At 42.1% G+C, this 261,458-nt stretch overlaps 5 protein-coding genes and 1 long non-coding RNA gene across 15 annotated transcripts; all 6 read right to left on the bottom strand.

Moving 5' to 3' along the window:
* Nucleotides 1–35,851: 35,851 nt before the first annotated feature.
* LOC123729156 (segment polarity protein dishevelled homolog DVL-3) lies at nt 35,852–70,244 on the bottom strand. Its single transcript, XM_045703343.1, has 15 exons — nt 70,086–70,244; nt 63,332–63,401; nt 53,730–53,857; nt 51,697–51,845; nt 44,180–44,324; nt 43,496–43,589; nt 43,302–43,371; nt 41,033–41,172; nt 39,675–39,751; nt 39,364–39,431; nt 38,996–39,136; nt 38,321–38,452; nt 38,044–38,211; nt 37,604–37,819; nt 35,852–37,467 (listed from the first exon to the last, which is right to left on the bottom strand). The coding sequence occupies exons 4-15, from the start codon at nt 51,797–51,799 to the stop codon at nt 37,052–37,054; spliced, it is 1,770 nt and encodes a 589-aa protein (XP_045559299.1). The 5' UTR covers nt 51,800–51,845; nt 53,730–53,857; nt 63,332–63,401; nt 70,086–70,244; the 3' UTR covers nt 35,852–37,051.
* Nucleotides 68,966–107,447, bottom strand: dvl3 (dishevelled, dsh homolog 3 (Drosophila)). Its single transcript, NM_001140662.1, has 3 exons — nt 106,943–107,447; nt 70,086–70,244; nt 68,966–69,413 (listed from the first exon to the last, which is right to left on the bottom strand). Exons 1-2 carry the CDS (start codon nt 107,101–107,103, stop codon nt 70,193–70,195), a joined length of 213 nt encoding a protein of 70 aa, NP_001134134.1. The 5' UTR covers nt 107,104–107,447; the 3' UTR covers nt 68,966–69,413; nt 70,086–70,192.
* Nucleotides 107,448–123,096: 15,649 nt separating this feature from the next.
* Nucleotides 123,097–167,627, bottom strand: rnpepl1 (arginyl aminopeptidase like 1). Its single transcript, XM_014161944.2, has 11 exons — nt 166,199–167,627; nt 153,903–154,043; nt 146,075–146,226; nt 144,790–144,906; nt 143,830–144,065; nt 143,222–143,335; nt 142,961–143,073; nt 142,761–142,869; nt 142,375–142,599; nt 141,939–142,081; nt 123,097–123,699 (listed from the first exon to the last, which is right to left on the bottom strand). Exons 1-11 carry the CDS (start codon nt 166,658–166,660, stop codon nt 123,406–123,408), a joined length of 2,106 nt encoding a protein of 701 aa, XP_014017419.1. The 5' UTR covers nt 166,661–167,627; the 3' UTR covers nt 123,097–123,405.
* LOC106580653 (uncharacterized) lies at nt 155,020–157,819 on the bottom strand. Of its 2 annotated transcripts, XR_006760938.1 has the most exons (4): nt 156,009–157,819; nt 155,611–155,829; nt 155,265–155,359; nt 155,020–155,146 (listed from the first exon to the last, which is right to left on the bottom strand). It is a non-coding gene; the product is annotated as an uncharacterized lncRNA (long non-coding RNA). The 2 variants fall into 2 exon arrangements; XR_001322933.2 differs by having other exon boundaries at nt 155,265–155,829.
* Nucleotides 167,628–176,399: 8,772 nt separating the features above from the next.
* LOC106580650 (ATP-binding cassette sub-family C member 5) lies at nt 176,400–234,916 on the bottom strand. Of its 7 annotated transcripts, XM_014161942.2 has the most exons (30): nt 233,440–233,547; nt 232,546–232,616; nt 232,234–232,418; nt 213,535–213,680; nt 213,070–213,225; nt 212,542–212,686; nt 207,993–208,226; nt 207,466–207,639; nt 205,673–205,820; nt 204,927–205,075; nt 204,376–204,483; nt 203,490–203,792; nt 202,948–203,019; nt 202,099–202,223; nt 201,696–201,768; nt 196,549–196,752; nt 196,135–196,278; nt 195,871–195,967; nt 195,058–195,242; nt 194,471–194,617; nt 192,911–193,040; nt 188,685–188,967; nt 180,835–181,021; nt 179,988–180,077; nt 179,525–179,714; nt 179,108–179,267; nt 178,843–178,921; nt 178,502–178,615; nt 178,178–178,342; nt 176,400–177,809 (listed from the first exon to the last, which is right to left on the bottom strand). In XM_014161942.2, the coding sequence occupies exons 3-30, from the start codon at nt 232,360–232,362 to the stop codon at nt 177,708–177,710; spliced, it is 4,239 nt and encodes a 1,412-aa protein (XP_014017417.2). In that variant the 5' UTR covers nt 232,363–232,418; nt 232,546–232,616; nt 233,440–233,547; the 3' UTR covers nt 176,400–177,707. The 7 variants fall into 7 exon arrangements, 6 of the variants coding, with proteins under 6 accessions (XP_014017417.2, XP_014017418.2, XP_014017416.2 ...); XM_014161943.2 differs by lacking the exons at nt 232,546–232,616; nt 233,440–233,547 and adding an exon at nt 234,811–234,916; XM_014161941.2 differs by lacking the exon at nt 232,546–232,616 and having other exon boundaries at nt 233,440–233,576.
* Nucleotides 234,917–235,882: 966 nt separating this feature from the next.
* Nucleotides 235,883–246,859, bottom strand: rpl35a (ribosomal protein L35a). Of its 3 annotated transcripts, none has more exons than XM_014161938.2 (5): nt 246,748–246,859; nt 246,250–246,289; nt 240,202–240,354; nt 238,620–238,764; nt 235,883–235,950 (listed from the first exon to the last, which is right to left on the bottom strand). In XM_014161938.2, the coding sequence occupies exons 2-5, from the start codon at nt 246,258–246,260 to the stop codon at nt 235,927–235,929; spliced, it is 333 nt and encodes a 110-aa protein (XP_014017413.1). In that variant the 5' UTR covers nt 246,261–246,289; nt 246,748–246,859; the 3' UTR covers nt 235,883–235,926. The 3 variants fall into 3 exon arrangements, with proteins under 3 accessions (XP_014017413.1, XP_014017414.1, XP_014017415.1); XM_014161939.1 differs by having other exon boundaries at nt 246,680–246,748; XM_014161940.1 differs by lacking the exon at nt 246,748–246,859 and adding an exon at nt 246,544–246,610.
* Between the last annotated feature and the right edge of the window lie 14,599 nt (nt 246,860–261,458).

The raw sequence follows: 261,458 nt of genomic DNA, 5'->3' as shown, positions 1-261,458 counted from the left end.
AACTTTATCGATTATTTACATTTTAGGGTACCTGAGGTTGGATTAGAAACGTTGTTTGAAATGTTTGGACCAAGTTTACAGGTAACTTATTAGATCCTTTGTAGGCATTATGGGCAAGTTGGAACCGATGTATTTCTGAATCAAACGCGCCAAATAAACAGACATTTTTGGGGATTTAAAGAAGGACTTTATCGAACAAAACGATCATTCATTGTGTAACTGAGACATTTGGGATTGCAAAAAGATGAAGATCTTCAAAGGTAAGCAATTTATTTTATCGCTATTTCTGACTTTCGTGATGCATCTGTTTGGTTGGAAAATGTTTTTCATGCTTTTGTATGCGGGGCACTGTCCTCAGATAATCGCATGGCTTTCACCGTAAAGCCTTTTTGAAATTTGACAAAGTGGCTGGATTAACAAGAAGTTCATCTTTAAGCCGATGTATAACACTTGTATTTTATAAATGTTTATTTTGACTATTTCTGTATTTTGAATTTGGCACGCTGCAATTTCACCGGATGTTGTCGAGGTGTGTCGCTAGCGGAATGCTTGCACCAGAAAGGTTAAAGGTCTTACTCACGTCAGCTACGGAGAGCGTGATCACACAGTCGCCTGGAACAGCTGATGCTCTCATGCATGCCTCAATGTTGCTTGCCTCGAAACGAGCATAGAAGTGATTTAGCTCGTCTGGTAGGCTCGTGTCACTGGGCAGCTCGCGGCTGTGCTTCTCTTTGTAGTCTGTAATAGTTTGCAAGCCCTGCCACATAAGACGAGCATCGGAGCCGGTGTAGTATGATTCAATCTTAGCCCTGTATTGACGCTTTGCCTGTTTGATGGTTCATCGCAGGGCATAGTAGGACTGCACTAAAGGACTGACTAAAGGACTGACTGACTGACTAAAGGACTGACTGACTGACTGACTAAAGGACTGACTGACTGACTGATTGACTAAAGGACAGACTGACTGACTAAAGGACTGACTGACTGACTAAAGGACTGACTAAAGGACTTACTAAAAGACTTACTGACTGACTAAAGGACTGACTGACTAAAGGCCTGACTGACTGACTAAAGGACTGACTAAAGGACTGACTGACTAAAGGACTGACTAAAGGACTGACTGACTAAAAGACTGACTAAAGGACTGACTGACTGACTGACTAAAGGACTAAAGGACTGACTGACAAAAGTACTGACTGACGGACTGACTAAAGGACTAACTGACTGACTAAAGGATTGACTGACTGACTAAAGGACTGACTGACTGACTGACTGACTGAATCAAATCAAATCAAATCAAATTTATTTTTATATAGCCCTTCGTACATCAGCTGATATTCTCAAAGTGCTGTACAGAAACCCAGCCTAAAACCCCAAACAGCAAGCAAAGCATGTGAAAGAAGCACGGTGGCTAGGAAAAACTCCCTAGGAAAAACTCCCTAGAAAGGCCAAAAACCTAGGAAGAAACCTAGAGAGGAACCAGGCTATGAGGGGTGGCCAGTCCTCTTCTGGCTGTGCAGGGTGGATATTATAACAGAACATGGTCAAAATGTTAAAATGTTAAAATGTTCATAAATGACCAGCATGGTCAAATAATAATAATCATAGTAGTTGTCGAGGGTGCAACAAGCACGTCCGGTGAACAGGTCAGGGTTCCATAGCCGCAGGCAGAACAGTTGAAACTGGAGCAGCAGCACGGCCAGGTGGACTGGGGACAGCAAGGAGTCATCATACCAGGTAGTCCTGAGGCATGGTCCTAGGGCTCAGGTCCTCCGAGAGAAAGACAGAAAGAGAGAAAGAGAGAATTAGAGAGAGCATATTTAAATACACACAGGACACCGGATAAGACAAGAGAAATACTCCAGATGTAACAGACTGACCCTAGCCCCCGACACATAAACTACTGCAGCATAAATACTGGAGGCTGAGACAGGAGGGATCAGAAGACACTGTGGCCCCATCCGATGATACCCCGGACAGGGCCAAACAGGCAGGATATAACCCCACCCACTTTGCCAAAGCACAGCCCCCACACCACTAGAGGGATGTCTCCAACCACCAACTTACCGTCCTAAGACAAGGCCGAGTATAGCCCACAACGATCTCCGCCATGGCACAACCCAAGGGGGGGGGCGCCAACCCAGACAGGAAGACCACGTCAGTGACTCAACCCACTCAAGTGACGCACCCCTCCCATGGACGGCATGGAAGAACACCAGTAGGCCAGTGACTCAGCCTCTGTAAAAGGGTTAGAGGCAGAGAATCCCAGTGGAAAGAGGGGAACCGGCAAGGCAGAGACAGCAAGGGCGGTTCGTTGCTCCAGCCTTTCCGTTCACCTTCACACTCCTGGGCCAGACTATACTTAATCATAGGACCTACTGAAGAGATAAGTCTTCAGTAAAGACTTAAAGGTTGAGACTGAGTCTGCGTCTCTCACATTGGTAGGCAGACCATTCCATAAAAATGGAGCTCTATAGGAGAAAGCCCTACCTCCAGCCGTTTGCTTAGAAATTCTAGGGACAATTAGGAGGCCTGCGTCTTGTGACCGTAGCGTACGTGTAGGTATGTACGGCAGGACCAAATCGGAAAGATAGGTAGGAGCAAGCCCATGTAATGCTTTGTAGGTTAGCAGTAAAACCTTGAAATCAGCCCTTGCCTTAACAGGAAGCCAGTGTAGGGAGGCTAACACTGGAGTAATATGATCAAATTTTTTGGTTCTAGTCAGGATTCTAGCAGCCGTATTTAGCACTAACTGAAGTTTATTTAGTGCTTTATCCGGGTAGCCGGAAAGTAGAGCATTGCAGTAGTCCAGCCTAGAAGTAACAAAAGCATGGATTAATTTTTCTGCGTCATTTTTGGACAGAAAATTTCTGATTTTTGCAATGTTACATAGATGGAAAAAAGCTGTCCTTGAAACAGTCTTGATATGTTCTTCAAAAGAGAGATCAGGGTCCAGAGTAACGCCGAGGTCCTTCACAGTTTTATTTGAGACGACTGTACAACCATCCAGATTAATTGTCAGATTCAACAGAAGATCTCTTTGTTTCTTGGGACCTAGAACAAGCATCTCTGTTTTGTCCGAGTTTAAAAGTAGAAAGTTTGCAGCCATCCACTTCTTTATGTCTGAAACACAGGCTTCTAGCGAGGGCAATTTTGGGGCTTCACCATGTTTCATTGAAATGTACAGCTGTGTGTCGTCTGCATAGCAGTGAAATTTAACATTATGTTTTCGAATGACATCCCCAAGAGGTAAAATATATAGTGAAAACAATAGTGGTCCTAAAACGGAACCTTGAGGAACACCGAAATTTACAATTGATTTGTCAGAGGACAAACCATTCACAGAGACAAACTGATATCTTTCCGACAGATAAGATCTAAACCAGGCCAGAACTTGTCCATGTAGACCAATTTGGGTTTCCAATCTCTCCAAAAGAATGTGGTGATCGACGGTATCAAAAGCGGCACTAAGATCTAGGAGCACGAGGACAGATGCAGAGCCTCGGTCTGACGTCATTAAAAGGTAATTTACCACCTTCACAAGTGCAGTCTCAGTGCTATGATGGGGTCTAAAACCAGACTGAAGCGTTTCGTATACATTGTTTGTCTTCAGGAAGGCAGTCAGTTGCTGTGCAACAGGTTTTTCTAAAATTTTGGAGAGGAATGGAAGATTCGATATAGGCCGATAGTTTTTTATAATTTCTGGATCAAGATTGGGCTTTTTCGAGAGAGGCTTTATTACTGCCACTTTTAGTGAGCTTGGTACACATCCGGTGGATAGAGAGCCGTTTATTATGTTCAACATAGGAGGGCCAAGCACAGGAAGCAGCTCTTTCAGTAGTTTAGTTGGAATAGGGTCCAGTATGCAGCTTGAGGGTTTGGAGGCCATGATTATTTTCATCATTGCGTCAAGAGATATAGTACTAAAACACTTTAGTATCTCCCTTGATCCTAGGTCCTGGCAGAGTTGTGCAGACTCAGGACAATGGAGCTTTGGAGGAATACCCAGATTTAAAGAGGAGTCTGTAATTTGCTTTCTAATGATCATGATCTTTTCCTCAAAGAAGTTCATAAATTTATTACTGCTGAAGTGAAAGCCATCCTCCATTTGCGAAGGCTGCTTTTTAGTTAGCTTTGCGACAGTATCAAAGAGACATTTCGGATTGTTCTTATTTTCCTCAATTAAGTTGGAAAAATAGGATGATCGAGCAGCAGTAAGGGCTCTTCGATACTGCACGGTACTGTCTTTCCAAGCTAGTCGGAAGACTTCCAGTTTGGTGTGGCGCCATTTCCGTTCCAATTTTCTGGAAGCTTGCTTCAGAGCTCGTGTATTTTCTGTATACCAGGGAGCTAGTTTCTTATGACAGATGTTTTTAGTTTTTAGGGGTGCAACTGCATCTAGGGTATTGCGCAAGGTTAAATTGAGTTCCTCGGTTAGGTGGTTAACTGATTTTTGTCCTCTGACGTCCTTGGGTAGGCAGAGGCAGTCTGGAAGGGCATCAAGGAATCTTTGGGTTGTCTGAGAATTTATAGCACGACTTTTAATGCTCCTTGGTTGGGGTCTGAGCAGATTATTTGTTGCAATTGCAAACGTAATAAAATGGTGGTCCGATAGTCCAGGATTATGAGGAAAAACATTTAGATCCACAACATTTATTCCATGGGACAAAACTAGGTCCAGAGTATGACTGTGGCAGTGAGTAGGTCCAGAGACATGTTGGACAAAACCCACTGAGTCGATGATGGCTCCGAAGGCCTTTGGAGTGGGTCTGTGGACTTTTCCATGTGAATGTTAAAGTCACCAAAAATTAGAATATTATCTGCTATGACTACAAGATCCGATAGGAATTCAGGGAACTCAGTGAGGAACACTGCATATGGCCCAGGAGGCCTATAAACAGTAGCTATAAAAAGTGAGTGAGTAGGCTGCATAGATTTCATGACTAGAAGCTCAAAAGACGAAAACGTCATTGTTGTTTTTTTTTGTAAATTGAAATTTGCTATCGTAAATGTTAGCAACACCTCCGCCTTTGCCGGATGCACGGGGGGTATGGTCACTAATGTAACCTGGGGGTGAGGCCTCATTTAACACAGTAAATTCATCAGGCTTAAGCCATGTTTCAGTCAGGCCAATCACATCAAGATTATTATCAGTGATTAGTTCATTGACTATAACTGCCTTGGAAGTGAGGGATCTAACATTAAGTAACCCAATTTTGAGATGTGAGGTATCACAATCTCTTTCAATAATGGCAGGAATGGAGGAGGTCTTTATACTAGTGAGATTGCTAAAGCGAACACCGCCATTTTTAATTTTGCCCAACCTAGATCGAGGCACAGACACGGTCTCAATGGGGAAAGCTGAGCTGACTACACTGACTGTGCTAGTGGCAGACTCCACTAAGCTGGCAGGCTGGCTAACAGCCTGCTGCCTGGCCTGCACCCTATTTCATTGTGGAGCTAGAGGAGTTAGAGCCCTGTCTATGTTCGTAGATAAGATGAGAGCACCCCTCCAGCTAGGACTGACTAAAGGACTGACTGACTGACTAAAGGACTGACTAAAGGACTGACTAAAGGACTGACTGACTGACTAAAGGACTGACTGACTAAAGGACTGAATGACTGACTAGCTAAAGGACTAACTGACTGACTGACAAAAGGTCTGACTGACTGACTGACTAACTAAAGGACTGACTGACTGACTGACTGACTAACTAAAGGACTGACTGACTAACTAAAGGACTGACTGACTAACTAAAGGACTGACTGACTGACTGAAGGACTGACTGACAGACTGATTAAAGGACCTGACTGACTGACAAAAGGACTGACTGACTGACTAAAGGACTGACTGACTGACTGACTAACTAAAGGACTGACTGACTAACTAAAGTTAGTGTGTTATTCTATATGTATGCGGCATATAGGAACCATAGCAATTATGACTATTTAAACTATTGATACTATGGATGCTGAGGGACTATAGATGCTGTAGGGACAATGATGCTATAGTGACCATGGATACTATGGATGCTATAGGGACTATGGATAATCAGGGAATATATATACTGTAGAGACTGTGGTGATTGTAGATTCAAGACTGTTGGAAAAGCATTCCAGGTGACTACCTCATGAAGCTGGTTGAGGGAATGCCAAGAGTGTGCGAAGCTGTCATCAAGGCAAAGGGTGGCTACTTTGAAGAATCTAAAATCTAAAATATATTTTGATTTGTTTAACACTTTTTTGGTTACTACATGATTCCATGTGTGTTATTTCATAGTTTTGATGTCTTCACTATTATTAGAAAATAGTAAAAATAAAGAAAAACTTTGGAATGAGTAGGTATGTCCAAACTTTTGACTGGTACTGTATATACAGTGCATTCGTAAAGTATTCAGACCCCTTCACTTTTTCCACATTTTATTATGTTAAAGCCTTATTCTAAAATGTATTAAATTGTTTTTTTCTCTCTCCTCAATTTACACACAATACACCATAATGACAAAGCAAAAACAGGTTTTTAGACAATTTTGCTAATTTATAAAAAACGAAAAAACAACTGAAATATCACATTTACAGACCCTATACTCAGTACTTTGCTGAAGAACCTTAGCAGTGATTATAGCCTCGAGTCTTTTTGGGTATGACGCTACAAGCTTGGCACACCTGTATTTGGGGAGTTTCTCCCATTCTTCTCTGCTCTGTCAGGTTCGATGGGGAGCGTCGCAGCACAGCTATTTTCAGGTCTCTCCAGAGATGTTCGATTGGGTTCAAGTTCAGGCTCTGGCTGGGCCACTCAAGGACATTCAGAGACTTGTCCTGAAGCCACTCCTGCGTTGTCTTGGCTGTGTGCTTAGGGTCTTTGTCCTGTTAGAAGGTGAACCGTCGCCCTAGTCTGAGGCCCTGGGCACTCTGGAGCAGGTTTTCATCGAGGATTGCTCTGTTCATCTTTCCCTCGATCCTGACTGGTGTCCCAATCCCTGCCGCTGAATAACCTCCCCACAGCATGTTGCCATCACCACCATGCTTCACCATAGGGATGGTGCCAGGTTTCGTCCAGACGTGACGCTTTGCATCCAGGCCAAAGAGTTCAATCTTGGTTTCATCAAACCAGAGAATCTTGTTTCTCATGGTCTAAGAGTCCTTTAGGTGCCTTTTGGCAAACTCCAAGCGGGTTGTCATGTGCCTTTTACTGAGGAGTGGCTTCCATCTGGCCACTCTACCATAAAGGCCTGATTGGTGGAGTGCTGCAACGATGGTTGTCCTTCTGGAAGGTTCTCCCATCTCCACAGAGGGACTCTGAAGCTCTGTCAGAGTGACCATCGGGTTCTTGGTCACCTCCCTGACCAAGGCCCTTCTCCCCCGATTGCTCAGTTTGGCCAAGCGGCCAGCTCTCGGAAGAGTCTTAGTGGTTCCAAACTTCTTCCATTTAACAATGATGGAGGCCACTGTGTTCTTGGGGACCTTCAATGCTGCATACAGTTTTTGGTACCCTTCCCTAGATATGTGCCTTGACACAATCCTGTCTCGGAACTCTACGGATAATTCCTTCGACCTCATGGGTTGGTTTTTGCTCTGAAAAAACTGTGGGACCTTATATAGACAGGTGTGTGCCTTTCCAAATAATGTTGAATCAATTGATTGTAATTTTTTTTAAATTTTAGAATAAAAAAGTTTGTAGTTTTAGAACATTTTAGAATAAGGCTGTAACGTAAACAAAATGTTGAAAAAAGGAAGGGGTCTGAATACTTTCTGAATGCACTATATAGAAAAAAGGTACTGATTGGTGAACCACTGATCTATTCACAGCTCTTTTTGTCTCTTGGCAAGGTTAGAGATCCACAGTGCTTTTAGCTTACATATTTGACACACATGATTACATTGTGCATGTATTCAGTAATGTATACAACTCCCGAATGGCGCAGCGGTCTAAGGAACTGTATCTCAGTGCTAGAGGCGTCACTAGAGACTGTAGTTTGATTCCAGGCTGGATCACAACCTCATTGGGAGTCCCATAGGGTGGCACACAATTGGTACAGCGTTGTCCGGGTTTGGCCGGGGTAGACGGTCATTGTAAATAAGAAATTGTTCTCAACTGACTTGCCTAGTTAAATAAAGGTAAAATAAGTTATTATTATTCAACATTTCTTCACCTGGGATTTTAACTCACAACCTCTTGGTTCTCAGCATTCAGATATTCCTGCTACGCCACTTCCTGTGTCAGTTACCAGTTAATTTGATTATTCTCTCATCATTGATTTGATTTACTTATTTGAACAATCTAAGGGCTTTCTGTGTAGTTGTCTGTTGTTGGTGGGGCATATTAACCTGTTTTAATGATACTCCTGAGTCACTATGATCAATAAAGGTTTTTCTTGAGTGTACTTCTAACAGAGCTGAGATTTACTTCAAGGTGCATTCACCATGTTGCTTACAAATATCACGTTTTTTCAGATCTACACAAGTGCCTGGGGGGTGGGGGGGGACTAGGGTTTCTTCTGGACAGTGCCCAACTATATAAATAATTGTCACATGTTCTTGCAACCTTCCCATGAAACGTGTCTTTAACATTAATATCTTATGTTTGATGGGACGTTGATGGAATATAATCCTTACCCACAGATAACTGGAGACATGATGTTCTTGCAATGTTATCTTTAACGTGTCTAGAACATTAATATCTCATATTCTGAGAACATGGCGAACACATTCTGTGTATGTTTGGTGGGACGTTGATGGAATATTCTCCTAACCCACAGAAACTGGACACATGAATGCTCTTGCAACATTCTCATGTAATGTGTCTAGAACATTAATCTCTTATGTTCTAAGAATATGACAACCATGTTCTGTGTATGTTTGGTGGGACAGAATATTCTCCTAGACACATGGACACATGAATGTTCTTGCAACGTTCACATGAAACATATCTAGAACAATAATATGTGAAGTTCTGAGAACACGGTAACCACTATGGTGGAAAATTGCAAGATTATGTTATAATACTTTTATTGCATCAAATGGTTGTTTATGCAACAGAATAGAGTATTCTTATAACTATTGTGTGTGTTCTACTGAGAATGGGCCTCTGGGAGATAACACTGACAAGAGATTTCCGATGTCTTTGGGTGATAAAACCTAAAGAGACCACATTCCAGAGCATGAGTTAATGTTTCTGTTCTATATGGTATCAGGGAGAGATAACCCCAGGGCCAGACCCTGGTCTCTACACAAAGATGACTGTTTTTACAGTAGATACTGTCTGCTATGAATTATAGGTATCTTTCATCCAAACCTTGTGACCCATTCTATATATCTGTTGTTCGTCATGTAGGTTGAAAGGGGTGTATCTTAGCTATAAAATACCTTTGTACTTTTGTCTCGGGGCTCTCAACCAATCATCTGAGGGTGATTTGTCGACCAGCCATTGCTATTGAAAAGCTCTCACTAATAAAGATTTAGTTTAAGTATAACTCTGACTTGTGTGATACGTTTGTCTCTCCTCATTTGATCATACAGAAATTAACCACCACACCACGTCTGGATAAGTTATTTTTGACATTAAAGGAATGGTCTCTTGAAAACAATCCTTGCTCATCACGGACACATTTCTATGAAAATGTTGGCTAATGACCTAATGAGAGGGAACGTTTTCTAAAGTTGTGGGAATGTTTGTTGTCAGCTGGGTTACTACAGCAGGACGGCAGGCGGCTTTGGTGATGGAGATGAATTGGGTAGTAAGTCGGTACTAAAGTTCCAAAATAGTTCGTTTTGTCATGTTATGTTGCTAGTAGATGAAAATAAACAAAGATAGCCAGCTATCCCTTCCGTCTTCAAGAGAGCGAGAGTTGCACCCCTTCTGAAAAAACCTACACTCGATCCCTCCGATGTCAACAATTACAGACCAGTATCCCTTCTTTCTTTTCTCTCCAAAACTCTTGAACGTGCCGTCCTTGGCCAGCTCTCCTGCTATCTCTCTCAGAATGACCTTCTTGATCCTAATCAGTCAGGTTTCAAGACTGGGCATTCAACTGAGACTGCTCTTCTCTGTGTCACGGAGGCTCTCCGCACTGCTAAAGCTAACTCTCTCTCCTCTGCTCTCATCCTTCTAGACCTATCTGCTGCCTTTGATACTGTGAACCATCAGATCCTCCTCTCCACCCTCTCCGAGTTGGGCATCTCCGGCGCGGCCCACGCTTGGATTGCGTCCTACCTGACAGGTCGCTCCTACCAGGTGGCGTGGCGAGAATCTGTCTCCGCACCATGCGCTCTCACCACTGGTGTCCCCCAGGGCTCTGTTCTAGGCCCTCTCCTATTCTCGCTATACACCAAGTCACTTGGCTCTGTCATATCCTCACATGGTCTCTCCTATCATTGCTATGCAGACGACACACAATTAATCTTCTCCTTTCCCCCTTCTGATAACCAGGCGGCGAATCGCATCTCTGCATGTCTGTCAGACATATCAGTGTGGATGACGGATCACCAGCTCAAGCTGAACCTCGGCAAGACGGAGCTGCTCTTCCTCCCGGGGAAGGACTGCCCGTTCCATGATCTCGCCATCACGGTTGACAACTCCCTTGTGTCCTCCTCCCAGAGTGCTAAGAACCTTGGCGTGATCCTGGACAACACCCTGTCGTTCTCCACTAACATCAAGGCGGTGACCCGATCCTGTAGGTTCATGCTCTACAACATTCGCAGAGTACGACCCTGCCTCACACAGGAAGCGGCGCAGGTCCTAATCCAGGCACTTGTCATCTCCCGTCTGGATTACTGCAACTCGCTGTTGGCTGGGCTCCCTGCCTGTGCCATTAAACCCCTACAACTCATCCAGAACGCCGCAGCCCGTCTGGTGTTCAACCTTCCCAAGTTCTCTCACGTCACCCCGCTCCTCCGCTCTCTCCACTGGCTTCCAGTTGAAGCTCGCATCCGCTACAAGACCATGGTGATTGCCTACGGAGCTGTGAAGGGAACGGCACCTCCATACCTTCAGGCTCTGATCAGGCCCTACACCCAAACAAGGGCACTGCGTTCATCCACCACTGGCCTGCTGGCCCCCCTACCGCTGAGGAAGCACAGTTCCCGCTCAGCCCAGTCAAAACTGTTCGCTGCTCTGGCACCCCAATGGTGGAACAAGCTCCCTCACGACGCCAGGACAGCGGAGTCAATCACCACCTTCCGGAGACACCTGAAACCCCACCTCTTTAAGGAATACCTAGGATAGGATAAAGTAATCCTTCTAACCCCCCCCCCCTTAAAAGATTTAGATGCACTATTGTAAAGTGGTTGTTCCACTGGATATCATAAGGTGAATGCACCATTTTTGTAAGTCGCTCTGGATAAGAGCGTCTGCTAAATGACTTAAATGTAAATGTAAATGTAATCTAAGTGCACCAGGCCATGTAAAACGAACTGGCCCCCTCGGATGTAGCATGACTTTTGGGAATGGAATAAGCTAGCAAGCAAGCTACAACAACCCCAAGATGTAGGGGAGAGCCTGGACGAAAGTAACATTGGGCGAAGGTAACACGGAAATTTTCTCAGATAACACAGAAGCTAGAATAACGTAGTGAAGAAGAAGATGGAGAAGATGGTAGGGGCTGGCAGGAGGTGTGGTAAAAATTGTGCAAGGTGAAGGAAGCATGGAGAGGTCAGAGATAGCCAGACTTGTAAAATGGGCGAAGGAACAGAAGTTGGGCTTTGGAGAAACGCCATCAGAGCACTGCAAGAGCGCGGTGAACGGATAGATGTGATTATCGACAGCAAGGAAGAAGGAGAAGAGCCGAGTGTAGTGGGAAGATGTGTGTTGAGGAAGAATGGCATCAGACATGATAAAGAAGAATCTGGACCAGTAGGAATGCAATTTTTGGAGAAAGTGGACCCTTGCCTTTTGGTGGATCCATTTGTGATTACAGGGTGGGTGAGAAAGGAGTTGGGGGCAGTTGAAGGTAACCTGTAGTGGACTGTCATCAAGGCAAATCGTGGCTACTTTGAAGAATCTCAAATATAAAATATGTTTTGATTTGTTTAACACTTTTGTTGCTTACTACATGATTCCATATGTGTAATTTCATAGTTTTGATGTCTCCACTATTTTCCTACAATGTAGAAAATAGTCAAAATAAAGAAAAAATGAGCTGTGTCCAAGCTTTTGACTGGTACTGCTTTTGACTGGGCTACCCCTCATAGCCTGGTTCCTCTCTAGGTTTCTTCCTAGGTTCTGGCTTTTCTAGGGAGTTTTTACTAGCCACTGTGCTTCTACACCTGCATTGCTTGCTGTTTGTGGTTTAGGCTGGGTTTCTGTACAGCACTTTGTGACATCAGCTGATGTAAGAAGGGCTTTATAAATACATTTTATTGATTGATTGATACTGTAGGTGTAGGGTTAATTGGTGGTGCAAGTTTTTCCTTTTAGGAACAGGAATGTTAAATTGAATATACTGTAGGTAGGCCGTGACAGGCCTCACACTTTAGTACAGTAGGTGGCATTGTATGCACCTTTAAGTTGGACGCGGTCCGCCAATTCAATCCCAAAGAAGAAGAAGACGACGTAGTGAAGTCAGCACGTCCTTAATGCAGAGATCAAGCGCCCTGCAAACAAACTGCCCAGACAGACCATGTTTCGCCAAGTTGTCAACAAAAAGTGAGTGATCTAGGTAAATAAATGTGACCCTGTGAAGGGTTTTTCAGTTGTAGAGTTATGTTTAGTTTAAGGTTCCACAAATGTAATTTTCTTAACCCATCTATAAATAACAGCATAGGTTTCAACTATCATGCTAGCTACTCTTGGGTGTTAGCCTGGGAGAAGTTACAGGAGAGATGGGTGGAACAAAAGTAACACAAGTAACACAGGCCCCTACTCCACTACCACATATCTACAACACAAAATCCATGTGCACGTGTCTGTATAGTGCATATTTGATCATGACCTGACCTGATGTGGAATAGATTTCCATGTAGTCATGGCTCTATGCAGTACTGTGCGCCTCCCATAGTCTGTTCTGGACTTGGGGACTGTGAAGAGACCTCTGGTGGCATGTCTTGTGGGGTATGCATGGGTGTCTGAGCTGTGTGCCCATCATTAAAACAGACAGCTCAGTGCTGGAGCAAAAGGCAGAGGTTTTACGTGCCCCCAACCGATTGTGTTTTTTTGTTTGTTTATCTGAGTTGTTTGTAACTTATTTTTTACTCTTTTTGTACATAATGTTGCCACTACCGTCTCTTATGACCGAAAATAATTCTAGACGTCAGGACTGCGATTACTCACCACTCACCTACCGAGAGAGTTTTCATCTATATTCTTTGTAGCTGTTACCATACCAGCACAGTCAGAGGCTGGCACTAAGACTGCATTGAATGAGCTGTATTTCACCATAAGCAAACAAGAAAACGCTCACCTAGAGGCGGCGCTCCTAGAAGCCGGGGACTTTAATGCAGGGAAATTTAAATCAGTTTTACCAAATTTCTATCAGCATGTTAAATGTGCAACCAGAGGGAAAAGAACTCTGGACCACCTATACTCCACACACAGAGATGCATACAAAGCTCTCCCTCGCCCTCCATTTGGCAAATCTGACCATAATTCCATCCTCCTGATTCCGTCTTACAAAGCAAAAATGTAAGCAGGAAGCAACAGTGACTAGATCAATAAAAAAGTGTTCAGATGAAGCAGATGCTAAGCTACAGGACTGTTTTGCTAGCACAGACTGGAATATGTTCCGTGATTCCTCCAATGGTATTGAGGAGTACACCACATCTGTCATTGGCTTCATCAATAAGTGCATCGATGATGTTGTCCCCACAGTGACCGTACGTACACACCACAACCAGAAGCCATGGATTACAGGCAGCATCCACACTAAGCTAAAGGCTAGAGCTGCCGCTTTCAAGGAGTGGGACTCCTTGAACCATCAAACAGGCAAAGCGTCAATACAGGACTAAGATCGAGTCATACTACACCGGCTCTGATACTCATCAGATGTGGCAGGGACTGCAAACCATTACAGATTACAAAAGGGAAGCACAGCCGAGAGCTGCCCAAATACACGAGCCTACTGGACGAGCTAAACTACTTCTATACTCGCTTCGAGGCAAATAACACTGAAACATGCATGAGAGCACCTGCTGTAGCAGAAGACTGTATGATCACGCTCTCTGCAGCCAATGTGAGTAAGACCTTTAGACAGGTCAACATTCACAAGGCCGCAGAGCTAGACAGATTACCAGGACGTGTACTGCGAGCATGCGCTGACCAACTAGCAAGTGTCTTCACTGACATTTTCAACCTCTCCCTGTCCGAGTCTGTAATACCATGTTTTAAGCAGACCATCATAGTGCCTGTGCGCAAGAGCACTAAGGTAACCTGCCTAAATGACTACCGACCCGTAGCACTTACGTCTGTAGCCATGAAGTGCTTTGAAAGGCTGGTCATGGCTCACATCAACACCATCATCCCAGAAACCCTAGACCAACTTCAATTTGCCTACCGCCCCAACAGATCCACAGATGAGCAGTCTCAATTGCACTCCACACTGCCTTTTCCCACCTGGCCAAAAGGAACCTATGTGAGAATGTTATTCATTGACTACAGCTCAGCGCTCAACACCATAGTGCCCTCAAAGCTCATCAATAAGATAAGTACCCTGGGACTAAACACCTCCCTCTGCAACTGGATCCTGGACTTCCTGACGGGCCGCCCCCAGGTGGTAAGGGTAGGTAACAACACACCCGCCACGCTGATCCTCAACACAGGGGCCCCTCTGTGGTGCATGCTCAGCCCCCTGCTGTAGTCCCTGTTCACTCATGACTGCACGGCCAGGCACGACTCCAACACCATCATTAAATTTGACGATGACACAACAGTGGTTGGCCTGATCACTGACAACAACGAGACAGCCTATAGGGAGGAGGTCAGAGACCTGGCTGCGTGATGCCAGGACAACAACCTCTCCCTCAACGTGATCAAGACAAAGGAGATGATTGTGGACTACAGGAAAAAGAGGACTGAGCACACCCCCATTCTCATCGACGGGGCTGCAGTGGAGCAGATTGAGAGCTTCAAGTTCCTTGGTGTCCACATCACCAACAAACTAACATGGTCCAAGCACACCATGACAGTCGTGAAGCGGGCACGACAAAACCTATTCCCTCTCAGGAGACTTCAAAGATTTAGCATGTGTCCTCAGATCCTCAAAAGGTTTTACAGCTGCAACATCGAGAGCATCCTGACTGGTTGCATCACTGCCTGGTATGGCAACTGCTTGGCCTCCGACCGCAAGGCACTACAGAGGGTAGTGCGAACGGCCCAGTACATCACTAGGGCCAAGCTTCCTGCCATCCAGGACCTCTATACAAGGCGGTGTCAGAGGAAGGCCCTAAACATTGTCAAAGACTCCAGCCACCCTAGTCATAGACTGTTCTCTCTGCTACCACACAGCAAGAGGTACTGGAGCGCCAAGTCTAGGTCCAAGAGGCTTCTAAACAGTTTCTACCACCAAGCCATAAGACTCCTGAACATCTAGTCAAATGGTTACCCAGACTATTTGCATTACCCCCGCCACTCCTCTTCACACCTTTGCCACTCTCTGTTGTCATCACTTTAATAACTACCTACATGTACATACTACCTCACCTAACCGGTGCCCCCACACATTGGCTCTGTACCGGCTCCCCCTGTATATATTGTTATTTTTTACTGCTGCTCTTTAATTACTTGTTACTTTTATGTCTTATTCTTATCCGTATTTTTTTAAACTGCACTGTTGATTTGGGGCTCATAAGAAAGCATTTCACTGTAAGGTCTGCACCTGTTGTATTCTGCGCATGTGACTAATAAAATGTGATTTGATTTGATTTCAACATGTCAATACCTCTCACAAATACAAGTAGTGATGAAGTCAATCTCACCTCCACTTTGAGCCAGGAGAGACTGACATGCATATTATTCATGTTTGCTCTCTGTGTACATCCAAGGACCAGCTGTGCTGCCCTGTTCTGAGCCAATTGCAATTTTCCTAAGTCCCTCTTTGTGGCACCTGCACACACTGAGACGGCCCTGAATTTGTCTGAACCGTCCCAGTGCTTCTCCTTCCAATAGGGCGCTTCCCCTTTAATTCCCAATTAAATAGCCAGCATAAGCTGCGCAAAAAATGGGGTTGTGATGGAGACGCTAATGAGGATGTATAAGTGTGCTTTGTAGCCTAATCGCAAGTTTACCCAGGACTACACATCTCCGTTGTTCTTCTTGGCCTTTCTCCGCTGGAAATCTGTTGGCGGATTGAATTGTCTGACTGACTGACTCACTGACCACAACCTTTTTGTATAGGGAATTAGATTTGTTTTGGTGTGATGTATACCGTGATGATTTATGTGGTCAGTTGTAGTTGAAGATTTATTGAGATTTGATATGCTTTATGCTTCCATTGTGAAATAGTTGATATTTTGATTGTATGATTGAGACTGGGTTTACTCTACACTTTTATGAATGGACAAACATTGCGTGACTAAGGTCACTTGAGTTCCCTGAACTCCTTTACCGGGCTGGACTCTTAGGCCCAAGGTACAGGACTTTTCTGGAGGAACCAGAGCTCATTATTTGTTATATTGTTATGTGTGTGATCATTTATGTTGGTAATACAACCCACGCAAAATAATACAGTTGTTTTGAAGTTATTTCCAATGTTTTAAGGGTTAATGAAAAGTGTATGGCCATCCTGATTTCTACACGAGTCCTTTGTATTGGTGTAGACTTGACAGACCAGACGGGACTCATTCCCTCCCAAACCAAAAGGAGAAATCAATATTTTCTCTGGTAGGCACAACCTACCTGTCATCCCTATAAACAATAACCTCAAGTCAAAATCGTTACCACATGACTGAACAGTAGTCCAGGTGCGACAAAACTAGAGCCTATAGGACCTGCCTTGTTGAAGTGCTGTTAAGAAGGTAGAGCAGCGCTTTATTATGGACAGACTTTTCCCCATCTTAGCTACTGTTGTATCAATATGTTTTCACCATGACAATTTACAATCCAAGGTTACGCCAAGCAGTTTAGTCACCTCAACTTGCTCAATTTCCACGTTATTTATTACAAGATTTAGTTGAGGTTAAGGGTTTAGTGAATGATTTGTCCCAAATACAATGCTTTTCTTTTTTTATATTTAGGACTAACTTATTCCTTGCCACCCATTCTGAAACTAACTGCAGCTCTTTGTTAAGTGTTGCAGTTATTTCAGTCACTGTAGTAGCTGGCGTGTATAGTGTTGAGTCATCCGCATACATAGTCTCATGGAAATTCAGTACTGAGAGAGACTTGGTCATTTCTTCAAATAATCATCTTTATTTAATATCGATTAGTTATTGCAATACTGAAACCGTCAGCCCAACAGTCTTGACTGACTGTTAGGCTGAGAGCCATCCCTTTACAGACAATGCACAGTTTATATAGCTAATAACCAGAATGCTTGGTTCCACCCCTCCCATATAGATTGGGGGGCACCATAAGCCACTCTGGGTTCATCTCCTGGTTATCTGCTTCTGGTGTTATTTTTAACCCCACCTTGTCTTAGTTTCCCAGATGCCTGGATAATTAGGAATACTGAGGCCTTTGTTCTGCTCCTCGAGGCCATCTCTATTTCGGCTAAACATACACCATATCTTGTCTATGGAATGCAGGCTTAATCAGACCAGAGACATATGTCTCATATGCACCACTAATCATAGAATGGAATGTGACTGTTGGTTTTTATCACTAAGATATCAATCAATTGTCAGCTCTAGCTATCTCTAGTAAAACTATACTCCCAGATTAGCTACAGGGTGCTAGAGTGGAGACCATAAAACACAGCATTAGCAGGACAGAAATATCTTACTGTTTGTTAAGTAAATAATTGTGACATATCCAACAAATAAGGTGAATACATAATTGTTCCCTCACAATAGACACACTGGCTTTACTCAAAGCCAGTTTAATGTCGTTAGTAAAGATTGAAAAAAGGAAGGGCTCTAGACAGCTGCCCTGGGGAATTCCTGATTCTACCTGGATTATTTTGGAGAGGCTCCCATTAAAGAACGCCGTCTGTGTTCTGTTAGACATGTAACTCTTTATCCACAATATAGCAGAGTTTGTAAAGCCATAACACACGTTTTTCCAGCAGACTATGATCGATAATGTCAAAAGCCGCACTGAAGTCTAACAAAACAGCCCACACAATCTTTTTATCATCAATATCTCTCAGCCAATCATTTGTGTAAGTGCTGTGCTTGTTGAATGTCCTTCCCTATAAGTGTGCTGAAAGTCTGCTTGTTTGCTGTAAAATAGTGTTGTTTCTAGTCAAGCACAATTTTTTCCAAAAGTTTACTAAGAGTTGTTAACAGGCTGATTGGTCGGCTATTTGAGTCAGAAAAGGGGGCTTCATTATTCTTAGGTAGCAGAATGACTTTTACTTCCCTCCAGGCCTGAGGGCACACACTTTCTAGTAGGCTTAAATTGAAGATAAGGCAAATAGGAGTGTCAATATCGTACGCTATTATCCTCAGTCATTTTCCATCCAAGTTGTCAGACCCCGGTGGCTTGTCAGTGTTGGTAGACAACAATAATTTTTTCACCTCTTCCACACTCACTTTACAGAATTCAAAATGACAAGTCTGGTCTTTCATAATTTGGTCAGATATACTTGGATGTGGTGTCAGTGTTTGTTGCTGGCATGTCATGTCTACGTTTGCTAATCTTGCCAATTAAAATCATTAAAGTAGTTGGCAATATCAGTCGGTTTTGTGATGAGTCATCTGATTCAATGAATGATGGAGCTGAATTTGCCTTTTTTTCCCAAAATGTAATTGAAGGTGCTCCAAAGCTATTTACTTTCATTCTTTATGTCATTTATCTTTGTTTCATAGTGTAGTGTCTTCTTTTTATTCAGTTTAGTCACATGATTTCTCAATTTACAGTACGTTTGCCAATCGGTTGTGCAGCCAGACTTACTTGCCATTCCTTTTGCCTCATCCGTGTCAACCAAACAATTTTTAAATTCCTCATAAATCCATGGGGATTTAACAGTTTTTACAGTCATTGTATTAATGGGTGCATGCTTATTAGTAACTGGGATAAGCAATTTCATGAATGTGTTAAGTGCCATATCTGTTTGCTCTTCATTACCAACAAATATTCTTTACATCAGCAACATAGGAATAACTACAAAATGCATTGTTTGACCTCTTATACACTATATTAGGCCCAGCTGTCACGGTTTTCGTCGGTAATGGAGGACCAAAACGCAGCAGGTATGTGTAAGCTCATCTTGACGTTTATTAACTTCCCAAAATGAACGTACAAAATAACAAAACAAGTGAACGAACGATATACAGACAGTCTGGCAAGGCACAAGGCTAAACACAGAACAATCTCCCACAATTAAACAAACAAACACACCCAACTAATATAGGACTTCCAATCAAAGGCAACACCACACAGCTGCCTTCAATTGGAAGTCCACCCCAATTAACCAAACAGACATACAACTAACTAGATAAACATAGAAATACGTAAACAAAGATCATAACCCAAAAACCCGGAAATACTAAATCAAACACCCTTTTTCCAAAACACCACCCCGAACCACATAAAACAAATACCCTCTGCCACGTCCTGACCAAACTACAATAACAATTAACCCTTATACTGGCCAGGACGTGACACCAGCCTTTGGATCTTTGGTTTTCCTAGATATGGCTACTATAATGTGATCACTACATCCGATGGATCTGGATACTGCTTTAAAGCACATTTCTGTAGCATTAGTAAAGATATGATCAATGCATGTTGTTGATTTCATTCCTATGCTGTTTGTAACTACCCTGGTAAGTTGACTGATAACCTGAGCCATGTTGAAAGCACTAGTTACAGTTTGAAGCTTTTTATTGAGTGGGAAGCTTTATGAAAGCCAGTCAATATTTAAATCACCCAGAAAATATACCTCTCTGATATCACATACATTATCAAGCATTTCACACGTCATCCAGATACTGACTGTTAGCACCTGGTGGTCAATAGCAGCTTCCCACAGGTGAGGCAGATAAACCTGTAGCCATATCAGTTTCAGATATTGTCAGAATATGAATGTCATCTGTTACTAGCAAATTATTAATTTCACAAACCTTGTTTCTTAAGCTATGTATGTTAACGTGGGCTACTTTCAGCACTTTTCTGAAATGCTTGTTTTCATTGCTTTACTGGGAAGTTTAGCAGAAGTGGATATTCTCATGTTATTTATGTTAGTGAAGGGTGAGCTGCACACAGTGGACTTCCTACTACGGCACAGTGCTTACAGTATAACTCTGGCTCATAGGCACATGATTGCTGCATACAATAGCTGTAGGATCAGCAGAGGCATTCAGGGCAGTTAGAGGGACATACATTTGGTTACTTACATCGTGTCTACCAACGCCCCTAGTATAATGTGCATTTGCTAAAGCATTATGATGACTCAGCGACACAATGGTAGGGATAAACTGAGCTGGGCTTGGGTCATTGATAAGTCATTGTCTCAACGCATCCTTATAATGCTGTGAAAGTATCCAGGAACCCAAATTATTTGAGCGGATCCCATCCTCCTTATGAAATGTGTTTTGTTTTCCCAAAGGTATCGAAATTGTCAACAAAGTTACACCCATTGAGCTTCCATCCTCTAGTTCTGCTATTCCCAAACTGGGGTATGCGTACCGCAGTGCCGTCGGGGATACGCCAAATAAAAATGTGGTTCACATTTTGAAACAGTTCATTTTCCAACAGAGCGATACATTTGGGTAATGTTTTTTTTCCGCCTGAGTAGCCTCGTTTCACTGCCAAAAATAAATTTAAACCATCTAGTGTTCAGCGAAATAACAACACAATGTCAAATACAGGTAGCCTAGTCAAATAATTAACATCCAATCACATTAACTGTTACTCTCTCGTGAGAAACCTTCACTCTTGCGCAGACATTTAGAAACGAAACATGCCAATTTGAAAAATAAGCCACAGGAGTTAACCTCTTGTCGTTCGCCTAGGATAGGGGGCGCTACAGCGATTTTTGAAAAAAATTCGTGCCCATTTTAAACGGCCTCCTACTCAAACTCAGAAGCTAGGATATGCATATAATTAATACTTGCGGATAGAAAACACCCTAAAGTTTCTAAAACTGTTTGAATGGTGTCTGTGAGTATAACAGAACTCATATGGCAGTCAAAACCCCGAGACCGATCGTAACAGGAAGTGGAATTCTGAATTGCGGACTCAACTTCATCAGTTTGCCTGTAAATCACACAGTGAGCAATGGTTCATTGAGCACTTCCTATTGCTTCCACTAGATGTCCCCAGTCTTTACAAAGTGATTTGAGCCTTCTACTGTGAAAACTGAATGAATGAGACGCAGTGGAACGTGGTCACACGGAGAGGGCCATCACCATTATGACGCCGGCGCCCCTGGCTACCCTCCCCTTTCGAAACGTTTGAAACACAATGCAATCGGCCCCCTTGAATCTTATTGGAGCTCTGGTTGAAAAAGGCCCTAAAGATTTATGTTATACAACGTTTGACATGTTTGAACGAACCTAAATAAAAAATAAAAATGAATTTTTTCGAAAGTGGATCCCGCGCACGACGGAACTTTTGGTGCAGCCTTCAGAACGCGCTAACAAGAACAAGCTATTGGAACATAAAGGATTTACTTTTTCGAACGAAAATACATTTGTTGTGGACCTGGGAATTCCTAGAAGTGCTTTCTGATGAAGATAATCAAAGGTAAGGGATTATTGACAATAGTATACAAGACTAGATTTGATATGCGATTGTTCCAAGATGGCGCTGACCTGTAACGGTAGCCTATTTTCTGAGTATCGCATCCCCTTTTATCGCAAAGTGTGATTACCCAGTAAAGTTATTTTTAAATCTGGCATTACAGGTGCTTTCAAGAGATATTCATCTATATTTCTTAGAATGACAATATTACATTTTAAAATGTTTTGGAATAGTAATTTAGTAAATTGTAGCGCTGTTTCACCGGATGCATTTGAGGGAAAATAGTTAGTCAACGTTACGCGCCGATGTAAAATGCTGTTTTTAAATATAAATATGAACTTTATCGAACAAAAGAATGCATGTATTGTGTAACATGATGTCCTAGGGGTGTCATCTGATGAAGATTGTCAAAGGTTAGTGCTGCATTTAGCTGTTTTTTGGTTATTTGTGATGCATGTGGTTGGTCGGAAAATGGCTATGTGGCTACTTTTACGATATACTCCTCTAACATAATCTAATGTTTTGCTTTTGCTGTAAAGCCTTTTTGAAACTGGACAACGTGGTTCGATTCAGGAGAGGTGTATCTATAAAACGATATAACATAGTCCCATATTTGAAAAAAAAAAATTACATTTCGTTATGCTAATGGAGATAGGATTTTTCGCTGGATGTGGACGGAGCCCGACCAGGGGTTAAGATGACTTTCGAGTTGTAAGACATGTATAAAAGCAACAGATACGATGGGGCTAGAAGCGTCTTATATAGCCCCATACTATTGTGGATGACTTAATTCTTCCTGCTGCCACGGATATGGCTGGGACAATGCTCGGGGAAATGGGCCAAACAATTATACAGACAATGCCTCCATCAAACAACACTGTTTCACGACACGTCAGTTACATGGCAGGAGACATTTTGAAACAATTACTGCTTCGCATACAAGCCAGTGAATTTTATGCTTTACATCTGGATGAGTCAACAGACGTGGCGGGCCTGGCACAGCTGCTGGTGAGTTTCTCACACGACTGGCCTATCTGGGTGATGTTTTTTCTTGCCTGAATGATCTGAATCTAGGATTACAGGGACTCTCCGCAACGATATCCAAAGTGCGGGACAAAATTGAGGCTATGATTAAAAACCTGTTGGGGCTAGGGGGCAGTATTTTCACGGCCGGATGAAAAACGTTCACAATTTGAACAGGTTACTACTCTGGCCCAGAAACTAGAATATGCATATTATTAGTAGATTTGGATAGAAAACACTCTGAAGTTTCTAAAACTGTTTGAATGGTGTCTGTGAGTATAACAGAACTCATATGGCAGGCAAAAACCTGAGAAAAAGTCAAGCAGGAAGTGAAAAATCTGAGGTTGTAGTTTTTTCAAGTGATTGCCTTGACTGTTTTAAGTGACTTAGGGTTCATTTTGCACTTCCTAAAGCTTCCACTAGATGTCAACAGTCTTTAGAACGGTGTTTGAAGACTCTATGGTGAATTTGATGGGAATAACAACACAAGGAAGTAGGTGTCCCATTATAAGGCATGGGCTCAGTCACGCGCAAGGACTTGGGAGCGAGCTGAGTTCATATTCACTGCTAAAGAGAACGTATAGGTCCGGTTGGAATTGTATTCAAGATATATGATAAAAACAACCTAAAGATTGATTCTATACATCGTTTGACATGTTTCTACAAACTGTAGTATAACTTTTTTGACTTTTCGTCTGGACTAAGTAAGCGTGCGCATTGTGGATTTGGACAGTGAACCTAACGCGCGAACAAAATTGATTATTTGGACATAAATATGAACTTTATCGAACATTTATTGTGGAGCTGGGGTTCCTGCGAGTGCCTTCTGATGAAGATAATCAAAGGTAAGTGAATATTTATAATGTAATTTCTTCGTTTTATTGACTCCACGATGGCGGGTTTCTGTTTGCTTGTTATTGGTGTCTTCTGGGCTGTACTCAGATTATTGCAAATTGTGCTTTCGCTGTGAACCTTTTTTGAAATCTGACAAAGCGGTTACATTTAGGAGAAGTGTAACTATAATTTCTGTGCATAACACTTCTATATTGATCAAAGTTTATGATGAGTATTTCTGTAATATGTGTGCTCATTGTGCTCATTCAACGGAAGGTTAGGAGGGAAAACATTTCTCAACATTACGAGCCAATGTAAAATGCTGTTTTTAGATATAAATATGAACTTTATCGAGCAAAACATACATGTATTGTGTAACATAATGTCCTAGGAGTGTCATCTGATGAAGATCATCAAAGGTTAGTCCATCATTTTAGCTGAATTTCTGGTATTTGTGACGCCTGTCCTTGCTAGGAAAATGGCTGTGTGGTTTTTCTTGTGTTTGAACTGTCCTAACAATCAAATTTTATGCTTTCGCCGTAAAGCCTTTTTGAAATCGGACAATGTGGTTGGATTAACGAGAAGTTTATCTTTAAAATGGTGTAAAATAGTTGATTGTTTGAGAAAATGGAATTATGAGATTTTAGCTGTTTTGAATTTGGCGCTCTGATTTTCCACTGGCTGTTGTCAAAATCAATCCCGTTAACGGGATAAGAACGGGAAGGGGTCCCCTAGAGGTTAAGAGTTTGAGCGCTTCTCTGTCTGCATTAACAAGGACAACACACAGGTCTTTCCATCATTGTATGATTTTTTTGTGTGTTGAAATGAACTCAAACTTACGGACCGTGTCAAATGTGATATAGCGAAGCACCTGGGTGCGCAATTACGCAGGTACTTTCCCAAAATGGACGACACAAACAACTGGATTTGTTATCCCTTTCATGCCCTGCCTCCAGTCCACTTACCAATATCTGAACAAGAGCGCCTCATCAAAATTGCAACAAGCGGTTCTGTGAAAATTGAATTTAATCAGAAGCCACTGCCAGATTTCTGGATAGGGCTGCGCTCAGAGTATCCTGCCTTGGCAAATCGCCCTGTTAAGACACTGATGCCCTTTGCAACCATGTACCTATGTGAGAGTCGATTCTCGGCCCACACTAGCATGAAAACTAAACACAGGCAGTGTGTGGAAAATGATTTAAGACTGAGACTCTCTCCAATACAACCCAACATTGCAGAGTTATGTACATCCTTTCAAGCACACCCTTCTCATTAACCTGTGGTGAGTTATTCACAATTTTTGATTAACAAATAAGGTTTTATTTGTAAGATGGCAAAATAAAGAGCAAAATTATTGATTATTATTATACTATTATTTGTGCCCTGGTCCGATAAGGGCTCTTTGTCACTTCCCACGAGCCGGGTTGTGACAAAAACTCACACTCATTCTCATGTTTAATAAATGTATGGTATAGTGTGTGTTTGGCAGGCTTACAATGATGTCAAAAACCAAATTTGAGAGTGCGCTGACCCTGGTGCTAGAGTGGGTATGCAGCTGTAGGTTGAATGTTTGAAGGGGTATGGGACTATAAAAGGTTGAGAACCACTGCTCTAATTCATATTGATTTTATAATGTTAGCAAAATATCAACAAGCGACTAAATGTTTGAAAATTATATGTGACATCATTAGAATTATGCGTTAATCAATTGACTTGATGGATCAGCTTCTAGCAAGCTTTATCAACAGGTTAGTGGTTAAAACATATATCTTTATGATTCTGGGGGTCAATTACCTTGTGTCAAGCCATGGAAATGTGATAAGCATAATGAGTTTCCTGTTTGTGAAGAGAATAGCATTTTTTATTCTTTCAAGACACGAAGAGCATGCATGACAAGGACAGCTGGAGCACTTCATTGATAGGGCTAAACATGAATAGTCATTGAAAATGGTGAAAAGCATATCCTACTACATTCCCATTAAAGTGAAATTAGTAAATGATGGTCAATATAGCTATTATGTGATGCTGTCACGTATACTCCCCCTCCGGCGCTCGAGGTCGTCAGGCTGCTCATTATTACACACACCTGTCACCATCATTACGTGCACCAGTGCCTCATCAGACTCACCTGGACTCAATCACCTGCCTGATTACATTCCCTATATATGCCACTCCCTTTGGTTCTTTCCCTAGGCGTTATTGTTTCTGTTCTGTTGTTTCATGTCTGTACGCTACTGATGGTTGTTCTGTTATAATATCCACCCTGCACAGCCAGAAGAGGACTGGCCACCCCTCATAGCCTGGTTCCTCTCTAGGTTTCTTCCTAGGTTTTTGGCCTTTCTAGGGAGTTTTTCTAGGGAGTTTTTCCTAGCCACCGTGCTTCTTTCACATGCATTGCTTGCTGTTTGGGGTTTAATGCTGGGTTTCTGTACAGCACTTTGAGATATCAGCTGATGTACGAAGGGCTATATAAATAAATTTGATTTGATTTGATTTGATGGTTCTTGTTTTGGTCCTTGTGTTATTTATTATTTAAAGTGACTCCCTGAACTTGCTTCCGGACTCCCAGCGTACACGTTACAGAATAATGCCTCACCAAAGGGGAGCATCAGGTATTTTTTTTAATATATATATTTTTGGAGTGTTGGTGACGTTGAGTCCGGGTGCCTCAAACGGGGATGCCTCGTCAGGCTCCCGCACCGCGGCAGGCTCGTTAGGTTCATGGTGAAAATTATCACCCCACAACTTGCAACTCATGTGCAGTTTATGTATGCCAGTTAGGCTCTACACCAGTTATAAAGCGGCTTTATATGCTTAATTTAAAAAGTTATTTGGCCACTTTAGCTGTGATACAGATCAAAGCCTATAGGCCTATGGGCTAGGCTACATGAGGTGTGTGAATATGATTTGAAAAAGTCGCAAAGAAAAGGTATGTGCTGTTACTTGCCTTAATGCACAAGCTGGGCATCATTCACAAGTGAGAGGCTAATATTGTCACCCATCAGACTATTCTTAATTTAATGTTGTCTTTACATATACTAAATAATATACGTGACATTAATTTTTATTTAGAACGGACCATTATCATGCACCTGTCTCACAACGGGGGCATGGGGGAAAAAATACATGTAATCTATGCACTTAAATAGCGAATGGAGGATGCTTTTCCCATGGTTCATTTTCATGCCAGCCAGGTAGGCTATACACCTGTTGTACTGCGAAATAATGCGCTTAATATTAGGAAAGTTGATATATAAAATAAGCCCAGCCTATAGAAAGCTGATGGGATCCTCTTTTTAATAGAGGCCACAAACTCTCACACAATTGCATAGCCTATAGAAATGTTGCGCAAAATGAGCTCATGGGCTCTCATGAAGTGTTTTATTAGATGTTTTATTACATTTGCAATGATGTCTGTGTGAAGTGAGGGACAGAGTGCTGAGTACCAGGCAGTTAGCAAGTCTGACCCGTTTACGAACCTCTGCCGGTCCTGACCCCGAGCCTGCTGTTCTGTACCATATTGACTCTGCCCTGGATTATAGACCTCAGCCTGCCTTTGACCTGTTTTTTTGCCTGTCCCCTGTTTGGGTCAATAAACATCTGACTCTATGACTCTTCCCAATATTCCCTGGTTTTCTAGAAATCCTGGTTCCAGGAATCCTCCTGATTCCAAAATATCTTCCAACTGGGAATTCTGGAAAACCTTGAAAGATTGGGAATGTTCCTGGAATTTTGCAACACTATATTGGATACACTTATCCAATTTTTTTCAGGTCTACAGAAGTGTCTACCCACTGGGCACTAACTGGTTGAATCAACCTTGTTTCAACGTAATTGGTCAACGTATTGTGATGTGGAAACAATGTGGAAAATGCATTGGATTTGAAAAAAGTTATCAACTGTATGGAGGGTGAAATTTCAACCAAAGTAGTATGTCATGGTAACCAAATGTCAACATCAACAAACTTTTTATAAAATATGTTGAATTTGTACCTTTAAAACAGTGTCAGATCTTCAACATATCTACTATCAATAAAAAAACTGTCTGGGCAGCACTTCCTACTGTATAATTGATATATCTACAGCTACGCTTTGGTCTCGCATCCAGGGTTTTAACCAAGCTCAGCTTTGAGTTTTGTCACTGACTATTACCAATGTGCGATCACAAGAATGACTGTTCCGAGAACTCCCCTTAAACAAAATAAGTAATCCAAGATGGCAACATGTCAAGTCATTTGTCTGTGAATAGTATATTTTAACCTACTAACCTATTCATTTATGGTGGAGCAAATCTACAATTTCCTTGTTTGTATTTCTTTACTTGAAGTTTACCAAAGTAACCCTCTCTCTGGCTGGCCTGCGTTCTATCCTCAGCTTTCCTCCCTGGAGTGTCTCGCCCAAGCTGCTCCTCTTCCCTCCGCCTGGCAGCTCAACAATCCCCAACCCATTCTCTCAATCAACCCCCACACCCAATCTATGCACACACTCACATACAGACTCATACATACACACAGTCCCTCTCTCCCCTTACCTTTCCTTGGCCTCTTTGTTACATCTCTCAGAGAAAATGACAATTTTCGTGGTATTGCTTTGTGCACTGACTTTACTGAACTCTGGAGAAAACGAACATTGTCGCTGGGTGAGTAAATCTGACAATGTGCTCTCCCGTCCATTAGACATTTTTTGTCTGCGGGAACTCGTTCTTTTTCACTCGGTCCACTCGTCCAAGTGCCAATGCCAAATGACTGTTTTGTATTGTCTGGAAACTCACTTGTAGAATTTGCTTGCAGTAGGTCTCTTAAAAAAGAGAAGCTGTGCAAGGTTATTAAACCAAAGTGCCTAGTTATTTTTTTGTTGATATCCGGTAACGTGCAATGTAACCCTAACCCTGATATGCAATGTCTCCGAACCCCCTCTGATGATTTTAAATCTCGATCTGGTTTTGGTATTTTTCATTTAAATGTACACAGCCTGTTGTCAAAAATTGATGGGGTTAGGATTTGGGCTAAATCAACTGAAGCTGATGTATTTGTGTTTTCTGAAACCTGGCTCAGCAAGTCTGTTCTTGATAAGGATATTTGTATAAATGGTCACAATGTGTATCTCACTGATCGAGTTAAGGTGGGAGTGTGGCTATATATGTAAAGACTAAATTCCTTGTAAATGTGGCAAAGTCTGAAACTATATGTAAACAGTTGTAATTTCTTGCATTGATTCTTGAGGTTTCAAAGGGTCTCTCTATAACTGTGATTGGCTGTTATCGACCCCCCCCCCCCTGCTCTCGGTGATGCATTTCCTTCTCTGACGCACCTTATGTCTAAACTTCTTTACAGTGAAATTATCTTGATTGGTGATCTCAACTGGTGATGGTTAAAGCCAGTGTCTGATTTTAAAATGTTTTGTAATTCTATGAATCTTACCCAGTTGATTAACTCACCCATCCGCCCAAATCTCAAATGTCCAGAGAAATCTACCCTTATTGATTTGATATTGACAAATGTTTCACACAAATATTCTGCAGTCTGTGTTTTTAGAAGTGATTTAAGTGACCATTGTGCTGTTGTTGCTGTTAGAAATACTAAGGTTCCTATGACAAACCCACGCTTTATTTGTAAGAGAAATTGTACGAGTTTTAATGAGCAGGCTTTCTTTCATGATTTGTTTTATTTTGACTGGAGTAAGATTGAGCTTATTCCTGATGTGGAAACTGTCTGGAAATTCATTCATTATGTTTTTTTCCAAATGGTAAACAAACATGCCCCAAACTGAAATACTGAATTTCAAGTCAATATTATGGCAAGAACGGCTCAAATAAGCAAAGAGAAATGACAGTCCATGATTACTTTAAGACGTGAAAGTCAGTTAATATGGAACATTTCAAGAACTTTGAAAGTTTCTTCAATTGCAGTCTCAAACACCATCAAGTGCTATGACAAAACTGGCTCTCATGTGGACCGCCACAGGAAAGAAAGTCCCAGAGTTACCTCTGCTGCAGAGGATAGGCTCATTAAAGTTACCAGCCTTAGAAATTGCAGCCCAAATAAATGCTTCACAGAGTTCAAGTAACAGACACATCTCAAAATCAACTGTTCAGAGGATATTGCGTGAATCAGGCCTTCATGGTTGAATTGCTGAAAAGAAACCACTACTCAAGGACACCAATAATAAGAAGAGACTTGCTTGGGCCAAGAAACATGAGCAATGGACATTAGACCGGTGGAAATTTGTCCTTTGGTCTGGAGTCCAAATTGGAGATTTTTGGCTCCAACCGCCGTGTCTTTGTGAGACGCGGTGTGGGTGAACGGATGATCTCCACGTGTATTTCCCACTGTAAAGCATGGAAGAGGAGGTGTTATCGTGTGGGGGTGCTTTGCTGGTGACACTGTCTGATTTATTTAGAATTCAAGGCACACTTAACCAGCATGGCTCCTGTATCACAGCATTCTGCAGCGATACGCCATACCATCTGGTTTGGGCTTAGTGGGACTATCATTTCTTTTTCAACAGGACAATAACCCAACACACCTCCAGGCTGTGTAAGGGCTATTTTAAGAAGGAAAGTGATGGAGTGCTGCATCAGATGACCTGGTCTCTACAATCCACCGACCTGAACCAAATTGAGATGATTTGGGATGAGTTGGACAGCAGCAAGAAGGAAAAGCAGCCAGCAACTGCTCAGCATTGGTGGGACCTCCTTCAAGACTGTTGGAAAAGCGTTCCAGGTGAAGCTGGTTGAGAGAATGCCAAGCTTGTGCAAAGCTGTCAAGGCAAAGGGTGGCTATTTGAATCTCAAATATAAAATATGATTTTGATTTGTTTAACACTTTTTTTTGGATACTACATGTTTCCATATGTGTTATTTCATAGTTTTGATGTCTTCACTATTATTCTACAATGTAGAAAGTAGTAAAAATAAAGAAAAACGCTTCAATGAGTAGGTGTTCTAAAAATTTTGACCAGTAGTGTATGCAGCACATGAGTTTCAAGTTTGGGGAAGATAATTTTCACCATAAAAATGCACCTTTATAATAAAAGCTTTACATGCATAATTGCATTTGTGGTCACTTTTGAGAATACTATTTTCCCACTAATGGAACATTCATGCTTAGCATACTGCCGTTTGCGCATTGCTGAGCTTATGTGAAGAAATAGCCTAATACTTTATCAACATTTTTGAGATCAACGTTCTGATCTGTTGCCCCAGCCTCATTGTGTAAAATTGTTTGGGGGATGCTACTGGTTGTTTTAATTTGGGATCTTTCGCCTCCCACAACCGTCCCAGACTATGTTTGGAATTTTCATTTCTCGCACAGAATAGAAAAGGTCATCTTTTGCACTATTGGGGATAGTAGATTGACATAGGCTAGTGCTTTTGCTGTTCATTAGGCTTACTCATCTTGTTGGCTGACAAAGTAAATGTGGGCAGTTCTTCTTATATCTTCAATATGCGCCTTTGAATTGGATAAGGACACGCGCAGTTGCGTCCCCGATGTTTGTCTTCACTTGTAGCCTGTGAGAAAGACCCGATCACGTGACAGAGAGCCATGTGAGTGGGAAGTGCTTCGAGCACGCAGCCGGGAGAAGGGAATTATATTCAGCCCAAGGGCACAACGGTCACTGGCCTCAAAAAGCATGGATTTTTTTAGGGGGCATTACGGCCACACAACAGGGATGCCAGCTGGGAAATTCTAGGCAATATGAAGTGCTTGTCAAATTGTGAACGAGAGACTGATGAAGTGTACAGCCTGCACAAAAAACAAAGGAGAGCATTGGGCTATATATCACATGCCTTTCATGTGACTTTTTTCAAACCATCATTAGAGTTGTATCATGCAGCCTCAGAATGTATTATACATCAAAACATATAGCCCAATGTTTGTATCACAACTGCAGTTACGTAAATAACTCTAAATTAAGCATATAGGAGTACCTGTTTCTTTATTAACTGCTCAACACAGAATAGCTGCATGTGCGCACTCCCTCAAATCGTTTGGAGAAAATATCCTTTCTATTTTGTTCAGTTTTGCTCAATTGTATTCCTCAAACTATAAAATAATATAAAATGCCACAGAATACTAAGCAAATCTTGTCTGCTAAATGAACTAGTGTATCCTACAGCCATTTGATATAGCCAGATCAAGGACGAACATAAGGACAACTCAGAGTATGCTATTCTGTTCTTCTGACATAGACTACATTTTCTTCATATGTTTCTTTAGACCTGTCTAAAATAAATAATAGATTTATTGTGAAGGTGTAAGCTAAATTACATGGATTTATTAGATTTGTAAAAATGTAGATTTTCCAAAGGTCTGTATCAGTGGATGGTAGGATATGTGTGGAAGCCAGGAGATTCTAAATGTGTTTGTGAGTTAAACTTAAAGAATAGGACTAAATTAAATCAAACTTTATTTAAAGTACATTCACATTTTGGGGGGCTGAGATTGAGTCGTGAATCCAACATATTTTTTTTAATCTGTAGACAAAGTTGAATTAAAGCCAGATTAAGTCAGTGGCACAGATATCCAAGCAGTAGATACATCTCCTTTAAATATTGATATTTGGTTGCGTTGTCAACGAAACACAATTCAATATTACTTTTGTAATACAGTAAATAGTTTTATTACAAACTAATGTAACGTTTAACCTTAAAATTAGTAACACGTCCATGGCCACATTGATGTTACTGTGACTACAAATGTCTTATGTAATCGTATAAAGTGTGCATGTTCAAGATAGCATATGCAAAGGTCTTCGCAGATCTTCACAATTGCTGTAATAATCTGCACAGAATCTCAAACGGCATTGATCACTTGCACCATGTACTTTGAGTGTAATCTCAACTACAATGCAGGTCACTTGGTCCTGCTATTAGATGAAACACAGTGATAACACAATCTGTTGTATAAATAAACAAAATATCTGACATTGTATTCCCATTGGAACTTTTCTGTACTTTTAAATGGTTGAAAGTGCAGTGATAGACAATTGGGTGACAACTTAAAACGTCAAATTGTTTTTCCATTGGAATTTGATTGTGCTTTTTAGATGGTTGAAAGCATAGTGATCACACATCGGAAATTCAACTAACTTTTGGCTGTCTTTTTGAGGGGTGAATATACATTGTACAAAATACTAGGAACACCATCCTAATATTGAGTTGCACCCCTTTTTGTCCACAGAACAGCCTCAATTTGTCGGGGTATGGACTCTACAAGGTGTCGAAAGCATACCACAGGGATTCTGGCCCGTGTTGACTCCAATGCTTTCCACAGTTGTGTCAAGTTGGCTGGATGTCCATTGGGTGGTGGACCATTCTTGATACACACAGGAAACTGTTGAGCATGAAAAACTCAGCAGCATTGCAGTTCTTGACACACTCAAACCGGTGCGCCTGGCAGCCACTACCATACCCCATTCAAAGGGACTGAAATCGTATCCTCAATGGCACACATACAAAATCCATGTCTCAATTGTCTTAAGGCTTAAAAATATTTTTTTAACCTGTCTCCTCCCCTTCATCTACTCTGATTGAAATGGATTTAAAAAGTGACATCTATAAGTGGAATTACCTGGTCAGTCTAGGCCTATTCGCATGGTACTAGTATTACTTTAGAACATCGGTTACGTCATTATTTCACCAGCATGTCAGTTTTTCCAGTGGACGATTCGGACAGGATTAGTTTTACCAAATTGACCCTGTAATAAAAAAAATTCCCCTCATTATGATGAAAGCCTCAAATGTCTAGGGACGGCCTAATATTGGCCGAAAGGCCTTCAGATCGGAGAAAGTCAAAATAATCATGCACATCCTTAAGAACCATGAACTGTAACCTATGCAGACATTTAATTAATTGACGTATTTGGCAATTTATCTATTCATTGGCACAATATTGTCCACTTCAAGTATGGCACTAGGAAAGTTGATATGTGAAAAAACTATCTGTATGCTACGTGCTTTGTTTAAGGCATCAATTTGTTCCCATGTTCTTACCCAAACTTGGTGACGCACCAGGGATAATAACCTTGAAAAATAAAAAGGAGAGCTGCACACTCTAGGAGCTCGGATTCAATAATTTAATAACCAACGTTTCAACAGCCAAGCTGTCAGGGTATAAAATAAAAATTACCGACATGGCAGATTCGGACAGGACTAAAATCACAGATGTGGGGATATGTGCTTGTGCACATAATTACATTACCTGAGATCCCCAGTAAAACTTATAAGCCCTATTCGGACGGGATGTCATGGAAAGAGCAGGTGTTCCTAATGTTTTGTATTACCCAATTATCCACATTGAAAAGAAGTAGTGTGCCCAGTGGATAAGAATAGGGCTCCAAATGGAATTCAGAATACTGGTCACTAATCATGCTTCTCCATGCGGCAAATACCTGGATTGTTACCAGTGCTTGTAGTGGAATTAAAAAGGTGCCGGTACTACTCACTATAATTTAACCATGCCAGGTTTCGTATTTTATAGCCAGTATTGTATAAGAGGTGCCGGTACTCAATTAGTATGTCATAAGCAGTAGAGCATGAAAAGTGCCAGTTCTCAGAAGAGACCCACTTTAAACAATGGGCATTTGTCACAAATGGAACGCTATTCCCTTTGTAGTGCACTACTTTTGACCAGGGCAAATAGGGTGCCATTTGGGACACCCTGAATGTTAACCACAAAACGTGAAAACACCAGCAGCGTAGTAACATTACCTCCAGAAATGCCAAACCACACAACATGTTAATGTTTAGGCAATAAAACTATGTTTATAAATAAAAAACATTTGTTTGATTTCATGTAATAAATGTAAGGTTTACAAGGTAGGAGACGTTAATACAGTAAATGATACAGAATGTTGATGTTAATGAGGAAAAAGACTAACATATTGCAATGTATTGAGAGATATGGAGAAACATAAGCAACATAAGGCTTCTCAACTTTCCTTTACTAAAATGGCCCTGTGTTGGGGTGACTGTCATTGAAACTCTGTGGACCCTCCACTGCAACCCCTCTTTAAAAATCAACACAGTCCATTCTAGATGGGAGGAGGCTCAGAGAGAGAGCGAAAGACTGTAGAGATCCTATTAACTTACTATTAAAAAAAATGTATATATATATTCTATACTGTGGACAGGGTCGTGTTCATTAGGGCATGCAACAGTTTTAAAACGTTTAGCAACAGGAAACTAAAATGAGCATTTCTTATTGGAGAAATATGTTCAAGTAGTCCCTCTGTCTATTTTATTCCGTTTGGTGCCTAATGAACATGACCCAGGTCCCAGGACTGTGTTAAGGATGTTGGTGTTTCTCTCTGTGAGTCTTCTCTGCGCTGCACAGTGGGGCGAAACGGAATGTTCACTCAAATGAACGTCTGAAAAAAAACTTTTATTTTCCATCTTTCCATATTGAGTTTCTCAGAAGCTATCTGTATACAAGGAGAGAGATGGAGAAAATTAGAGAGCATAGATGAAAAGGAATTAAGAGGGATAGACATATTTCAACATTAATTTGGGAATTGATCATGTTTCTGTCCAAATTCCAATCAAAGCGAATATGTACTGCAAGCTGTCGTGGACGAATCAGAATTAGTTGGGTAACATAGATAATTAAGATGTTTTATTAGTATATTATGCTTATTTGAGGTACTTGTCATTAGAAAGTGTCCATTGGACTCTAGTGTCTTTTCAGTTGCACGTCTACCTTAGCTGGGGCTCAGACACTTGGGGCCCAGAGAGGGGAGAGGTCAGACTTGTCGCCATGGGAATGTGTCTTTACCTATTTCGTAAACAATGTGAAGGGATGCGTGATTAATGGGGAACCAATGACTTGTCTCCACAATGTCTGTGAGCAAGTCACTCCCTCCTTTTCTTTATTGTGGGGAGGATTATGGCAGTAAATGGACCCTTGTATGTCCTCTCTTAGATCTCACACTTATCCTGTGATAATATATGGCCTAGAGGCTCACTCCCTCCAGTGAGCCTGTCCAGGAGTGGGGTCAAGAGGGGGGTTGCTTGAGATGGGAGTATCTAGAGTTGACAATTGATATATGCCATTGGATGAAATTGTGTTTTTGTTCAATACCGTACCAGGGAGGGACAGTTCTAAGGGGACCAGATACTGGGCTATACAATGAATCCTGTTGACATAGCAGTTACTGTCTGATGTGTTTTATTGATATCTGTCATACAAAACTCAACCTTTGTGAACTGTTACTAAGTATCTGTGGTTTGTCAATGTACGTTGAAGGGGGTATCGTTGCTATAAAAGATCCCTGTAGCAATTCTGTAATCACCTTCCTGGTTCATTCGAGAGAATGCATTAGTGGGGTCAAGAACTTTTGCAAAAGTATCTTAATTAAGTATTAAAGATGTAGTTTTAACTCGGACTGGTGTGTTTGTAACTCCTCATTTGGTAATGCAGAAATTAGCCACCACAAAGCCCATGCATATAGATATACATTTGTTAGGTCTATCATATCTGACAGATGTAATGGTACTTCTCATTGCTGTACACTAAGCAGCAGCCATGTTAATTGTGATCATAATCCGCTCTAACTAATCAGTGCAATCAATATTGAAAGATGAAGGGTATACAAGATGAACCTTGCACCAATATATTACACGACACCAGGGTTGGGGTCAATTCCATTTCAATTCGGAAAGTAAACTGAAATCAAAGCTCATCTATGTGGAAAAAATGGGAATTGGAATTTCAATTTACTTCCTGAATTGAACATATTTCTCCAATAAGAAATGCTAATTTTAGTTTCCTGTTGCTAAACGTTTTAAAACTGTTGCATGCCCTAATGAACACGACCCTGTCCACAGTATAGAATAGATAGATAGATAGATAGATAGATAGATAGATAGATAGATAGATAGATAGATAGATAGATAGATAGATAGATAGATAGATAGATAGATAGATAGAAAAACTTTTTAAAGTAATTTAATAGGATGTCCACAGTCTCTCGCTCTCTCTCGGAGCCTCCTCCAATCTAGAATGGACTGTGTTGATTTTTAAAGAGGGGTTGCAATGGAGGGTCCACAGAGATTCAATGACAGTTGAGTGGGACGGGAGAAAATTACAAAAAGAAAACATTCCAACCACATATTGACTCACTCATATACACACACAAACTGATGTGGAAAAGAACATTAACAAAATTGTCTATTTAATGGGGACAAAGGAGAGAGCTGCATCCACTCCGATTTTCTTCACTGACGAAAGTACAGGTGCCACAGAACTGGCGACAGACTGAAGAAGAGCTATGCAGTTACACCCACGTTTCTCTCAGCACCACCTGTCTTTCTCTTAGCCTCTATATCCTTTCCTCCTCCTCCACCTCCTTTCTCTCCATACCAGGAAGTTCTGAACACCTGCATTGAGGATCCGCCCTCTGGATCACCTAACGCACACATCACATGACATCGACAAAAAACTCGCTGGGGTTGCCCATGGCCATGCGGAACGATTGACGCGAGGCGGTGAGTTCGGGGGGGACAGAGGCTAGGTCTCGGCCCGGGGGCGACCCAGGGGGGGCCGTGGTGGGTAGGGAGGGTGGGGGCTGGACCTGCAGGCCAGGGGGGCCGTACACCAGGCTACCTCTGTGGGAGTGGGTGCTGTGGACACTTTGGGCCAAGCTGTTCAGGCTGTGTGTGCTGCGCATGCTGTGCTCGCTAAGGAGCACCGCCACTGAGCGCTCGCTGGGGGGCTTCTCCCTCCTCAGCTCTGATTCGCTGCCGCTTCCTGACGACTTGGACTCCCCACCGCCTGCCCCCCCAGCAGCTGCTTCCTTCTTACTGCCACTGCGGTTGGACCCGCTGCTACAACTCCCTGCAAAGGAGAGAGAAAGAGGTTGAGAGTTACAGGTTTAAAGACTACACAGGGTATTAATGTGTGTATGTCAGTCCAGACATTTGGTTTGCCTTTCAGTTCTGCGCATGTGTCTATGTGTACCGGAGCATCTCACCTTCGCTGTGCTGGCTGCCTGCACTGCCACCCCCTCCAGGTTGGCTTTGGGGGGGCTCGTGCAGAGGGTGTGGGTTGTAGGGGTGTGGGATGGGGTACTGGTAGGGGAAGACCAGGGGCCAGGGGGCAGCCCCAGGATGGGGCAGGGGAGCAAGGGTGTCCTGGTCGGACGCCCCACTCGACCCATCGTGGTCTCCCAGGGAGAGGTTAGCCATATCTGAGAGAGATGGGAGGAGAGAAAATGGGAGGAGGGGAAGGGAGAGAGTAGAGGAGAAGACGAGGGAGAGGAGAGAAAGTAGGATAGGTGGAAGGAGTAAAAAGGATAAACATTACTCTTAACTTCAATATAAAAATATGTTGTTAAAGAAGAAAGAGTAAAGGAGAGGTGAAGAGTCATAAAGAAAGCCATCTTGTGGAAGAGAAAGAGATAATAAGACTCACTGCCACAGAGGTCTCCGAAGATGTAGTAGCACTGCTCAGAGAAGGTGATCTTGTTGACGGTGTGCCGGATGTAGCCGGCCTTCAGCAGGTTGCTGGCGTACTTCCTGGCCTCACGGCGGTCAGTGAAGCCCTCCATGTGATGGTAGAGCCAGTCCACCACATCTGAGCCTGGGATGGAGACAGACAGATGGAGAGGGTGAGAGAGACCTTAACAAGAGACCCTATGAAAGCGAGACAATACAGACAGAAGAGAGCAGAGTAAAGAGAGAAATAATACCTATGAAGGCAGAGGGGATTGTGATCTTGAGCCACATCCTGTCTCGCACTTCCAGGCCAGACTCTAGATTGGCCATCGCTTTGGCAATTGTTGCCATGTCGCTGTGAATGGATAGATGAAAGTCATCAAACCCTGGGAGGGAAAGCAGGAAAGAGAGCAACAGTCAGATAGCTGCAGTAGTGAAACAACCCAGCAGGCAAAACTGAGCAAAACTGGTTGAAATTACATCATAACAACATTATTTCAACCAGTTTCGTCCACTGGGAAACACAAAGGGAGCCTTTCATTCATTCAGCAGGAGCAGCAAGAGGGAATTGAGGTAAGCAGAAGTGGCGGTCGTGCAGCGACCCAGCAGGCATTTATTTTATTTGTTATGTCATCATGGTCAGGTTATACTGACTGAAACAGGACATGTTTTTCTACATGTCTTTTTAGAGACCAGAAAAATACATCTTGCCTGATTGTGATCTTGATGTTGCTTCGACCAAAAAACTACCAAAATGTGTTTTTCCACCAGGGGTCGATGTTGTGGTGAAAATTACATTTTTATCTGGTTGTAATCTGGTTAACTGACATCACAACCACATTTCAACCACAACCTTTTATAATTAGGTTGTCTAATGCCAACTTTTGCCTGCTGGGGAGGGTGGAGAGGGAAAGGGAGGGGTGACTTACGCTCAGTCTCAGGGATGGAGCTTGAGATGGAGGAGCTGATGGTGCTCATAGAAGGACTCATACCGTACACTGGGTACGCCCCTGTCATTGCTGCAGTGTGGGACACCCAGGCAGCAGGGTCTATGGGACGGATCGGCTCACCTACACAGAGAAAGGGGTGTATCGTCTCTGTGGAACATGATCTAGCTTGAAGACTTTAAGTAATGCTAAAACACATTTACATCGACTTTCCCCCCATGAAAGCAAATGAAAGAATGTCAAATCTTAGAGGTGACATTTGATCTTCCCAAGAGGAAAATATATCCATCTGAGGAAGTGTTTAAAAAGTCATTAAATCTAATAACATGATGCTGTGTGTGAGTACTCACTTCTCGGCAGTGTGAAGCATCCTCGAGGGTTAGGATCCCAGCACTTAGCCACAGTCAGAGTAATAGGACTGTCAACAATTACACACAGCAGACACTCAGTTAACACACTGTTTATAACACACACACAGACATACCAGAAGCAATGTGTGATACTCAGTACGTACCAGTGTGTAGGTTTCAGTGTGTGTGAGAGACTGCTCCTTACCCTGGCTTATGCACATTCTACCTCAGTACTCTTACTGCATCCTCATTGTGTGATCCTCAGTACGTATTAGCTTGTAGGTTTCAGTGTGTGAGAGACTGCTCCTTACCCTGGCTTGTGCACAATCTCCCTCAGTACTCTTACTGCATCATCATTGCTCATGTTCTCAAAGTTAATGTCATTCACCTGGAGAAGAGAGGGAATGAGAGATGGGTATGTAGCAAAGGGAGAGAAAGAAAGCAGGCAATCCTACCAAACAAGTCCAATTAAAGACCTCAAACCATCCCTCTTATTCTCACTATCTTGTCACTTAAACACCAGTGGAATAAAGTACTTAAGTACAAATACTTTAAAGCACTACTTAAATAGTTTCTGGGGGTATCTGTACATTACTATTCTTTTTTTTTACCTTTATTTTTACTTCACTACATTCCTAACGAAAATAATGTACTTTTTACTCCATGCATTTTCCCTGACACCCAAAATTACATTTTGAATGCTTAGCAGGACAGGAAAATGGTCCAATTCACACATTTATCAAGAGAACATCCCTTGTCATCCCTACTGCCTCTGATCTGGCAGACTCACTAAACACACATGTTTTGTTTGTAAATTATGTCTGAATGTTGGAGTGTACCCCTGGCTGTCTGTAAATTATGTCTGAATGTTGGAGTGTACCCCTGGCTGTCTGTAAATTATGTCTGAGTGTTGGAGTGTACCCCTGGCTGTTTGTAAATTATGTCTGAGTGTTGGAGTGTACCCCTGGCTGTCTGTAAATTATGTCTGAGTGTTGGAGTGTACCCCTGGCTGTCTGTAAATTATGTCTGAGTGTTGGAGTGTACCCCTGGCTGTCTGTAAATTATGTCTGAGTGTTGGAGTGTACCCCTGGCTGTCTGTAAATTATGTCTGAGTGTTGGAGTGTACCCCTGGCTGTCTGTAAATTATGTCTGAGTGTTGGAGTGTACCCCTGGCTGTCTGTAAATTATGTCTGAGTGTTGGAGTGTACCCCTGGCTGTCTGTAAATTATGTCTGAGTGTTGGAGTGTACCCCTGGCTGTCTGTAAATTATGTCTGAGTGTTGGAGTGTACCCCTGGCTGTCTGTAAATTATGTCTGAGTGTTGGAGTGTACCCCTGGCTGTCTGTAAATTATGTCTGAGTGTTGGAGTGTACCCCTGGCTGTCTGTAAATTATGTCTGAGTGTTGGAGTGTACCCCTGGCTGTCTGTAAATTAAAAAACAACAACATTGTGCTGTCTCGTTTGCATAATAAGGATTTTTGAAATTATTTATACTTTGATACTTCAATATATTTTATCAATTACATTTACTTGTGGTACTTAAGTAGTATTTTACTGGGTGACTTAATTTTACTTAAGTCATTTTCTGTTAAGGTATCTTTTCTTTTACTCAAGTATGACAATTGGGTACTTTTTCCACCACTGTTAAACATACCACTCTTAACACACACCTGCAGCAGCATGTCTCCAGGCTCGATGCGTCCGTCGGCGGCCACCGCCCCTCCCTTCATGATAGAGCCGATGTAGATTCCTCCATCTCCTTTCTCATTACTCTGACCCACAATACTGATGCCCAGGAAGTTATACTTCTCTGCACGGAGGGAGGAGGAGAGGAGGAAGGATAAGTAATGACAAGAGAAAGAAAGAGTGTTGAACAAAAAAAGGATACCTTCCCTACAGAGTGAAGGAGAAGTATGAATCCCTCTTCAAAAAGGGAGTCTGGCCTCTGGTCTCGTATTCACAAAGCTTCTCGGCGAAGGAGTTCTGATCTACTGGTTGAATCAACATTGTTTCCACGTCATTCAACCCCAAAAAACAATGTGATGACATTGAAACAATGTGGAAAGGGCATTTAGTCTTTTTTTTCACCCAACTTTTAACCTAAATCCTGGTGAAATGGTGAAATGTGTTGTTGATTTCAGGTTAAATTCATGGTAGTTGACAGCTCAACCAAATGTAAATCAAAATTAGACGTTAAGCTGACGTCTGTGCCCAGTGTGTGGTCTTTGAATCTTTAAGTCAAGGCATAAGTCACTAGATATACAGTGGGGAGAACAAGTATTTGATACACTGCCGATTTTGCAGGTTTTCCTACTAGCAAAGCATGTAGAGGTCTGTAATTTTTTTATCATAGGTACACTTCAACTGTGAGAGACGGAATCTAAAACAAAAATCCAGAAAATTACATTGTATGATTTTTAAGTAATTAATTTGCATTTTATTGCATGACATAAGTATTTGATACATCAGAAAAGCAGCACTTAATATTTGGTACAGAAACCTTTGTTTGCAATTACAGAGATCATATGTTTCCTGTAGTTCTTGACCAGGTTTGCACACACAGCAGCAGGGATTTTGGCCCACTCCTCCATACAGACCTTCTCCAGATCCTTCAGGTTTCGGGGCTGTCGCTGGGCAATACGGACTTTCAGCTCCCTCCAAAGATTTTCTATTGGGTTCAGGTCTGGAGACTGGCTAGGCCACTCCAGGACCCTGAGATGCTTCTTACGGAGCCACTGCTTAGTTGCCCTGGCTGTGTGTTTTGGGTTGTTGTCATGCTGGAAGACCCAGCCACGACCCATCTTCAATGCTCTTATTGAGGGAAGGAGGTTGTTGGCCAAGATCTCGCGATACATGGCCCCATCCATCCTTCCCTCAATACGGTGCAGTCGTCCTGTCCCCTTTGCAGAAAAGCATCCCCAAAGAATGATGTTTCCACCTCCATGCTTCACGGTTGGGATGGTGTTCTTGGGGTTGTACTCATCCTTCTTCTTCTTCCAAACACGGCGAGTGGAGTTTAGACCAAAAAGCTCTATTTTTGTCTCATCAGACCACATGACCTTCTCCCATTCCTTCTCTGGATCATCCAGATGGTCATTGGCAAACTTCAGACGGGCCTGGACATGCGCTGGCTTGAGCAGGGGGACCTTGCGTGCGCTGCAGGATTTTAATCCATGACGGCGTAGTGTGTTACTAATGGTTTTCTTTGAGACTGTGGTCCCAGCTCTCTTCAGGTCATTGACCAGGTCCTGCCGTGTAGTTCTGGGCTGATCCCTCACCTTCCTCATGATCATTGATGCCCCACGAGGTGAGATCTTGCATGGAGCCCCAGACTGAGGGTGATTGACCGTCATCTTGAACTTCTTCCATTTTCTAATAATTGCGCCAACAGTTGTTGCCTTCTCACCAAGCTGCTTGCCTATTGTCCTGTAGCCCATCCCAGCCTTGTGCAGGTCTACAATTGTATCCCTGATGTCCTTACACAGCTCTCTGGTCTTGGCCATTGTGGAGAGGTTGGAGTCTGTTTGATTGAGTGTGTGGACAGGTGTCTTTTATATAGGTAACGAGTTCAAACAGGTGCAGTTAATACAGGTAATGAGTGGAGAACAGGAGGACTTCTTAAAGAAAAACTAACAGGTCTGTGAGAGCCGGAATTCTTACTGGTTGGTAGGTGATCAAATACTTATGTCATGCAATAAAATGCAAATTAATTACTTAAAAATCATACAATGTGATTTTCTGGATTTTTGTTTTAGATTCCGTCTCTCACAGTTGAAGTGTACCTATGATAAAAATTACAGACCTCTACATGCTTTGTAAGTAGGAAAACCTGCAATATCGGCAGTGTATCAAATACTTGTTCTCCCCACTGTATATAAAATATCATATAGACGTAAACTTATATACTTTATACAGATATAGGCTAACTGTACTACTCACCCATATTTAAAGTGACAGTGATGATGTTCAGTGACATGGTGGAATCTGTGACGCTGCTGAAAGAGGACGACTGGACAGAAAGAGAGGGAGGAGTAGAGGAATGACTGAAAGAGATAGAGGTGAGGACATGCACAAGGACCACTGAACACAAAGCAAACTGCCATCTATGTGGTCTGTGTGTGTGTGTGTCTTACCCTGTCCATCCGTGGCGCTTTGGGTTTCCGCCGTCGCCGCCGATGTCGTCTCAAGAGCCTCGACGACGTGCTCTGCTCCGTGGAGCCACTGAACCTGTGGTTGATGACATCACAGAGGTGACATAACTCACTCCGGTGTCATGACACACAACGCACACTCATCTGCCAGTGGTTAAATTGCTGCATGTGATTCCATACATTTGAGCCAACCATAAATGTGGCCATTGAGCTGAAAGAGAAAAACAACAGTATTTAGTGTGGGTTTTCTAGAGCATATGATTTGTGGGAGCTTTAATAAGAATTGATAGCGATCATGTAGAGTGTATACATCAAGTGGATGCGCAAGGTGGTCCATTTTTTCATGTGAGAGAACACATTTTTTGTGTCTTGGGTACATGTATGTGAGTGTGAGTATAAATGAATGAGTAGTCAATCCCCTCCCTACCACTTCCTCTTGGCTCTAACCCTTCAGGGCCTATTGCAACCAACATTGGCAGCAATGAACAACCTTGAGGTGATCTCTACGTGTTAAAGGGAGGTTCCACTCAAAATACAACCCAACATGATTTTTTTATTTATGGTGGCTGTAGTTGATTTGCCAAGTTTAGGGATATTTAGTCCCCTTACTGAGATAATTAAAAGCCATATTTTGTTGATTCATCAGTGTTTGTGTGTGGTGCTCACCGACTGGGTGCATCATCGTCTTCAGAGTCGAAGAAGCTTGTCGTTTCCAGCTCAGAACTCATCAGCGTTGACGAGCTCTCATAGCCCGGCAGCTCCGGTCGCCGCGGCTCCCGCTCTGGACGCGTGTGACCATTCAACCTGCCACCTGAGGAGGACGCCAGACAAGCGGAATAGAGGAGAGGTCAACCGGGTAGTATTCAGTAGGCACCAAATGGAAGAAAAAGGACTGAAATAGGAAGGGAGTACCTGGACTTGTCCAATAAGAAACACAAATTATTTTTCAAAACACCAGTTCTTTTTGTAAGCAAAATATTTTGCTATGGTGTGTCCTAATAACAATATCAATACTCCGGCCTCCCGGGTGGCGCAGTGGTTGAACCCAGAATCTCTGTGCCACCAGAGTTTCTGGGTTCGAGCCCAGGCTCTGCCGCAGCCGGCTGCGACCGGGAGGTCCATGGGGCGACGCACAATTGGCCCAGCGTCTGGGTTAGGGAGAGTTTGGCCGGCAGGGATATCCTTGTCTCATCGTGCACTAGCGACTTCTGTGGCGGGCCAGGTGCAGTGCACGCTGACCAGGTCGCCAGGTGTACGGTGTTTCCTCCGACACATTGGTGTGGCTGGCTTCCGGGTTGGATGTGCATTGTGTCAAGAAGCAGTGTGGCTAGGTTGGGTTGTGTTTCGGAGGATGCATGGCTCTCGACCTTCGCCTCTCTCGAGTCCGTACGGGAGTTGCAGCGATGAGACAAGACTGAGAAAAACCTACTACCAATTGGATACCACAAAAAAGGGGTAAAATAATAATAAAATAAATAAAAAAATATCAATACTAATCAATGATGTCATACAGTACATAATTACCTTTTCACACAATGTGCCGACCTGAACCAAACTGTGCTGGTTCCGATATTTTCTTTTCAACATGGTTCAACTATGGGGGTTGTGTAACCAGGCCACCTCAGTATGGCTCTGCTCAAGGTTCAGAATCACTTCTCTTTGATTTCTCACAACCTCTCTTTGCCTACTTCATAGTGTCAGAGTGACGTCTACAGAGCATTGGAGTAGAAGACCTCGCCCCCCTCTGACGTTTTGATAAGGAGGTGAGGAGAGAGGATGCAAGGAATCGAGGAAAAACCTTTGAGGTTCACCCATTGACTCTTTGGGGTCAGGTGCCCTAAAAACAGTGGACTGGACGTTCAACATCAAAATAACACATATGGCCACCCATGATTCAAACCCTGCCCTTAGGCACAGATCGAGGATCAGCTTACTCTCCCAACATCCTTTAAAATAAATCTTCTTCAGGATTGGTGGGTCCCCTGCGAGACGGTTGAGCTAACGTAGGCTAATGCAATTAGCATGCGGTTGAAAGTAACAAGAACATTTCCCAGGACATAGACATATCTGATATTGGCAGAAAGCTTAAATTCTTGTTAATCTAACTGCACTGTCCAATTTACAGTAGCTATTACAGTGAAATAATACCATGCTATTGTTTGAGGAGAGTGCACAGTTTTGAACATGAACAGTTATTAATAAACAAATTAGGCAAATTCTGGCAGTCTTAATAGAATATTTTGAACAGAAACGCAATGGTTCATTGATTCAGACTAAAACTTTGCACATACACTGCTGCCATCTAGTGGCCAATATCTGAATTGCAACTGGGCTGGAATAATACATGTTGGCCTTTCTCTTGTATTTCAAAGATGGTACAAAAAATAATACAAAAAAAGGTTGTTTTTTTCTTTGTATTATCTTTTACCAGATCTAATGTGTTATATTCTCCTGCATTCCTTTCACATTTACACAAACTTCAAAGTGTTTCCTTTCACATGGTACCAAGAAAATGAATATCCTTGCTTCAGGGAAGGAGCTACAGGCAGGTAGATTTAGGTATGTCATTTTAGGGAAAAATTGAAAAAAGGGGCCAATCGTTAAGAGTTTTTAAGGAGAATGCAAACAAAATTCTAGATCAGCATCCATGAGCAACCTCCTCCTATTCCTCCAATAATAAATGGCAGTATCAAAAGTGCTCTGTGTCAATATATGCAGGGATACTGGATATGATATAAAATCTAGTAGTGAGAAAGGAATTATATTTTTTGGTGGGCATAATAGTCCATGGGCCAGAGGGCCACATTTGTCCACTTTGTTGCGGAAGGTAGCCCAGTGGTTAGAGCGTTGGACTAGTAACTGAAAGGTTGCAAGATTGAATCCCCAAGCTGACAAGGTAAAACTCTGTCGTTCCGCCCCTGAACAAGGCAGTTAACCCACTAGGGTCATTGAAAATAACAATTTGTTATTAACCGACTTGCCTAATTACATTTACATTTAAGTCATTTAGCAGACGCTCTTATCCAGAGCGACCTACAAATTGGTGGATTCACCTTATGATATCCAGTGGAACAACCACTTTACAATAGTGCATCTAAATCTTTTAAGGGGGGGAGGGGGGGGGTTAGAAGGATTACTTTATCCCATCCTAGGTATTCCTTAAAGAGGTGGGGTTTCAGGTGTCTCCGGAAGGTGGTGATTGACTCTGCTGTCGTGAGGGAGCTTGTTCCACCATTGGGGTGCCAGAGCAGCTAACAGTTTTGACTGGGCTGAGCGGGAACTGTGCTTCCTCAGAGGTAGGTAGGCGAGCAGGCCAGAGGTGGATGAACGCAGTGCCCTTGTTTGGGTGTAGGGCCTGATCAGAGCCTGAAGGTACGGAGGTGCCGTTCCCCTCACAGCTCCGTAGGCAAGCACCATGGTCTTGTAGCGGATGCGAGCTTCAACAGGAAGCCAGTGGAGAGAGCGGAGGAGCGGGGTGACGTGAGACGTAATTAAATAAAGGTCAAATAAAAATTATTTTAAAAAATAAAAAAAGTATAATGTTGATTCTGTGGATTATATTTTGGTATGATTACCACTTATCGAAGGTAGCTAAAATGTGGTTATCACTGTATTATTATATGTTATGACACCTAAACAATGAGTTGGGCCAACAGGATTGAGATGACATTTTCTCATACTAAGGTAATTTATATACAGTATTATTAATTTCATAATACAACACAAACTAAGGTACGAATCAAATGAATTCGTAATGACATCTATGGGCTCACCTTGGGGGGTTCAAAGGTAATACATGTATGCATTTTGGGGTACATCGAGACAGAATGGGCAGTATTGGGATGGACTCTATGATCACATAGTACCCTACATGATAACTACACCAAATTTCACACAGAACAAGGGACCCACTGGGAAAGTTTTTTTTGCCATACAGTGATAGTAGATTTTGCCTATAATCAGTCCCAGCAGCCTATTTTCAGGATGGCCGTCATTAACTTATTAAATGGGGATAAACTGCATTGATTTTGCATGACCATAACTGAATAAATAATTGGTGTAATAAGACCAACAATTGCTTAAAACGTGTGTTACAATGATAACTAAATGATGGCCCAAGTATGTCAGTTATATTCATTTAGCAAAATATTACCAGAATAGTGGTAAAAATAAGTTTAAAAAATTGTCTGAATTGCGAAGTCATTTCATATTACATTAAAACTCACATTCACTGATGTCTATTGATAAAAATTATATGATTCTATAAATTGTTAACATCAAGAAATGTGATGTGAAACCCGCCCCTTACATTGCATTCTATATGAAATCCCATAGGAATGGATAACATTGAGCAAAGAAGTACAGGTAACCCATTTTCTCAAAATGCCTTCATAATGAGTGCACCAAACTTTACATAAAGCTGGGAAATGTCTAAACAATGATGCCTAGCTATTGCTGGTTTATCCATAGGGTACACATTTTCCAATATGACCATCAACAGGCTCTATTGGATTGGTCTGACATTGCCAGAACCCTCAATAATATTTGTATTTACAATGTATCCCCATTAGCTGCTGCCAAGGCAGCAGCTACTCTTCCTGGGGTCCATAAAAATTAAGGCAGTTATACAATTTTAAAACATTACAATTCATTCACAACATATTTCACAACACATTAAGTGTATGCCCTCAGGCCCCTTCTCTACTACCAGATATATACAATACAAAATCCATGTGTACGTGTGTGTATAGTGCGTATGTTATCGTGTATTTGTTTGTGTTGCTTCACAGTCCCTGCTGTTCCATAAGGTGTATCTGTTTTTTAAATCTAATTTTACTGCTTGCATGAGTTACTTGATGTGGAATAAAGTTCAATGTAGTCATGGCTCTATGTAGTACTGTGTGCCTCCCATAGTCTGTTCTGACTGTGAAGAGACGCTCTGGTGGCATGTCTTGTGGGGTATGCATGGGTGTCTGAGCTGTGTGCCAGTAGTTCAAACAGACAGCTCAGTGCATTCAACATGTCAACACCTCTCACAAATACAAGCAGTGATGAAGTCAATCTCTCCTCCACTTTGAGCCAGGAGAGATTGACATGCATGTTATTAATATTAGCTCTCTTCGTACATCGAAGGGCCAGCCGTGCTGCCACTGAATTTTGGCCCATTCCTCCTGACAGAGCTGGTGTAACTGAGTCAGGTTTTAAGGCCTCCTTGCTCGCACACGCTTTTTTAGTTCTGCACACACATTTTCTGTGGGATTGAGGTCAGGGCTTTGTGATGACCACTCCAATACCTTGACTTTGTTGTCCTTAAGCCATTTTGCCACAACTTTGGAAGTATGCTTGGAGTCATTGTCCATTTAGAAGACCCATTTGCAACCAAGCTTTAACTTCCTGACTGATGTCTTGAGATGTTGCTTCAATATATCCAAAATTTCCCTCCTCATGATGCCATCTATTTTGTGAAGTGCAGCAGTCCCTAATGCAGCAAAACACCCCCACAACATGATGCTGCCACTCCCGTGCTTCACGGTTGGGATGGTGTTCTTCGGCTTGCAAGCCTCCCCCTTTTTCCTCCAAACATAATGATGTTCATTATGGCCAAACAGTTCTATTTTTCTTTCATCAGACCAGAGGACATTTCTCCAAAAAGTACGATCTTTGTCCCCATGTGCAGTTGCAAACCGTAGTTTGGCTTTTTTATGGCGGTTTTGGAGCAGTGGCTTCTTCCTTGCTGAGCAGCCTTTCAGGTTATGACAATATAGGACTCATATTACTGTGGATATAGATACTTTGTACCTGTTTCCTCCAGCATCTTCACAAGGCCCTTTGCTGTTGTTCTGGGATTGATTTGCACTTTTCGCACCAAAGTACGTTCATCTCTAGGAGACAGAACGCGTCTCCTTCCTGAGCGGTATGACGGCTGCGTGGTCCCATGGTGTTTATACTTGTGTACTATTGTTTGTACAGATGAACATGGTACCTTCAGGCGTTTGGAAATTGATCCCAAGGATGAACCGGACTTGTGGAGGTCTACAATTTTCTTTCTGAGGTCTTGGCTGATTTCTTTTGATTTTCCCATGATGTCAAGCAAAGAGGCACTGAGTTTGAAGGTAGGCCTTGAAATACATCCACAGGTACACCTCCAATTGACTCAAATGATGTCAATTAGCCTATCAGAAGCTTCGAAAGCCATGACATCATTTTATGGAATTTCCCAAGCTGTTTAAAAGGCACAGTCAACTTAGTGTATGTAAACTTCTGACCCACTAGAATTGTGATGCAGTGAATTATAAGTGAAATAATCTGTCTGTAAACAATTGTTGGAAAAATGACTTGTGTCATGCACAAAGTAGATGTCCTAAATGACTTGCCAAAACTATAGTTTGTTAACAAGACATTTGTGGAGTGGTTCAAAAACGAGTTTTAATGACTCCAACCTAAGTGTATGTAAACTTCCGACTTCAACTGTACATACAAACATTTGCAAAAAAAATATATGGGGGATTGAAAGTGATGCAGACAATTACATTGATGGAAGCTACAATCTCTCTGCAAGATTAAAGCTGATCCACCCCTAAAAAATAATTAAAACAAATAAAAACATTACGGAGTGGTCACATTAACATTACAGAGTAAATACATTAACATTACATAGTGGTAACATTAACATTACAGAGCAGTCACATTAACATTACAGAGTAAATACATTAACATTACAGAGTAAATACATTAACATTACATAGTGGTAACATTAACATTACAGAGCAGTCACATTAACATTACAGAGTAAATACATTAACATTACAGAGTAAATACATTAACATTACATAGTGGTAACATTAACATTACTCACTTCTCGAGTAAATACATTAACATTACATAGTGGTAACATTAACACTACAAATTAGTACATTAACATAAAGTAGTCACATTAACATTAGAGTGGTCACATTAACATTACAGTGGTTACATTAACATAACAAAGTAGTCACATTAACATAAAGTAGTCACATTAACATTAGAGTGGTTACATTAACATTACACAGAGCAGTCACATTAACATTAAAACGTGGTGACATTAGCAGTACAAAGTGGTACATTAGCATTACAAAGTGGTCACATTAGCATTACAAAGTGGTTACATTAGCATTACAAAGTGGTGACATTAACATGACAGAATAGTCACATAAAGAAACTGAGAGGTTTCATTAACATTACAGAGTGGTCACATTAACATTACAGAGTAGTCACATTAACATTACAGAGCAGTCACATTAACATTACATTTTATGTGGACTCCAGGAAGAGTAGGTGCTGCATGTGCAGTAGCTAATTAGGGCGTTTTGTGGTCAAATCTCATTCAAACCCTGCACTTATTAGGTCATTCGCCCTGACCTCCATAAAAGGTCCATTTTTTATATTATGTGTCACTAAAATACTATATAGTGAGGACACCAAATCCAGGGAGAAAATATGCTTTTCAGATCTTGAAAGGAACGAAGCCCTTACAGGTTGAAAATATCCTTTAAAAAAATAGACCAACGAGGGAATATAAAGGGCATAGATCCAGATAAAAAAAAAAAATAACATCGTTATTCCAAATAGTATATAACTCCTGAAAATTACAAATTGTGCCCAGATAATTATTGACTTGGTAAAAGTCTATAAAAAAAAATTCCCCAATAGATCCCATAAAAGAATAAGCAGGGTTTTTTTTGCTTCATCCCAGAAAGAAGGTCTGGAATTCTAATTGGGTGGGACTTGGCCTCCTCTATTATTTCCCAGTATGACTAATTTCCCTAAAACAGTTCTGCTATTTGTAACATTGTTTTTTCAATGATGAGTCAGTCTAGTTAAATCATTAGATGTGATAGCAAAAAAGACCAAATCCCATGGTTTTTAAGATGAGATCCACCCATGTGAACATTCCAACTTGTCTCTACATTATTTTATCAGCGAGTGAACATTCTATTGCATCAACTCCCATACAAAAAGATATATAAAGGTGTTAAACACATAGAAAGGGGTTATCATATATCAATTTGATCAGGGGCTTGTGGGGAACAATTTAATACCATCAAACCTTTGCCATCCCAAAGTGGACACATTTTTCAGCTGGCCCATGGAGTTAAAGTGGGATAGGCTGAGGAATGAAGGCAGATGGACAGACCAAGTCTTACCATGGTCATGAGTGTCTTTCTCTTTCCATCGCGGCCTCGCCCTCTCCCTGCCCCGGTCTCTCTCCCACTCCCTCTCTCTCTGTAGCAACACGACCGACTCCATCTCTGTCTCGTTGTCCAGGTTGTCCTGACTGCCAGCAGCGTTCGCACTGATGGGCAGGTTGGAAAAAAGTCAAAGGAGGAGTAAAAAAGAAGGAAGAGATGAAAGAGAAACATTTTATTCAAAGGGATTATATTTTAAAAAGATTTGTCTCTTTTCCCTTCTCCTACACACAACTGTTTGACAGATGATAGACCAGCAAGTTCCAGACCCCTGCCGTTTAAGTGTCAAGTGCTGGTATCAGAATGTCAGTGTGTTTTAATGTCAGCCTCACCAGAGCATGCCGGGAGCTAGCTACAAAGAGAACGTGAGCGCCTGTCTGTGAGTGTGTGTGTGTGTATCTGCTGCATGCGTGTGCACACTGTGTGTGTGTGTGTGTGTGTGTGTGTGGTTGCGTACATGCATGTATACGTGTGTGTGTGTGTGTGCATGTATACACGAACACATGTGTGTATGTATGCATAATAGGATGTGCATGTGAGTGCTGCAGTGAGCCAAGTTGCCGTAACCAGTGCTGACCAGCAGAGGGAAAAGGCTGTTCTCTCTGTGTTGTGGTTGTCAGATAAAGACCTGCCCAGCTGGCTGATTTAATATTGCCATCTAGTTCTCAGGGGGTATATACACTGCTCAAAAAAATAAAGGCAACACTAAAATAACACATCCTAGATCTGAATGAATGAAATAATCTTATTAAATACTTTTTTCTTTACATAGTTGAATGTGCTGACAACAAAATCACACAAAAATAATCAATGGAAATCAACCCATGGAGGTCTGGATTTGGAGTCACACTCAAAATTAAAGTGGAAAACCACACTACAGGCTGATCCAACTTTGATGTAATGTCCTTAAAACAAGTCAAAATGAGGCTCAGTAGTGTGTGTGGCCTCCACGTGCCTGTATGACCTCCCTACAACGCCTGGGCATGCTCCTGATGCATGTACGCAACCACACACACACACACACACACAGTGTGCACACGCATGCAGCAGATACACATTATCGATCCAGACAGACAGACAGACAGACAGACAGACAGACAGACAGACAGACAGACAGACAGACAGACAGACAGACAGACAGACAGACAGACAGACAGACAGACAGACAGACAGACAGACAGACAGACAGACAGACAGACAGACAGACAGACAGACAGACAGACAGAAACTAGATTTGATTTGGATAAAATGAAAAATGCATATAAGGAAATCACACACAGGACACACACAAATCAGACACACACACACACACACAGTAAGTATTTAGCTCTACACCTCACCATAGCTAAGCCAACGCCACTTCCACACCACAATGATCAATAGAAGCACTGAGAAACATTTATTGGCATGTCTGATTAGATGTCTGGGAAGGTTGATTAGGTTTAAAGTAAATGGAGCCTGGTCGCTAGCTATTAGTGTGTGTGTGTGCGTGTTTTTGTTTAACTATCCTTTTGGGGAAATTTTGCCGATCACCACGAGGTCAAATGCTACTTTAGGCTTAGGGGTTAGGTTTAGGGTTACAGTTTAGTTTAGTATTAGGTTTAGTATTAGTGTTAGAGGTTAAGGTTAGGTTTAGGGTTAAGATAAGGCTTAGGTTAAGGGTAAGGGAAAATAGGATTTTGGATGGATAGAAATACAAAACTGTGTATGTGTGTGTGTGTGTGTGGGGGGGGCTGGCAAGAGGACAGAGGTCTCTACCTCTGTTAATGAATATACAAGGAGCACAGGATTTTGTTTCAGCCCAGAATCAGGTGTGTAGTTGCTGGGATAGAACAGAAGGCTGCAACCCTGTAGTCCTGCTGGACTGGAGTTTAACAACCCCTGACAGTCAAAGGCATAGAGTTTGAACTGTCACTAGTATCTACCCATCTCTATGCCAGATGGATCAACTAGTCACACAGACACACACACACCACTTTTCAGATACTGACTGGAAAGAGGGGGGTCTTGAGTCTCCGATGCCACTGGTCCTCTCCAAAGGGAGTGGCAGCTCTGCCTGGCTGTCTGCACACGTAGAACCCCCATCTGAACCCCCGTGAGAACCATCTGCCGACACCAACTGGGGAGAAAGAGTATTATTATTGCTTGTGTTTACTTTGACAATGTAAAGTGCATTCGGAAAGTATTCGGAACTCTTGACTTTTTCCACATTTTGTTGCATTACAGCCTTATTTTGAAATGGATTAAATCGTTTTTCCCCCTCATCAATCTACACACAATACCCCATAACGACAGAGTGAAAACAGGTTTTTAGAAATGTTTGGTAATTTATCAAAAAACCTAAATACCTTATTTACATAAGTATTCAGACCCTCTGCTATGAGAGTCGAAATTGAGCTCAGGGGCATCCTGTTTCCATTTATCATCCTTGAGATGTTTCTACAATTTGATTGGAGTCCACTTAATCCATTTTAGAATAAGGCTGTAACGTAACAAAATGTGGAAAAAGTCAAGGGGTCTGAATACTTTACGAATACACTGTAAGTGCTTTAACTTTCCATGTCTAAAAAGTATATTGAATTGAGAGAGAGAAAGTGAGAGAGTAAGATAACGATAAAGAGAGAGGTGAAGGGGTTTAGACAAACCTCAAATAACACCCTATTCCCCATTATATTGCACTACTTTTGACCAGAATCCTATGTTTGTCATTATACTACTAACTTGATTCTAGGGCTCTATTCAAAAGTAGTGCACTACATGAGGAAATGGGCATCATTTGAGACACATACAGATTGTAAGTAACAAAGTCATGATTTTGGGAATTAGTCTGTATGCGTAACAGTCTGTCGGAATTGTAAATGTGCTCATTGACTAGGTGGACACAAGACAGACACAAATACAGTCCATAATTTACACAGACGTACACACACACACACACACACACACCCTTGCTCTTATGATGGACAATTGTATGTTTGTGCTTTTCTAATAACCAATTTCTGTGTTCTATGTTTGTGCTTTTCTAATAACCAATTTCTGTGTTCTATGTTTGTGCTTTTCTAATAACCAATTTCTGTGTTCTATGGTTATTCTTTTCTGATAAGCAATTTCTGTGTTCTATGTTTATTATTTTCTAATAACCAATTTCTGTGTTCATGCATGTGACTGATTGAACGACTCCTCACTATCAGTATCTGCAATTTGGCAGTACGACCAGACCCTTGTTTTGAGAACGAAAGATATCTCAGTTTCAAGGTCTCATGAGGTATTGGTCTGTCACATGGATGAACCACTATTGCTCGGTCACATGAATGAAGCAAACTTTAATGATTAATTAATTATGAATGATGAATAAGCTAAATCATGCAAATATAACTTGTCTGCAGTATATAAGAAATCTAATGGGACTGCCCCGATAGAGCTCCTGATCGACATGTGTACTTGGTGCATTGAGTTGGTTGGAACCTCTCCAGCATGCTGATAATAAACAATGATTAATTTAAGATTGACTTCAAGTGTCCCTGTGTAGAATTTCCACGACAATTTGCTGTCATGAACCGAATGATTGATTCTGCCTGTGGAGCTTTCTAGTGGGGGTCTGCTAGGAAAACAGGTGGCACATTTTATGAAATGTGAGGGAAATTCCTGTCTGACCAAAAGAGGACGAGACCCGCCCAGACCAGACACTTACTGTGAGTTTCCCAGGAGACACATCATCCGCAAACAATTGAGGGAGATGTCTTCTGATTTCAGTAAGTCAATTTAAATGAATTTGTATAAAACAAAACATAAAAGTGGAGGAGGATACCACTAGTCCTAAGTCAAGTAACAGTGTGAAGTGAATGTGGATGTGAGTTGTGTGAGTGTAGAGAATGATGATGTGAAAGTTGTGTGAATGTGGAAAGTATTAAGCTGATTGAAATTGGGATAATAACAGGGTTGAAATGTGTCTATAAAGGTGATTGAAATTTGGATAATACATTTTTAAATTTTGATATTAAGAAATATTAGTTAAGTGATTTAAATTTGGATAATAAGTACCACTTGAAAGTGTGTGTGTTATTCTATATGTATGCGGCAAGACTATAGAGTCTATAGGGACCATAGCAATTATGACTATACAGTCGTGGCCAAAAGTTTTGAGAATTACAAAAATATTAATTTTCACAAAGTCTGCTGCCTCAGTTTGTATGATGGCAATTTGCATATACTCCAGAATGTTATGAAGAGTGATCAGATGAATTGCAATTAATTGCAGTCCCTCTTTGCCATGCAAATTAACTGAATCCCCCAAAAATGTCCAATGCATTTCAGCCCTGACACAAAAGGACCAGCTGACATGTCAGTGATTCTCTCGTTAACACAGGTGTGAGTGTTGACGAGGACAAGGCTGGAGATCACTCTGTCATGCTGATTGAGTTCGAATAACAGACTGGAAGCTTCAAAAGGAGGGTGGTGCTTGGAATCATTGTTCTTCCTCTGTCAACTATGGTCAGCTGCAAGGAAACACGTGCTGTCATCATTGCTTTGCACAAAAAGGGCTTCACAGGCAAGGGTATTGCTGCCAGTAAGATTGCACCTAAATCAACCATTTATCGGATCATCAAGAACTTCAAGGAGAGCGGTTCAATTGTTGTGAAGAAGGCTTCAGGGTGCCCAAGAAAGTCCAGCAAGCACCAGAACCGTCTCCTAAAGTTGATTCAGCTGCGGGATCGGGGCACCACCAGTACAGAGCTTGCTCAGGAATGGCAGCAGGCAGGTGTGAGTGCATCTGCACGCACAGTGAGGCGAAGACTTTTGGAGGATGGCCTGGTGTCAAGAAGGGCAGCAAAGAAGCCACTTATCTCCAGGAAAAACATCAGGGACAGACTGATATTCTGCAAAAGGTACAGGGATTGGACTGCTGAGGACTGGGGTAAAGTCATTTTCTCTGATGAATCCCCTTTCCCATTGTTTGCGGCATCCGGAATAAAGCTTGTCCGGAGAAGACAAGGTGAGTGCTACCATCAGTCCTGTGTCATGCCAACAGTAAAGCATCTTGAGACCATTCATGTGTGGGGATGCTTCTCAGCCAAGGGAGTGGGCTCACTCACAATTTTGCTTAAGAACACAGCCATGAATAAAGAATGGTACCAACACATCCTCCGAGAGAAACTTGTCCCAACCATCCAGGAACAGTTTGGTGATGAACAATGCCTTTTCCAGCATGATGGAGCACCTTGCCATAAGGCAAAAGTGATAACTAAGTGGCTCGGGGAAATAAAACATCCATATTTTGGGTCCATGGCCAGCAAACTCCCCAGACCTTAATCCCATTGAGAATTTGTGGTCAATCCTCAAGAGGCAGGTGGACAAAAGAAAAAACACAAATTCTGACACACTCCAAGCATTCATTATGCAAGAATGGGCTGCCATCAGTCAGGATGTGGCCCAGAAGTTAATTGACAGCATGCCAGGGCGGAATGCAGAGGTCTTGAAAAAGAAGGGTCAACACTGCAAATATTGACTCTTTGCATCAACTTTATGTAATTGTCAATAAAAGCCTTTGACACTTATGAAACGCTTGTAATTATACTTCAGTATTCCATAGTAACATCTGACAAAAATATCTAAAGACACTGAAGCAGCAAACTTTGTGGAAATTAATATTTGTGTCATTCTCCAAACTTTTGGCCACGACTGTATAAACTATTGATACTGAGGGACTATAGATGCTGTAGGGACAATGATGCTATAGTGACCATGGATACTATGGATGCTATAGGGACTACGGATAATCAGGGACTATAGATACTGTAGAGAATATGGCGATTGTAGAGACTATAGAGGAACCTTGGCCGTGATACATATGACAGAAGAAGGCTAGAGCTAGTCTTAGAGAGAAGACTAGAGCTAGGGCAAGTAACGGTACCATGCCCTGCTGACATCTGTCTGTAGGCGTTTATAAGAGAAGTGTCTACGTCTGTCTGCAGCCACTACTAATAGCACGTGTGTAACGATAGTCTACGGGGTCTGAGAACCACTGATAATAGCACAAAGTTTTATTGTAGGCATTTAGAGTCGTTGATGCACATGAGTGGTGTGGATGTCTGTAGGCATTTATGATCTGTAACGTTATATAGGGAATCTGTATGTGAGAGATATGAAAGTAGAAAGTACTATTCTCAAATATGCTGTTAAATAGAACAACTTTAGTAAATATATAAACCCCTGTACGAATAGCACACTCGTCTAAAGGCGGAATTGGTGAAGAAAAGTTTACTGGGTTACTAGAGATTTGATAAAGTAGCAATGGAGAAAAATAACAATAATATACAACTTGCACATCCACACATAGACGTATGTAAGTGGTGTAAAAAGTATTCTGAGAAATTTTCAGAGTGGTCCCTTTCTGGATAATTTGATAAAGTTAAAGTTAAAGCATTGTTTGACTGTTTAAATGGTCTGGGAAATAGAGTCTCAGACAAAGTTTGGTGCATATCCACTTTTGGTAAAGGTAGAGGACTTGACATACCCCTAACCAATAAAACTAGAAATAGAACCAATGAATGTTGAACATGATTTTCTGTTAACTAAACTTAAGGCTAAAATGTATTGTACTCCCGATGGAGTTTTCATTGATATCCCAAATGATGATGTTCTAAACCAATTTGTGAGTATGCAAAATCGAAACTGCCTCTATTTCCCTGTCTATGCTGTCTCAGGTGCCAGACTTATTACGGACAGAGCACACCATCTGCAGGGGACTGCTAGTCCCAGAAAGAGACTGGTCTTGAGAGCTACATTAAAAAAGAAGCTCCCTCCAAAGTGTCTCTCTTCCCTTCTGAATTGGCCAATGTATTTTATAAATTAAGAGCAATACACGTTAATCAGTATGAAGCAGAAAGTGAATATGTGAACAGAAATGTGAAATAAATATATAGAGTAACAATGTTAGGGTAGACTCAAATAAAACAATGCCTTACAATATGGAGAAAGTTATCATGTTTGTTTTGTTTTAAACCTTGCAATAGGGGGAAAAGAAGAACATTGTTTGAGAGTCCTAGTTGAGGGAAACAGATATATAGAGAGACTAGTGAAAGTAACAAAGTGAATTGTAATATTAAATGGCTTTCAGGTAGCACTCTAATAACGCAAAATCTTAGTAATTTGAAGAGTAAATGTTTCAATACAAGGTCACATGATGAACAGAGGGATTGAGCATTGGGACTGATATTAAATTAGAGGCCGCCATCTGGTGTTTGGGTTAGAGATAAGTTTCTTGTGGAACAATAGATAGCAGCCAGTACTAACTGAACTCAAACAGGCTGTAAGGGACACAGTGGGGAAATTTGGGACAGAGGTATAAATAATTGAATAAGACACGTAGTTGACAATTCCCAATTATTATTAATCAATTCTATAGTTTGGGTAGCACCAGTGATCTAAGTAAGAAGGTAATGTCATCTAAAACAATCTGTTTCCATTGCGTGGAAATGTGTGCAGAATTGAAGCAGATTCAAATAAATGTTTTTAGTACCGAATATTGAGCTGATAAACCAGCACCAACTTTTTGAAGGTCCTAGCAGATTTGTTGAACAACAGGTTTCATATTTTGACTAGTTTATGTCCCAGCGACAGTTTGTACAGAACTGTATGTCAATGCAACAGGTCAAACCGATTAAGATTACAAGAGAGGGGCTCTGGGATTGTTTACTTCAGAAGGTTCCAATTAAGCTTTATGGGAAACCGTGTCATCTGATGTGTCTGAAGTACAATTCTGTATAGGCATGGTTTTATCAAAACTTCCTGCCCAAGATGCAGTAGGACTGATTAAAATTTAAGATAGTGAAAACTAAGAGCATGTTTATTTAATTTTTTCCAGGACTGATGGAATGTCCTCTACCAAGTTTTTTTTTTACAAGTATTATCAATGATTCTGTATCTCTCCCTTTGAAATGCTTTCTGAGGCAGGCGCCTTGGGAGTTAGTATAAAGGTACACAAATCCAGCTGTTAAAGGGGCCCCAAATTAAGTAAGGCCTGGCCATTTTGTTTGTTTTTACTTGTTATTGAATATTTTCTAGTGGTGTTAATACTGATTTATTATGTGGGGTCATTTTATTTTTGGTTTTAGTGGGTTTTTCACAGGTTAGAAAGAATGCACCTTGAAGGGCACACAAATTACATTTTCTTAATTATCTATTGTCAGAGTTTTGGTTGCACACATGTAAATTCTCTTGATAAGAAACGTACTGAAAAATCCAATGTAAACCTGATACACAAAATGTTTGAAATTATTGAAATATCTTTAAATAATGTCTGAGGTACAGGGAAAGAAACACTCACTTAATGGGGCAGAATGACCTGTGACCTTTGTTCAGACTCTCTGGTGAGGCCTGATTACTCTCACTAAAAAGACTAGAGATAATGGGTGAGATTTAAATGGGCTATGTAAACACTAATAATTAGGAAGCAGTTTATAATTTATCAACTGTTTTATGTGTGATTCATAACACGAAAAGGTCTATGGAGATTGCATGGCTGTGTGCTCAATTGTATACACCTGTCAGCAAGGGTGTGCTGAAATAGCCAAATCCACAAATTTGAAGGGTTGTCCATACTTTTTTATATATTATGTATGTTAACCAATGTCTTTCTGCCTCTCTGGGAGAGAGAGGCACACAGACAGGCAAACGGACAGACAGCTAGAGAATGAGAGCTGTAGAGAAATAGGCAGGGAGAGAGGGAGAGATATGAAAAGCCTCCTCCTGTTTCTCTCTTTAGGATTAGATGGGATTTCCACAAAAGAGGCTGCTGTGGATGACTATGAATGGATTTGGAAGTGTGCATGTGTTGGACAGAGATTAACTTGTGGAACACAGAGAATGTATGTATGTATGTATGTGAGTGAATGAATGAGTGAGTGAGAGTGTAGGGAAGTGAGAGTAGGTGAGTGAGTGTGTAGGTGAATGAGTGTGTAGGTGAGTGAGTGTGTAGGTGAGTGAGTGTGTAGGTTAGTGAGTGTTATAAAGGAGAAGAAATCGATGGACTTCGGTTTCTACAGCACAACAGAAAGTATACAAATGAATGTCAACAACCATCTAACTACACATACAGTTGAAGTCGGAAGTTTACATACACCTTAGCCAAACAGATTTAAACTCAGTTTCACAATTCCTGACATTTAATCCTAGTAAAAATTCCCTGTTTTAGGTCAGTTAGGATCACTACTTTATTTTAAGAACGTGAAATGTCAGAATAATAGTAGAGAAAATGATTTATTTCAGCTTTTATTTCTTTCATCACATTACCAGTGGGTCAGAAGTTTACATACATTCAATTACTATTTGGTAGCAATGCCTTTAAATTGTTTAAATTGGGTGAAACGTTTCGGGTAGCCTTCCACAAGCATCCCACAATAAATTGGGTGAATTTTGGCCCATTCCTCCTGACAGAGCTGGTGTAACTGAGTCAGGTTTGTAGGCCTCCTTGCTCACGCACACCTTTTCAGTTCTTCCCACAAATGTTCTATAGGAATGAGGTCAGGGTTTGTGATGGCCACTCCAATACCTTGACTTGGTTGTCCTTAAGCCATTTTGCCACAACTTTGGAAGTATGCTTGGGGTCATTGTCCATTTGGAAGACCCATTTGCGACCAAGCTTTAACTTCCTGACTGATGTCTCGAGATGTTGCTTCAATATATCCACGTAATTTTCCTCCTCATGATGCCATTATTACTGCATGGTCGGAACTAGAAGCACCAGCATTTCGCTACACTTGCATTAACACCTGCTAACCATGTGTATGTGACAAATTACATTTGATTTGATCTATTTTGTGATGTGCACCAGCCCCTCCTGCAGCAAAGCACCCCCACAACATGATGCTGCCACCCCCGTGCTTCACGGTTGGGATGGTGTTCTTCGGCTTGCAAGCGTTTTTCCTCCAAACATGACGATGGTCATTATGGCCAAACAGTTCTATTTGTGTTTCATCAGACCAGAGGACATTTCTCCAAAAAGTACGATATTTGTCCCCATGTGCAGTTGCAAACCGTAGTCTGGCTTTTTTATGGTGATTTTGGAGCAGTGGCTTCTTCCTTGCTGAGCGGCCTTTCAGGTTATGTCGATATAGGACTTGTTTTTCTGTGGATATAGATACCTTTGTACCCGTTTCCTCCAGCATCTTCACAAGACCCCTTGCTGTTGGTCTGGGATTGATTTGCACTTTTCGCACCACAGTACGTTCATCTCTAGGAGACAGAACGCATCGCCTTCCTGAGTGGTATGACGGCTACGTGGTCCCATGGTGTTTAAACGTGTGTACTATTGTTTGTACAGATGAACGAAGTACCTTCAGGCATTTGGAAATTACTCCCAAGGATGAACCCGGACTTGTGGAGCTCTACAATTTTCTTTCTGAGGTCTAGGCTGATTTCTTTTGATTTTCCCATGATGTCAAGCAAAGAGACACTGAGTTTGAAGGTAGGCCTTGAAATACATTCACAGGTACACCTCCAATTGACTCAAATTATGTCAATTAGCCTATCAAAACTTCTAAAGCCATGACATCATTTTCTGTAATTTTCCAAGCTGTTTAAACGCACAGTCAACTTAGTGTATGTAAACTTCTGACCCACTGGAATTGTGATACAGTGAATTATAAGTGAAATAATATGTCTAAACAATTGTTGGAAAAATTACTTGTATCGTGCACAAAGTAGATGTCCTAACCGACTTGCCAAAACTATTGTTTGTTAACAAGACAATTGTGGAGTGGTTGAAAAACGAGTTTTAATGACTCCAACCTAAATGTATGTAAACCTCCGACTTCAACTATACAATCACAAATGCATCCACAAAGGCATCCCCACACACAGTTGCCAACACACAGCAGCACAGACACACAGCTCCCAAATGAGCGAACCAACTGAAGCCAAAACAGATCCTACCAAAACTCAATTAAACAAGTCTGTTGACTGTTCCCTAGCTAGTAAACAGTCACACACACACACACACACACACGAACTAGACACACACACACGTACTCTGCTCCTCTCAATCCACAATTCCACACACGCATCCTATCCAGTAGTGTGTTACGGCTCAATTCTGATCATAGTTGTGAGTTACACCGTCATGTAACTTTTACATACAGTAACACCCCGGTGTGATGTATTTCAAGTGTTGAGAGTGTTAACATACAATATCTAGCACTTGGGTGATGCAGTTGGTGACACACTGCAGTGAAGTGAACACATACACAGGCCTCTTCTCAACACTGATGAGGGACGTCTGCATACAGAGGGGTCATGCAGATATACAGAGAGAAAGACAGAGAGGGAGAAAGAGAAAGGGAGAAAGAGAGCAAGAGGGAGGCAGATGGACAGAACAAAAAAACTGGATTTGGGAGAAATGAGAGAGAGAGAGAGAGAGAGAGAGAGAGAGAGAGAGAGAGAGAGAGAGAGAGAGAGAGAGAGAGAGAGAGAGAGAGGGAGGGGGAGAGAGAGAGAGAAATAGAGGGAGGGGGAGAGAGAGAAAAACACTGGACTGCGGTGGAATTGAGATGGGGATAGGTGATGACGGTGATAAACATAAAGAACAGTTGCTCACCCATGACACGACTCGGCCATTGAAAAAGGGCAGTTTGGCATTGTCGTCTGAGATCTCCTCTTTCACCACCCTGAGGGGGAAAAAAATAGAGTCAAAATCCACCGGGTCACACACATCACAACATTAAAGGCAACCTCAGCAACGTGTATAAAAAAAAAAATACCCTTGGCCAGTATATTAGGTACACCACCCCATTCACGAAACTGGTTTGCGAAACTGGTTTGAGTCACTGCTGTGGCTTGCTATCTAATGCAGACAGACAGGCATCCAGTTACTGTTCGATTGAGCGATAGAATGGGAAAAACAAGTGAGCTAAGCAACTTTGAGAGTGGTATTATCGTCGGTGCCAGGCGCGTCGGCATCCAGAGCACTTCACGCATGACAGTGTCTAGGGTTTACCGAGAATGGTGCGACAAACAAAAAGCATCCAGTCGGTCTGTGGGTGAAAACAGTTCGTTGATGTTAGAAGTGGAGGGAGAAGGTCAAGAATCGTGAAAGCTAACAGGCGGGGGTCACAGACAAATAACGGTGCAGTACAACAGTGGTGTGCAGAACGGCATCTCGGAATGCACAACTCTTCGATCCTTGTCACGGATGGGATACTGCAGCTGGCGACCACACCGGGTTCCACCCCTATCAGCTAAAAACAAGAAGAAGTGGCTCCAGTGGGCAGGCAATCACCAACACTGGACAATTGAGGAGTGGAAAAACATTGCCTGGTACATGACAGCGAGTTCAGTTTTCTTGAGTGGCCTGCGCAGTCCCCAGACCTCAACCCAGTAGAGCATCTTTGGGATGAGATGTAATGGGCTATTCGCAGCATAAGTGTACCGCCGTCCATTTTGCTTGATGACATCATGTCAGCATGGTCCAACAACCCTATGGAATGTTTCTGACACCTTGAAGAATGCCCTAAGTAATTCAGATTGTTATGGAGGCGAAGGGGAGGTCCGACCTGGTACAAGTTGGGTGTACTTAATAAACTGTCCAGTGAATGTATACACTGTGTTCTGAAATTATGACACCCTTGATAAAGATGAGCAAAAATGACCATAAAATTCAATATTCAAATACTGAGCTATATTGAATGCTCCAAAAATTGGGATTATTATTTTATACTAATACAATTGCTCAAAGAGGTTTTGTTTAACATCAAAATCAAAAAGGTAGCGGTCAAATTATTGACACCCCTGTTTTCAATACCTCACCTTGTGAGGATAATGGCACCGAGCCTTTTTCAGTGCTGTTATCCTCGCAAGGTGAAGTATTGAAAGGTATTGAAAACAGAACTTCCGGTTCCGGTGGCATGCATTGAAACGCATGGCTTTCTTTTGCAAAATATGAGTTAACAGATTTATTTTCAAATAATTGTCAACATAACACCATATTAAGATGTGGGACGTTCACTGTATTACAAGGAACAACTAGCAGCTCTATTTCGCTCCAGCAGCTAGCATAATCTGTCCATTCACAATTCACCTGTGGGAACATGGTGGCTCTCAACACCTGACAACAGAAAGAGTTGACCGCTACCATCAGGAAATTACCTCTGCCCTCGACTTGCAATTAAAACCGGAAAATGAATATGTTGCAGTGCTCACTTCTAAAGTGGATAACTACTCAACTAAAGCGGAAAGTTTGGAGACAGCGTCCAATGTGACAGAGTAACAACTTCATGACCTGCAAACAACGCAAACTAACCCTTTACAGCCTGAGCGAAATATTCAATTTCTTGCTGGATCGGCACTGAGCAAATTTCAGGTCTGCTGAGCGCGAACTTGAACATTCTGAAAATTCTGTGCAACGTCCAGCGTGCGTTTACTGTGAAGACTGAGGCTGTACCCGCTTTAAGTTACAGTTTTAACAGTGGCCAAGTAGGATAGTGTGGCTATATGATCATAATGTAGGCATACTAGAGTGGCCTACCATCAAAAACAGTGTACAAAATGCATCCCATAACATTTTAACATGGAAATAGCTGTTCTATCATTCAGCCTACAGCAGCAGCCAATGTGTGGTGTTCAATGTAGGCCTACATTCCATGACACTTTTGAAAAAAAAAAAACATACAGGGCTTGACATTAACCTGTTTATGCACTTGTCCTTCAGACAAGGAGGTGACTGAAAATGTTGTGTCGTTTGATGCAAGAAATAACCTTACAAAATAAACCCCATTATTATTCCCATTCCATTATTACAGAAAATCAGAGAAATTATGCTACCCTCTGTCTATTCAAATCAAATCAAATTTATTTATATAGCCCTTCTTACATCAGCTGATTTCACAAAGTGCTGTACAGAAACCCAGCCTAAAACCCCAAACAGCAAGCAATGCAGGTGTAGAAGCACGGTGGCTAGGAAAAACTCCCTAGAAAGGCCAAAACCTAGGAAGAAACCTAGAGAGGAACCAGGCTATGAGGGGTGGCCAGTCCTCTTCTGGCTGTGCCGGGTGGAGATTATAACAGCACATGGGCTAGATGTTCAAATGTTCATAAATGACCAGCATTGTCAAATAATAATAATCATAGTAGTTGTCAAGGGTGCAACAAGTCAGTAACACAAGAGTAAGTGTCAGTTGGCTTTTTCATAGCCGATCTTTGAGAGTATCTCTACCGCTCCTGCTGTCTCTAGAGAGTTGAAAACAGCAGGTCTGGGACAGGTAGCACGTCCGGTGAATAGGTCAGGGTTCCAGTAGGTCTGGGACAACAGGTCTGGAACAGGTAGCACGTCCGGTGAACAGGTCAGGGTTCCATAGCTGCAGGCAGAACAGTTGGAACTGGAGCAGCAGCACGGCCAGGTGAACTGGGGACAGTAAGGAGTCATCAAGCCAGGTAGTCCTGAGGCATGGTCCTAAGGCTCATGTCCTCCGAGAGAGAGAAAGAAAGAAAGAAAAAGAGAGAATTAGAGAGAGCATATTTAAATTCACACAGGACACCGGAAAAGACAAGAGAAATACTCCAGATGTGACAGACTGACCCTAGCCCCCCGACACATAAACTACTGCAGCATAAATACTGGGGCTGAGACAGGAGGGGTCAGGAGACACTGTGGCCCCATCCGATGAAACCCCCGGACAGGGCCAAACAGGTAGGATATAACCCCACCCACTTTGCCAAAGCACAGCCTCCACACCACACCACTGGAGGGATATCTCCAACCACCAACATACCATCCCGGGACAAGGCCGAGTATAGCCCACAAAGATCTCCGCCACGGCACAGCCCAAGGGGGGGCGCCAACCCAGACAGGAAGACCACTAAGTAGTCTATTGGCTACTTAGCTTATTCAAGCCAGTCTCAAAATACAACACTGCCCCTTAAGACCAAAAAAGCTCTTTCCCTGACTCGCTTTTCAAAGATGTCTAGAAATGTACACGTTCTATTTGCATATACAGTGCATTCGGAAAGTATTCAGACCCCTAGACTTTAAATGAAATAAAAAAAACATCCTCACCAATCTACACATAATGAGATGACAAAAACAGGTTTTTAAAAATGTTTGCAAATTTATTACAATTATAAAACAGAAATAACTTATTTAGTAAGTATTCAGACCTTTTGCTATGAGACTCGATTATAGTCCACCTGTGGTAGGTAAATTCAATTGATTAAAAAAAAGGAGAGAAGCACACTAGAAGCTCAAATGCAATAATTGAATAACCTAATAACCAACGTTTCGACAGACAAGCTGTCTTCATCATGCTGTCTACTCTGATGACAGCTTGTCTGTCGAAACGTTGGTTATTAAATTATTGCATCTGAGTTCCTAGTGTGTGGCGCTCCTTTTCATTTTCAAGTGTTCTACTCTGCTGGCCAGCATCTCGCCTAAACAGGTGTGCGTTTCTTTCGCCTCCAAATTCAATGGATTGGACATGATTTGGAAAGGCACAAACCTGCTTATATAAGGTCCCAGTTTACAGTGCATGTCAGAGCAAAAACCAAGTCATGAGGTCGAAGGAATTGTCAGTAGAGCGCCGAGAAAAGATTGTGTCGAGGCACAGATCTGGGGAAGGGTACCAAAAAAATGTCTGCAGCATTGAAGTTCTCCAAGAACACAATGGCCTCCACCATTCTTAAATGGAAGAAGTTTGGAACCACCAAGAGACTCTTTCTAGAGCTGGCCACCCAGCCAAACTGAGCAATCGGGGGAGAAGGGCCTTGGTCAGGGAGGTGACCAAGAACCCGATGGTCACTCTGATAGAGCTCCCGAGTTCCTCTGTGGAGATGGGAGAACCTTCCAGAAAGACAAGCATCTCGGCAGCACGCCACCAATCAGGCCTTTATGGTAGTGGCCAGACGGAAGCCACTCCTCAGTAAAAGGCACATCACAGCCCACTTGGAGTTTGCCAAAAGGCACCCAAAGGACTTTCAGACAAGATTCTCTGGTCTGATGAAACCAAGATTGAACTCTTTAGCCTTAATGCCAAGCGTCACGTCTGGAGGAAACCTGGCATCATCCCCATGGTGAAGCACGGTTGTGTCAGCATTATGCTGTGGTGATGTTTTTCAGAGGCGTGGACTGGGAGACTAGTCAGGATTGAGGGGAAAGATGAACAGAGCAATGTACAGAAAGTTCCTGGATGAAAACCTGCTCCAGAGCGGTGCTCAGGACCTAAGACTGGGGACAAAGATTCACCTTCCAACAGGACAATGATCCTAAGGACAGTCAATACAACGCAGGAGTGGCTCGGGACAAGTCTCTGAATGTCCGGACATTAACCTGATCGAACATCTCTGGAAAGACCTGAAAATAGCTGTGCAACAACACTCCCCATCCAACCTGACAGAGCTTGAGAGGATCTGCAGAGAAGAATGGGAGAAATTCCCCAAATACAGGTGTGCCAAGCTTGCAGCATCATACCCAAGAAGACTCAAGGCTGTAATCGCTGTCAAAGGTGCTTCAGCAAAGTACTGAGTAAAACAGTCAGAATACTTATGTAAATGTAATAGTTTAATTTGAATAACTGCAAAAATGTCAAAGAAATCTGTTTTTGCTTTGTCATTATGAGGTATTGTGTAGGATAATAAGGATGTAATGTAACAAGATGTGGAAAAGGTAAAGGGGTATGAATATTTTCCAAATGCGCTGTAGGACTACTGCTGCTCTGATTGGTTTACGGCGCACCGGTTTGCGCACAGTACTGGAGACTTGCGCAATAGAATCGATAAGCTACAACAAAATCTCTTTCATAGTTCTTTTTATTTCGGTATGTTGCATTGAAAGTGGCTAATATTGCTTTGATTCGATCACAATTGCCACAGTAAAGGGAAACGTTGACAGTGTTAACGGGGAAAACTCTAGAAAGTTGAGCGAAGTTCAATCTCGTGCTTCTCCCGCGAGGTCACTCTGTGCGGCAGTCCAGGGGGAGCTGTGTGGCAGTCTCGGGGCTACTGCACGCCAGCAGCTTAGAGGGAACATTGATCATGACCTTTGCCTGCATTAATGAGTATAAATACATTTTACTGTGAACAAGTTACAGCTGTTTTAGTGCCCGAAGGTATTTTTCTATGGCATGATCCTTGATCAGACATTTTCTAATCTGGATAGTAGTATTTTAAACACAAATCTGCACCAAAACAAATTACAAATAGCATTTAGTCTTACATTTGATAAGGAAAGACAAACAAGTAATATAATATTAATGAAACAAAAACTTTATTGAAAAAATAAGGTTAGAGGAATACATTGTCTCATTCAAACCTGTAACCATCATAGCCATAACATTATATACAACATTCATCTCAGGGATATTCTCATCAAAATGGATCTGGACGGGGAGCAACGCTGGGCAGTATCTTACACCTGGAGGGGGACAGGCATCAGTTGGCATGGCATCAAGCGTACTGTATTTCTATAACCTCCCTAAACCAGCCTGATCTTGCAAGCATATATTCTGTTTCTCTGCAAGTGAAGAGAAACCAGTCTGAGCAAAGTGGTCAATCTATTTGATTCAACATCAATATGGAGTATATTCTTTAATATTTGCATCATGTGTTTGGACATACTGAGCCATCTGCTCGTGGGATGCCTTCCTCAGGATCTCAGTCTGTTTGACAGCCAGACCTCTGACACGACCCAGCTCCTGTAGTAGAGAGAGATTTATTGCTAAGGCAACACAGAGGAATTCTTGTATAAATATGATAAGAGTCCCTTTGGGGGCTGGGCTGCCCTACACTCCTCTGTCAGCTCAGTGTAGCCCACGCCAGGTTCACCCTGCACAGGTGGAACAAAGATTTATTATATTTCAATGCTAGGGCTGCGTTCCAAAAGGCATCCTAATCCATAGAGAGGGCATCAGTGTGGACATATTTGACAGTTACCTTTACTAGTGCCTCTGTCCGCAATGAATCACACTACCTGGAGTGCCTCAACCTACAACAATTTTGGTCCCCTACTACACATAACCGCTTGCCCTCGCATTCAGGTGCTACTCAAACAAACCACATCCTATTCTCCTTTCTATCTTTCCTGTAACAAAGCCAATGATTTCTACAGTAGTCCTCAAGTACATTTAAGTTTCACTCTTTCTGCTCTGACTATCAGCCAAATGTTAGTGTGGTCTTCCAACAGATTGTGCCACATAGCCAACTCCTATGTATAGCCAACTTCTATGGTAACATAGCATGACAACTATCATACAACAGGATGAACAGATCTGGGACCAGGCTAGCCAAATGTTGATTCTTCGCCACAATGTTCACCTTCCTGTCCTGTGTGTGTGTTCTGTTACCCTGGCTTATCATATCGTGCTCACCTGGGCTGTGAGGGTATGTCCTGTGAGTGTGTGATTGTCCCTCAGCCCTTTCTTCAGCCTCAGCAGCATGTTGTCCCTGCCAGTCCTTGTCACCGTGGGGACAGCTTCTACAGTGTCCTCCTCACGAAGGTTTGAGAGCCGACAGTCCACCCCACTGTCCTATAGAAAGAGAGCATTTCAAAATGATAGACCTAATAATAATAATAATAATAATAAATACATATACATTCAGTTCCTTCAGAAAAGTATTCAGAACATGACTTTTTCCACATTTTGTTATGTTACAGCCTTATTCTAAAATGGATTAAATAGTTTCCCCCCCCCGCATGAATCTAAACAAAATACCACAATGACAAAGCGAAAACAATTTTTTTGAAATATTTGCAAATGTATTTACATAAGTATTCAGACCCTTTACTCAGTACTTTGTTAATGCACCTTTGGCAGCGATTACAGCCTTGATTATTCTTGGGTATGACGCTACAAGCTTGGCACACGTGTATTTGGGGACTTTCTCCCATTCTTCTCTGCAGATCCTCTCAAGCTCTGTCAGGTTGGATGGGGAGTGTCGCTGCACAGCCATTTTCAGGTCTCTCCAGAGATGTTTGATCAGGTTCAAGTCCGGGCTCTGGCTGGGCCACTCAAGGACATTCAGAGACTTGTCCCAAAGCCACTCCTATTGATATCCTGTTGGAAGGTGAACATTTGTGCCAGTCTGAGGTCCTGAGCGCTGTGGAGCAGATTTTCATCAAGGATCTCTCTGTACCTTGTTTGCTCCATTGATCTTTTCCTGACTAGTCTCCCAGTCCCTGCAGCTGAAAAACATCCCTACAGCATGATGCTGCCACCACCATGCTTCACAGTAGGGATGGTATTGGCCAGGTTAATAAGCGGTGCCTGGTTTCCTCCAGAGGTGACACTTGGCATTCAGGCCAAGGAGTTCAATCTTGGTTTCATCAGACCAGAGAATATTGTTTCTCATGGTCTGAGAGTCCTTTAAGGTTCTTTTTGGCAAACTCCAAGCAGGCTGAGGAGTTGCTTCCGTCTGGCCACCATAAAGGCCTGATTGGTGGAATGCTGCAGAGATGGTTGTTTTTCTGGAAGGTTCTCCCATCTCCACAGAGGAACTCTGGAGCACTGTCAGAGAGACCATCGGGTTCTTGGTCACCTCCCTGACCAAGGCCCTTCTCCCCTGATTGCTCAGTTTGGCCAGGGGGCCAGCTCAAGGAAGAGTCTTAGTGGTTCCAAACTTTTCCCCTTTAAAAATGGAGGATAAAAGATAAGTCAAAATACAACAAAACAAAAATTAAGTTTAAATGAACTGATGGGCAGTGTTGTTACAGCTCATGTCCGTTTGCCTGAGGCTGATGTCGCGCAGGTGTTTGTACACATGTATACACACACACACACACACACACTCTCATTCAAATGCACACATACATGGACACACACGTAAATACTGCCATATATGCACTCAAACATATTCAGTGTTATGATATTTGTTGTCCTTGAGATATTTTGTTTTTTGTATTGTTGTTTCCATTTGTCTCTCTTTTTTATCTTTTGTTCATTTTGTTGGTGCATTGGGGGATGGGGGCTTGTGGGGGGAGGGGGGGTAATGAGCATGGGGAGAGGAATCATTTCATTTTTCTTGGGGGGGGGGGATGGTTGAGGGGACGCTCTTGGGGAACTGTGTATGGGATCTTGAAGGGCTGGTGGCCTGGCGTTTGGGAGCTTGGGCAAGTGGCTGATAGGTCGCTGATTGGGGTCCCGGTTTTTGACGTTGTGTGAGATCTGTCGACGTGCCCTTGAGCAGGGCGTTGACCCTGGTTGCTTCTGTGCGTTGCTCTGGGTGGGAGTCTGTTAGATTAAAATGTAATGTAGATGTTGAGTGGCTTCACTGCAAGTAGATTGCATGTTTTAATATTCAACAAAAAAAAGAAAAAGAAAAGGCCACTGTGTTCTTCAGGACCTTCAATAGTACAGAAAAGTTTTGGTACCCTTCCCCAGATCTGTGCCTCGACACAATCCTGTCGCCAACCTCATGGCTTGGTTTTTGCTCTGATATGCACTGTCAACTGTGGGACCTTATATAGACAGGTGTATGCCTTTCCAAATCATGTCCAATCAGTTGAATTTACCACAGGTGGACTCCAATAAAGTTGTAGAAACATTATTAGATAATGATAATAGATTTCAAAAAGCATTTTTCAAAGGCTGGCCATGATGTTCCACCTGGCTACCCCTACCCCGGCCAACATCTCAGCACCCCCTGCAGCAACTTGCCCAAGCCCCCCCCCCAAAAAAAAAATCTGGATCCCTACAAATCAGCTGGGCTAGACGATCTGGACCCTCTCTTTCTAAAATTATCCGCTGAAATCGTTGCAACCCATATTACTAGCCTATTCAACCTCTCGTATCATCTGAGATTCCCAAAGATTGGAAAGCTGCTGCGGTCATCCCCCTCTTCAAAAGGGGGAGACACTCTAGACCCAAACTGTTATAGACCTATATCCATCCTGCCCTGCCTTTCTAAAATCTTTGAAAGCCAAGTTAACAGATTACCGACCATTGAATCCCATCCTTCTCTGCTATGCATTCTGGTTTCCGAGCTGGTCATGGGTGCACCTCAGCCATGCTCAAGGTCCTAAACGATATAATAACCGCCATCAATAAACGACAGTACTGTGCAGCCTTCTTCATTGACCTGGCCAAGGCTTTCGACTCTGTCAATCACCACATTCTTATCGGCAGACTCAATAGCCTTAGCTTCTCAAATGACAGCCTCGCCTGGTTCACCAACTACTTCTCAGATAAAGTTCAGTGCGTCAAATCGGAGGGCCTGTTGTCCAGACCTCTGACAGTCTCTATGGGGGTACCACAGGGTTCAATTCTCGGGCTGACTCTTTCGCTGTATATATCAATGATGTCGCTCTTGCTTGCTGGTGATTCTCTGATCCACCTCTACGCAGACGACAGCATTCTGTATACATCTGGCCCTTCTTTGGACACTGTGCTAACAAACTTCCAAACGAGCTTCAACACCATACACTCCTTCCGTGGCCTCCAACTGCTTTTAAATGCTAGTAAAACGAAGTGCATGCACTTCAATCGATTGTTGCCCGCACCCTCCTGCCCGTCCAGCATCACTACTCCGGACAGTTCTGACCTTGAATATGTGGACAACTACAAATACCTAGGTGTCTGGTTTACTCTGTAAACTCTCCTTACAGACTCACATTAAGCATCTCCAATCCAAAATTAAATCTAGAATCGGCTTCCTATTTCGCAAGAAAGCCTCCTTCACTCATGCTGCCAAACATGCCCTCGTAAAACTGACTATCCTACCGATCCTTGACATCAGCGATGTAATTTACAAAATAGCCCCCAACACTCTACTCAGCAAACTGGATGTAGTCTATCACAGTGCCATCCGTTTTGTCACCAAAGCCCCATATACTACCCACCACTGCGACCTGTCTGCTCTCGTTGGCTGGCCCTCGCTTCATATCCGTCGCCAAACCCACTGGCTCCAGGTCATCTATACGTCTTTGCTAGGTAAAGCCCCGCCTAATCTCAGCTCACTGGTCACCATTGCAACACCCACCCGTAGCACGCGCTCCAGCAGGTATATTGCACTGGTCATCCCCAAAGCCAACACTTCCTTTGGCCGCCTTTCCTTCCAGTTCTCTGCTGCCAATGACTGGAACGAATTGCAAAAAAAATACAATAAAAAAAAAAAAAAAATGAAATAAAAATAAATTACTGAAGCTGGAGACTTATAATATCTTCCTCTAACTTCAAGCATCAGCTGTCAGAGCAGCTTACCTATCACTGTACCTGTACACAGCCAATCTGTAAATAGCACATCCAACTACCTCATTCCCATATTATTACTTACCCTCTTGCACCCCAGTATCTCTACTTGCACATCATCATCTGCACATCTATCACTCCAGTATTAATGCTAAATTGTAATTATTTCGCCTCCATATTACCTACCTCCCTACTCTTCTACATTTGCACACACTGTACATAGATTTTATATTATATTTTTCTTGTCTATTGTGTTGACTGTACGTTTGTTTATGTGCAACTCTGTTTTTGTCGCACTGCTTTGCTTTATCTTGGCCAGGTCGCAGTTGTAAATGAGAACTTGTTCTCAACTGGCCTACCTGGTTAAATAAAGGTGAAATAAAAAATAAAAAATGTAAAATCTATGGAAACAGGATGCACCAGAGCTCAATTTCGAGTCTCATAGAAAAGGGTCTTAATACTTAAGTAAATAAAGGTATTTCTGTTTTAATTTGTAATAAATCTTCCAAAATGTCTAAAAACCTGTTTTCGCATTGTTATTATGAAGTGTAGATTGTTCAGAATTACTTCTTTATTTAATGCATTTTAGAATAAGCCTATAAAGTAACAAAATATGGAAAAAGCAAAAGGGGTCTGAATACTTTCCGAATGCACTGTACTTTTGTATATACACTGACCCTACACTTTTGAACGGTACTTAGAAATGTCCTTGTTTTTGAAAGAAAAGCACATTTTTTGTCCATTAAAATAACATCAAATTGATCAGAAATATAGTGTAGACATTGTTAATGTTGTAAATGACTATTGTAGCTGGAAACGGCTGATTTTTTATGGAATATCCACACAGGCATACAGAAGCCCATTATCAGCAACCATCACTCCTGTGTTCCAATGGCACCTTTTGTTAGCTAATCCAAGTTATTCATTTTAAAAGGCTAATTGATCATTAGAAAACCCTTTTGCAATTATGTTAGCACAGCTGAAAACTGTCATTCTGATTAAAGACGCAATAAAACTGGCCTTCTTCAGACTAGTTGAGGAGCTGGAGTATCAGCATTTGTGGGTTCGATTACAGGCTCAAATTGGCCAGAAACAAAGACCTTCCTTCTCAGACTTCTCAGTCTATTCTTGTTCTGAGAAATGAAGGCTATTCCATGCGAGAAAATGCCAAGAAACTGAAGATCTCGTACAACACTGTGTAGTACTCTCTTCACAGAAGAGCGAAAACTGTCTCTAACCAGAATAGAAGGAGCAGTGGGAGGCCCCGGTGCACAACTGAGAAAGAGGACAAGTACATTAGAGTGTCTAGTTTGAGAAACAGACACCTCACAAGTCCTCAAATGTTGACTGTCCAGTGTCTGTGTCTCTTCTTTGCTCATCTTAATCTTTTATTTTTATTGGCCAGTCTGAGATATGGCTTTTTCTTTGCAACTCTGCCAAGAAGGCTAGCATGTTGGCTGTTGAGCACTTGTTGGCTGTCACAAGCAAAGCACCCCCACACCATTTCCTCCATGCATCACGGTGGCAACCACACATGGGGAGATCATCCGTTCACCTACTCTGCGTCTCACAAAGACACGGCGGTTGGAACCAAAAATCTCAAATTTGGACGCATCAGACCAAAGGACAGATTTCCACCGGTCTAATGTCCATTGCTCGTGTTTCCTGGCACAACAAGTTTCTCCTTCTTATTGGTGTCCCTTAGTAGTGGTTTCTTTGCAGCAATTCGACTAATGAAGGCCTGATTCACGCAGTCTCCTCTGAACAGTTGATGTTGAGATGTCTGTTACTTGAACTCTGTGAAGCATTTATTTTGCCTGCAATCTGAGGTGCAGTTAACTCTAATGAACTTATCCTCTGCAGCAGAGGTAATTCTGGGTCTTCCTTTCCAGTGGCGGTCCTCATGAGAGCCAGTTTCATCATAGCGCTTGATGGCTTGGCAATTGCACTTGACGAAACTTTCAAAGTCCTTGACATTTTCTGGACTGACTGACCTTCATGTCTTAAAGCAATGATGGACTGTCATTTCTCTTTGCTTATTTGAGCTGTTCTTGATCTTTTGCCAAAATAGGGCTCTTCTGTATACCAACCCTACCTTGTCACAACACAACTTATTGGCGCAAACGCATTAAGAAGGAAAGAAAGTACCTTTTAACAAGGCACACCTGTTAATTGAAATGCATTGGTTGAGGACAGCGGAGTCAATCACCACCTTCCGGAGACACCTGAAACCCCACCTCTTTAAGGAATACCTAGGATAGGATAAAGTAATCCTTCTAACCCCCCCCCCCTTAAAAGATTTAGATGCACTATTGTAAAGTGGTTGTTCCACTTGCACCAATTTGTAAGTCGCTCTGGATAAGAGCGTCTGCTAAATGACTTAAATGTAAATGTAAATGAGAGAATGCCAAGTGTGCAAAGCTGTCATCAAGGCAAAGGGTGGCTACTTTGAAGAATCTCAAATATATTTCGATTTTTTTTCAACACTTTTTGGGTTACTACATGATTCCATATATGTTATTTCATAGTTTTGACATCTTCACTATTACTCTACAATTTGGGACTTGATACCCTCATTTTAATCTCCACATCCTTGGCTTTTATTGGCGATCAATCTACTTTGAGTGTGGCCGTTTCTACGGGAATTTAAAGGGAAATACTCCGAAATGCATCATGAAAACAGGAACAGTTTGTCTTCGGGGTCGGTGGATATTGAAATTAAGTCTGTTAGCTTTGTAAATAAATATATATTTAGTCCCTATTTTGTTTTTCATTCTGTGGATTTTAATTTAGAAAAAGCCCATGTGTTCACTCACGAACTTGCAGACACTAACTTGTCAGATGACGTCTGAGGTTAGCGCTGTTCTGCCATGGAGGAGTGCCACAGAGTTCTATTGAGCAGTGACAACTTTTTGATCATGCCTGTTCCATTCACTCTAAACACGCTAAATTCTCAGAGTAACCTTTGAATCAAAAATGGTAGAAACAATGATAGAAACACTGTTTTTGACGCAATTCTCTATTGAATGAACATATTTCTACAAACCTTGAATGAATTAATACTTTTATGGGTGAACACCCTAAATTCTTTCCTCCAGTTCCCCTCACCCCGGTTTTAGCTTGCAGCTTTCACTGTCTAGGTTTAGGATATTTACTAGCTCATACCAGCGAGAAACGCAGCTATGTTATCGGCATATGACAGTACACAAAGAAAATCTAGATCACTTATTTTGCCAGCTAGAAAAAAAATAGCCACAAATTCAGAAACGGAAGGAAAGGATAGCTAGTAAGCTAGAATGACAGCTAACGCTACCTGCTGCTTCTTCAAACAGCATTGCAACCAACATTATTCAGCGCTGCAAATAGACATTAACAAAATAATTTCGTCTTTCAAGTCACATTATTGATAAAACATTGTTATATCCAATTTAAGAACTTTCTTACCTCAACTGATCCACCTGGTTTCCACTTTCAAGTTGTCAAAATAGCACTCGAGATCCACCCTCCTTCCAGTCAGTAACCGGGACACTGCAGCAAAAGGGAGGATTTGCTCCATGACATTCATTGAAATGAAAAACCTAAACCAATTACAGTGCATTCGCCAAGTATTCAGACCCCTTGACTTTTTCCAGTTTTAGGTTACAGCCTTATGATTCTGTAAATAGCCCACCCAACTACCGCATCCCCATATTGTTATTTTCTTTTTGTTGCTATTTTGCACCCCAATATCTCTGCTTGCACATTCATCTTCTGCACATCTATCACTCACTCCAGTGTTTAATTGCTAAATTGTAATTATTTCGCCACTATGGCCTATTTATTACCTTACCTCCCTAATCTTACTACATTTGCAGACACTGTATATATATTTTTTCTATTGTGTTATTGACTGTACGTTTGTTTGTCCCATGTGTAACTCTGTTGTTTGTATCGCACTGATTTGCTTTATCTTCGCCAGGTCGCAGTTGTAAATGAGAACTTGTTCTCAACTGGCCTACCTGGTTAAATAAAGGTGAAATAAATTTTTTTAAAAATGAGTAAATCATTTTCCCCTCATCAATCAATACACAATACCCCATAATGACAAAGCAAAAACAGGTTTCTAGAAATATTTGCAAATGTATTACAAATAAAAAACTGAAATACCTTATTTACATAAGTATTGCTATGAGACTCAAAGTTGAGCTCAGGTGCATCCTGTTTCCATTGATCATCCTTGAGATGTTTCTATAACTTGACTGGAATCCACCTGTGGTAAATTCAATTAATTGGACATGATTTGGAAAAGTCTATATAAGGTGCCACAGTTGACAGTGCACAACCCAAGCCATGAGGTCGAAGGAATTGTCCGTAGAGCTCCAAGATAGGATTGTGTCGAGGCACAGATCTGGGGAAGGGTACCAAAGAAATTCTGCAGCATTGACGTTCCACATGATTCCATGTGTTATTTCATAAAAAGAAAGCAAAACCCTTGAATGTGTAGGTGTCCAAGCTTTTGACTGGTACTGTATATATTTGTAGCTCATGTTATGTGTAAATGTCCATTTTCAGAAATACAATTGGTGATTTGATGGCAGTGTTATTAAGGCTTTAAAGCTGCATTATGTAAACTTCAGTTTCAGCTGATCTATGACCCCAGCACGCTGTGTGGTCAGAAATGTGTTTTCCCTCATGCTGAACTTTTTCTCCTGTGGACTGAATCCCTGTATGTCTGATGTTTAATTGTGCATGTGTAACCGGTGTGAAATGGCGCGCTAATAGCGTTTCAATCGGTGACGCCACTCGCTCAGACCTTGAAGTAGTTGTTCCCCTTGGGCAGCAGCTTTTGTAGAGCGATGGGTAACGATACTTCGTGGGAGGCAGTTGTTGATGTGTGCTGAGAGTCCCTGGTTCGAGCCCAGGTAGGGGCGAGGAGTGGGACGGAAGCTATACTGTTACACGTGCATCTAAACGACCACATAGTCAATGTCAGTTCTCACTTGACATGAGTGATCAGATGTATGTGTAAATCTTCTTCCATTAAACTCCCATTAACCTGGACAGCCGCCTCATCCTTGTTCTGACCGGACCTTCTAGTCGTTGCTACTGGCCTTACGCCAGCACCTAAAATTTCTTATTACACTCATGGTCCTTCGATTCTCTACAACCCTCCCCTATTTTTCGTGTATCATTAAAACAGGTTAATATGCCCCACCAACATCCAGATAGCCCCCTTCAATTGCTAAAATAAGTAAATCAAATCAATGATGAGAACAGTCAGATTAACTGATACCGGACAAGGAAATGGTGAACAAAAAGGGTTTTGAGTTCAAAGCCCAGGTGAGAACATGATGAATAATAATTACTGTATAAATGAACATGCAATGTAATCATGTATGCCAAATATGTAAGTTGAAAACACTATATTAAAAGCACTGTGTGTGCGCTCATCCCTAACCTTGCCAACAGACAAAGAGCTATGAACGGCTCAGAGGTTCACCAATCAGGGCCTTGATTGTCTCGGCAACAGTAAGATAAAGTAAAAAAAAAAATGTATCTTTGGACACACATTTTCTTGCAATGTTCCCACGAAACGTGTCTAGAACATAAATATGTTATGTTCTGAGTACATGGCAACCATGTTCTGTGGGACGTTGATGGAAAATTATCCTAACCCACAGAAAACTGGACACATGAATGTTCTTGCAACGTTCCCATGAAATATGTCTAACATTATCTTAAGTTCTGAGAACATGGTAACCAAGTTCTATTTGATATTAAGGGAATAGTCTCTTGGAAACATTCCTTGCACATCACCAGAACATTCCTATTAAAACATTAACGACCTAATGAGATTCTTAAAAGGAACGTTCTCTAAAGTTGTGGGAACGTTTGTTGTTAGCTGGGATGTTACTTATGATCATAGCTCCTTGAATCTCTTAATCAGAGACGATTACTGCTGGCAGCTAGCACTGCCATACTTTAATTAATACGTTTTCTTCTGAGTGGCAGCTCACATGCACAATGTGGGAAATAATTTATATGAATTTAAATATTTTACCTGTAACCCCCCCACAAAAATAAAATGTTGGTCACAAAACTATAAAAGGCTCAATGCCGTTATCCTTGCAAAGGTTAGGTAAAAATGAAAGGAATTGAAACAATTTGACCCTCTCCTTTGAGGAAAAAAACCCATTACTTGTTTAACGAAAACTCTTTCGATGAGCAATTGTATTAATATAAAGTAATTTCCCATTTTTAGCATACAATATAGCTCAGTAATTGAATTATTTCTTTCATACACTCATTTTTGCTCATCTTTATCAAGGGTGTCAATTTCGGACCCCACTGTACCATCAGAGTGGGCACGTGCGAAAATCTAAACAATGGAGAAAGTCAATTACATTCTTACAAATTACAAGTAATTCTTGAAAATAAATTAACAGTATATTACATTAGTTGAAAGGACAGAAAGTCTTACAGATTGTGGCTTTTACATAATAACCTACTCCCTACATGGAGGCCAGGGTAGTGTTCATTAGGGCATACAACGGCAGCTGTTTTAAAAAGATGATCAGAAAATGAAATTAAGCTGCTCTTACTAGACAATACAACTCCATTTCAGTCATTTTCTTCTGTTCTGTGCAAAATGAACATGACCCGGCTGATGAGACACAGGAATGTATCTCTTAAAGGCCCAGTGCAGTCAAAAATGTGATTTTCCGGTGTTTTATATACACTGAGTGAACAAAACATTAGGATATTGAGTTGCACCCCATTTTGCCCTCAGAACAGCCTCAATTTGTCAGGGCATGGCCTCTACAAGGTGTCAAAAGCGTTCCACGGGGATGCTGGCCCATGTTGACTCCAACGCTTCCCACACTCGTGTCAAGTTGGCTGGATGTCCTTTGGGTGGTGGACCATTCTTGATGCACATGGGAAACTTAAGTGTGAAAACCCAGCAGAGTTGCAGTTCAGGTGCACACTCAAACCGGTGCGCCTGGAACCTACGACCATACCCCGTTCAAATGCACTTAAATCTTTTGTCTTGCCCATTCATCCTCTGAATGGCACACATACACAATCCATGTCTCAATTGTCTCAAGGCTTAAAAATCCTTCTTTAACCTGTCTCCTTCCCTTCATCTACACTGATTGAAGTAGATTTAACAAGTGAGACATCAATAGGAGATGATAGCCTTCACCTGGAAAGCACAGGTGTTCCTAATGTTTTGTACACTCAGTAAATATTTCCACACTATGATGTTGGAATAATACTGTGAAACAATACACACCAGTCTTTAGAATATCACACATTTGTCTCAGTGCATCTCTCAAACATTAACACACACTTACAAAAAGTTCACCCACGCCCCTAGCCCCTCCCCAGCTGCTCCTTGAAAAGGTACTGACTCCAAGTGAACCCTGTTGCCATAAAAACCACTAAGAGGAAGGGGAGACAGACAGCTGTTTAGAAAGTTGTTAGAGGTGAAGAGCATAACATATAAGAAAAAGAAAACATTTGAATAGAAAGAAGTATGTCTGGTTTAATACATCATTTAAAATGTCTTCCGCACTTAACTGAAATCCTTTACACAAACATTTACCGAAACATGTCTTACACACGAGTACAAACAAGAGTAGACAATCATGAGCAGGTACAGGCGCACACACCCAAGGTTCTGATGGACATCCACAGACAGAAGGTGTGCCATGGCTGTATATATCGGACTCTCTTCCTCTGTTGGACACATGATGTGATGTGCGTCTGTCTGTCTGTCCGTCCATCTGTGTGCGTGCGTTTAAGAAAGGGAGCAGCAAACAGTGAGTAGACATTTACCTGACCTAGTTATGTCCTTCTCCTGAGCCACGTTTGGATGTGTGTAAAAATACTATACAGATCTGTGATCTTAAATTGATCATTCTGATGTGCCGCACAGAATATTCCTCCGAATTAGGAAATGCTAACTTGTAGTGTATTCAAGGTTTAAAAAGGCTTCTGTAGTTTGTAATTTCCACTTAAAAATGTCAGACTTGATTTGCCCTAACAAAAAAATGTATACTATACAAAAATATAAAACGCAACATGCAACATGTCTGGTGAGTAAGCAGGCCATGGAAGAACGGACATTTTCAGCTTCCAGGAATTGTGTACAGATCGTTGTGGCATTATCATGCTGAAACATGAGGTGATGGAGTTGGATGAATGGCATGACAATTGGCCTCAGGATCTCATCAATGAGACAGTGTCCGTACCTCGATCTAGGGTGGGCAAAACTAACATGGCGGTGTTCACCTTAGCAATTTCACTGGAATAAAAACGTCCTCCATTCCTGTCATTATTGAAAGAGATTGTGATCTCACATCTCAAAAATAGGGCTACTTAATGTTAGATCCCTCACTTCCAAGGCAGTCATAGTCAATTAACTAAACACTGATCATAACCTTGATGTGATTGGCCTGACTGAAACATGGCTCAAGCCTGATGAATTTACTATGTTAAATGAGGCCTCTCCTCCTGGTTACGCTAGTGACCCTATCCCGTGTATCCAGGCTTTGTGGATGACCAGTGCAATATACCTGCTGGAGCGCGTGCTACGGGTGGGTGTTGCTATGGTGACCAGTGAGCTGAGATTAGGCTGGGCTTTACTTAGCAGAGACTTATAGATGACCTGGAGCCAGTGGGTTTGGCTACGGATATGAAGCGAGGGCCAGCCAACGAGAGCATACAGGTCGCAGTAGTGACATCGCCGATGTCAAGGATCGGTAGGATAGTCAGTTTTACGAGGGTATGTTTGGCAGCATGAGTGAAGGAGGCTTTGTTGCAAAATAGGAAGCCGATTCTAGATTTAATTTTGGATTGGAGATGCTTAATGTGAGTCTGTAAGGAGAGTTTACAGTCTAACCAGACACCTAGGTATTTGTAGTTGTCCACATATTCTAGGTCAGAACCGTCCAGAGTAGTGATGCTAGTCGGGCGGGCGGGTGCGGGCAACAACTGGTTGAAGAGCATGCACTTAGTTTTACTAGCATTTAAAAGCAGTTGAATGCCACGGAAGGAGTGTTGTATGGCGTTGAAGCTTGTTTGGAGGTTTGTTAGCACAGTGTCCAAAGAAGGGCCAGATGTATACAGAATGGTGTCGTCTGCGTAGGAGGTGGATCAGAGAATCACCAGCAGCAAGAGCGACATCATTGATATATACATAGAAAAGAGTCAGCCTGAGAATTGAACCCTGTGGCACCCCCATAGAGACTGCCAGAGGTCCGGACAGCAGGCCCTCCGATTTGACACACTGAACTCTGAGAAGTAGTTGGTGAACCAGGCGAGGCAGTCATTTGAGAAGCCAAGGCTATGGAGTCAGCCGATAAGAATGTGGTGATTGACAGAGTGGAAAGCCTTGGCCAGGTCAATGAAGACGGCTGCACAGTACTGTTTTGTCGATGGCAATTATGATATCGCTTAGGACCTTGAGCGTGGCTGAGGTGCACCCATGACCAGCTCAGAAACCAGATTGCATAGTGGAGAAAGGTAAGGTGGGATTCGAAATGGTCGGCGATCTGATTATTAACTTGGGTTTCGAAGATTTTAGAAAGGCAGGGCAGGATGGATATAGGTCTATAACAGTTTGGATCTAGAGTGTCTCCCCCTTTGAAGAGGGGGATGACCGCGGCAGCTTTCCAATCTTTGGGGATCTCAGACGATACGAAAGAGAGGTTGAATAGACTTGTAATATAGGTTGCAACAATTCTGCAATAATTTTAGAATGAAAGGGTCCAGATTATCTAGCCCAGCTGATTTGTAGGGATCCAGATTTTGCAGCTCTTTCAGAACATCAGCTGTCTGGATTTGGGTGAAGGAGAAGCGGGTGGTGATTGGGCAAGTTGCTGCAGGGGGTGCTGAGATGTTGGCCGTGGTAGGGGTAGCCAGGTGGAAAGCATGGCCAGCCTTTGAAAAACGCTTATTGAAATTAGAGGTCAACCGATTATGATTTTTCAACGCCGATACCGATACTGATTGGAGGACCAAAAAAGGCCGATACCGATTAATCGGCCTTTTTTGGTCCTCCAATCAGTATCGGCGTTGAAAAATCATGATCGGTCGACCTCTAATTTCAATGCCTGCCCTGTTTATATATTTGTAATAATGAGATTTACAACGATACTGAATGAACGCTTATTTTAACTTAATATAATACATCAAAATCAATTTAGCCTCAAATAAATAATGAAACATGTTCAATTTGGTTTAAATAATGCAAAACAATGTGTTGGAGAAGAAAGTAGAAGTGCAATATGTGCCATGTAAAAAAGCTAACGTTTAAGTTCCTTGCTCAGAACATGAGAACATATGAAAGCTGGTGGTTCCTTTTAACATGAGTCTTCAATATTCCCAGGTAAGAAGTTTTAGGTTGTAGTTATTATAGGAATTATAGGACTATTTCTCTCTATACGATTTGTATTTCATATACCTTTGACTATTGGATGTTCTTATAGGCACTTTAGTATTGCCAGTGTTACAGTATAGCTTCCGTCCTTCTCCTCGCTCCTACCTGGGCTCGAACCAGGAACACATCGACAACAGCCACCCTCGAAGCAGCGTTACCCATGTAGAGGAAGGGGAACAACTACTCCAAGTCTCAGAGTGAGTGACGTTTGAAACACTATTAGCGCGCACCCCGCTAACTAGCTAGCCGTTTCACATCGGTTACACCAGCCTCATCTCAGGAGTTGATAGGCTTGAAGGGGTGGGTATAATTTGTGGAACGTTCCAACAGGAATCTGTTCCAAAAAACGTAAAGTAAAAGGTTGCCAACCAACAACGCATACAAACCTAGCTAAATAGCTGCCGAATAGGCATCAACTCACCATGTAGCTTATTCTTAATGTTTGTCCATAGGCAACCAGAGTGAGGACAGACATTTTTCGGAATAAACGTGATGACTGAAAAACACAATGAAATAGACCACTCACTACCCGGTATCTTATTCTGCCGCTATACAACTTTGTATGCGTTGTTTTTTGGCAACCTTGTTATTTACGAAGTTTTTGGAATAGATTCCTGTTGGAACGTTCCACAAATTATACCCACCCATTGTTGCAACGACAGTGCTTTTTTCAGAAATGTGCTTGTTAAATCAACACCCGTTTGGCGAAGTAGGCTGTGATTCAATGATAAATTAACAGGCACCGCATCGATTATATGCAATGCAGGACACGTTAGATAAACTAGTAATATCATCAACCATGTGTAGTTAACATAATCACTAGTTAAGATTGATTGTTTTTTTATAAGATAAGTTTAATGCTAGCTACCACCTTACCTTGGCTTCTTGCTGCCCTCGCGTAACAGGTAGTCAGCCTGCCATTTAGGCTCCTCGTGGAGTGCAATGTAAGGCAGGTTGTTAGAGCGTTGGACTAGTAACCGGAAGGTTGCAAAAACGAATCCCCCCTGAACAAGGCAGTTAACCCCCGTTCCTAGACCGTCATTGAAAATAAGAATGTGTTCTTAATCTGACTTGCCTAGTTAACTTCTCTAGGGCCAGTGGGACGATTTCGTCCCACCTACGTAACAGCCAGTGGAATCCCGTGGCGCGATATTCCAATACCTTAGAAATGCTATTACTTCAATTTCTCAAACCTTTGACTATTTTACACCATTTTAAAGACAAGACTCTCGTTAATCTAACCACACTGTCCGATTTCAAAAAGGCTTTACAACGAAAGCAAAACATTAGATTATGTCAGCAGAGTACCCAGCCAGAAATAATCAGACACCCATTTTTCAAGCTAGCATATAATGTCACATAAACCCAAACCACAGCTAAATGCAGCACTAACCTTTGATGATCTTCATCAGATGACACTTCTAGGACATTATGTTATACAATACATGCATGTTTTGTTCAATCAAGTTCATATTTATATCAAAAACCAGCTTTTTACATTAGCATGTGACGTTCAGAACTAGCATACCCCCCCGCAAACTTCCGGTGAATTTACTAAATTACTCACGATAAACGTTCACAAGATACAGAACTCCTCTATGCACTCGCTATGTCCGATTTTAAAATAGCTTTTCGGTGAAAGCACATTTTGCAATATTCTAAGTAGATAGCTAGCCCTGTGATGCCGGGCTATTTAGACACCCACCAAGTTTAGCCCTCACCAAAGTCAGATTTACTATAAGAAAAATGTTATTACCTTTGCTGTTCTTCGTCAGAATGCACTCCCAGGACTTCTACTTCAATAACAAATGTTGGTTTGGTCCCAAATAATTCATAGTTATATCCAAATTGCGGCGTTTTGTTCGTGCGTTCAAGACACTATCCGAAAGGGTAAATAAGGGTTACGCGCCTGACGCGTTTCGTGACAAAAAAAAAAGAAATCGAATTATTCCATTACCGTACTTCGAAGCATGTCAACCGCTGTTTAAAATAAATTTTTATGCCATTTTTCTCGTAAAAAAAAAGCGATAATATTCCGACCGGGAATCTGTGTTTTAGTTCAAAGAGAGAGAAAGTAAAAACATGGTGTCGCCCTGTGCACGCGCCTCAGTCTGATGGTCCTCTGATAGACCACTTACCAAAGGCGCTAAAGTTTTTCAGCCAGTGGCTGGAATTACATCATTCAGCTTTTTCCCGGGTTCTGAGAGCCTATGGGAGCCGTAGGAAGTGTCACGTTACAGCAAAGATCCTAAATTTTCAATAAAAACAGAGCCAAGAAGCCCAACGAATGGTCAGAGAGGGTACTTCCTGTACAGAATCTTCTCAGGTTTTTGCCTGCCATATGAGTTCTGTTATACTCACAGACACCATTCAAACAGTTTTAGAAACTTTAGGGTGTTTTCTATCCAAAGCCAATAATTATATGCATGTTCTAGTTTCTGGGCAGTAGTAATAACCAGATTAAATCGGGTACGTTTTTTTTCCGGCCGTGTAAATACTGCCCCCTAGCCCTTTTTTTTTTTATTATTAAAAATGAAAATAAAATACAAAAACATTTTTTTAATGAAAAAAAATGAAAAAAGAATAAATCTTTTTTTTTAATGTACATTTTTTTTGTATATATACAAAAAAAAAATACATATTTTTTTTAAATACATTTAAAAGTACAAAAAATATTTAAGACAAAAAAAAATCTAAAAAAAATAAATACTAATAAAATAAAAATAAAAAAACGGCAAATCGGTGGCCAAAAATACCGATTACCAATTGTTATGAAAACTTGAAATCGGCCCTAATTAATCGTCCATTCCGATAAAAAAAAAAATATATATATATATATATATATATATATATATATAAAAAATAAAAAAAATAATAATAAATAAATCGGTCGACCTCTAATTGAAATGATCGATTGTCATAGATTTGTTTGAAAAAAAAAATGCTGACTGACAGTTCCTGACTTCCCTGAAAAGTTACATATCACGGGGGCTATTCAATGCTAATGCAGAACACCACAGGATATTTTTGTGCTGGTCAAGGGCAGTCAAGTCTGGGGTGAACCAAGGGCTATATCTGTTCTTAGTTCTACATTTTTTGAATGGGGCATGCTTATTTAAGGTGGAGAGGAAAGCACTTTTGAAGAGCAACCAGGCATACTGTACTGATGGGATGAGGTCAATATCCTTCCAGGATACCCGGGCCAGGTCGATTAGAAAGGTCTGCTCACTGAAGTGTTTTAGGGAGCATTTGACAGTGATGAGGCGTGGTCGTTTTACCGTGGACCCATTATGCACCCAGGCAATGAGGCAGTGATCGCTGAGCTCCTGGTTGAAGACAGTAGAGGTGTATTTAGAGGGCACGTTGGCAGCACGAGCTCTGAAGGTTGATGGGGGGCGATCAATTCACATATGGTGTCCAGGGCACAGCTGGGGGCTGAAGGGGGTCTATAACAAGCGGCAACGGTGAGACACTTGTTTCTGGAAAGGTGGATTTTTAAAAGTAGAAGCTCAAATTGTTTGGGCACAGACCTGAATAGTATGACAGAACTCTGCAGGCTCTCTCTGCAGTAGATTGCAACTCCACCCCCTTTGGCAGTTGTATCTTGTCGGAAAATGTTATCGTTCGGGAGGGAAATTTCAGGATTTTTGGTGGCCTTCCTAAGCCAGGATTCAGAGACGGCTAGGACATCCGGGTTGGCGGAGTGTGCTAAAGCAGTTAATAAAACAAACTTAGGGAGGAGGCTGCTAATGTTAACATGCATGAAACCAATGCTTTTACAGTTACAGAAGTCTACAAATGATAGCGCCTGGGGAATGGGAGTGATGCTTGGGGCTACAGGGCCTGGGTTAGTGGGCTATACTCAGCCTTGTCTCAGGGTAGTAAGTTGGTGGTCTGTTGATATCCCTGTAGTGGTGTGGGGGCTGTGCTTTGGCAAAGTGGGTGGGGTTATATCCTGCCTGGTTGGCCCTGTCCGTGGGTATCGTCGGACGAGGCCACAGTGTCCCCTGCCCCCTCCTGTCTCAGCCTCCAGTATCTATGCTGCAATAGTCTATTTGCCGGGGGGCTAGGGACAGTCTGTTATAGCTGGTGTAATTCTACTGTCTTATCTGGTGTCCTGGGTGAATTTAAGTATGCTCCCTCTAATTCTCTCCCTCTCCTCCCGGAAGACCTGAGCCCTAGAACCATGCCTCAGGATTACCTGGCCTGATGACTCCTAGCTGTCCCCAGTCCACCTGGTCATGCTGCTGCTCCAGTTTCTGCCTGCGGCTATGGAACCCTGACATGTTCACCAGACATGCTACCTTGTCCAGGAGCTGCTGTTTTCGACTCGCTCTCTCTACTGCACCTGCTGTCTCTAACTCTGAATGCTCGGCTATGAAAAGCCAACTGACATTTACTCCTGAGGCACTGACCTGTTGCACCCTCTACAACCACTTTGATAATTATTTGACCCTGCTGGTCATCTATGAACAATCTGGCCTTAAATGGTCATGTACTGTTATAATCTCCACCCGGCACAGCCAGAAGAGGACTGGCTACCCCTCAGAACCTGGTTCCTCCCTAGGTTCCTGCCTTTCTAGGGAGTTTTTCCTAGCCACCGTGATTCTACATCTGCATTGATTGCGGTTGAGGGTTTTAGGCTGGGTTTCTGTATAAGCACTTTGTGACATCTGCTGAAGTAAAAAAGAGCTTTATAAATACATTTGATTGGTGGCATCTCTGTGCATTCAAATTGCCATTGATAAAATGAAATTGTGTTCATTGTCCGTTGCCTGCCCATACTATAACCCCACCGCCACCATGGGGCACTCTGTTCACAACGTTGACATCAGCAAACCACTCGCCCACGCAACACCATACATGTGGTCTGCAGTTGTGAGGCCAGTTGGACGTACTGCCAAGTTCTCTAAAATGATGTTGAAGGAAGCTTATGGTAGAGGAGGTAACGTTGAATTCTCTGGCAAAAGCTTTAGGTGGACATTCCTGCAGTCATTTGTGACATTGTGTTGTGTGACAACTGAACATTTTAGACTGGTCTTTTATTGCCCCCCCCCCCAGCACAAGGTGCACCTGTGTAATCAGCTTTTTGATATGCCACACTTGTCAGGTGGATGGATTATCTTGGCAAAGAAGAAATGCTCACTAACAGGGATGTAAACACATTTATGCACAACATTTGACAGAAAAAAAGTTCTGCTTATGGAAAAAAAAACTGCTCATGAAACATGTGACCTACACTTCACATGTTGTGTTCATATATTGGTTCAGTGTATAAACCAATACAAAAGTGTCCATGAATTATTATCCACATAATAATTCAAATGAAATTCACATTTCCTGTTGCTGCAGGATTATTTTCCTGCTGTGAGAAACTTAAAATTAAGATAGCACATCGATATATTTTATTTTCAGCATGAATAAGAGTAAGAAATCACACACATTCACACAAAGACACACTAGTAATCTGACAGGAACTCTACTGTATCACACACACACACACACCTGGAGATGTATTCAGACAAAGATGCTTTGAATAATGAGTTTACCATATGTCCTAGCGGACGAAGAGACGAAGACGCAGAGAGAAGAACACAGTGTGTGTGTGTAATGGCTAAGTCCTAAATGGCACCTGTTCCCTACATAGTGCCCTACTTTTGAGGGCTCTAGTCAAATGTAATGTAATATGAAATGAATAAAGTGCCATTTAGGAAGCACCCTATGGCTGTCCCAAGCGGTGGTGGCCATCCCCTGCGGATCATTTTATTAAGCACTGGAATAACAATAATAATCTCTCTCTGCATCTCTATCCATCCCTCCCTCTGCATCTCGATTACTCTTTTAATGCTTTTCTTCTCTGCCTCCCACTACCATTCTCTCCCTCTGCCTCCCACTACCATTCTCTCCCTCTGCCTCCCACTACCATTCTCTCCCTCTGCCCGACTCTCAATCTCTGCTTCTGTCTCCCTTTCTCTCTATCACTCATCTCATGCAAAGCCATGATTCAAACACAACATCTGCATATTCACCTCTGTAATAGGTAGAAAACGGTGCGACTGAGTGAGGCCACACAATGACATGAAACATTATGTTTTAATTAACTCCAAAGTGCCTCAGCAAGGTTTTCAATATGCACATGGATGTGCACACACAGGCTGCTACTGCTGCCTAAATTACATGGGGCAGGCAGATGAAATGAGATGCTTAAGAACTGATTATCCCCCATTCACTTTCTCTCTCACTACCCTGAGACCCCCGTGCCTGAGCAAGCTGTGATCTCATTCTCCCTCCTTCAGTTTCTCCCCCTCTATGTCTCGTCTAGATTCTCCTCCATCTCATGCTCCCTTTCTTTGACAGTCACTCGCTCCGTTTCTCCTATTTCCAGAATAAGACCAGCAGAAGAGAAAACTGTGCGTGAGCACGTGTGGTCGTAAATCGGTGTGTGTGTTAATGTGTGTGTCCATGGGATTACATGCGACTCCAAGTTAACAGCAGCAGCGGTGAGGGATATTAACTCTCCATAGTGTGGTGGTGATTGACATTGACTCAGCCTCTGAACCCACTGCCATGCTGGGAGGTTTAGGGCCTCCATGTACTTGTAAAAGAGGTCAGCAGCACTAATCCAGCAGCAGCACAGGATTTACCATTGTTCTAGCACTGAGTGAGCACTAATCCCACAGCAACACAAGCCATAGCCATCAAAACACAGATTATATTACATAAACTCACCATGATTTTACATACATTTTTACCTTGACGCTGCTGGATCATTCTCTAAATGCATGTCAATGGATGACACAACAACCCATGGGTGATCAATATGAACACTAGCATACTACTTAGAATGAAGTAATGTATTGGGCATGCATTGGAAGTAGTATGCTTGTATGGATATTGGATCGTAGTACATGTTTCTCAGCCTAACCTTAACCTTTATCATCACACGTCTGTCTCACAAGATCTCCAGACATCTTCGGTTCGGTCCACACGTTTCCTCTCATCCCAACTACCCTTCTCCTTCTCTCAATCCCTTTGCTCCTCTTGGTTTGTCCCTGAAACCCTCCATCAACAACCTCTGTCCTCTACGGCCTCTCCTCCCTGATTCCTCACCAACTGACATGACCTGAAAAAAAAGTGGTATTGATCCGTAGTTGGGTTCGATAGCCTATATAAATAGAGACCGGAGTGGTTCCTGGTCAGGTCCCACGGACCTCTCACAACACCAAAAGGACAACAAATGGAACTCAGACAACACATCTGCATAGACACACTCTCCCAGTCACACATACCAAGACAAGAAGAGGACACATGAACGTGTGGTTTATTACATTGGCACTTTAAAGTAAGAAAATTAACTACACAATGTTATTTTGTAACTATTGTATTTCAATTACCCTCATTGCAATTCTGATTGTAAAACTGCTTGATTCAGAATGACAAACAAAAGAAAAAGTCAATTTTTTTATTTTAGGACACCAGCTAATAGCCATCACCCATGTGTAACCTCATGGCCTCTGCTGTGGGTTGGTTATAATATTATTATAATAATAATAATAAAGTCATTTAGCATCTGTTTTCCATAGTACCCTACAGTAGTGCATGCACACATTTTGGAATGGGTGGCCCCAGCAGGAATCGAACATATGATCCTGGCGTTGCAATCGCCATGCTCTACAAACTGTGCCACACAGGACAGCGTGCTATGGGTTGTTTGACTGGTTTAGCTATCTATCCAGGTCTGCAGGTGCAGACTGCTCCACTGATGTGGCAAAGCAGTGAAGCTCTAATAACTAGGCCCTGCATCTTCATAGCCCTCCCTGATTAGATTTACTACTGACATAAGACAGATGCTGCTCTGGATATACTGTACACGGATGGAGAGAGGGAGAAGGGAAGTGCTAGGAAAAAGAGGGAGGATGAAAGAGAGACTGAAGGGATGGGAAAGAGAGCAGGAGGGAAGGGATAGAGTTGAAAGGGGGGAAAAGGAAGGGTGGGTAATAATCTCAGAGGTTCAGAGTCTGCATCCTTTTATCTTCCCAGCCGTGAACAACACAAATAGGACCGAGAGACCGATTAAATATCCACAGAGACCAGACACAGCTAACATATTCCCCAGTACATGCTCACACATCTAATATGCAAATAGTCTCATGTAGACAGAGAAGAAAGAGGTGAGGACAAGAAAATAAAACAGGAAGAAGGGAGGAAAGTAGGTCAGCTTCCTTAAAGAAAGAAAGACACACACAGAGAGAATAGAAAAGGCCAGGGGCTGCATTTATACCCAATTTCATTGCGTCAATTTCACACCAAATATCTACGTGCACCATTTCTCAAAAGAATACAAATGTAAAAAAATAGATTTATAAACCGTTATCAAATCAGACCTGTCGTAAAACTGTCCAAATATTCTAAAATCCGCATCAATAAAATATGCGCATATTCCAACCAGAGATGCGTTTCCATCAAATTCACTTGTTCCAGATTTTTTTTAAAGTCTGCGCGTGATGACGTAGTGCACATAAGAATAACTTTTGGGGTTAAATTCCTATGTACCGAATAAAAAAAAACAGTAGTTAAATGGGTTTACTGATGGGTTTTGTCACTAAAGATGTTGCGTTATATAGAGAATGTGACCACTCTGTTATTGGCACGTGCGCTCTAGTCAATAGCTCGCAGATGCAGTGCGGGTATAGCCTAAATGACTAGATTATTATGGACAAAAGAGCGAGATTATTTTAATTTGTCAAAATGGCAGCCAAGCATCGATCATCATGTCAACAAAATAGTACCCTCGATATTCATTGCAAAGGAGAATCAAGCTCACCACCTTGCCTTTTCGCCACCCTCCCCTAACCCGGACGACGCTGGGCCAATTGTGCGCCGCCCTATGGGTCTCCCGGTTGCGGCCAGCTGCGACAGAGCCTGGACTCGAACCAGGATTTGTACACCACTGCCCCACTCAGGAGGCACATATTATATCAATATTTGCGCCTACTATGCTTATCCGCCGACCATTTCTCGCATAATAAATTTTTATGACAAAAAAAGATCCCACCTTTGTCTAGCACATTTTGTTTTGTCGACATTTGGAAAGTCTTCCGACAAATGTGTCATTTCCATCAGGCCTGTCGTGAAATGTTTTATCCGACATGCTTTACTCGCATAAAAATGTTGGATGGAAACCTGGTTAACAACGTCCTTTATTTGCAGTATAATTTGGCAGTTTGTAAAAGAAAGAGCCATGGCATATTTAAAATCACATTTCTGCAGAGGAGTGGGCAGAATGAAAAAGTCTCTGCTAAATATCTAAACAAACTACTGTAAATTCCGGACTATAAGCCGCAACTTTTTTACCACGCTTTGAACCTCGCGGCTTAAACAATGACGCGGCTAATATATGGATTTTTCCCGCTTTCAATTTTATTTTCTCCAAAAAAACACATTCTGTGACGTGCTCAGTTTTTTGCCGGCATGAAGCTTTCATTAGACCAATGAAATTGCCGAACGGGTTAAGGTTAAACAACTTTTTTGTTTACTGTTTAGATTAAATCGAGCGCTCTCAAACTTCCCATCATTCTGATTACGGTAGTCATTTTGTCACCATCATGGCAAAGACACGGAGAAATGCATATGATGCAGCTTTCAAGTTGAAGGCGATTGATCTGGCTGTTGGAAAAGGAAATAGAGCTTCTGCACGGGAGCTTGGTCTTAATGAGTCGATGATAAGATGTTGGAAACAGCAGCGTGAGGAATTGACTCCGTGCAAAAAGACAACTAAAGCTTGCTACTATTTTTTTATTTTTTGTTACAAGCCGTGTTTCGTTAAAGCCTATTTATTTTTGTTACAAGCCGTGTTTCGTTAAAGCCTGTGTAAAGTTAATTTGTTTCAATGTACCGGTAGGCAACTGCGGCTTATAGACATGTGCGGCTAATTTATGTTCAAAATAATATATATTTTTTAAATTCAATGGGTGCGGCTTATATTCAGGTGCGCTTAATAGTCCGGAAATTACGGTAAACATGTATGCTGCCTAGAGCAAGTGCATGTCCGCACATTCCGCAAGATTGATTGCATATTGGAAACAATTTAAAAGTAGGCTACAGCCCACACTTCTATGCAAAGGACAAATTGTTGTTGAATATTTTGTTCATGTCCTGCCTCAGTATAGCCTCAGATTAAATAGGTTTATGATGTCACGCTCCTATCGCACAGCAATACTGTAGCCTATACATACATACTGTCAAATATTTCACATAAGATACCAGTCTATTTACTGTGTAGGCAGAATAAAATAAATTATGCTGTATTTGGCAAAGGACTATGACAGATTCTGAAATGGAAAACGATCGGTCAGCAGAACGTTTGAATTCAACAATGTTTTGCATCAACTTTCCCCCCAAACTAAATATGCTGGACTGCCCACGATTTCTGAAACATTGTCTAGGCCACTCAAAACAAATTGAAATGAATAAATAGTAGGTTACATACAATAGTAGCATACATACTTCAAAGTAAAAGATCAACTGACAAATTTGTCTGTGGGCTATAAAGCACGCTGCCTATGGCATTACATACAGCAAAACCTTAGGCTATGTGTTTAGCAATTTACATAGGCCCAATTAAATGAGAGAAGTGCATAGAGCTAGGCGATATATCAAATTCATTTGATTAATTCGAATGTATGTATTTGTGCAATATTCCAAATGCCTGTATCACAGAATCTCAATTTCTTTTGTGGTATTTTTCATTTTTGAGCGTTTATGTCTGCTTGTTCTCATGTCTTTTTGGTCTCGTCTGCTCCTTCTGTGCTGTGCACCTTCCCATTTACACCCGAGATCTGTATACATCGCATTTTCCACGTTTTGTTACGTTACAGCCTTATTCTAAAATGTATAATATTTTTTTTTCCTTCATCAGACCCTTTACTCAGTACTTTGTTGAAGCACCTTTGGCATTGGATTACAGCCTCGAGTCTTCTTGGGTATGACGCTACAAGCTTGGCACACCTATATTTCAGGAGGTTCTCCCATTCTTCTCTGAAGATCCTCTCAAGTTCTGTCAGGTTGATTGGGGAGCGTCGCCGCACAGCTATTTTCAGTTCTCTACAAAGATGTTTGATCGGGTTCAAGTCCGGCCTCTGGCTGGGCCACTCAAGGACATTCAGAGACTTGTCCCAAAGTCACTCCTGCGTTGTCTTGGCTGTGTGCTTAGGGTCATTGTCCTGTTGGAAGATGAATCTTTGCGCCCAGTCTGAGGTCCTGAGTGCTCTGGAGCAGGTTTTAATCAAGGATCTCTGTACTTTGCTCCATTTATCTTTCCCAAGATCCTGACTAGCCTCCCAGTCCCTGTCGCTGAAAACCATGCACACAGCAAGATGCTGCCACCACCATTCTTCACCGTAGGGATAGCACCAGGTTTCTTCCTGACGTGACACTTGGCATTCAGGCCATAGAGCTAAATATTGGTTTCATCAGACCAGAGAATCTTGTTTCTCATGGTCTGAGAGTCCTTTAGGTGCCTTTAGGCAAACTGCCTTTTACTGAGGAGTGGCTTTGGTCTGTCCACTCTACCATAAAGGCCTGATTGGTGGAGTACTTCAGAGATGGTTGTCCTTCTGGAAGATTCTCCCATCCCCACAGAGGAACTCCGGAGCTCAGTCAGAGTGAACATCGATTTCTTGATCACCTCCCTGACTAAGGTCCTTCTCCCCCGTTTGCTCATTTTGACCAGGCAGCCAGTTCTAGGAAGAGTCTTGGTAGTTCCAAACTTCTTCCATTTAAGAATGATGGAGGCCACTGTGTTCTTGGGGACCTTCAACGCTGCAGAAATGTTTTGGTACCTTTCCCCAGATCTGTGTCTCAACACAATCCTGTCTCGAAGCTCTACAGACAATTCCTTCGACCTCATGGATTGGTTTTTGCTCTGACATGCACTGTCAACTGTGGGACCTTATATAGACAGGTGAGTGCCTTTAACAAATCATGTCTAATCAATTGAATTTACCACAGGTGAACTCCAGTGAAGTTGTAGAAACATCAAGGATGATCAATGGAAACAGTATTCATCTGAGCTCAATTTCGAGTCTCATAGCAAAGGGTCTGAATACTTATGTAAATAAGGTATATAAACTCAGCAAAAAAATAAACGTCCTCTCACTGTCAACTGCGTTTACTTTCAGCAATCTTAACATGTGTAAATATTTGTATGAACATAAAACAAGATTCTACAGGCATAAACTGAACAAGTTCCACAGACAAGTGACTAACATAAATGGAATAATGTGTCCCTGAACAAAGGGGGGGTCAAAATCAAAAGTAAGTCAGTATCTGGTGTGGCCACCAGCTGCATTAAGCACTGCAGTGCATATCCTCCTCATTGACCAGTTCTTGCTGTAAGATGTTACCCCACTCTTCCACAAAGGCACCTGCAAGTTCCAAGACATTTCTGGGGGGGGAATGGCCCTAGCCCTCAACAGGTCCCAGACGTGCTCAATGGGATTGAAATCCGGACTCGTCGCTGGCCATGGCAGAACACTAACATTCCTGTCTTAGAGGAAATTATGCACAGAATGAGCAGTATGGCTGGTGGCACTGTCATGCTGGAGGGTCATGTCAGGATGAGCTTGCAGGAAGGGTACCACAAGGGAGGAGGATGTCTCCCCTGTAACGCACAGCGTTGAGATTGCATGCAATGACAAGTTCAGTCCGATGATGCTGTGACACACCGCCCCAGACCATGACGGACCCTCCACCTCGATCCCGCTCCAGAGTACAGGCCTCGGTGTAACGCTCATTCCTTCGACGATAAACGTGAATCCGACCATCACCCCTGGTAAGACAAAACCGCGACTCGTCAGTGAAAAGCACTTTTTGCCAGTCCTGTCTGGTCCAGCGACGGTGGGTTTGTGCCCATAGGCGACATTGTTGCCGGTGATGTCTGGTGAGGAACTGCCTTACAACAGGCCTACAAGCCCTCAGTCCAGCCTCTCTCAGCCGATTGCGGACAGTCTGAGCACTGATGGAGGGATAATGCGTTCCTGGTGTAAGTTGGGCAGTTGTTGTTGCCATCCTGTACCTGTCCCGCAGGTGTGACGTTCGGATGTACCGATCCTGTGCAAGTGTTGTTACAAGTGGTCTGCCACTGCGAGGACGATTAGCTGCCCGTCCCGTCTCCCTGTAGCGCCGTCTTAGGCATCTCACAGTACGGACATTGCCATTTATTGCCCTGGCCACATCTGCAGTCCTCATGCCTCCTTGCAGCATGCCTAAGGCACGCTCACGCAGATGAGCAGGGACCCTGGGCATCTTTCTTTTGGTGTTTTTCAGAGTCAGTAGAAAGGCCTCTTTAGTGTCCTACGTTTTCATAACTGTGACCTTAATTTCCTACCGTCTGTAAGCTGTTAGTGTCTTAACGACTGTTCCACAGGTGCATGTTCATTAATTGTTTATGGTTCATTGAACAAGCATGGGAAACAGTGTTTAAACCCTTTACAATGAAGATCTGTGAAATTATTTTGATTTTTACAAATTATCTTTGAAAGACAGGGTCCTGAAAAAGGGACGTTTCTTTTTTTGCTGAGTTATACTCAGCAAAAAAAGTAACGTCCCTTTCTCAGGACCCATATATATATTTTTTTTAATAAATTTGCTAAACATTTCTAAAAACTTGTTTTCACTTTGTCATTATGGACTATCGTGTGTAGATTAATGTTATAGCCTTATTCTAAAATCATTAAAAAAAAGTGAAGGTGTCTGAATACTTTCCGAATGCACTGTATAATGATGAGATGCTCATGTCTCTGCCCTAATAAATGGGAGTCGTTGTCCCAAAAGCGGGAAGGCAGGCAACAAACTTAGTTAGCCTTTCGAACCATACCCTGTTTGCTTCAACTTTTCGAATTTTGAGCAGAGCAGACACTACTAAAACGGATGTACCAATAAACATTAATTCTGGAAAATTCATGCTCAGTATGTTGCGTGTGCATAAACGGTACCACGTTAGCAGCATTATAGTCAAATAAAGATTTTTATACTAGCTGATCGGATGACTGTTTTATAAAATGTGCAATAAGCATAAAACAATTATATAAGGAATTGGCAACTCGTTCTCATTCTGAGAAATAAGGTAAGCCACTTGATTTCAACATCTGAACAAAGTTGACAGGCTAGCATGCTGTTCAAACAGTTGGAGACTGACAGAAGGTTGTGTTCATAACAATTTAACTGGTTTGCCTTGGTAGCTGTATTCAGAGCTTGTGAAATTATACCTAGATCCAAGTTGGATAAACTTGAAATATAAATATTAGCTGGGCTTGTGCTTAAGAGTGTTCATGAGACCGGTGTTAACTTTCTATAATTCCTGCTACATTATTAGTGAATGTGCATTATGCAAGGTTCTAGATACATTTTTAACAAAATAGATTTTTTATATAGACAGAGCTGGTTTTTTTTCCATTTAACTAGGCAAGTCAGTTAAGAACAAATTCTTATTTATACCCTCCCCTAACCCGGACAACGCTGGGCCAATTGTGCAGCCAGGGATCGAACCAGGGTCTGTAGTGACACCTCTAGCACTGAGATGCAGTGCCTTAGACCGCTGCGCCTCTCGGGAGCCCTGAGGTAAACAATGCAATTGTATATATAATTATTGCATATACTGTAGTCTTTCAAATTTGTGATTGACTTAGTGTTCTTGTTTGTCTATTGCTATTTTTGTATAACGTGCTCTCAGATCACTGAAACGCCACCTGATGTGGTGAATGTTGTTGAACTAGATCAGAACACCTTCTCAGTCACGGGCTGAGAAGGATAGAGTTTTGACCAGGTAAATTTTTTTGTCCTCTGTTAATTCATTTTCTTGCCCTCCAAGAGATATATAAGAAATGGATTTGTAATAATATGAAATATAATTGCATTTATTTCTGTTATCAATCAAGGTGAGATTGAACATAGACAAGGTGCTGGAGAAACAGAGCTACTGGAGCAGAATCAAGAAGGCGACCAAGTGCTTCGACATCCGGGCGAATGGTTTGGAAGAAAGGCGAAAGGAAGGTGAGACCTGGGAAACCTCGCTGCTCTTTCGCTCCTAGCTGGGATCACCATCCGTTAAGGTGAACATAAAAGTCTCAGATAACTATTTGCATTTGCACACAAAATTACCTGAAGATACCACTTAATTTTTTTTAATAACACTGATATTTTTCTCTTTGTCTTCTTAGGGTTACTTCGGTGGAAGCCAATAATCATCTCCAATGGGAGCAGCTGGACGCTCCACACTTCAGTGAAGCCTATGAGACAAAGTATGTTAAGCTTCGGTTGACGTTTGAGGAAGCCAGAAATGGTAGTTATGCTGAGCTTATAAAAATGTAACTCTTTAATTTACCTCTCCAAATGACTTTAGGACCATCGACTGTCTAAACCACCCAGGAGGTATGCCATCCACCAGAATCAGTGAGTTCGGATCAGTCGGATACTCTGTGCTCTGAGTCGGAGGGGTACCAGCTTGAGGTGGGCTATACCTTCAAAAACGGTTGAAAAGTACATATCTCCCATTTATAATACTACACTACTCCATCTACTTTTCTCACAGTAAAGTGTAACCTGTGTGTTTGCTTGTTTACATCTCTGTCTCCTACCTTTTTCCTATGCTCCTGTTCTCCAGGACCTTGGGGTTCTGCCCAACACCCAGACGTGGATCCACCTGATGTCCTCCATTACCTGTTCTCCAGGACCAAGAGGTTCTGCCCAACACCCAGACCTGGATCCACCTGATGTCCTCCATTACCAACCACCCTCCAACTTTTCATTACATCATCTACAGCTACTGTTGTTGTCATTATCTGCTAAGAAAGTTATTGCTCTATCATACTGGGAACATACCCCAAACTTTTGAACGGTAGTGTAACTTAGAAATGTCCTTTTTTTTTTTTTTTTATACAAAATTTGCTTTTGTCCATTATCCTATAATCGAACCCACAAATGCTGATGCTCCAGATACTCAACTAGTCTAAAGAAGGCCAGTTTTATAGCTTTTTTAAAATCAGAACAACAGTTTTCAGCTGTGCTAACATAATTGCAAAAGGGTTTTCTAATGATCAATTAGCCTTATAAAATGATAAACTTGGATTAGCTAACACAACGTGCCATTGGAACACAGGAGTGATGGTTGTTGATAATGGGCCTCTGTACGCCTATGTAGATATTCCATTAAAAAAAAATGTAAAAGCAGTTTCCAGCTACAATAGTCATTTACACCATTAACATTGTCTACACTGTATTTCTGATCAATTTCATTTAGTTTAATGGACACAATTTTGCTTTTCTTTAAAAAACAAGGACATTTCTAAGTGACCCCAAGCTTTTGAACGGTAGTAGAATATTTGAGACACACAGATTAACTAAAAACACGAGCACTGCAAACACTCAGAACCAAGAGACACTCAGAACCAAGAGAGCAGCAGTGCCTGGACTTTTCACTCTCCCTCTTCAAGTCCCACTTACAAGACTGGCTGCCTGTTGAAAACAAGTGACAGGCAGAACCTCCCACCCACCTCCTCTCTTTTCAACACGCCATCTGTGAAAATAAATTAAATGACAACTGTACCAAAAAAAGATCCAAGTTTAAATATTTAAATCTGAAATATTGCAAGGTTGGTTTTCACAGCCGTTTCATAAGGTGTTCATTGTTGTAAATTGCTCGGTATCCCTTGATGGTATTAGTTCAACATTAATCATTGTTGTATCCTGGGACCTACAATAGATACATATATATTCAACCACAAGGGTGTACTAATGATCTATGTGAGATTAATCATAATAGAGGACTACTGAAATGATATTAGTTCAGTGTAGATAAGGGAAGGGCAGGTTAAAATAAAAACATGACTGCCAGACAAGCCAGTTTATGAATCAAATGGATCTACATATGAATGGAGTGGAAAGGTGCTGACTTTGTGGTCACTAAGGTCAGGGGTGTAAAGTACTTAAGTAAAAATCCTTTAAAAGTACTACTTAAGTAATTTTGGGGGATATTTGTACTTTATTTTGGAATGTAGTGAAGTAATCTACGTTTTACTCTAAACATTTTCCCTGACACCCAAAAGTACTTGTTACATTTTGAATGTTTCGCAGGACATGAAAATTGTCCAATTCAAGCACTTATCAAGAGAACACCACTGGTCATCCTACTGCCTCTGATCTGGCGGAATCACGAAATACACATGCTTCGTTTTTAAATTGTCTGAGTGCTGGAGTGTGCCCCTGGCTATCCGTAAATTCAAACAGAAAATAGTGCCGTTTGGTTAATATAAAGAATTTTAAATGATTTATACATTTAAATTCTTAAGTATATTTTAGCAATTATATTTACTTTTGATAAGCATGTTTAAAACCAAACACTTCTACTGAAGTAGTATTTTAAGTGAGTCATTTTCTATTAAGGTATCTTTACTTTTACTCAAGTATGACAATTAGGTACTTTTTCCACCACTGTGTAAGGTAAGTAACAATGTGACAAGCAAATGACACATTTTCGTTGCTATTTCTGAAACATAGCAACGTTTAAGACTTGGATTTCATGTTTAAATGCTAACAAGGTAACCATAATACATCACAGTGATGTCTATGATGGCGCCGGAGGAAATGGCTGCTGTTTTACGGGCTCCTAACTAATTGTGCTATTATGTGTTTTTTCACGCATTTTGCACATAATGTTTCTGCCACAGTCTCTTATGACCGAAAAGAGCCTCTGGATATCAGGACAGCGATTACTCATCTCGTACTGGACAAAGCTTGTTCTTTAACGAGTCGGACGCAAAGGATTTACTTCAGACACCTGACAAGGCCCAAATCCCCGTCAATCGCATGAAGAGACGGAGAGATCAGGGACGCAGGTTGGGGAGCCTTGTAAGGATCCGACGGCGAAAGGGTAATCCGCCTGTACCGTCAGTCCTATTAGCCAACGTGTAATCATTGGATAATAAAATGGATGAGCTCAAGACTAACCTACCAACGGGACATTAAAAACTGAAATATCTTATGTTTCACCGAGTTGTGGCTCAACGACGACACGCATAACATACAGCTGGCTGTGTATTCCGTGCATCAGCAAGATAGAACAGCTGCCTCTGGGAAGACAAGGGGTGGCGGTCTGTGTCTATTTGTCAATAACAGCTGGTGCATGAAATCTAATATTAAGGAAGTCTCAAGGTTTTGCTCGCCTGAGGTAGAGTATCTCATGATAAGATGTAGACCACACTACTTACCAAGAGAGTTTTCATCTAGATTTTTCGTAGCTGTCTATTTACCACCACAAACCGTTGCTGGCACTGAGACCGCACTCAATGAGCTGTATAAGGCCATAAGCAAACAGGAAAATGTTCATCCAAAGGTGGCACTCCTAGTGGCCGGGGACTTCAATGCAGGGAAACTTAAATCTGTTTTTGCTGATTTCTGAGATACTCTACCTCAGGCGAGCAAAACCTTGAGACTTCCTAAATATTAGATTTCGTGCACCAGCTGTTATTGACAAATAGACACAGACCGCCACCCCTTGTCTTACCAGAGGCAGCTGTTCTACCAGCATGTTAAATGTGCAACCAGAGAAAAAAATATATATAAAACCTCTAGGCCACCTTTACTCCACACAGAGACACGTACAAAGCTCTCCCTTGCCCTCCATTTGGCAAATCTGACCATAATTATATCCTCCTGATTCCTGCTTACAAGCCAAAACTAAAGCAGTGACTCACTCAAATACAGAAGTGTACAGGACTGTTTTGCTAGCACAGACTCGATTATGTTCCGAGATTAAATCTTCTGATGGGATTGTGCCCCATCAGTCACTGGCTTCATCAATAAGTGCATTGATGACGTCTTCCCCAATGAACGTACATACATACATACATACATACATACATACATACATACATACATACATACATACATACATACATACATACATACATACATACATACATACACACATACATACATACATACATACATACATGGATTACAGGCAATGTCCACACTGAGCTGAAGGGTAGAGCTGCCACTGTCAAGGAGCGGGACTATTTCCCAGAAGCTTCTAAGAAATCCCGCTATGCCCGCCGATGAACCATCAAACAGGTAAAGCGTCAATACAGGACTAAGATTGAATCGTACTACACTGGCTCCAACCCTCGTCGGATGTGGCAGGGTTTGCAAACTATTACGGACTACAAAGGGAAGCACAGCTACGAGCTGCCAGTAACATGAGCCTACCAGACGAGCTAAATGACTATGCTCGCTTCGAGGCAAGCAACAGTGAAACATACATGAGAGCACCAGCTGTTCCGGACGACTGTGTGATTACGCTCTCTGTAGCCGATGTGAGTAAGACTTAAACAGTTTAACTTTCACAAGAACGCAGGGCCAGACGGATTACCAGGACGTGTACTGACCAACTGGCAAGTGTCTTCACTGACAATTTCAACCTGTCCCTGACCGAGTCTGCAATACCAATCTCTATTGCACTCCACACTGCCCTTTCCCACCTGGATAAAAAGGAACACCTACATGAGAATACTATTCATTGACTACAGCTCAGCGTTCAACCCCATAGTGCCCTCAAAGTTCATCAATAAGCTAAGGACCCTGGGACTAAACACCTCCCTCTGCAACTGGATCCTGGACTTCCTGACGGCCAGCCCCCAGGTGGTAAGGGTAGGTAACAACACATCTGCCACGCTGATCCTCAACACGGGGGCCCCTCAGGGGTGCGTGCTCAGGTCCCTCCTGTACTCCCTGTTAACCTATGACTGCATGGCCAAGCACGACTCCAATACCATCATTACATTTTCCAACGACATATCAGTGGAGGCCTGATCACCGACAATGAGACAGCCTAGAGGTCAGAGACCTGGCCGTGTGGTGCCAGGATAACAACCTCTCTCTCAATGTGATCAAGACAAAGGAGATAATTGTAGACTACAGGAAAAAGAGGACCGGGCACACCCCCATGGCCATCGACAGGGCTGTAGTGGAGCAGGTTGAGAGCTTCAAGTTCCTTGGTGTCCACATCACCAACGAACTATCACAGTCCAAACACACCAAGACAGTCGTGAAGAGGGCACAACAACAGCTATTCCCCCTCAGGAGACTGAAGATATTTGGCATGGGTCCCCAGATCCACAAAAAGTTCTACAGCTGCACCATTGAGAGCATCCTGACTGGTTGCATCACCGCCTGGTATGGCAACTGCTCGACCTCCGACCGCAAGGCGCTACAGAGGGTGGGGAGTATGGCCCAGTACATCACTACCTACCATCTAGGAACTCTATACCAGGCGGTGTCAGAGGAAGGCCCAATTTTTTTATTTTTTTATTTTTTTTAATTAAAAAAATAAGACTCCAGCCACCCAACCATAGACTGTTCTCTTTGCTACGGCACCAAGTCTGGAACCAACAGGACCCTGAACAGCTTCTACCCCCAAGCCATAAGACTGCTAAACAAGACTGCTAAATATCTAATTAAATAGCTACCCAGACTACCTACATTGACCCTTCTTTGCATTAATTCTCTTGCACTGACTCTATGCACACACACTGGACTCTACCCACACACTCACACCAACACACACGGGTCTTTCTATTGGATATCAGAGAGACGTCAACTTACCAGCACTACAACCAGGAATACGACTTTCTCAAAGCGGATCCTTTGTCTGCACCTCCCAGGGCATTTGAACTGATTCCAGAGGCCGACCCAAAACAACCCTGTTGGAGGAGACGGTGCCACCAAGCGGCTGTCATGTGCCTTTTACTGAGGAGTGGCTTCCATCTGGCCACTCTACCATAAAGGCCTGATTGGTGGAGTGCTGCAGAGATGGTTGTCCTTCTGGGAGGTTCTCCCATATCCACAGAGGAACTCTGGAGCTTTGGCAGAGTGACCATTGGTCTCCTCCCTGACCAAAGCCCTTCTCCCCCGATTGCTCAGTTTGGCCGAGTGGCCAGCTCTAGGAAGAGTCTTGGTGGTTCCAAACTTTTTCCACTTAAGAATGATGGAAGCCACTGTGTTCTTGGGGACCTTCAGTGCTGCAAAAATTTGGTGGAACAGATGGAACCCATCTCAAGGATGTTAAATGGAAACAGGATGCACCGGAGGTCAATTTCGAGTCTCATAGCAAATGGTCTGAATACTCATGTAAAGAAGGTATTTATTTTTATACATTTGCTAAAATGTCTAAAAACCTGTTTTCGCTTCGTCATTATGGGGTATTGTGTGTAGATTGATGAGGGAAAAATGTATTTAATACATTTTAGAATGAGGCTGTAACGTAACAAAATGTGGAAAAGTCAAGGGGTCTGAATACTTTCAGAATACACTGTATATGTACATAACTACCTCAATTACCTCGTACCCCTGCACGTCGACTCGGTATTGGTACTCACTGTATATATAGCCATGTCATTTGTTACTATTCAATGTGTATTTATTCCTCGTCACTATTAACTTTAACTCTGCATTGTTGGAAAAGGACCCGTAAGTAAGTATTCCAATGTTAGTCTATACCTGTTGTTTACGAAGCATGTGACAAATAACATTTGATTTGTATTATTGAACTTTGTATTTCTGCTACAATTCTGTTGTATGCAAAAAAGCGATAGGTGCTTAGAAGAACATCTGAAGAGTGATTATTTTGCTTTCTCTCAACGTAAATAGTCCAAGGCCGCATAGTAACATCACATGGACACATCTGTACGTCCTAATGAACGCGCCTTACAATAGCCACATTGCCGTCAGCACAGATCACATTTATTTTATCGCTCTCCGACACATTCAAGCTAAGCTCTCTCACACACACTGTAACGACGGTTAAATGTATGAGGGCAAGGAAATTAAACCTAATTTTCAGTTGATCACAAAAGAGCCTGGCACGTCAAACTTCTCCGTGGTCCCAAGGTCTCAAGAAAAAATTAAGGCAGTGGGAATGGACACTATCAAGTTCATACTCTGCCAAGCATTTTATTGGACACAAGCACAACGTTCCGTTATTACTTAGAAACTTCTTATGCTCGAAAATGATCTGAACAGCCGGCCGCGCTTCTGAGAAAACGCAAAGCCTTGCGCTTTAGTAACAGTCGACTGACAGGGTTTCCACCCTCTAACCTCCCCAAAGCATAGTTTTTTTTAGTGGGGTTTGAGTTTGGAGAGCCTCAATCCCTGCTATGTGACAAATTGAAAGACTTCCAACCGCACCACTGCCCCCACCCCTCTCGCCAGTGCTGCCAATAACCGGAGTCCTCCATTTCCAAAATGGACGCTCTTGCAACATGAAAGAAACTACAATGTATTCCATTTAATCAGATAACATATTTGTAACATATTTGTAACCTATTCAAAACACTGGTGGGAAAGCTATTTTCAGCAATGCGTAAAGGCGCCCTTAAAGTCCTAGGCTATCAGGTGACATTGACAAGAGCGAGGCAGAGCGCAGAGAATCAGTACGTGAATGTAAAATCATATCTTTGCAACTGTATAAATCACATGAAAGATAAACACACCACTTCTACGCTCCATATGTAGATAGAAGAGCAGCAAAATAAGTTACTTTGCCTATTTTGCACAATGGTCTTACCCGAAATCATCGTCCATGGATTTGAAGAAAAATGTATAGTTGGGTTTATTGAGGACATTTTTGAAGTCTGCAAGAGTAACCCTGTCGGCAGCGATGGGCAGCTTGACCAGGTACGGAGTTTCCTGGTCGTCCAAATGATATATAATTTTGGTATCCCCCATGGCGAGCCTCTGGGGAGGGTAAGGCCGGGTACATCCAGCCCCGGGTCCACACTCTGCCTCCCTGGCGCTGGGTCTACCACAGCGTCTCCTCTTGCCTGTATCCCGGCTGTTGTCAACTCTTCGCTCTGCTGCGCTTTAAACGATCCTCGCACGACGCGGACTGATGTGTCCAAATAAAATACGTTTAAAATAAAATGACATCTACAGTTACAACTTGGTATTGTTTTTGTTCGTTGCAGTCTCTCATTACACAATAATGGAACTGGGTTAATTTGCGCCTGTTATGAGCCTCAGATTGCGCTCTATATAGCGTCGGAGAGTGCTTTTCCTGCACGTTGTAACAGCTGTCCGCAGATGTGTAAGAATAGCCCCTTCTATCGACTTTACAATGAAACTCCCTCTAGAGGACTGGGAATGAAATTAACAAAAAAATTGGTGTAAGACAATATGATTTGAACTCTTGAAGATTTAAGAAAATACGGATAGAGCAAAAATATAAACGCAACATGCAACAATTTCAAAGATTTTACAATTTATTTCAATTGACTGATTTCTTTATATGAACTTTAAAGTTCATATAAATATAAATAAATTCAATAGGCCCTAATCTATGGTTTTCACACGATGGCTCACTCACTGGGGAGCCAGGCCCATCCAATTCGAATGAGTGTTTCCCTACAAAAGGGCTTTATTATAGACAGAAATACACCTCAGCACCCCCTCAGACAATTTCACAGTTGAAGAAGCCGGATGTGGAGGTCCTAGGGTGGCGTTGTTACATGTGGTCTGTGGTTGTGAGGCCACATATATTTGACATACTCCCAAATTCTCTAAAACGACATTGGTAGAGAAACTAACTTTCAATTATCTGGCAACAGCTCTGGTGGACATTCCTGCAGTCAGCATACCAATTGCATACTTCCTCAAAACTTGAGACATCTGTGACAAAACTGCACATTTTAGAGTGGCCTTTTATTGTCCTCAGCACAAGGTGCACCTGTGTAATGATCATGCTGTTTAATCAGCTTCTTGATATGCCACACCTGTCAGGTGGTTGGATTATCTTGGCAAAGGAGAAATGCTCACTAACAAGGATGTAAACAAATTTGTGCACAACATTTGACGAGGTGGTGGTTCTCCTCTCTCCTTTCCCTGGGATGTGGAAGAATAGGTCACTTGTAACTGAGTGGGTGGCTAAGCACTCCTGTAGAGGCCATGCATCAGGTCATTGACATATTTCAGGAACTGTAAAGACAGAGACGATCATGAATAACCATTACCAAAGGTCTTCACTAAGTTAGGCTTAGCCTAGCAAGTACATTGACTATGTTGCCCCTCAGCAGTCAGGCAGACATATATAGAGAGATAGACTATGCTTTGCTATTTACATTTCTTAGTCAGCAGGCTGGATAACTTCTGTACTTATTCCCTTTGTTCCCTCCCCCATCCAAATGAGAAGATTCCGGAAAAAACAGAGAATCAACAATTGACTAAGGCAGTTGAGAGGCAGTTGAGAGTTGGCCACCCATCATTCAAGGCAGAGCCCGACATTTCTTGCAACAAAAAACATGGCCTTCCTGTTCTGCATGTTAATACGTGTCACATATCAGTTTGCAAACAATGTAAAAAAAAACATATCATTGAGCCGCATACAAACATGGACTCTTTTTTGTTTTCTTGAGTAAGGCAGCTCCAAAATGTCAGGTGTTTCAGCCTAGCGCAGTGCTTTCTGTGGTGGTGGGGCAAGCCAGCAGAAAATACAGAGCATTGCACCGTGATTGGCTCAGTGTTCAGTCACTCATGGGGACACTATGTCACCACCAGGGTAAAGCTCGAAAATTCAAGCCCCTTGGGTGCTGCATAGAGGTGCCCATTCAAGAAGGCTCAAGGTCATTTGCCACAGATAAAATGATGTCAAATCACATATTTACAGTAGCTTTGATTGTGTAACTCTGTGCTGTAACTCTGTGCTGTTGTTTGTGTCGCACTGCTTTGCTTCATCTTGGCCAGGTCACAGTTGTAAATGAGAACTTGTTCTTAACTAGCTTACCTGGTTAAATAAAAAGTGAAATAATAAATAAAAAATAAAAAATTGGACTGATACTTTCAAAATCTTAGCTAGCAATCATCATCATGAATCAAGTCGACAATCTACTGGCAAATCCTTTTTAATCATTGTCATATGAAGAGAAATAATGAAGAGAAATTACAGATTAAACGTATTGGTGCTCATCGACCATTGGACATAAACATTACACAACATGTTGGAAATCGCAAATTCAACAATGAGTGGTTTGGAAGGAATCAGTGGCCAACTGCAAGCATTGCAAAGCAATCATTAGTCTGCTATTCAGTGGAGTGGCTGTGTGGTCCCAATTCTTGGTTTAAGGGTCTCTTTTCCTAGTAACATTAAAGTTGTCAAAAATATAAATAGTAAGGCACAGATACCACAAAAACGACTTATGATAATGGTCCATTCTAAATCAAAACGAATTTCACACATATTATTTAGTATATGTAAAGACAAGATTACATCAATAATAGTCTGATGTGTGACAATATTAGCATATTACTTGTGAATTATATAATTTGTGAATGATGCCCAGCAAAAGGCAAGAAACAATACATTTTTGTTTGACTTTTTCGAATCATAGTCCACACCTCATGTAGCCTAGCCCATAGGCCTATATGTTTTGTTAAGGTTTGTATCACAGCTAAAGTGGCCTAACAACTTCTTAATAAAAAATTAAGCACATGAATCCGCTTTACAAGGGGTGTAGAGCCTAACTGGCATACATAAGCAGCGCATGAGTTTCAAGTTTGGGGCAGATAATTTTCACCACAAAAATGCACCTTTATAATAAAAGCATTACATGCCCATTTGCGGTCACAGTCACTTTTGATAATGTTTTTTTCGCTAATGGAACATGTGTACTTATAGCCAGCCTACTGCCGTGTGCGCATTGCTGTGCTTATAATGTGAAGCAAAAGCCTAATAGTTTATAAAAATGTTAAGCTACACTTTCTGAACTGTTGTATCAACCTCATTAAATAAAAACGTTTGTTTGATTCTAGTGGTTGTATTCATTTGGGATCTATCGTATCCCACAACTGTCCCAGACTATGCTTGGAATATTTATTTCTCGCACAGAATAGGTACGTTTTTGTACTATGGGGGATAGTAGATTGACATAGGCTAGTGCTTTTGCTGTTCGTTAGGCCTATTCATCTTGTTGGCTGACGAAAAGTAAATGTGGACAGTTCTTCCAGTATCTAAACTATGCACCTCGGAATTGGATAAGGAGACGCGCAGTTGCGTGCCGGATGTGTCCGTCTTCAATTGTAGCCTGTGAGAAAGACCCGATCACGTGATGGAGAGCCTCGGAGCATGCAGGCATGGTTTGTTAAGGGTGCATTATGGCCACACAACCCGGATGCCACCGGGAAATTCGAGGCATTATCAAGGGCTTCTCAAATTGTGAATGAGAGACTGACGAAATGTGTACAGCCTGCGCAAAAAAACAAAGCAGAGCTCATGCCTTTCAAGATACTTTTTTTCAAATCATCATTAGATTCGCATCATGCTGCCTTATAATGTATTAAAAATTTAAAAATATATCCCAACGTTTGTAGAACAACTAAAGTTACATTAATAACTCTAAATTAAGCATATACAGTTGAAGTCGGAAGTTTACATACACCTTAGCCAAATACATTTAAACTCAGTTTTTCACAATTCCTGACATTTAATCCTAGTAAAAATCCCCTGTCTAAGGTCAGTTAGGATCACCACTTTATTTTAAGAATTTGAAATGTCAGAATAAAAGTAGAGAATGATTTAGTTCAGCTTTTATTTATTTCATCACATTCCCAGTGGGTCAGAAGTTTACATACACTCAATAAGTATTTGGTAGCATTTCCTTTAAATTGTTTAACTTGGGTCAAAGTTTAGGGTAGCCTTCCACAAGCTTCCCACAATAAATTCAATGAATTTTGTCCCATTCCTCCTGACAGAGCTGGTGTAACTGAGTCAGGTTTGTAGGCCTCCTTGCTCACACAAGCCTTTTCAGTTCTGCCGACATATTTTCTATGGGATATTTTCAAATTTTCTATACAACTTTGGAAGTATGCTTGGGGTCAATGTCCATTTGGAAGACCCATTTGCGACCAAGGTTTAACTTCCTGACTGATGTCTTGAGATGTTGCTTCAATATATCCACATAATTTTCCTACCTTATGATGCCATCTATTTTGTGAAGTGCACCAGTCCCTCCTGCAGCAAAGCACCCCCACAACCTGATGCTGCCACCCCCGTGTTTCACGGTTGGGATGGTGTTCTTCGGCTTGCAAGCGTCCCTCTTTTTCCTCCAAACATAACGATGGTCATTATGGCCAAACAGTTATATTTCTGTTTCATGAGATCAGAGGACATTTCTCCAAAAAGTACGATCTTTGTCCCCATGTGCAGTTGCAAACCGTAGTCTGGCTTTTTTATGGCAGTTTTAGAGCAGTGGCTTCTTCCTTGCTGAGCTGCCTTTCAGGTTATGTCGATATTGGACTTGTTTTACTGTGGATATAGATACTTTTGTACCTGTTTCCTCCAGCATCTTCACAAGGTCCTTTGCTGTTGTTCTGGGATTGATTTGCACTTTTCGCACCAAAGTACGTTCATCTCTAGGAGACAGAACACGTCTCCTTCCTGAGTGGTATGACAGCTGCGTGGTCCCATGGTGTTTATACAGATGAATGTGGTACCTTAAGGCATTTGAACATTTTTCCCAAGGATGATCCAGACTTGTGGAGGTCTACAAGTTTTTTTCTGAGGTCTTGGCTGATTTCTTTTGATTTTCCCATGATGTCAAGCAAAGAGGTTTGAAGGTAGGTCTTGAAACACATCAACAGGTACACCTCCAACTGACTCAAATGATGTCAATTAGCCTATCAGAAGCTTCTAAAGCCATGACATAATTTTCTGGAATATTCCAAGCTGTTTAAAGGCACAGTCAACTTAGTGTATGTAAACTTCTGACCCACTGGAATTGTGATACAGTGAATTATAAGTGAAATAATCTCTGTAAACAATTGTTGGAAAAATGACTTGTGTCATGCACGAAGTAGATGTCCTAACCGACTTGCCAAAACTATAGTTTGTTAAGAAGAAATTTGTGGAGTGGTTGAAAAACGAGTTTGAATGACTCCAACATAAGTGTATGTAAACTTCCGACTTCAACTGTATATAGCATTCTGTTTGTGGCCAGAATTGTATATAATAATTGAAAAACCTTAAGTGTTAAATCAAGTGTAGGTTTTTTTGTACCTATGCCATGGAATTGGAACATCGAAAATCTCCTCCCATTTGTTTTGCAACCTCCTTTTCTATTTATGCCAGTTCCTTTCAGACAATTTCTATCTTTAATATATGGCAGGCAAACAAGTTCCCTACCTTCTCCCTTTTGCACTTGCCTCCTCCATTTTTGTGGTAGTGCTGCTATCAGTTGGTTGTAAATTTGGATTGAGCAGATATTCCCATATATTTTCGATAACTCCTCCATTTCTATTCATAATATCATTAATAAATATAATACAATTTGCAAAACAAAATCCATAAAGTGTATTTTTTTATTAAATCAGTGTATTTGAGTTTACAACATTTGTTGTAATATTTGTTCTATCTTTTCTGGAGGATTAAACTGAAATTGTAACCAGCTTTGTATGGCTTGTTTAAGAAAGGGCGATACTTTAAAACAAAGTTTTATTTTACATTTGTCAGAAATTAGGAGTTGTAATCCGTATTTTACATTTACATTGACATTTTAGTCATTTAGCAGACGCTCTTATCCAGAGCGACTTACAGTAGTGAATGCATACATTTCAATTAATTTCATACATTTTTTTTTTTCTCATACTGGCCCCCCGTGGGAATCGAACCCACAACCCTGGCATTGCAAACACCATTGCAAACACCATGCTCTACCAACTGAGCCACAGGGAGGCTCAGTTGGCAATTTTTGAACAAAGGATGAACCTTTAATAATAATCTACTGGAGAACCGTTTCTGTTTTAAGTATAATTTGTATGAGTGAAGCTTTTAGTGAGAGGTTTAAAGCTTAATTATTTAATAATTTTAGCCCCCCAAACTCATATTTTGTCTGTCTTAGCATTCCAAATAAAATTAAATATTTTTTGCTCATATGATTTAAAAAAATCATCTGGAGTAGGCAGTGCCATTAGTAAGTAAACTGTGACCAAAGAGTTAATCAATATGATTTTTCCATAAATAGACAAGTATTTAGCTGTCAGAGCAGCTCGCAGATTACTGCACCTGTACATAGCCCATCTATAATTTAGCCCAAACGACCTCTTCCCCTACTGTATTTATTTATTTTGCTCCTTTGCACCCCATTATTTATATTTCTACTTGCACTTTCTTCCACTGCAAATCTACCAAATCTACCATTCCAGTGTTTTACTTGCTACATTGTATTTACTTCGCCACCATGGCCTTTTTTTGCCTTTACCTCCCTTATCTCACCTCATTTGCTCACATTGTATATAGACTTATTTTTCTACTATATTATTGACTGTATGTTTGTTTTACTCCATGTGTAACTCTGTGTTGTTGTATGTGTCGAACTGCTTTGCTTTATCTTGGCCAGGTCGCAATTGTAAATGAGAACTTGTTTTTAACTTGCCTACCTGGTTAAATAAAGGTGAAATAAAAAAATAAAAATGTACTTCTCCATGGTTGCAGAATCTATTTTTTCTAACTTTCTATTGAAATTAATTGTGGTAAGTTAATTTATATTTTTTGAGATGTGAATACCAAGTACACTAAGGGTAAAAAGTTTTAGAATACCTACTCATTCAAGGGTGTTTATTTTTACTATTTTCTACATTACAAACCAGATGGGATGGTGTATCGCTGAAGAATACTGTGGTAGCCATGCTGGTTAAGCGTTACTTGAATTCTAAATAAATCAGACAGTGTCACCAGCAAAGCACCCCCACACCATAACACCCCCTCCTCCATGCTTTACGGTGGGAAATACACATGTGGAGGTCATCTGTTCACCGACACCGTGTATCACAAAGACACAGCGTTTGGAACCAAAAATCTCCAACTTGGACTACAGACCAAAGGACAAATTTCCACGGTCTAATGTCCATTGCTCGTGTTTCTTGGCCCAAGCAAGTCTCTTTTTCTTATTGGTGTCCTTTAGTAGTGGTTTCTTTGCCATTTCTGAGGCTGGTAACTCTAATGAACTTATCCTCTGCAGCAGAGGTAACTCTGGGTCTTCCATTCCTGTGGTGGTCCTCATAAGCCAGATTCATCATAGCGCTTTATGGTTTTTGCGACTGCACTTTCAAAGTTCTTGAAATGTTCCGCATTGACTGACCTTCATGTCTTAAAGTAAAGATGAACTGTCGTTTCTCTTTGCTTATTTGAGCTGTTCTTCCAATAATATGGATTTGGTTTGTTACCAAATTGGGCTTTCTTCTGTATACCACCCCTACCTTGTCACATCACAACTGATTGGCTCAAATGGATTAAGGAAAGAAACACCACAAAGCAACTTTTAAGAAGGCACACCTGTTAATTGAAATGTATTCCAGCTGACTACCTCATGAAGCTGATTGAGAGAATGCAAAGCTGTCATCAAGGCAAAGGGTGGCTATTTGAAGAATCTCAAATATAAAATTGATTTTGATTTGTTAACACTTTTGATTACTACATTATTCTATATGTGTTATTTCACAATTTTGATGTCTTCACTATTATTTTTGTAGATGTAGAAAAAAGTTAAAATAAATTAAAACTTTTGACTGGTAGTGTATGTCTACTTCATCATCCACCCATTTTAAGGGTAAACTACAAGGTAGTGTAAACATTGCTTTAACGATCCAATACGTAATATGGTACACTTGTCATAATTAGGTTTTAATCCAGAGACACTAGAAAAGGGATCAAGATCTTCAATGAGACTGTGCAGGGATCCAGATTGCGGACTTAAGAAAAAACTAGAATCATTGGCATACATTGACACTTTTGTTTTTATCCCCTGGATTTCTAACCCCTTAATGTTCTTGTTGGATCTAATTCTAATAGCTCCATTTCAATGGCCATAATAAATAGATATGGAGACAACAGATAGCCTTGTTTCAATCCTCTTAAAAGCTCAATACTTTCTGAGAACTAACCATTATTTACATCTGTGGTTTCCGTACATACTTTTAACCCATTGTATAAGCAATTCACCAAAATTAAAGTAATCCAGGCATTTATATATAAATTCTAGTCGTATGTCATCAAACGCCTTTTCAAAATCTGCTAAGAAGACCAGGCCTGGTGTCTTCAATGTTTAAGAATGTTACATTTTTTCAAGTAATTGTCGTACATTATCTCCAATATATCGTCCATGTAAAAAACTGAAATGAGACCTTCTTGGTGCGTACCTGAAAGTCTACCATTTGTATAAGAGTAATTAAAACATGCTAATGATGGATCCTTGAGTGCATCAAAAAAGGTCTGATATACCTCTACTGGTGTTTTTCCAGACTGAATAGATTTTATATCTTCTGTATGTTGGCCTTCACACAGGTCTTTCTGTAAATTTGTTATTATTATTATTAATATTATTATTACTAGGAAAGAAATCTTAACAGTTAACATCATTCAGTTGAAATGGAGGAGACTGAAAACATATGCTTAAAATATTTTGCTTCCTCTTTAAAAATATAATTTGGTAAATCATGGATAACTCCATTTGTAACAAGTTCTGTAAATTATTTTTGGTAGAATTTCTATGTTGAAGAATCAAGAAACATTTTGTGCATTTTTCACAATTTTCCATCCAATTTGCTTTATTTTTGTAATACACTTGATCATTCTTGAATAAGTACCTCCAATTCTTTTTGTTTTTCCTCTAACCTATGTTGTGGCTCTATAGTACAGTCTCCATTACCATCTACCTGCGCTGTTACTTCTTCTCTTTCCTTTATTAGTCTAATCTCTTGACCTAAACTGCTTTAGTTTTAATGATCAGTATTGTATTTAATGGCCTCTAGAAGTACATTTGAAAGTGTCCCATACAATAAGGGGATCTATGTTGTTCCAAAAAAAGTCAATTATGAATTATTTTGTATTAGTTAAGAACAAATTGTCATCCAATAGGCTTTGATAAAATGTCCAATATTCCCGTCCACGTGGGAATTCTGTAAGCGTTATATGAAGGCCAATTAGTTTGTGGTCTGATCACATTCGGTTTCCTACTAATACTTTGACTTTTGATGCAAGCAAGAACGAGACTAGGAAGTAATCAAGACTGCAAGCTTGATGAAGCCTCCATCTATATCTCACTAGGTCAGGGTTTTTCAACCTCCATTTATCCACTAGTTTTAATGTATCCATGATCTTTGTGATCTCCTTAAGTGCTTGAGGGTGATAGTTTGTAGAGTGATTTCCTTTAGGATCTATTGAGGTACTTAAAACCGTATTATCATCTCCCACCATAATAATAGATTCATATGTTGCTTGTGAGCTCAATAGATTATTATATATATTTCCAAAAAGTGTGGATCATCATTATTTGGCCCATTTCGATTAATTAGCCAGATATGTTTTTGGTTCAATAGCATATTTAAAATAATCCATCTTCCTTGCTAATCTTTTTCCACAGTTTGCACAATCGGATCAACATTTTTTAATTAGTATAATCACAACTTTTGAGTTTCTTTGCACATGACAAAAATATATTTCTCCCTCCGAGTCCTTTTTCCACCCAAGCTCATCTATATTTGTAGAATGAGTTTCCTCTAAATAGATGTTATATTCTTTCTCTTTTAGCCATGTAAAAATATATCTTATTTTTTTATAATCTGCAAAGCCATTGCAATTATAACTTGCTATACTTATTTCCCCACTTACCATAATGGTACCCACGTTTCAATTATACTTACCACAATCAATGTTTGTAAACTTACCATTAAAAAGCACCATGATGATTAAGTGTCCATATACCTGTACCATAATCATTTTCGCTTTTAAGCATACTGTAGCTGCAACTGTGTGTAAACCTCCAATTCTCCTAATATTCCACCCACTAAAACCTCCCCCCATATCTAGGTCTGTTGTCACTAAGACCATCAGACCATCTCCCTGACTATTGACGCACATTTGCGTCCTAAGTCAAACCCTTGGCCGACAATTGGCGTTGGCCAGAGGGAAATATGAGCAGTCCCATGATAACATAAATATCTGAGGCTGCTTAAGACAACTAACCAAATAACATGGAAAACATTCAGAAAAAAAAAATAGTTCCAATAATAGATCATATGAATAGAAATAATAACAGTACAATCTTATAAATGCATGCTCATATTAGAAAGTCCTAGCAAGGCTATAAGCATGTCAGCCCAGTCTGCTCAGTTCATTGGATTCAATTGTTTGAACATTTTTGGATAAAATGAAGACAAAACAAAGTAAATATATCGCAAGACCAGTCCTTTTTTTAATGTCGATTACATGCAAGACGTATGTCATGTAGTCCTCATTATATCCTGTTGTATTCCGACCAAAATAAGGAAAAAATGTTCTAACGGCCGCTAATGGCTGCAAGTAAAAATTCGTTTTAGGCATCACATTATATCCTATTGTATTCCTGTTGTATCGTGCCATGGCTGTGCCAAAGCTGACTGCAAGCCAAACCTGGGCACCCCTTCATGGAAAGGCATACCCAAGTTCAACTCACAATCGACTCCAACACAGCCATGGCACGACAGCCAAGAACACCTGCAGTACTGACTATCCAGAGCGAGTAAACCTGTAAAACCAAGCCTCTCTCCATCCATACACATTCCGTTTTTTTATTCCAGGGTCGTTGCTCTATCAGCTCGGTTGTTTTACACCTAGGCCTATATTATTAGGATAAAGAATATAAAAAGGTAGCATAAATAGCTTATATAGAAATATAATATACCTTTCTCTCGCTTAGAGAAGTGCTTCCATAATCCAGTTATTGTATTAGTTCTACCGTTAACTTTAATCACTTGATCAGTGTTAACCAGCCCGCCACACACTAGACAACAACCCTGTCGACAATACCTAATCCATCTATTTGCCTGTGTGAATCGGAAGAATAATCATTTACATTTTTAAAATTGAGAATTATTTTTGAAATGTAAAATGGTAATAACACCAATTACTTTAGGTACATATAGGCCTTTTCCAATAGAGAACCTATGCAGGTTTGTAATTATATAATCATTTAACCTAACCCCATAATACATCTATTCATATTTATTACGTTTTATCTTTAAAAGCGAATCGTTCCGATTCACATCGGCGAACAAGGGCCGCACTATATAACAGCTTTTAAGTCATAATATACCCGACCTCTACAATTAGGCCGTATCATATTCAACTAAAAAAACAACCTTGGTATTTCTAATGCAAAATCTTCAAATTAAATAAAAAAATCATAAAGAAAAAAAGGTCAGCCTTACCCATCTTCGCCTTCCTCTAAATCAAAACCTGATATTACGTCCATATAGTCCAAAGTTCCATATTGCCTAAATAGACAAAGGTTAATTTCATCATACCCATTCCACATTACCATAAATCAAACCATATTTTAAGTCCACGGCTCCATACTGCATGAATGTACAACATTTATATTAAAATAATAATAATAATAATAATAATAACCTAGTTCATGCTAAAAAAATATGGCAAAAAAAACAAACATGAATCCATATTTGTACTGTGTAATGCGGTGCAAATATGTATTTGTAGCTACCTCAACAGGAGGTAGCTATTACTCAGCAACGTTGTAATCTTCGTGTCCTTGAACATTTGCTCGTTTACATATAATTTATCGAGGACTAGACGAACTAAGGCCTCAACCTCCCCCAGTAGCCCAGGCAATAGATGTAGTTTTTTTTAACTGCTCGCTCATGCTTGTAAGCAATGCTCCATCTTCTGGAGACATGGTTATAAAAACAGTCCCCCTCCAATGTTAAGTTTGACATTTTAGACCACCGCTTCACTCCGGTTTCGCTCGCAGAACTCGAGGAAAGGTCACGCTGCCACCTATGACGTCTTAACCTTGTCTTAGCAAACCAACTGACTAGCCAGTCTGTGATATGTTATGATAGCCACTGTTTGCCTGGATTTAATTAGTTATCGTTCTTCTAGAGCTCCGACCTGAAAATCACTGACGTCATGATTCGACCTTGTTTTTTTCGAGTTCCCAGTTGTCTTGACCTCACTGAAGTCGTGCTGGATTGACCAATGTATTCAATGTATTCCAATTCCAATGTATGCCAATGTATTCCAATTTTTCTGACCCATGGTGTTGCATGTTTATCCAGAGAATGCCAGACTTTGATAACAAAATTTGCCCACAAGGACCACTGCCCCAATTTCCTGTTCAAGTGAGCACAGCACAACAAGTCCAAAATGTCTTGTATTTTACTGCATAAATTATGTAATATGCCAGGGAGATATGTATACTGTAGCTAAGAAAGTAATACTAAGTGTATGTTCTGTAGTAAGCTGTTAGTAGCCCATGTGCCTCACCCAAATAATTTGGTCGCTATCCCCCTCATAATTTCGCCTACTGTTCTGACACGGTGGTGCACGTGTAGCCTACAGCCTGTTTTAGAGAAATGTAATCATCAAATATTGTAAGAGCTTTCATTGTCTGCTTATATGACCCCTTTATTTAAGTGCAGCTTTACTAACAATGGTTTTAGGAAACAGCTCGAAGATTTAACGATGCTCTTACGAAGGTTCTAACAATGAATTTAAGGCTAAGATGCTTTTGGGTAACTGGGCCCAAGTGCCATACAGATGCCAACACAAGGCCTATAGGATAAAACCCATCAGTGCGCCCTCTTGTGGACTAATAGGCCTACATAACCTGAGTTGACACGTTTTCCTTTTCACTCACAATATCAACGCAGTTTGTTTTAAAACCACCAGTCTAGAAGCAAACGTCAATGTTGAGTCTCGATGCTTTTTTATTACTTGTAAAACATTGGAGACAAACCTGCTAGTCTATCCCCTCTGTGTTGTACAGTAACAATATTGTACATTAAATTAAGGCATCGGAGGATAGCTGAAGACTGCCAGTGCAGTCACTGTTTAACAATGTAATCTCATGTTATCATCAAAACACAAACATTCTGCCCCTCACATTTCTATGCTTTTGTGAACGGTACAGCCCGTTCACAATTCATAAATAATAATGTTGGGAGGAAACGTTAAAACAAAATCATTGTTAACATTTCAGCCCAGCTATTCATTAATACGTCATTGACATACACACACACACACCCCACCCCTCTCTTTAGTCAATCACATAATCAAAATTATCTGTAGCTTTGGAAATGGCAATCAGTCCTGAACGAGAGAAGTCCAGAAGGCAGACACTGTCACTGTTGACAAGGGTCGCGTTCAGGAGGGTGCCACGTTCTTTATAGCCGACAACGATTCCCTATTCTTCAGGACAAAGAAGCATGTCTGTTCAATAAATTCCTATCTGAAGGTCCTGTAAAGTTGCACACCACCTGGGTAGGTGGATGCACGTTACAGGACTGAACGCGACCCAGATGAATAGCAGAGCTCCAGTTTGAAGGCACGTGTGGCCTTACCCTCTCCCAACATCCCTACGGGAGAGGGTTTTGCACTGTGGGGGCTGCGTCTCAATAGTGTAAAGTAGTAGGCCTACCAACCTTCCCTACTTAAGAGAGTTGATAAGTAAAAGCAAAGTTGTCAAAGAAGCCCAATCCATCATTGATCCGACTGGACTTTCATTTCAGTAAATGTTCAATTCTTTCAGATAAGTGCAGATGAGGGCAAGGAGACGAGGCGAGGAAGGCTGTTTAGACTACTGAGACACAGCCCAGGTGTAAAGGGAAGAGAGTGAGCGGGGGGAATTCCACTTCTATTCCTGGATAAGCCTTCCTGTTGGATATTCCAAATGTGGAAATAATCAATTGTAATTATTAAAGGCAGGGTTAAAGTGTGTAGTGTTGAACGGAGCATACAGAGGCTTGCGTCCCAAATGCTATGGGCCCTGGGTTCCATAGTGCCATTCCTATGTAGTGTACTACTTTTCACCATAGCCCCATCTATGGTAGCGGTTCTCAAACCTATCCGCAGGGACCCCCAGCCATTCTATGCATTTGATCTTTTCCACACCTAGCACACCTGACTCAACTTGTCAACTAACCATCAAGCCCTTGACTATGTCAATCAGGTGAGCTAGTTCAGGGCTACAACAAATTTGTGAGATGTCTGGGGGTCCCCGAAAAGAGGTTTGAGAACCAATGCCCTACGCAGTCTGATCAAAAGGAGTGCAATATGTAGGGAATAGAGTGCCATTTGGGGCCAGCAGGGCTCTCCTCTCTCTACAGACTGGGCAGAGGGACATTTGGTGGCTCACTCTCCCTGTAAATTAGTCTAGGGCACAAGTTGCAGGCTCATGAAGCCATAATCACCGCGCTAAGCAGGACACACAACATGTGTGCAAACAGTCAATAGATGGTTATCTCCATTCATGAAGTGCATGCGCGCACGCACACACACACACACACACACACACACACACACACACACACACACACACACACACACACACTGTCCTTCGCATATACGCATATACAGAGGCTTCAAAGGTTAGCTTACAAAAATCAGACTCAATATATAAATACGCATATACAGTGCATTCAGAGTATTCAGACCCCTTGACTATTCCACATTTTGTTACGTTACAGCCTTAAATCTAAAATGTATTAAGTAAAATGTTTTCCTCATCAATCTACACACAATACCCCATAATGACAAAGCGAAAAAAGATTATGGGGCTTTTTTTGCAAATAAAAAAGAAATTAACAGAAATACTTAATTCGGACCCTTTGCTATGAGACTCGAAATTGAGCTCAGGTGCATCCTGTTTCCATTGATCATCCTTGAGATGTTTCTACAACTTGGGAGTCTACCTGTGGTAAATTAAATTGATTGGAAAGGCACACACCTGTCTATGTAAGGTCCCACAGGTGACAGTGCATGTCAGAGCAAAAACTAAGCCATGAAGTCGAAGGAATTGTCCGTAAAGCTCAGAGACAGGATTATGTCGGTGCACAGATCTGGGGAAGGGTACCAACAAATGTCTGCAGTATTGAAGGTCCCCAAGAACACAGTGGACTCCATCATTCTTAAATGGAAGAATTTGGGAACCACTAATAGTCTTCCTAGAGCTGGCTGCCCGGCCAAACTGAGCAATCGGGAGAGAAATGCCTTGGTCAGGGAGGTGACCAAGAGCCAGACAAAAGCCACTCATTAAAAGGCACATGACAGCATGCTTGGATTCTCTGGTCTGATGAAACCAAAATTGAACTATTTTGCCTGAATGCCAGGCGACACATCTGGAGGAAACCTGGCATCATCCCCACGCTGAAGGACGGTGGTGGCAGCATCATGCTGTGGTGATGTTTTTCAGCGGCAGGGACTGGGAGACTAGTCAGGATGAAGGGAAAGATGAACGGAGCAAAGTACAGAGATCCCCTTAATGAAAACCTGCTCCAGATCTCTCAGGACCTCAGCCTGGGGCAACGGTTCACCTTCCAACAGGACAATGACTCTAAGAACACAGCCAAAACAACACAGGAGTGGCATCATGACAAGTATCTGAATGTCCTTGAGTGGCCCATCCAGAGCCCGGATTTGATCCCGATCTAACATCTCTGGAGAGACCTGAAAATAACTGTTCAGCAACGCTCCCCATTCAACATGAAAGAGCTTGAGAGGATCTCCAGAGAAGAACGGGAGAAACTCCCCAAATACAGGTGTCAATCTTGTAGCGCCATACCCAAGAAGACTCAATGCTGTAATCACTGCCAACGGTGCTTCAACAAAGTACTGAGTAAAGGGTCTGAATAGTTATGTTTTTAATACATTTGCAAAAATGTCTAAAAACAACTTTGCTTTGTCATTATGGGGTATTGTGTGTAGATAGATGAGAGAAAAAAAACTATTGAATCAATTTTAGAATAAGGCTGTAACGTAACAAAAGGTGGAAAAAGTCAAGGTGTCTGAATACTTTCTGAATGCACTATACACACACAGTGTGCATATGTGTGTAACTGTGTGTGCATGTGTATGAACCCGGTGGTCCTTTTCCACTCATTGTTAGTCTCAGTCAAGCACAGATGTTTCTTCACCTTTTTCAACATGCCACCCCCCTCTCTCTCGGTCTCTCTCACAGTGTATGTATGTCTCTCTTCTCTTCTACCGGCCGCTCAGGCAGACACGTTGACGTCACGTAGCGCGATAGTACCAGTCGTGGGGGGGTCGGCGGGCCCCAGTTGGTCCCTGGAGGTGGGGCTGGGTGACGAGGGGGTGGGGTGTAGTAGGGAGGGGACAGAGCCTGTGGGAGTGGGTAAGGCGCTGGTCTGGAACAGGATCTGCTGGAGCGTCCGTCGGAGGTTGGGGTGGAGGCGGGCCTGTGTCTGGTAGAACACCTCAGCTGCAAAGCACTTCATCACCCCGGAACAAAGGTCCTCGTACAACGGGACTGTGTACATCCTCGACGTCTGATGAGATAAAAAATACCAGCTAAAGTTTAAATTGTATTGCTGTGCGTTACATTTTTTTTTTAAATTGTCATTTGTCTTTGGCACTTACAGGTAGGTAAAAGGTAAAAAGTGACATAAAAGCTCTGCCGCCTAGAGGTCGACACGTAAGCTTGAATACATATTTTTATAAAATATTGGCAAGTTATTACCAAATGACTCCCATGCACCTGCTAAAAGCTGACACAGATGTGCAAATGCTTAAAAATATAATAATATTAGACATACAACATACATACAAGCATTACACACAGTGTCATTATATACAGATTAGTCCAGCAAACTCTTATAGAGAATGTTAACAGCTGAGGGGAGACGTCATTTGGCCATGACACGAATGTCTGGCCTGCTCCACTATACTCCTAACTTTTGCAGAGTGTGAGACGCCCTTATTGATTTAAATAATTCCTGCTCTGCCTTTCTAAAAAGTCTTCGAAAGCCAAGTGAACAAACAGAACACCGACCTTTTCGAATCCCACCGTACCTTCTCCACTATGCGCTAATCTGGTTTCTGAGCTGGTCACGGGTGCACCTCAGCCACGATCAAGGGACTAAACGATATCATAACCGCCATCGATAAAAGACAGTACTGTGCAGCCGTCTTCATCGACCTGGCCAAGGCTTTCGACTCTGTCAATCACCGTATTCTTATCGACAGCCTTGGTTTCTCTAATGACTGCCTCGCCTGGTTCACTAACTACTTCTCAGACAGAGTTCAGTGTGTCAAATCGGAGGGCCTGTTGTCCGGACCTCTGGCAGTCTCTATGGGGGTGCCACAGGGTTCAATTCTCGGGCCGACTCTTTTCTCTGTATATATCAATGATGTCGCTCTTGCTGCTGGTGATTCTTTGAGCCACCTCTACGCAGATGACACCATTCTGTATACATCTGGCCCTTCTTTGGACACTGTGTTAACAAACCTCCAAACGAGCTTCAACGCCATACAACACTCCTTCCGTGGCTCCAACTGCTCTTAAATGCAAATAAAACGAAATGCATGCTCTTCAACCGTTCGCTGCCCGCACCCACCAGCCCGAAAAGCATCACTACTTTGGACGGTTCTGACTAAGAATATGTGGGCAACTATAAATACCTAGGTGTCTGGTTAGACTATACTCTCCTTCCAGACTCCAATCTCCAATCCAAAGTTAAATCTAGAATCAGCTTCCTATTTCAAAACAAAGCCTACTTCTCTCATGCTGCCAAACATACCCTCGTAAAACTGACTATCCTACCGATCCTTGACTTCGGCGATGTCATTTACAAAACAGCCTCCAACACTCTACTTAGCAAATCGGATGCAGTCTATCACAGTGCCATCCGTTTTGACACCAAAGCTCCATATACTACCCACCACTGTGACCTGTATGCTCTCGTTGGCTGGTCCTCGCCACATATTCATTGCCAAACCCACTGGCTCCAGGTAATCTATAAGTCTTTGCTCGGTAAAGCTCCGCCTTATCTCAGCTCACTGGTCACCATAGCAACACCCACCCGTAGCACGCGCTCCAGCAGGTATATTTCACTGGTCATCCCCAAATTCAACGCCGCCTTTCCTTCCAGTTCTCTGCTGCAAAATGACTGGAACGAATTGCAAAAATCCCTGAAGTTGGAGACTTATACCTCCCTCACTAACTTTAAGTGTCAGCTGTCAGAGCAGCTTACTGATCACTGCAGCTGTACACAGCCCATCTGTAAATTGCCCATCCAACCATCTACCTACAGTTGAAGTCAGAAGTTTACATACAATCAGGTTGGAGTAATTAAAACTTGTTTTTCAACCACTCCACAAATTTCTTGTTAACAAACTATAGTTTTGGCAAGTCAGTTAGGACAGATTATTTCACTTATAATTTACTGTATCACAATTCCAGTGGGTCAGAAGTTTACACATACACTAAGTTGACTGTGCCTTTAAACAGCTTGGAGAATTCCAGAAAATGATGTCATGGCTTTAGAAGCTTCTGAAACACCTGAAGGTACCACATTCATCTGTACAAACAATAGTATGCAAGTATTAACACCATGGGACCACACAGCCGTCATACCGCTCAGGAAAGAGACGCGTCCTGTCTCCTAGAGATGAACGTACTTTGGTGCGAAAACTGCAAATCAATCCCAGAACAACAGCAAAGGACCTTGTGAAGAAGCTGGAGGACACAGGTACAAAATAATCTATATCCACAGTAAAACAAGTCCTATATCGACATAACCTGAAAGGCCGCTCAGCAAGGAAGAAGCCACTGCTTCAAAACCTCCATAAAAAAGCCAGACTACGGTTTGCAACTGCACATGGGGAAAAAGATTGTACTTTTTGGAGAATTGTCCTCTGGTCTGATGAAACAAAAATATAACTGTTTGGCCATAATGACCATCGTTATGTTTGGAGGAAAAAGGGGGAGGCTTGCAAGCAGAAAAACATCATCCCAACCGTGAAGCACAGGTGTGGCAGTATCATGTTGTGGGGGTGCTTTGCTACAGGAGGGAGTGGTGCACTTCACAAAATAGATGGCATCATGAGGAGGAAAATTATGTGGATATATTAAAGCAACATCTCAAGACATCAGTCAGGAAATTAAACGTTGTTCGCAAATGGGTCTTCCAAATGGACAATGACTCCAAACATACTTCCAAGGCTATGGCAAAATGGCTTAAGGACAACAAAGTCAAGGTATTGGAGTGGCCATCACAAAGCCCTGACCTTAATCCCATATAAGATTTGTGGGCAGAAATGAAAAAGTGTGTGCGAGCACGACGGCCTACAAACCTGACTCAGTTACACCATCTCTGTCAGGAAGAATGGGCCAAAATTCACCCAACTTATTGTGGGATGTTGTGGAAGGGTACCCGAAACGTTTGACCCAAGTTAAACAATTTAAAAGGCAATGCTACCAAATACTAATTGAGTGGATGTAAACTTCTGACCCACTGGGAATGTGATGAAAGAAATAATAGCTGAAATAAAGCACTCTACTATTATTCTGACATTTCACATTCATAAAATAAAGTGGTGACGTAAAACAGGGAATTTTTACTGGAATTAAATGTCAGAAATTGTGAAAAACTGAGTTTAAATGTATTTGGCTAAGGTGTATATAAACTTCCGACTTCAACTGTACCTCATCCCCATATTTGTTTTTCTGCTCTTTTGTACACCAGTATTTCTACTTGCACATCCTCATCTGCACATATATCACTCCGGTGTAAATTGCTAAATTGTAATTCCTTCGCCACTATTGGCCTATTCATTGCTTTACCTCCTTACTTAAATTTGCACACACTGTATACAGATTTTTTCTATTGTGTTATTGACTGTACGTTTGTTTATCCCATGTCTAACTCTGTGTTGTTGTTTTTGTCGCACTGCTTTGCTTTATCTTGGCCAGGTCGCAGTTGTAAATTTACACTCATACAAAGAAATACTTAAGTGTCCACAGCCTGCATGATACTGGTAATTTCACTGCTTCTGCTTTGTTCCTAGAACTGGAGTGAATGGCCTGGGTTACTCGGCTTGCATTTTTTAAGAAAAGGCTCAACTGAAAATGAAGGGATGTGTGTTGTTGTAATACATTTAAAGTTACATTTTAATAAATAAACGCTACATTTAATCCAACATTTGTTTCTGAATGGAGAATAGTGGAATCTAAATCAATCTTCTAGAAAACATTAGTTTACATCTTCCCTCCATCCCCATCCCTCCCCTTTAATACTCTCATTACATTTATTTCATTTGGGGCGGCAGGTTAAGAGGGTTGGACAAGGCCCAGTAACTGAAAGGTCGTTGGTTCGAATCCCCGAGATGATTAGGTGAAAAGTCTGTGTAGTCACTATTGTATTAACATGTTGTTACATAGTAAATCAGTAATTGCACAGTAATAGAGTGAGTGGAAAAATAAATACAAACTCGGGCCTGGGGTCTCCCAGGGGTGCATGTTTTGGTTTTTGCCTTAGAACTACACAGCTGATTCAAATAATCAACGTATCATCAAGCTTTGATTATTTGAATCAGCTGTGTTGTGCTAGTGCAAAAACTAAAACGTGCACACCTGGTAGGACCCATGATTGAGTTTGGTCCTGCCTTACATGTATTTATTTTTCCACTCACTCTATAAAACCCTGATGTTTATTATTTGTATTTTTTTTTAACCTTTATGTAACTAGGCAAGTCAGTTAAGAACAAATTCTTATTTTACAGTTGACGGCCTACCCCGGCCAAACCCTCCCCTAACCCAGACGACATTGGGCCAATTGTGCGCTGCCCTATGGGACTCCCGATCCCAGCCGGTTGTGATACAGCCCGGGATCAAACCAGGGTCTGTAGTGATATCTCTAGCACTGAGATGCAGTGCCTTAGACTGCTGCACCACTCGGGAGCCCGATTAGATGACTTACAAAAATCTAGCTGCAGATTCTACCTTATTGAATTAATTACAGATCTTGAATGGATAATGGACATTGTAGTAAATTACCTTTACTGCGCTAAACTGCGGACACCCCTTCAAATGAGTGGATTTGGCTATTTCAGCCACACCCGTTGCTGACGGGCAGGGGCACAACTGTCACTGGCGCTGCTTAAACATTCTGAAATTGCATTTTTGTCCACCCCACTTTTATCATTGGGATGTGATACAAAACTAAGCAACGGTGTGCTTTAGGACCATGCGGATGGCTCCAATTGGTCGGGAAGGATGTTTGGAGTGTTGAGCCGACTGGACACACCTACTCATTCAAGGGTTTTCCTTATTTTTACTATTTTCTACATTGTAGAATACTAGTGAAGACATCAAAACTATGACATGACACATATGGAATCATGTAGTAACCAAAAAAGTGTTAAACAAATCTAAATATATTTTATATTTAAGATTTTTTTTTAAAGTAGCCACCCTTTGCTTTGATGACCGCTTTGCACACTCTTGGCATTCTCTCAACCAGATTCATGAGGAATGCTTTTCCAACAGTCTTGAAGGAGTTCCCACATATGCTGAGCACTTGTTGGCTGCTTTCCCTTCACTCTGCGGTCCAACTCATCCCAAACCATCTGAATTGGGTTGGTCATCTGGAGTGATGCAACTCTCCTTCTTGGTCAAATAGCCCTTACACAGCCTGGAGGTGTGACTTGGGTCATTGTCCTGTTGAAAAACAAATAATAGCGGCACTAAGCGCAAACCAGATGGGATGGCGTATCGCTGCAGAATGCTGTGGTAGCCATGCTGGTTAAGTGTGCCTTGAATTCTAAATAAATCACTGAGTGTCACCAGCAAAGCACACCACACAAGCACACCTCCATGCTTCACGGTTGGGACCACAAATGTGGAGATCATCCATTCACCTACTCTGGGTCTCACAAAGACACGGCAGTTGGAACCAAAAATATCAAATTTGGATATATCAAAAAGGACAGATTTCCACCATTCTAATGTCCATTGCTCGTGTTTCTTGGCCCAAGCAAGTCTCTTCTTATTGGTATCCTTTAGTAGTGGTTTCTTTGCAGCAAAATCAACCATGAAGGCCTGATTCACGCAGTCTCCTCTGCACAGTTGATGTTGAGATGTGTCTGTTACTTGAGCATTTATTTGGGCTGCAGTCTGAAGTGCAGTTAACTCTAATGAACTTATCCTCTGCAGCAGAGTTAACTCTGGGTCTTCCTTTCCAGAGGCGGTCCTCATGAGAGCCAGTTTTTTCATAGCACTTGATGGTTTTTGCAACTGTACTTGACCTTCATATCTTAAAGTAATGATGGTTTCTCTTTGCTTATTTGAGCTGTTCTTGCCAAATATGGACTTGGTCTTTTACCAAATAGGGCTATCTTCTGTATACCATCCCTACCTTATCACAACACAACTGATTGGCTCAAACGCATTAAGGAAATAAATTCCACTATTTAACTTATAACAAGGCACACCTGTTAATTGAAATTAATTCCAGGTGACTAACTCATGAAGCTGGTTGAGAGAATGCCAAGAGTGTAGAAAGCGGTCATCAAGGCAAAGGGTGGCTACTTTGAATAATCGAAAATATATTTAGATTTGTTTAACAGTTTTTTTGGTTACTACATGATTTCATAGTTTTGATGTCTTCACTATTATTCTACAATGTAGAAAATAGTACAAATTAAGAAAAACCCTTGAATGAGTAGGTGTGTTCAAACTTTCGAATGGTACTGTATATTATTATTATTATTATTATGTCCCCCCCCACTTCTGAAACCAAAGTTGCACCTCTGGTGACAGGTGTATAAAATTGAGGACACAGTCATCACATCTCCATAGATGAATATTGGCAGTAGAGTGGCCTTACTGAAGAGCTAAGTGACTTCAACGTGGCACCGTCATAGGATGCCACCTTTCCAACAAGTCAGTTCGTCAAATGTCTGCCCTGCTAGAGCAGCCCCGGTCAACTGTAAGTGTTGTTATTGTGAAGTGGAAACGTCTAGTAGCAAGAACGGCTCAGCCGCGAAGTGGTAGGCCACACAAGCTCACAGAACAGGACCGCCGAGTGAGTAAAAATCGTCTGTCCTCAGTTGCAACACTCACTACCGAGTTCCAAGCTGCCTCTGGAAGCAACGTCAACACAACAACTGTTCGACGGGAACTTCATGAAATGGGTTTCCATGGCGGGGCAGCCGCACACAAACCTAAGATCACCATGTACAATGCCAAGCGTTGGCTGGAGTGGTGTAAAACTCGCCGCGCCAATAGACTCTGGTAACGCGTTCTGGAGTGATAAATCATGCTTCAAAATCTGACAATCCGACAGACGAATCTGGGTTTGGCGGATGAACGCTACCTGCCCGAATGCATAGTGCCAAATGTAAAGATTGGTGGAGGAAAAATTATGTTTTTTATGGGTCTAGCTAAGCCCCTTAGTCCCAGTGAAGGGACATCTTAACACTACAGCATACAATGCCATTCAAAAAGATTATTTGCGTCCAACTTTTTTAAATGTATTTTTTATTTCACCTTTATTTAACCAGGTAGGCTAGTTGAGAACAAGTTCTCATTTGCAACTGCGACCTGGCCAAGATAAAGCATAGTAATTCGACACATACAACAACACAGAGTTACACATGGAATAAACCAAAACATACAGTCAATAATACAGTAGAACAAAAGAAAACAAAAAGTCTATATACAGTGAGTGCAAATGAGGTACGTTAAGGCAATAAATAGGCCATTGTGGCGAAGTAATTACAATATAGCAATTAAACACTGGAATGGTAGATGTGCAGAAGATGAATGTGCAAGTAGAGATGCTGGGGTGCAAAGGAGCAAGATAAATAAATAAATACAGTATGGGGATGAGGTAGGTAGATAGCCCATCTGTAAACAGCCCATCTATGTACAGGTGCAGTGATCTGTGAGCTGCTCTGACAGCTGGTGCTTAAAGCCAGTGAGAGAGATATGAGTCTCCAGCTTCAGTGATTTTTGCAGTTCTTTCCAGTCATTGGCAGCAGAGAACTGGAAGGAAAGATGACCAAAGGAGGAATTGGCTTTGGGGGTTGACCAGTGAAATATACCTGCTGGAGCGCGTGCTATGAGTTGGTGCTGCTATGGTGACCAGTGAGCTGAGATAAGGCTGAGCTTTACCTAGCAGAGACTTGTAGATAACCTGTAGCCAGTGGGTTTGGCAACGAGTATGAAGCGAGGGCCAACCAACGAGAGCGTACAGGTCGCAATGGTGGGTAGTATATGGGGCTTTGGTGACAAAACGGATGGCACTGTGATAGACTGCATCCAGTTTGTTGAGTAGAGTGTTGGAGGCTATTTTATAGATGACATCACCGAAGTCGAGGATCGGTAGGATGGTCAGTTTTACGAGGGTATGTTTGGCAGCATGAGTGAAGGATGCTTTGTTGCAATACAGGAGGCCGATTCTAGATTTAATTTTGGATTGGAGATGCTTAATGTGAGTCTGGAAGGAGAGTTTCCAGTCTAACCAGACACCCGGATATTTATAGTTGTCAACATATTCTAAGTCAGAGCCATCCAGAGTAGTGATGCTGGACGGGCGAGCATGTGCGGGCAGTGATCGATTGAAGAGCATGCATTTAGTTTTACTTGTGTTTAAGAGCAGTTGGAGGCCACGGAAGGAGAGTTGTATGGCATTGATGCTCGACTGGAGGTTAGTTAACACAGTGTCCAAAGAGGGGCCAGAAGTATACAGAATGGTGTCATCTGCGTAGAGGTGGATCAGAGAATCACCAGCAGCAAGAGCAACATCATTGACGTAGACAGAGAAGAGAGTCGGCCCAAGAATTGAACCCTGTGGCACACCCATAGAGACTGCCAGAGGTCCGGACAACAGGCCCTCCGATTTGACACACTGAACTCTATCGGAGAAGTAGTTGGTAAACCAGGCGAGGCAATCATTTGAGAAACCAAGGTTGTCGAGTCTGCCAATAAGAATGTGGTGATTGACAGAGTCGAAAGCTTTGACCAGGTCGATGAATACGGCTGCACAGTAATGTCTCTTATCGATGGTGGTTAGGATGTGGTTCAGGACCTTGAGCGTGGCTGAGGTGCACCCATGACCAGCTCTGAAACCAGATTGCATAGCGGAGAGGGTACAGTGGGATTCGAAATGGTCGGTAATCTGTTTGTTAACTTGGCTTTCGAAGACCTTAAAAAGACAGGGTAGGATAGATATAGGTCTGTAGCAGTTTGGGTCTAGAGTGTCACCCCCTTTGAAGAGGTGGATGACCGCGGCAGCTTTCCAATCTTTGGGAATCTCAGACGATACGAAAGAGAGGTTGAACAGGCTAGTAATAGGGGTTGCAACAATTTCTGCAGATAATTTTAGAAAGAGAGGGTCCAGATTGTTTAGCCCGGCTGATTTGTATGGGTCCAGATTTTGCAGCTCTTTCAGAACAACAGCTATCTGGATTTGGGTGAAGGAGATGGTGGGGGCTTTGGCGGGTTGCTGTGGAGGGTGCCGGGCAGTTGACCGGGGTAGGGGTAGCAAGGTGGAAAGCATGTTCAGCCGTAGAGAAATGCTTATTGAAATTCTCAATTATAGTGGATTTATCGGTGGTAACAGTGTTTCCTAGCCTCAGAGCAGTGGGCAGCTGAGAGGAGGTGCTCTTATTCTCCATGGACTTTACAGTGTCCCAGAACTTTTTTGAGTTAGTACTACAGGATGCAAATTTCTGTTTGAAAAAGCTAGCCTTAGCTTTTCTAACTGCCTGTGTATATTTGTTCCTAACCTCCCTGAAAAGTTGCATATCACGGGGGCTATTCGATGCTAATGCAGAGCACCACAGGATGTTTTTGTGCTGGTCAAGGGCAGACAGGTCTGAAGTGAACCAAGGACTATATCTATTCCTAGTTCTAATTTTTGGGGCATGCTTATTTAAGATGGTGAGGAAGGCACTTTTAAAGAATAGCCAGGCATCATCTACTGACGGGATGAGGTCAATGTCATTCCAGGATACCCCGGCCAGGTCGATTAGAAAGGCCTGCACGCAGAAGTATTTTAGGGAGCGTTTGACAGTGACGAGGGGTGGTCGTTTGGTCGCAGACCCATTACGGATGCAGGCAATGAGGCAGTGATCGCTGAGATTTTGATTGAAAACAGCAGAGGTGTATTTGGAGGGCGAGTTAGTTAGGATGACATCTATGAGGGTGCCCGTGTTTATGTATTTGGGGTTGTACCTGGTAGGTTCATTGATAATTTGTGTGAGATTGAGGGAATCAAGCTTAGATTGTAGGATGCCGGGGTGTTAAAACCTGTTGGGGCTAGGGGGCAGTATTTGCACGGCCGGATAAAAAAACGTAACCGATTTAAACTGGTTACTACTCTTGCCCAGAAACGAGAATATGCATATAATTTGTAGATTTGGATAGAAAACACTAAAGTTTCTAAAACTGTTTGAATGGTGTCTGTGAGTATAACAGAACTCATATGGCAGGCCAACACCTGAGAAGATTCCATACAGGAAGTGCCCTGTCTGACAATTTGTTGTCCTTCTGTTGCATCTCTATCGAAAATACAGCATCTGTGCTGTAACGTGGCACTTTCTAAGGCTTCCATTGGCTCTCTAAAGCCGCCAGAAAGTGGAATGGGGTGTCTGCTGTCTCTGGGCAAAGTACAACAGCTCTGTTTGTGAGTGGTCAGCCTGGGGACAGTGAGACTGAGATGCGCGTTCACGAGAATTCTCAATTTTTTCTCTTTCAGCCTTTGAATGAATACAACGTTCCCGGTTAGAATATTATCACTATTTTACGAGAAAAATAGCATAAAAATTGATTTTAAACAGCGTTTGACATGCTTCTAAGTACGGTAATGGAATATTTTGACATTTTTTGTCACGAAATGCGCTCACGCGTCACCCTTCGGATAGTGACCTCAACGCACAAACAAAACGGAGCTATTTGAATATAACTATGGATTATTTGGAACCAAAACAACATTTATTGTTGAAGTAGAAGTCCAGGGAGTGCATTCTGACAAAGAACAGCAAAAGTAATCCAATTTTTGTAATAGTAATTCTGAGTTTAGTGAGTCCCAAACTTGGTGGGTGTCAAAATAGCTTGCCGTGATGGCCGAGCTATGTACTCAGAATATTGCAAAATGTGCTTCGCCGAAAAGCTATTTTAGAATCTGACACCGCGATTGCATAAAGGAGTTCTGTATCTATAATGCTTAAAATAATTTATGTATTTTGTGAACGTTTATCATGAGTAATTTAGTAAATTCACCGGAAGTTTTCGGTGGGTATGCTAGTTCTGAACATCACATGCTAATGTAAAAAGCTGTTTTTTGATATAAATATGAACTTTATTGAACAAAACATGCATGTATTGTATAACATAATGTCCTAGGAGTGTCATCTGATGAAGATCATCAAAGGTTAGTGCTGCATTTAGCTGTGGTTTTGGTTTTTGTGACATATATGCTTGCTTTGAAAATGGCTGTGTGATTATTTTTGGCAGGGTACTCTCCTGACATAATCTAATGTTTTGCTTTCGCTGTAAAGCCTTTTTGAAATCGGACAATGTGGTTAGATTAACCTGTTGGGGATAGGGGGCAGTATTTGCACGGCCGGATAAAAAACGTAACCGATTTAAACTGGTTACTACTCTTGCCCAGAAACGAGAATATGCATATAATTAGTTGATTTGGATAGAAAACACTAAAGTTTCTAAAACTGTTTGAATGGTGCCTGTGAGTATAACAGAACTCATATGGCAGTCAAAACCCTGAGACAAATCCTAACAGGAAGTGGAAATCTGATGTGTGGAATCACTTTCAAGCCTTTGCCATTGAAACACACAGGGACTTATTAATCATTTAGCACTTCCTAAGGCTTCCACTAGATGTCAACAGTCTTTAAAAAGTGGTTTGAGTCTTCTATGGTAGAAACTGACCCAAAGAGAGGCTTGGGAAGTTGGTCACAGGGGGAGGGCCATTACTACTATGACGCGGGCGCCCATGGGAACCCTTTTGTTCCGAAACGTTTAGTAAGACCAAGGCGAACGATTGCAATAATATTATTGAAGCTCTGGTTGAAAAAGGCCCTAAAGATTTATGTTATACAACGTTTGACATGTTTGAACGAACGTAAATATATACTTTTTGCACATTCGTGACGACAAGTCCCGCGCGCTTCAGTACATTATGAGTAGCCTTCGGAACGCGCTAACAAGAAGGAACTATTGGGACATAAATTATTAACTTTTTCGAACAAAACTACATTTGTTGTGGACCTGGGATTCCTGGAAGTGCCTTCTGATGAAGATAATCAAAGGTAAGGGAAAATTTACAATAGTATATTTGATTTTAGATGGTTCCAAGCCGGCGCTAACATGTATCGCCTAGCCTATTTTTCTGAGCATATCACGTCGTTTATTGCAAAGTGTGATTTCCCAGTAAAGTTCTTTTTAAATCTGGCAATGCGGTTGCATTCACGAGATGTTAATCTATAATTCTTTGAATGACAATATTACATTTTAACAATGTTTTCGAATAGTAATTTTGTAAATTGTAGCGCTGTTCACCGGAAGCATTTGAGGGAAAATATTTTCTGAACGTCACGCGCCGATGTAAAATGCTGTTTTTTTAATATAAATATGAACTTTATCGAACAAAAAATGCATGTATTGTGTAACATGATGTCCTAGGAGTGTCATCTGATGAAGATTGTCAAAGGTTAGTGCTGCATTTAGCTGTGTTTCTGGTATTTGTGATGCATGCTAGTTGCTTTGAAAATGGCAGTGTGATTTTTTTGGCAGGGTACTCTCCTAACATAATCTAATGTTTTGCTTTTGCTGTAAAGCCTTTTTGAAATCAGACAACGTGGTTCGATTCAGGAGAGGTGTATCTATAAAATGGTGTAAAATAGTCATATGTTTGAGAAATTGAAGTTATAGCATATAGAGGTATTTGTATTTCGCGCGACGCGATTCCACTGGCTGTTGACTAGGGTGGGACGCAAGCGTCCCACGTTCCCAGACAGGTTAACCTCTTAGATCTAGACGTTCCGCTAGCGGAACACCTGCTCCAATATCCAATGATAGGCATGGCGCGAATTACAAATTCCTCAAAAATACAAAAACTTCAATTTTTCAAACATATGACTATTTTACAGCATTTTAAAGACAAGACTCTCCTTTATCTAACCACACTGTCCGATTTCAAAAAGGCTTTACAGCGAAAGCAAAACATTAGATTATGTCAGCAGAGTACCCAGCCAGAAATAATCAGACACCCATTTTTCAAGCTAGCAAATAATGTCACAAAAAACAAAACCACAGCTAAATGCAGCACTAACCTTTGATGATCTTCATCAGATGACACGCCTAGGACATTATTTTATACAATACATGCATGTTTTGTTCAATCAAGTTCATATTTATATAAAAAAACAGCTTTTTACATTAGCATGTGACGTTCAGAACTAGCATTCCCACCGAACACTTCCGGTGAATTTACTAAATTACTCACGATAAACGTTCACAAAAAACATAACAATTATTTTAAGAATTATAGATACAGAACTCCTTTGTGCAATCGAGGTGTCCGATTTTAAAATAGCTTTTCGGTGAAAGCACATTTTGAAATATTCTGAGTAGATAGCCCAGCCATCACGGCTAGCTATTTTGACACCCACCAAGTTTGACCCTCACCAAACTCCGATTTACTATTAGAAAAGTTTGATTACCTTTGGTGTTCTTCATCAGAATGCACTCCCAGGACTGCTACTTCAATAATAAATGTTGGTTTGGTTCAAAATAATCCATAGTTATATCCAAATAGCGGCGTTTTGTTTGTGCGTTCAAGACACTATCCAAGGGTGACGAAGGGTTACGCGCCCGACGCGTTTCGTGACAAAAAAAATTCTAAATATTCCATTACCGTACTTCGAAGCATGTCAACCGCTGTTTAAAATCAATTTTTATGCCATTTTTCTCGTAAAAAAGAGATAATATTCCGACCGGGAGTGGTTTTCGTTCAAAGAGAGAGAAAGTAAACATGGAGTCGACTCGTGCACGAGCCTCAGTCTCATAGCGCGTTTGGATAGTGGCCGGTCAGAGTACTAATGTTTTTCAGCCAGGGCCTGCAAAGCCACGATTCAGCTTTTTGCCGCCTTCTGAGAGCCCATGGGAGCTGTAGGAAGTGTCACGTAACAGCAGAGATCCCCTGTTTTGGATAGAGATAATCAAGAAGGCCAAGAAATGGTCAGACAGGGTACTTCCTGTACAGAATCTTCTCAGGTTTTGGCCTGCCAAATGAGTTCTGTTATACTCACAGACACCATTCAAACAGTTTTAGAAACTTTGGAGTGTTTTCTATCCAAAGCTAATAATTATATGCATATTCTAGTTTCTGGGCAGGAGTAATAATCAGATTAAATCGGGTACGTTTTTTATCCGGCCGTGAAAATACTGCCCTCTATCCATAACAGGTTAACGAGAGTCTTGTCTTTAAAATGGTGTAAAATAGTCATATGTTTGAGAAATTGAAGTTATAGCATTTGAGATATTTGTATTTCGCGCCACGCGATTCCACTGGCTGTTGACTAGGGTGGGACGCTTGAAGTTAACCTGTTATGGCTAGGGGGCAGTATTTTCACGGCTGGATAAAAAACGTACCCGATTTAATCTGATTATTACTCCTGCCCAGAAACTAGAATATGCATATAATTATTAGCTTTGGATAGAAAACACCCTAAATTTTCTAAAACTGTTTGAATGGTGTCTGTGAGTATAACAGAACTCAAATGGCAGGTCAAAACCTGAGAGATTCCTTTACAGGAAGTGGCCTGTCTGACCATTTATTGTCTTTCTTTGACATCTCATTCCATTACAAAGGATCTCTGCGGTAATGTGACACTTCCCACGGCTCCAATAGGCTCTCAGAGCCCGGGAAAAACCTGAATGTCGTCATTCCAGCCCCAGGCTGAAACACATTATCGCCTTTCTCAAGTGGCCGATCAAGGGACTGTGGGTTTAGGCGCGTGCACTGGCCGCCCCCGTCTTTGTGTTTTTTCCTCTGTTTAGCGAAAAGGAGATTCCCGGTCGGAATATTATCGCTTTTTTACGAGATAAATTGCATAAAAATTGATTTTAAACAGCGGTTGACATGCTTCGAAGTACGGTAATGGAATATTTAGACATTTTTTGTCACGAATTGCGCCATGCAATTCTCTCAGGTTTTGACCTGCCGTTTGAGTTCTGTTATACTCACAGACACCATTCAAACAGTTTTAGAAACTTCAGAGTGTTTTCTATCCTAAGCTAATAATTATATGCATATTCTAGTTTCTGGGCAGGAGTAATAATCAGATTAAATCGGGTACGTTTTTTATCCAGCCGTGAAAATACTGCCCCCTAGCCATAACAGGTTAACTTCAAGCGTCCCACCCTAGTCAACAGCCAGTGGAATCGCGTGGCGCGAAATACAAATATCTCAAATGCTATAACTTCAATTTCTCAAACATATGACTATTTTACACCATTTTAAAGACAAGACTCTCGTTAACCTGTTATGGATAGAGGGCAGTATTTTCACGGCCGGATAAAAAACGTACCCGATTTAATCTGATTATTACTCCTGCCCAGAAACTAGAATATGCATATAATTATTAGCTTTGGATAGAAAACACTCCAAAGTTTCTAAAACTGTTTGAATGGTGTCTGTGAGTATAACAGAACTCTGATTTACCATTTCGGATAGTTTCTGGAACGCACGAACAAAACGCCGCTATTCGGATATAACGATGGATTATTTTGGACCAAACCAACATTTGTTATTGAAGTAGCAGTCCTGGGAGTGCATTCTGACGAAGACAACAAAAGGTAATCAAACTTTTGTAATAGTAAATCTGATTTTGGTGAAGGCTAAACTTGCCGGGTGTCTAAATAGCTAGCCCGTGATGGCTGGGCTATGTACTTAGAATATTGCAAAATGTGCTTTCACCAAAAAGCTATTTTAAAATCGGACATATCGAGTGCATAGAGGAGTTCTGTATCTATAATTCTTAAAATAATTGTTATGCTTTTTGTGAACGTTTATCGTGAGTAATTTAGTAAATTGTTACAAGATGTACAGGAGTGGGGATAAAACACATCCCTGAGGAGAGCCTGTGTTGGTATTGCGTATATCCGACACGTGGGGACCTATTTTGACTCGCTGTGAGCGTTGGCTCAGGAAGTCCAACAGCCACAAAACCAGCCCCCCCATCTAAGGAGAAGTCCCAAATGAGTCTTAGCGCCAGAATGTAAGGCTGGATTGTGTTGAAGGCAGAAGAAAAGTCAACAAACGGTACCCTGACATGGGATTTGGCACCGTCTAGATGTCTATAGACCATGTTAAGGAGGGTAAGAATGGCATTATAAACTCCTCTGCTAGGCTGATAGGCAAACTGAAATGGGTCGAGAAGCTTCTGGGTGACTCTGAGAATATGACTTTTCACAAGTTTCTCAATGCATTTCATTACTATGGATGTCAAGGCAACAGGGCGGTAGTCATTCAGCACAGAGGGATTAGATGCTTTAGGAACTGGTATAACTATTGAGTTTTTCCACAATACTGGCACGTGTTGCTGGTCGAGGGAGGATTGGAAAATGTCTAAAAACACTAGCCAATTGTTCAGCACAGTGCTTTAACACATGTCCACTTATTTTGTCCGGGCCTGGGCTTTTGTATGCATTACATCCCCTGAACAACTTTAAAAACGTCAGACTGTTTAACAACTCTCTCAAACATTTGTAATGATGCTTCCATTTGTTTTACCTCCGACACAAAGTTGTCTGATTCAAATCTTGAGAAGAAAACATTCAGTTCATTAGCCATGTTCTGGCCCTCATATCCCCCAAGGTCAGCACTGGTTTTTTTCCCCTGCCTATGTGGGGGGCACTAGCCATGTTCTGGCCCTCATATCCCCCAAGGTCAGCACTGGTTTTTCCCCTGCCTATGTGGGGGGCACTAGCCATGTTCTGGCCCTCATATCCCCCAAGGTCAGCACTAGTTTTTCCCCTGCCTATGTGGGGAGCACTAGCCATGGATTTAATCCCTCGCCAGGCCACCCTTGCGTTTCCTGAGGAGAGGGTCCTCTCCACCCTTTGCTTGTATGCCTCCTTGTCCACCAGTATCTGCCTTTTGATCTCACATTGTACATCTCTTAAAGCCTGTCTATCAACCTCAGCATAAACTGCCTTCTTCCTATCAAGTAGTGATTTTGGATGTTTTGATACCCAAGGCTTATTGTTAGGGAAGATTTTACAGGTTTTAGTAGGCACAACTGACTCAACACAGAAGTTTACATAGTCTGAAATAACATCTGTGAGTTCATCAAGATCAGAGCTGCTGTCCTCAAATACCTCCCACATAGTACAGTCAAAACACCCCTGGAGACAAGTGATACTGTTGTCATTCCAGATCTGGACAGTTTTAACTGTGGGTTTCTCCCTCTCCAGGAGCCGACAGTAGATTGGCCTGAGGTAGACCACATTGTGGTCTGATGTCCCCAGGGGAGGTCTGTTGGTAGCAGAGAACGCCTTTGGTATTGTCCCATAGCACAAATCAAGAGTCCTATTTTTCCTAGTGTGACATTTCACATACTGGTGGTATGTGCGCTGGACTTTGTGCAAGGTACAGTTGTTAAAATCCCCTAAAATAAATTTGAGTGCGTCGGGGGAGATGGATTCCAGTTTCTGTGACAGATTATAAATAATCTGATGCCTTTGTTATATTAGCTTTCGGTTGAATGTACACAACGGTAACAAACAATTGGGGGAACTCACGGGGCAGATAGTAAGGTTGCAGTGGCACAGAAAAAATTCTATGTCGGGGGTACAGAGTCTCTCTCTTACCAGGATCCATTTACACCACTGGTCCCTGACAAGCAGGCAGACGCCTCCGCCGTGAAGATCCATTTACACCACTGGTCCCTGACAAGCAGGCAGACGCCCCCGCCGTGAAGATCCATTTACACCACTGGTCCCTGACAAGCAGGCAGACGCCCCCGCCGTGAAGATCCATTTACACCACTGGTCCCTGACAAGCAGGCAGACGCCCCCACCGTGAAGATCCATTTACACCACTGGTCCCTGACAAGCTGGCAGACGCCCCCGCCGTGAAGATCCATTTACACCACTGGTCCCTGACAAGCAGGCAGACGCCCCCACCGTGAAGTTTCCCTGAGACTGTCAGATCACGGTCCGCTCTGACCAGAGTGAAGCCGGCCGGCTCCACTTCTCTGTCCGGGACTCTGTCATCCAGCCAAGTCTCAGTAAATGCCAGCAAACAGGCCTCCCGATATTCATGTTGGAAGCGCAGATTTGCTTTCCCCCTTAGTGACTGGGCATTAAATCAGCAAGGTGGTAAGTAAGGGAAGTTTGTTCTTACATTTTTTAAGTCTTTGTCTGATTCCACCGCGTTTTCCACGTTTGCATTTGGGTTTGTAATCCACTCGCAGACAATCAGGGATTAGATGGGCCATTGGGATATCCATCGCGTTTGTATTTGAGTTGCATTGTAGTAAGAACTCCCTGCTGTATTGGATTCCGCTGTCAGCAGCATCGCTCACTTTGGAATTTGTTCAGATTTCTCTCTAGAGAAACTGCACATTGAGCTCACAGAAAAAAACTGAATGAAATGGAATTCAAATAATTAAACCGACATCGGTCAATTTGTAAAAATTGAAATAGGGTGCCATTTGGGACGTTCCCTCTCCGTCTGGTTCAGTCACCACTCACGTGTTTGTGCAGGAAGCCGCGGATGCGGGGCAGGTCCGGGTAGAAGCTGTTCCGCACCACGATCTGCAGCCAGCGGATCCGCACCTCAGCGTTCATCTCATCCAGCTGGGCCGAGTAGCAGCGTGACAACTGACCCATAACATCTGACACACACACACAAACATCCCATCACTCTCTGGGGTAGCTTGATTTACGCAACATTTTACTTGGTATAACGGAACCAATGGAATAGTCCCAAAAAAATGCAGAAATACACAGCGCTCATGTATTTGAAGCCAGGGCCCATATAAATAAAGCGTCTCAGAGTAGGAGTGCTGATCAAGGATCAGGTCCCCCCTCTCCAAGTCTTATTATTATCTGAAAGGGAAAGCATATCTTAAATCAGCACTCCTACAGTAACACGCTTGATACATATGGCTCATGGTCTGGTACCTACCGTGTGAGAGGGGCGAGCGGTCCAACAGTCTGTCCAGGAAGAGAACGGTCTGGAAGGTGCTCCAAGAGGAGAGGTTAAAGTTTGCGATGGCCTCAGGGTCCGGGGGTTCGCTGGCCCACAGGTCACACAGACTCTGGACGGGACCGGTCAGAACCCCCCCGGCCGAGAGGTCCGGTTCGCACAGAGGGGGGCCACAACCGTTCAGCCACCGCTCAAACTCCAACCCTGAGAGGGAGAAGAGAGAGGAACAGGTATATACCTTTTCAGTTCTGTGGGTTCACACAAAAACAGAGAATAATTTGACAATGCTATCCAGCACTTGAACAAGTTGGGTGGATGTAAATGAACCTTTTCCCATGAACTGGTAATGTGAGTGACAGACTCACCCTCTCTCTGTGCCACACAGCTCTCCTTCAGCTCCGGGAAGAAGCCCAAGAAGAAATCGAGCAGGTCCTGGGCCACAACACTGCTGAACTTAAACTGCTCTATGTAGGCCTGAGAGAACATGACACACTTTCAAGTGATGTGGTGTGTCTGTGTGTGTGTGTGTGTGTGTGTGTGTGTATCTGTGTGTTCATGCTCTTACCCTCAGGAAGCTGTCGAAGCGCTTGACATTGCCACAGAGTTGAGAGAGGTACGAGACGAAGCAAAAGCCTTTCTCATAAGTGAACAAGTTCATCAGACTACTGGGATTAATACCTAAGGGAAGAAAAGAAACAGATGAGGGAGAGAGAATGAAAGACAAGAAAACAGAGTAGTCCTCATTTAAAAAATAAAATGTTATTTGTGAAGCACAATTACAGACTACTTGTGTGTGTGCGTGCGTTTATCCATCTTTCACCCGTACCTGGCTCAAATTTGACCTGCAGCTTGCTGACAGGGTTGTTGTCTCCTAGGAGACGCATCTGTCTGTGCAGGGCGTCTAGACGGAACACCGTCTCCAGACAGGTGAAGGCCTCACCTTGGGAAACACAGGGACGAGGGATTAGCTGTTGGCATGTTTGTTTGTGTGTGTCTGTGTGTGTGTGTGTGTAGTGATACACCTCTGTACTTAGGTGTGTATGCTGTATATACACACCATATGCACCATGTGGAGCGGCAGGTAGCCTAGTGGTTAGAGCGTTGGGCCAGTAACCGAAAGGTTGCTGGATCAAATCCCCGAGATGACAAGGTAAACATCGGTTGTTCTGCGCCTGAACAAGGCAGTTTACCCACTGTTCCCCGGTAGGCCATCATTGTAAATAAGAATTTGTTCTTAACTTAAAAGGTTACATTTTAAAAGGTTACACATACATACATACATACATACATACATACATATATATACATATATATATATATATATATATATATATATATATATATATATATATATGCACAAAGGTATATATATATATATATATATATATACCTTTGTGCCTAGGTGTGTGTGTGAGCGTGCGTATGTATACACACCGTAGGCCTCGGTAGTGATGCGTCTCTGTGCGTAGGTGGCCAGTCCCTCGCTCAGCCACATCTCTTCCCAGGTGGCGTTGGTGACCGCGTTGCCGAACCAGCCATGGGCAATCTCGTGGATGACGTCGATGAGCAGGAACTCCCGGCTCTCCAGGATGGAGGAGATGATGAAGGTGAGGCAGGGGTTCTCCATGGCCACGATGGGGAACGACGGAGGCAGGAACACTATGTCGTACCTGTGTGTGACCAGGGTGGCGGAATGATACGAGGGTTGTCATGTGGTCAATTCAGGGCTGCTTACCAAATTACACACTTTTCCTTATAGTGTGCAATACTTTTGATGTCAAACGAAGTGCACTATACAAGGAATAGGGTGAAAGTAGTGCACTATATAGGGAATACGGTGCCATTTGGGACGCAGACCGGGAAGTGCATTGAAATTCAATTTATGAATTGTACAACTCTCATTAGGACAAAACAGAACTTTTTGACATGAAATGTAGTTTTCTGGTTTGTTCTCTTCTATAGAATGTTTTGTATGGTTTCAGTTCCATCTTCCCTCTCCCTAGCATGACTTAAAAGCCCTGTAAAGTTAACAATTCATGTAAACTTGTAGATATGGAGAATTTGTATCTGTAACTGCAAACACTGTACAATTTAAATCTGAAGATTGTCTAGCCATGTGAATTTGGCACTTAAGTGTATTTTGGGGATTGTGTGTGTTCTGTCTGTACTCTATATTATTAATTGGTATGGCTAGCTAACCAAATCAACTCGACCAAATACTACAGAGGCCGTGGATAAACAGACACTCCAACTCACCCAGGCCTAAGGGACAGAGTATCTGAAGTGTGTGTATGCATAAGTATTTCACAAAAACTTGACCTGTACCCTCATGCATTGTTCTATATTTGATGTTGAGATTCTTGTGTGAGGCAAAAATAAATGTATTGCTCTAACCTTCCCCACACATAGGGTCCGAAGAGGTCCTCGGCCACATTCAGCCAACGCTCCACGCTACCCCCTAGCTTGCTCACAGCACAGGTCAGTATACACGGCTCTGCCCACACCCGGCTCCTGCCAGAGGAAGATAACAGGGATGTATTCATTAGTGCAAACCATAGCAAAAACCTTTGCAACAAAAACGTTTCTTTTGTACAAGTTCAGGTAGGTCCTTCCCAGTTTCGGACCGTTTGCTTCCATTTGGTTCCAAGTGAGGTGAAACATTTCCCCTATAGATAGATAATAAAAATGACATGCTAGTTGGGTGATTCCACGCCAGCCCACTCTGGAAATGTGATGTACTTGTAGAGTTTATCTTTTTAAACAATATGTCTAAAAATGAACAAAATCAAAACGGGTAGTTGAGATGTTCCTATTTTTAAAAAGTTGAATACATTTACGTGAAACATTTCAGGATCTAGACATACTCCATATTTTAGAGCACACTATAAGGAGTATAATGACTCCAAGATGTTGTCTGTATCAGGTACGGTTCACAGATCATAGGGTCTTACAGGAGGCATGTATAGGTCTAAAATGCCACTTACATCGTGATTTAAAAAAAAATAATGGTTTGTGATACAGATGTAAAAAGCATATTGAACATCCTTCCTCCCAATTAAGTTTTTATGTGAGAATTGCCAGAACAATCTGAGATACCAAAAATATTTCCCGTCCACGCTGGCGTGGAATCGGCCCCTTGCATGTGAAAATCTCATGTGATGCTGCTGATTATGTCACTATGGCAACTATGTGAAGGTCTGGACATTGACACATGATAATATGTAGAAGTATAGCACCAGTACAGGGGCGTCAAACTCAAGTCCTGGAGTGCCACAGTGTCAGCTGGATGTTGTTCTTTCCTTTATATTGGTGTCCGATTTAGACCTCGGAAACAATGGTGTGTGGACTTCCTCGCTAATCAATGACTTAATTTATCAATTAAAGGTAAGGGAGGAACAACAACCAACAGTAACTGCAGGCCTCAAGGTCTGGAGTTAGACACATTCATGACAAAGGTTGCATCACAATAATATCTCTAATACATTATCTTTCTCCTGAAGTCTACACTCCTCATTCACTACTTCTCAGAAATCTTAAAGCTTTGAATTGGTGGAGGCATTGGCTAGTTGGAGTGTCCACTATATATACCAGTCATTTCCTTTCAAATCAGTGAAGGGATGGGAAATACTGTTGCTTTAATATTCATGTACTGGACCTAGGTCAGGTCACTCCCACTGACCTGGGGCCGATGTCGACGTGCTGCAGGTCTCCTGCCACCAGTGCCACCAGGTAGGCTGGGACGGGGTACTCCATGGAGAACTGGAACACCCTGTCCTGCTTGGAGTAGGCACTACGGGAGGCACTCATCAACACCGTCACACCTTCCGGCACCTGCACACACACACAAACAGGCTCACAGACATGTATGTACACACACAGACATGTACGTACACACGCTCGCACAGAAACATATTATGAAACTCATTTTGACAAAGGGAGATTATGTTATGTTAAAGCAGGAGTTTCACAGGAAAAGGGGTGCTAACGAGACTACAGAAGGGAAAGTGATATGTAGATGGTGAAAAGCAGAGTGAGATTAAAGAAACAGTGGTGTACTTCTATAAAAGCCATTTTATTTAGACAAAACAGATTAAAATGGAGAGAAACCAAGACAGAGGGTGAGAGCAAATAAACCAGATTAAGATTACAGCAAAATGAGATTAACGGGGTGGAAGGGAGATTATAACAAGAGATTAGCATTGAGAATTATATTAAAACGCCAAGTGAGAGTTACAGTATTTTTTTTCCTTTATTGAACTTTTACTTATTTAGGGAAACCCATTGAGACCAGTGTCTCATTTACAATGGCGCCCTGAGGACAACAATACAACAAATACAAAAATTATCAGCAAAAATGTAATGAACTACAAATGACAGAATCAACACTACAGTTTGAAACACCACAAATACAATTATTTACATTCAATCAAAAACAGTGCGGTGAATGAGAATGAAAAACGTAGAGAGAGACAGGCAGACAGAGACAGATCAATGCAAAGCTGATATCACAGAGCCAAGGTTTTCTTCCCAGTGATATAGTGGTAAAAAAAAGGAGATTGACCACCCCAGTGGCCCACCAACAAATTCTTAGATTTGTTAGGTCGTCTCTGAATATATTGATCATTTTGACCAAGGTGCACACCGACAGCAAGACTCAATCTCACCGGAGAAAGCATCAGAGCGAGTGAAACAGTGCCCCTCCGTCTTAGTATGTGTAGCCCATGTATCTGATGTCGTCAGATGCATTGGCTACAGATACTAAGACAGAAGGGTAACGTTTGCCTCGCTCAAGGCTTTCTCTGGTGAAATAGATTCAGCCTCTTGCGAATTCAAGGACAATTATGAAACACAGAGAGACACAAATAAGAAATTATTTTATACTTAAATGATTATTCTTAAGTTTTGGAGAAACCTGGTTTCCCTTGGCATTCATCAATACACACCACTTTGTTGGCTGAATTTCATTACACTTATGGTATTTGTAATACAGTTGAAGTCGGAAGTTTACATACACTTAGGTTGGAGTCATTAAAACTCATTTTTCAACCACTCCACAAATTTCTTTTTAACAAACTGTAGTTTTGGCAAGTTGGTTAGGACATCTACTTTGTGCATGACAAGTAATTTTTCCAACAATTGTTTACAAACAGATTATCTGACTTATAATTCACTGCATGGCAATTCCAGTGGGTCAGAAGTTCACATACACTAAGTTGACTGTGCCTTTAAACAGCTTGGAACATTCCAGAAAATTATGTCATGGCTTTAGAAGCTTCTTTTAGGCTAATTGACATGATTTGAGTCAATTGGAGGTGTACCTGTTGATGTGTTTCAAGGCCTACCTTCAAACTCAGTGCCTCTTTGTTTGACATCATGAGAAAATCAAAAGAAATCAGCCAAGACCTCAGAAAAAAACTTAGACCTCCACAAGTCTGGATCATCCAATTTCCAAATGCCAGGTACCACGTTCATCTGTACAAACAATAGTACACAAGTATAAACACAATGGCACCACGCAGCCATCATACCGCTCAGGAAGGAGACGCGTTCTGTCTCCTAGAGATGAACATACTTTGGTGCGAACAGTGCAAATCAATCCCAGAACAACAGGATAGGACCTTGTGGAGATGCTGGAGGAAACAGGTACAAAGTATCTATATCCACAGTAAAACGAGTCCTATATCGACATAACCTGAAAGGCCACTCAGTAAGGAAGAAGCCACTGCTCCAAAACCGCCACAAAAAAGCCAGACTACGGTTTGCAACTGCACATGGGACAAAGATTGTACTTTTTGGAGAAACGTCCTCTGGTCGGATGAAACAAAAATAGAACTGTTTGGCCATAATGACCATCGTTATGTTTGGAGGAAAAAGGGGGATGCTTGCAAGCCGAAGAACACCATCCCAACCGTGAAGCATGGGGGTGGCAGCATCATGTTGTGGGGGTGCTTTGCTGCATAGATGGCATCATGAGGAGGGAAATTATGTGGATATATTGAAGCAACATCTCAAGACAAAGTTTGGTCGCAAATGGGTCTTCCAAATGGACAATGACCCCAAGCATACTTCCAAAGTTGTGGCAAAATGGCTTAAGGACAACAAAGTCAAGGTATTGGAGTGGCCATCACAAAGCCCTAACCTCAATCCTATAGAATATTTGTGGGCAGAACTGAAAAAGCGTGTGCGAGCAAGGAGGCCTACAAACCTGACTCAGTTACACCAGCTCTGTCAGGAGGAATGGGCCAAAATTTACCCAACTAATTGTGGGAAGCTTGTGGAAGGATACCCGAAACATTTGACCCAAGTTAAACAATTTAAAGGCAATGCTACCAAATACGAATTCAGTGTATGTAAACTTCTGACCCACTGGGAATGTGATGAAAGAAATTAAAGCTGAAATAAAATATTTCTCTACTGTTATTGAGACATTTCACATTCTTAAAATAAAAGTAGTGATCCTATCTGACCTAAGAAAGGGAATTTTTACTAGGATTAAATGTCAGGAATTGTGAAAAACTGAGTTTAAATGTATTTGGCTAAGATGTATGTAAACTTCCGACTTCAACTGTAGATGTCCCTTTCCATTCAAATGGCAGGTGCACAGTGCACTGTTCGAATGCTGGACTTATTTTGGAGTAGATGAACATGAGCAGGTAATCTACTTATCCTGTTTGGGATATGGGGCAGTATTTTCACGCCCGATTTAATCTGGTTATTACTCCTGCCCAGAAACTAGAATATGCATATAATTATTTGATTTGGATAGAAAACACCCTAAAGTTTCTAAAACTGTTTAAATGGTGTCTGTGAGTATAACAGAACTCATATGGCAGGCCAAAACCTTAGAAGATTCTATATGCGAAGTGCCCTGTCTGACCATTTCTTGGCCTTCTGTAGCCTCTTTATCGAAAATACAGGATCTCTGCTGTAACGTGACATTTTCTACGGCTCCCATAAGGCGCCAGAACGTGGAATGATAACTCTGCAGTTCCTGGGCGAAAAACAGTAGGGGTTTTGGAAAGTGGTCGTTCTGAGAACAATGACACTGGCGCACGCGTGCATGAGACGACGTCTCCCGGTTGGAATATTATCGCTATTTTACGAGAAAAATTGCATAAAAATTGATTTTAAACAGCGTGTGACATGCTTCGAAGTACGGTAATGGAATATTTTGAAATATTTTGTCACGATATGCGCCAGCGCGTCACCCTTCGGATAGTGTCTTGAACGCAAGAACAAAACGCAGCTATTTGGATATAACTATGGATTATTTGGAACCAAAACAACATTGGGTGTTGAAGTAGAAGTCCTGGGAGTGCATTCTGACGAAAAACAGCAAAGGTAATCCAATTTTTCTTATAGTAAATCTGAGTTTGGTGAGTGCCAAACTTGGTGGGTGTCAAAATAGCTAGCCATGATGGCCGGGCTATCTACTCAGAATATTGCAATATGTGCTTTCACCGAAAAGCTATTTTAAAATCGGACACCGCGATTGCATAAAGGAGTTCTGTATCTATAATTCTTAAAATAATTGTTATGTTTTTTGTGAACGTTTATCGTGAGTAATTTAGTAAATTCACCGGAAGTTTTCGGTGGGTATGCTAGTTCTGAACAAAACATGCTAATGTAAAAAGCTGGTTTTTGATATAAATATGAACTTGATTGAACAAAACATGCATGTATTGTATAACATAATGTCCTAGGAGTGTCATCTGATGAAGATCAAAGGTTAGTGCTGCATTTAGCTGTGGTTTTGGTTTTTGTGATATTATATGCTAGCTTGAAAAATGGGTGTGTGATTATTTCTGGCTGGGTACTCTCCTGACATAATCTAATGTTTTGCTTTCGTTGTAAAGCCTTTTTGAAATCGGACAATGTGGTTAGATAAAGGAGAGTCTTGTCTTTAAAATGGTGTAAAATAGTCATATGTTTGAAAAATTGAAGTTTTTGCATTTTTGAGGTATTTGTAATTCGCGCCATGCTCTACCATTGGATATTGGTGAGGCGTTCCGCTAGCGGCACATCTAGATGTAAGAGGTTAACCTACTTTTTGAAGTGATTTGTTTGACAATCAGATGAAAGCATCATGACTGGTTGTCTTCATAACTAATTAAAAGGAAATACATTTTTACAGTTAAATTACAGGTTTTTAGTATAAAGCCCATAAAAATTGTGCGCACACATAAGAGGTCCCATTAAAAGAATAATTTGCACTTTGGATAGTTCTTTCAAGTTGTTGATGTGTGCAAGGGTCCCTGGTTCGAGCCCGGGTTGGGGCGAAGAGAGGGACGGAACCTACACTGTTACATTGATGCTGTTGACCCGGATCATTGGTTGCTGCGGAAAAGGAGGAGGTCAAAGGGGGGGTGAGTGTAACCGATGTGAAATAGCTAGTTAGTTAGCGGTGGTGCGCGCTAATAGCATTTCAATCAGTGACGTCACTCGCTCTGAGACTTGAAGTAGGGTTTCCCCTTGCGTTGCAAGGGCCGCGGCTTTTGTGGCGCGATGGGTAACGATGCGTCGGTGGGTGTCAGTTGTTGATGTGTGCAAGGGTCCCTGGTTCGAGCCCGGGTTAGGGCGAAGAGAGGGACGGAACCTACACTGTTACACTATATCTGAGTGTTTAATCCCTTTTCTGTCCCTCAAGTTTTTTAGCGGATTTGAATCGGGATTTGGTATCCCCGGGCCAGATCAATTTAAGGGTATATGCATGGAATTTTATCCGACTCAATTGATCTCGAAACCCACATGGTTAAATGTGAGAAAAAAAACTTAACTCTTCATTGATTGATTTAATTCCTACTAATAACCTCCATAAATATTTGTCTAGTGGAGTATTTTCATATAATCTCAGTGATCATTGTCCCATAGTATGGTATTAGATACGAAACAGCTACATACTAATCCTCATTTAATTAAGAAGAGACATTTTAAAAAGATTCTACATGTTCTACTCTGATTTAGCCACTGTCTACTGTATTCCTGACCTCGAGTTGGGTCTAGAAAATGTATCCTCCATATTTATTCCTCTGGAAGATAAACATGCCCCTTTTAAACAATTCAGAGTCAAAGATAGATTGAACCTTTGGTTTTCTTTGGAATTATCTGTGCTCATTCAGAAGAGAAATCAGGCCTGGGCCAAAGCAAAGAAAACTGACTGTAGTGAACTGACTGTAGTGAACTGGCAATCTTTCAGACAATTGACAAAGCTAAATCAAGCTTATTTTTAAGCTCACTCTCTGACTCCGCTGGTGATCCTTCTAAATTTTGGAAAACAGTAAATGCACTGAAGAGTACAAATTCCTCTTCTTACCTGCCTAAGCAAGTTCTGTCTGACTCTGGCATCATAACTAAGAAGAAAGAGATAAAATCATGATTTTAAAAGCATAACTTATCTCGGCAGGCTTTCTATTTGAGAGAAACGGTGGTGTAGTTGACTCTAGGTCAGTCAATCGACTGCTCTACCCTCTGCCAGCCTCTACTAGATGGTTCAACGGTTAACCTGTCAACTTCTAGTAAATCTTTGTTTTCATTTCAACAATTTACTATCTGTGATGTGCTAGATGCCTTGCTTAAGATTGATGTAAAAAAAATCCGCTGAAGCTGATAAGCTTGATCCAATTTTGCTGCAACTCTCTGCCCCCAATTGATTAATCATTAACCAATGTTTTTTACCTGACGATTATATCTGGTACTATCCCCAAGGTTTGGAAGGCGGCCTATATACTCCCCCTTCACAAAAAGGTGCTGACCTCTGTGACCTAATCGGCCTATTTCTAAACTTTCTTACCCAGCTAAAATATTAGAATCTTTGATTAATTCTCAGCTAAGATCTTTCTTATCTTTGAAATGTATTGTAAATGTACATCAGTTGGGTTTTAGACCAGATCTCTGTTGCATCCCTAGTTTTAAATGTGGTTTTAGTTTTAACTGTATGGATAAAAGAAACATTGTGCTGCCCTCGATACTGTTGATCCCTCACCGCTAATTCAGAGGCTTTCCTTAAATGGCCTAGAACAGACTGCATGTAACTGGTTTAAAAATTACTTGACAGATAGAACTCAATGTATATCTACTTACGGCGTTAAATCAGGTTTCCTGGATATTACGAAAGGTGTCCCACAGGGGTCAATTCTGGGTCCTGTACTTTTACATTAACAATATCAACTTGTCTGTAAAAAACAATGTACCTGCACTTGTATGCCGATTCCATTCCTTTACTTTAGCTTTGTGCATTGTTGTGAAATAGTTAGATATTAGTTGTTAGATATTACTGCACTGTTGGAGCTAGAAACGTAAGTACTTTGCTTCACCCGCAATAACATCTGCTAAACACATGTATGTGACCAATATAATTTGATTTGATGCCGATGATAGTGTTGTGTATGCTATTGCTCCCACAGTTTACCAGGCTCCATCTGAACTATAGTCTGCCTTCATTGTATTACAGAACTGACCGGAAATTAGTACTGAATACAGGTAAAACTAAGTATATGTTCTCTACAGAGCATACAAATAATTCTGATGATTGAAGCATATGTACTTTGGATGGTGTCCATATTGATCATGTCCGTGCTTACAAATATCTGGGCATCTGGATAGATGAAAAGCTGTCTTTTAAAATGCATATTGGTGAGTTAGTTAAGAAGCTGAGAATAATAATGTGCTTCTTCTATAGAAATAGGTCCTGCCTCTCGCTAAATAATAGAAAGCGGATTATTCAGTCGACGTTTCTATCGGTCCTAGACTATGGCGACGTCATCTATATGAATGCAGCTGCCACTTCATTAAAGCCGTTAGATGCAGTTTATCGTAGTGCACTGTGCTTTATTACAGGTGACAGTTTTAGTACTCATCACTGCATTCTCTACCAGAAAGTTGGTTGGCCCTCTTTGATGTCACGTAGATAGATACATTGCTATGTTTTCATGTATAAAGCCCTTTTACAAAAAGTCCCACTGTACCTAGCATCATTACTAAACTTTAGACATAAGGAGTTACCACACCTGGTCTCAGGGAAGGCCAACTCTGGATATTCTTTTGGTCTCTACTGAGGTAGGTAAATCAGCTTTCGTGCACCTTACTTGTCGAACAATCTTTTTTTTATTTTTATTATTTGATATTCTGGTGCCTCTAGGGCAATTCAGAAAGCTAATTGAGGACCTTATGATGAATGTGTTTTATGACTTTTTTTCTTTCTGCTTGCATTTTGTATTTATATTTTGATGTGTGTATTTTCAGTAATTTCTGTAATTCAGGGCTCATCGGTAAAAGAGACCTTGGTTTCAGCTCCTGATAAAATAAAGGTTAAATAAACAATATCTACATCAACACAACCCAGGTTTGAGAGGTGACTTGCCCTGACAGTAGCGGTGTAGGTGCTCTTGACAGCCGATGTGTATTACATTAACATTTTAAACACACAGGTTTATGTTATGTTAATATCAAAACAATAGGGTCAGGTTTCTCTGGAAACTGGCACTAGAGGTGTGACAGTTGACACTCACTCTGACAGTAGCGGTGTAGGTGCTCTTGACAGCGGGGGTGTCGAAGCAGGGGAAGAAGGATCGGTTGCAGACAGAGTGGCCCTGAGTGAAGACTAGCGGGCGAGTCTGACCACACGTCAGCTCTGCGTCCAGCCACCAGATCTAGAGGGACCAGGAACCAATCAGAAACATGAATTTGTTAAACTTAAAGTGATCGTACACTGTCAAAGTCAATATTTGGTCGAACGTTGAGATGTGTCCAAATTCCAAGCTTTGTGTATTTCCAGCTATATACTGAAAATATAGACACCGAATTAAATCAGGAAATTAGACTACAAGCCTATCTTCCCATTTCATTTGGCATATAGCTCAATGCAACAGATGCCGTGCAACATGGACATGTATCAACATTAGACCACTTCTGATGTCTGAAAATGCGTGACAGACTTTGATTTTAGAGTGAACTGTCCCTTTAAAGAGGCATTGCAGACGACATTAAGAAAATTGTAAATTATGGGTTCTAGGCTGACTACATTGCAGAAGCATGCAAGATCTCACAATCCTTGATAGGTATTTAACATGATAGACATGGTGCACAACCATTCTGGCGGCGAAGGCAAGGGTGGGCAGTTTCCCCACACTCATTCACAACAAACAAACCTCCTGCACGTTGAGTTCAATAACTACAGACCGATGTATGGTGCGATGCTGGAGGAACCATCGAATATGAGTAGCCAACAGAGTAATATGAGAATAATGCGATTGCTGAATTTATGTAGTGATTCAAAACTAAGTGTTTTGATAACTTTCAAATGTAGTAACAGGTCCCTGTAGAATAAACAACCCTTTACATAAAACCATAGAAGCAGTGTTCTGCTAATATAACAATGTGCACCTTTCATATTTCATTGTCATTCCCAGCCGATAGAGATACTGTGCCTATCCACATTTTGTCTCATGATAATGGGGCTACCTTGGCAAACATGTCAGAGTGGTCATACAGTACCTTCGTGTGTGGTGTACCATATACAACAGGAGTTCCCTGATCCTAGTGCACAATACACAAGGTTTCTCCCTCCCCATAATGACTGATATCAACCAATTCAATCATTTTAAAAAAAGACAATGCAAGTAAAAGTTGTGTCTAGTAAAATGTTTATGGTTAGTGCCAGGTTTCTCTCCATTCAGACACATCAGGATCAAGCCCCGTCTGGACTTCATCACATCATCTTAGAAGTCTCCATGTACTGGCTCCATACATGTTTCTGTGAACACATACACACATAGGTCACTGTTCTATTACCAATGGCAGTTAGGGATAGGTGATATCTGACACACAAACAGGTACTATGTTGAAGTTTGAACAGGTCAGACTAAACCTACCTAATTCTGTTCTCCCCATTGAGGTGAGGTCATTGCCAGAGCCCTATTGATGGGCATAGCAGCAAAGATCAGCTCCTAGTCCCTCATCAAAGATACTGGTCGGTCACACACAAACACACACAGAGCACTGATTACATTATAAATGGTGGTTATGAGTAGCCTGGGGGAACCAACCTGATGGCAGATATTATTAAATGTGAAGTGAGATAGAATGGTGAACACAGCAATCAGGCTGGTTCCACCAGGCTAGGTTGTGTCCTGGACATTATATGCATCTATGTCAGTTTACATAAATTACGTTTCACAATTGTTTTATCAAATGTATCAAAGTAATTTAGTGGGTTACCTTGTGTATTTGTACAAATAATGAGCCTATAAAAGCTCTTGCCGCTGAAAGGTGAAGGGTGCTGTTGCAAACATGTGGCTGAGTTCATAAGAACGCTCACAGCGAGGGCATGTCAGCATGATGCTGATAAGGGCCCACTTGCTTGTCTTCAGCTGTAACTGGAAATCTCTCGAACCACTGCAGCAGGCAATCTCATGAGGTGGTGTTGACTGCAAGGGCCTGTAACAGGGTGATATAATAGACAGCCAAGTGATGAATTGTTTTTTGTTCTAAAGAAAGGATAACGCCTTTTGCTAATGCACTCCACAACCAAAATGACTCTACTGGTTGTTTCTGCTTGGCTGGGGAATTAGCTTACTAGTTTATCAAGCTAAGAATTTTCACATAACACACATTACCTGTTGTTGTTTATGAAGCCGTCTGTGCCATCAGGGCAGTATCTCCTGTCACTATTAGAGGCCTCATGATGGCATGTCCTTTTCATAAGAGTCAAGGGAGACTGGCAACAACATAGGAGGTGTCACAAGGGTACTTGTGTCGCATGACACACTTTTATTCTGAGGTCTTGCCTGACAAGCTGTGAAAATAGCAAGTGAACAGTGGATGAAATAATTTTTTGGAGGTCCCTAAACCATTCCAATCACATTGCTGGACATGTTATGATAGCCAACTTTGCTCCTTTTGGTAGGTCCCAGCATCCGTTCATGGCCAGGGGATCAGTTTGGCACCCAACTGTGCACTTGGTCTAACAGAAAAACAGGGTCAAAGATTGTTATCGTCCCTCAATTATAAACATGATTACGTTATTTCTTAAGCTGCGGTTGAAAGCTAATTCTATGCTTTACAGATGTAGACAGACTGGCTCCAGATTGGATTAGATTCAGGCCGGTGACGGTGCTAGCGATGATAGTGATAATGATTCTCAAAATATGCAAAGCAAGATGCATAACCAGCAGTCTATGGTCTAGCTACCGGTATACTCACTTTTCAGTCTCAAACGGCTGTGATCCTTTGATTTGAACGGTCTGGTGGCGATGAAACAATGGCATCCCATCCAATGAGGAGGTTCATTTATCTGGCCCAGGTTACCCCGGTGGGAGGAGTTTGACCCGGGTGAAAAGTGATTGCATTCATTTCAGAACCGGGCTGCCTCCCGGGCATTATAATAAATGTCTGACTCATATCGATGCCACATAGGCCGTTTCAAAAGGGATTAGTTGCTTTTTAGGGGCAGTTGCTCTTAAAAACTTTTTTAGGATGGTGGTTAGCTTTCTTGTCTGGAATTGGGCCAGTTAATGTAGCCATGGCATGACTAAACCAGTGTTGTGTTTGTACAGACAACAGAGCAATAAATGGAAGAAGGGAGTCGTGCAGGAAAAAGGAGAGGGATGTGAGAGAAAAGATCGACATTTTGAACAAAAACTAACAAACAAGACAAAAGCAAATGGATTAGACTGCAGTCACATACAGAAAACTGATAAATAACCCAATGTCAAAACACAGTATTAAAGTGTCCAAATCAATAACCAATATGCAGAAATAGTTTGTGATAAAACTAACACAGCTCAAAAACCAGACGGAATCTGGGAATAATGGGTACATCACTTTTCAGCTGTGCTAACATAATTCAAAAGGGTTTTCTAATGATCAATTAGCCTTATAAAATGATAAACTTGGATTAGCTAACACAACATGCCATTGGAACACAGGAGTGATGGTTGTTGATAATACGCCTATGTAGATATTCCATTAACAAATAAATCAGCCTTTTCCAGCTACAATAGTCATTTACAACATTAACAATGTCTACACTGTATTTCTGATCAATGTGATGTTATTTTAATGGACCAAAAAATTTGCTTTCTTTCAAAAACAAGGACATTTCTAAGTGACCCCAAACTTTTTAGCTGTAGTGAATATAAATGTATATATTTTTTATTACAAATATTTGGTGACCAATCACAAGTGGGGCACCGCCCCTAATGGGTGGCCCGCCGGTGGAGCAAACACCCAAAATCTTTGCCTCCTGTTATATTGATTTCAATATGATATCCATGGAAGGGATTAACACTTACCACGTTGGCAACCCACTTGAATCAAAATGCAACCCTAAGCACACAGCCAAGACAATGCAGGAGTGGCTTCGGGACATGTCTCTGAATGTCCTTGAGTGGCCCAGCCAGAGCCCAGACTTGAACCCGATTGAACATCTCTGAAGAGACCTGAAAATAGCCGTGCAGCGACGTTCCCCATCCAACCTGATAAAGCTTGAGAGGATCTGTAGAGAAGGATGGGAGAAACTCCCCAAATACAGTTGTGCCAAGCTTGAAGCGTCATACCGAAGAAGACTCGGGGCTGTAATCGCTGCCAAAGGTGCTTCAAGAAATTACTGAGTAAATTGTCTGAATACTTATGTAAATGTGATAGTTTTTATATTTAATAAATTAGCAAACATTTCTAAAATCCTGTTTTTGCTTTGTCATTATGGGGTATTGAGTGTAGATTGATGAGGGAAAAAAATAAACAATTGAATCTATTTTAGAATAAGATTGTAACCTAACAAAATGTGGGGGAAAAATCCAGGGGTCTGAATACTTTCCGAAGGCACTGTAGGTGTTTTTATGCTGTTGTTCAAAAGTGAAATAGGTGTATTCATGCTGTTTTTCAAACGCACATATCGGTTTTATATAAGTAGTTCGAAAACTTGGCATCATATTTCTGTCATGCTGCTTTGTTGATAATTCCAACCAATTCAGCCAATCAGTGGCCGCCACTGGCATCTTTTTAATTGTATTTTTAAATCATCACTGTATGTGTTAATTTCATGAAAATAACTCCAAACATATATGTTTTATAATTTATTTCCCTGAGCCTCCTTTTGCCATTGAAATGCTCAGTCTAAACATGTGGGCGTGTTGATGCATATTTAAATATATTCATATACACACAGCCCTGATTGGCGGATAGGATCATAGACACTAGAGAGCCTACCCCGCTTACCCCTTCAAAGTAGGAGAAAACACATATGCAATTTCAGTGTTATTTCAACCTTATAGTGTGGAAATATCATCACTGGTTAATAATTTTTACATCACTGGTTAGAAGAGAATTTGTTGAAGACAGATGGAGATTCTGGGAGGCTGCTGAAATGGGGCAGAAACAAATCAGTTGCTATGTTACTTTACTTCAACGAATTACGACCCGGCATAGGATTTCAACACTGACTAGTGTTGGCTGTTATTTAGGTGATAGTTTGAACCTGAAATCGGTGTATTGTCGTGCGGCTATCGGCTTTTATACAGAGAGTGCCCAAAATTTTCTGTGCCATTTTGAACTTAAAAAATTAGAACGGCGTTCTAAGTCCTGCCAAGGACAGATGCGTACAAAATCAACAGTATCAAACCAAATATACAGTTGAAGTCGGAAGTTTACATACACTTAGGTTGGAGTCATTAAAACTAGTTTTTCAACCAGTCCACAAATTTCTTGTTAACAAACTATAGTTTTGGCAAGTCGGTTAGGACATCTACTTTGTGCATGACACAAGTCATTTTTCCAACAATTGTTTACAGACAGATTATTTCACTTATAATTCACTGTATCACAATTCTAGTGGGTCAGAAGTTTACATACACTAAGTTGACTGTGCTTTTAGACCTCCACAAGTCTGGTTCATCCTTGGGAGCAATTTCCAAACGCCTGAAGGTACCACATTGATCTGTACAAACTATAGTATGCAAGTATAAACACCATGGGACCACACAGCCATCATACCGCTCAGTAAGGAGACCCATTCTGTCTCCTAGAGATGAACGTACTTTGGTGCGGAAAGTGCAAATCAATCCCAGAACAGCAAAGGACCTTGTGCCTTGTGAAGATGCTGGAGGAAACAGGTATAGAATTATCTATATCTACAGTAAAACGAGTCCTATATCGACATAACCTGAAAGGCCGCTCAGCAAGGAAGAAGCCATTGCTCCAAAACCGCCATAAAAAAAAGCCAGACTACAGTTTGCAACTGCACATGGGGACAAAGATCGTACTTTTTGGAGAAACGTCCTCTGGTCTGATGAAACCAAAATATAACTGTTTGGCCATAATGACCATCGTTATGTTTGGAGGAAAAAGGGGGAGGCTTGCAAGCCGAAGAACACCATCCCAACTGTGAAGCACGGGGGTGGCAGCATCATGTTGTGGGGGTGCTTTGCTGCAGGAGGGAGTGGTGCACTTCACAAAATAGATGGCATCATGAGGGAAATTATGTGGGTATATTGAAGAACATCTCAAGACATCAGTCAGGATGTTAAAGCTTGGTCGCAAATGGGTCTTCCAAATGGACAATGACCCCAAGCATACTTCCAAAGTTGTGGCAAAATGGCTTAAGGACAACAAAGTCAAGGTATTGGAGTGGCCATCACAAAGCCCAGACCACAATCCCATATAAAATGTGTGGGCAGAACTGAAAAAGTGTGTGCGAGCAAGGAGGCCTACAAACCTGACTCAGTTACACCAGCTCTGTTTAGAGGAATGGGCCAAAATTCAACCAACTTATTGTGAGAAGCTTGTGGAAGGCTACTCTAAATGTTTGACCCAAGTTAAACAATTTAAAAGGCAATTCTACCAAATACTAATTGAGTGTATGTAAACTTCTGACCTACTGGGAATGTGATGAAAGATATTAAAGCTGAAATAAATCATTCTACTATTATTCAGACATTTCAAATTCTTAAAATAAAGTGGTGATCCTATCTGACCTAAGAAATTGAATTTTTACTAGGATTAACTGTCAGGAATTGTGAAAAACTGAGTTTAAATGTATTTGGCTAAGATGTATGTAAACTTCCGACTTCAACTGTATGAATCTGTTTAAAGCAATCAATTCAATATACTCGTGATGACTAAAAACTTTTATAAAGAAGCAAAAAATTGCGTAATTCCACAACATTTTATGTGGTAAAAATGTGAGCTTGTAATGTAGTAACTGTCCACATTGGGCAAATTGGTGTAATATAAAATAATGAATGTACCACAAGCAGACATTAACTGAAAGACGATCCCCAGCGATTACCCACGATGTTAACTAACAATTGAATTCAATAATTCATTGTTTGAGACGACAGTACAACCATCAAGATTAGGGATGCACGATATATCGGTAAGCATATCAGAATCGGCCGACATTAGCTGAAAATGCCAACATCGGCATGGGCCCAATGTCTAGTAGAGGTCGACCGATTATGGTTTTTCACCACCGATACCGATTACTGGATGACCCCCCCCCCCAAAAAAAAGATTAATCGGCCAATTTTTTTTATTCCTTTATTTGTAATAATGACAATTACAACAATACTGAATGAACACTGATTTTAACTTAATATAATAGATCAATAAAATCAATTTAGCCTCAAATAAATAATGAAACATGTTCAATTTGCTTTAAATAATGCAAAAACAAGTTGTTGGAGAAGAAAGTAAGTGCAATATGTGCCATGTAAAAAAGCTAACGTTTAAGTTCCTTGCTCAGAACATGAGAACATATGAAAGCTGGTGGTTCCTTTTAACATGAGTCTTCAATATTCCCAGGTAAGATGTTTTAGGTTGAAGTTATTATAGGAATTATAGGACTATTTCTCTCTATATGATTTGTATTCCCTGTGGCTCAGTTGGTAGAGCATGGTGTGTGCAACGCCAGGGTTGTGGGTTCAATTCCCAGTACAACAAAAAAATGCATGACATGCATTCACTACTGTAAGTCGCTCTGGATAAGAGTGTCTGCTAAATGACTAAAATGTAAATTTAAAATGTATTTCATATACCTTTGACTATTGGATGTTCTTATAGGCACTTTATTATTGCCAGTGTAACAGTATAGCTTCCGTCCCTCTCCTCGCTCCTACCTGGGCTTGAACCAGGAACACATCGGCAACAGCCACCCTCGATGCAGCGTTACCCATGCAGAGTAAGGGAAACAACTACTCCAAGTCTCAGAGTGAGTGACGTTTGAAACGCTATTAGTGAGCACCCGGCTAACTAGCTAACCATTTCACATCGGTTACACCAGCCTAATCTCATGAATAGATAGGCTTGAACTCATAAACAGCGCAATGCATTGCGATGGGCTGCTGGCAAAACGCACGAAAGTGCTATTTTGAATGAACGCTTACGAGCCTGCTGGTGCCTACCACCGCTCAGTAAGACTGCTCTATCAAATCATAGACTTAATTATAACATAAAAACACACAGAAACACGAACCTTAGGTCATTAATATGGTCGAATCCGGAAACTATCATCTCAAAAACAAAACGTTATTCCTGTTACATTGCACAATCTTCAATGTTATATCATAATTACGTAAAATTCTGGCAAATTAGTTCGCAACGAGCCAGGCGGCCCAAACTGTTGCATATACCCTGACTGCGTGCAATGAATGCAAAATGACACAATTTCATCTGGTTAATATTGCCTGCTAACCTGGATTTCTTTTAGCTAAATATGCAGGTTTAAAAATATATACTTCTGAGTATTGATTTTAAGAAAGGCATTGATGTTTATGGTTGGGTACAGTCGTGCAACGATTGTGCTTTTTTTGCAAATGCGCTTTTGTTAAATCATCCCCGTTTGGCGAAGTCGGCTGTCTTTGTTAGGAAGAAATAGTCTTCACAGTTCGCAAAGAGCCAGGCGGCCCAAACTGCTGCATATACCCTGACTCTGTTTGCAAGAGAAGTGACACACTTTCCCTAGTTAAAAGAAATTCATGTTAGCAGGCAATATTAACTAAATATGCAGGTTTCAAAATATATACCTGTGTATTGATTTTAATTAAGGCATTGATGTTTATGGTTGGAGCAACGTGTTCCTAAGCGATTATATGCAACGCAGGACAGGCTAGATAAACTAGTAATATCATCAACCATGTGTAGTTAACTAGTGAAGATGATTGATTGTTTGTTTTTATAAGATAAGTTTAATGCTAGCTAGCAACTTACCTTGGCTTCTTACTGCATTCGCGTAACAGGCAGGCTCCTCGTGGAGTGCAATGTAAAGCAGGTGGTTAGAGCATTGGACTAGTTAACCGTAAGGTTGCAAGATTGAATCCCTGAGCTGACAAGGTAAAAATCTGTCGTTCTGCCCCTGAACAAGGCAGTTAACCCACCGTTCCTAGGCCGTCATTGAAAATAAGAATGTGTTCTTAACTGACTTGCCCAGTTAAATAAAGGTCTAAAAAATAAAATAAAAATCGGACAAATCGGCGTCCAAAAATATCGATTTCCGATTGTTATGAAAACTTGAAATCAGCCCTAATTAATCGGCCATTCCAATTAATCGGTCGACCTCTAATGTCTAGTTTAACGCCGATGTGCAAAACCGATGTCAAAGCTGACGTGCATACCTATATAACATAGGTAGATGACGTAATGACTCCACGAAAAATATAGCTCCACACGTGCAACACAGCATTCCAAACCTAGCCCACAATTTCTGCTGTGTGGATCAAGCAGTAAACAAGTCAAGCAGTCATTTGAAAGAGTAAGAAAATTTCAGCGAGACAACTCAAAGTTGAAATCCATTATCGCCAAGATAATATAATTCATTGCCCTTGACAATCAACCATTCTCTGACGTGAATGATGTTGGCTTTCGCCGACTGGTCGAGCACCTCGAGCCCCGGTACACACTACCAAGTAGGCGCTATTTTTCAGATGTTGCCCTACCGGAAATACACAGTATTGTTGAAACGCACATCCGTGAGCTTCTTGCTATGGGCGTCACTGCTATTAGCGTCACTGCTATTAGCTTCACGACTGACATTTGGACCAGTGATGTCAGCCCCATGAGCACGCTGACAACTGGCTCGAGAAATAAGCTCATCAACTGCATCAGACGTAATACCCTCTGTCATGGCATTGAAACACCTGCTCAACAAAACCCCACTGTCTATGTCGGAAATTAACTTGGAAAAGTACTCTACTAGAGGCTGTGAACAAGCAATTCGGTGGCATACTCTCTGAGCTTCTACTGTGTCGCCACCATGCTTGATGCTAGGTACAAGGACCGCTACTTCGATGCAGACAAGAAACATGGTTTACGTGAAATGTTAGACACAGCTGGACAAGATGGAAAGGGACACAGTGACAGTGCGCATGAGAAAGAAAGGCCACAGACAGACAAAGCTGAAACTTCACTGCTTGATATGTATGATGAAATCCTGGTTGAGAATGAACCGACTGAACAACGAAACAGCACAGCAAGTAAGTAAAATAAATAGGTTTTGATTATGTTTTACTGGCAATGGGGACATACGTAAATTCCAACAAAATAACTTTTTGGTCAGTGTGTGTGTGTGTATGTTTCAACTATTTAACTGTACTCGAATGCTTAAAAGGCCGCTAAAATTGTAAACATCGGTATCAGATTTTTTGGCAAGGAACATATTGGATATATCGGTATCGGCCAAAAATGTCATATCGGTGCATCCCTAATCAAGATTAATTGTCAGATCCAACAGCAGATCTCTTAGTTTCGTGGGTCCTGGAACTAGTATCTCTGTTTCGTCCGAGTTTAAAAGTAAACTCGGACAAAACAGAGATGCTTGTTCTAGGTCCCAAGAAACAAAGAGATCTGCTGTTGGATCTGACAATTAATCTTGATGGTTGTACAGTCATCTAAAAAAAACTGTGAAGGCCCTCGGTGTTACTCTGGACAATGATCTCTCTATTGACGAAACTATCAATATTTCATGGACAGCTTTTTTCAAATTTTGTAACATTGCAAAAATCTAAAACTTTTTGTCCAAAAATTATGCAGAAAAGCTAATCCATGCTTTTTTCACTTCTAGATTAGACTACTGCAATGCTCTACTCTTCGGCTACCCGGATAAAGCACTAAATAAAATTCAGTTAGTGCTAAACACGGCTGCTAGAATCCTGAACAGAAGCAAAACATTTCTAAGCAAACAGCTGGAGGCAGGGCTTTCTCCTATATAGCTCCATTTTTATGGAATGGTCTGCCTATCCATGTGAGAGACGCAGACTCGATCTCGACCATTAAGTCTTTCCTGAAGAATCATCTATTCAGTAGGTCCTATGATTGAGTGTAGTCTGGCCCAGGGGTGCAAGGTGAACGGCAAGGCACTGGAGCGACGAACTGCCCTTGCTGTCTCTACCTGGCCTGCTGAGTCACTCACTGGCTTTCTAGTGCTCTTCCATGCCGTCCCTAGGAGGGGTGCGTCACTTGAGTGGCTTGAGTCACAGACATGATCTTCCTGTCCGGTTTTGCCCCCCCCCTTGGGCTCGTGCAGTGGAGGAGATCTTTGTGGGCTATACTCAGCCTTGTCTCAGGATAGTACGTTTGTGGTCTGTTGATATCCCTCTAGTGGTGTGGGGGCTTGTGCTTTGGCAAAGTGGATGGGGTTATATCCTGCCTGGTTGGCCCTGTCCGGGGGTATCGTCGGACGGGACCAGTTTCCCCCGACCCACCCCTGGTCTCAGTCTCCAGTATCTATGCTGCAATAGTCTATTTGCCAGAGGGCTAGGGTCAGTCTGTTATATCTGGTGTAATTCTCCTTTCTTATCTGGTGTCCTGTGTGAATTTAAGTATGCTTCCTTTAATTCTCTCTCTCCCCTCCCGGAGGACCTGAGCCCTAGGACTACCTGGCCTGATGACTCCTGGCTTTCCCCAGTCCACCTGGGTGTGCTGCTGCTCTAGTTTCAACTGTTCTGCCTGCAGCTAGGGAACCCTGACCATGACCTGTTCACCGGACGTGCTAGGCTGGGTTTCTGTATAGCACTTTGACCTCTGCTGATGTAAAAAGGGCTTTATAAACAAATGATTAAATTTGATGGATTGTGTTAGTCAAAGTATGATACTATATTTGGGCTTGAAGTGGGAAATCCGAAGCCGGGACCTGGAATTTTTTTATGTGTCAATGTCGTGACATTTTACTTGAAAATGTACATAATCCATTGGATATGAAAAGCCTGCCAGCAGCCTACCTACTAAAGGTTGCGCCTTGTCCATTACAATGTAGAAAAACACATGCATCTTATGGAAGATGCCAATACTTTGGAGATAACAATAAATGGCAAAGCAAAGTTATCCTAAAATGCTTATGACAAATCCAGCTCCAGAACCAGCCTAGCCAGATGGCTAATCTTTTGAATACGGTGTTGTAAAAAACAAAAAAAACAATAAGTTTAGGAAGATAGCTGTCAGTTCCCTATTTGTAGATGTTTCTCCACTCCACGTGGAAATCACCATGAAGTTCTTTCCCCACCCCAATTCGTGAATATGTATAAGTAGCCTACTTTATTCTTTGGAAGTCGAACCTAAACAAGCATTTCCGTTCTAGGGCAAAAATGACGTTGAAATAGGGGCGGCATTGCCCTCTGGTGGGCGCCTTTAAAATATGACAATGAAGCACAGTAAATTAAGCATACTCATTAAATTGTTTAAAAAAAAATAATGACATCTATTGCTTACTTAGTGAGCCTTACTACTTTAACAATGGAGAGTTTAAAAATGCTCCTAAGTTACATTTAACCGTGCGCTCTAGACTGTGCAGTAGCCTGAACCTTTAAAGTGACCTTACCGCAGGACCGTCTGTCGTTGTGTAGCGAACGGTGATCTGGAAAGCCCGATGCGGTCGTATCACATAGGCTGGGAGGCTGATATTCAGCGAAGATCCATAGTCTGTGAATGGGTCTACCCGATAGGTGAGCGACGGGGAAATGTCCTGGGCACCGGTGGTGCCAGGCACCTTGCAGTCTATGGAATGAATTAGCAAGGATGGGTGAGTGTCCAAAACCAAAGTCTGCACTCCTGGTTGGAGAGCCACAAGTTCCAGGACTTGCCACCCAGTGATCTCCTTTACTGCAAAGTTGAGGCGGAGGTCGAGATGGAAGTGGCGAAGCTTGAAGCAGTGGAAGTTGGACGCAGAGGCGATGTCGACAAGGCGACACTGACCCAGACCTTGACCGCCCTCACACGACTTGCTAGGCACTGTGAGCACTTTGCGGCAGCAACACAGTGTCGGACGCTGGAATTGGGCCATTATAACCTCCAGGGAGGAATAAATGACCGCGCAAAAAGGAACAACAACCGTAGTTGAAGCGTATAAAATGTGGAAATTAGCTAGATATGTCAGCTCCAGAGTAGCTGCCACATAGCTAATGAGCTAGCTGCCGACATGTTACTTTGTAGAAAAGGGCCTTTGGTTGGGCAACTACTTCCAGAGTGACATTACGAACAAAAAACATTAGAAAAAAAGTGTTTCAGAAAAGGACATCAAAACAAAAACAATATGTAAAATCCATCGGGACCGAAGTTGAACGAGTTCTGCATTTCCAAGTCTTAGACTTACGCAAAGAGAGAAGATTCTGGGCGACTGTTAGACAGACTTGTGAGAAACAATGTAGCGCGAATAAATAAAAAGAAAAGGGTGAACATACTGAAGAGGGGAAAAGTTTAAATGAAAGGAGTTTGGGCTATGTGACTCCCGTAGAAAACAGGAAGTAAAAAAAAAAAACTGGGAGGAAATATTTGAGACAGGAAAGTTTTAAAGCTGTAGAATGTAGGGGGGCGCTACAGAGACGAGAGTGGACTCAGCAAGGTAACCTATACATAGCAACATGTAGCTTAATTAGCCTTAGCATCAGCTCTAACGCGACGTTAACAAAACGCATATATTTCTGTAGCCTTCTTCCACGGAGCGAATAGTCATTGAATGTAAAACAAATTGGCGTTGCACAAGTGACATGCATTATGCAGGAAACTGCGTGAAACTGATACATATTTCACACTCATGGCAGAGAAAGGTAGCCAGCCATAGTGTAAATGTGATACTTTATATCAATGGGTATCCGTTTGCATAGCCGGAAACCACCATCCCCTGAGAGTAGTTACAATGTATAACCTTTATTCGTAATTGTTTCCTCGTTGCCGTGGATATGTTGTTGGTGTCCTTGGCTTGCGCTCAGCGGTTTGTAGGGGGCAAGCGGGGGGAGGGGTGTTCCCGACCCGGAATTCTACAGGAGGACGATGGAGGGGATGCCGCCGTGCGCATGACGACAAACGTGCAGTTGCTCCGCGTGAACCAGATGATGCCCCAGTTTCTCCACAATCCACATTCAAGCCCATGTTTGCACTAGCAGTTCTGGGGGGGGGGCAGTGCCCCTATGACAATTTTGGACCCCCTTGTGGCCCCCCTAAATGTGGAGTATGACATAATTTTTACATAACACATTTTTGTTATCGTTCTTTTTTTACATCCTATATTAGACAGTGGCAACAGGGAACATGGTCTTTTGTGAAGAAAACGATATGACAACAATAACATCTAATGTAACTGGCCCCTCTAACAGTACAACTGGCCCCAGCTTGTTTTTCTGCAAACCTACAAAGGCCTCCTTACTGTCCCTAGAATTTCTAAGCAAACAGCTGGAGGCAGGGCTTTCTCCTATAGAGCTCAATTTTTATGGAATGGCCTGCCTATCCATGTGAGAGACGCAGACTCGGTCTCAACCTTTAAGTCTCTATTGAAGACTCATCTCTTCAGTAGGTCCTATGATTGAGTGTAGTCTGGCCCAGGAGTGTGAAGGTGAACGGAAAGGCACTGGAGCAACGAACCGCCCTTGCTGTTTCTGCCTGGCTGGTTCCCCTCTCTCCACTGGGATTCTCTGCCTCAAACCCTATTACAGGGGCTGAGTCACTGGCTTACTTGTGCTCTTCCATGCCGTCCCTAGGAGGGGTGTGCCACTTGAGTGGGTTGAGTCACTGACGTGATCTTCCTGTCTGGGTTGGCGCGCCCCCTTGGGTTCATGCCGTGGGGGAGATCTTCGTGGGCTATACTCGGCCTTGTCTCAGGATAGTACGTTGGTGGTTGAAGATATCCCTCTAGTGGTGTGGGGGCTGTGCTTTGGCAAAGTGGGTGGGGTTATATCCTGCCTATTTTGCCCTGTCCGGGGGGTATCGTCTCCCGACCCCTCCTATCTCAGCCTCCAGTATTTATGCTGCAATAGTTTATGTGTCGGGTGGCTAGGGTCAGTCTGTTATATATGGAGAATTTCTCCTGTCTTATCCGGTGTCCTGTGTGAATTTCAGTTTTTGCTCTCTCTCTGAGACCTAGGACCATGCCTCAGGACTACTTGGCATGATGACTCCTTGCTGTCCATCTGGTCGTGCTGCTGCTCCAGTTTCAACTGTTCTGCCTGCGGCTACGGAACCCTGACCTGTTCACTGGACGTGCTACCTTGTCCCAGACCTGCTGTTTTCAACTCTCTAGAGACAGCAGGAGTGGTAAAGATACTCTGAATGATCGGCTATGAAAAGCCAACTGACGTTTACTCCTGAGGCACAACCACTGTGATTATTATTATTTGACCCTGCTGGTCATCTATGAACATTTGAACATCTTAGCCATGTTCTCCACCCGGCACAGCCGGAAAAGGACTGGCCACCCCTCATAGCCTGGTTCCTCTCTAGGTTTCTTCCTAGGTTCCTGCCTTTCTAGGGAGTTTTTCCTAGCCACCGTGCTTCTACACCTGCATTGCTTGCTGTTTGGGGTTTTAGGCTGGGTTTCTGTATAGCACTTTGTGACATCCGCTGATGTAAGAAGGGCTTTATAAATACATTTGATTGATATTTATCTCAAGTTTTGTGCACAAATTCTTTTGCATCCCTGTTTGTGAGCATTTCTCATTTGCCAAGATCTATCCACCTGACAGGTGTGGCATCTCAAGAGCTGATTAAACAGCATGATCATTTCACAGGTGTACCTTGTGCTTGGGACAATAAAAGGCCACTTAAGCAGTTTTGTCACACAACACGATGCCAACATAGTTGGCAGTACGTCCAACTGGCCTCAACGCCTCAGATCATGTGTAACCACGCCAGCCCAGGACCTCTCAAGTGGGTGGGCCTACCTATACCCTATACCCATCCATGGCTTCACCCCTGCACGGTCATGTGAAATCCATAGATTAGGGCCTAATGAATTTATTTCAATTGACTGATGTCCTCATAAGAACTCAGTACAATCGTTGAAATTGTTGCATGTTGCGTTTATATATTTTTTCAGTATACATCAAACATGGATACAGGCACAACTGTCTTCACCGGCATAATGAATGAGGCACCAAATATTCTGGACATTCCTCGCAAAATATTTCTTCCAGCACTTGGGCTTTTGTTGCATTGCATGCACTATCACAACAGCTATTCATCACTTGATTTACGAAAATTCCTTGATGGATCAAATGATGATGTGTGAAAATATGGCGTAACTAATCAGCTTGACACCAAATGCACATCCAACAAGTATTATGGATAATTATTGAAGAACCACATTAATGACAGTATCAATTTATCTTTAAGCATCAAGGTAAGGTGAGGGGGGCCAAACTTCCTGCCATTCAGGACCTCTATACCAGGCGGTGTCAGAGGAAGGCCCAAAAAATTGCCAAAGACTCCAGCCACCCTAGTCATAGACTGTTCTCTCTGCTACCGCACGGCAAGCAGTACCGGAGCGCCAAGCCTAGGTCCAAAAGGCTTCTTAACAGCTTCTACCCCCAAGCCATGAGACTCCTGAACAGCTAATCAAGTGGCTACCTGGACTATTTGCATTGTCCCCCACCCCCCACTTTTACACTGCTGCTACTTTCTGTTTATTATCCATGCATAGTCACATATTTGTTATTTTGCTTATTTTTTATTTTATTTATTTTTTACTTCAGTTCATTTTAGTAAATACTTTAACATTTTTTTACTTAACTGCATTGTTGGTTGAGGACTTGTAAGCATTTCACTGTAAGGTCTACACCTGTTGTATTCGGAGCATGTGACAAATACGATTTGATTCTTTCGGTTAGAAGCATTCAATTTTGCAATCACATTTATTATTTTGGATTTGTGTGCCCATTAACGTTTTTTCACCCTGTAACATAAGGAGACACAATGTTATCTAGTTACACTGCATTTCTGAGATCTCTAAACAAAAAACTGTCCGTCAGCTAGATCCAGGATTCTTACAGGGTTCAATGTCTTATTTAACTGATTAATGCTTGATATATGATATAATGACATCTTACACTGACGTAAATGCAAGGACAGAAAAGTAATGTTTTATGTCACATGATTTTGGAGATATCCATTAAGACATCAACCATCATAATGGGTTAAACAGGTTTTAAATCAACTCGGGAATTTGATTGAATATAGCTATTGATTGTGTGTGTGCATTTGTGTTGTCAGTATTAATGTGTGTGCATGTTATGTGTGTGTGTGAGCAAATGTCTGTGTATTGGAGTGTCTGTGTGAGTGTGCATCAGCGTTATACGATCGAGGACGGGGCAGTTGCCATACCAAGTAGTGATGCAGCCAGTCAAGATGCTAACAGTGGTGCAGCTGTAGAACGTTTTGAGGAGAAAGAGGCGCTGTCACGCCTTCATGACTGCGTGTGGACCATTTTAAGCCCTTAGAGAAACTTGAAGCTCTCGCCCTGCTCCACTGCAGCCCTGTCGATGTGGATGGGGCATACTCGTTTCCTGGAGTCCACGATCAGCTCCTGGCTCTTACTGACGTTGAGGGAGAGGTTTTTGTCCTGGCACAACACTACCAGGTCACTGTCTGTAAACAGCGGCATAGGCAGAAATTGCTGTGTGGCTGGGCATAAGTAAAAGTGACTGGGTCAACATTTTCCAGCAAAAATACCCTGACATATTTACGTGAACATTTTTGCAATCAAATAGCATAATTTAACACATAACACAAGATACATTTTACATTTACATCAGACGCTCTTATCCAGACCAAGAAACACCACAAATTTCCCTTCAGAAGCAAGCCCGTTAGTAGCAGTAGTGTAGGCCTAGTGATATTTCTTTAGGCACTGGTGTGTTTTTCGTGTGTTTTTATTTGCAACAGGCCTACAAAACAGGCCGACTGTCCGACTCCAACAGTAAACAAACATAATGAAATTGGCTACAATATCATAGATGACTTTCATGTTTGGGGAAGCAGCTCAGCCCCAGCTAGATTATATATTTTTAGCCTTTTATAAACACATTTCATGCTATTCTCAAACCAAATGTTATTAGTCACATGCGCCGAATACAACAGGTGTATACCTTGCAGTGAAATGCTTACTTACGAGCCCCTAACCAACAATGCAGTTAAAAAAATCATGAATAAGAATTAGAAATAAAAGTAACAAGTAATTAAAGAGCAGCAGTAAAATAACAATAGCAAGACTATATACAGGGGGTACCGGTACAGAGTCAATGTGCGGGGGCACCGGTTAGTTTAGGTAATATGTACATGTAGGTAGAGTTATTAAAGTGACTTTGCATCGATGATAACAACAGAGAGTAGCAGCGGTGTAAAAGATGGGGGCAATGCAAATAGTCTGGGTAGCAATTTGATTAGATGTTCAGGAGTCTTATGGCTTGGGGGTTGTTGGTCAATTTCTTCAACAGATGATCAGGTCTATATAATTATCAAGCATACATTAGTAATGGAAAGGAAACACAGACTCTTTGTTTAAGTATTAAAATTCTCTGTTAGTAATATAATTGTAGGCAGAAGTTAGTACAGAATACAGTATATGATAGCTATCCCCAGGTTCTGCAAAATGTCTAAGACATCCTGTAACTCATAAAGCCTCTCCCAGTCCTCCTTGCATGAGTTTCCCTGGCAACAAATATTTTAATAAATCTAACCTCCCCCTGACAGCAGCAACCATCTTGTCAGCAATTAAAAGCTCAGAACTGGGTTTGACCAAAACTTGAGCTTTCATCACAAGTATAGGGTCATAATAAGGTGAACAAGTCCAAGCATCTTCTGACAGGTGACTGTTTTCATCAGGCCTGCGGCAGCCTTGTGTTCTCAGAAAACCAGTCGTATTCTCAGAACCTCAGATAGCCAGGTGGGGCCCAGACAGGAGGAGTATGTATGAATGTAGGCGGTTTCCGCCATTTAATAGTGTCTGAAGGGCACAGCACTCAAAACAGGTGTTAATACACACACAGAGGTCTCCTAGAAGTGTATGACTAGGGTGGCTGTAGTCTTTGACAACTTTTAGGGCCTTCCTCTGACACTGCCTGGTATAGAGGTCCTGGATGGCAGAAAGCTTGGCCCTGTGATGTACTGGGCCATACGCACTACCCTCTGTAGTGCCTTACGGTCGGAGGCCGAGCAGGTACCATACCAGGGTGTGATGCAACCAGTCAGGAAGCTCTCGATGGTGCAGCTGTAGAACTTTTTGAGGATCTGAGGACCCATGCCAAACCTTTTCAGTCTCTTGAGGGGGAATAGGCTTTGTCGTGCCCTCTTCATGACTGTCTTGGTGTGTTTGGACCATGATAGTTTGTTGGTGATGTGGACACCAAGGAACTTGAAGCTCTCAACCTGCACCACTACAGCCTCGTCGATGAGAATGTGGGTCTGCTCTGTCCTCCTTTTCCTGTAGTCAACAATCAGGAAGTTCTGTCGGTCTGTATCACCACCTGGTACGGCAACTGCACCGCCCACAACCGCAGGGCTCTCCAGAGGGTGGTGCGGTGTGTCGTCCGGAACAGCTGATGCTCTCATGCATGCTTCAGTGTTGCTTGCCTTGAAGCGAGCATAGAAGTCATTTAGCTCGTCTGGTAGGCTTGTGTCACTGGGCAGGTCGCGGCTGTGCTTCACTTTTAGTCTGTAATAGTTTGCGAGCCCTGCTACATCCGACGAGTGTCGGAGCCGGTGTAGTACGATTCAATCTTAATCCTGTATTGACGCTTTGCCTGTTTGATGGTTCGTCGGAGGGCATAGCGGGCTTTCTTATAAGCGTCCGGGTTAGAGTCCCGCTCCTTGAAAGCGGCAGCTCTACCCTTTAGCTCAGTGCGGATGTTGCCTGTAATCCATGGCTTCTGGTTCGGGTATGTACGTACGGTCACTGTGGGGACGACATCATCAATGCACTTATTGATGAAGCCAGTGACTGATGTGGTGTACTACTCAATGCCATCGGAAGAATCCCGGGTCATATTCCAGTCTGTGCTAGCAAAACAGTTCTGAAGCTTAGCATCGATGTCATCTGACCACTTCTGTATTGACCGAGTCACTGGTGCTTCCTGCTTTAATTTTTGCTTGTAAGTGGGAATCAGGAGGATATAATTATGGTCGGATTTGCCAAATGGAGGCCGAGGGAGAGCTTTGTATGTGTCTCTGTGTGTGGAGTAAAAGTGGTCCAGAGTTTATTTCCCTTTGGTTGCACATTAACATGCTGGTATAAATGAGGTAAAACAGATTTAAGTTTCCCTGCATTAAAGTCCCCGGCCATGAGGAGTGCCGCCTCTGGATGAGTGTTTTCCTGTTTGCTTATGGCCTTATACAGCTCATTGAGTGTGGTCTTAGTGCCAGCATCGGTATATGGTCGTAAATAGACAGCTGCGAAAAATATAGATGAAAACTCTCTTGGTAAATAGTGTGGTCTACAGCTTATAATGAGATACTGTACCTCAAGCGAGCAAATCCTTGGGACTTGCTTAATATTAGATTTCGTGCACCAGTTATTGTTTATAAATATACAAAGACAGCCACCCCTTGTCTTACCGGAGACAGCTGTTCTATCTTGCCAATGCAGCGTAAACACCACAGAAAGCACAGAGCTAGGCTGAAACACCTGCATTTTGGAGCTGCCTTACTCAAGAAAGCAAAAAAGAGACCAAGTTAGTATGTGGCTTTATTAACTCTAACATTTTTTTTTTTTTACATGGTTTACAAACTGATATGTGACACTTATTAATGTCAATATAACATGCAAAACAGGCAACCCCAACAAAGGTGAATGACGGGTCGCCACTGGGCCTAGGGATATTTTAGATGCTTCTCACTGACAGCTGCAATCAGCCATTTCATATTTGCTTCGCGCACGCTGTGCAAACTGCAGGCTTCCCGACTGTAGGCTATGAGCTTGTGATTTACTATATGATTGTGATGTAACCCATTATATCCCAGGAATCTTTTTCTGCATTTAACCGTTCTTATGAGCCAGTAGACAATATAACCAACAAATCAAGTATATATACAGTATTAGTCAAAAGTTTGGACACACCTACTCATTCAAGGGTTTTTCTTTATTTTTACATTGTAGAATAGTGAAGACATAAAAACTATGAAAAAACACATATGGAATCATGTAGTAACGAAAAACAGAGTTAAACAAATCAAAATATATGTTATATTTGAGATTCCTCAAAGTAGCCACACTTTGCCTTGATGACAGCTTGCAAACTCGGCATTCTCTCAACCAGCTTAATGAGGAATGCTTTTCCAACAGTCTTGAAGGAGTTCCCATATATGCTGAGCACTTGTTGGCCGCTTTTCCTTCACTCTGCGGTCCAACTCATCCCAAACCATCTCAATTCGGTTGAAGTTGGGTGATTGTGGAGCCCAGGTCATCTGATGCAGCACTCCATCACTCTCCTTCCATGTCAAATAGCCCTTACACAGCCTGGAGGTGTGTTGGGTCATTGTCCTGTTGAAAAACAAATCATAGTCTCACTAAGCACAAACCAGATGAGATGGCGTACCGCTGCAGAATGATGTGGTAGCCATGCTGGTTAAGTGTGCCTTGAATTCTAAATAAATCAAAGACAGGGCCACCAGCAAAGCACCGTCACACAGCCTCCTCCATGTGGAGATCATCCATTAACCTACTCTGTGTCTCAGAAAGACACAGTGGTTGGAACCAAAAATCGCAAATTTGGACAGATTTTCACCGTTCTAATGTCCATTGCTCGTGTTTCTTGGCCCAAGCAAGTCTCTTCTTCTTATTGGTGTCCTTTAGTAGTGGTTTCTTTGCAGAAAATCGACCATGAACACCTGATTCACGCAGTCTCCTCTGAACAGTTGATGTTGAGATGTGTCTGTTACTTGCACTCTGTGAAGCATTTATTTGGGCTGCAATCTGAGGTGCAATTAACTCTAATGAACTTATCCTCTGCAGAAGAGGTTACTCTGGGTCTTCCTTTCCTGCGGCGGTCCTCATGAGAGCTTGATGGTTTTTGCAACTGCACTTGAAGAAACGTTCAAAGTTCTTGACATTTTCCGGATTGACTGACCTTCATGTCTTAAAGTAATTATTGACTTTTGTTTCTCTCTGCTTATTTGAGCTGTTCTTGCCATAATATGGACTTGGTCTTTCACCAAATACGGTCATCTGGCTTTAACGCATTAAGAAGGAAAGAAATTCCAGAAATGTACTTTTAACAAGGCACACCTGTTAATTGAAATTCATTCCAGCTGACTACTTCATGAAGCTGGTTGAGACAATGCCAAGAGTTTGCAAAGCTGTCATCAAGGCAAAGGGTTGCTATTTTGAATAATCTGAAATATATTTAGATTTAATTTTTGGTTACTACATGATTCCATATGTGTTATGTCATAGTTTTGATGTTTTCACTAGTAAAAATAACAAAAAAACTTGAGTAGGTGTGTCTAAACTTTTAACTGTTACTGTGTCAATATATATATATTTTAAGACCCCCTGATTGGGTAGGGCAGTATTCAATCTGGCAGGACCTGGCTTCGCCTCGTTTTGTATATCATATGTAGATCTTATGTTCTCCCTTCATCAAGCATAGCCTACCACCCCTCTCCCACATTCCCAGATTTTCTGTTTAAGTATTGCAAATTTCAATATTCAAATGTAAGTTGTATTCCCAATTCAGCATGTTGCTGACACTTGTAACCCCCCCAAAGAAATTCTCCTTTTCTCCCTCACCCATCAACAACACTGACAAAGAACACACAGGTAAACCTAAAATATTTTTATTGACAGAATATTTAAAAGCGATCCCTTTCCACTCCATCCTACCCTGTTAACAAGGCAATAATGAATTCATGCTAAGGCTATAAAAAGTAATAGAAATGACAAAACGACACACATTCTGCAAGGCTTGCCGAGGTTATTCGTAGTTACAGTATGAGCATCATCTCAATACTGCAAAGACAGGATAGAGGTTCTCTACTACACCCAGTGCAGGAGTGTTATAATCTGTGTGGTTCTGGTCCAAACAGTGTCAATTAGCGGATTGACAACACACACATAAAAGATTCACTGGGTCAGGGCAAAGAGAATGCAATCTTGTTCAAATCACAAAGACATTGTGCTCAACAGGCATCTTTTATGTCACCATAATAATAATGTAGAACAGTCGCAGGACCTCCCCTCCCCAACAGCAGATGGCACTGGCGACCCCTTGTAGCTTCACCATCAGTGCAAAAGGGCTGTGACAAACAGTAACAACAAACTGAAGTTAACAGCAATCAAAAGAATCATGATAATAAAAAGTCAGAAGTAAGAGAGTTAAGAGAGGGACTAGGCTGTAGACATACAAGGCCTTTAAGAAGGGGAGATACCCTCTACCTTTAAGCAGGGTTAGTTCTACCTTTAAGCACGTCCTTTTGATTGCCCAGTGAAAACACTGAGCAGCACCATTTCTCTCCTAGAGTCTTATGTCCCACTAGGCCCCACAGATCCACCACTTGTGCCAGGGTCCAGGGTTTAAGGGTGCATTGGTTCAAGTCACAAGAGAAAGGATTACAGATGTTTCAAGCCGCAAAAAAAATCAACAGCAAAGTTAGTCAGCAATGATGGTAAAACACGAGTGAATATACAATAATACATTTCATACAACTACATACAGAGTCAGTAGAAAATAAAGCATATTTTACCACTGTAAATATATGTATATATAGATATATTCTATAAAACAGACCAGTTATGCTATGAATATAGCTACATATAAAGCTTTATTTCTTATATATTACTAAAGACAGTACAGTATCAGTGGTTCCCTGACCATTCCAGCTGAAATGGCTTCTGAGCAAGCATCTCCTCAGGGCAGCCCTTGCCTTATACCAAGGACATGATGCAACCGTAGAATTCTAATTCCATGGTTCGATGCTGCACCCCTCTACAGGCTGAGCGGTAAGCTCAGGGTGGGTAAGCAGAGGAAGAGGGTGAGACCACGGAGGGAGCGGTCAGATGGCTGGACCCCTTTGGGAGCGTCCTCCCCTCTCCTCATCTCCAGGGCATGTCTGTGCCTCCTGTACCCATTTTAGCCTTTCACAGAGATCTTGTTCTCCACGGCAGCCAGCATGGAACAGAATCGAGAGTTCTCATTGGCCAGCAGGTTGGACGGCTCGTCAAACTCCACCACCTAAATGAAATGGAGAAAACAAAACAAAACAAGGCTTTAGGGATTCCTTGGAGCATAAATGTGGGGTATCACTACATAAATGTTGATTTAGTAAGACCTAAAAGCCTTCCAAGCCCATTAGCCTGTTGTAGAGACAAGAAATGTGAATGTATGCAACCTCATTTTCCGTCTCTGTTTGACCGACCCGAGATTCGAACCCTTGTTTAAAACAACTTTGCGACCACAAAGCAGCTTCCTGCCCTACTAAAACCATGCTTGGGTTGAGCTACAGGGCAACACAGCTTCTGGACTCACTAGCTAGCTAGTTCTGCTACACACATAGTACTAGGCGAGTGAGTGTACAGTAGATGAGCTTGTGTTGTGTGTACCTGTCCCTGGTTGAGCACCATAATGCGGTCACAGTTGAGTACGGTGTGCAGCCGGTGGGCTATGGTCAGGGTGGTGCAGTCCTGAAAGGCATTGCGGATTGTCTCCTGGATCAGAGAATCCGTCTCCGAGTCCATTGCTGCCGTTGCCTCGTCCAAGATCAAGACCTGAGAGGGGAGGTGGCACCGAGAGCTAAGTTAGAAAAGTGCTGTGACCATAGAAGACTAAAGTTCTCTTTCTACCCACAAGCTTGACTACCCAGAAAACTATTGGACGTCAACACACATGAAAATTACAATTCTCTCAATTCCCATTTTGAAGGGTACCTTGCACTGTCTGAGTAGGACTCTAGCAACACAGAGCAGCTGTCTCTCTCCCATGGAGAAGTTCTCTCCATTCTCCACCACCTCTGAATCCAGCTTCAGGGGCAGCTGAGACACCTGGAGGGATGGACAGAGAGAGGGAGAGAGTACTGAATCAAAGACAGGAAATTAAACATGGATCTAATTTCTCAGTCCTGTGTTACCTCTTCCCTTCTGAGCCTCTGTACCTATAACTCCACCCCACCTGCTGGTACACAAGCATCTTTCTAAAAACCAGTCATCTAGTATGAGCATACTCTCTCGTGTAGTCTCTTACTCTGGACAACCGAGTTCCGGATACTCACACACTCCTTCATGTGTGTCCGCTCCAGAGCGTCCCAGATCAGCTCCTCGGCATATTGGTTAAAAGGGTCCAGGTTTGACCTGGGGGTGGATACAGGACAAGGACAACTTCAAGACAATGCATGGACAGTCACCAGAATACAGTGGATGGGACTAAAGGAAAAATCCCTTGTGCCAACTCAGCAAAACCACATCTGGGACCACCAGGCGAGTGACAGTGTTCATGTACAGTCAATAGTACAGTGAGCGTTTGAGTGGCGTGCCCACCTGACTGTGCCGCTGAACAGCACAGGCTCCTGAGGGATAATGGACAGCTTGCTGCGGAGGTCGGCCAGGCCGATGTCACAGATGTTGATGCCGTCCATCTTGATGGAGCCGCCACAGGGCTCCACCAGACGGAACAGAGCTACGCCCAGAGAAGACTTCCCTGGGGACAGAGCAGGGCAGGGGGGGCATACTCTGTAAAATTAGAATTATTAACATTCGCGAGCCATAAAATAAATACAGAGCTAGCTAAAACTACATTTAAAAATTTGAAATGTAGGTTTCAATAGGAATTAAGTGAAAATTACCTCGGTCCTGGATATATAACACAAGATTATATTATGTATAAGTAGGATTTTCAGATACATGATCAAACAGCGCACGGCTTCGAGAAATGTTTCACTGACTGTTTCCACTGACCTGAGCCCGTCCGGCCCACTATGCCAATCTTCTCCTTGGGACGGATGGTGCAGGACACCTTCTTGAGAACAAGTGGCAAGTTGTCTCTGTACCTCATCTCCGTCCCGTCAAACACCACCTCGCCCTCCTGGGGCCAGTCTGGCGGGGGTGCCTTGTTCTTGATGCGGGCCGGGGCCTCCAGCGCTAGAGACTGGGGGAAGGCAGGGCAGACCGTTTTAGGGTTCATTATAATAATAATACTGCACTTCATTTCTTTAGCACCTTTCAAATGTATACATTGCAGCCCAAAATGCTTTTAAAAAAGTGCAGGAAAAATAACTCTGAAACTCTAGGCCTCAGCTATAAGATGTGTCTTCTTAGGGTTTCCTAGTTTTAGAATGATGAAAACACGCAGCAGCTCACAGTGGTAGTGAGACAACATATGCAGTGAGAGTGCAGTGCCATGTATTAGTAGTGTAGTAACCTCAATGTAGTGGTGAATTCTCTCCACAGAAGTGAAGCGAGCCTCAGTTTCAGAGGCTAGTCTGACTGTGAACTGGAACAGCCCTGTGAGCTGAGAGAAAGAGGGGGAGAGGGATAAGACATCTATCAAATTAAATGCATTAATGTCATCTATACTACTGTAACCATGTACTCCTCTTTTAACCAAGTATTTATAATATCATTTGTCATTTCATATAATGGATCTACGCAGCTCTGTTTAGATATATAACAACCAATCAAGGGAAAGATGAGTGAGGAATGGAAGGGAAAGTGGAGTGACAGAAACAGAGGAGATGATAGAGGAAGTAACAGAGAGTAAGGGGGGATAGACAAGGGGAGTAATACCAGTAAGTGAAGAGAAAAGTGATGGGAAGAAAGGCAGAGGAGAGCTGTGGTGGTAAGAGAAAAGCATATATTTTATAATATATCTGCCACTGAAGCAGACACTTTTACCCTAAACCATTTACAGTACAGTGAATGTACTGCATACTGTATGTAAATGTGATCCCTGCATGAATTTAACGTACAACCTAAGCATTGCTGGTACCAAGCGCTTACCAACTGAGCCAAATCATGTGTATAAAGTGATAATGGCATCAGTGCAATGTAAAAAATAATAGGGGGGGGGGGGAGAGAGACCAAATCACCTTTAAGTAACGTCAAACCAAACATTATTTAAGTTGATTTGGCCATGAAATTGGGAAAATTGTATGGATGCCCCATCATTCCCCATTGATTTTTAGATAGCTAGCATCTAACTAATTTAAGTTAAAGTTAAGATTCCCCCCTCCCGTAGTGACAGATTTGTTAATAGGAGGAGCACTGACCTGCACGGCGTAGGAGATGGCCAAGCCGGCGTAGGCCGGAGGGATCTGGCCATGCATGAGGACTATCATGAGCGCTGTGATGCTGATCAGAGCCACACTGATGACGTCCAGCCGCACGGCCAGCCAGCGCATGGCACAGCTGAACAGGTAGAAAGGAGCCTGGTTCTGATCCAGGAGCTCCTGATACCTGGAGACCACAACCAGACAGACAGACGGGAACCTTGAGAAAAAGTTCAACTTTTGGATGCTTGGTTTCTTGCTTTAGTCATCAAGGAACTAGGATACTTAAAAAGGGCTATGTGGAACTTTGTCTCTGGGGGTGCTCTTGAGCCAAAAGTGATGCCCTAAATGGACAGAAGAGACATAAATGACCTCACTGTACAGAAAGGGTAAAGCCTCCCCATACTCACGAACAAAGGCATATTGGTTTGCCTAGAACTAAGGAATTGTGTGATTACATGAGATAATAAATGGATTAATATATCATATATGAACCACAGAGACAACATTCAAGCGAACATATGACGTAAACAATTATAGACTAAACTTCCATAGTGCATCTTTAACGAGACTGATCTGAGGGTTTTGGTGGAGCATGTTTTCCAGTCCAGATCTAGGATCAGCTTCCACTCACCCCACACTAATCTTTAACTTCTCCCCTGAGTCAGATTAACTCTTGGACACCATTTTTATGTCTCTGCATCCAGTATGAAGCAGGGATGGGACCAAGTCACAATTTTGCAAGTCCTAAGCAAGTCTCAATTTTTTTGAATTTCGAGTAATCAACTCAAGTGTTTTATGCCAATTTCAATGCAATTTTTTTATTTCCTGTTTTTCTTACACTACACTATATAACAAACTTGAGTCAAAGATCATGTTAGATTTATTTTTTTAAATTACTATTACTGATAGAAAGGCAATACAAATGGCACCAATGGCAATAATTGTAGTCTTAAGGCTCTTAAGTTTTCAACAACAACAAAATACAATCCAAAAAGTTGTATTGTGACAATACAATAACAACAAGTGCAACCTTCAGAGCAGCCATTGTATGTCCTCTAAGGGCTTTTATGCTACATTATCAGCGTTCATTTCATCTCTCTCTTACAATGCATTGCTTTTGAAACATATGAAATCACCCGTTTGTGAGCGAAAGAGCCGCAGTATGGTTGAACACACGCTCCACAGGAGCAATTGATGCAGGAACTGCCAAGACCCTCATCGCCACTCAGAACAGTGGAAGAATTGTGTTTCTGAACAGCCCAGAGGTTGTTCTGTCCTTCGCAAATGTCAAGGTAGTGGCTGAACTGAGATGCTGGAGTGGCCACACACTTCTCTCCTTTGTCTTTAGCGACATGCTAAAAACACCCCCTGACTCCTCTCCCAGAAAACAGTCCTCCTCAGTGGTGGTCAGATCCACAGGTTGCCCAGTCTCTGAAGCCTCTTGCAGAATTCAATTATATTTTTTTAAAGACAGAAACAAAAAAGGTTAGTCTTACTATTTTTAGTAGTTTACCATTTAAATTAAAATGCTGTATAAATTAAATTAATTAAGCTAAGTATTAATTATATTGGTAAACTTTGACTGTTTTTATGATAAAAAGACACGCACCTTCCACCATTTCAGTCACCTTGTCCTTAATTCCACCATCCACCAGAACGTGTTGTTCCAGCCACATCAGTGTAAAGGATGGATCACAGCTGCTTGAAGATGGACATGGTCTGAGAAGGGTGCCATCTTGACATTGATGAAGATTCTAAGAAATCTCCTGTTCAGTGATGGTTGGAGACTTTGAACCAGGTCAGTAAGGTAGCTCACATGTGGTTTCTGCATCTCCAGATGATGGTGTCGGGGAAAGAATGCAAGGAACCATTGCACTGACTGTGACAACTTCTGTGCTTGGGTAATGTCTGTGGTTTCTGCAAAAGGCTGAATAAAGTCGCCCAACTCTTTCAGTAGTTTCCACACTATCAATGAAAATATGACTTCCTTATGCTCCTCCTCTTCAAGCATCCGACAACTTGAGGTAGTTGTAATGGAGCACTGCTGTCACCTGCTTCAGTCTGGAGTTCCAACACATTCACTGCAGCAGGAGTTCCCCTCACTCCAAACACCCTCAAACACCTCTGTAAAAGTGGTGCTAGTGTGGGGTTAAAAAAAAAATGTATATATATATATATTTCACCTTTATTTAACCAGTTGAGAACAGTTGAGGCCAGTTGAGAACAAGTTCTCATTTACAACTGTGACCTGGCCAAGGTAAAGCAAAGCAGTGCGACAAAAACAACGACACAGTTACACATGGGATAAAAAAAACGTACAGTCAATAACACAATAGAAAAATCTGTATACAGTGTGTGCAAATGAACTAAGGAGGTAAGGCAATAAATAGGCCAATAGTGGTGAAGTAATTTCAATTGAGCAATTTACACGAGTGATATGTGCAGATGAGGATGTGCAAGTTGAAATACTGGTGTGCAAAAGAGCAGAAAAACAAATATGGGGATGAGGTAAGTAGTTGGTTGGATGGGCTATTTACAGATGGGCTGTGTACAGCTGCAGCGATCGGTAAGCTGCCCTGACAGCTGATGCTTAAAGTTAGTGAGGGAGATATATGTCTCCAACTTCAGTGATTTTTGCAATTCGTTCCAGTCATTGGCAGCAGAGAACTGGAAGGAACGGCGGCTAAAGCAGGTGTTGGCTTTGGGGATGACCAGTGAAATATACCTGCTGGAGCGCGTGCTACGGGTGGGTGTTGCTCTGGTGACCAGTGAGCTGAGATAGGGCGGAGCTTTACCTAGCAAAGACTTATAAATGACCTGGAGCCAATGGGTTTGGCAATGAATATGTAGCGAGGACCAGCCAACGAGAGCATACAGGTCGCAGTGGTGGGTAGTATATGGGGTTTTGGTGACAAAACGGATGGCACTGTGATAGACTGCATCCAATTTGCTGAGTAGAGTGTTGGAGGCTGTTTTGTAAATGACATTGCCGAAGTCGAGGATCGGTAGGATAGTCAGTTTTACGAGGGTATGTTTGGCAGCATGAGTGAAGGATGCTTTGTTGCGAAATAGGAAGCTGATTCTAGATTTAACTTTGGATTGGAGATGCTTAATGTGAGTCTGGAAGGAGAGTTTACAATCTAGCCAGACACCTAGGTATTTATAGTTGTCCACATATTCTAAGTCAGAACCGTACAGAGTAGTGATGCTAGTCGGGTGTGGGCAGCAATTGGTTGAAGAGCATGCATTTCGTTTTACTAGCATTTAAGAGCAGTTGGAGGCCACGGAAGGAGTGTTTATATGGCGTTGAAGCTCGTTTGGAGGTTTGTTAACACAGTGTTAAAAAAAGGGCCAGATGTACATACAGAATGGTGTTCCAACACGTTCACTCCAGCAGTAGTTCCCCTCACTCCAAACACCTCTGTTAAAGTGGTGCTAGTGTAGAGTTCCAACATGTTCACTCCAGCAGTAGTTCCCCTCACTCCAAACACCTCTGTTAAAGTGGTGCTAGTGTAGAGTTCCAACACGTTCACTCCAGCAGTAGTTCCCCTCACTCCAAACACCTCTGTTAAAGTGGTGCTAGTGTAGAGTTCCAACATGTTCACTCCAGCAGTAGTTCCCCTCACTCCAAACACCTCTGTTAAAGTGGTGCTAGTGTAGAGTTCCAACACGTTCACTGCAGCAGTAGTTCCCCTCACTCCAAACACCCCCAAACGCCTCTGTTGAAGTGGTGCTAGTGTGGAGCAATGAGATAATCTTTAGAATGAGCTGGACAGACAACTTCAGTCTCCTTCAACCCATCCCCTACCATTAGCTGCAATGTATGTGCAAATCACTGTAAATGTTGTTGATGACAATTTTTACTGAAAGTATTGTCGATGGTCTCCTGTTCTTCAACTTCCAGGTTATTCCATATGTCTGGATCATCTAGGTGGTGATCATCATGGACAGCCTTTTCTTCACTTGAGAAGCACACTGAACGCCGTTTTCATGTTAGCTGCATTGTCACAATGTAATCTAGCTTGTGGTTGATCCCATACTCGTCACAGATGCCTGCAAACTGCTTGCATATTCGCTCCAGTGTGTGATCCTCTAAAGCGATAACATTCCAGCAGATTGGACTTCATTCTCCATTTCAATCCAGTGGGCGGTGACCCCAAAGAATCCTCCTGTCAGATCATATGTCTACCGTGACAAAGACGTGGTTAGCTTGTGTCATCTGGTCTTTGAGTTGTGTCTGCCTGTCAGCAACCAGGTTGTCAGTCTTGGAGGTTATGGCTCTGCGACAGACTGGGCATATTTGCTATCAACCACTAACAAAAAGTGACTAAAGCTTGTGTTCAATTATGGACAGGGGGATGTTGCAATCCACAATCAGGTCTGACATTATGGAATTGGTGATAGCTTTTTGCTGTGGATGGTTTGTGTTTTACAGAAGTTGGAAATGTGAGGCTGCTGAGGCTCACTGCTGATCATCTCACTCTTCTGTTATTCAAAGCTAGAAAATACCTTTCAAACAAATAAATTGCAACATTTTGTTATATGATGGAGATTTTATCTCACCATATTGTTTTGTTGAATTCATATTTAAGAAACCTAATATAATTCAGTAGGTAATTTGGCTTTATGTATTTAGATACATTTCTATTTAAAAATGTTTTAACAGTATGCCTACAGGTAAAAAACCTAGGTGTTATTTTAGATTCTGAACTCAATTTCAAATCACACATTAGGAACGTGACCAAAACAGCTTTTTACCACCTGAGGAGCATTGCCAAGGTGCGGCCGTTTCTCTCTCAGGCTGATACAGAGAGACTCGTCCATGCTTTTATTACAAGCAGGCTTGACTACTGTAATGCTCTCCTGTCTGGTCTACCCAAGAAAGGCATTGGTCAACTGCAAAACATACAGAATGCTGCAGTATGGGTACTGACCAAGACCAGATGGCGAGCACACTTTATACTTGCCTATTTTGGATGTTATTTTGGCATTAATATGTGTCACATATCAGTTTGCAAACAATGTTGAAAAAATATATATCATTAAGTTAATAAAGCCGCATACAACCATGGTCTCTTTTTTGTTTTCTTGAGTAAGGCAGCTCCAAAATGCAGGTGTTTCAGCCTAGCTCAGTGCTTTCTGTGGTGGTGGGGCAAGCCAGCAGGAAATGGGAACATTGCGCCGTGATTGGCTCAGTGTTCTGTCACTCATGGGGACAGTCCTTAGTAAGAGTAGACATCGAACATTTCAGCCATTTGGGTCCCGCCATAGAGTTACATTAGAAGAGTCCTTCCAAGAAGGCTCAAGGTCATTGGCCACAGATAAAATGAAGTCAAATCATGTTATATGTATAGTACTTTTGATTGGACTGATCATGTCAATGTCTTAGCTTCAAATTCTTAGCTTGCAGTCATCATCATGAATCATGTCAACAATCTACTGGAAAATACTTTTTAATCCTTGTCATATGAAGAGAAATTATAGATAAAACGTATCGGTGCTCATCGGAAAATGTAAGAATGAGTGGTTTGGAAGGAATCAGTGGCTAAATGCAAGCATTGCAAAGCAATCAGTAACATTAGCCTGCTATTCAGTGGAGTAGCTGTGTGTCGTGTCGTCCCCCCCCGAGTTCCCACCATAAATCCAGAGAATGCCAGACTTTGATGACAAAGTTTGCCCACAAAGGACCGCCAATCCACCTTCCTGTTTAAGGTGAGTCCAAAAATGTCTTATAACGTTATGCTGCTGCATAAATGATACACTATACATATCTCCCTGGCATATTGTATCTAAGAAAGTAATACTAAGTGTATGGTGTGTAGTTAGCTGTTAGTAGCCCATGTGACTCACAATAATAATTTGGTCTATTTTCACCAACGTGGCATTGTGAACACATCGTTTGCGGCCGTTATGTGCTAGTTTGCAGACTTTGTTTTGTTCAGCTTTGACAGTGCTACTGATAGTAGTGGTGGCACTTGGCTTGCACTTGCAAATTCAGCACATACAACATTCTTTAATAGAATTGTGTTATTTGACGTGTCAAATTAAAAGCTTATTTAACGCGTCAAATAGTGTTATTTGACATATCTTTTGAGACACGCAAAGACCCAAACAGCATTCAATGTGCCTCACCCTAATAATTTGGTCTATTTTCACCTCTTACTGTTCTGACTTGGTGGTGCACATGTAGCCTATAACCTGTTTTAGAGAAAGATAATCATTGAATATTGTAAGAGCTTTCATTGTCTGCTTATATGCCCTTTTATTTATCCAATGGTTCTGACTTGGTGTACAGGGAGAACATTGTAAGAACAGCCCATGTTCTGAATTCTGTTTCTGTACATTTCAAAAGTGCTGAACAAAGTTATATTGACTACTTCTGTCATCGCTCGCTCATTGTTTTAATCGAAATTACGGATTGCCGCATGTCGTCCCCTTATGCCATAGTTTGTACATCTCAATTGTCAGTAGAAACCACCTTTGTTTAAGCAAGTCAGTCATATCAGCTTTGTTTTTTTAATAGGCAGTAAATGAGGCTGAATGAACGATTTCACTGCCAGACAAGGCTCCTCTGATAGCCAGGTGTAGCAATGGTAAGGTGTTGCGACAGCTATATGTAGGCCCTAACAGTTTGTCGGCACCGTTTGTCACCGTTATAGTGCAATTAATGGATTGTTTAGTGTTTTGTAGTGGCTTTTCTGGCATGCATCCCACTTTTCTTTTGTTTTGTTTGCCCCACCAAAATGTACATGATAAAATCACCACTGGTATTAGTTGCTATAATGTAATACATATTTTCTATATGACATATTTTATAACTAGTTCCCTTTGTGCTCACAACAGGAGGAAATTTCAGTGTGTGTGTGTGTGTGTGTATGTGTATATGTTAGCAGACAATACCCAGGATAGGAACCTTGAGTTTCGTGGGTGAATGCCCAGAAATAGCCTCCGAGAACTTTATCAGGAGCGGTCTTGCTACACATTCTCTTTTGCACCCAAACCTCCTCCCTTGTGCTGAAGACTAATTGACTTGACGAGTCCTTGATGAATGCAACTTTATTGGAAATTACCATGTCTGAAATATGCTGAATAAAGCTTGATTTGATACATAGGGATGTTAAAAACAAAAATCTGAACTTGCTGTCCACTTCAGACACAAATGATAGGGGGGACCCATTGCAAGCTAGCAAGTTCGAGAATATTATCTCACTTTAGCTAAAAATCTCCAATTAGAGTCGAGTGTTGTTGTTGCCCCCCCCCCCACTGGATCCGCGTTGAAGTCTGTGGAGGTTGGTTGGCTAATAACAGAAGGTGCTGCAAGAGGATGAATGGAAGGTGATGCCCTTTTGGGATGGGGAAATCTAAACAAGTCTCCCGAGTCATACAGCTCAAGTTCAAGTTAAGTCACGAGTCATAGATGCTCAAGTCAAAGTCCAGTGGCAAGTGGTTTTTCTTTTCGCAAAGTCAAAGTTTCAAGTCTCAAAATGTGTGACTCGAGTAGTATCAGAGTCCAAGTCATGTGACTCAACATCTCTGGTATGAAGTTACTTAGTTTTGCAACCCAATGTGAACTAGCATTAGGGTTAGTAATGCTAGCTGTACCCAAAGACTTCCAGTCTTTGAGCTAAGCTAGTTAGCATTGGCGCTTGAAACTATCTCCAACTTCGTTCATACTGGACGCAGATAAATAAAAATGGTATCCACATCTGACTCTGGCAAAGTACTGTAGATAAAGGGCTTCATTGCCAAAATCCCAAACTATCACTTTAACAATTAGTGGAAAAAATGTGAAACTGATCCAAGATTAGTGTCTAGAGGCAACGTCACCATACACCTTGACAGCTCACCTGTCCAGGAACTCGTGGCCCCTGTTGTAGGCGTGGATGGTGGAGAGGCCCTGGATGCTGGAGGTGATGTGCGAGATGAAGGGCGACTGGGTGACGTTGTCAAGGCGCTTGAGCTCGCGGATGAACACGCGCGACACCATGTGGAGCATGGTGAAGAGCAGCACCAGGGGGCCCACAGCCACGAGGAACCAGGGGAAGATGCTGCCAATCACGCCCAGGCAGAAGAAGACCAGGATGACGTTCTGGATGAACATCTCTGCCTGGAACGGCAGCCGCGTGTCCACTGGGAGGGAGGAAGAGGGGGAGAGAGAGGAAAGACAAGAAGACAGATGGTTCAGTGACTATTACTTATTCCACTTGTGTAATCACTAAAAACACTCAACTTCATTACTGTTACAAAGTCATTAGGAAATTGCTCTGTAAGGAACAATCTGTTCATATACATTGTTACAGTACTTAGTGTAATGCACAAGTACAATAGCAGCTTCATGTTAAAATGAAAGTTTGGGATTTTGGCAATGAAGACCTTTATCTACTTCCCCAGAGTCAGATGAACTCATGGATAACACTTTTACTTCTCTGCGTGCAGTTTGAAGGAAGTTGCCAATTAGAATTAGTGCAAATACTATAAAAGCGTTAACGCAATGACTGGAAGTCTATGGGAACAGCTAGCATGTTAGCTGTTCTTGTAGACCAGGGGTCTTCAACCTTTTCTTGCTCAGGGACAAAATAAATGAATAACATGCCTCTAGCCTGTTAGCTAGAAAGGTAACTCCAAAAACATTTTCCCTAAGAGCATCTGTAAGCCATGTGTTGGCAAATTAGGGCTGACCCCATTTAGTCGACTGGTCGATTGTTTGCTTGATAGGCTGTTGGTCGCCCAAGATTTTTTAGTCGAGCAGTGGCAAATATAAAAAAATATATATATGGTACACGAGACACCTGTCTGATTCACACCTGTCTCAGTGGACTAATCCATTGCGGAGGCCGCGGGGATGGCACACCAGTAGTACATTTACTGTTAAATCCCATAATTTTGAATTACAATGTTTGTTGCGGTAATTTCAATATATTATTATTACAGTCTTACCGTTGTCATCGTGAGCAAAGAGTGTTTATTTCATTCCATTTACGAGTTGTCAATTTATTCATTGTCTTTGGTTTGGAGCGCTCCAATCAAACTTGAGTAAGGACATGCACCTAATTACGCAAAGAAGTAGGCCTAGGCAGGCCTTTGGAGTGGCGCAGCGTTCTAAGGCACTGCATCGCAGTGCTTGACGAGTCACTACAGACCCGGGTTCGATCCAAGGCTGTGTCACAGCCAGTCGTGACTGGGAGACCCACGAGATGGTGTTTCTTGACTCCGGGTTGCTGGCCTTCTAGGCAAAGTTGCGAAGAAAAATCCATATCTCAGACTGGCCAATAAAAAGAAAAGATTAAGATGGGCAAAAGAACACAGACACTGGACAGAGGAACTCTGCCTAGAAGACCAGCATCCTGGAGTCACCTCTTCACTGTTGACGTTGAGACTGGTGTTTTGCGGGTACTATTTAATGAAGCTGCCAGTTGAAGACTGGCAAAAACAAAAACAAGAAAAGACAAAAAAAAACCTACACTCGATCCCTCCGATGTCAACAACTACAGACCAGTATCCCTTCTTTCTTTTCTCTCCAAAACTCTTGAACGTGCCGTCCTTGGCCAGCTCTCCTGCTATCTCTCTCAGAATGACCTTCTTGATCCTAATCAGTCAGGTTTCAAGACTGGGCATTCAACTGAGACTGCTCTTCTCTGTGTCACGGAGGCTCTCCGCACTGCTAAAGCTAACTCTCTCTCCTCTGCTCTCATCCTTCTAGACCTATCTGCTGCCTTTGATACTGTGAACCATCAGATCCTCCTCTCCACCCTCTCCGAGTTGGGCATCTCCGGCGCGGCCCACGCTTGGATTGCGTCCTACCTGACAGGTCGCTCCTACCAGGTGGCGTGGCGAGAATCTGTCTCCGCACCATGCGCTCTCACCACTGGTGTCCCCCAGGGCTCTGTTCTAGGCCCTCTCCTATTCTCGCTATACACCAAGTCACTTGGCTCTGTCATATCCTCACATGGTCTCTCCTATCATTGCTATGCAGACGACACACAATTCATCTTCTCCTTTCCCCCTTCTGATAACCAGGCGGCGAATCGCATCTCTGCATGTCTGTCAGACATATCAGTGTGGATGACGGATCACCAGCTCAAGCTGAACCTCGGCAAGACGGAGCTGCTCTTCCTCCCGGGGAAGGACTGCCCGTTCCATGATCTCGCCATCACGGTTGACAACTCCCTTGTGTCCTCCTCCCAGAGTGCTAAGAACCTTGGCGTGATCCTGGACAACACCCTGTCGTTCTCCACTAACATCAAGGCGGTGACCCGATCCTGTAGGTTCATGCTCTACAACATTCGCAGAGTACGACCCTGCCTCACACAGGAAGCGGCGCAGGTCCTAATCCAGGCACTTGTCATCTCCCGTCTGGATTACTGCAACTCGCTGTTGGCTGGGCTCCCTGCCTGTGCCATTAAACCCCTACAACTCATCCAGAACGCCGCAGCCCGTCTGGTGTTCAACCTTCCCAAGTTCTCTCACGTCACCCCGCTCCTCCGCTCTCTCCACTGGCTTCCAGTTGAAGCTCGCATCCGCTACAAGACCATGGTGATTGCCTACGGAGCTGTGAAGGGAACGGCACCTCCATACCTTCAGGCTCTGATCAGGCCCTACACCCAAACAAGGGCACTGCGTTCATCCACCACTGGCCTGCTGGCCCCCCTACCTCTGAGGAAGCACAGTTCCCGCTCAGCCCAGTCAAAACTGTTCGCTGCTCTGGCACCCCAATGGTGGAACAAGCTCCCTCACGACGCCAGGACAACGGAGTCAATCACCACCTTCCGGAGACACCTGATACCCCACCTCTTTAAGGAATACCTGGGATAGGATAAAGTAATCCTTCTAACCACCCCCCCCCTTAAAAGATTTAGATGCACTATTGTAAAGTGGTTGTTCCACTGGATATCATAAGGTGAATGCACCATTTTGTAAGTCGCTCTGGATAAGAGCGTCTGCTAAATGACTTAAATGTAAATGTAAATGTAAATGTAAGACTTGTGAGGCGTCTGTTTCTCAAACTAGACACTCTAATGTTCTTGTCCTCTTGCTCAGTTGTGCACTGGGGACCTCACACTCCTCTTTCTATTCTGGTTAGAGACAATTTGCGCTGTTCTGTGAAGGGAGTAGTACACAGCGTTGTACGAGATCTTCAGTTTTTTGTCAATTTCTCGCATGCAATAGCCTTCATTTCTCAGAACAAGAATAGACTGACGGGTTTCAGAAGAAAGGTCTTTGTTTCTAGCCATTTTGAGCCTGTAATCGAACCCACAAATGCTGATTCTCCACATACTCAACTAGTCTAAAGAAGGCCAGTTTTATTGCTTCTTTAATCAGCACACATTTTCAGCTGTGCTAACATAATTGCAAAAGGGTTTTCTAATGATCAATTCGCCTTTTTAAAATGATAAACTTGGATAAGCTAACACAACGTGCCATTGGAACACAGGAGTGATGGTTGCAGATAAAGATCCTATGTAGATATTCCATTAATAAAAAATGTAAAACATTCCAGCTACAATAGTCATTTACACCATTAACAATATCTACACTGTATTTCTGATCAATTTGATATTATTTTAATGGATAGAAAATGTGCTTTTCTTTAAAAAACAAGGACATTTCTAAGTGACCCAACTTTTGAACGGTAGTGTACATACGTTCTTCTTTTTTATTTTACGGACCCCTGCAGTACCACCGATTGAATAACCTTTCTGTAGACTTACAGTCATTGCGCTAACACAAGTTAGCATTGTTTTGAGAAACTTCCTTCATACTGGACGCATAGACAAAAATGGTATCCGCAAGTTAATCTGACTCTGGGGAAGTAGATAAAGAGCTTCATTGCCAAAATATCAAACTGTTCCTTTTAGTGTTATCCTTTTTCATTTGCGGTTTGTAGATTCGTACAGTACAATAGGTTTGTGTTCATTAGGCCATGCGCCAGAAAGCAATTTGAAACATTTTATAACGGAAAATGAAAATGAGCGACCTCCAGGTAGTCCCTCCGTTTGTCGGTTTTCTTCCATTTGATGCCTAATGAACACAACCCAGGTACATGTGTCAGAGGACTGCTCCAGGTGGTCCATACCCTCGTCCATGTCTTTAGAGAAGCGGTTGAGGATCCGTCCAGTGGGCGTGGTGTCAAAGAACTTCATGGGGCTGCGGAGAATCTTCCTGAAGAGCTCCTCGTGCAGCCTGGACGAAGCTTGCAAAGTGCCCTAAGGGTACAATAATAGTAGTCATTCTATTTTTGGATTTTTAAAGCAACACTTTTTCTAGATCACATAGCTCAAATGTTTTAGACAGATGTGACCATACTCCACTGAACAGAAATATAAACGTAGCATGTAAAGTGTTGGTCTCGTTTGATGAGCTGAAATAAAAGATCCATACGCACAAAAAGCTTACTTCTCTCAAATTTTGTGCACAAATTTGTTTACATCCCTGTTAGTGAGAATGTATTATTTGCCAAGATAATCCATCCACCTGACAGGTGTGGCATATCAAGAAGCTGATTACACAGGTATACCTTGTGCTGGGGACAATAAAAGGCCACTCTAAAATGTGCAGTTTTGTCACACAACCCAATGTCACAGATGTCCCAAGTTTTGAGGGAGTGTGTAATTGGCATGCTGACTGCAGGAATGTCCACCAGAGCTGTTGCCAGATAATGTTAATTTCTCTACCATAAGACGCCTTCGTCATTTTAGAGAATTTGGCAGTACGTCCAACCGGCCTCAGAACTGCAGATCACGTGTATGGTGTCGTGTGGGCAAGCGGTTTGCTGATGTCAACGTTGTGAACAGAGTGCCCCATGGTGGGGTTATGGTATGGGCAGGCATAAGCTACAGACAACGAACACAATTGCATTTCATTAATGGCAATTTGAATGCACAGAGATACCGTGACGAGATCCTGAGGCCCATTGTCGTGCCATTCATCCACCGCCATCACCTTATGTTTCAGCATGGTAATACATGGCCCTGTGTCGCAAGGATCTGTACACATTTCCTGGAAGCTGAAAATATCCCTGTTCTTGGCCTGCATATTCACCTGACATGTCACCCATTGAACATGTTTGGGACGCTCTGGATCAACGTGTACAGTAGTGTGTTCTAGTTCCCGTTAAAATCCAGTTACTTCGCACAGCCATTGAAGAGTGGGACAACATTCCACAGACCATAATCAACAGCCTGATCAACTCTATGCAAAGGATATGCTGCATGAGGCAAATGGTGGTCACACCAGATACTGACTGGTTTTCTGATCCATGCCCCTACCTTTAAAAAAAAAAAAAACAACAGATGCCCAGTCATGTGAAATCTATAGATAAGGGCCTAATGAATTTATTTAAATTGACTGATTTCCTTAAATGAACTGTAACTCAGTAAAATCTTTGAAATTGTTTCATGTTGCATTTATATTTTTGTTCAGTCTACTTTATACATGATCTATTTTAGTTAAGTAGTTTAGTTTACTAAGATTCATCAATCAGTCCTTTGGCGTAATCTCTCTGGGGTTTTACACAAACACACAATACAATACCAGACTTAACAAGCACAACAAAATCAAATCAAATTTTATTTGTCACATGCGCCGAATACAACAGGTGTAGACCTTACAGTGAAATGCTTATCTGATCCTTTACCTTGACAAATATGATGCCGCGCAGAAGTTTGAGCAGCAGCATGACACCCATAGACGAGGCGTAGACTCCAGCGTAGTGCTGCATCAGGGGGTTGTCCCTCATGCTTTCGCTCACCACCGAACTGTTCCCCACCAACACTGTGGTATTCTACACACACACAGGACAGCATATTCAATACTCAGATAAGGGAGTATTCTGGGGGGTGGTTGATGGTTCAAATCCTTATTTCCCTCATTAAAATGCAAATAATTTTATAACATTTTTGACATGCGTTTTTCTGGATTTTTTTGTTGTTATTCTGTCTCTCACTGTTCAAATAAACCTACCATTAAAATTATAGACTGATCATTTCTTTGTCAGCGGGGAAAACGTACAAAATCAGCAGGGGATCAAATACTTTTTTCCCTCACTGTATATAAAATTGATTCATTGAAATTCAAAAGTGCCATTCACTTTCCAGTCAGATTTTCTACTCTCAAATCTAATTCGCTTCCAGAATCGACACCTACACTGAAATTACATTGACCCTCCCCCAACCCTGCCACTCGATGCAAACCCTGCAACCCAATGCCACTTGTGCCACTCACTCCGCTGCCCTGCTTGATCCAGTAGCTGAGCCACCAGTTGCTGAAGGCCGTGCTGCCCACGTTGAGGACGAAGAGGGCCAGGATTAGGAGGAAAGCCAGCGCTCCACCCGAGGCCTGGATGTAGACGCCGTACACAGACCAGGGAACTGAGCCCCGCCCACGCTCCTCCACCTGCATCAGCTGGCCTGGGGGACAAGGAGGGAGGGAGGTTGAGTAAGAGAGGTTGCGCTGGGTGGAATCTCGTTCCCAGACACTTCCGCCCACCTTGCAGCTGGGGACGAGGTTATGGTGGGTGACATTATCTAATTGGCAGAATAGCACTGAACTCTGGAGGAAAAGCGTTAATACCGGTACTAATTGTGGAAAGAATTATGAACTTCACCCATATGTCCATGACAGGATGACAATTATTTACATAATAAACAAGTTGTGTATTAAATGCTGTCTTGTGTATTACAAGTGTGATGGTTATTTTGGTCAACTTTGCTCGTGGCTTTGTGAGGACGGTTTTGCAGACATAATGCATTGTCCTCTGTCTCAATACTCCTTAACATTCTCCTTTTCTACTAAAGAACTAGAAGGTATAAAGTATGGATATCATTCCACCACATGACTCTCATTCATCAAGTACTTTGTGGTTATGACTGAGGGAAAGGAGCTGAGGACAGGAAGCCAATTAAAACATTTGAGATACAGCCCCACGCATCCCTGAAGCACGAGCATACACACACACACACACACACACACCAGTAGTCTGCATGCATGTACACATATGCACGCACACACTCTGTGGCTAGTACAATGGTTCCGTACCGTTGTCTTTGCTAACAGGCTTGTCCTTCTTTACAGATCCAGACTTTGTGTTATCTGAGGGTTTCTTTAAGGAGTTCCCAGACTTGTTAGTTGGCACCTTTTGAGGAACAATGACATGTTACAAGTAACATGAACCACAATACAACCACAATATAGACCACACTCAATATACATGACATATGCAAACTAAATTTAAACAAGACATCAGTGGTGGACATTTTTTTTAGCATAATAGTCTATACACACACACACTGTCCCTCTCACCTCCACGAAGGGTGTCTCTCCCAGCTGTAGGTTGTTGAACATTGCTGCGTAGTCTCTATTGAGACGCATCAGGTCCTCGTGGCTGCCCTGCTCCGTGATGCTGCCCTCCCTCATGAAGATGACATCATCGCAGTCCACAAGGTACTACACACACACACACACACACACACACACACACACACACACACACACACAAACACACACAGTGAGATTTAATTCCCCCTCCCTGAACGTCATAAGTGAAGGTGGGGCCCAACCTATCCATGAGAGAAGTCCTACCAAACAATTATTTAGCAAATAATTGCTTCTTAAGGTTAATACAAGACCTTATGTAGCTTATCTAGTGCCCTTACCTTCTGCTTATGAATCTTATGTAGTGCTTTGCAAACAATATAAAATGTATTAAGTATTCACCTGCAGCTGGTGAGTGACGAAGACGATGGTCTTATGGCGGAGCTGCTTCTTGATGGCGTTGTTGAAGATGTGGTTGCCCACGTGGGCATCCAGTGCACTGAGCGGGTCGTCCAGGATGTAGATGGCTCGGTCACTGTACAGGGCACGCGCCAGGCTGATCCGCTGGCGTTGCCCGCCACTCAGGTTGGCGCCACGCTCTCCGATCTGAGGAGACATAACGGACTCATTGATCGATTAATATAATAACAATACATATGAAGGTGCAGGGGTGGATTGGCCATCTGGCAATTGTGGCAAATGCCAGATGGGCTGGTTAAAAATGGACAAACACGGCCTGCCGAGTGGCGCAGCAGTCTAAGGCACTGCATTGCAGTGCTAGAAGCATCACTACAGATCCGGGTTCAATCCTGGGCTGTGTCGCAGCCGGCCGCGACCGGGAGACCCATGAGGCGGCGCACAATTGGCCCAGCATCGTCCGGGTTAGGGGAGGGCTTGGCCGGCTGGGATTTCCTTGTCCCATCGCACTCTAGCGACTCCTTGTGGCGGCCGGGCCGCTTGCACGCAGACCTCAGTCGCCAGTTGTATGGTGTTTCCTACGACACATTGGTACGGCTGGCTTCCGGGTTAAGCAAGCAGTGTGTCAAGATCAGTTTTCCAATTTGTTGCTCAATTTCTCTGTTATACTAATCTATAATGAGCCTTTGGCTGATCAGTAGGCAACACCCAGCCCACCTACCAAGATGGGCCATCCCGGTCTTCTGATAGGCTGAGCTCACACAAAGTCAATTTCAAAGTCAAACACGGCATCAGCAAAAAGACCTGCTCCGACTCTAATCAGTTAGACAGCCAAGATCATGGACCGTAAAAAAACGGAAAGGGTGCCTTGTCACCTCACTCAAATCATACCATTGTTTGGGCAGCTAAAACCATGATTTGGTCACACATGATTGCTGTAATGAAAGATGGTGCCCTGCCCCTGTGCCTGTTTTGCTGGGGCCTGCTGTAGATCAATTTTTTTCTCAACAGCTACTATTTTACAACAAAGATATTTTATATGGCTTTGAGATATGGAGCGGCGCTCACAAGAAACACGCAAAGGCCATTGCGAGGGCATAGACCTATAGGTGTCATGGGTAGTAATCTTCAACTGCAAAGTTTTTTTTCAGACCACAAATGTAATGATGGATGAACGTGTGACCACTACCAGCAGTGAGTATTATTTAGGAGTTAGCTATCTAGTTAATGTTTTGAGTTTTCACTTCCTTGGGTGATGAACCCCGACCTAATTAGCCTATGATATTAGTTAGTGCACATAAAGATGTAGTCAAGTCAATTAAAATGTTATTTCTTACGTGCGCCAAATACAACAGGTGTACACTTCACCATGAAATGCTTACTAAAGAGGCCTTTCCAAACAATGGTCCCATGTTTAAATGAGCTGAAATAAAATATCCCTGAAATGTTCCATAAACACAAAAAAGCTAATTTTGCTAAAATGTTGTGCACAAATTTGTTTACGTCCCTGAGCATTTCTCCCATGCCAAGATAATCCAGCCACTTGACAGGTGTTGGATTTCAAGAAGCTGATTAAACAGCATGATCATTACACAGGTGCACTTTGTGCTGGGGACAATAAAAAAACACTCTAAAATGTGCAAATGCCACAGATCTTTTAGGGGAGTGTGCAATGGGCATGCTGACTGCAGGAATGTACACCAGAGCTGTTGGCAGAGAATTGAATGTTAATTTCTCTACCATAAGCCGCCTTCAACATCATCTTAGAGAATTTGGCAGTAAGTATAACAGGCCTCAGAACCGCAGACCACGTGTATGGCATCGTGTGGTCAAGCGGTTTGCTGATGTCAACATTGTGATCAGAGTGCCCCATGGTGGAGGTGGGGTTATGGTATGGGCAGGCATAAGCTATGGACAACGAACACAATTGCATGTTATCAATAGCAATTTGAATGCAGAGTGATACGGTGACGAGATACTGAGGCTATTTGTCCATGTCGCAAGGATCTGTACACAATTCCTGGAAGCTGAAAACGGCCCAGTTCTTCCATGGCCTGCATACTCAGACATGTCATCCATTAGGCATGTTAGGGATGCTCTGGATCGACGTGTACGACAGCTTGTTACAGTTCCCAACAATATCTAGCAACTTCGCACAGCCATTGAAGAGTAGTGGGACACCATTCCACAATCAACAACAGCCTGATCAACTCTATGTGAAGGAGATGTCACGCTGCATGAGCTCAACACATCTTGGTTACGCCAGACGACTAGTTCTCTGATCCATGCAGTGGTGTAAAGTACTTAAGTAAAAATACTTCAAAGTACTACCTTAAGTAGTTTTTTGGGGTAATCTGTACTTGACTTTACTATTAATATTTTTGACAACTTTTACTCTTAATTTTCTTCAGGAATGTGGTGAAGTATGTACTTTTAACGCCATACATTTTCCCCTGACACCCAAAAGTACTAGTTACATTTTGAATGCTTATCAGGACAGGGAAATGGTCTAATTCACACACTTATCAAGAGAACATCCCTGGTCATCCCTACTGCCTCTGATCTGGCGGACTTACTAAACACATGCTTCATTAGTAAATGGCTATCCGTAAATAAATAAAAAAACTAGAAAATGTGTCCATCTGCTTTGCTTAATCTAAGGAATTTGAAATTATTTATACTTGTACTTTTACTTTTGATACTTATTAAGTACATTTTAGCAATTACATTTACTTTTGGTACTTAAGTATATTTAAAACCAAATACTTTTAGACTTTTACTCAAGTAGTATTTTACTGGGTGACTTTCACTTTTACTGGAGTAATTTTTCTATTAAAGTATCTTTACTTTACTTTTGACAATAGGGTACTTCTTCCACCACTGGATCCATGCCCCTACCTTTTTTTTAAGGTATCTGTGACCAACAGATGCATATCTGTATTCCCAGTCATGTGAAATCCATAGATTAGAGGCTAATTAATTCATTTCAATTGGTTGATTTTCTTGTATGACCTGTAATTCAGTAAAATCTTTGAAATTGTTGCAAGTTGCATTTATATTTTTGTTCTGTATAAAAAAGGAAATAGTAACACAATAAAATAACAATAAGGAGGCTATATACAAGGAGTTGTGGTACCGAGTCAATGTGCAGGTGTACGAGATAGTTGAGGTAATATGTACATGTAGGTAGGGGTAAAAGTGACTAGGCAATCAGGATAGATAATGAACAGAGTGGCAGCAGCATATGTGAAGAGTGTGAAAGAGTAAATGTGTGTAGAGTCAATATATATATATATATATATATGTGTGGGGAATGGGTGTGTGTATGGGGGGTGAGTTGGCAGCGTGCGCAGTGATGTTGTGGATAAAATGCCAGGGTCAGATTCTTGTCCCATTATGCCCGTATGAAGATGCTCCAGTTGAAGATAATATTACATCCTTTAAAAACAATATTGAGTACAGCCAACATCCCTGATTGGCTGCAACCTTGATTGAAGCACCTGTTGCTCACTTGTGTTCCATATAAATGCTGTTTAAATGTTGAACCTACACACTGAACGCTGTTAAGCCAAAACACATGTGTATGCTATCCTGATGCAGTGAAAAACAACACATTTTATGTGACATTTTTAAGTGCGGACTAGGGCTGTTGCGGTGATAGTATTACCGCCACACCAGCCACATGAGTCATGACCGCAGTAAAATTCCACGTGTTTATAATTTTAAAAAGGCGAATTGATCATTAGAAAACCCTTTTGCAATTATGCTAGCACAGCTGAAAATGTGTGCTGATTAAAGAAGCAATAAAACTGGCCTTCTTTACACTAGTTGAGTATCTGGAGCATCAGCATTTGTGGGTTCGATTACAGGCCCAAAATGTGCAGAAACAAAGACCTTTCTTCTGAAACCCGTCAGTCTATTCTTGTTCTGAGAAATGAAGGCTATTCCATGCGAGAAATTGCCAAGAAACTGAAGCTCTCGTACAACGCTGTGTACTACTCCCTTCACAGAACAGCGCAAACTGGCTCTAACCAGAATAGAAAGAGGAGTGTGAGGCCCTGGTGCACAACTGAGCAAGAGGACAAGTACATTAGTGTCTAGTTTGAGAAACAGACCCCTCCTCACAAGTCCTCAACTGGCAGCTTCATTAAATAGTACCCGCAAAACACCAGTCTCAGGCGACTCCGGGATGCCGGCCTTCTAGGCAGAGTTGCAAAGAAAAAGCCATATCTCTGGCCAATAAAAACAAAAGATTAAGATGGGAAAAAGAACACAGACACTGGGCCAGCATCCCAGAGTTGCCTCTTTGGACAAATCAAGATACCAAGCATGATAAACGCTTAAACAAAGGTTTTAAATGAACTTGTGAATTTGATTGAATATACAAAGCTATGACCCCCCCTATTTTATTGTAATGACATGAAAAACATTTGCAGATTATTATCAATGACTTATCAACAGTTGTAACAAGTGGTCCAGTGTAGGAAATCCTCACTGGTGCTCTAGTTTATAGAAAGACCCATACATGTTTTGATTTTAAAGTCATTCTAAGGTTTGTATAATTCACTAAAGTTGCCAAATAACTCTAAATCTAGCATATAGGACCTGTTCCAAATGATCACTTTTACGCTGAACATAGCCACTTCATTTGCACAGTCGCTCCGTAATGGGAAAATATCCTTTCTATTTATTTCTTCTTACTATAAAATCATATAATATACAATTATGGCACGAACTTATAAGTATATCCTATCTGCTAAATTAACTAGCCTACAGCATGGCACATAGCCAGACAACTCATATTCTCATCATGTTTCTTTAGATCTGCCTAAAATAACTCATGGATTTATTGTGATGGTGTATATTAAATGGATTTAGACTTTTTAAAATATAGATGTTCCAAAAGGCCCTCATTAGTGGCTTGTATGAGGCTTGGAGATGCTAAACGTGTTTATATTAATTAAACAAGCAATTACTGTGATACCAACAGTCATTTGCATGACACCTCCCGGCTGACAAAATGTCATGACTGCCACACAGCCTTAGTACAGACTATAACATTTTTTCTCATCTAGACACAATAAAGCCCAAAGTAGTATTTCCATGGTGGATAAACAATTCATAATGCTCACCTCAGTCAGATCAGCATTGGGCAGGATAGCCAGGTCAGGTCTCAGACAGCATGCACTCAGAACAGCCTGGAACCTGGAAAATACACAGTGGAATTATACTTCAGAGCTATATTGGGTAATGGATGAGCGCCTTAGAAATCACTATGTACATTAATCCAATCGATTCTCACAGTAGTATCATTCCTGTGGCCTGTGTGCTCCAGTGGTTAGTGCTGTGGACCCCAGCACACATGTACAGGCAGCCTAGGCTACCAGTGTTGGCATGGGTTTGAATCCGACCCTCTGCCTTTTAGACTCGCAATCTCACCGGGCTTTCTGGTCTCCTCTTCACTGTCCTACTTCAATGAAATATAGATATACTTGAAACCCCCCCCCAAAAAAAACTGTAGTTTCATTCCGTTACCTTTCCTCCTCGTACTCTTTCCCAAAGAGGATGTTGTCCCTGAGCGTGGCATTGAGGATCCAGGCCTGCTGGGACACATAGGCAAAGTCCCCGTTCACCGCCACCTTGCCCTCCAGCAGGGTCATCTAAAGGTCATAAAGGTCACAGGTAAGAGGTCACTACAGGTCATCCTCCAATCACTCACTTGCTCCGCGGTGAAGTTTGCCCCTAAGTACAGATCTAGGATCAGCTTCCACTCCACTAATTTTAACCTTAATCATTAGTGGGGCAAATGCAAAACTGACCCCAGATCAGCATCTAGGGGTAACTTCACCCTAAAACCATTCACACCCGGGGGGTTGTATTGAGTGAAGTGAAACGTTCACATAGAAATGTGAACGATAGAGCTGACAATTCCCCATTCTACCTGACAAGGCAATCTTGTGTTCTACATAACACAGTTACATATAACGTTCAGTAAAATTGCACCCTCTCCAACAGGCCCCAGGGCATCATCCAGCTTAGTCAACGGATGTCTATAGAGTAAGGGAGGGCCACAGGGGCTGCAGTGTGTGCCTGTTAATAAATTGGAGTACTCATGGGCCAACAAGAGTTTACACCATATTTCTTACAACAGGGGGCTGTTGCTAAAACAGTACATTTTTCTACACTGGACGTGTATCGTTTGCCGTTTGAGCAGAGCACATATCACTTTATTAAGTTCTCTCAGGCGTAATTTTACGCTGAGCAGCTCGAGCCTCTCACGGAACTGTCCTGCTTACAGCCAGGTTTAGTTTGAATGAATAGGAGCACCTCACGCTCTGCAAAAATGGCACGCCCAGTGTAGCAGGCCTGTTAGACGTATCTTACCTGTCCAAGGATGGCAGAGATCAGAGAGGTCTTCCCACTGCCTACGCTTCCACAGATCCCAGTCAGCTTCCCCTGGAGACACAGGGTAGTATGGTGGATATTAGTGTTGTACAATGTACACATTGGCAGTGAAAAGATGAGTCACAGTGCACAATAAAACTAACTCAAGTTTATGATGTTTTCTTACCCCTAGTTTTAGCCTATAAATAGAGGCCTGAATTTTCCCTGGTCAGTTAACCACAATAACTCTTCAAACTGTACAGCCCATTGGCCTTTCAACCATACATAGATACGAAGACCACAGTCTTATTTGAGTTTTTGCTGAACATGGGATGCATCCCAAATGGCACACCTACTGTATGGGCCCTGGCCCTGGTCAAAAGAAGTGCACTATATAGGGTAGCATTTGGGACGCATCCCATATTCTTTGACCTCCACCACTTGCTTCAAACCACTGAATGTGTGCACTGTTTACTACTGTACGTGAAATGTTTTCTGTCCTTTCACAACCACACACCCCCGTCCCATGGCTAGTTAGCTACCTGCCGAACGGTGAGGTCCACGCAGTGCAGGGTCCTCTGCAGCCGCTGGCTGACGGAGAGGATGGGAGGGATCTCCCCCACCTTCAGCAGACACCCTGCCTGCTCCCCTGCCTCGTCCTCCTGGGCGGGCCTCCGGTGCCTGTGCCTCTGGGTGGAGCCAACCGAGGGGGTGCCGCGGGGTGTGGGCTGGGCACTGTGACCCGCTGTCTCCCAAGCTAAGCTGGCGCCCATCATCTCCACGGCAACCTGGGGGTTCAGGGGCTTGTCCCGGATCATCTCCACCTCTGCCATCAGGAACAGGCTCTGGTAGGCATGGGAGAGAGGAGAGAGGTGTCAGAGAACAAACAAACACAGTACAGGCTCACATGCATGTAGGAATCTAGTCATGATGACAATGTCAAGGTCATTGATGTAAAGGTTCAAGCAGTTCAAACCTATCTATTTGATTTATGTAAAGCTCTTTCATTCCACTGCATCTAAAGCCGCTTGGCACCGCATTGCCCCCTGCCCATAGTTCCAGGAGGTGCTGAAGTGCTGTGTGTCTGTGTATGTGTGTTCTGAATTTATGTTGGTGTGTGTGTGTGTGTGTGTGTTTCTCAGAGGACCGAGAGGGGGATTAGGAGAAACACAGCCCCTTCCTGGTCCAGGACAAACACTGTCCTGCCAACATACCCAGACTCAAACACATCCCACTTACATTCCACAGAGCCAACCAGACCGACAGGCAGAACCAACACATCCCACTCACATACAGGCGGTGGCAGACGAACTGAGAGTGACAGCCGAATAGACAGCGACAGGCAAACAAGACAGCGACAGGCAAACAAGACAGCGACAGGCAAACAAGACAGCGACAGGCAAAGAAAGAAAAAGGGAGAGATCTTACCTTGAACCTCTCCATGGCTACTGATGCTTCAGACAGGGACTTGACAGAGAAAGGGGTGACTTTCAAGGCAAAAGTCATGGCATTGAAAACAGTCACCACTGTAAATGCCTGCGAGGGGAAGAAAGATCCAACACCGTCCATGATTTGTTTCAGTAGGGCAGACCTGGTTGACCGGCTTCTGTCAGTCAAATCAACCATCAAATCCTGTCCTGGAGAACCCCCCCCCCCTTAACAGATTCAACAACCCAACTATCCAAAAAACATCCCCGCCTGTACATAATGTTGCTGTATTTGGGAGGGGAAAATGTTGGCTGTATCAAGCAATATGGTCATTGCCTCAACATGCCTTTCTTCTCACTGGCAGGGTTGGAGTGTTGCTTACACCTATTCAATACTCTCAGATCTACTGGAGTGTCTAGGGTGGATCAAACGGCACCTTATTCCCTATTTAGCGCGCCATAGTAAAGCCCTGCTCAAGTCTAGTGCTCTAAATAGGGAAGAGGGTGCCATTTGGAGGCAGACTGGGATTGGACCAGAGACCTGGTAGCTACCTGAGCGGCGGTGAGGTCGTAGCCCAGCAGCATGTGAGTGGAGAACGTGGCAACGCTGGCGATCACCACGACGATGGGAGCCACGCCTACTGTGATGCTCTGGAAGTAGCCAGTCCTCTCTAGGATGATGCGCTCCTCCTCTCGAATCCCTGCAGGGGCAAATATATCAGTCAGTCAGACAATCAATGAGTCAGTCCGTCAGTCAAACAACAAGTCAGTCAGTTCGTCAGTCAAACAACGAGTCAGTCCAGTCGTCAGTCAAACAACGAGTCCGTCAGGCCGTCAAACAATGAGTCCGTCAGTCATCCAACCAGCCAGCCAATGAATAAGCCAGTCAGTCAGTCAGTCATCCAACGAGCCAGCCAGCCAGTCAAACAATAAATCAGTCAGTCAGTAAAATAATGGTCGTATCCCATGCATACGACTACAGATGGAAGTCGACAGGAGAGGTGCATTTTACTAATTGTTTATCCCCATAATGCAACACAACTTTGCAAGGCGGTGACCAACGTTGGGCACAGACTTCACAAAACTTATCAGCTCGAATGCGCCCAATGAGTCAGCCAGCCAGTCCGTCAGTCACTAGTCTTCATCTAAGAAGATTGACCTGAGATTAAAACACCAGATCACATCTGATATTCTGCGCAGATGACTGCAAAAAAGTTTACATGGAATACCACTAGTCATTCAGTATGGAATTAATGAACCAGCTAATTGATAAATTAAATCTCACACACAGCACTTACTGCGCACATCCTGGGAGAAGGCCTTGACCCAGGCATACATCTTGATGAACTTGATGTAGTTGAGGATCTCGTTCATCTTCTGGACCCGACGGTCCGTCACGGCCATGCCCTTCCTCCTGAAGTAGGCAGTCAGCCTCGAACTGAACATCTGCAGCAGGGAACACAGAGAAAGGTTATGTCTTTTCACTGTTCTGTGTATGAGTGTGTGTGTTTTTTTGTTTGTTTATATCCAAGTCTGCATGCATGTAGAGTACCAGTCAAAAGTTTGGACACACCTACTCATTCAAGGGTTTTTCTTTATTTTTACTATTTTCGACATTGTAGAATAATAGTGAAGACATCAGAACTATGTAATAACACATATGGAATCATGTAGTAACCAAAAAAGTGTGATACAAATCAAAATATATTTGAGATTCTTCAAAGTAGTCACCCTTTGCCTTGATGACGGCATTGTACACTCTTGGCATTCTCTCAACCAACTTCACCTAGAACGCTTTTCCAACAGTCTTGAAGGAGTTCCCACATATGCAGAACACTTTTTGGCTGCTGTTCCTTTACTCTGCGGTCCAACTCATCCCAAACCATCTCAATTGGGTTGAGGTCGGGTGATTGTGGAGACCAGGTCATCTGATGCAGCACTGCAGCACTCCATCACTCTCCTTCTTGGAGGTGTGTTGGGTCATTGTCCTGTTGAGAAACAAATTATAGTCCCACTAAGCACAAACCAGATTGGATGGCTTATCGCTGCAGAACGCTGTGGTAGCCATGCTGATTAAGTGTGCCTTGAATTCTAAATAAATTACAGACAGTGTCACCAGCAAAGCACCCCCTCATCATCACACCTCCTCCATGCCTCATGGTGGAAACCACACATTTGGAGATCTGTAGACCTACTCCGCGTCTCACAAAGAAACGGCGGATGGAACCAAAAATCTCAAATTTGGACTCATCAGATCAAAGGAGAGATTTCCACCGGTCTAATATCCATTGCTCGTGTTTCTTAGCCAAAGCAATTCTCTTCTTCTTATTGGTGTCCTTTAGTAGTAGTTCTTTTGCAGAAATTCGACCATGAAGGCCTGATTCACGCAGTCTCCTCAGAACAATTGATGTCGAGATGTGTCTGTTACTTGAACTCTGTGAAGCATTTTATTTCTGGTAACTCTAATGAGCCTATCCTCTGCAGCAGAGGTAACTCTGGGTCTTCCTTTCCTGAGGCGGTCCTCATGAGAGCCAGTTTCATCATAGCGCTTGATGGTTTTTGCGACTGCACAAAGTTCTTGAAATGTTCTGGATTGACTGACCTTCATGTCTTAAAGTAATGATGGACTGTCGTTTCTCTTTGTTTGAGCTGTTCTTGCCATAATATGGACTTGGTCTTTTACCAAATAGGGCTATTGTCTGTATACCACCCCTACCTTGTCACAACACAAATGATTGGCTCAAACGAAATAAGGAGGAAAGAAATTCCACTATTTAACTTTTAACAAGGCACACCTGTTAATTGAAATGCATTCCCGGTGATAACCTCATGAAGCTGGTTGAGAAAACGCCAAGAGTGTGCAAAGCTGTCATCAAGGCAAAGGGTGGCTACATTGAAGAATCCAAATATATTTGATTTGTTTAACACTTTTTTGGTTTCTACATGATTCCATATGTGCTATTTCATAGTTGTGATGTCTTCACTATTATTCTACAATGTAGAACATAGTAAAAATAAAGGAAAACCCTGGAATGAGTAGGTGTGTCCAAACTTTTGACTGGTACTGTATGTATGCATGTGGGCTGCTCACCATAGCAGGGTAGAAGAGGATAAAGACTGCAGAGCCCAGTAAGGAGGTGGGCCCCAGTATAGCCAGGTTGTAGCCCATCCCCAGCACAGCAATAAGAGGCCCACCTGCCAGCAGACTGCCCACAGCCGCAGCCTCAAACATCCGCTGGCCGTCGTTAGAACACATGTTGATCAACTGCAGAGAGAGCAACAAAGAAAGCAAGAGACACTTACAGCAGTACAGAACTACACCATCTTTATCTCTTACTCTGCATGCACATGTATTGTGTTGCAAATCATGCGTTTTGGCAACAATAGCATTGTATTAAAGGTGTGTCTCGAATACAATAAAAGGAGTGCTTGGCACTTTCTCATTCACACTAACGATAAGCAACATCTGAAAACCCGAAACACGTTTTAGTTTAAATGGGAGCTAGCATTATTGTGAGGCTAACCATTATCTCACCCCTTTACCCCCCACCCCATCTCACCTGCCCAGTTCTCTTAAAGAAAAAACATTTGCGTGAACGCTCTGTCTGGTGATCCCACCTGTCCCATGGATTTGTCTCGGATGCTGCGGAGCCGCAGGATCTTGTGGAAGGCCATGGTGAGGATGGCTCCCCGCAGGCGGGTGCCTGTGCGGTAGTTGAGGGCCCAGGTGAGCGCCAGTGACCAGGAGCGGACCAGCTCGGTGCACAGCAGCCCCACGACCAGCAGCAGGCCGTAGGGCAGGTCGGGCTCCGCCTGCTCTGTGTACTCCAACAGCCGCTTCACCACAAAGGCCTAGCAGGAGAAGAGAGGGCAGGAGAGGACGGGGATGAGGAGGGAAAGATAAGAGCACATGACTGACAGCAGCACCATGTCCAAGAGACATCTACATCACCACCACTGCAGTCATTATCATGGACATCTACTAAATCAAGACTAGCTAAAAGCCGTCATGCCATGACTACCGATAATCATCTGAAGAGGGAAACTGAACAGGCTCTACTGATTTGAGATAGAAAACGATTTTTCTTTAGTTTCAGCTCTCACCCTTTACCTCTGTTGGCCTTTTGCTAAGATTTTGATAAGATCCTTTAAAAGAGAACGAGAGAAACAGTGAAAGATTCTGACACTGCTGTTTTTTTGGCACAGAGACACAGAATCCCATTCCAACATATAATTTCCTATTGTTTGCATCATCATGTAAGTGTATTCAAACATTCAGAGATGATACCTTCAGACATTATACCTACAATCACAGCGGGTATTGGGGCCATTCAGTTATGTTTAGAAGGCCTGGAAGTTAACGTCAGCAGACTATACAGACGGAGAGCGACAAAGCATAACGAATGGGGGGAAAAAGTGTTGAATCTCCCACACACATACTGACACACACATACGATGTACTAACTATCAATTCCACATTAAAGTTAATCAGTCCACAAACAGGGAGTGTCAACAAACCTACATTGTTGATAAATGCATGTTTTATTGAAATAGGCAAAAAGAAACCGTGAAACCATGTGTAAACTATTTTTAAAAATTGCACAAACAGCACTCATGTAAAAATAAAAATTAGCTGATCAGATGCAACAGGAAAGAGTAACAAACGCAATTCACATTAGAGGCACAAGTTCAGGTCAACAGAGTCTTTTGTAAGGTTTAGCCTCAGTTTTTTTTTTTTTACGTTTCTAGTCCTCTGGGTTGAGATATGTGACATCTCATATTTAGTTGCGTCTCCCCTTAGGTGATTGTCCAAAGATCCAGAGAGGGGGAAGGCCGAAGCCCCTCTGCCCTGCCTCACTGGCACTGATCCTACAGGAATGGTGTTCCAACAGCGGACCAGGCCAACAAGGCTTTTAGTGAGAGGGGATTATGAGGCCCCAAAAAGGTAGAGTCTGTTGATACAAGTCAAGTATTTTTTTCACCCCCCCAGCCTGAGGTTAAACAGTCCAACAACACCTCGCATTTAAAGGGAAAACCGGTCCGATTCTCTGAGACACTAATATGAAAGTCTGACTGATCATTTGGGTGGAAGTTTCGGTTTAACAGTAGATTTCTATAGCAATAAAACAAAACAGCATTGGATATTGGAAATAAACATCAAAATAAAAGCAATGTTATTAACAACATCGAACAGCATTTTACTGTGCATTGTGGTAACCTATCAATTATTTTTATGAAGAGATTTTTATGAGTGAGAGAGAGAGAGGGGGGGGGAGAGTGAGCAAGAGAGAGTGAGAGACAAAAGCATTTCAGGGAAAGATAACTTTTGATCCATCCCTGCATGAGAAACATGCCCTTACCTCTCCGGCTTTCTTCCCCCAGGGTCTCTGCCCGCTTCATTCTCTATTTCTCGCCGAGGGGTTTAAACGGACACCCTGTGGAATCTGAAGAACAGCCTCTGTCACACGCCACCTTGCATGGGGGGAGCAGTGAGCACAAACACTTGTATGCCATGCCCTCACCCCACCCCTAACTGCCCATCCATATTATCTTCCCAGCTAACAAATTTTGGCTTATGTTCTAGGAAGGAAAAAAATGAGGTTGTGGGAAGGTTCCTGAACCAACATAACGTTACCAAAACGTTGTAGGCAAATTATTTGTCTAATTACCAAAGGAGAACCACGAGGAAGCATTACAGGAACATTCTGTGCTAGTTGGGTTGATTTAACCTGGGTGAGAGACACAGGTGTGTTGCTGTGCTGCTATAGTAAGAGCAGATGAGACAGTAGTTGGGTTGCAAAATTCCTGAAACTTTCCCAAAGTTCCTAGGTTTTCATGAAAATTCAGGTTCAGAATTGTCTGGAAAACATGGGAATTGTGGAGAAGTTTAGGGAATTTTTCAACCCTTCACAGCACAGAGGTAGAGACGGCTCACTGTGTTCCCTGTGGAAGAGAGGAGGATGACAGAGGCTATCCTAGGAAAAATGGGACTGATTAACCCTAACACCTGGGTCGTGTTCATTAGGACATGCAACAGAAAGCGCTTTGCAACAGAAAACTAAAATTAGCATTTCTTATTGGGCAAGTCCAGGTAATCCCTCCCTGTTTGTCCGTTTTCTTCCATTTGGTACCTAATGAACACAACCCTTCCCTCTAAAGCACCTGTTCTCATCTAGGAGAGGCCTACAAACACCAGAATAACATTAAAAAACAGCTGTAGGATGGACAATTGCAAGAGGTGTCATCTATCTATTCACAGAGACCCTCCAGAGGGTGACAGACAGGAGTACAGTTTCTGACTAAATACTGTTAACTAAAGTACAAAGATTCACAATTTCCATAACATCTCCTTAAGCCACACAATGGATCCAAGATGACACCATTGAATCGAAAAGAAACAGAATTGAGTGGGACTGGTACAAACACAAAAACAATAACCTATCCAATAACTCTCCTCCAGTATCCAGTTCATTTGTTTCGAATGAGTCGTCAGTAAGGCAATTGTAAGACCCCAGTGTAGCCCTTTACACTCATAACCATATACGGGTTGAAAATGGCAGAGTTGGACACTGTTAAGCACCTAAATTGGAACGCAGTGGCTGTACAGTAACTGGATACAGCCCTTAGCCGTGGTATATTGTCCATATACCACAAACTCCCGAGGTGCCTTATTGCTATTATAAACTGGTTATCAAGTTAATTAGAGCGGTAAAAATAAATGTTTTGTCATAACCCTAACGTCATTTATAAACTGGGTGGTTCGAGCCCTGAATGCTGATTGGCTGACAGCCGTGGTATATCAGACCGTAAACCACGGCTGTCAGCCAATCAGCATTCATGGCTCGAACCACCCAGTTTATAAATGACGTTAGAGCTCAAGCTCTGCGCTTCCCAACGCTGTATGGGTTTTGACTGACAGCCTCTCTGAACTTGAGCACTGCTCACGACAAGAAGTTACCCCCATCCCTCCCGCTAATTACGCAACTTTTGATAAAATAAAATGGTTGTCTGAGTGAGGGGAATGCTGTAAATTAAGAGGACTCTGAGGATTATAAATACCGTTGTGATGTCATACAAGCAAGCCAAACACCCGTGAGTCCAAATGTGCACTTCACATTTCCATATCATATATAGTGTTTTTATTACTATGTTTGATGTACAGTTACAAGATGACACGACGTCATACCATGGGTTGTTCTGAACAGAATGAGCCTAAGTTTGTCTATTGTGGAAAAAATTCACTGCAGAATACGCACCTGGATGCACTCCTGACTCCTTTCTATGCACACTAAAATGACCATCTGTTTCTCTGAATTGCCTAGCGAAAGCCTAACACTAAGATCTTATTTTATAACTTAGCTAGTCATGTAGCCAGAAGAACAAGCTTTCAAATTATGCCCATCTGACCCAGATTGCCATTTATAATGGGCCATATTTGGATTGTGTAAACAACAGTAATTGTGTGATGGCAGGGATGCAGGGTTGTGTTCCATACAAAATATATGTAAGTGTGCTTGCTCTAGCTCATCAATGGCACAGCTAGGAAAGCTCAAAAATACTATTCTTTGAGTCATAAAAGTGCATTGAAATCATCTAGGAACTGCCCACTTTGGAGAGGTGTGTGGCCCCTTGGAAACATTAGTTAGACACCCTTGTCATTTTCTTTCTTATGTTGCATCTTCCCCACCTTTCCCATGAATATTCTTATCATGTTACTGAACGTAACCAAAGTTTTTTCAGACTTCGCTATCAACAAATATGGGTGAAAAATACAGTAAATATAAAATGCATATAAAATCAACAGTGTAATGTTTGGGTTCAGTCTTGTGTCAGGTGAAAGATTGTGTACTCAACTTTGGTCCAAACTCTTCCCTTTCAATAGCTACCATGCTTATGCTTTTCATATTTCTGTAAGAAACATTTCAATTTAGCCCCATCCATATAGGCCAATTCCCACGACGAGTGTAAAGGGTTAACATTGAGACAGAAGAATCTAACACATGTAACACTCACCTGTAGGCCTCAGCCTTGATGGAGGGAAGGGGACAGAGGCAGGGGATTGACACACCCTGCTAATAACATTTGAGAGAGCGAGAGTGAGAGAGAGCAAGAGCGAGCTACTGAAAGACAAAGCCTCCCCAGGGGAGGGTGAGATGGCGTTACTTACTGGGCCACTGAAGCCGGCTAGCTGGGTGACCATGAGGCAGAGGATAGAGAGAAGCAGGCGCGTCCGACAGAACGTCCAGACCACACCGCACAGGGAGGCCTCGTCCCCTTTCACCCTGCGCTCCTCCTCCCACAGCCCGGCCAACCTGCGCACACAGGTGATCAAACCACAGTCGACCAACAATTACTCATTCTATTCTCCCTCTACTAAGAGTCAAGACTGGAATTGTCGTGCCGGGGTCAGGCACCACATATGGGTACGAATCCCGTCTCAGCCTTTTCTCTGTCTTCCTCTGAAACTGTCCCCCCTCTACAATCTGATTATCACTGTCCATAAACTGGAACTGTCGAGAACTCCGACCTAAAACCTTGAGACCAAAACTCAGGTGTAACAAAAAAGACCAGTTATAATGTTGAAAAATATGACCGAGACGGAGACCCAGGCCAAGCACAATCTTGGTATTTTTCAATAAACTGTCCTTGGAAGGGTGACCTTTATGACCCCGTATACACAGCAATCAGTACTGACCTGCGGTGGTTAACCTCGCAGCTCTCAAACTGGGACACGGACCACACGTCCTCCAGCAGTAGCTGGCCTTTGCGGTGGGCGTGCACGGCCAACGGGGTCAGCCAGTTGAAGGTCATGAAGGAGAAGAGGCCCGCGTTGTCCACTGGGTGCTCGTACCTGTGGGGGGAGTGGGGTGGAGTTGTGGGGGACAGATAATTTAGAGAGAGGAACGTCTATACTGGTACAGCAAGAGGAGTCTCCCTCAAAATGTCCTGCTTAGTTATTCCTTGCCACCATGTTGCTGCTTGCTCTTTGGTGGTTTAGGCCAGGTTACTGTAAAGAACTGTGTGATAAATATTATTTAAAAAGGGCTATTTCAATAGAGGTGAGAAAGCACCTATACCTAGGACCCGGTCTTTCCTGACCACTTGGCCTGACAAGGAAAAACTATAGGCCTTACCAACAGTGGTGGTGCTGCTTGCTTACTTGCTGGTGGATCGGATAGGTTTGAGGACGCCGACGCTGCGTTGGTATTTGCTCCGCACTGCTTCCTCCTCCAGCTCTTTCATGTAGGGAGCGCCACCGTCCAGGGACAAACCGCCCTCTGCCCTTGCTGCCGTCTCCAATGCATCCTGGGATTGATTGAGATAAATGTATTGTCGATAAGAGCAGATACATTTTAAACATTGACATGTTGAATTATCAAGAGTTGGAGGCATTTAGCTTGTGGCGGACGTTACAGTGCTAGCCATACCACTTTCTCCCACTGAGACTAGAACCTGGGAACCTTTCATCCAAACACACTTGACCACCCTCCTAAAACTTCCTTAGCCAGTTGCATCACCAAAAGGGATCCAAATTAGCAACAAGTGGATACATCAGGCTCAGGAGTGAGTTTACAAATCCCCATCCGTTACACTTGCACTAATTTATTTTTGTAGCATCAGTCCCAACTAATTTGATGACGGTAAATTTGATAAATTCACTCAGACATGACTCGAGAGGAAAATACTGGTTGACAGTCATCAAGTAATCAGAGGGCAGAGAATGCAGGACATAGTAGTACACATCCCAAATGGCACCCTAAACCCTACATCGTGCACGACTTTTGGCCATAACCCTAGTCAAAAATAGTGCACTAGGTTCAAGTATTGTTGTGAGCCGTTCTTAAAAAGCCACACTGGCAGATTAAGCACAAGAGCCACGATGCATCCTCAACGGGTATGATAAAACATTTATTTTCACTGCTCTAATTACATTGGTAACCTGTTTATACTAGAAATAAGGCCTCCGTGTTGCGTTGTGCGTATGAACAGCCCTAAACCGTGGTACACTGGCCATATACTGTTAATTAAAGCTCCCAATTCACCGCTTTATTGACACCGTTTCGATCCAAAACGGTTCTTCGTCAGGTCAAACACTGAGTGTTCACAGCCCCAAAAAATATTCACCTCACATGACCATAGCGGACATGACGCACGGTGTGTGCAAAAAACATTTGTATATCTCTAATAATTAAATAACAAAGATCATAATATATATTTACAAAATGACCAAGTGGGTAACCTGGAAGGCAAAACAAATCAAAGTAACATATTCAGGAAAGAAATGGTCTGATATCAAACTCCTGGTTCAGGCCTCTAGGAGACATGGTACACAAACGGTGAAGCCAATACAATTATCTTCTCAATAATAGATTATCAGTATCTCTGCTCCTCCTAGGAGTCTTAACATGTTCCCTGCCAATGTATCTCAAAGAGATAATGTTGTGACGAGCCTCCATGAAATGGCACCGAATAATTATGCCAAAGTGTTTTTTTTTTTAGAAGAACGTGATTGTCAGCCCTAATAATCCATTCTTGCGCCATATTTGACTCTGGAAATGCTAAATTGATGATGTGGTTCTATTCCAGGACACAGCAGGGGTACTTCATCATCAATGCTCTTTTGCACATCAGTATTTCTACTTGCACATCAGTATTTCTACTTGCACATCCTTCTCTGCACATATCACTCCAGTGTGAATTGCTCAATTTGAATTACTTCGCCACTATTGGCCTATTTATTGCCTTACCTCCTTACTTCATTTGTATACACATTTTTCTATTGTGTTATTGACGGTACGTTTGTTTATCCCATGTGTAACTCTGTGTTGTGTTGTTGTCGCACTGCTTTGCTTTATCTTGGCCAGGTCGCAGTTGTAAATGAGAACTTGTTCTCAACTGGCTTACCTTGTGAAATAAAAAAATAAACCCACTTGGTCATTTTGGAAATATATAGTATGTTCTGGAACCATTGCATGCACCCATCTCATTGTTATTTAATAATTAGAGATATAAAAATATTTTTTTTTGCACCCACCGTGCGTCATGTCCGCTATGGTCATGTGAGGTGAAATGTGTATATTCTGGGATGTGAACACTCAGTGTATTTGACCTGACGAAGATCCATTTCGGATCGAAACGTTGTCAATAAAGCGGTGAATTGGGAGCTTTAACAGTATGCGGGCATTCTTGTTCTGTACTAGTATTCTTTATTAGCCCAGCACCTATGTTTTTAATGTTGTGCGTATGACCACAAACTCTTTATACTAGTCATATACCACACCCCGTCGTGCCTTATTGCTTAATTATGCCATGGCATTGTTGAATACTCGTTTCTGATTGGATTGAAAGGCATTATAGAGCGTGCATTTACCCCAAAACACACAGTATGTTGGCAGTGGAATTCAATGGCTATAGTTCATTCTTACATGTTTGAGCTTCTTTTGAAAGCAAAAGTTAAACTGAAAACATGATTGGCAATGTTGAATTTTATTTTCATAATAGGAAGCTAGAACTGACGGTTTGGTTAACTAAACTAGCAAGTCCGTTTACCAAGGCAACTGATGTCGCCATCTAGTAAACTTGCTAGCTACTTTAGTGGAACAACACATTTCTAGAGGTGAGGGGAGTTCTTTATTAATTAGCAGTGGTGGAAAAAGTACTCTGTTGTCATACTTGAGTAAAAGTAAAAGATCCCTTAATAGAAAATGACTCCAGTAAAAGTCACCCAGTAAAATACTACTTGAGTAAACGTCTGAAAGTATTTGGTTTTAAATATACTTAAGCATCAAAAGTAAATGGAATTGCTCAAATGTACTTAAGTAAAAAGTAAAACCATTTCAACATTTCTTATATTAATCAAATCAGACCACACTTTTTTTTTTTAAATTGACAGATATCCAGTGGCACACTCCAACGCTCACACATAATTTACAAACAAAGCATTTGTGTTTAGTGAGTGCCAGATCAGAGGCAGTAGGAATGACCAGGTATGTTCTCTTGATAAGTGTGTGAATTCGACCATTTTCCTGTCAAAACGTAACAAGTACTTTTGGGTGTCAGGTAAAATGAATGGAGTAAAAAGTATATTATTTTCTTTAGGAATGTAGTGAAGTAAAAGTCAGCTAAAATATAAATAGTAAAGTACAGATACCCCCAAAAACAACTTACCACTGCTAATTAGTGACCTTAATTATTCAATCAAGTACAAGGGAGGAGCAAAAACCCACAGACACTCAGCCCTCCGTGGATTGAGATTTGACAATGTTTTATGTTATCAAAAACACCCTAACTTGTTTTATGATTGGGAAATGTTGGAATTGGGACACGTCAGTTTCTAAAAGAAATCACAATAGCAAATTTTATCACATTACTGTAAAGGTGTGGCCAGAATGGTTAATCTTTTGCAGTGACTTTTTCAAAACAAGAAATGCATGCCATGGCCACCTATAGTGATTTATTATCTATTCAAACAATTTAAAAGTAAATGCTACAGCCCACACTTCTATGCAAAAGACAATCTTGTTCAATTCTTTATTAATCCATAGATGATTGCGTTTCCATCTCCTGTCTTGGCAACCTGGTCTCAAAGCATTTCGTATTATGTCTGTAAATCCGAGACACTCCATTTAGTATGATATGTTACGTTTTGTATGGTGTGTATTAATTTCTGGATGTCCATCAACCATTTCGTATGATTTGTTACGTATTGGCAAATTTATAAAAATGTATAAAAACGTACCAAATGTTACGAATTCTAGCTAGGTGAATAATGTTAGCTAGGATAAGACTTAAGGTTACATTTAGGAGATATGTTAAAGGGTTATGGTTAAGGATAGGGGAAGGGTTAGCTAACATGTTAATTGGTGCAAAATAAGTAAGTAGGTGAAAAGTTGCTAATTAACTAAAATGCTTAAGTTGTCCATGATGAGATTCGAACTGGGTTGCTTGACATGCACTTTATACACCCACCCATCCACTCTGACCTACCACCCTACTTCGTTTTTGCCTTAAGTAACCATCTATCTTGTGCAACCATACCAAACATAACTTGCTAATTTGAGTGTCCCAGATTTGCATTTACTATGTTACGTCTAGTCTATGAGACCAGGTTGGTCTTGGTATCAGCTCCAAGTTTAAATAGGAGCATGACATCATAGCCTCTCTCACAGCAATAATGTAGTTTGGCCATACCATCTAGGCTACCGGTCCACTTACTTTCGAGCATGCCAAGCATTTGAATGAGTGATGGTGCAATGGTAACCTAATACAGTGCCCTCCTAATTATTGGGACAGTGAAGCATTTTTTCTTTTAGCTCTATACTCCAAAAGTTTGGATTTTAAATCAAATAATGACTGAGGTTAAAGTGCAGAGTGTCGGCTATTGAGGCTATTGTCATCCATATTGGGTGAACCGTTTATAAATTACAGCACTTTTTGTATATGGTCCCCCCATTTTATTTTAAATAAAAATAGAATGTTTCTAAACACTTCTACATTAATGTGCATGTTACCATGATTATTGATAATCCTGAATGAACCGTGAATAATAAGTGAGAAAGTTAGATGCACAAATATCCCACCCCCTCAAAAGAGCTAGCCTCCCCTGTTATTATAATGGTGAGATGTTAGGATGTCTTGGGGGTATGATATGTGTGAGTCTAACTTTCACTCATTTATCACAATTAATGTAGAAGTGTTTAGAAACATATATTCTTATTTCCAAAATAACAATACATTATTTACCATTCATTTCTATTGGGCACAAAATAATCTGAAACACAATTTAAACAAATAGCAAAAGCATCCAACAAGTTTGTAGAGTTGCAAGCTTGATGTAAACATTGCATGCTAGGAATACGGGACCAAATACGAAACTTGACTACTTTATTACACACATTAGTGAATTTGTCCCAAAACTTTTGCTCCCCTAAAATGGGGAGACTATGTAAAAAAAAAAGTGCTGTAATTTATAAACGGTTCACACAAAATGGATGGAAAATACCCTCAAATTAAAGCAGACAGTCTGTACTTTAACCTCAGTCATTGTATCATTTCAAACCCAAAGTGCTAGAGTACAACGCAAAAACGTTATTTTTTTAAATGTGTCACCGTCCCAATACTTTTGTAGCTCACTGTATTTGTTGGGTACATATATATATATACACATATATATATATATATACATATATATATATACACATATATACATATATATATATACACACACATACATATATATATATACTGCTCAAAAAAATAAAGGGAACACTTAAACAACACATCCTAGATCTGAATGAAAGAAATAATCTTATTAAATACTTTTTTCTTTACATAATTAAATTTGCTGACAACAAAATCACACAAAAATAATCAATGGAAATCCAATTTATCAACCCAGGGAGGTCTGGATTTGGAGTCACACTCAATATTAAAGTGGAAAACCACACTACAGGCTGATCCAACTTTGATGTAATGTCCTTAAAACAAGTCAAAATGAGACTCAGTAGTGTGTGTGTCCTCCATGTGCCTGTATGACCTCCCTACAATGCCTGGACATGCTCCTGATGAGGTGGCGGATGGTCTCCTGAGGGATCTCCTCCCAGACCTGGACTAAAGCATCCGCCAACTCCTGGTCAGTCTGTGGTGCAACGTGGCATTGGTGGATGGAGCGAGACATGATGTCCCAGATGTGCTCAATTGGATTCAGGTCTGGGGAACGGGTGGGCCAGTCCATAGCATCAATGCCTTCCTCTTGCAGGAACTGCTGACACACTCCAGCCACATGAGGTCTAGCATTGTCTTGCATTAGGAGGAACCCAGGGCCAACCGCACCAGCATATGGTCTCACAAGGGGTCTGAGGATCTCATCTCGGTACCTAATGGCAGTCAGGCTACCTCTGGCGAGCACATGGAGGGCTGTGCGGCCCCCCAAAGAAATGCCACCCCACACCATGACTGACCCACCGCCAAACCGGTCATGCTGGAGGATGTTGCAGGCAGCAGAACGTTCTCCACGGCGTCTCCAGACTCTGTCACGTCTGTCATGTGCTCAGTGTGAACCTGCTTTCATCTGTGAAGAGCACAGGGCGCCAGTGGCGAATTTGCCAATCTTGGTGTTCTCTGGCAAATGCCAAACGTCCTGCACGGTGTTGGGCTGTAGACACAACCCCCACCTGTGGACGTCGGGCCCTCATACCACCCTCATGGAGTCTGTTTCTGACCGTTTGAGCAGACACATGCACATTTGTGGCCTGCTGGAGGTCATTTTGCAGGGCTCTGGCAGTGCTTCTCCTGCTCCTCCTTGCACAAAGGCAGAGGTAGCGGTCCTGCTGCTGGGTTGTTGCCCTCCTACAGCCTCCTCCACATCTCCTGGTGTACTGGCCTGTCTCCTGGTAGCGCTTCCATGCTCTGGACACTACGCTGACAGACACAGCAAACCTTCTTGCCACAGCTCGCATTGATGTGCCATCCTGGATGAGCTGCACTACCTGAGCCACTTGTGTGGGTTGTAGACTCCGTCTCATGCTACCTCTAGAGTGAAAGCACCGCCAGCATTCAAAAGTGACCAAAATATCAGCCAGGAAGCATAGGAACTGAGAAGTGATCTGTGGTTCCCACCTGCAGAACCACTCCTTTATTGGGGGTGTCTTGCTAATTGCCTATAATTTCCACCTGTTGTCTATTCCATTTGCACAACAGCATGTGAAATTAATTGTCAATCAGTGTTGCTTCCTAAGTGGACAGTTTGATTTCACAGAAGTGTGATTGACTTGGAGTTACATTGTGTTGTTTAAGTGTTCCCTTTATTTTTTGGAGCAGTGTATATGTATATATACACATATATACACATACACATATATATATATACACACACACACACACACACACACACACACACATATATATATATATATATATTACACACATATATATACATACATACATACATACATACATACATATATATATATATATATATACATACACACACGTATATATATACATGTATATATACGTGTGTGTGTGTGTGTATATATATATATCAAATCAAAGTTTATTTGTCATGTGCGCCTAATACAACAGTTGTAGACCTTACAGTGAAATGCTTACTTACAGGCTCTAACCAACAGTGCAAAACAGGTATTAGGTGAACAATAGGTAGGTAAAGAAATAAAACAACAGTAAAAAGACAAGCTATATACAGTAGCGAGGCTACTTACAGACACCGGTTAGTCAGGCTGATTGAGGTAGTATGTACCTGTAGATATGGTTAAAGTGACTATGCACATATGATGAACAGAGAGTAGCAGTAGCATAAAAGAGGGGTTGGCGGGTGGTGGGTGGGACACAATGCAGATAGCCCGGTTAGCCAATGTGCGAGAGCACTGGTTGGTCGGCCCAATTGAGGTAGTATGTACATGAGTGTATAGTCAAATTGACGATGCATATATGATAAACAGAGAGTAGCAGCAGGGTAAAAAGAGGGGTTGGGGGGGTTGGGGTGGGCACACAATGCAAATAGTCCGGGTAGCCATTTGATTACCTGTTCAGGAGTCTTATGGCTTGGGGGTAAAAACTGTTAAGAAGGCTTTTTGTCCTAGACTTGGCACTCCGGTACCGCTTGCCATGCAGTAGTAGAGAGAACAGTATGACTGAGGTGGCTGGGGTCTTTGACAATTTTTAGGGCTTTCCTCTGACACCGCTTGGTGTAGAGGTCCTGGACGGCAGGCAGCTTAGCCCCAGTGATGTACTGGGCCGTATGCCGAACAATTGCCGTACCAGGCAGTGATGCAACCAGTCAGGATGCTCTCAATGTTGAGGCTGTTAAACCTTTTTAGGATCTCAGGACCCATGCCAAATCTTTTTCGTTGCCTGAGGGGGAATAGGCTTTGTCGTGCCCTCTTCACGACTGTCTTGGTGTGTTTGGACCATTCTAGTTTGTTGTTGATGTGGACACCAAGGAACTTGAAGCTCTCAACCTGCTCCACTACAGCCCTATCGATGAGAATGGGGGCGTGCTCGGTCCTCCTTTTCCTGTAGTCCACAATCATCTCCTTAGTCTTGGTTACGTTGAAGGATAGGTTGTTATTCTGGCACCACCCGGCCAGGTCTCTGACCTCCTCCCTATAGGCTGTCTTGTCGTTTTCGGTGACCAGGCCTACCACTGTTGTGTTGTCTGCAAACTTAATGATGGTGTTGGAGTCGTGCCTGGCCATGCAGTCGTGGGTGAACAGGGAGTACAGGAGGGGACAGAGCACGCACCCCTGGGGAGCTCCCGTGTTGAGGATCAGAGTGGCAAATGTGTTGTTTCCTACCCTCACCAACTGGGGGCAGCCCGTCAGGAAGTCCAGGATCCAGTTGCAGAGGAAGGTGTTTAGTCCCAGGATCCTTTGCTTAGTGATGATCTTTGAGGGTACTATGGTGTTGAACGCTGAGCTGTAGTCAATGAATAGCATTCTCACATAAGTGTTCCTTTTGTCCAGGTGGGAAAGGGCAGTGTGGAGTGCAATAGAGATTGCATCATCTGTGGATCTGTTTGGGTGGTATGCAAATTGGAGTGGGTCTAGGGTTTCTGGGATAATGGTGTTGATGTGAGCCATTACCAGCCTTTCAAAGCACTTCATGGCTACGGACGTGAGTGCTACGGGTCTGTAGTCATTTTGGCAGGTTACCTTGGTGTTCTTGGGCACAGGGACTATGGTGGTCTACTTGAAACATGTTGGTATTACAGACTCAATCAGGGACTTGTTGAAAATGTCAGTGAAGACACCTGCCGGTTGGTCAGCACATGCCCGGAGCACATGTCCTGGTAATCCGTCTGGCCCCGCAGCCTTGTGTATGTTGACCTGTTTAAAGATCTTACTCACGTCGGCTATGGAGAGCGTGATCACACAGTCGTCCGGAACAGCTGATGCTCTCATGCATGCCTCAGTGTTGCTTGCCTCAAAGTGATTTAGCTTGTCTGGTAGGCTCGTGTCACTGGGCAGCTCGCGGCTGTGCTTCCCTTTGTAGTCTGTAATAGTTTGCAAGCCCTGCCATATAAGACGAGCGTCGGAGCCGGTGTAGTATGATTCAATCTTAGCCCTGTATTGACGCTTTGCCTGTTTGATGGGTCGTCACAGGGCATAGCAGGATTTCTTGTAAGCTTCCGGGTTAGAGTCCCGCACCTTGAAAGAGGCAGCTCTACCCTTTAGCTCAATGCGAATGCTGCCTGTAATCCATGGCTTCTGGTTGGGGTATGTACGTACAGTCACTGTGGGTACAACGTCCTCAATGCACTTATTCACAAAGCCAGTGACTAATGTGGCGTACTCCTCATTGCCATCTGAAGAATCCCGGAACATATTCCAGTCTGTGATAGCAAAACAGTCCTGTAGTTTAGCATCTGCTTCATTTGACCACTTTTTTATAGACCGAGTCACTGGTGCTTCCTGCTTTAATTTTTGCTTGTAAGCAGGAATCAGGATGATAGAGTTGTGGTCAGATTTACCAAATGGAGGGCGAGGGAGAGCTCTGTGTGTGGAGTACAGGTGATCTAGAATTTTTTCCCCTCTGGTTGCACATTTAACATGTTGATAGAAATTAGGTAGAACTGATTGAAGTTTCCCTGCATTAAAGTCTCTGGCCACTAGGAGCGCCGCCTCTGGCTGAGTGGTTTCCTGTTTGCTTATTTCCTTATATAGCTGACTGTGTGCGTCTTAGTGCCAGCATCTGTCTGTGGTGGTAAATAAACAGCCACAAAAAGTATAGCTGAAAACTCTCTAGGCAAGTAGAGTGGCCTGCAATTTATCACAATATACTCTACTTCAGGCGAGCAAAATCTAGAGACTTCTTTAGATTTCGTGCACCAGCTGTTGTTTACAAATATGCACAGACCACCAGTTGACTGTGCCTTTAAACAGCTTGGAAAATTCCAGAAAATTATGTCATGGCTTTAGAAGCTTCTGATAGACTAATTGACATCATTTGAGTCAATTGGAGGTGTACCTGTGGATGTATTTCAAGGCCTACCTTCAAACTCAGTGCCTCTTTGCTTGACATCATGGGAAAATAAAAGGAAATCAGCCAAAACTTCAGAAAAATATTGTAGACCTTCACAAGTCTGGTTCATCCTTGGGAGCAATATCCAAAAGCCTGAAGGTACCACGTTCATCTGTACAAACAATAGGACGCAAGTATAAACACCATGGGACCACGCAGCCGTCATACCGCTCAGGAAGGAGACGCGTTCTGTCTCCTAGAGATGTACATACTTTGGTGCGAAAAGTGCAAATCAATCCCAGAACAGCAGCAAAGGACCTTGTGAAAACACAGGTACAAAAGTATCTATATCCACAGTAAAATGAGTCCTATAGTGACATAACTTGAAAGGCTGCTCAGCAAGGAAGAAGCCAATGCTCCAAAACCGCAATAAAAAAGCTTGACTACGGTTTGCAACTGCACATGGGGACAAAGATGAAACAAAGATAGAACTGTTTGGCCATAATGACCATCATTATGTTCGGAGTCAAAACGGGGAGGCTTGCAAGCCGAAGAACACCATCCCAACCATGAAGCACAGGGGTGGCAGCATCATGTTGTGGGGGCGCTATGCTGCAGGAGGGACTGGTGCACTTCACAAAATAGATGGCATCATGAGGAAGGAAAATTAAGTGGATATATTGAAGCAACATCTCAAGACATCAGTCAGGAAGTTAAATCTTGGTCACAAATGGGTCTTCCAAATGGACAATGACCCCAAGCATACTTCCAAAGTTGTGGCAAAATGGCTTAAGGATAACAAAGTCAAGGTATTGGAGAGGCCATCACAAAGCCCTGACCTCAATCCCATAGAATATTTGTGGGCAGAACTGAAAAAGTGTGTGCGAGCAAGGAGGACCTACAAACCTGACTCAGTTACACCAGCTCTGTCAGGAGCAATGGGACAAAATTCACCCAACTTATTGTGGGGAGCTTGTGGAAGGATACCCAAAACATTTGACCCAAGTTAAATAATTTCAAGGAAACGCTACCAAATACTAATTGAGTGTATGTAAACTTCTGACCCACTGGGAATGTGATGAAAGAAATAAATCATTCTCATTGTTTACGTACAATTTTTCGTCTAGTGGTCGATAATTCTGCTTCTCTGCTCAGAGCCTTTTGAAAGTGGAGTACAGGGCACTTCGTCTCTCCACTATTTCATGAGGAAATTGTTTATTAATAGAGAACGGGATGTTCTTCAGCTCCCTACCCTGTTGTAACAAGGCAATCTCCATTTTGTAGTGAGTTAGCATAGGTGAGGGGTGGCTGTCAGATTGAACAAAGGGTGGGCGTGAAAAATACATCCCTTCTTTATGTGAATCAGTTAAAGTGTGTATACACACACACACACACACACACACACACACACACACACACACACAGTGAAGAGTGAAGAGGTGACTCCGATGCTGGACTTCTAGGCAGAGTTGCAAAGAAAAAGCCATATCTCAGCCAATAAAAACAAAGATTAAGATTGGCAAAAAGGAACAGACACTGGACAGAGTAACTCTGCCTAGAAGGCCAGCATCCCGGAGTCACCTCTTCACTGCTGACATTGAGACTGGTCACCATTAGCTCTGACAAATTGAAAACCCTAGTTATTGGCGACTCCATTACCCGTAGTATTAGACTAAAAAACTAATCATCCAGCGATCATACACTGTTTACCAGGGGGGCAGGGCTACCGATGTTAAGGCTAATCTAAAGACGGTGCTGGCTAAAGCTAAAACTGGCGAGTGTAGAGAGTATAGAGATATTGTTATCCACGTCGGCACCAACGATGTTAGGATGAAACAGTCAGAGGTCACCAAGCGCAACATAGCTTCAGCGTGTAAATCAGCTAGAAAGATGTGTCGGCATCGATTAATTGTCTCTGGCCCCCTCCCAGTTAGGGGGAGTGATGAGCTCTACAGCAGAGTCTCACAACTCAATCGCTGGTTGAAAACTGTTTTCTGCCCCTCCCAAAAGATAGAATTTGTAGATAATTGGCCCATTTTCTGGGACTCACCCAGAAACAGGACCAAGCCTGGCCTGTTGAGGAGTGACGGACTCCATCCTAGCTGGAGGGGTGCTCTCATCTTATCTACGAACATAGACAGGGCTCTAACTCCTCTAGCTCCACAATGAAATAGGGTGCAGGCCAGGCAGCAGGCTGTTAGCCAGCCTGCAAGCTTAGTGGAGTCTGCCACTAGCACAGTCAGTGTAGTCAGCTCAGCTATCCCCATTGAGACCGTGTCTGTGCCTCGATCTAGGTTGGGCAAAATTAAAGATGGCGGTGTTCGCTTTAGCAATCTCACTAGTATAAAGACCTCCTCCATTCCTATCATTATTGAAAGAGATTGTGATACCTCACATCTCAAATTAGGACTACTTAATGTTAGATCCCTCACTTCAAAGGCAGTTATAGTCAATGAACTAATCACTGATCATAATCTTGATGTGATTGGCCTGACTGAAACATGGCTTAAGCCTGATGAATTTACTGTGTTAAATGAGGCCTCACCCCCTGGTTACACTAGTGACCATATCCCCCGCGCATCCCGCAAAGGCGGAGGTGTTGCTAACAAATTTAAATTTACCCCAAAAAAAACAACAACGACGTTTTCGTCTTTTGAGCTTCTAGTCATGAAATCTATGCAGCCTACTCAATCACTTTTTATAGCTACTGTTTACAGGCCTCCTGGGCCATATGCAGCGTTCCTCACTGAGTTCCCTGAATTCCTATCGGACCTTGTAGTCATCGCAGATAATATTCTAATTTTTGGTGACTTTAATATTCACATGGAAAAGTCCACAGACCCACTCCAAAAGGCTTTCGGAGCCATCATCAACTCAGTGGGTTTTGTCCAACATGTCTCTGGACCTACTCACTGCCACAGTCATACTCTGGACCTAGTTTTGTCCCATGGAATAAATGTTGTGGATCTTAATGTTTTTCCTCATAATCCTGGACTATCGGACCACCATTTTATTACGTTTGCAATCGCAACAAATAATCTGCTCAGACCCCAACCAAGAAGCATTAAAAGTTGTGCTATAAATTCTCAGACAACCCAAAGATTCCTTGATGCCCTTCCAGACTCCCTCTGCCTACCCAAGGACATCAGAGGACAAAAATCAGTTAACCACCTAACCGAGGAACTCAATTTAACCTTGCGCAATACCCTAGATGCAGTTGCACCCCTAAAAACATTTGTCATAAGAAACTAGCTCCCTGGTATACAGAAAATACACGAGCTCTGAAGCAAGCTTCCAGAAAATTGGAACGGAAATGGCGCCACACCAAACTGGAAGTCTTCCGACTAGCTTGGAAAGACAGTACCGTGCAGTATCGAAGAGCCCTCACTGCTGCTCGATCATCCTATTTTTCCAACTTAATTGAGGAAAATAAGAACAATCCGAAATTTCTTTTTGATACTGTCGCAAAGCTAACTAAAAAGCAGCCTTCGCAAATGGAGGATGGCTCTCACTTCAGCAGTGATGAATTCATGAACTTCTTTGAGGAAAAGATCATGATCATTAGAAAGCAAATTACGGACTCCTCTTTAAATCTGTGTATTCCTCCAAAGCTCTGTTGTCCTGAGTCTGCACAACCCTGCCAGGACCTAGGATCAAGGGGGACACTAAAGTGTTTTAGTACTACATCTTTTGACACAATGATGAAAATAATCATGGCCTCTAAACCTTCAAGCTGCATACTGGACCCTATTCCAACTAAACTACTGAAAGAGCTGCTTTCTGTGTTTGGCCCTCCTATATTGAACATAATAAACGGCTCTCTATCCACCGGATGTGTACCAAACTCACTAAAAGTGGCAGTAATAAAGCCTCTCTTGAAAAAGCCAAATCTTGACCCAGAAATTATAAAAACTATCGGCCTATATCGAATCTTCCATTCCTCTCAAAAAAATTTGAAAAAGCTGTTGCGCAGCAACTCACTGCCTTCCTGAAGACAAACAATGTACACGAAACGCTTCAGTCTGGTTTTAGACCCCATCATAGCACTGAGACTGCACTTGTGAAGGTGGTAAATGACCTTTTAATGACGTCAGACCGAGGTTCTGCGTCTGTCCTCGTGCTCCTAGATCTTAGTGCTGCTTTTGATACCAACGATCACCACATTATTTTGGAGAGATTGGAAACCCAAATTGGTCTACATGGACAAGTTCTGGCCTGGTTTAGGTCTTATCTGTTGGAAAGATATCAGTTTGTCTCTGTGAATGGTTTGTCCTCTGACAAATCAACTGTAAATTTCGGTGTTCCTCAAGGTTCCGTTTTAGGACCACTATTGTTTTCAATATATATTTTACCTCTTGGGGATGTCATTCGAAAACATAATGTTAAATTTCACTGCTATGCGGATGACACACAGCTGTACATTTCAATGAAACATGGTGAAGCCCCAAAATTGCCCTCGCTAGAAGCCTGTGTCTCAGACATAAGGAAGTGGATGGCTGCAAACTTTCTACTCTTAAACTCGGACAAAACAGAGATGCTTGTTCTAGGTCCCAAGAAACAAAGAGATCTTCTGTTGAATCTGACAATTAATCTGGATGGTTGTACAGTCGTCTCAAATAAAACTGTGAAGGACCTCGGCGTTACTCTGGACCCTGATCTCTCTTTTGAAGAACATATCAAGACTGTTTCAAGGACAGCTTTTTTCCATCTACGTAACATTGCAAAAATCAGAAACTTTCTGTCCAAAAATGCCGCAGAAAAATGTATCCATGCCTTTGTTAGTTCTAGGTTGGACTACTGCAATGCTGTACTTTCCGGCTACCCGGATAAAGCACTAAATAAACTTCAGTTAATGCTAAATACGGCTGCTAGAATCCTGACTAGAACCAAAATATTTGATCATATTACTCCAGTGCTAGCCTCCCTACACTGGCTTCCTGTTAAAGCAAGGGCTGATTTCAAGGCTTTACTGCTAACCTACAAAGCATTACATGGGCTTGCTCCTACCCATCTTTCCGATTTGGTCCTGCTGTACATACCTACACGTACGCTACGGTTACAAGATGCTGGCCTCCTAATTATTCCTAGAATTTCTAAGCAAACAGCTGGAGGCAGGGCTTTCTCCTATAGAGCTCCATTTTTATGGAATAGTCTGCCTACCCATGTGAGTGACGCAGATTCAGTATCAACCTTTAAGTCTTTTCTGAAGACATATCTCTTCAGCAGGTCCTATGATTAAGTGTAGTCTGGCCCAGGGGTGTGAAGGTGAACGGAAAGGCTGGAGCAACGAACCGCCCTTGCTGTCTCTGCCTGGCCGGTTTCCCCTCTTTCCACTGGGATTCTCTGCCTCTACCCCTATTACGGGGGCTGAGTCACTGGCTTACTGGTGTTCTTCCATGCCGTCCCTGGGAGGGGTGCGTCACTTGAGTGGGTTGAGTCACTGACGTGGTCTTCCTGTCTGGGTTGGCGCCCCCCCTTTGGCTGTGCCGTGGTGGAGATCTTTGTGGGCTATACTCGGCCTTGTCCCGGGATGGTGTGTTGGTGGTTGGAGATATCCCTCCAGTGGTGTGGAGGCTGTGCTTTGGCAAAGTGGGTGGGGTTATATCCTACCTGTTTGGCCCTGTCCGGGGGTTTCACCGGATGGGGCCACAGTGTCTCCTGACCCCTCCTGTCTCAGCCTCCAATATTTATGCTGCAGTAGTTAATGTGTCAGGGGGCTAGGGTCAGTCTGTCACATCTGGAGTATTTCTCTTGTCTTGTCCGGTGTCCTGTGTGAATTTAAATATGCTCTCTCTAATTCTCTCTTTCTCTTTCTTTCTTTCTCTCTCTCTCTCGGAGGACCTGAGCCCTAGGACCATGCCTCAGGACTACCTGGCTTGATGACTCCTTGCTGTCCCCAGTTCACCTGGCCGTGCTGCTGCTCCAGTTCCAACTGTTCTGCCTGCAGCTATGGAACCCTGACCTGTTCACCGGACGTGCTACCTGTCCCAGACCTGTTGTCCCAGACCTGCTGGAACCCTGACCTATTCACCGGATTTGCTACCTGTCCCAGACCTGCTGTTTTCAACTCTCTAGAGACAGCAGGAGCGGTAGAGATACTCTCAAAGATCGGCTATGAAAAAGCCAACTGACACTCTTGTGTTACTGACTTGTTGCACCCTCGACAACTACTATGATTATTATTATTTGACAATGCTGGTCATTTATGAACATTTGAACATCTAGGCCATGTGCTGTTATAATCTCCACCCGGCACAGCCAGAAGAGGACTGGCCACCCCTCATAGCCTGGTTCCTCTCTAGGTTTCTTCCTAGGTTTTGGCCTTTCTAGGGAGTTTTTCCTAGCCACCGTGCTTCTACACTTGCATTGCTTGCTGTTTGGGGTTTTAGGCTGGGTTTCTGTACAGCACTTTGTGATATCAGCTGATGTAAGAAGGGCTATATAAATACATTTGATTTGATTTGATTTTGAGGGTACTATTTAATGAAGCTACCAGTTGAGGACTTTTGTGAGGCGTCTGTTTCTCAAACTTGACAGTCTAATGTACTTGTCCTCTTGCTCAGTTGTGTACCGGGGCCTCCCACTCTTTCTATTCTGGTTAGAGACAGTTTGCGCTGTGAAGGGAGTAGTACACAGCATTGCACGAGAGCTTCAGTTTCTCGCATTGAATAGCCTTAATTTCTCAGAACAAGAATAGACTGATGAGTTTCAGAAGAAAGTTCTTTGTTTCTGGCCATTTTGAGCTTGTAATCGAACCCACAAATGCAGATGCTCCAGATACTGAACTTGTCTAAAGAAGGTCAGTTTTTATTGCTTCTTTAATCACAACAGTTTTCAGCTGTGCTAACATGATTGCAAAAGGGGTTTCTTCTAATGATAGTCTTTTCAAATTATAAACTTGGATTAGCTAACACAACGTGCCATTGGAACACAGGAGTGATGGTTGCTGATAATGGGCCTCTGTACGCCTATGTAGATATTCCAATAAAAATCTGCCGTTTCCAGCTACAATAGTCATTTACAACGTTAACAATGTCTACACTGTATTTCTGATCAATTTGATGTTATTTTAATGGACAAAAAAAAGTGCTTTTCTTTCAAAAACAAGGACATTTCTAAATGACCCCAAACTTTTGAACGGTAGTTCATATATAACACTTTTAAAAAGACCCAAGACACTTTACAATAGTAACAGGGGAAAGAATTCAAACATCTCTAACCACATGGTACAAAACAGGAACAGGGTTGAAGAATGTTGCGGTGGAGGAAGCCAAGGAAATACCCACCCAGTATCTACTCCTCTAAATTAGATAACATAGGCCTAGGAGGGGATATAGAAAGAGGGGGCATGCCCAGCTTAAATAACCTTTATTTATTTTGCTCCTTTGCACCCAATTATTTATATTTCTACTTTGCACTTTATTCCACTGCAAATCTACCATTCCAGTGTTTTACTTGCGATATTGTTTTCTATATTGTATTTACTTCGCCACCATGGCCTTTTTTGCCTTTACCTCCCTCATCTCACCTCATTTGCTCACATTGTATATAGACTTATTTTTCTACTATATTATTGACTGTATGTTTGTTTTACTCCATGTGTAACTCTGTGTTGTTGTATGTGTCAAACTGCTTGCTTTATCTTGGCCAGGTCGCAATTGTAAATGAGAACTTGTTCTCAACTTCCCTACCTGGTTAAATAAAGGTGGGGGGGAAAAAAAAAAAAAAAAATTGCGTGTCAGTTTCACCAAAGTGCTTCTCTGCACGTGTGCCCTCCCCTTCTCAATCACCCCCTCCTCACGTTTCTACTCTCACATTGCACAAACAGCCATTATAGCCATTCAGCCAACCCACAGCCAATACGGTGCCTAGTAGTCCCCGGCATCACAGGAAGCAAACATGCTATTGGCTGCCACTGCCAGTGACGCTGTAAGTGGGAGGGTCTAAATTATGTAAACAATTTAAGCCAAGCAGCAGGAGAATGTAGGGTCTGCTAGAGATAGAGAACAATGAATAATATACTGGCGCGCATGTCGAGAGGTCTAGTGTGGTTGAGGACAGAGATAAAAAAGGACAGGGAACAAAATAAAATACTTTGTACAATTTATCATGAAAACGTAAGAGAAACCCCTTTCCTATCCTGCTGACTAATGCGGACAGGGAACGGGGGGGGGTGACAAATGCACAAACACAAAGGGTTGAGCACTTGGAGCGACAGAACAGCTGTTCCTCCATTTTAACGGGGAACTGCCACAGGTCCTTATCACGGTGGTCCGCTCCGCATGTGCATTTGTCAGGATGACATTTGTTTTTCCAAAAGGGGTCATTCCCCCCCCCATCATCAAAACGACCTCGCCAAGAGGCAAGAACAGCCACTGGCCCCAATAAACAATTAAAATAAAAATAGGATGATTATGAATAACAGTTCATGACATGCCATAATGAAATGCAATAATGAACCATGTTGTCAAATAGGGTGCCACAGAATTGTTGTGACAGAACTAAGCTTGAGAAAAGACTACGTTATGACTAGGACAACCGCCAACACTTGGGATACTTGAATAATGGCAAGATATTTAGCTGACTCTTCACAATTCTACAGACCTCTCCCAGTACCTCAACTATTTCAACTTCAGGCTCATTACTCTTATGGCACGAACAAGACAGTGGGTGCTTTAAACTTGGATGCAGTAAACAAACAAATTAAATAGCTGTGAAAAATGGCATGTGCTTATCAAAGTAATCAATATTTTATTGCAATTACTCAAACACACCCAGTCTGAGTGATGAGTTGTGCAGAGAAAGAAACATCTCATTCAACCTGGCCATTATGATAACAGAGCATCACAAACATTCAAATACCACCATACAGACTCACCTGGATCTTGGCGAGCTCCAGCTGGTATGGGGTCACCTCTGTGCCTGGTAAAGTAGTGTCTCTGCTCGGCACGGCCCGGTACACAGGCCCAGGTACCAGGTAGTCCTTTCCCAAATCATTCTCTTTCATCTTCTTTCACCAACATAGGAGCTGACTGGCGTTTCCACTCTGTGCTTTGTTTTCAACTAATTGATATGGAACAAGGGGAGTCGTGTTTGGAAAACTTGGACAATCTGCATTGTTATTAACAACGTTAAGTTGGATTGTTTGGTGGCATTTGCCAGGTTTTTGATGAAATGGTCAGCACCTCACCATCAAATAGGGTATTTTCCAATTAAGACAGGAAAGATGATCCCATCCTATCCATTAGCCTTCTAGGCTGCCTGGTATGGGGTGAGCGAGTGGAGATGGATGACTCAGAAATGCTCATATGTTTTCGATAGCACAGCAATATAACTGGTGATGCAGAGGCTATACCGGTTACCACTGATACTGTCCCAAATACATACAGATGTTGCAGAGGGGACAACTGCAAACTAGAAGGGTTATCCCCAAATCTTTTTACTAGGCCAGCTATTTCCGACATGGATTAGGGGGGGGGGTATTTTTGAAAAGCTCGTCTATTTCCAAACCTTCTTGCTACGCATGTGCCAGATTCCCTGCCCAAATATTACAAAAAACAGAAGGGTACATGAAGTTCAGGATTATTATTTGTTTTAGGGTGGGGGCATACGTGACATAATCGGAGGATTCAATAATGTCGGTGTGGCCATTTGAATTTATACATTTGAGGACATTATGTAAGCCAACTTCATAGTGTCATCACACGATTCATCAATTTGTCCTCTATTTGGAAAATCGACCTAAAAAAAAAACTGCAGGGAAAACAACAATTTCTTCACGAACCCCGTGACATACTACACCGCTTCGGACTGAGAGCTGTACAACCTGAGCATCGTTGCAAAACAAGCATCCTCAAATATCTTAAAATCATCAAATTATGTATGACCGCTTTGGCAGAACCCGATTGACGGAACTAACAATCAACCTTTTCAGGACTAGGCTACTATGCGCAAAACGTTTAGGTTTTATAAAACGTCAGCATGCAAAATGTCACTATGAAGTCTACCGATTATACAATCTTGTACGTCTAAAAATTAAAATACATTTTTAAGTGAATAAAATGAGAATCTCGTTGACAAATACCTGCGTCTCCTTGTCAGCCAGCAGAACCAGATCAGTGGCCACAGAATAACAATTTATTTATAAAGCTGCTCTTTGATGCAGCCGCTGTGTTACTGTAACGGAAATGTAGTTCACGAAAAATACCTAATAATTTACGGAAAGAGGTGGCTATAATCCAGGAGACTACAGTTCCCAAGCGCGCTTGATGGCGAGCACAGAAATTGTAGGTGTAATTTATTCTCTGCTATCATGCTGCCCCTGTGGTCTGGATGCTGCATTGGCACATTGAAGTAGAATAGTCATTCAACAAATGTTTATTTTTCTATTCCGGGATTGCGAATTAATTTCCATCGGTTGGTCGCCTTGGCACTTGGGTCCTTGTGCGCTGCATAATTACGCAGTGGTTTGCCGTTATTTTGACAATTTACGGCACACGGAAAGACGCCGTCAACAGCATCAACATTTGAGTGCAAAATAGCGTAAATTCACAAACACCGAGTAGTGTGTGCCAATTCAAGTCATTAGAATCTATATAAAAAGTTGTCATATTCGCCATGTTGCCCATTTATATTGTTGTGTTCCTTTTGACTCACCTTATGCCCTCCCAACCTGGTCTCAGAGCATTTCGTATTGTTCAGTATGTAAATCCGAGATACTCCATGTAGTATATGATATGTTAAGTTTTGGTATGTATTAATTTGTGGATGTCCATCACCCATTTCGTATTATATGTTACAAATTTGCTAAGCGTTTATGTTACAAATTCTAGCTAAGTGGCTGAAGTTAGCTAGGCTGGGAGTACGTTTAGGAGTTAGGTTAAAGAATTAAGGTTAGCTAACATGCTAAGTCGTTGCAAAGTAGAAAGTAGCTGAAAAGTTGCTAATGGCATGAAACGCTAAAGTTGTCCGTGACGAGATTCTAACTCTCAACCTTTGGGTTGCAAGATGTTCGCGTTATACACACACACGTCCATCCACCCAGACCTTATACACATGCCCTGATCAACCATCTTCCTTTCATTTTTGGTTTAGTAACCATCGGTCTTATGCAACCATATCAAATGGAGTGTCTCAGATTTACATACAGAATACGAAACGCTCTTAAGACCAGGTTGGCTCTATGGGAGCCATAGTACTTTCTAGATAACAGCATTCCCTCTTGAAATCATAGTCCTGAGTTTCAGCCCAGCCTGCCTCGGCGTTATGCGATCGAAAACAGGTAGGCTGCAGTTGTTAAATATAGATCCCATTTGACTGAAACCTTAGCTTACAGCCCAATTATGAACTAAATCTTTAGCTAGTCTATTTAGCATTAGGAAGATCATAATCTCACATTTCTACTCTACAAACGACCCACGACATTTATCCGATGTTTTAGAAAATTTGGAAGTACCTCCAACCTGCCTCACAACCGCAGACCACATGTAACTACACCAGCCCAGGACCTCCACCTGCAGGATTTTCAGACCAGCCACCCATACAGCTGATGAAACTGGAGTATTTCAGTCTGTAATAAAACCCTTTTGTGGGCCTGGCTCCCAAGTGGGTGGACCTATGCCCTCCCATGGCTGCGCCCCTGCCCAGTCATGTGAAATCCATAGATTAGGGCCTAATAAATTCATTTCAATTGACTGATTTGCTTATTTGAACTGTATCTCAGTAAAATCGTCATCAAAAATACACTATTAGTTTGGGCTTAAACAGCGGTTTGCTTCTCTTGTAATCTTTTCATATGTATGATACCTTTTGAATGTGCCGCTGGGCTTTTTGCCAAGAAATAACAACGCTGGTCACGCATCTGGATTGAAACAGTCAATTTAAATTAAATGATGTGCCAAGCTTAGCAATGAAGCAGTGAAAAAATAAAAAAGTTGCTAGTTGTGTCATATTGAAACAATTTAGTACAGGTGCCAATTGCAAACTGGAGGTTTGAGTTATGGAGACTTGGCACCCCCATAACAAATCCTGGACATCCATGTTTTGTCAATATATTTTTGTATGTTTTTGACACCATAGCCATCTTTGAAACACTGACGAACAGAATTTAGACCTGTGCACAAAGAGTACCCTGTCCGGCATTAAAACTAATACTATGAAGTAGCAATCCCTGAGGTTTAGAAATGAGACCCTGTTACCCAACTGTGCATATGAATAATGTATTAGCAAGGCAAAATGATTTCCACGGATTAAAAACCAACAAAAAGACATTGACCTATACCTTTGTCCAATCTTAATTTTTAATCCTCAAATTCCATCACTATTCAGAAAGCACAACAGTAACTTGTTTTTGTGTAAAAACACTTGACTGGTCAAGAAAGAATGAAGGTTAACAAAACAATTAATATTGTAAAGCCCTGAAAATAACATTCTCCGAAAATGTGTTCACCCCTCCCCCATGCCATTCTACCGTAGAGGCCAGTGATGGATTCCCACCCTCCAACTGCCAAGAGAACACAGAACACCAATTGTGGACCTGACTTGTTTATTGTATGTACACAAAAACAGCACATTACACACGAGATGGATACAGCATCTGAAAGACAAAAGCAGAGAGAGCAGTTAGTGGAGTTCATAGGCACCAAATCAATACAAACCACAGCCATACAGTGAGTGGGAAATTGGCTCTTCCAGATGTTTTTCCAAGCACTTGCCCAATATGTAGTGGTCATAAAGGAAAGGTGGAGAGGGTAAGTATTCAAATGGGGCCTACATCATTCTTATCACTAAAAACAATCCATTAAGTAGATTTTAAATAAAACTAATGAAAAGGTTAGTGATTTTTTGCTTTAACTTTTGTAAGGAAAACAAATCCTTTATTTTTCAGCAGTGGGTTTCCCAAAGCGTTTGTAGCTTCAGTAGTACGTTGTTTCTCCCCGAAACCCAGATGCACAGCAATAATAAGTAGTGTCACTTGGTGTAACACTGCCAATTAAACATTTAAAAAGAAACCGACATGTCTATAGGCCAAGTGCCTTTCAGGGAAATCCTACCCTTTTTCAACATAAAATGTATGATCTACAGCACTAGCCCAACATCTGAAAACTTTAAAAACATTTTTTTTTATTTCAGCACCTCCCAGCTGGCCTCATACACAACCAGTCACTGGACATGTCCGAATACCCATACTAGCGTACTATATACTTAAACTGCATACTCATTTTGGCTTTTGATGTAGTAGAATTAACTAGTCTTTACCGACTCCCATGCTTGACAACAGCCGATAAGCAGTGCATATGGGGCAGCAGGTAGCCTAGTGGTTAGAGCGTTGGACTAGTAACCGAAAGGTTGCAAGATCAAATCCTTGAGCTGACAAGGTAAAAATCTGCCGTTCTGACCATGAACAAGGCAGTTAAACCCACTGTTCCTAGGCCGTCATTGTAAATAAGAATTTGTTCTTAACTGACTTGCATAGTTAAATAAAAGGTAAAATAAAAATAAAATATCTACACACAAATTAGTACCCTACAGGGCTTGACAATGAACTTTTTTTACTTGTCCTTAGGACAAGTAGGACAGATTATTATTATAAATTTTTTTTTTACTTGTTCACCCTCAAAAAATGGTCCGCAATACAATTTGTACATCATTGTATGATGCAAGGAACCACTTTCCAAAAATAAAATGCATGACTACATTTTTCCCCCATAGTAAATCAGACAAAAATGTCGACTACACTCTGCGTATTGGATTTGCATATTCAAGCATGTCTCAAAATACAACAACTCCCCCTTTAAAACCCCTAGAGTCGATTGATGGACCAGTGCGTCAATCAAAAAAACGAACAAAATCCGTCAGTTTAAGTTAGAGATATGTTTCTTTGCATGGGCTGGGCTGTCTCAATTCGCATCTGCCTATGGCGGCCTTCCACATCTGCAGTGGAAGGCAGCCGGGCAAAAGCAGTGTGTCAGACTATGAGGCGTCCTGAAAATAAGTATTTTCACAAAAACGTATACTGTACGAACAGTTGGGCATACAAAACTATTATGACTACTATATGGAAAATGGGAGACTCACAAACACAATGGTGTTCTCAGTTTTGCTCTACGACCCCCAAAAGTGTCACAGGACTCATCTTAAGGTTACAGTTAAAAGAATAATAAATGGAAGTATTGAGGTGGTTTTGTGCCTAACCAAAAAAGAGGTTGTTAAATAGTGTAAAGAAATTACATTAAAAACATCCTGAGCTTTTTTATATCTCCAATATATAGGACAGACACTTAAACTTGTTCTTAAGATTATTTTTTGACTGTCTTTTACCATTTATGAATGTTTTATTCAATGCATTTCTATAACTATAGTAGTAAACGCCAAATCCAATATTTTATCAAATTATTTTGGGCTACCTAAAAGGGGGTGCTAAAATTGAAAATCAAATAGCTAAATGATCCATAGTATGACCATCTTAAAATAATTCCTTCCAAGTTTAAAATTAACGGCGTTCCGTCGTCCCTGGGACAATAAAAAAAAACATGTCTGCGGTTCAAAATAGACTGGAACGACAGATGCATAGTTCCATGAATTTTGTAACATTTTAAAAAGCAATGAGGCAGATCCAACAGTTTAGACAGTTTATCTTAAAGTATTGATCAAGTTTACATTTCTTCATATTATAAAGCCTCGCTTTGCGTGAATGTTCCAAAATGCAATTAGCAGGAAAACACTGTCCTTCCGTCTCTGGTCATGACCATTAGATCTAAATGAACCATGCCTCGAGTATGTCGAATGAATTAAGCCTTTCGACATTAATGATAATTAACCCTCCTTACATTTTTCAAACATGACTGGTGTTTAGCCTTCAATCTATATTCTTTCAATATGTCGAGCCCTGCGCTAGTATGGGTATTCAGACATAGCCACTGTCTGCAGCCCTTGCACACCGGAACTGGACTGTAGCAAGACTGGTCAGGTTAATAAGCTACAGGAAAGTGGGTTTCTAGCTTTCATAGTCAAAATGATAGAAAACAAGTTGTTACACAACGACATAATTGAGAGATACTGAAGACATCTAGAATGCATCATGTGATTTTAAACAACTATGGGCAGGCAAAGGTTAATAAAGTGATTTGCCTGCTCAAAGGTGGTTAAAAAAAACAAACGTGTTGAACCATCCAAATTTGGGAAATGAAGCACTTCGCCATTCTACAAGTTATTTGTAATGGATGTTGCATACAAAGCCAGGGAAGAGCAGAAGGTACCACTCACCACTCTGACTCTGTGTCCCATGGCCTTTGCTGGGAGGTTACTGCTAAACTTGGCCCGCACCATTCCACTGTTGCCATGAGCGCGCATGACTTTGCCCCAGATTACCCGCGTCTTGTTGGGCTTGCCACCAGGCGTCACTGTGTTCCTGATGAGATTGAAGGAGACAGTGAGCAGATTCAGTCTTGTGTCATGGAACTAAATTAAAACAAGAACCCATTAACTCAAATTGCAAAACAAATAATAGCATGTCTGCCCCAAGTCCCACCATTCAACCACACAGCCTCAAGTGAGTGGTTTTGGAGTTGTTTTTAAAAGTGGTAGGAACTTCTGTTTATCTTTTAATGGATTACAACAAGAAAAAAAATGGGCAGGGTTGACCATCTTGACCAATTGAGGAGCTATTACAATGTTTGACACAGGCAGAAATGGTGGAAGTATGTGTTCTGGGGATGCTCAACATTTCCATCATAAATGCATACATTGTGTGGGGGTCCCTCTGAAGGTCCATTCCCAGTAACCGCTGGCGCTGGTTCCAGAAGGTATTAAAATGCAGCTTGTGCATTCACTTTGTGATATGGCTAGAGGAAGGAAGAGGGGAGCCAAGAGTGTGGCACCAGGGTGTGTGGACTGAGTTGGAACTCTCATGAAAGCAGGTGAAGTTTAAAGCTTGCTAGAGGGTGTGTGATGTGCATCCTGAGTGGACGCATGTCAAAGAGTGAGAGAGATGTAGAAACCTCCTTTGGGTACTCTTATGTGCCACTTTGCAGGGTGGGGCCATGCTCCCCGAAGTTCCATGACATGTACGCTGAATGCAAAGGCTAAAGTGACAGTGTGAAATATGTCACTATAATATGTATGTCCTACAAATCTTTAGTCTCTGAACAGTTGTGTTCTCTCTTTATCGGTCTCTAATACTTGTTATATTCAATGAGTTGTCAAAGTAGGCTACTATTTCAACATTGTGTCAGGCCTAGTCTGTACTAAATCTTATTGAGGTTATCTACATTTTTAAATAGTCTCTGAATAGCTGTTTGCATTTTTACAGAAGTAAGAATAGCTGTCAAATAGCCTACTTTGTGTGGGTTTTGAAATAGTTTCTGAATATTGTCCTCTGATCACATAACAATTATTATTTACATTTAAATATTACAAGTATAATATATACTTAAAGTGAGTAATTTAGTGACATTTACTCCAATTGTTATTAAAGAGGTTGTGCTCTTTAAAACTAAGTTATCTTCTAATTGTAATTTGTTAATTGTTTTTGAGCTGTCTGAGAAAATTAGCTTTATATTATTCTCAATAATCTACAGCAGCATTCTAGAATTCTATTGGGTTCGTGTTATTATTGGGAAACTTTTCATAGTGATTGAAATGCTATGTAAATGCCAGCTGAAAGTACCAGCAGCCCCAAGTCAAAGCAGGTCCACTGAGGCCACGGCCCAGTGATGCACTGGAGGCAGGCCATGTAGGTGTAAACGCAAAAGTCTGCCTTTTTGGTTAAATTTTTTTTACAAAAAAATAAATAAAAATGGGGTGTCCTTAGTTGAAATTCACAATGAGACAGAAGATGTAAACTTACTTCTTAGCCTTATAGACGTAAGCACAGCGCTTGCCTAGGTAGAAGTCAACCTCCTCCCGTGTGTACACTCCCTCCACCTTCAGCAGGGCTGTGTGCTCCCGCTGGTTCCTTAGGCCACGCTTGTACCCGGCAAAGATTGCCTTGCTCCACAGTCTGAAATATTAAAAGAAAGCATAAACCAGAGCACTCAACCAGTGTATCATCAGTCCCACATCCTGGAGCCATAGTAATCCAGTCAGTCAACCATATACCCTAAACACTCAGCAGAATCAACAACGCACAATTGAACGACCTACTTTGAACTAACATTTAAAATTCAGTATCAATTAGCTTGAAACATTTACCATACTAAGCTAAGTACTGACTCGCAAATATGTTGAGTAGCAACAAAAAAAATCTTGGTCGATTGAGTCGTCGTCCTGTTCTATTGACCAATCGAGTGGTCTAAATGTTTAAACTTATTTTTTCCATATACACAGACACGGTGCTTCAATAAAATAAAAACATACACTGAGCTTGTCTGATGCTTTAAGCACACTGATTAATGATAATGGACACAAATTACTTAAGAGCCCAACTGTCACACTTAAAAAAAAGGTGAGTGCCTGTGTGACTGGCGCAGGTTGTCTCGTTCTACTCCCTACTGCAGCGAAAAGGCACCACAGCAAGTCTTTATTGCGCTGTCCATGCTTCAGCTAAAACAATTTAAGCCATTTACTTTGTTTCTTCGGTTATCGAAATCCTTAATCGGTTTACGAAAAACATATGCCTCAACTTGCTCTCTTTACATGACCAATAAGGCCTGACCTACAGTGCATTCGGAAAGTATTAAGACCCTTCCCTTTTTCCACTTTGTTACATTACAGCCTTATTCTAAAACAGATAACATTCTCCCCCCCCCCCTCAATCTACACACAATACCCCATTATGACAAAGCAAAAACAGGTATTTAGAAATGTGAAATATTACATTTACATAAGTATTCCGACCCTTTTACTCAGTACTTTGATTAAGCACATTTGGCAGCAATTACAGCCTCGAGTCTTCTTGCATGGCACAACTGTATTTGGGGAGTTTCTCTCATTCTTCTCTGCAGATCCTCTCAAGCTCTGTCAGGTTGGATGGGGAGTGTCGTTGCACAGCTATTTTCAGGTCTCTCCAGAGATGTTTGATCAGGTTCAAGTCCGGGCTCTGGCTGGGTCACTCAAGGACATTCAGACTTGTCCTGAAGCCACAAATGTGTTGTCTTGGCTGTGTTCTTAAGGGCATTGTCCTGTTGGAAGGTGAACCTTCGGACCTCTGACTGGGGCTGAGCAGGTTTTCATCAAGGATCTCTGTACTTTGCTCCGTTAATCTTTCTCTCTATCCTGACTAGTCTCCCAGTCCCTGAAAAACATCCCCCACACCATGCTTCACTGTAGGGATGGTGCCTCCAGAAGTGACGCTTGGCATTCAGGCCAAGGAGTTCAATATTGGTTTCATCAGACCAGAGAATCTTGTTTCTCATGGTCAGAGTCCTTTAGGTGCCTTTTGGCAAACGCCAAGCGGGCAGTCATGTGCCTTTTACTGATGAGTGGCTTCCTTCTGGCCACTACCATAAAAGGCCTGATTGGTGGAGTGCTGCAGAGATGGTTGTCATTCTGGAAGATTCTCCCATCTCCACAGAGGAACTCTGGAGCGCAGTCAGAGTGCCCATCGGGTTCTTGGACCAAGGCCCTTCTCCCCCGATTGCTCAGTTTAGCTGGGCGGCCAGCTCTAGGAAGAGCCTTGGTGGTTCTAAACTTTTTCCATTTAAGAATGATGGAGGCCATTGTGTTCTTGGGGACCTTATATGCTGCAAATATTTTTTGGTACTCTTCCCTAGATCTGTGCCTCGACACAATCCTGTCTCAGAACTCTATGGACAATTGCTTCGACTTATAGGCTGGTTTTTGCTGTGAGCTCAATTTCGAGCCTCATAGCAAAGGTTTGAATACTTAAGTAAATAAGGCATGTTTTTTTATTAACCTGTTAGGGCTAGGGGGCAGTATTGACACGGCTGGATAAAAAAACGTACCCGATTTAATCTGGTTACTACTCCTGCCCAGTAACTAGAATATGCATATAATTATTGGCTTTGGATAGAAAACACTCCAAAGTTTCTAAAACTGTTTGAATGGTGTCTGAGTATAACAGAACTCAAATGGCAGGTCAAAACCTGAGAAGATTCTGTACAGGAAGTACCCTGTCTGACCATTTCTTGGCCTTCTTTGCCATATCTATCCATTACAAAGGATCTCTGCTGTTACGTGACACTTCCTACGGCTGCCATAGGCTCTCAGAAGGCGGCAAAAAGCGGAATCGTGGCTTTGCAGGCTCTGGCTGAAAAAAAGTAGCGCGTTTGGGTAGTGGCTGGTTACAGTACTGTGAGACTCAGGCTCGTGCCCGCGTCGACCGAATGCTTTGTTTTCTTTCCTCTGTTTACCTAAACGGAGATTCCCGGTCGGAATATTATCGCTTTTTTACGAGAAAAATGGCATAAAAATGGATTTTAAACAGCGGTTGACATGCTTCGAAGTACGGTAATGGAATATTTAGAAATCTTTTGTCACGAATTGCGCCATGCTCGTGACCCTTATTTACACTTCGGATAGTGTCTTGAACGCACGAACAAAACGCCGCTATTTGGATATAACGATGGATTATTTTGGACCAAACCAACATTTGTTATTGAAGTAGCAGTCCTGGGAGTGCATTCTGACGAAGACAACAAAGGTAATCAAACTTTTGTAATAGTAAATCGGAGTTTGGTCAGGGCTAAACTTGGTGGGTGTCTAAATGGCTAGCCGTGATGGCTGGGCTATCTACTGAGAATATTGCAAAATGTGCTTTCACCGAAAAGCTATTTTAAAATCGGACACCTTGATTGCACAAAGTTCTGTATCTATAATTCTTAAAATAATTGTAATGTTTTTTTGTGAACGTTTATCGTGAGTAATTTAGTAAATTAACCGGAGGTTTGCGGGGGGTATGCTAGTTCTGAACGTCACATGCTAATGTAAAAAGCTGTTTTTTGATATAAATATGAACTTGATTGAACAAAACAGGCATGTATTGTATAACATAATGTCCTAGGGTTGTCATCTGATGAAGATCATCAAAGGTTAGTGCTGCATTTAGCTGTCTTCTGGGTTTTTGTGACATTATATGCTAGCTTGAAAAATGGGTGTCTGATTATTTCTGGCTGGGTACTCTGCTGACAATCTAATGTTTCGCTTTCGTTGTAAAGCCTTTTTGAAATCGGACAGTGTGGTTAGATTAACGAGAGTCTTGTCTTTAAATAGCTGTAAAATAGTCATATGTTTGAGAAATTGAAGTAATAGGATTTTTAAGGTTTTGAAAATCGCGCCACAGGCTTCAACTGGCTGTTACGTAGGTGGGACGAATTCGTCCCGCCTAGCCCAGAGAGGTTAACGAGAGTCTTGTCTTTAAAAAGCTTTTGCATTTGAGGTTTTTGAATAACGCGCCACGGGATTACACTGGCTGTTGAGTAGGTGGGACGCAAGCATCCCACCTAGCCCATAGAGGTTAAGCCATTTTGCCACGATGGAAGTATGCTTGGGGTCATTGTCCATTTGGAAGACCCATTTGCAACCAAGCTTTAACTTCCTGACTGATGTCTTGAGATGTTGCTTCAAAATATCCACAGAATTTTCCTGCATCATGATGCCATGTATTTTGTGAAGTGCACCAGTCTCTCCTGCAGCAAAGCACCCCCACAACATGATGCTGCCACCCCCGTGCTTCACGGTTGAGATGGTGTTCTTCGGCTTGCAAGCATCCCCATTTTCCTCCAAACATAATGATGTTCATTATGGCCAAACAGTTCTATTTTTCATCAGACCAGAGGACATTTCTCCAAAAAGTACGATCTTTGTCCCCACGTGCAGTTGCAAACCATTGTCTGGCTTTTTTATGGCGGTTTTGGACCAGTGTCTCCCTCCTTGCTGAGCGGCCTTTCAGGTTATGTCAATATAGGACTCGTTTTACTGTGGATATGATACTTTTGTACCCGTTTCCTCCAGCATCTTCACAAGGTCCTTTGCTGTTTTTCTGGGATTGATTTGTTTGTACAGATGATTCTGGTACCTTAAGGTGTTTGAAAATTGCTCCCAATGATGTCTTGGGCTGATTTCTTTTTGATTTTCCCATGATGTCAAGCAAAGAGGCACTGAGTTTGAAGGTAGACCTTGAAATACATCTACAGGTACACTTCCAATTGACTCAAATGATGTCAATTAGAAACTTCTAAAGCCATGATATCATTTTCTGGAATTTTCCAAGCTGTTTAAAGGCACAGTCAATTTAGTAAACTTCTGACCCACTGAAATAGTGAATTATAAGTGAAATAATCTGTCTAAACAATTGTTGGAAAAATTACTTGTGTCATGCACAGAGTAGATGTCCTAACCAACTTGCCAAAACTAGTTTGTTCAAAATAAATTTGTGGAGTGGTTGAAAAACAAGTTTTAATGACTCCAACCTAAGTGTTTGTAAACTTCCGACTTCAACTGTACGTAAATGCCAACAAAATAACTTTTTGTTCTGTGTGTGCGGTTCAACTATTTAACTGTACTAGAATGCTTAAAAAGGCCGCAAATTTTTTTAATATCGGTTATCGGCATTGTTTTTTTGGCAAGGAAAATATCAGATATCGGCCAAAAATGTCATATCGGTGCAGCCCTAGATTCCATGTGTTATTTCATAGTTGATGTCTTCACTATTATTCTACAGCGTAAAAAATAAAGACAAACCCTTGAGTGAGTTGGTGTCCAAACTTTTGACTTGTACTGTATATGGATGATTTATAAAGCCAGGCACCTTTTCGGCCTCCTGCATCTAGGTGCTAGAGTCACTACAGACCCTGGTTCGATCCCGGGCTGTATCACAACCAGCCGTGATCAGGAGTCTCATACGGCAGCGCAAAATTGGCCCAGTTTCGACTGGGTTAGGGGAGGGTTTGGCTGGGGTAGGCCGTCATTGGAATATAAGAATTTGCTCTAAACTGACTTGCCTAGTTAAATAAATAAGCATAGGCTATTGATTATAGACCTAAATAAATTGGGGTTTCCACTGTCCTCAATTTCATGTTGACCACACCGCTCGCGTCACCTGTGCAAGCGGTGCAAAATAAATGAACATACACGTTTGTCAATCATTGCACCTACACTGCTCGTGAGCGTCTGCCTTGCCAGGCGCAAAAATAGAGGTTGCTTCTATTTGTGGCCCAGAACGCGCTGCAAGTCCTGCCTCTCAACTCCTCATTGGCATTTAGAAGCATTTGCCCACATGCCATCTCCTCATTGGTTATACCCACTTAGGTGACTGAAAGATTACAGAGGTCAGTGGTAGTAATACACCTTATGAAAGTTAGTTGCCAATTGCCATATACATTTCCAAAAGAAAAAGCCTGGAAGAAGATTTTACTAATAACAATTCGGTTGACTGTTTAATGTGTGGATTAATAGTCGAAGTAGAGGACTTTGTGCATTTAATTTTAAAATAACAACTCAACATTTATATCTCAGGACAAATTAGCTAGCAACTGCAAGCTAGCTAGCTTAGTTGCCGTAAATGTTCAATGGTTTTCGACCTGTCCCCAAATTAATATAATTGGTTCAGAGTTTGTTTTGATATTTCAACCTGCATGTTGTGATTGCGTTTGGTGTGGGGGGACAAAATCAATTTGGGTACCAGCGTCAGGTTTGGGTAAGCGCATTTGTTAAAAAATAATATTCGATTTAGTGTTACGCCATTATTTTTACATAATCTATACTATTTCAGTATCACATGTCTTAAGTGATGGCCTGTGCCATCCTCGTGGCCTCCACAGTGGATTAGTCCACTGAGACAGGCGCGAATCAGACAAGGGTCTTGCTCACCATAGAAAAATATGCGCGACTGCTCGACTAAAGGAATCTCGGTCGACCAACAGCCTATCGACTAAATGGGGTCAGCCCTAAACAAATCAGTATCGTTAATAGTGGCAGGCTAACATTGACTACTCACCTTCCTGGCATCTTGAGTCTTCTCCAAGGCACGGAAAAACCTGATGAGAAAAAATGTCATGTATTATGGTCTCGACGTGACGACTTACAACACTATATAGTTTACGTTAGCTAACTACAAAAACGTTAAAGACTGGGACGTTAACGAGATCTCCTTGGGTCTAGATGGCTGTCGCTAACTAGCCACGGTGGTAGTGTTAGTCCGTTAAATCACCAACACACAAAATAAGGGAATACTGTTATATCCTAATTAACATTGAAATACTTAGGCTAACTAGAAATGCATTTCGTTAACCTCATCCCTGCAGTCCGGCGCTTGCCCATTAGTTTCGTGAAACTATCCAAGTTATATCTTCGTCATCACAACCTCTCGGACACAAAAAGCAGACTACATGACAAGCGTAAGTATTTTTATCTTTAAAATGACTTACATTTATGCCAAAAGTAGACTTAACATAGACATTTCGATTTTATAAAATTGACTGTTTATATTTCTCACCTGCACTGTTAGCAAAATGGAGGAAAAGGAAGTTGGGATGGAATGCTGGGAAATGTACGTAGTCGGTGACGACAGAGGCGCATGATAGTGATGGGTTTTCCGGCTCTTTTCAGTGAGCCGGCTCGTTCGGCTCAGCTCACCAAAATGAGCCGGCTCTTTTGGCTCCCAAACGGCTCTTTAAAAAAAACATGTTTTGTATTTTTTCAAGTCAAACAGTTTGGGATAGTTTGACTATGATTGGTGTTAAAACAATTCTAATTAAATTATTAAATGAAATCAAACTCTACCTTAACCACAATGTATTTGAAAATGCATTGGTTTATGAAAAAGAATGCTATTAAGTGTAACTTTTTAATGTATATAAACAAAGTGCGTATAAATCTAACCATTCTAAAGGAATACAATCTTAACAGCATAATAGAATATTGCACCATATCAAAGAAAAATAAATAACAATTTGCAAAACTGCAGCATCCCACAAATTGAAATAAATGTAAAAAAGAAGGATGCTATTACACATGTGCATTTAAAAACTTTTTTAATGTATATAAACAAAGTGCATATAAATGTTACAATTCAAAACGAATACAATCTGAACAACATAATAATAGAATAGTAGACAGAGGCCTTGTTCTTCCACCAGCTCCAGGGGCTCCTCCAAATAGGATCGGACCTCCATTCTGGCATCTGCTGAGGGATTCTTTCGTGCTGCATCCCCAGTTGCTCTCTCGTAAAACAGCATCCAAACAGCAGACGTTTGTGGCACTACTGCTGGTGCTTCTGCCCCATCTGATCCCTCTTCTTCCTGGTGCCTGAGCCAGCTGACTGCTGGGGCTGTCCCTCCCTGAGGCTGAGGTTATTCTTTGAATAGCCTCATCAATCGCTCTGGCATCACTGAAGGCTAACTTCCTTTACCTGGGGTCAAGTGCAGCGGTTTCTGATAGCACGTGATTATATTCCATTCTGTGGAACTTTCTGTCAATTGATGAACATAGGGTGTCCATCAACTCTGTCACATGTCCCGTGGTTACATATTCTTCTCTCTGGTGGCTGGCTGTGATTCGCTGCAGACCCTTACACAGGAGTATCATTTTTGAGGCTGTCACATTGCTGAAAAGAGAGAACAGTAATTTATTAGTTCAGGTTCATGTTTTGTCTACTGATACTACATTCACATCTACTGCTCATATACATATATAATACTGAATTAAATAATGAAGCAATAACTGCTTACTGTACCTCTCTCCACTGATCTCCACAATTACCTGCTCATAGGGTTCCAGGACTCTGCACACCTCCACCACCACCTCCCATTTCTCTTGGGTCAGAGCATCAACAGGTGCATTGACAATGGCCAGGGTAGAGATGATGGCATCCTTTGACTCAAGAAACCGCTTAAACATATAAAATGTTGAATTCCACCTTGTAGTGCAGTTTTGTTTAGGCCTCAACTCAGGCATCCCCATCCAGCGTTGTGTAGACTTTAGTTTTCCAGCACCTACTGTGCTCCTGTGGAACTATTCCACAGCTGCTTTCACCTTGTCCACAGTGGGCTTCATCACCTTCAGAGCATCTCTTACAATCAGGTTGATTGTGTGGGTAAGACATGGATGATGGGTCCATTTGAACATTTTCATGGCTTTGGTTATGTTAGCTGCATTGTCGCTAACACAACAGACCACTTTTCCATCTACTTATCATTCTCTGGCCACTTTCAACAGTACCTCTACCAAGTTCTCTGAGGTGTGTCTGTCGCTGAACTCAAAGCAGTCCAGAAGACAGCTAGACATCGAAAAGTCTTCAATGAAGTGACATGTAAACAACATGTAAGAAGTGGTTACCCTTGATGTCCAGCAGTCAGTGGTAAGGCAAACTGCAGTAGCTTTTTGGACTCTTTCCCACACCAAAGCCTGTGTGCTCTCGTATGGTTGTGGAATAAGTGATTTTGAAAGGGTTTTCCTGCTTGGAATTGTGTACATTGGATTTAGACTATTGCTATAATTTCTAAAACCTCTGTCCTTTACGATCAAAAATGGCTGGAAATCGGTGGCAATTATTTTATCCAATGCAATATCAATTTGGTCTTGTTTTGCTACAGACAGACTTTGGCATAAACTGGTCCATAGAAGACTGCGTTGCTGTGGGTCGTGGAGTAGGCCTACTTGACTGAGTGGATACATCTCCACGTGTGGAGGGGCTGGCTCCACCACTATCACTAGCAGGCCCGCTAGTTTCTCGAAGCTCCGCTACAGCTAGCTTCACAGTTGGGTGCACAGTTCGCATATGCCGGTGTAGGTTATGCGTAGAACCGGATTTATGAGATTTTGTTTTGGTAAATTCTACACTGTGCTCTAACATTGTCTACATTATTAAAATGCATCCAAATGCAACTGTCCTTCCTCTCTCTCCTTGGCTGCTAAGTGTGTGACTGAGTGAGTTGGCTCAGCCCTCCCTCACACATCTTTGGTTCATTGGTTGACACTGAGTGTCTGATTGACAGGAACAACAGATGAGGCTGTTAGTCTGAGCAGACAGTCAAAACAAATGTGTGCACTTGAGCATTTAGGCCTATAGTATTTTATTTCTTTTTTTCGTTCTTCGAATTAGTTAATTCTATTCATTTAAATCTTTTGATTATTCATATCTTAATTTTTGTTCTATTTTTATAAATAGATTTGGCTCTTCTGATATGCGAGCCGGCTCCAAACGTTCACCTACAAGAGCCGGCTCGTTTGCGAACGACCCATCACTAGCGCGTGATCAACACATACTTCTTCAGCTGTCACTTTATTGCATTATCTTGCACGTTTTCACACAACATAAGAATCAAAGTAGATAAATAAGTATGTGTCATGTAATATTACGAGGAAAACAATTGTAAAACATAGAATGTTACCATGGTGACCAGCATAAACTACCAAGTGTGCTGCTAGGCTAGCTAACAAGCAAAAATATACTTAAGTTATACTACTGACCTTTTATGGACCATAAATATAGCTAGCAAACTTCAACACGTTCCGTGAAGACTCGTAAAAACTCTAGCTAGCTACGTATTTGTTGATTGTTTTGAGCATTTTGCCCAGGATATTTGCTAACACAAAAATGTGTCACACAGTTAGTTAGCAGTAGTAGCTAGCTAGCTAGGTAATATCACATATATAACAATGTACTATAAACCGCTTGGCTGATTTCGCTCTAATTCAGTGTTCACAGACCATCAGGATGTCGGTTATTTTGTCTTGGGTAGAGCTGCTCAGACTGTACAGTGCTGCAGGACTGTGCTGATCAGCTGTCAGTGTTGGGTCACATCATGCCCGACACCTACAGGAGTCATCCAGAAGGTGATATGGTATTATCTGATTATCCTCAGCTAACATTATGTGGACAGCTAATGTCAGTTGGCTTTTTCAAGTGACATTGAGGCTTTTTAGCTAATGAATGGTAGGTTTGCTTTCTAAGCTGTAATTATCTCTTATTCCTCCCCTATTAATCTGTTTTTGTGGAAGGTTGTGTCAGCCGACATTGGACAGGTCCTTGAACAGCAGAAAGGAGAAGAGCAGAACCTGAAAGCAGCCCGTCAGTTTCAGAGAGTCTGGGGGTTGCATCCCTGCCTTGCAGTCGGAGGCCGCAAGGCAGTGATGCAACCAGTCAGCATGCTCTTGATTGTGCAGCTGTAGAACCTTTTGAGCATCAGAGGACCCATGCCAAATCTTTTCAGTCTCCTGAGGGGGAATAGGCTGTCGTAGCCTCTTCACGACTGTCTTGGTGTGTTTGGACCGTGATAGTTTGTTGGTGATGTGACAACCAAGGAACTTAAAGCTCTCAACCTGCTCCACTACAGCCCCGTCGATGAGAATGGGGGCATACTCGGTCCTCCTATTTCCTGTAGTCCACAATCATCTCCTTTGTCTTGATCACGTTGAGGGAGAGGTTGTTATCCTGGCACCACATGGCCAGGTCTCTGACCTCCTCCCTATAGGCTGTCTCATCGTTATCGGTGATCAGGCCTACCACTGTTGTGATGTCGGCAAACTTAACGATGGTGTTGGAGTTGTGCCTGGCCACGCAGTCATGGGTGAACAGGGAGTACAGTAGGGGACTGAGCACGCACCCCTGAGGGGCCCCTGTGTTGAGGATCAGCATGGCAGATGTGTTGTTACCTACCCTTTCCACCTGGGGGTGGCCCGTCAGGAAGTCTTGGATCCAGCTGCAGAGGGAGGTGTTTAGTCCCAGGGTACTTAGCTTAGTGATGAGCTTTGAGGGCACTATGGTGTTGAACGCTGAGCTGTAGTCAATGAATAGCATTCTCACATAGGTGTTCCTTTTGTCCAGGTGGGAAAGGGCAGTGTGGAGTGCAATAGAGATTGAATCATCTGTGGATCTGTTGGGGAAGTATGCAAATTGGAGTGGGTCTAGGGTTTCTGGGATAATGGTGTTGATGTGAGCCATGACCAGCCTTTCAAAACACTCCATGGCTACAGATGAGAGTGCTATGGGTCGGTGGTCCTTTAGGCAGGTTACCTTAGTGTTCTTGGGCACAGGGACTATGGTGGTCTGCTTGAAACATATTGGTATTCGACTCAATCAGGGACATGTTGAAAATGTCAGTGAAGACACCTGCCAGTTGGTCAGCGCATGCTCCGAGTACATGTTCTGGTAATCTTTCTGGCCCCACGGCCTTGTGAATGTTGACCCGTTTAAAGGTCTTACTCACATCGGCTACGGAGAGCGTGATCACACAGTCATCCGGAACAGCTGATGCTCTCATGCATGCTTCAGTGTTGATTGCCTCAAAGCGAGCATAGAAGTCATTTAGCTCGTCTGTTAGGCTTGTGTAACTGGGCAGCTCGCAGCTGTGCTTCCCTTTGTAGTGTGTAATAGTTTGTAAGTCATGCCACATCCAAAGAGCGTCGGAGCTGGTGTAGTACGATTTGATCTTAGTCCTGAATTGACGCTTTGCCTGTTTGATGGTTCATCTGAGGGCATAGCGGGATTTCTTATAAGCGTCCGGGTTAGAGTCCCGATCCTTGAAAGCGGCAGCCCTTTAGCTCAGTGTAGATGTTTCCTGTAATCCATGGCTTCTGTTTGGGGTATGTGCGTACGGTCACTGTCGGGACGACGTCATCGATGCACTGATTGATGAACCCAGTGACTGGTGTGGTGTACTCCTCAATGCTTGTAAGCAGGAATCAGGAGGATAGAATTACGGTCAGATTTGCCAAATGGAGGGCAGGGAAGAGCTTTGTACGCGTCTCTGTGTGTGGAGTATAGGTGGTCCAGAGTTATTTTCCCTCTGGTTGCACATGTTGGTAGAAATTAGGTCAAACGGATTTAAGTTTCTCTGCATTAAAGTCCCCGGCCATTAGGAGCGCCGCCTCTGGATGAAGGGAAAGGGGGATACCAAGTCAGTTGTACAACTGAATGCCTTCAACTGAAATTTGTCTTCCACATTTAACCCAACCCCTCTGAATCACAGCGGTGCGGGGGGGCTGCCTTAATCAACATCCATGTCTTCAGCGCCCAGGGAACAGTGGGCTAACTGCCTTGCTCAGGGGCAGGACGACAGATTTTTAACTTGTCAGCTCGGGATTTGATCCAACTACCTTTCGGTTACTGGCACAACGCAGAGGCCATATCACCGTAAATGCTGCACAGCCAATGCATACATCAGATTAACCATGAAGAGCCTTTAAGTCTTCTGTCTGTGTTGGTCTGTCTGGTGGTACGTGTTCGTCACTGTCACCGACCGGGTAGGAAACATTTTGTAGAAAGTTGTTCCATATGCTAGCTAGTTTGCAAAGTTGCTGAACATTGAGGATAAAATGGGGGGGGAAATTGAATTCTGCTCTATACACAAATTATACAGCGGGTGAGTCTAATCCTGAATGCTGATTGGTTAAAAGCGCATTCCAGGTATCTATTCCACAAACGATCAAATTAATTCTGACGTTAAAATGCCTATTTACTCTGTTCCATCTGACTGTGCAATCCACTGTCTCATGAGCCCAGCCAGGCACTTTATATTCACAATAAAAACCATCTAGACATTCTCACATTTATTTTAGACTAACATTTAGTTTAACAGTGGAGATTTGTATAAACCTTGCTGTATGTCTCTCCAACATTTGCAACATTGTTTCAATATTCAAATTTGATTTCCTTCTGTCCCATAGTAATGAATGTGTCGGGACGAGACAGAAAGGCAGGCAGTGTTTCTCAGCTGGTCGAAATCATGAATCAGCTGGCATTATTTTTAGGGATATATACAAAGAAATGTCAATTGAATAAAGGTAAAATGAAACGAAGTACAGCTAGTTTGCAGTCTTTCCAGCTTCAATTTGAAAATATTGTGTTCGATGTGGGGCGGCAGGTAGCCAAGTGGTTAGAGCATTGGGCCAGTAACCGAAAGGTTGCTGGATCAAATCTCCGAGCTGACAAGGTAAAAATCTGTCATTCTGCCCACGAACAAGGTAGTGCCCGGTAGTCCGTCAGCGTAAATTAAAAATTGTTCTTAACTGACTTAAATAAAGGTTTTAAAATGTGAGCATCCAAATAAATGTCACTTGAAAACAGCTTAAACATTCTGGCTGCACTGTTTTACGTGACTGTAAGTTAGCCATAGTTGGCTAGCTAGCAAGCAATAAGAACGTTGCCAGCCAGTATGGCAATGGAACATTTAGAACCAACGACTGGGTCGCGTCCATAGATACTGAACGACAGGCAACCGAACTGATAGTAGGAACGACCAGCCGGTTTGGGAAGCAACCCTAGATTTGTGTCGGGACTATATCTTGTTTGCTAGCTAGCTGACGGACTTACAGTCACGTTAAAGTATGAAATAATATGAATTAATTCATAAAAATAAAGCTTTTAATGAAAATATGTCACTCATTATTTGAATATGTTGGTAACCCATTGTATAAAACAGATAATGCCCTCGGAAGCCGGTGTTAGCGGGATATATTGGCACGGTTTGCCAGCCGAGACGAATATATCATCCAAACACCGGCTTCGAGGGCATTATCCCTTAAATAGTCGATGAAGGCATTACAGCTCCTCTGCGTTAACACTAACTTACTAAAGAAAAAGAGACGTTTTGGCATGTCTACTGTTGGGATAATATTTTCCTAAACTAAATGTGATGCATAGCTTATGAGTAAATTAATGTTAAACATAACAGGTTTGTATTGTACTAACATGGATTGAGCTACATATAATAATGTGTGACTAACTGGAGGGTTACTGGGGTGTAGGCTGAGTTGGACTCGTGACACACACACACACACACAATGCCTGGTTGTGGGACCGCTCAAGGACAGGTGTATGTGAGGAACTGATAGAGGGGAGAATGGCTGTGGCATTAGAACAGGCACTGTCCTTGGGTGTCTGACTCTGGGATACACACACGAAGATAAACTGGAAGACAACTACGTTTGGCAACAATGATGCGTCTAGAGGCTGGGACCAGCCTGCACGCCAACGATAGGATGAGTAAGTTTAAACCACGCTCATCCTCCCTCTGACAGGCCAGCAGTGAGCAGGAACTATCTATGTCAGAATATTTAATGAAAAGCAAAGGATGTGTCACTCAGTTCTCTGGCTGCCCTGCGAGGTGTTACAGTGAGCCTGTATATATGAACATTGCATTTATCACTATTTACTTAACTTAATAAACAGCTGTGAAACAGTACTAGCGACCAGATTTTCTCTTTGTTCTGACACCAGATTCAAATTGACGCAACCCGACAATTGGTGACCCCAACTGTTTTATTCCAATACCAGAGTGAATTGACGCAGCCCTAACAATTGGTGACCCCGACGTGATCTGGTACTGGAACTTCGCTCTGTTTTATTCCAATACCAGATTGAATTGACGCAGCCCTAACACTACCTACAGGTTATGGTAAACGTTGAGTGTATCAACTGTGGTCGGCAGTCTGCGATCTATTGAAAATGAAAGTGAAGAAATCACTGGTAATAGCAGTTTCTCAGATGTCAATATCCTAGGATTAGGTTCGTGTTCTGAACTCTCAAGGGATCGCCATCGCATACGCTGGTCAAAGTGAGATGGAGGACGGTAAAATTGCGAAGGGTGAACACACGATTGTCTTCGGGACTGCTGAAACGGTTGTTGGCGATGCCTACTTCATCGTCATTTTTCCGCGAGCGTCTCATAGGAATAGCTGTCGACGAGGGCCACAGCGTGCTAAAACGGTGAGTTACAGTGCCTTCGGAAAGAATTCAGACCCCTTGACTTTTCCCACATTTTGTTACGTTACAGCCTTCATCTAAAATGGATAACATGTATTAATAAAAAACATAAATACCGTATTTACATAAGTATTCAGACCCTTTGCTCAGGTGCATCATGTTTCCATTGATCATCCTTGAGATATTTCTACAACTTGATTGGAGGCCACCTGTGGTAAATTCAATTGATTGGACATGATTTGATAAGGCATACACCAGTCTATATAAGGTCCCATAGTTGACAGTGCATGTCAGGGCAAAAACCAAGCCATGAGGTCCAAGGAATTGTCGTCCGCACAGATCTGGGAAAGGGTACCAAAACCTTTCTGCAACATTGAAGGGCTGTCATGTGCACAAAGTCAGAGTTTTTATAGCAATGATCAACAACCAATTTGACAGAGCTTGAAGAATTTTGAAAAGGATAATGGGCAAATATTGTACAATCCAGGTGTGCAAAGCTCTTAAAGACTTACATGCTGACTACACCGGGCACGTTGATTTTGACCATCCACACATGACCCGATAAGGACACGCAGGATGAAATATCAAAACGAACTCTGTTCATTTGGGGACAGGTCGAAACATGAAATATTCATAGCTTGCTGTTACTAGCTAATCTGTTCTGGGATTGGGTTGTTATTTTACCTGAACTGCATAAGGTCAATTTTTTTTCCTGGTTCTTTGTAGAATGTTGATTCATTGAGTCACACAAAACCAATAATTAATTGACAGATAAAAGGGAGAACATAGTTAGTTTCTAGTAAAATCTCCTCCTTCAGTTGTCTTCTGTGGACTTTATATGGTGGTTGGCAACCAACTTTAATGTGTATTAGCACCACCAATTGGACTGGAGCCAGTTCAGCCTTCAATCACCCAAGTGGGTATATGCTCCTAAAACCCAATGATGACATGGGAGAGGCAGGACTTGCAGCAAATCATGCGTAAAAAAAACTAGAACCAAGTTCTATTTTAGCACCTGGCTACGCAGACGATCGTGAGTTTGGATGAAATGATTGATGTGTACATTTTATTTTGCAACACTCGCACACGTAATGCGAGCAGTGTGGTCAGCATTTACCAGAGATTATAACATGTATTGACTCAGGGGTGTGAATACTTACGTAAATTAGATATTTCTGTATTTAATTAACATGTTTTCACTTTGTAATTATAGGGTATCGTGTGTGGATCGGAATTTTGAATTCAGGCTGTAACACAACAAAATGTAAAATAAGTCAAGGGATATGAATACTTTCTGAAGGCAATGAACATACCATTCAATCATCGTTGTGTTGAGTTGTGTTGTCAGGCCAAGCTACACTCCCTGCAGTCTGGACCTGGATGCTCCATATCGCTCTTCCCCTGGAGACATTTCTCATCCCATGACTCGCCAATCTGTTTAAATTTTGTCATTGTACTTTTCCTGGACACAGACACCTAGTGTGGATAGTTGTTCAAAGCATTCCATCTTGATGCATGATGGAACATTACGAAACATTAGTGCACACATACATTTCGAATGTGCCCTTAAAGGGTGGCACCTGCCACGGCCATTGTGCAGTCAGGAGGCCTCTTCCTTGTTCCTGTAGCCACAGCCATGGAGAAAGTGCTTACACATTGCAAAAATTATAGAAATCTTGGAGTAGAATTTTCTTACTCATCTAAAACCGCGAGCGTCTCATAGTTATCCCATGAACACTCTCAGTGCTGAGGAACTGTTGCAGTATTGAGTCCACCTTATTACTGGCCAATCCTATACACTCTTCAATCACAATATTCAGTGCTTGCTTGATAACAACTTGTGACAAACCTGGAACTTGCTTCAAATACGTTGGCATTTTTCTGGGTGAATTACCTTGAAGACATACCAACTCTTTCCAAATGACCTCTTTGTATCCAAGACTTTGTTCCAGAAATAGTTGTAAGAGTGACCTTAAATCAAATAATAATATATGCGACTCATCATGCATTACATTTGCAATCATACACTTTGTATGTGCCACATAAATTGGGCTTTATCAGTAACTTCATTGTCAAGGAAAAACACTAACTGTATAAATGATCTAGCCTACAAATTGTCACAATGATCAACTAAAGATATTATTAAATGCATTCTACAATGTGAGCCTAGGACTTGTGCAACATTTTTCTACCTATATAGTCTGAAGTATGCAATGATTAATACTGGGATTAATAACAAACAATCAAACAAAAGTTAACCGCTAGCTATATGGCCTATTGCATTGACAAAAGTTAGCTGTAGATAGCTATGTTGTTCCAAGGTAGAGCACTTTAATTATGCGGTGATCACGGCGATGGTTGTTGTCACAGCCGATGATGCACCAAAAAATGGTGCTTGTAGCGATTGAATTCCTATATCTGGCGGCTGGTCATCTGTCTCAGGGTCCATGAATAGGCTTAGTCTCGACGGACTCTGCTTTCTTGAACAAACACTAATTTGGTACTTCTGGGGATCGAGACAGCCGCGACATATTTTCGTTCTAACTCTAGAATTTGCTCTATTACTCACAGAACAGCCAATTATTTCCACGTCATTAGCACTTCTTTTATATTTGAGTAGAAGATTGTGACAGGACCACACACTGCTTTTGAAAACCCATCACTCAGCGTGGCAGGTCCCGTTATCTCTTCTAAAGCCAAATGTGTAGTCCGGTTGCAATAAAGACAATTTACCTTGCAAAAGGTTGTTTGTTCCTGTTACAGCCGTACACAAACACGGCATACATCAACATATTTTGATGGGGTTTTACTCTCCGATTTCATGGGCATTCTCATGCACGGTTGCTTAACCTAGATTGCACCTTTGGTGCTCCACCCAAGCAAGGCATTTGGTTGGTCTGATGTGTTGTGTGGCGTTATTGATTTACATCGGGTTTCCCACAATTTTTTTGCTGATTTTGTGCCATGGGCTTCCCGTTTCAGTGAAGCCTGTTTTACAACCAGGCTAGGTGAAATCCAATAGAGCACACTGAATGGCACACATACACAATCCATGTATCAATTGACTCAAGGCTTAAAAATCCTTCTTTAACCTGTCTCCTCCCCTTCATCTACACTGATTTGAAGTGGATTTAACAGGGGACATCAATTAAGGATCATAGCTTTCACCTGGATTCACCTGGTCAGTCTGTCTGTCATGGAGCAGGGGTTCCTAATGCTTTGTACACTCAGTGTATGTTTCACTAAGAGTTGTGTAAAGTTGGTAGAATCTTAATGAAAATGATTCCCAGCTGTAATGGCTGCCAAAGGTGCTTCCACCAAGTATTAACTCTGGGGTGTGAAGACTTATCCAAGTATGATAGAAACATTTTGAGGGGGTATCTTCAATAACTTTCTTTTACATTGAAAATGTGGAGTAGGTTATGTAGATCTGTAGGGAAAAAAAATCTAATTGAATCCCTTTTTAGATTTCATTTTAAGGCAGCACTTGTTGATTGTGCCATCTCATTCTGTTCTGCTTTGAATATATTTCTAGGTATGATAGGGTCAGACTACTCACGCTTACACATTGGGCCTGATTGCTGTCTGTGTGTATTGCAGGGAGAAGTTTCTTGAGGGTGTCAGATGTCGATGTCTTTGAAAATCGGGGCGAGAATTAGCCTCTGTTTTTCGATCTCGGGTAAATGCATTAAAGGACTGGCAACTTAAATAAATGACTCGTGAATAGGAGAATAATTGAACTTGTGTGACATATACAGTACCAGTCAAAAGTTTGGACACCTACTCATTCAAGGGTTTTTATTTATTTATAACCATTTTCTACATTGTAGAATAATAGTGAAGACAAACTATTAAATAACACATATGGAATCATGTAGTAGCCAAAAGTGTAACAAATCAAAATATATTTTAGATTTTTCAAAGTAGCTAACCTTTGCCTTGATGACAGCTTTGCACACTCTTGGCATTCTCTCAACCAGCTTCATGAGGAATGCTTTTCCAACAGTCTTGAAGGAGTTCCCACATATGCTGAGCACTTGTTGGCTGCTTTTCCTTCACTCTGCGGTCCAACTCATCCCAAACCATCTCAATTGGGTTGAGGTTGGGTGATTGTGGAGGCCAGGTCATCTGATGCAGCACTCCATCACTCATCTTCTTGGTCAAATAGCCCTTACACAACCTGGAGGTGTGTTTTGGGTCATTGTTCTGTTGAAAAACAAATGATAGTCAGACTAAGCGTAAACCAGATGGGATGGCGTATCACTGCAGAATGCTGTGGTAGCCATGCTGGTTAAGTGTGCCTTGAATTATAAATAAATCACTGACAGTGTCACCAGCAAAGTACCATCACACCTCCTCCTCCATGCTTCATAGTGGGAACCACACATGCGGAGAACATTTGTTCACCTCTTCTGCGTCTCACAAAGACACAGTGGTTGGAACCAAAAATCTCAAATTTGGACTCCAGACTAAAGGACAGATTTCCACCAGTCTAATGTCCATTGCTTGTGTTTCTTGGCTCAAGCAAGTTTCTTCTCATTATTGGTGTCCTTTAGTAATGGTTCCTTTGCAGAAATTCGACCATGAAGGCCTGATTCACACAGTCTCCTCTGAACAATTGATGTTGAGATGTGTCTGTTACTTGAACTCTGTGAAGCATTCATTTCCGCTGCAATCCGAGGTGCAGTTAACTCTAATGAACTTATCCTATGCAGCAGAGGTAACTCTGGGTCTTCCTTTCCTGTGGCGGTCCTCATCAGATCCAGTTTCATCATAGCGCTTGATGGTTTTTGCGACTGCACTTGAAGAAACGTTCAAAGTTCTTGACATTTTCCGGATTGACTGACCTTCATGTCTTAAAGTAATGATTGACTGTTGTTTGTCTTTGCTTATTTGAGCTGTTCTTGCCATAATATAGACTTGGTCTTTTATCAAATAGGGCTATCTTCTGTATACCACCCCTACCTTGTCACAGCACAATTGATTGGCTCAAATGCATTAAGGAAAGAAAGAAATTCCACAAATTATCAAGGCACACCTGTTAATTGAAATGCATTCCAAGTGACTACCTCTTGAAGCTGGTTGAGAGAATGCCAAGAGCTGTCATCAAGGCAAAGGGTGGCTACTTTGAACAATCTTTTGTTTAACACTTTTTTGGTTACTACATGATTCCATGTGTTATTTCATAGTTTTGATGTCTTCACTATTATTCTACAATGCAGAAAATAGTAAAAATAAAGAAAAACCCTTGAATGAGTAGGTGTCCAAACTTTTGACTGGAACTGTATATTTGGGTGTAATAGGGTGACTTATTACATTCTTTGAGCTGCCATCCTAAAACTTCTGTAAAGCTGTTATTTTATTGAGATAGTAATTTTACATTTACATTTTAATCATTTAGCAGACGCTCTTATCCAGAGCGACTTACAGTAGTGAATGCATACATTTCATACATTATTATTATTTTTTCCCCGTACTGGTCCCCCTTGGGAATCGAACCCACAACCCTGGCGTTGCAAACACCATGCTCTACCAACTGAGCCACACGGGACCGTAGTCGAATCCCAAAAATCAATCCCTAGCCCCTATTTAGGGGTTGGCAACCTTTACAACAAGAATAGATTTCTTTTCAAAAGTACACAAGAAACGAGAATTGAGGGAGTCCGAACAAGAAATTGATGAGCCCTTGTTTTGAGCAATAGCGGCCATCGCTGAGATTCAGCACCACGGACAGCAGCCCGTCAAATCACCGCAAAATCAGACATTCAGAACCACAGAACATTGGACAGCAGCCGTCAGCAGAGCCATATTTGGCTGTCAGGTGAAGCTGCAACAAAGTGGTAATATGTGTTTGTGTGTGCCCCTCAGTCTGGGGGAGAAGCTGGAGGTGTGGATGGAGCGCTATGAGAGAGACATGGAGGACAAGCAGCAGGAGATCAACAACCTGGGGAACAACAAGGCTAACAATCTCTTCCAGCTCCAGGAGCTGGCCAAGAAGGTGATTGAACACCTTCCTAATATTGAGTTGCACACACCCAATGACATTGTAGACAATTCTGTGCTTCCAACTTTGTGGCAACAGATTGGGGAAGGTCCTTTCCTGTTTCAGCATAACAATGCCCCCATGCACAAAGCAAGGTTCATACAGAAATTGTTTGTTGAGATTGATGTTGAAGAACTTGACTGGCCTGCACAGAGCCCTGACCTCAACCCCATCCAACACCTTTGAGATGAATTGGAATGCATTTCGCTACACTCGCAATAACATATGCTAACCATGTGTATGTGACTAATAAAATGTGATTTTGATTTGAATGCCAACTGTGAACCAGGCCTAATCGCCCAACATCAGAGCTCAACCTCACTAATCCTCGTGGCTTAATGGAAGCAAGTCCCCACAGCAATGTTTCAACATCTAGTGGAAAGTCTTCCCAGAAAAGTGGAGGCTGTTAAAGCAGCAAAGGGGGGACCAAGTCCATATTAATGACCATGACCTTGGA

This window comes from Salmo salar, chromosome ssa20, assembly GCF_905237065.1.
Source record: "Salmo salar chromosome ssa20, Ssal_v3.1, whole genome shotgun sequence".
Classification (NCBI taxonomy): Eukaryota; Metazoa; Chordata; class Actinopteri; order Salmoniformes; family Salmonidae; genus Salmo; species Salmo salar.
The sequence above is the reverse complement of the archived record's forward strand: the minus strand, read 5'-3'. Positions and strand labels throughout refer to the sequence as shown.

Coding starts and splice junctions, on each gene's coding strand:
- LOC123729156 (XM_045703343.1), bottom strand. CDS start 51,799: ATGGAGTCGGTCGTGTTGCTACAGAGAGAGAGGGAGTGGGAGAGAGAC. Junction 38,453..38,995: donor CTCCATCCCTGAGACTGAGC/GTAAGTCACCCC, acceptor TTTCCCTCCCAG/GGTTTGATGACTTTCATCTA. Junction 37,468..37,603: donor AGGCAGCCAGCACAGCGAAG/GTGAGATGCTCC, acceptor TCTCCTTTGCAG/GGAGTTGTAGCAGCGGGTCC.
- LOC106580650 (XM_014161943.2), bottom strand. CDS start 232,362: ATGAAAGAGAATGATTTGGGAAAGGACTACCTGGTACCTGGGCCTGTG. Junction 178,922..179,107: donor CTGTTCAGCGGCACAGTCAG/GTGGGCACGCCA, acceptor ATCCACCCCCAG/GTCAAACCTGGACCCTTTTA. Junction 178,616..178,842: donor GGACACACATGAAGGAGTGT/GTGAGTATCCGG, acceptor CCATCCCTCCAG/GTGTCTCAGCTGCCCCTGAA.
- rpl35a (XM_014161938.2), bottom strand. Junction 238,765..240,201: donor TACGTCTATAAGGCTAAGAA/GTAAGTTTACAT, acceptor CAATCTCATCAG/GAACACAGTGACGCCTGGTG. Junction 235,951..238,619: donor TGGGACACAGAGTCAGAGTG/GTGAGTGGTACC, acceptor TTTGTCTTTCAG/ATGCTGTATCCATCTCGTGT.
- rnpepl1 (XM_014161944.2), bottom strand. CDS start 166,660: ATGGCCCAATTCCAGCGTCCGACACTGTGTTGCTGCCGCAAAGTGCTC. Junction 154,044..166,198: donor CAACGACAGACGGTCCTGCG/GTAAGGTCACTT, acceptor TGGTCCCTCTAG/ATCTGGTGGCTGGACGCAGA. Junction 142,870..142,960: donor GCTTCGACAGCTTCCTGAGG/GTAAGAGCATGA, acceptor ATGTTCTCTCAG/GCCTACATAGAGCAGTTTAA.
- dvl3 (NM_001140662.1), bottom strand. CDS start 107,103: ATGGGGGATACCAAAATTATATATCATTTGGACGACCAGGAAACTCCG. Junction 70,245..106,942: donor TCCATGGACGATGATTTCGG/GTAAGACCATTG, acceptor CTCTTTCTATAG/GACAGTGGGGTGGACTGTCG.